The 283,439-nt window shown below is 39.6% G+C and overlaps 2 protein-coding genes across 5 annotated transcripts; both read left to right on the plus strand.

The window, feature by feature from the left end:
- The first annotated feature begins 47,136 nt into the window (after positions 1-47,136).
- Mpped2 (metallophosphoesterase domain containing 2) lies at positions 47,137-217,077 on the plus strand. Of its 4 annotated transcripts, none has more exons than XM_046467524.2 (7): positions 47,137-47,777; positions 53,291-53,539; positions 94,611-94,792; positions 133,346-133,571; positions 210,491-210,606; positions 212,960-213,073; positions 215,652-217,077. In XM_046467524.2, the coding sequence occupies exons 2-7, from the start codon at positions 53,412-53,414 to the stop codon at positions 215,768-215,770; spliced, it is 885 nt and encodes a 294-aa protein (XP_046323480.1). In that variant the 5' UTR covers positions 47,137-47,777; positions 53,291-53,411; the 3' UTR covers positions 215,771-217,077. The 4 variants fall into 4 exon arrangements, with proteins under 4 accessions (XP_046323480.1, XP_046323482.1, XP_046323481.1 ...); XM_046467526.2 differs by lacking the exon at positions 47,137-47,777 and adding an exon at positions 49,041-49,336; XM_046467525.2 differs by lacking the exon at positions 47,137-47,777 and adding an exon at positions 49,440-49,662.
- A 47,557-nt stretch (positions 217,078-264,634) lies between these two features.
- On the plus strand, positions 264,635-266,767 carry LOC124109074 (homeobox-containing protein 1-like). Its single transcript, XM_046467550.2, has 2 exons — positions 264,635-265,207; positions 266,764-266,767. Exons 1-2 carry the CDS (start codon positions 264,744-264,746, stop codon positions 266,765-266,767), a joined length of 468 nt encoding a protein of 155 aa, XP_046323506.2. The 5' UTR covers positions 264,635-264,743.
- Positions 266,768-283,439: the final 16,672 nt, after the last annotated feature.

A 283,439-nucleotide genomic window follows, 5' to 3' on the forward strand; every position in this document is an offset into this window, starting at 1 on the left:
AAATGTCCTTTTTGGTTTTCTATGTTTAGAATTTTCAAAACTGAATTGAAGAGAGCAAATATCTATATTGACTTTTTTTTTCCTAGAACTTGAAGTAATTTGATGCGAGTGGTCAGGTTATTATATGCCACTGTCTATGTCATCTCCTAAAGCAGAGATGGAAAGATATATTGAGATTCTCCCACATTAATCATGAAAGTTTTAATATTGCAAAGGTTGTTTGAGATAACCCAGTCTAGGGAAAAGGAATAGGTTTTCATCCCAGATGTCATTTGTAGTGTATTGATTGAGTTGCCTTCCTGGCTGGACTGAGAGACTCAGAAGCCATATGCACGCTGAACAGAGGTGTGGGCTGTAAAGGATTACCAGAATCTGGCCTGTCCATGGAAAGGGAAATTGGTGGTCAGCACATCAAGAATTTGCTGTCCCAACTTTAGTCCAACTCTGCTTTACAAGAAAGGAAAGCAAGACCCAGAAAGTTGAAATTGCTAACTCATGAGATTAATAAAGCTCACCACTTCCCATTCTTCTTTAGCATCTCCTTCCACTTTCGATGCCTGTTCATCATGTTAGCTAAGCTGATAAAAGATAGCTCCACTTTCCCATCCCCATCATATTGTTGGCTACTTTTTATAATTCCTTATCTCTCCCATGCAAACCCTTGGAAACCATTGGAATATATCTGTTGGTATTTCACCCACTCAAAGTGTCAATTACCCTACAAAAAGAATTAACTGTTCTCATACAATTCTTAGATTATATGAAACTCCAAATACCCCTAGTCTTCAATAGCAACCTGTTGAAACAAACCCTGATTACAATGGTCCAATTCTTTCTCTCAAGTATTCATTCAGAAAAAGATAGCTCATGTAGATTGGGGGAAGGTACATTTTTAGATGGAAAATTTGATTAAATAGTCTAGACATTATTATTTATTTTCCATTTGTCTGTCTTGAATCCAAAAGGGATTTCACCCCTTTACATCACAACCCTGAGACTTGGTCCCACTCTTCTTTATCTTTTTTCTGCCTCTTTTTCTACATCTTAACCATTAATATTAGTTGTCTGTTTTAGATGAAGATGAACTTCAAAGATGAAAAGACAAACCACCCAAGGAAAATATGCCTGTAAAATCTCTATATGGAAGCTGAAATTCTTAAGGATAATAATAGGATTCATATATATATATATCAGGCAGGTGCCAAATGTTCATCCAAATTTTGCTGCTTAATCAATTGCTCTGTAACTTACTGGCTGAAAAGTATAAATCTTTACTATTTAGCTCATGTTTCTGTGAGCTGCTGGGATAACTGGGACAACCCAGTTCTGGTCTAGATGGAATCAGGTGATTCCTGATTGGCAGTTGGCTAGTAGCTCCACTGGAGTTGAATAATCTAAAATGGCCCCACTCCTCTTGTGTTTGGATCTCAGCTGGTTTGCTTGTCTATGCTCCACATGATCTCTCTCTCCTACCTGCTATGCTCAGCCTGTTTACAAGGTGAAAGTGGTCCTGGATGCACACAACACCTACCCATAGAGACAGAGCAGAAACTGTAAGTTTTCAGATCCCGACTCAGAAGTAGCTCAATATACCTTTTGCCACATTTAATCAAACAAGCTAAGTCATGACATCATTCCAGACTTAAAGGGTGGGGGAATAGACGTCAATTATTGAAAGAGAAGACACAGAGACTTCATGAACATTTGTGATCTGCCACAACATGTAAGCAAGATGTCAACAGCCTGTGTGGATGTTAAAATTCTCATGAATAGCAATAGATGTTCCATGTGTATATGTGGACAGAGGTGAGATGGGTGACAAGGGCTTTAATGTGGAGAGTGAACAGATGAGAAGACACCAAGAAAGAGTAGAAAGAGGTTTGAATAGACAGATGGAACAGGCTTTCAAATAACAAAAACTACTGCATGAGATCAGCAAGTTAACAATAAAAATCTCACCCCTGCTTCCCTGCCCTGTACATAGTTCTTGGAATAGCTCACCAGAGAGTGGCTTCCAGTCAAGACAGTTACAAAAGAAAGAAATATCCTGAAGAAAAAAGTAATACTTCTGCTATGAAAAGAGGAGATTCAAACATTTAAACAAAGAGTATGTTATTAATAATGGACTAGAAACCCCTGGGAACACTGTTAAAGGAATTGGAATAAAGTGGGAAATGGAATGATTAATTAGGGAAGCAGCAAATGGACAGAGGTGTTGGGTATTAGAGTATGAAAGGACATATTTGCAGTATGTATTTGAAGATGACAGGGATAAAAGGCAAAAAAAAAAATAACCAACCTCAGAGTTCTTGGTAGAAATTTGATCAAGGGGCCGTTTTTGTACTGACATCACCCCCATGTTTGGAGAACTTCTGCATCTGCTGGCAGTAGGCTCCAGGTATCACTGCAGATGGTATGGGTAGAGTTGCTATATTTAGCAAAGAAGATACAGGATACCCAGTAAAATATGAATAGCACATAGGCATGGAATAATTTTTCAGCATATGTCCCATGCAATTGCTTAGGATATAATAAAAAAAACATTATTTGTCTGACATTCAGATTTAACTGAGGATCCTACATTTTATCTAAGAACTCTGGGGTAGAGAAAGGAAATGAAACAGATGAGCAGATGTTGAGCAGACGTATCACTACTGACACACCTCGAGGCTAATTAGGGCATAAGACCTAGAAACGAGTCCTCTGACTGCCAGTCCAGCATCTCTTCCATTTTCCAATTAGGTTTTCTTTTTCTCTCCAACTCTTTTAAAGGGTCTCCTCCTTCATTACTTCTCTCTCTTCTTCATTCCCATTATCTTCACCTTCACATCTCCTGGTGCTGGGCTCTGGCTCTCCTCTCTTCCCCACCATTCTCTGACTCATCTAATCATCTTCAAGTTCATCATGAAATTGGTGTTCTTATTCTATCAGCCATATTGTCAGATTTTTCTGTACTGAAGTGGTGTAGAATTGCCTTCTACTATGAAAGGGGAGAGGGGATCCTCCTTCAATCACATCTTCAAGACTGACTCCAATGCTGCTAGAATATGTCACTAATTCTACAAATCAGGAATGAAGGTGACACTCATTAAGAAATATCAAATAAAATATTTAAATGTCTTTAGATTTCATATCCTCAGGTTGATTACAGAAACCCTTGGGGTTTGTTGGAAAGGCTGCTTCTTTTTTGTGAGCAGTGAATAAATACCAAAATGAAGTACTTAAAATTGGTTTACAATACACCTCCGTGCAGAGCCGATAAATTAATAAAACCTGATAAGTTTTCAGATCCCTCGAGGGGTGAACATGCAGCTTGCAATGAAGCAAATTCACAGCAACGTGGCAGAACAGTAGAAGTTAATTTTTTCTTTCCCTATGTGGCAAAGCCCAGATAATTTTTCACTGCCAGCCCCCCTTTTAAAAAATATATATGGTTCTTAGCCCATACTGCTTAATAGTGATTTTCATGTCATTCATTCTCTCTCTCTCTCTCTTTCTCTCTCTCTCTCTCTCTTTCTCTCTCCCTCCCCCTCTCCCTCTCCCTCTCCCTCTCTCTCTCTTCAATTGCTTTTGAGGAATTCCAACTTACAAATAGGGACTGCAGATGGCTTTTATCTTATTTACTCAAGTATTTTCAGTGCACTCAGTAATCAGAGGGGTACACTTATCCTGGTGTTGGGCAGGAAATTGCATACCCAGCTCCTATTACTGTTCATAAATTATTGTTCCCATATGCACCATCCTGAAAATGTACCCCTATGGGCTTTGTTTGGTCTATGTATTCCTACGGTTGGTAATGCTAGGAATCTCACCAGCAAATCTGGAAAAAAAAACAATTAAAAGGCAAATTCTCTTCCCATTCCAATAATACTGACCAAAGCAACTGAACATAAGGAGATAAATGTGAATTATTTTCTATGTTTTGCATAAACATTGTAAATTTTAAAATGCATTTTAATATTGAATGTACAAAAAGGTCCCCTGGAGAGTTCTGTTTAAAGATGCATCATGCACACAGATCACCTTTATAGTTCTAATGACCTGAGATATTTTTCCTTAAAGCAGTCCTTAAAGCAGTTCTGAACAATCACAGAATTAAGTAATAGCATGAAGAAAGCTCCTCAATTTACAGCACAAATAAGACACTTTGACACAAGTAAGAGCAGTCAGTTCAAGGTCAGTCCCCTAAGAAGATATTTTAGTTAATTTAAATGTCTGATTAAATAATGTTGCTATGTAGTTACTGCTGTCTACCGGGTCACATTTTGGGATGGTCCCATCTCTCAGAGGCTTATATGGTACCCCCTAAGGGTATGTGGAATTGATGAAGTCATCTATTTATGGGTTTTCTGAGTATACCAGATAGAGCAGGATACCATCCATGTCCTCTGGTAGCTCCCAATCCAGCCAGACAGCTTGAGAGATGCATCTGGGCAAAGAAGATCATGTTGTCCAGAGTATAAAGAAGTCTTCAGTAAACCAGGCACAGGTAATCCAGTCTTTCTTCCTTCTTTTCTTCTTTCTAGAAGAACTGATCTTAATTCTTAGGGGAAAATATTTCAAATTTCCCTTTGTTTTATTTCCAAGAACTGTTTCTTTTCTTCCCAAATAAAGAATTCTTTCTGAAGAAGTGTTCAGTAAAACAGCTACCACTTCAATACAAAGAAAGCAAAACAAAATAACTGATCCATACAATAATATACAATGACTGCATAAATAAAAATAAACATTCTAGTTCAAAAATGAAACAGAGTTGTAACTCTGATGAAGGAAAAGAGAAATATTTCCATACTAATGGTGAACTTGAGTTCTAATGATCTAAATATGTCGCCACATTCGTGAGTAGTTTGCTTCTTTCTACGTATCTATTTTATCTTTATTAGAGAAGTTGATGAAGCCTTTGATGTTCCAAAGACGCAATATGGGATGAATTAAACATCGTTTTCACAGTCATGTGTGCAGATTTGAACTTGAGTTGTTTTTTTTTAATTCAGCCAACCAGTATCCAAAGCATTTTTCATTATTATTAATATCTTCTCACACCAATTTCTTTCCCAGCCTGATACCTCATTCTGATTAATGGACTAGTAGCAGGGACTACTTTTTTTTAAATGATGTTTTGCTTAGAGTGTCTGTTTATGTTTCAACAAAACAAATAAAGTCAGGCATATTAAGGAATATGGTGTTTCAGAAACAAAGAAAACAACCAAGATTAGAGGAAAGTTAACTGTTCCCTGGGGAGAAACCCTAGTGGTTAAACTGTTTCATCAGCAACAGTACAGAAATTGTTTTAATGGTGTTCTGAACATCTTATTCTTGCAAAAATAATACCCAAGCTCACAAAACACAAGGGTGGAAATCCAGGCTATCCATTTGGAAGGTTAGCATTTATGAAGTGCAGCATTTCACCAAATCGTTAAAGTGTAGCATAAGGATATAGAAACTGTGGCATACCTTCAGACTGGATCAAATATTTTTCATGCTAAACTGATTAGTACTATTGAAAATAATGAATATTATTCCAGAACTTGGGAGATGTTTAGTCCTGGGTTCTAGGTCAGAAATCGCCTCATAAAGCTTGTTTAATAGCAGCTGAAGAGAAATCACACAGGAAGCAAAACTGAAGTCTTCTGTTTATGTAAAAGCTGAATGCCTATGGAATTTCTCTTCACTTTCTCTGCCCCCACAAAAATGCAGCATTCTTTTATTCTCTATTTATTTCCTAGGCCTCAGATTAAAAATGTAACTCTCCTAAATATTTTGAGGAGGCATATTCCTTACATGCTAAAATATGCTCTGGAGCCTTTCCCTGTCTTAGGGGGGAAAAAACTGTAACTGTTAAATACATGCCCCCATCACTAGATTACCTTGGAGAAACTTCGAGATTGTCATAGCAGCGAACTCCATCATGCTTGCTCAAGTTAAGGCATAAACAGACAGGGCAAGGTCCTCCTCAGACGGCACATCCACCTTAGAGTCTTTAAATTTTCTTTCTCCCTTGAGAAAGCATGGTGTCCTTCCCTTAAATGCTTTGGTTTGCCTTGATAAAGGCTGTTTGTCACAGCCCGTGTTTGGGGGCAGAAGTTCTTTGGTAAAACTTGTCATTATTTATGTCCAAGAAAGGGAAACCTTGTCTATTAAATTAATTAGAATGTGGCCTGAAAAGGAATATTTTTGATCAGGGAAAACAGAAGTCTTCGGGAAAAGGAGGGGGAAAAAAAGGCAGAAAGGTTCAAAATACAGAGCTGCATTGTTTGCAGAAAGCCTGCTGCTTCTTTTATTCCTAACTGAACCATGCCAGGAGCCCTCTTGAATTTCTACAAGAATACAGTTTCAGATCATCTGCATTCAGGGCCAGAGTCATGGCCCTGGAACCGATAATTGCCTCTGACAGGATTTAATTACCTTCTCTAGGACCTTTTCTCTGTTTGATTGGAGACCACCCCCTGCCTCCGATCAAATCAGACAGTAATAACACGCTGAAGCGCAGCAGCCAATCACGAGTCAAGTCTGAACAGTGACCTTGCTGAGCCGAAGCTGATTGGTGGTGTCAGCCTTGTCAACGGTGTCAGTGAACCATCAGACAAGAAAGAGCGAGGGGGGAGCGGAGGAGAGCGAGGGGAGATAAGAGACCAGCATTAATGCTAATGGAGGCTGTCAGCATTCAAGGTTCCAGGGCGCCTTACAAGCGGCCTCGCATAGAAAAAAAAAAAACAAAAATATTAGAGAACTCATACAAGTCTAAAATATTCAAAAGGGGAACATTTTCGTTTTCCAGTTTGGGGAATCTATTCAAGGTATAATTCACATGCAATTCAGATGAAGTGACAGATACACGCACATGATGTGACAGAATAATTTTTATAGAAAGGAAAAGTCTCACAAAACAGCTAGATGAATTTGCGGGAGACGGTGGGAGAACGACATGACTTTTTAATTTTGAACTGTGGGACTGAAAACGTGGGTATTTAAGATACACCACAAAACTGTGCTTTTCATATTAACCTGACTTTGCAGTCACTATATCATTCATGATCATTTTAGTGAGGGAATATAAGTCTACCCATAATCTTAAAGAATAATACATTCATTAAGTAGCCAATCTTTATGTACATATAATTTTAAGAGATTTTTATAGTAATGCATAATTCTGGTGATTTGGGGGGGAAAAAGTTTAAGACATAAAATTTGGTTAACCTCTATTCCTTTTGAAAAGGTGATTTTCCCCAGAAAAACACCACCATAGAGTTCTAATATGCACAAAGTCTGTTACGAAACAGTAGTAAGCCAATAAGTGGAAAAGTAGGATGCATTATCAGGCCTGTGATAGTTTGGAGTTTGATTTATTCATTAATTTTGTCTGAAAATGATCTTTCCCTTAGCATTTATTCTGTTTCCAACTAACCTACCTCTTTACAAAGGAATATAAAAACATATTTACACAGGTACATTAGAATTATTCTTAATTAAGAAACTAACATTCAGTTTTATTTAGTAAAAATGAAAGGTTTACCAGTTGTGATGCACATATCTTCCACAAACCTTTTATGAAAACTGTAGTCTAATTTACCCTCTCTGGAAGGCAAGGGAAACTATTATGTACACTGGGACTTTGACCAAATAGAATGTTCCTTTTAAAAATCATGTCATATGATTTAGTTTAAGGCAAACTTCTGCCACATCTCTGCATTTATACGTTTCTTCAAGCAGTTTTCTGCTTCACCAAGGAATTTGACCTAAACAGTTGTTACAGAAGTTGATTCAACCTTTTTTATTTCCATTTTATTTTTTATACTCCCTCCACCAAGAAACACATGTTAAAATCCTTTCTTGTATATCTAGGATTCTTTTTCATTATGATTATAAAATTAAAAAGATAGATTTATTAACATATAAATAAATCATAATTTTTATACTGGATCAAAATGTATAATGGACTTGTTAAGATGGGAGAGCCATTTTGACTTTGAAGCAAACTATTTGAAACAACCTAGAGGGAGGCAGAGCTACTTTGAAAAGATTGCTTATTTACAGAGCCCCAAGATTAAACCAAGTTATATAAGAAGAAATATAACTTACAGAGAAAAATCTGACACTTTAGAGAGTTATTCTAGCCTAGTTATTGACAAACAGTCAATTTGGGGTCAGGTTACTTTGTCTTCATGGATATTGGTTTTCTCAGCTATAAAAGGCAATTAACATGAGGTTACCTAAAGAATTAAAAGTGTGTAGAATACAAGTATAATTAGTATGTGGTCATGGTAACAGAGTCATTTTACTTCTCAGGGACACTATGTGGGGTTGTGAGTTTTCTCTGCTTCTGTCCTTCCACTCCTATCATGTCACTTGCTCTCAAACCCACCCACCCCCACCTCACTCCTCTCTCTCTCTCTCTCTCTCTCTCACACACACACACACACACACACACACACTTATAACTATTTTGACCAGTATTGAGAGGAAGGTAACACTTGTCACCATCAGTTTCAGGACTAGAATCCAAATATGCTAAGTCTTATACCTAGGTTCATTCTGATTCCACTTTTTGCTATGTTGGAGTGAAGAAATTATACTTAAGTACATGCTGGTCTTTTACTGCAGTGCTTTAAGAATTTTTCATTTGTAGACTCTAGATCCATCATGCAATCTCACCTATGTAACCTGTGATAAAGACTTTTTAGAAATCATAAAAAAATAAACAAACCTAACCCATTTATGATAATCATCAATTTGAATTATGGGTCACTTTTGGTAACTAACCCCAAATCTGGAATATATGGAGCTCTGAAAATGAGAACAAACTTTATTTAGTTACTTTGAAAACATTATAGAAAGCAAAAGAGGTAAGTATGTGTATATTCCAAACACTGGGGTTTATGTCTCAAAGCAGGTAGCCAATAACATTTTTATTTCAATGGTGGATATTACACTTTCCAAAGACCATCTACCCCAAGTTGTGAAGGCAAATGCACATTTACATTCTCTCCTCCTGCAGTCACATCTTCAGCCAGCTCACCCCAGAGTAACCTCAACAGAGAGGGCAGGAAAGAAGCCAATATCATGCCTTCTTTCATTTCTTTAGCAACAACACCGTTCTCACCCTGAAAAGGTGAATAATTAATACCCATCTGACTCCACCTAATTAAGTCCACATTTGCTTGTTCTGTTCACTTGAACCTGCTTTCCTTTAGAGAAAATAACCTTTGCTTATCTTCGCAGTTTATATTTCTTAAATGAACACTTTTGGAATTAAAGAGATACTATCTTGGTTTTGAAAAGCTGTGTGTGTGTGTGTGTGTGTGTACACGAACCATTAGGAATCAGTAGCAAAGCCTTACTGTTTTTCTAAATGGGAGAGAATATCAAACAATTACTGGGTTGAGATTCTTATAAAACAATCAAGCCTCTGGTAATCTTCGATTATTCCCTACCCCTGCCTCCATTTTGGTTCTAGAAAGATGATAAAAAAAGGCTTTTTGGTCTTTTAAAAATTGAATACAGACACAAAAATGAGAAATTAGAGAAAAGCCATGAACCAAATGCTGGGTTATATCTTGGTTGCTGTTCAGAATGATCCTTGCATAATCTGAGTTACACAACAGAGTGACTCTAATTGCAAATTCAATCACTCCTTGACTGAGACTCAGAAATCAATTCCCAGTAAAATATGACACTCAGTCATTCAAAAACAATAGAATAGTCAATATTTCACCATAAACAGCCTAGTTAGGACCTATTTCAATACAATACAAATTCAGTTCTTTTACTGTGCCAAGCAAATCTTTTCTATTCTGAGTAACCCTGCCTCCCATTCCCAGTAATCAAAACCATGATGGAAAGTTAAATAAAATCATGAGGTTGCCAAGACTCACAGGGAGAATCTCACTGAAACACTTCTAATCTCTCCCTTAATTTGTATTGATTGTCAACTTCTCTAGTTTCCTTGTGGTTTTGTAATTTAAATTTAGACATATCTCATCCAAGTGAAAGGGAAAGAGTATAAATGTGGACTAGAGGAAGGGGAGTAAGAGAGCAAGGAAGATCCATTGTTCGATTAGACAATTTAGAGTATGATCTGCAATTGTAGAATCCTGAAGTTTACCGTACTCAGTATGGAAATTGCCAACGGTTTTCCAGTACAGCCTCCTTTGACATCATTTTCTCTAACTCTAAAAAGACTAAGAAAAACCAAAATTCAGATACGGCATTAGAACGCAAATCTAGATAGAAAACTGGTAATTGGTATAGTTTTGAATCAACAAATGTTTCTAAGATTAAAATCCCCAAATTTTGATTCCATGTACTGATTTTATTTCTCACTTACCACCTAATCAAATTATCTGACTGCCAAAAATCTCTGTTTTTCTTTCTGAGCCCAGGGCTCCAAGATACTAGGATGTGATTCGTACTTTGCAGGCTGAACTTTCACCATCCCTAAATAAAATACCCTAGAATTGTATTGTTTTGTCACATTATTATTGTTACTATTATAGCAATATTGGGGTTTGCCCATGTGTTTAGGAAGGGGTGTTTCTAAGAAGAATACATCTGATTAAGTGCACTGTTTATTTACTTTGGGATCCACATTTTAAAAGACTTGCACACAAAAGGCTTGGAAATGCTTCCAAAATGAGAAACTCCAGTCAAATGATTACTCAGCTGGCAAAATGGAAATTTCAAGTTGCATAGACAGCTAATTGTGGCCTGCCTCTGGAATGACAGGTCTATAATTTTTAGTTTTGTGTGCATTGAAAGCCAGTCACCTTGACACTCAGTGGTCCATTATCCACCGGCCACCAACCATATGATGATGTTCAAGGAGTGACAGGCACTTTCCATTATGGGTGATGAAACACACCAGGCTTTATTTGGATAAAGCTGTCCTAAGGGAAAAGAGAAAGCCAGGTGCCTGCTCCTCCCCACAAGCAACAATAACACTGGAACACCTTTAATTCCAGAGAAACAACTTCTTTGTTCTTGCATAATAACAACCATCAGTTTCTCTTGATATTTGTTGCCAACGTCCTTTAATGTGTCACGGTCGTAGCCTTTTAATATAAATTTTCCCTCTTAGTCTTACTAGCTCTCCCTATTAAATTTTATGTTAGAAAAACTTGAAACCTGGTTAAGCCTGTGTTTTAGGGAATGCATAACATGCTAGTTCTTTGCTTTTTTTTTTAACTCAAAACCATCTTTTTAAATGTCCCAGGTCTTCATGAAAAAGAGAAATGTTATTAAACCAAGGGCCAGGAAATGACATCGTACTTTCAGGTATGAATTCATTGACTGTGGACTTTGAAGGAGTACATCACCTTTCTGAGCCTTGCATCTTTAAAATAAAGAGGCTGAAGCAGACTTTTCATTCTCTTTTATCCCTGCTCATTTCTAAATATTAAAAACACAATCGTGAAATTTTCCTGACTGCCAATAGCACTGAACCTTATTTGTCAAGTGGAGCAGTGAAGATGTGTTCAGCCACAAGTTAACAATACCAAATAAATGGCATGAACAGATAAAACAGTTAATGATTGGGCCTAACAGGAAGTTCTGAGGCCTGTTCTCCAAGATTCTGTCTAGCAACTCAGCATCATTGCCAGGAACCTGGGCTCTTTCTCTTCTTAGTATGTAGGATTTTCATTCTTCAATATTATTTACTGGCTCTACAAATGACTTTAATGACTCCAGGCACCAAAGTCTCTCCAAAATAATTTCTAGAAGAAAAGAAAGGGGAAGACTGAAACAAGGATTCTGTAATGGTCAGAAAGTAAAAATTTACCCAGAAGTCTAATGTAGACTAAGTAATGGCCATCGAGTCCTTGTCATACTTCTCAGAACCTGTGAATGTTACCTTAGATGGCAAAAAGACTTTGCAGAAATGATTAAGAAGGATCTTGAGATAGGGAGATTATTCATGATTACCTCAAGAGCTGTAAATATGAGTACCCTGATAAGAGAAAGACAGTGGGAGATCAGAAGAGAAGTAGGAGAAATAATGCTCAAACCAGGAAGTTGGCATGACATGAGGAAGGAATCATGAAACAAGAATGCTGGTGGCCTGTAGGAAGTGGAAAGGACAAAGCACTTGATTCTCTATTAGTCTCCAGAAAGAACAGCAGTGCCTACATCTCCACTTTAACCCAATGAAACTGATTTCAGACTTCCCACTTCCAGAACCATGAGAGGGTAAGTTAGCATTTTAAGTCACAAAATGTTTGGTGACTTGTTACAGCAGCAGTACTAAGCTAATACAAACCCTAGCAAACTTCCTTTATATCTGATTCCCCAGATATGAGCTGTGTAGAGGCTATTCATAGATACAAGGGAGGCTGTGGTAACAAGTTGCTTGCAAACAGGAAGAAAAGAGTTATGATTGTGTTAGAATTATTTTAATTCATCCCCTGGGTCTGAGTATATTGCTGGCCTGAAATGAACTGGAGTTCTATAAGCATGTAAGAAAAGGAACATAAAAAATTAAAGGGGAGAAAGTGCTAGGGAGTGATATTGGCTAAATGATATTGTTATACTGTATGCATGTGTGAATATGTAACAATAAATCCCATCAATATGTACAACTGTAACACACCAATAAAAAATATGAAAAAAAAGAAATAAAACACAAAAAATACTAGAAAATTTTAAAAAGTTCGAAGAAACCTACATACTCTGACATAATTTCTATTCTGATATATTTCAAAAATTTATTTAGGTACAATATGTACTAAATGCCTAGTCACCCTGCTTAAAACTTCAGTCATTAAAAGTTCTCCATCATGTAAATTTGCTTGTCTTTTCAGGATATGTCTCATCACTCTAGGGATCCAGACTTACTTGAGTTTTTTTGGTTTTGTTACAAACCAGGCTTTCTTAGGATGAGTCTAAGAGTCTCATCCCTCTGTATACTTGCTTTGCTTTCCACGAAAATCTTCCCAACTCATCTCCACGCCCATACTTTTGGTTTAGCTGAATCCACCGACTTTTCACATTCAGCTTAAACATCAATTCTTCACCAGTGTCCCCTGGACTACTCCATTCTACATTGGAAACCTTCATTAGATGTTCATTTAGCATATTTTAGGTAACACTCAGAGATGGAGAACTACCTACCTGTTCCATGTTGTTTTCTCCACTAGGCTAGGTGCAGCCTGTTCTAACAACGGGAAAACATCCTCAGAGAAAGGCTAGGCCAGAAAATGAGGTCAGGCCTATTGGATATGGGGAGTGGGAGGTGGGGGAGGGAGCAGACAACACAACTCCTTCCTGCCTGTTTCACCACATGAGCACTGATGTTTCCATTGTGTATTGAATAGTCTAGCTCTTGGTTTCTTTGACATCATTTTATCCTGGTCCTCACCAGCATGTCAATGTATTATGTTAAAATAAATAGAAAGGAGCCATGTTGTGAGAATTTGCTGAGAGAGGTGAAAAATGAGACGTTGAAAATGACTTCTCGACCCAAATAGTCAAAACCCCATCTGCCTTAGTGACCATTCTTTACAACAGAGCTAGGCACAAAGTACTCTTTGGAGAAGAGTATGATAAATAATATATCTATTAAGCAAAGTTACCAAGCTCGACACTGGAGCTGTACAAGTCAACAAGACAGTGACCTTCTCCACAGGGTGGCCAAAAGCATCAAATTGCATTTTTACTGCTTCTTAAAATTGGGTCCACACTACTTGCATAGTAATCACTTGCAGTGTTTGTTGAAAAAGAATATTCATGGGTCCCACCCTTGACCAACTGAATAAGATTTTCTTGAGTAGCAATGTTTGGGTGACTTTATGCCAACTAAAGTTCAAGAACCACTATCAAAAATTGAAGACAAAAATGGCCCTATTTTTTTTCTATCCCTCCCTGATTTTTTTGCTTTCATTGGCTTGCTTCCAGTCATTTCAAAGACATCCACCCTTTCTTCTATGTATATTTAGTAGACTGTTATACACACACTTTATTCAATGGGATATTGCATCCACTGAGCAATTCCAAGATCTTCATCCACTCCTCCATGCAGCTATAAAACAAACACATCATTTGCGCCACAGGATAGCTCACATTCAGGCAATTGTGTTTCGTCTAATTTCTTACAATTAATGAACAAGTTCCCCTATCAGTTTTAATGGCGTTAGGTTCGCATTTTGGTGTAAATTATTCATCCTACTAATTTAGTGATGTCACTGAGGCAAGTTTAAGGCAATAATTTCACACATACGTTGGCCATAGGTTAATTATTTAGGATGTCACAGTGGGCTTTGCAATACTGAAATCTCCTGGATAGACCCCATAAAAATACATTCCTTACCTTTAACAAAAAGAGGTTTCATCTTTTGAAGTTTCTCATGTGATGGTTTATGCAACCTTCACAGTTCTGCCAAAATGTTAGGGAAGAGCAGAGAAATGCTTGTGCCAAACAAAAAGGGAGAGATGATTAAAAAAAAAAAAGCAGGTACACATGCAAAATCTTTACAGGAAAATTCCAAAAATGAGAGGTGACTTAAGACAAAGAACTTTGGGCTTTAAAATACTAAATAGCCAAAGTTTAGGCCCAGCTTATTTTGTGAAATACTCTTCAATTCCTCCATTTGTAATGCATAGATATATTTGAAGTTTATAATGCTTAGTTAAAGTCATTCATTCCCTTAATCCTAGTAGACAGTAGAAAAGAAAACCTGAGCATTTTGATACAGCAGTAGTCCTCAGACACTGTATGGTATGACTCTGTTGTACTATGTGCCTTCCATAGGCAGGTGCCAAAGTTTAGTCACTTTGAAAAGTTTACTTATCAATATAAATTAGAATAAATACTGTGATACCAAACAAGAAGCTGGGCAGCTCATGCACTGTGGTATATCGCAGGATAAGGACTCTATGGAGGGCTGGGGATGTGGCTCAAGCGGTAGCGCATTGGCCTGGCATGCGTGCGGCCCGGGTTCGACCCACAGCACCACATACAAAACGAAGATGTTGTGTCCGCCAAAAACTAAAAAATAAATATTAAAATTCTCTCTCTCTCTCTTAAAAAAAAAAAACTCTATGGAGCTAAAGATGGAATGTTAAGCCAGAGCTGGTTAGAAAGTGTGCATTTTCTGATAAGCTTGAAAAGTCTGTTTTCTGAGTGTGCAAATCAGGAGGTTAAATGTCCCTTTCAAATAGCAACAGGAAGCTGAATGACTTCCCAGTAAGCACAGTAGTATGGATGGGTATCACCAATCTCCTCAAAAAATCTTTTGTGAAAAATCCCATACTCAAAAATCAAAAGGTTGGGGACCCACTGTCATCCAGAGTGGCAGAGATCTGAAGAAGATATTGGGGTAGAAGAGGAGCCCTTGTTCTGTTTGGGTTTGTGAGCAGAGGGCTTCCCTTCTGGAGTTGCTACTTCCTGGAAGACTTAAAATCATGAAGGAAATAATATAACTCATGAAGGTGATTAATTTATTTTCTGAACTATCTTAAGAAAATAATGAACATAAAGCCAGGCAGTTACTCCGAGGAAAGAACTCAATGTGTTGGGGAGCTCCATCTCTGTTCTCTCCTGCATAATAATTAGGAGCACATTCCTTTGTTTTCTGAGGCTGTTTAGATGGGTGGACCAATATTTCACCTCTATATGTCTGGTTCCAAATAAACAATGTGTGAAATGCAAACTTTTCAACAGCTAATGCCAGTATGAATCCAAAAATTCCCACATATACTTCATTCTTTTGACCCATGATCTTTGAAACATCTCCAGTGAGATCATTATTTTCTTCCTTACCCCTTTGCTCCAGGGAACACTTTGAATGAATCCCAATCCTATGAATTTCTCTCCTTATAAAGCCCAATAGTCTTTGATGCTTTGGTCCCTTCTGCTCATACTCATGTAAGAAGGTGAGACAGGTATTTCATCCCAGCAATAGAGAGCTGACTAATACACATCTGAAATGCTCAATTAAAAGTTAGAAAAAAGTGTGGATGATAAAAAGGAGCAAATAACAAGAGCAACAAATATAAAACAATAATAAATACGTTAGAAATTTATCTGTGTCAATACTCATTTTAAAAGACAGTGACCTAAATAGACTAATAAAAAGAGATTGTAAGAGTGGATCAAAAAACAAGACCCAATTATATACTGTTTATAAGAAACCCACCACTTTAATAAAAGGTATAGTTTTAAAATAAATGGGTGGAGAAAGGTACATCACGCTAACACTAATCAAAAGAAAACTGGGGTATCTATAATAATTTCATACAGAGCAGACATCAGGGCAAAAAGAGAGGAACAAATAAGTTTAATACAGAAGATTTGGGGACATGAAACTAATCTTAATGATACTACAATGATGGGAAAATGTCATTCATTTATCAGAACCCAGAGAATGTGAAACATCAACAGTAAATTGTAATGGAAACTGTGGACTTTGGGTGATAATGATGTGTCAACATAGATTCATTGACTGTAGCAAATGTACCCCTGTGGTGTAGCACGTTTAGAGTGGGAGAAGGTGTATGTGGTGTGTGTGTGTGTGTGTGTGTGTGTGTGTTGGAGAGTGACTATAGGAACTCTCTGTGCTTTCCACTTAATTTGCTCAGAACTCAAACGGTTCCAAAAAATTAGTTGACTAATTTGAAGAAAAGTGACTTGTCTAAGATCACACAGCCAGGGTGAATGTTTGAAGAGAGATCTCCTGCTTCCCATTCAACATTTTCCCCATTGCATCATGTTCCCACTCCTCTGTCAGTTTTTATTTTTGTTTCTTACACTGAAAAATTAGTTAAAATATTTGTTGTGTGCATTTTTTTTGGGGGGGAGCTGAGTTATCCTTTCATAAGTGAACCATGATTTTCCAAATGTTACTCTCATTCCATCCTATTTAATGCTACATGCATTATTCATATAGAGAAAACAGGGATTAGACTTATTTGTATTTCAGGATCTTCCTAAGGCCTTGTTTTAGTATTTCAGGAGTGTACAGTTCAAGTACCTATTTTCTCATTTTGGAGCATCTGATATTTCATCTCAGGTGCCTGTGGTCTTCAGAAGCTTCAAGTAGATCATTTTCATGCCAAGAGTTGTTCAGTGCCATAAATTTTAATTTCTTGATTATCTGTTTAAGCATAATCTGTATTTCATTAGTATTACTTATTTCTCCCTAGAGAAAACTACAGACATCTTGCATCTGTTTCTCATAGTCTGATATAAATAATGAAGATAAACTGTACATTCGAAAAGACAGTACACACTTTCAAAATATTTTCCATTACAGTCTTGTCAATTCAAACTCTCTTTTTTTGAAATGAACATTCTCTCTTTTACAATGTCAGTGAGAGCAGGACTGGTGGGAAAAAAAAAAAAAAAAAAAAAAATATATATATATATATATATATATATATATATATATATATATATATATTGTGAATAAGCATTATTTCCTTCCTTCTGTATTCAGTATCTGCAAGCTGTCTATCCCTGCCTGGGAAGTTAGTCAGTGTGAATGTCTGGTGATTTGGATAAAGCTCTCCAGAATTCTTTCAGCTGAGGTTTGAAGAGTTAAACTAACTTCTACCTTAAGACAAAGACATCATTATGCTGAAACTGGAAAAAATAAGCTAAATAGATATCCTATCACATATGAAGTCAAATTAATAATTTTACTTTTAAAAAATGAAGTAAAACAATTTAATATAATTACCTTTGGGGACCATGATCTGTATAATTTAAATGTATGCTTTAAAATTATACTTTGACGGAATATGGAAAAAGGGAGAGGAAAATATAAAAGAAAAAGAAAGGAGGAATTGGGTTTTAGTTTTAGTCTCAAAACATCAGTTTGGTCATAAAGTACAGGCTTGTGGAACCATTTAAGGGACACTATTAGGGGGAAAAAATGAGCAGGGAAAGTGCTGATGACTGGTCATTGGTAGTTTCCTGTACCTCTCTTTTCTGGGACTAAGTCAGGAGAAAGATAGGTGGCCTTGGTAGAGAGAAAGATAAGAGTAGATGACAGGTTTTGTTTTGCTTGTTTCAACTTGACTTGGTTTGTTAATAGACTCGTTTTGTTGAATAAAATGTGTAATCTAAAGGTTGTAGCCAACCTAGAACTAAAATGGCTTCATTCATTCAACAAAATGCCTTTTTGAAGAAGTTGTGATCAAGCTGAGATCAACAGGATGAGAAAACAGATAAGGGGCATCAAGAGTGAAAACTTTCCAGGCAAAGGGGATACCATGTGCAAAGCTCTAAAAAGTTTTGAGGAAAAAGAAGATCAATGCAGCTGTAGTGCAAAGTCTGGGTAGAAAACTGGCATTAGATGTCACCATGAATCTAAGAAGAAACCATCTTAGATAAGGCGCTGAATGGCTTTATAAGGGTTTTGAATAATTTCCTCAGAACCATTAAAGACTTTCCAATAATGACAGTTTATAATCCGCATACACACATACACACACACACACACACACAATATGGAATACACGCACAATAGTATAGTACTTCAAAATATTTTCTACTATGGTTTTGTCAATTCAAATTTACTTTTGTTGAAATTGACTTTCTATCTTTTACAAGCTGAATTGGTCCAGGGGATTGATTAAGTTTAACTTTGTCTTTGTAATTGATGGATTAGAACAGCGATTCTCAATAGAGACTGATTTTGTCTTTCAGGGAACACCTGGCAATGTCTTCCCCAAGGACAGATTTTTGGTTGTCATAAGCAGGGAGGGAAGGGAAAGGGTGCTACTCTCATCTACTGGATAGAGGTGAGATATGGTGACATTCTGTAATGCACAGGACACATCCCTGCCCCCACTACAGAAAGGAATTATTCTACCCAAAATGTCTACAGTGCTGAGATTGAGAAGCCCTAGATTCAAGGAGGCAACGAAGAATACAGGGAAAATAATTAAGTGACTATTGCAGTCGTCTAGGTAAAAATTGATAGTGCTTAGGTTGTTGGTAGTGAAATAGAAGTGAATGAGGTCATCATATAGTTTAGAGAAAATATGCTGAAACTGGACTTCTACCTTTTGTAATGCCAGATCAGATCATTCAAATCACTGCTGTTGACTACTAATAAAGGTGAAGTAATTTTTAAAAATATCTTAAAGATAATTAAATAGCTAACAAATAAGTGAGATATAAATAAACTAAAATCTAAAACAGGAGGGAAGTTTAGAGACATAAGCCAAATATTTCAGGTTACTTTTATTTTGTATTTGCCCATTCAGGAGAAAAGCCCCAGAGATTGAGTTTTGCTTTAACATCCTCAAAATATTTAAGGAATAAAAGTCAGAGTCCAGAGGGAACTCTGCAGAGTTCTGCACTGAACTAAACTACATTCAGTAGTTTAACTCTGCACTAAACTCTACTACATTTCCACTTCGATCTCAAACCCAGAAGGGCTACATCATGAAAGATAGGTGAACTAGAAGCTAAGTAGATTTCCACAGAAGGCTCTAGCTTCCAGTCATCTGGGTGACCTAGAAAAAGTCCAGATGTGAAAATTACATTGTAGGGGCTGGGGATGTGGCTCAAGCGGTAGCGCGCTCGCCTGGCATGTGTGCAGCCCGGGTTCGATCCTCAGCACCACGTACAAACAAAGATGTTGTGTCCGCTGAAAACTAAAAAATAAATATATTAAAAAAAAGAAAATTACATTGTAATGATTTTTTTTAAATTGCTAATAGATGCCTCTCTGAAACATACCAAAAGACTCTCTAGAGAAAGATGATATTCCCTAAAAATTTTCTACAAATATTTGCCTAACATAGTATAAAACCAAATCTAATTATATACAGGAGAAGATAAGATAGATGTATGCAAAGCCAATAGATAAGGACCAACCAGCACTCCTTTAATCACGGACTATAAATCAATTATATTCAAGAAAATAAAAATCAGTCCTAATAATTCAAGCAGAGACTGAGAGACTATTAAGATGTGATGAATTAGCTGCAAGAAGAAACCAAATAAAAATTCAAATGGAAAAATGCCAAGACCACAATTAAGAAATAAGTGGATGGTTGACAGAGCTGAAGATATCATTAGTGAAACAGAAGAAAATATCTAGAATGAGGACCGAAATACAAAGGGATAGAAAAATGCAGAAGAAAGCATAAGTAGTCTAGAGTGGAGAGAAAGAGCTTTAGCAAACATTTGATTGCAGTCTCGGGAAATAAAAAGTGAGATAATAAGCAGAAGCACTATTTGAAGAGACAATGGCTACTTTTTTTTTTTTCAAATATGCTGAAAGGAATCAATTCACAGATTCAAAAACCTCAACTAACCTCAAGAGAATAAATGAAAATACTTCACATCTAAACACATCTCCAAAGGCCATATCACAATCTAAATTGGAAAAGATGTTGCCATTCACTGGAATAAGAAAAAGCAAAGAAGGATAAATGGGAAGTAAGAATCTAATCTTGCAAGCATTATGCAGATAGAATATGCTGAAATTCTTTAGTGAAATCAGCATCATGACCAAAAAGCACAACATTTCTTAAACTAAAAGAATGCCCCGAAGAGATTGAGTCCCCCTTCTAAATGCTCTCCTAACATTGAAAACACTCATCATCTATTTGTTATAGTCATCTATTTGCTTGCTATAGACTAAACACTTCAAAAACAAGAGTGATATCTTTTATCTGTTATCCATAAAACTATATCAACTTACAAGTTTCTATAAAAACATCTGCTTGATTATAACAGGGATTGTGCTGAATCTATAAATTACTTTAGGGAGAATTAGAATCTTAAAATACTATTTAATTCTGTGAATCCATAAACATGTTATATCTCTCCATTCATTTAGGGCTTCTTTAATTTCTTAGTTCATTGTAAAGATTTTAAAAATATTTTTGTTGAGTTGATTCTTAATTTATGCTTTATTTCACATTTTAAATTTTCCTTTTTAAAGATGGGGACATAGTTCAGTGGTAGAGCATTTACCTTGCACATAAAAAAAAATCCTTTTGTAATATTTGTTGTTTTGACACATTCATTTGAATTTTAAACAATATTAATTCATACTTGAGAACTTACCAAACATTATTACTTCTAGTAGCATTTGATTCATCCCATTTTACATAAATAATCATGTCATCAACTTATAGAAGTAGTTTTATTCTGCTTTTCTTTATTCCTATAACTTCCAGTAGTATGTTGAATAAAAGAGTGAAAGAAACTTTCTACTTTTCTCATTTTAGGAGAGAAAGCAAATATGGTTGTAGTTGTAACTTTTTTCATAGATGTCCTGTATGACATTGAGAATTCTCTTTCATTTCTCTATTTACTGAGAGTTCTTATGATGAATAAGTGAGAAATTTTGTCAAATATTTCTTCTGTATCTATTGAAATTATTATATACTTTCTATTTATCCAGTTATATGTTGCATTGTTTTTTATTAATTTTCAAATAGTAAACCAATCTTGCATTCTTGGGTTAATTTCCACTTGGATTTTATATATTTCTATATTTGATTACCTCATATTTTGTTGAGGTCTTCATGAAAGTATTAAGAAACAAATTTAAATGCAGAAGGACTGGTCACAAGAAGAAGAGAATATAAACACTAGATGTCAGTATTTGTTCCCCACCTCACAAAACAAATAAACAACAAAAAGAAAAAAAAAACTCTAGGTTTAAATGTTTCATTGAGTAATTTTAAGAAATGTTTAAAGAAGAAATAATGTCAATCTTACATAAACTCTTTGAGAGAACAAAGAAGAAACATTTCCCAATTCACTTATGGAGCAATCATTATCCTGATACCCAAATTTTAAAAAAAGAAAGAAAAGGAAGGGAAAGGAATGAATGAATGAATGAATTGTAGCCCAAAATGTCCCATGAAACAAATGGAACAACTGATATCCACATGGAAAGAAAGAAACCACAACCACTCTTCCATATGATACACAAAAATTAATTTGAGCTGGCTTATAGCTATAAATGTAAAACTATAAAGTTTTTATGAGAAAATGTAAGAGACTATTTTTGTAATTCAAAAACAGACAGAAATTTGTTAGACAGGATATATAAAACAATATTAAAGAAAATATGTTAGCATACTGTTGAGATTAAAACTGCTGCTGTTTAAAAGTCACTGTTTAATGTAAATAAGAAAGTCACAGACTTGATGACATTTATGAACTATATATTCTAATTATATACAAAAAATCCTATAGCCACTCAATAATAAGACAACCAAATTCAAAAGTTGGACAACAGATTTGAACAGACAATTCAAAATGTAAAGCACACACAAAAGGTGCTCAAGATCGTTAGTCTTCAGAGACTTCCAAATTAAAATCACAAGATGTCATTCCATATCCACTAGAACAGCAGAAATTAATAAACATGACAATACAAAATATTTTCAAAATCGTGATGCAAGTGGAAGTCTCATACATCAATGGGGACAATGTTAAAAGTGTCCATTCACTCTGAGAATTGCTTTGGTGGTTTATTATAAAGTTAAACATGTATCTATGTTTGACTCAGTAATTCCACTCACACTTGTTTATGCAAGAGAAATGAAAATTTATCATCACAAAAAGATATGCATAAGCAGATTTTTAAAAATGACTTTATTCACAATACATAAACATAAAAAACAACCCAAGTCTATAAACTGGAGAAATTTTTGTTTATTTTTACAATGCAATACAAAAAGAATGAATTGCTAATACATACCAGAACATGAATGAGTCTCACAGACATGCCAAACAGCCAGACATGAAAGCATACATACTTGCGATTCTACTTATATGTTCTTGATTTTTTTTCCATATGTTTTATGTAAAACTAATAACAGTTAAAAATGATCGGAAATGTGGTGGCTTAGGCAATAGGGTAGGCATTGACTGGAAAGGTACAGGAGGGAACTTTCTTGGGAGACTGAATTGTTTAACTAAGATACATTTTAATTATGGAATTTTATGACAAACACCTCTAAAAATTATATTTCAGTAAGGAAATCGGAATTGAAAGGAAATATAGATGACATAAGAATAGTAGAATATAAGAATGATATAAGTAGAATGATAATAGTAGAATAGAAGATGATATAAGAATTTAAAAAATATATTTAAAAATTTCCCCCCTTTTCTTTTCTCTTTTTTTCTTTTTTCATTGTTGTTGTTGTTGTTGGTAGTACTAGAGATGGAGCCCAAGGCATCATATATGTGTTATATCACTGAGGTGCATCTCATCCCTAAAATATAGATAAACATTAAAATTGGGTGATGGTAACATGCGGGTCAGTATACAATTCTACTTACTTTGCATATGTTTGAAGCTTTCCATAATAAAAATTTTATTCATATAATCTGGGATTACTCATATATCTCTGAATGCATAGTTTCTTATCTTAGACTCATACTAATTTCACATCTTTATAAGAGAAATGTTTGGGACTTACTTTAATATTTTAATATCTCACTCATAATAGTTGCCCTATTGCTAATATCTGCACAGGGAAAAATCATTCTTTCACAAAACCAAAGTGTATCATAAGCTGGATAATAATAAAGCAAATAAGCCAATTTAAAAAAAAAACTTCATGATGTAAAGGATATGGTGTTATAAGTATAAAAAAATTATATTAAAAAATCACAGATTATATTAATATAAATATCAGAGAATTAAGTACCTGTATAGTACATGAATAAAGCTAGACAAAAAATATGTCCCAACATTAGTCAATGTGTCAGAATCTAGAAGAAAAAAAAATAATTCACTCTTAATATTTAAAACAGGGGGATTTTAGTGCAGGGAATTGATTACACAGGTAACAGAGAAGCAAAAAAGTCAAAGGGGGAATTGTGAGGTGACCCAGAGATTGGCGACAAGCAGAAAATCTGCCACTCTGATGCTGGAGAGACAAATGGAAGGAGCCCCAAACAGAGCCAAAGGGCTCTCAAGTCTCCTATTGGAAGTTCTTTCCATCAAGGATTCCTTCAACTCTAGACACAAGAGCAGAGGCAGCTGCTTCTGGAGATGCTACCCAGACAGAGAGGTCTGGGTGTGAAATTCCATTGTTTCTTCCAATTCTCACCCTCCCTTCTCCAGCCAGTGCTCCCATTGACAAAAGCCAGCTGACATGGGAGCCTGGGAAAACCAGGCTGCAGGGGATTTAAGAATCTTTAGATGCAAGAAGAGGATGACTTCCAGAGCAAAGTAGATAATGAAGGAAAAGGAATGAAAGTAGGCTTTGGTACAAAGCCTATGCTTCAGCTTCTGTCAACATATTGAACTTCCTTGGTTCTATGGTTGCATGTTTGATGTCGTAGTAAGCACAGATGTTTAATGTCTGAGTGATTGCCTATAGATCTTCCCATTTCCAATCAGAGGTGGGTTTACATAGAGCTTAAACTTTACACTTTACCCTCCCTTGCTCAAGGCTCTTCTAAGACCCTGGGAAAGATCCCAGTAATTTTTTAAAATTTACAACATTATATTCTTTATATATATATATTAGTTGTCAATGGACCTTTAATTTATTTATTTATATGTGTTGCTGAGAACCGAACCCAGTGCCTCACACATGCTAGGCAACAACCCTAACCCCAACATTGTATTTTTTTTTAAATTAAGAATCCAAAATGATGTATTATCTTCCTGTTCCATAAAACCTAAATTTGCCTCTTTCCTAATTGCTCCCCTCTGTCTTGTAATTTCTAAGCATCCTTGCCCTCATTTCCTTGTTTAACTCCTAGTTCATCAAATGAAGCCAGGACCCTGGATCAGAAATTCTGGAGAATTCAAATTCCATCTAACAAGATGTAAAAATATTTATTCCTCTTCTGGAAACGTTCTTTACACCTAACTGCTTCCACTTCTGGGATCCAGGCAGAGGACAAATGAATGAGACAGGGTAGGGGTGCTGGCGGTGTGGCTCAGTGGTAGAGCGCTTGCCTTGCACCTGTGAGGCACTGGGTTCCATCCTCAGCACCACATATAAATAAATAAAATAGAGAAAGGGTAGGTGGTGGCCAGGCAGACCCAGGGACTCACCGCCAGGTGGACATAAGGAACCTACTAAGCTCCAGTGAACTGTGTTTCAAGCTGAGTTTGCTATATCAGACTTTCCTTTCTGTTTCTGGGTGTTTTTTTTAATATGATCATAGAGATATGATTTCTGGTTTTTTTAAGTCTAAGTAAAACTGTGAACTCTTTTGACTTTTTAAAATATTCTTTTAGTTGTAGATGGACACACAATATCTTTATTTATTTTTATGTGGTGCTGAGGATCAAACCCAGTGCCTCACACATGTGAGGCAAGCACTCTACCACTGAGCTACAGCCCCAGTCTGTTCTTTTGATTTTTAAATGTACCCTGAAACATTTTTATTTTAATGAATCATTGAACAAAATAAAATGACATTCAAGTGCAATTGGAAACCTCTGGACTCCAAGTATACAACATTTATTGGACAGGAAGAAATTTGTGACCCATCTTTCTAAGAAATCTGATTCTTTCTAGTCCCAACATCAAAATCGAGACAATGAAAAGGCTATAGCTTCTTTAGGAAGTCTCTCTCCAAGTTCTACAGAAGAAATTGGTTTTTATTTATCACAAAAGAAAATTAGATTCAACAAAATCAGTTAAGTGCTAAGCACTGTTCTGATGCTAAGATAACCAACGTGAGAGTAAAGCCAAAAGAGCAGGGGTAGCTAGCTGACATACAACTAATTAGAACACCATGATGACAAAACAGCGAAGCCATGGAGTGACTAGTGCTAGACACCGTACAGTCAGATGCTTTTGTCAATCAGACAGTCAGTCAAAAAAACATGTATTAATCCAGGCACTGTTCTTTGTGCTGAGATTAAACAAGGAACAAGACACAGAATCCTACTTTCTAGAGACCTAGAGTTCAGTGGAGATAGATAGAAAATAAAGAGTAAACAAACTCTTAAATCATATAAACAAAGAGATATATAAGACAATTTCAAGCATCCTTTCATGCAATAAAGAATATAGGGAGATGAGGTAGAGAGACATTAGACAAGGGAGATACGAATTTCTAGGACCATCAGGGATGGCCTCTCCAGGGAACCAACTTTGAATGAACTTGTGAGAAGGAGACAACCGTGACACAAAATATGAAGTGTGTTCCAAGTAGAGGGTTACATGTTTGGAATCATTGAGGGACAGCAATTAGGACAGTGTGACCAGAGTCAGAGAAGAAGAAGATGAACTCAAAAAATAGGCAAGGTCTCTACAGCAATGTAGATTGTGATTGGGAACTTGGATAGGTACTTACTGTATTCAAGGAGCCACAGCTTCCTTCAGTCACCTGGTGTGTTCTGAGTGAAGTGTTAAAATCAACCCGGCTGTCAATGGCCACAAAGGAGATACTAATGGAAGGTTGAGCCAGATTTGAGTATAGCAGTGCTGTTAGTGAGACACAGACAGATTTTGTATTCACTTATTTATTTTTGATGAACTGAATGTATAATTGGAAGTCAAGACCTAAAACAAGTATAGCTTTGTTTGGAGCTGACAAGAGCCACACAGGGCCACCAGCATGGGCAACCCCACCTCCACCCCCGTTACCTTCCTCTACAAAGCAACTGCCTGTGACCACCTGCCTTCATGCCAACACATTTCCCAAGCCCCAGCACTCTGCCACAGCAGCTGCGGGGCTAGCCCCTATGGGCATTGATGGAGTCAATAAGTAAAACATATCTACCAAGTGTTATAGGAGTGACTCAATATTATAACACCCGGTGCAGCCATGTCAGGTGAATGTTAGTCCTAGACTAAGATGCTTGAAATCTATCCTATTTGACACAGGAAAATGGATGAACATTTCTGGCCAGGGAAATGACAGAATCAAAGTCGGGTTTCTAGAAGGTTGGACGGGCAGCCATATGCAGAATGAGTTAAGAGAGCAGAGGAATGAAACTGGAGGCAAGGAGATCAATCAGCAGGCTCTTCCAGAGGAAGCACAAGATAAGGTGAGAAGAACACAGTCATTCCCCAGAGGGTTTGGTTGTGCAAGTTAGACCTTGCTTTGATAGGAGGGAGACAATGCCATCCCTTCCCCCTTCACATTGATTTGTTGGAGTGTTGTTTTCTTACTGAGGATACCAAGTGAATATATCACTGTCACCTACACGCCCTGTGGGTCAATGATAAAATAACCATGCTGCTTCCTCTTTCTTGAAGGAAGGAACTTTAGAACTCTGAGGAATGGAATAGGTCAGATTAGGAGAAAATTTCTGAAGAAACTGTTATTTTCCAATGACAGAATCTTCCTATGAATCTTTGCCACGTTGGTTCGTCTGGGGGACAGGGAGAGACTTACAGATGATATGAAGAGTATTCAAAAGTCCTTGAAATATCCTTAAACTATATCTTTGCTTATTCACCACTGTCAGAATAGATACAGCAACTGAGAGCGAGAAAGGGAGAAGACAAAATACTAACAAGGAAGCCATTGATGAGTGTAGGTCAGGCGTATGTGGGTGATCATATGCATTTCTTTTTTTTTTTTACAACTTTCTTATAATTTTGAAATACTTCATAATAAAAAATGGGAGAAGAAAATTTTCTAATTTGCTAATTGTTCTTTCTGGGAACTAAGTGACCTTTGGTATTTTTGTAATAATCATTTTAATGAGTTACTTTATTTTGACTCTTGGAAAGGTCTTTCCATAGGTTAAATGATAAAGTGAATTGCATATGTCTAAATCAAGGGACTAAGGTCTTAAGTATTTCCTTTTTCTTTGTTTTAATTTCCCTAACTATCATTATGTAGGCAACAGATGCTTTGTGTGGCTGTAGAGTTTCTAAGGAGAAAAAGTCACCTATGTTTCTCTTTAGCATTTAATTGTCATTCAGACAGACACAGAAAACACTCAATCACGAGATGTTTTTCATTAGCAATTTATGCTTTGTTTGTTTGGGTTTATGATAATTTTGAAAAGTGTCTACTGTGCTGAACAAACCTAATTTAATACTTAAGAATGTCAGAGGACACTTTACATTGCTATTTATTTTTCAGCTCATCTCTTCGAAATACCATCATGAAGTAAAAACATTCACATCATTATAGCTTCTGTAAACCTGAACAAAATCCAGTGCAATTCCAGTTGGAACATTTTCTGCTTTGTGGGTTTATTTGCATCTTAAAATATAAGATTTAACTATATAAAATTGACACTTGGGAGATCAAAAACAGTTGAATATTGACAGGTTCACGAAATCCACCCTATTAAAATCAACCCATTTCTTGTAATGTTGACATTAGATAAATATGATTCATGTTGTTTGTTGTATATTATTTCCTCCTAATGAAAGCTCATAGCTTACAGAAACAGAGAGACTTACAATTTACAGACTCAGAGCGTGCAGAGCAGGTCCCCACAGCAGTTGTAAGATAAATGTAAATTCCCATATAAATTTTAAAACGATATAGTTCAGCATGTAGCATCCAACTCATTATTCTTTTGTTACATCATTTCTAGGTTGGCAGTGTTGGAAGAATAGAAATTACTGTCTGGTGCTAGCTGGTGTGTGTGTGTGTGTGTGTGTGTGTCCACAGATTGTTTTCTTGTCTTATCTTGGTGACCTGTACAAATTCTGGAACAATTTGGATGCCTTTACCATGGATCCTCATGATTATCATCACCAAAATGTGTGACTTCTTTGCGTGACAAATGGAAGCCTCACTGAGGAGGTTGAAAGTTCCCTAAGTAGCCCTAATCTGTTGGGCACACTGTATCTTTTCCTTTCATTGTTTCCTGAATTACAGCTTCCGATAACCCCTGACAGGTGAAAAACCACCCATTGAATTTCTTACTCTCTCTTTTAACAAGCAGGTATTTTCAATTTAGCATGTATCATACTCAAATGCCAAATCCTGAATGTGCCACATGATGCAATAGAGCATATATTATCCTAACTGCTCTGGTAAGTGCTATATTAAAAAAAAAAAAGTCTGTGAATAATTCTCATAACTTGGCCCCTTTTCAACACTGGCATATCTTTTCCTTGACATAGAAAATGTATTTTCCCCTCAAATGATTAGTGCTTCCCTTGAATATTTCTCGTTAACATCCCTAAATATTGTAGCCCTGAGAACTGTAGTTTTTCTAAAAGCAGCAAGTTACATAGATTTTCCTTTGGAACCCAACTTTGTTAACAGAACACTGAGATATTAGACCTTGCCTACGATGTAGCTGCTCTTTGTTTTTCCACTTTACAACCAGTCAAACAAAATGAAGAAACAGCTGAGATTTAGGCATGTTTACTTACGGAATTCATGGAACACTGTTCTAGTCCAGGTACTTAAATGGTTTACTATTTTGTCCAAGAATTTTTTTTTTCTTTTCTTTCCTGGCAGAAAACCCACACACTAATGTTACCTACATATCCCAGTGACAAAAATAGCAGAGTAGGAAGGAGACTGGAGAAAAAAAATAACTAGAGAAGAAAAGACAGGGAGAAAAAGGAGTACTGTGAGGGAGGCAAGAAGACTCAGGTTATGGTAGAGGCTGCTAGAGGCAGCCCGATGCCCAGGGCACACACGTCAGCACTGCCCAGTGCCACCAGCAGGTACCCTGAGTGACAGCGAGAGCCTGGATGCTGGTGCCACACTGCCTGGATACAAATCCTGTTTGCAGCTGGGTGATCTTAGATAAGTTGCTTATTTCTCTGTTCAAGTTTACTTGTCAAGGAAATAAATGTAAAAATGGTTGTGTATGGGATTCGGATAAGAGGATCAAATGTGGTCTTCCAGGTAAAGCACTTAGAAGATGTTTTTGATCAGTTACCAACAAAAGTTGACTATAAAAGTGAAAGCTATATCTTGGTAACTTTCTTTCCTGGCCTTTACAGAAGGACTCACTAAAATAAGTAGGTATTGTTTCAAAATGCAAGCGAAAATCATATTCCTTGGTAACAGCTCTGGAAAAGAACTCCGAATTTAGATGAAACCAGACTAATGAGTTAATTGCATCATTTAATAACTGAGCAGTGATTATAGCTTCATTATAGCCACATGCAGAGGTGCAATGTCAAACTTTGGAGTCAGTAGGGCCAGATGATACTTCAGTAATTTGACCTTCAACTGCTCATTTGACCTTCCCCAGTCTGTTTCCTGACTTTTACAATAGGGATAACAACACCCACACACACACACACCTTGCGAGATTGTCTCAATAAGCAATGATAACCAGAAGGGTGCTAGGCATACCATCTGCACCCAATAAATGATAATTCCCCTTATTCTTAAGGGAGGAAGGCAGGCTATTTAATATAGTCAGACCAGAGTATATAAATTTTAACATAATAGAATTGATTCAATGAAGCCTTACTTGCATTTGTGTTGGTACCAGAATGATAAAGCTCTGGGTATAAAGTAATATTTTAAATTCAAAAGTTTATTTTAGTCACCCTACATTTTCTTTTATTTTCTTAGACATTTAAATCTTCACTTCAAGAAATTTGACATGGAGGTCAAATAAGATTTTTTAAAAATCCAGCCCTCAGCCTGGGAATGTGGCTCATTGGTAGAGTGCTTATCTAGCAGGCCCTGTGCTAAATCCCTAGCATTGTGTGGGGAAAGTGCACCTCCAACAAAAGCCATCCAATAGTTCTCCTTATTTTTCTTTTACTATGCACTCTGCACTTGAATGTCATGACATAAAGACCCAATCCAAGTACATTAGCATCAGAGGATCTTAGATACCATTAACTGAAAAAGCAAAAGCAACAACTCAGTTTCAGAAAGATGATGCAAGTTGCTTAGAAAGCTAAATATATTGCTGATATTTGTGTAAATTTTTTTGTGTCAAGTATGACGTCAAGTATTTTATATGCGATATCTCATTTAATTCTCAAACATTCCCCAGAGGCCAAAATTATTTTTATTTTACAGATGAGGAAACCCACTTTTAAAGCTGCACTGGCCAATGAGTAGCTACTAGCTATATGTGGCTCTTTCATTTTTAATTTAATGTAAGTATAATTTATAATTCATTTTCTCAGTTGCACAGACCAAACTTCAATAGCAGCTACAGTATTGATCTTCTCAAATTACAGAACTCAGAACATTATCACAGAAAATTCGGTTAGTGCTGCCTTAGAGTTTAAGTTATTCCTTATACTTACACAGCTAACACATGGTAAAACCAAGACTCAAATGTAGGAGTCCTTACCCCTAACTTGTCATGAACTAAGAACTAAGATGTCCCAGTATTCACATGAGTGTTCTTTCCATTACCTACTTTCCTTCTAAGAATATGATTACCTTGGTGAAAGACACACCTCATGATGATTGCTAGTCAGTTTTCCATTACTGTAATGAGATACTTGAGATAATTGACTTCCAAAGAGGAAACTTTCACTTTGGCTCAGTTTTGGAGGTTAGTCCATCACTTTGGGCCTGTGGTGAGGCAGTACATCATGGTGGGGAGTGGAGTGTGTGGTGGAGCAAGCTGCTTACCTCATGGTAGCTGGGAAGCCAAAGAAAGAAAAAAAGAGACTGGCATTCAACAATCCCCTATGACAGCACACCTCAATGACCTAAAATGTCCCATTAGACCTCACCTCCTAAAGGTTTCCACCATCTTCTTATAGCAACAAGCTGAGGACCAAGACTTTAACATGTGAACCTTTGGGATGCTCTTCAGATGCAAACTATAGCAGTGATATAATACATAATACTAACTTCACAAAAGGACAGTATTTCAAACTTCAGGCATTCATGTATCATTTCATAATTTTTGGCTCATCTACATACACATTTTACTAGTACCTGATTTTAAAGAAGTGTTCACTTTTATATTTTTCTATTTAAAAAATATATTGTTATAGTAAATAACATATTCCCATGTCTTGCCTTAAACTTAAATTTATAAAAATAAATACAATGAAAGAAAAATATTCTACAATATACAAAAGAACTTTCATTTCTATATAGAGATTTGTATCAGTATTAAACATAAACTAGTACAAAACAGATACATTTACTTGTCCTAATCTCAGTCATTTAAAAAAGAATTGAAAAGGGAATGCATTTCTCATGATGTGATTTGATGCCGATCATTGCTATGTCTACAGAACCACCTGAAACTCCTTTTGCCCACTAGAAGTTTGTGACACCCCCTCCAGGAACTCCACACCAAACAATTAGGGGAAACAAAGCAGCATATAAGAAAGTTTAAATACAACCTTGTGCAAAAAGTAAATCATACACAGAGCAGGTATAGAAAGGAAGTGAGTTTCAAGGGAAAATCTTCATGGAAGGATATAAAAATGGGCTTTAAAAGCAGAATAAAATGAAAAAGATTATTTTGGCCAAAGGACCAGCATGTACACTGAAGTGGAAAGACACAGGAGTTTTAGGGGCAATAATATCAGCATGCTGGGTGCAGTGATACATGCCTATAATCCCAGCCACTCAGGAAGCTGAGGCAAGAGGAGGCCAGCCTTGGCAATTTAGTGAGGCCATTTAATTTTTATCTCAACATTTAAAAATAAATAAATAAAAAGGGATGGGGATGTTGCTCAGTAACCCTGGGTTCAATCCCCAGTAACACAAAATAAAATAAAATGAAGAATACTAGCTTGCCTAATCCTACAGGAACACTTTAGAGAATCTTGGGAAATATAACTGAGTAGATTCAGCAGGCTCAATTTGAAAAGGTTTGACACTAGATTAATACAACCTGAGAAGTTAAGTCAGTCAAGAGAATGGCTTCAACTTTTATGCAAAGGGTCAGGATGGGAGCTGCTATTTTTATGTCATTATGGAAATGAAGGTCAAGGAGGAGTTGGAAAACATCATAGGACCACTAGAATATTCCAGACTTTATCAACCAGGAGTTGAAATTAGTATCACAATATCCCTCCACATCCAAATCTCTTTAACTAGGCCTAATATTAAGTCCAGTTTTTTTTGAAGACATTCCTTTCCCAAATATATTTCTAAATTTCCTAGGAGGTCTTATATGTCACCACCTGCTCCACTAGCCCCCATCCGGATGTTTAGTTCAGGACTGATTACAGAAGCACATGGCTGGTTACATAGAAATCCAGTATCAGAGCCTTTGAACAGTGTCCCATCTAGCGGAGAAGGGAACGTACCTGCTTGCTATAGCATGCTCAGACTGGGGCATGCTTTTTAGAACCAGGTTGGCTGAAAAGGCTCCAGAGCCATATTGCTTGGGTTTAAGTAGCAATCTAACTATCTAACCTCACTCCTTTCTTATTTAAAATGAATTAATAATGACGATCTCACAGGGTTGCTGTTGATATTAACTAAAATAAATCACAGAAATTACTCAAAAGAGCACCTGACTCAATTCATGCCATACATCACAATTATGAATCCAATTATGATAGCTCTTTTAAATCACTCACACACATATACACAAACACACACATTCCTCAGGAGGCTTACATCCCAGTGGGGTGACTTGTTTGGCATATTTCCCAGTATTAGCCATTTTATTACCAAAACATATCATCACCACCCTCTGATACTTGATATTTGTTGTTGACTGGAAGGCAGAAGATGTAGCATGCAGAGACACGAATGTGTTTGTAGTAAGATGGGAAGGAAACAGTGGACTAAAAGAGATAAAAGAGAAAAAAAATTGATGAGACAAGGTCAAGGTGGCCTAAGGGGTCACTAAATTTCTGAGAACTCTTTCTGGTCAGGGAAGAGGTAAGGTAAAAATGACATATCATCTCCATTCTAAGCCAAAAAATCCATGATTCAGCTCCATGGAAATTCTACTTTTCAAAGGAGCTTACTACTTTAGGCAACTAGTTCTTAATTGGGAACTATTTTGCCCCCAGGGGATATTTGGACATATTTGGACACAATTTTTATTATCAAGACAGGAGTTACATTCTTCAAAAGAAGAGACATGAAATCACCATATGATCTAACAATTGTACTTTTATGTATGAATCCCAAAGAATTGAATGCAGGACCTTGGATGGATATCTGTTTATCCATGTTCTTAGCCTTGTTATTACAATAGTCCCCAAGTGGAAACAACCTAAATGTCCATTGGCAGATGTATGGATAAACAAACTGTGATAAATACATACAACGCAATATTATTCAATCATAAAAAGGGAGGGAATTCTGACACATGCTACAACATAGGATGAACCTTGAAGATGTTTTGCTAAGTGAAATAAGCCAGACACAGAATAATCAATTTGCACGATTTCCATTTATATGAGTAACCTATAGTCATCAAAATTCATAGAGACCCAAAGTAGAGTGGTGTCTACCAGGGCTGAGGGTAGGAATGGAGAGTTATTGTTTGGGTTTGGACTTCCTATTGGGGAAGATGAAGCAGTTCTGGAGATGGATGGTGGGAATAACTACAATGTGGATGTACTTAATCCACTGGGCTGTGCATTTAAAAGCTATTAAAATGGGAGTTTTTATGTTTCTTATATATTTACTACAATTTAATAAAAAGACTGGATATGCTAGGAGCATCTAATGTGTAGGGGCCAGAGATGCTGCTAAATATCCTACAAGGCCTAACAAAATAATGCCCAAGCCAGTTCCTACAACAAAAATTTCCTGTTATGCTAAGTTTGAAAAATCTTGCTAAAAGACTGTGCAATGATATTGGTCTTTGTACTTTTACACTGCTTTTCCACTCTCAAGCCACTTTCTAGATTTTGCCAAGTTTCCCTAGCCAAATCAAGCTAAAAGAAGCAGACGGAGCAGAAAAAGAAAAAACAGGGAGGGGGGGGACAATTAATCTTAGAGCAGAATTTCAGAATGCTTGATTTCTGAAATAAAGCGTACGTGTGTGTGTGTGTGTGAGAGAGTGTATTTCTGTTTGTTTGTTTTTTTTTTAACCAACAAAGTCTGAAACAAAATAAGAATCCCGACTTTGGCATTAATTCTTCACATTTTATTGTATTCTCAAGTGTATCATACAGATGTCGAAGGAAATAACAATGAACTTTGTTAGTAAGGATGTATTGTTTTGGTATATATTGTGTCTAAATATATGAACACTGATTGCAACCTTTAGGAAAATTACCTGTCTTCTGCAGATGTCTTTCCTGCAGAAAAGAAGGCATCTTGGTTTTTAAAAAAGTCTTTATTTCTGCTGTGTAATATCACAGAGAAATCTCATTGATAAAGAATTATTTTTCTGTAGCCTGCACTATTATTAAGAAGGGAACAATGTCTCCTATTAAATGACTAAAGCAAATTAAAATTTGAATGAACACTGACAGTAAAGAAAAATTATCCTTACATTCACTGTCCATGGGGTCACAGTCCATGGCTGTTCAATTGAGTCAAATAAACTTCTGATCCAGTCCAACAACCAGGGAGTCTTGCTATTTTCAAACAATTGAGCAGCTTACTTGATTGAAAACGATTGAGGCAACTATATGTGTGTGTGTTGGGCCACAGTATTTGATACAGGTTAAATGCAAGTGAAAAAGGATTAGAATTTGAGAAATGATGTTTCTAAAAATTTTTGAGTACTTTCTTAATTTATTATTTATTTATTCCTCCATTTTGTTCCAACAGAGATTTAAGGCAGGTCTGAGTAATTTTATAATCCTCTGACTCTTATGTCTGTGAATAATACGTAGACTGGGTGCTAAATACTCAAATGTTGAAGATCATTTAAAGGACAAAAGGAAGGAAGGGAGGGGGGAGGAAGGAAGGAAGGAAGGAAGGAAGGAAGGAAGGAAGGAAGGAAGGAAAGGAGGGAGGGAGTAAGTCAGTCTATGTCTTCTAACACCCAATGAATTGTCTTATCTTGAAAACTATTTCAATAACTTACTAATGTCATAAGCAGACAAGGCATTTTACAAGCAATTCATTTGTATTCAAGGGTCCCAGGAGAGATCAAGACAGAAACTCCATCTTCTTTTATGTTTTAGCCTCTAGTATCATATAGTGTCAGATTTTCGCATGTGTGGGACTGGAGATTGAACCCAGGGATCTCTACCCCTGAGCTACATCCCTAGCCTTTTTTATTTTGATATAGTGTCTTGCTAGGTTGCTGATGCTGTCCTCAAACTTGCTCTCCTCCTGCCTTAGCCTCCTTTGTGGCTGGGATTAACCAGCCCTGCTTTCTTGATTGAAACACTGTAGAAGTCCACCTAGATCCAAAGAAAAATAAAATAGACCCACCTACTATCCAAATAGAACATCAATGTCACATTGTAAGAACAGGTGAGATAAATTATGTACAATCATTTGGGGAAAATTTAAACCACCACACCAAGCTTTCTTGATTGATGTAATCCTGTTACTTTTCAATAAACTCCCTATTGCTGACCTTAGCCAGGGTCAGATTCTATTATTTAAAAGTAAAGAATCTCAACCTAATAGGTAGAGACCTGTTTTATTAATCCCTTGGCAATCAAATGCCATTTTGATGCTGGATATTTAATTAATATCACCATCAAGAGGTTGGTACTTATTCATTAATTAATTACTAGGCACACCTGCATGACTCAGAAAAAGTTCTGCTTGGATGATGAACTATTTTATCAAGCTTCACTCCATTGCTACAAAATAGATATGATTATAAGAAAATAACTGAGGCAGAGAAAGGTTATTTGGTTTATCACAGATGGCAATGGGGAGTGCAATGCTTCCAGAAAAAAAAAAAAAAACCAGAAGTTTTCATTCCCTGGGCCAGGCTGAAACTATTAAATCACATAGAAATACCAGGAAAAGATAAGCTACATGAACCAGTGATTGCTAAACTAAACACTCTAGTGAGTTCAAAGAGCCCTTAGGGCCTGCTGTTTATTTGGAAAACCAGGAAAAAAAAAAGTAGCAAGAGAATGGCAGAATAGAAGTCTAGCTACATATTAGCTTATGATTTTATCTTAACCAGTCTTGTTTGAATAATTTACATATTAGTGGTGCTTGGGCTTAACTGTGTATATGTATGTGTCTTTATTCTTTTTTATAAAAGCTTCAGAGTGTGTGTGTGTGTGTATGTATTTAAAGTACATATTAAATAAAAATATGTTCTAATAAATATAAGAAGTCACCAAAACATCCCCCTAAAAAGAAAATAATTTTTACATAAAACACATGAATAGCAACAATACAGATTTGAAAAATAGCAAATGAGATAATATATGGAGTATAATAGTGCTTTACTACAGATGAAAATTAAATAAAGGAGTGAGAGAGTAAGTTTGTTGTTTCTAGGGATATTGCATTCTTACTTCTGGAACTTTAATAAGTTCCTGAAGAGGTTGTAAGGTTCAAGAAAAAAAAATTTAAATGTAATTGTATGATTTACCATCTACACTTCCAAACTCTTTTATGAATGAAGCTCTTGGAGAAGAAAATACATGCCAGTGATGCTAGCCACTGATAATTTTCAGGATTAATTTGTCACCTCTTGGTGTTCCGGTATTGTATTTCATCAACTTTTTATCTGACTCTTTCCCTTACTCCATTTTGACCTCTCTTTCTCCTTGGTTCTCTTCCGGAAGAGGCTACTCTCTTCAGTGACAGACATTCCATGAGCTGTTCTTTGTGACCACTGCCTGTGTTTTGAGAACTGTCGTGGTCTTGCTTTTCTTCATGCCTGTCAAAGGCCACAGAGTGTGGAAGGCTGAAAACACAGCCTGCCTCAGCATGTACCCGAGAGACTCTCAACAGCATCTCAATAAAACTTCCATTGATTTTTATACACAGTATTTCAGTTATGACTGATACACTTCATCTGAAAAAAAAGTTATACTAAATAGCACCTTAGAAAAAAAGATCCATCCAAACAGAAAAATGCTATAGAGAATCATACCTAACACCCTGCCTTTTATTATCCATTTGGAATAAAATCACTACTAAAACCGAAGGAAAAAAAAACATGCACGTTCTTTTAAGAATTACAAATGTCCTAAAACCTTTTATTTGAAAACCCCTTGTGGCCTAAGCATTTTAAGCAGAAATGCAGAAAATCCTATTTGTGTAAAAACACTTGTAGGGAGTATTTTTTCCCAGAGAAATTATTACTACAGGTCATGAGTGAAACAACTTCCTATTGACCCATTTGTGGAGTTATTCTTTTACTCTGTACTCTGCTTGCATTTGTCTTATTTGATTTGCAACTTGTTCCTGGATTCTGATATATTAATTCTTTGCTATGGCAGAGGCTTTTAATGTTACGTTACACCATAATAGTACCCTAAAATATGTTACATTTTTACCTCTGTGGAAGTACAGTGCTGAACTGAACAACATACATAACTTTCCATCTATCATCTGCATTCCCTCTGCATTAGGTGTAACACTGGCACAAAAATCAGAGCCCCGGCTCCAATTTTTCCAGCTGTCTCTGTTGCCCTGTGATCTTTTGGTACAAATTTTCTAGCCTGTTTGAAAAGGCAGCTTTAACCCCCCTTTGATTGTGTTTAGGCATTTTGCCAGCCTGAGACATGGATTAATATGAACAGAATCACAGACTTTTCTGAACATAAGTCATTTACGTGTGTTTAGTGGTATAGACTGTGCGAGGGAAAGGGCGGACTGCCTTGCCTTTGTGCAGAGTTCGGGCAGGTTTTGATTTCACTCAGAGAAAGAACAAAGCAACAAAGCAACCCCTGACTTTTCCTCAAACTCAGCCTGCATGACTTCATGAACTGCTGGCCTTCAGAGGACTGGAGCATTTTTTAAACTTCTTCAGTTTTCTCCTTCTATGACGTTTTATGATTATACCTTATGGTGCAGTTCTATTTTTGTTCCTCGTGTTTTTTTTCTGAGTGCTTAACGTCTAAAGGGAAAATTTTTTAATCATTTGGCCACCATCAAATGTGCTTTTCAGTTTGGGGATAATGTGGAGAGAAGCTTTAAGTAGTGTGCCAACCCCAAATATGGCATTCCCTATTGAATGAGCCAATTCCATCCCCTGAGTCTGAATAATTTAGAGGAGACGTGATGTCATTGTCTACTTAGAGATAAATGGAAAGGAGTCTGGGTGTAGAATTTTGGAGTGGTCTTTGTAATAATAGTAATTAAAAAGGGCATTACCTCATATATTTAAGCTTTCTGGGTATACCATGTGCTTTTCTCATTTTTACCCAATATTACTCATACAGGACTGGTATTTCTGTTTCATTATTTTTGAAGCACTGTTTGATGACACTGGTGTAACAGTTTATCACAGTTCACTGCTTCAGTTTTCATCAAATTATATTTCTAGTTACACTAGACACTTTCATCATCAATTTCCATATGCCTCAAAGACACACGAGGACCAGTTTGCCAACAGCAGATCAGATACCAGATAATAGATGAGGTAGAACCCATTTTTCTCCTAGTACAGCCTTTTGTGAAAATGAAAAGTTTAGAACTCACCAGGCCAACCCGTTGACACCTAAACACAACATATTCTTTTGTAATTAGATTAACCTGTGTCCATAATGAAAGTTAAAGATTACTACAGACTATTTAATTTTTATGATAAGATAAATACTGGCACTGGCTATATACTTCCACATACTTCATATCTCGGCTGGTAGAAAAGCAACAGCCATACAATTTGCCAAAGAACTGCCAACTTTTAAAGAATCCTAAAATCTCTCCTCCCTTAAATTCTATAACTTCCCCATGTTATACCCATCACACCTTGAACTTCCTCTTGTCACATAAATGTGGGAACTGAAGGCCCATTATGTGTTCTACACAACTATGATGTATGCACAAAAGTGTTATGTCAACAATGGGTGAGAATGTTTAAATATTAGTTAATCATGACTTTTCAGTGAATTTTCAAAGCTTACTTGTTTTGCTTATGTATTTAAACAGCATAAATAACTGATAACTTACTGTAGCAAGCAAAACATTAAACCCTTAATTTGCCTTTTAGAATATTGCTAATGCCACTAAAAGCAGGGGACTAATATAATCAGTGCTAAACTGACAAACTAAATGCAAATCTTTTGGTCTTCCAAACATAAATTTAGTCTGCTCCAAAAACATGAATATCAGAAGGGTTTTATTAATATGTTTTAGGACTTCTGGAGAGAGAGAGAGAGAGAGAGAGAGAGAGAGAGAGAGAGAGAGAGATTTTTAATGTTTTATTTTTTAGTTTTCGGCAGACACAACATCTTTCTTTGTATGTGGTGCTGAGGATTGAACCTGGGCTGCTTGCATGCCAGGCCAGCGCCTACTGCTTGAGCCACATCCCCAGCCCAACTACTGGATTCTTAAGGGAGAATCTCTTAAAGTATTATCTCTTTGATTATAATATGTGTGCAGCATCCTGAAATCGAATATGGACTTTTGGGTATTCTGAACTTATAACAAGCATGGCATTTCTTCTAATGAAAGTTATATTCCACAGACTCATAGAAAGATGCTTAATGACATAGAAAAATGTGTACAGTGTATTACTCAGTGAAAAGAACAGGTTATACAGGTGATGGACTATGACAGACAAAGAGGAAAATTTTGCTTCTTAATGTACTTCTGTATTTATTTACAATGATTGAGTATTAAATCTATTAATGACTGAGTATTAATATAAATCTGTACAACAATTGTTTGATATGTATGAAGCATTATTCTAAGCACTTTAAAAATATTAACTCATTCAACTCTCGAAACAACTCTATGAAGCAGGAGATTTTCGTTTTGTTTTGTTTTTTGCTTTTTTAAATATCTTCTTTTTACAAAAAAGAAAGCAAGGCACAAAAAGTTTAAGCAATGTATCCAAGTCACCCAGGTAGTAAGAGCAGAGATGAAATTCAGACCTTGCTCTGCCCTCTGTGTTCCCAATTTTTCCCCCACTTTTGTAAAATACATTTGATTGAATAACTATGCAACCAAACATTAACAGTGAATTTTCTGAGTGATGAAATTAATTTAATTTCAAATTTCTCCTTTTGCTTGTCTGTATTTCCCAATTATTCACACAATAATCAATAGAACATTTGAAAAGAAAAAATAAAAGTCTTTTTAAAATTCCTTCTTTACTAAGTGCAAAGTGGGAATTTTGATGTAGGACTGTGATTTTTATTTTATTTTATTTTTTAAAGAACTGCCTTCCAGTAAACCTTCCTGATTTTATGCATCCAGTAAAACCACATGCCCTAGATCTTGGCTATCCAACTGTTTGTTCTATTGGGTGCAGATTTTACTTGTTTACAGTTGGTCACTATGGAGAATCCTGAGAAAAGAAGAAACTGTTGGAAAATTTAAAATGTAGAGATGCTAAGAAAGAAATAAACTCAGAAAATATTGTTGTCATTACATTGGTCCTAAAATGTTCTTATTTATTCCTGCTCATCTTTTCTTAGTTCAAGTTGCTAAATAGGGCCATGATGACTTAGCTTGTACCAATATGGAATCCAGCCACTGGAATCTCATTCTTACAATGGATTTTCAAGACTGATGGGGTCCACATGGAATAATCCCAGTACTGAGAAAATAATATTTGTAGTCAGTGTCCATGTGTCCTCTTGAAAGCATAGCTGTTTCTTTGAAGATCTTAATAAATGAACAACCACCAGTTATGAATCCCTTAGAATACTGTGTTGGATATTAAATATAAGTGAACTAGTTCTGATGAAATCAGACATGGAATTGATGTAGCATATAAAAACTTTAAAAGAAAACAGAAATACATTGACTTCCTGCATTTTTATTTCATATGAAATAAGAACAAGTCCACATGTGGAACAAAAATGTTTTTCAGGACCTTTATTTTGAACAAAGTTAGTTAAATGAAATTTTATACTAGTGTTGCTCTTCATTTAGACATGGGATTCTAAAAAGTATGCATCAGATGGAATAAAGATGGCTTGGAGATGGAGCATAACTGCAGTGTGAAAGCACTGAGGTGAATGGAGTCACTTGGTAAGTGTGGCCCCAGCTTCCCAGGCTGGTTGGTACAGTGCCTTCAGTCAGTATTCTGAAATTTGGGTAATTTTTAATTACGTAAAATTAACTCACATCTCTTGAATCCATTCATGTCTCTTCATGTCTCATCTTCTCTAAAATGTCCTCAAGAATGCCTCCAACCCAGTGATTACACTAATTCCCAAATGGCCTTCTGGTGTTCACTCTAGCTTCCTAAAATCCATTCTCCACATGAGGGAAGAGTGACCTTTACAAAACACTAATGTAATCATGTTGCCCTTTCTACTTAAGATCTTTAAACAGCTTCCAGTTGCCCTCAGGATAAAGTCAAACATCTTGAACAGGGCCTTAACAATGACCTTCAAATGTCTTTAGCATGATCCTGCAGTTCTGGTCTTTACTTACAATTCCACATCAATTCCGGACACTCTTACACCATGTAAACCATCATTCTTGGTGCTTGGACACAGTGGCTTCTCTCTCTCTCTTTTCTGTAGTATCTTTATATTCCTTTCCCTCATCAGGGAAGACTTCATTGAACCTCAGAGGAGAAAAGTCCTCCTTATTTTATGTTTTCTTTGTACTAACTGCCTCTCCTTTTCACAACCATAATTTGCATTCATTCGCATAATGATTTCAGTCAGGATCTCCCTATACCCATGAGATTATATATAGTCATCTCTCAGTATCTCCAGCTTGTGCATCCACAGACTCAAACCAACCATAGATCAAAAATATTTTGTTTTAAAAAATTGCATCCATACTGAACATGTATACAATTTTTCTTGTCATTATTCCCTAAACAATACAGTATAACAACTATTTACATAGCATTTACATTGTACTGTGTATTCTATGAAACCTAGAGGTGATTTAAAGTACATGGGAGGATGTGCATAGGTTATATGCAAATATTACACCATTTATTATAAAGCTCTTGAGAATCTGCATGTTTTGGTATACAAGGGGGAGGTCCTGGAACCAATTTCTCATGGATACTGAGAAACCACTGTAATTTTATATAAGGCAGGGAAGAACTCTCTGCTTTTTTGTATCATTACGTCATCAGCATGGCTTAATATTGTGCCTGGAACTGAGTACAGCTTAAAAAATATTTCTTGAATAATTGAGCCATGACATTAATGAGATAGTGTGAAAAAGGTCTTAGATTCTTCTGGTTTCAAACTCAGTTTTGAAAAACTGTATACATTAATTTAATTATTGCTGAGGGAAAAATTACATTATATAGTCTCAAAATGTTGTTTCTTATGCACCTTGTCAAACTGAATTCTTAACCTTAAAATACCCACATACCTATTTTTTACCAGATTATTATGGATTTTTCCACATTGCCCATCTTACAAGAGATATTACTTTGGCTTTTACTTCAATGAGAATGCTCTCGTTCACCATGACAAGCCTATCCCAAGTATGACTAAATTCTACCACTTTTCCAAAATTGGAACCATGGCATAAGGAAAGATTAAGTAAGCATTAATTGTTAACAGATATCATGTAAGTCTGTTAGAATTAACATTAAAACTGAAAACACATTAACCATGTTCAGTATCTTGTTTAGACTTTAAAATGCATTATAATAGGGCTGGAAACACAGTCCAGTAGTAGAGTGCACATCTAGCACGTAGAAGGCCTTGGGTTTCATCCCCAGCACCACACACACACACACACACACACAAATTATTGCATAAATACTATTTTTTCCTGATTTACTGATACTTGCTAGACATTGGTCAGTAAATGTGGGAAGAATTAGTGTTTTGCAAAATTTTAAGGTTTTTTATTCCCTCCATGTTTAATATTTCAGCTGCCAGAAAAGCTGAATTTTGTTTAGCCTAAGACAATGACTAGAAAATTTTACTGTATGAAATAAAATAACTCCATTCAAGTATTTCCTGACTCTTTCATAGCCATATTTACCTAAAAGGAAGTTTAAAATGCAAATGACACCAACATTTTTTATATGTTTATTTTAAAGACTTCAAAAAATAAGACTATCTATCAAAAAATAAGAGATCTATCAAAAAATAAGATTAAACATCTTTCTTTTGAGAAATATATCTTGGTGAATTATCTCTGTAAATTTTAAGGCACAAATACAACTCCAGATTCTTTTTATTTTGGCATCTTACTGTATTTAAAGAAGTCTACCTTTAAACAGATGTGACACATAACAATTTTGGTTTCTTTCAGAGAAAATTAATTTCTGAAACGATCTTGTATATTATTTTGTGTTTCTAAGTATATCCATAAATCCTTTAAAATGTGCTATTTTAACTCTCGGGAAACTTCTTAGCTCTGATCCTACCACACTGGCCTCATGACATCACTTCCTTTATTGTAGATCTGGAGTGGATTTTCTTTCATTGTGTATTTGGCTCACTTACTGATGTGTTCTCTTCATCACTTTCTCATTTATTGACCCATGCAGCCATTTAATAAATATTTCCACATTTCCACGCTATGTATAGTACACAAGGTTGAAGGACAGGAAAGAAATAGAGGGCACAGTTTTTCCACTTGGGGGAGGGGTGACAATAAAATATTTGAAATAAATAAAAAAAATAACATAAGAACTGTGAGAATTCAGAATAAAGAAATTGTTGGCTGAAGCTTTTCTCTCCTTAATTAAATGCAAGTAGTAGTCCTATTAAGAGACTGTTATTTCTGATGGCATACATTTTAACCTTTGCTGGAAAGTGATAAAAATGCAGAAACTTAAAGGAAAAAAAAAGATGTTAGAGTAATTACATAATTTTAATAAAATTGTTCAACGAAATGCAGTAATTTCAAGGAATTTTATTTTATTTTTTCTGAAGAAGAATCACAGGATTGAAGCAAGTTTTAAGTTATACACATGTCCCTGATGTGTTGAAAAACCTGTTCTCAAAGGGAGGATGAAATAAAATACTGCAAACAAAGTACTGAACTTTCAAGGGATATATCATTCCCTTTCCAAGATTCCACCCAGAGTTCTCTCATGCTCTTCTCTCTCATTTCCTTCCCTAAATGCATTCTGACAAGGTATTTTAAAAGGTACTGCAGAGAACTATCAGGAAGCATATTTACCAGTTTCATTGATGAAATCACTGGAAAAAGGGCCCAGCTTTGTATTGTATTAAAGAAAAATATTTGTAATATCTACTTAAAGCCCATCAGGAACTTGACAGTTGATTTTTGTCCCTTTGTTTTTCATTGTAAAAAACAAAAATTGAATTTACAGGTTTGCTTTTCTAACAGTATAAAAACAAAAAACAAACTTTAGCCTATAATATTTAAAACTTGATATAATGAGGCAACATATCACAGTTTATATCAGGGGACGGATTTAGTTCACATTCAATCATTTTAAAACAAACTTTGAGTGTAGATAGCTATATTTGTGGAGAACATAATTTAACAAAATGAAGTAAGATCAAATCCACAAATGAGAATTATTTGAAAAGTGATTTCCTTTTGTTCTTGATTTATTGTTCAAATTCACTTATATTTCTCCAACTTCTTTATTTTAGTAGCCAAATGGAAATAAAAATTCATAACCAAATATAGTTTGGTCAATACCAGATAATTGATCTATTAGCAGGGACATACACAGCAAGGTTGACTTTTTCCTGAACTACAAATGACAATTGTAAGCCTTTTTTCCTACTCAGTAAAATGATATGTGAATTTCCCATCAACTTTTGTAAAATCACACACTTGATTTTTGTAGCATTAAATATCCTGTAATATGTGCCACTAAAATAGAATATATTATTATTTACAGTCTGTGTGCACATATTTAGATTCCAAATCATGTTTAAACTAGTTTGGTTGCTTTGATTGACTACCAGTTAGTCTGAAAAGAAGAAGAAAACCACAAAAGTTATTTGGCTGGTGACGATTTTTTTTTGACTGATCAAATCAGCCCAAATCAGTCTAAAAATTCAAACCATTTAGATTAAAGGAGTGTACTGTTAACTCAGAGAGTCAGGAAAACCAAGCATTTCTTCAAAAATATGATTCTAGTGAGTGTTTGCTGTTGGGCTGCAAAACAAATCATAAAAGTGCCCCTTCACCCCATCTTTGGCATCCTTTAACATCAATGTCACTTGCTGTGATTTCTGCTAGGCAAGGAAAGACAGTGTCCTTTCCATACCAGCACATTTGACAAGTACTGACACTCTGGGCATGCTGTACAATAAAATAAATACATTAGTAAGACCATTTCCCCCTTCATTTCAGCCCAGGCATAAGAGATGGGTTATTTAAAATTCAAGTGCCAGGAAAGCCCATTGTAAAAGGGAAATATTTTCAAGTGAATTCCGTTTGATCTTTTTTTTATAGGGGCTCCTTCCAGCCTCTCTCCCTTCCTCCCCAGGCCCTGGAAACCAATTAGTCTCAGCACAGAAGCCACAGACCAGGTTGAAATGGCTCCATTTTATTTTTAGGGGGTATAATTTCAGCCAGTGTCTAGTCAGTTGTCACATAGTATACTTGGCCCTCTTCTCTCTCACACACATACATTGGATTTATCTTTGGAGAATGCAGAGATCTCTGGGTCTGACTTCTGGAAGGGAATTACCTCTGGTTGCCATCCAAATCCTTTAGCTCTGACAATGGCATAACATCACAAGGCAACCACATCTTTCACAGACAACCCGGCCAACCAAGTTTTCTAAAAATCTTCTCTCCCTTGTTTTCTTTAGCATTGCAGCCGGTTTTCCTTCCCTTATGTCTTTACATAAAATTCTGAACATTTTCTCTTACATTTTCCAAAGTAGTAGAGAAAACTGGAGTAACTTCGGTCTGAAAATGCTTTTTAAGTGCTTACCTTTTGGGGAGGGGCAAAGTGCCCCAAAGACAAAAATGGGAACAATTGGTCTTTGACTCTCTTCACCTTACTATTCTGAACCTGCCTTAATTCATGGAAGTGAAAGGAGGAAAAAAAAAAAAAAAAAAAAAAAGATCTGTTGGGTTGGCGTTTTCTTTCTCAGGAACAACATGCAGAGAGAAAGGTGTGTGTGTGTGTGTGTGTGTGTGTGTGTGTGTGTTGATGATGATGATGATGATGAAAGGTTTAGGGAAAGGGAACACAGTATCTCCAGGAAAGCCTCAGCTTAGCAGATAGTAGGGAACCTCAGGTCGCCTTCCTTGGTCTGAGCAAAGTGCCCCAGCCACTCCCCTTGCCCCCGCAGGGAGTTCTGCATCTTGGAGCGGTGCCAGGACCTCTGACAGTGCCTGGCGGGTCGATGGGTGGGGGCCCCGGGTGTTCTCTTTGCAGAAGCCGCCCATCTGGGGGGATAACTCCCTATTTTCCCGGCGCTCTGTAGCCCGCCCCACCTTCCCGTCCCCTATCATTTTTTACGCTGATCACACTCATGATGATGAACTTGCAGCTCAGCTTCCTGCAGCCTGCTTGACCCGGGAGCACCAGCAGGCTGCCGGCCTCGCCCTCTGCTCCCTCCTCCCCCTCAAAACCCGGTGGCCTCGGGGCGCTGGTGGGGGTTCGAGTGGGCCGGGACTGCAGGAGGGGCGTGCAGGGGCGCGGGGTCCCGCCGGGGAGCGCGCACGGAGCTGCGCCTCGGCCGCCCTGCTTCCTGGAGCTGTGCTCCTTTGACCCCAGTGGCAGTCCCTGTCACTGCACCGCTCGCGCTCCCTCTGGCTCGCCGCGCCCTCGCTCCCTCTTCTCGCCCCCTCGTTCGCTCGCGCCCCAGATCGAGGCTGCTCGGGTCCTTTCTCCCACCCCCCGTCTCCCTCTAGCGCCGCGCCCCCTGGTCCCCCGCCCCAGCTCGCGGCGGGACCTTCGGGGTCGAAGGTTCTGGCCCGCCCGCGCCCCTCGCCGCCCCCAAGCGCCCCCAGCGCTCTTCTAGCAAGCTCGGGCCGCTCGGCGATGGATCGCCTGCACACCGGGCGCTGAAGGCATCCCCGGGACCCGGAGCGCAGCCCGGGAAAGGTAATCCGCCCCGGGAAGGGAGGCGGAGGGCGGGGGAGGGGGAGGAGGCGGCCGGGCGCCCGGTGCCGAGCGCGAGAGGAAGGGAAAAAAAATGCACACACAAAGCGGAGCCCGGGTGAGAGGTGCCTTGTCAGAGGCGTGTGCGGGGGGGATCGGAGGCTGCCGACCGCGGCTGCCCCCGTGCCCCTGACATTGGCCGAGCGGGCAATTCAGAACCTGGGAGGGCTTATTTTCAATCCCCAGGCGAAAGAGAATTCTTTTTTAGGAACTGTCTTCTCTCCTACTCCCCATCTTGCCCCTTTTCTCTTGTCCCCTCCCCCCAACCCTCGGCCCCCCGACCTCTTGGGGTCCCCACATCACTGCCCCCTCCTCCGCCCGTATTTCTTAGGAGTGGATGTCTGCGAAGGACAGGGGCGAAAGCCGGGCAGCGGGGATGGGGGTGGGGACGAGGGTTCGGCGAGCTGTTTACTAGAAAGTCCTGGGGTTGTGTGTTCGAGCCGCCCCGGCCTAGGCCCGGGTGCATTGTGTTGGCCCAAGCCCCAGGCGCCCGCGGCGTTCAGAGGCCAGGTGCAGTGGCTGGGAAGGCGCCGTGTAGCTTTGTGCTCGGGCTGCGCCCCGCGGCCACCCCCTGGGGCCGCCCGCGCGCGCTCTGCTCTCGCGCGGGGCTTTTTCTCACCCTGTCCCCGCGCCCCAACCTCACTCTCTGCCGCCGCCTCAGGTCTTCACGATCGTAGCCTGCGGAGCGACCCGGCGACCCGAGCTGGGGCTGGGGCTAGGCGGCGGGGGACGAGCAAGGAGAAAAAGTAACCGTTGCCGCCCGATTTCTTCTCTATCGAGGCTGGAGTTTCTTTGCTATTTACACGTAACAAGGTTATCTTTGTAAAGCCTTTGAATTGCAGGGTTTTGCGGCCTAGGAGGTGAAGGGGGCATTTTTTCTGAAGGTTCGGGAGGGGGTTGGAATCCATCAGCAAGAAAATAAATGATGCCTCAGTGGGGTTGATTTATAGCACGTTTACACCCTCCCCCCATACACACACACCCCAAATTAAGTGCGAATGCGGGTCATGAAAAATGTGTAATTGATTTGCGATGCTGCAAACAAATAAACACAAACAGGTCAGGGTGGAAAAAAACAAACAAAACTTTAACTGAAAAGAAAAGATTTCCAAAGAGGGGGGAAATCGGTGGCCTCCACATCCCCTTCCAATGCTCTCTGGCTCCCTCCTTTCTCGGTCGCTCGAGGAAGGAGCCTGGAAGCCCCTGGGCATAGAGCAGGGAGGCGGCGGCTACTTGGGGCTCGGGCTCCGCTCTGTGGGTTCGGGGATGCCAACGCGCCTGGGAGGCTGACGTCGGGGACGTGGAGCTGTGATGCCCCAACGAGGATGGCGCGGTGTCAGAACCATTGGCCACTGGTGGTCATCAATCAATCCGGGGCTGGGGAAGAGGGAGAGAAAAAAGACAGGCGCCCAGCGGACCCCGGGGCCGCGAGCGCTAGCGCCAATAGTGCCAGCAGCGGCGGCAACAGCGGAGACGACGCGGTGGCAACCGGGACTGAGCGAGTAAGGCGAGCTGGTGCTTCAGGAAGGAAGGGGGAGCTATGGCCCGGACCAGGCAGCCAGGAGCCGGGAGGGCAGGGCAAGTGTGTGTGTGTGTGTGTGAGTGTGCGCGAGTACATGTGTGTGTGTGCAGTAGCTGAAGCCCCTCTCCAACTGCCCACCCTCGATTTAAAACAAACAAACCAATCCAAAGTAGAGAATTCTGCGCCCACCCGCCCCACCATATATAGACTCCACGCGTTGTCAGAGGCGCGGGAGAAAAGTCTCTCCCTCCCTCTCCGCAAGAATGTGCCAGCCGGGTGTCCGCAGTGCTGGAGACAAGTTCAGGTGTAAGTGCAATGGGAGGGAGGGAGCTCTGTGGACAGAGGCACGTGGAACTCTATGTCAGCATCCCCTCCAGACTGGCGGAGGAGCCTTGGAGAAGGCATGTGTGCATCACTCCCGCAAGCAGGGATGAGTAACTGGAAGTGGGCATGAAAGAGTAGAGGCGTGAGTCAAGAAAGCAGTGGATCTGTCGATCTGTGAGGCAGAGGGAGGAGAGAGCAAAATTTGGCGGAGTTGGAACTGGCGAGTTCCAAAGTCCCTTCACGCTGTCGGGCGATGTTCTTGGGGCAAGTGATTAAAATGAGCATCCTTGTTTAAACAAGGAAACCGCGGGCTCCTTTCTCATAGGCTTTGCCAGGCTGTGCAGGGGTAGAGAGGTCAGGAATTGTTGCTTTGAAACTTTCTGTAAATTGGACTTCTGGTGTCTAGGAGGTGGAGACAGTTATTTAATTCTTCAGTTTTTAATCCCTGCACTGCCAGCAGACTTTAAGAGATTTTCCAAGTAGATTCCTGGAAAAGAACATTCCTTGTTGTATAGCGTCAGGGACAGAAGTGACTGCTGTCTAGGAAATGCAAAATGTGCTCACATGATTTTTTGAGAAAAGAAAATTAAACTAACAGCAGTGTGGATGTTTGGCAGTGTCAGTCCCTTTTAGGTTTTTCTTTAGGCGAATTGGCATTTTGTACTGGGTGCCTTTGTTTTGTGGAGCAAATGTGTTGAAATATAAAATGAAAATTAAGAAAATACTTTCTCTGAATATTGTGGTGGTGTAAGCCTGAAGAGGGTGAGATGCACCAAAATATGGTCATTTGAAAGGTTTTGCTACATACATATATGAAGCAAGGTGGTGCAGCCTCTTGATAATTTTAGGTAATATGTCTTCTTGCAAGCTTTCCCCCAATTTTCATATGAAGAGAGGTGATTTTGCTGATTGTCCCTTGTCTGAGAGAGTTCACAAAAACAATGTATAAAACAAAAAGCAAGCAAATAAATAGAAAACCCCAAATCCAATCTTTTCCTTGTGTTTGTGCTTAATATTCTTAAGATACGTTCATTTTGAGATATGGGTGGAGGTGAACATAGCATTTTAAAAAATAAGTCTTTTCTTGACTTGTCTGTAAAGGTGCTATGAAAGTTTTGAAGCTCTCTGCCTCAGTCTGACATTTTCTTCAAAGGACTCCAGATTAAAGAAGATAGACGCCGCAGGTGCACTGTTTCGATAAAGCATTTGAAAGGGAACATGGCAAAGATGAATTCAAATGAGGTGCCAACCACCCATTTAGCCCTTCAGAGTTCCAGGGGCCTGTGCTTGCTGATGAAAAGATGTTCTATTTGTCTTGCTGGGGCAAAGGTGCAAAGAGGCATAGATATTCACTGACAGAAAAGGCAATCTGTAGGTTGATGTTAGGATGGAGAAGACTGTTTAGGAATGTGGCTTGATCGCTTTCTAAGTTCGGTCTCTTCTAGGTTTCAAATAAGAGAACTTGGGAGGGTATCATGCTACCCACTTCAAGACATTGCATAGAAATTTAAATGTTAAGTTTGTATATTTTATTTGTAGGCCACATTCTGTTTAATGAGTTTACTCCAGAAACATTTAAACTTTTTCTGGCACTGAGTGTTACTCTGGGGTCACAGTGGTCTAGACATGAATTTGGTTTCTTTTGCCTCTGAATGTTCCGTATTTCACACAATAGACATTGATGGAAAGAACAGAAGAATTGCCAAGTAATTTTTATACCACTCTCTAATTTATGCAAACACTAAGTTCTCGTAGTCTGAAAATGTGTATTTTTTCCCCCTCTGTGCTTTGATGGCTAACATTCTTTTTAATAACAGTCATTTCTATAACAGGAAGATGTTTTCATTTGTATTTACTTTTCAGCGCCACGCAATTATGCAGCTCTGCGCTTCAGTGGTGTCTCAGTACTTTGTGTCTCAAAAGAGAATTACAGTACTTAGAACAGGACTGCAATTTGAAGCAGGTGTTGTGTTTTACTGTTATGCAAAATAACAGTAAAATATAATTGTGGGGAAAATTAAGGAAACAGCTGCAAACTTGGTATGAAAACTGCTACATTATGATTTGTAAGCAGTTCTTATAGATATCTTACATCAGAGGAGCAGGCAAAGATTTTAATTTAGTTAATCCCACTGGCCTGGGTGTCTATCAACTGGTGCTTAAAGGAGTCATACCTCTCATGAAGTCAGGAGGAAGAAAAAGAACCCAAAGTGACACTGTTTAAAATGCCAGAGCACCAGGGATTCATCTCTTGGCAGTGCAGTTGCACGTTAGGAGCACAGACAAGGTTTATTTAAATGGCTTTGCTAATATGAAGAAGGCAGTGATTTGAGTAGAACGTTGTGGAATTTCTTAGCCCAGCTAGCATATGGAGGACTGCACAAGCCCCGGGTTGTAAAATAATAAAATAAATGGCCTATGGCAGGCCATCTGCCTTTTGCTCGATATTTAAGGTGTTTCATGCCAAATTTAAATCTAATCTTATTATTCTAAATATTTTTATTCGAGATAACAGCTAAGATTTCTGGAGCTTAATGGTGCACATGGCAAATGTATTCTGATACAGAGCAGTTAAAGAAAGAGTGCTAGTTACCCACGGGTTACCAAAGGGAGTGTTTCCCACTTCTCTCCTGAACTCATCAGTTTCCATGCAAGAATTTGCTTTCCTCCGTCTTTGCACCCTGCCGTAAAAATAGACGTCTTCATTTCTCAATCCAATGTGGCAACTAATACATTGACATTTATGAAAAGAATGAGAACTAATGGGATTTTTAAAAAAGATGAAACCAACTAGTGAAAATTATGCAGCACCAAGATGCAGTCAGGACTAAGGTACCTCACTGGTCCATCAGGGCTGGGAGAGAGGAGGTAACGAATGGCATCCAAAGTGGTAGTTCAGTCCGGATGGATGCCTTTGCCCTTTTCCTGAGTGAATCAGAGTGTTTAAAGAAACCGTACTACATTTAGCAAGAAGGATTTACCTTACCATAAAGTTCTTGGCCAGAGAGAAATGCTTATGCATCCTAGGCATTATATATGTTGGGACTGCAAGTGAAAGAAAAGTCACGTGTTAACGTGTGAGTGTTAATATAAGTATTATAGTCATGCCCAGGTGTCTGTTAAAAGCACAGGATTTTTATTTACATTTGTCATTGTGGTATATAGATCTTTGAAGCATGGAGATTTCAAGTGATTATGTGACACCAACTTTGTAAAAACCAAACATTCCAATTAGTGGTGAAGGCTTGGAAGAGTCTTCACTTTGAGCACAAACCATTTATAGCTAGACACCATGGCAACTGCGGGTTTGCCCCTTCAGTAATTCACGTTAAGTGCCATAATTATAATTAAAGAGGAAATCTTAGGTTGAACTCCATTGAGATGATTTAGTAGCATCCAGCAATGTCAAATACAGTGTAATGTCCACTCTGAAGTACGAGCAGGGTAGAGAGTTGGGATCCATGGTACCCACAAGGCAACAACATTGATTCACATTTTTCCTGAACCAATTTTGTGTCTAGATGTCAAATTTAATATCTCTGAGCATCTTATTTCTCTTTGTTTTTATTATATATACACACACATATATATATATATTTTTTTCTTCTAGAAACACACAGCGGTATTGATGAGTAAATCCTTGGATTCAGAAGTTGGCTGAAACGAACCATGCCTGCTTCCATCTTTTGCTCCAGAAAGTTGTGAATTGCTCATGCCTATAGGGAGGAAGGATGGCACATGGGATTCCTTCTCAAGGCAAAGTTACCATAACGGTGGATGAGTATAGCTCAAACCCCACCCAGGCATTCACACACTACAACATCAACCAGAGCAGATTCCAGCCGCCACATGTACATATGTAAGTATTGCTCATGAACTTAAAAAAAAATAGCAGTCAAGAGTGTAGAAATAAAATAAGAAAGAAAACCATTCTCTTATAGCATTCTGCTAGGGAGAATTAAAAAGTAAATGATTTACAGAACAGATGGGTATCTGTGGTTCCAAATTCAGCCCAGGAGAAATCCCTTACATCTGCGTAACAGTTCAAATTTTAGAGCACTTGCAAGCATAGTTTGACATTGGATATTCAAAGCCTTTGAAGGGTTAAGGTAGGTTGTCTGCATTTTGTAGATAAGAACAGAGAGGTTAAGGTATTTTCTTAATGTTGCACAGGGAATTTTGGCAGCATCTCCTGACCCCTATTTCAGTTTGTTTTGCCCTGTATTACTTGCTTCCATAATGAAATATTTCTTTAAAATTTGTGTAGTTTTTTTCCCACACCTCACCCCACTACCCCTTTACATTCAGCTGGGAAATAGGCCTAATTGGAACTAATTGTCCAGCTACTGCTAAATCCATTGTCTTGCCTGTTGCTAGTGAAACGTGTGCTGCATGCTGCAGGCCTCAAACAATACCGGGTAACAAAGGATTAAGGGACAGTGGAACAGTTGGTTCCAGGAATTGTACTTTTCTCCCACTCCCTAATACTGCTTAAGTCCTGTCTGAGGTTTAAACTGTTTAAGAAGTAAAGTGTGGGAGAAACCCAGAGGCAAGGATTTCGCAGCACCTGGTTGCACACCAACTCTTTTCTGGTCTTCTGCCACAGGATGTGCTGGGCTTTCAGCAGAAGGGGGCCAAAGGTCACCATCTCCCTTGTTTATTCAAGGCCTGGTGCTCATTCTCTATGAGACCCTTCCGATGTCTAACATGAGTCTTTCATAGTAGGACTAAACCTCTTTGAAAACTATTGTATAGTCAAGATAGAAGGGAGGTTAGGACTCTGTTGACTGTTTTTACCACTCCTGGCAGAATTGAACTCTGAGCATGTCCAAGTCACAACCTCCTTCTTTAGTAATTCTTTTATGTGGGCATTTACAAAGAGAGTAGAACTTCTACTGCCCCCACCCCACCACAAATCCTCTCAAATTCGGAAACACTAACCAAACATAAAGGCATTTCCCTTGACTACCTTGATATTAGTATAAATACTAGGATTTTGCTTTGTGAGGATATCCTAAAGAGCCACTCAGTAGCCTATGATAAAATTTATGCAAAGTTGGAAAACTAAAACACCATGCCTGAATAATAAAGAAAAAAGAAAAGAAAAATAAGAAAAATCATTGCAAATGATTAGAGCTAAACCATTTAAAAGAATTTTATACTTTAAATTAGAATTGGTTCACGATTATGAAGGATTACTAATGTGATTTTAAGGATGAGTTTTTAAGGTGAATAAGATTTGTCTTTGTTAAGATGGCTTTTCTGAATAATAAATATGTGGTCATTTCAGATACTCTTTTTATTCTGTTTCTGTGCATTTTTCTTTCTTGTTTTTGTTCTATGCATGTGTTTTAAAATTTGTACAGCCCATATTTTTGGATACTTTTAATTTGGTTTTGCTGGTGTGACATTGTGTATGAAGGAATCACAAAGAACTTGGTGAATCCTGTTTCCCATCTGGCAGGAGAAGCTATGATTTACCCAGATTCCTGGGAAATGACTTGACGGGGAGGCTCAGCTTGGTCTTCAGGTCTGCAGACATCTGCTCACTTATTCTTGGTCGTAGATTCCACTGATGACCGATGAATGCACAGGGCTATTTTAAAATCACGTAACCTTAGAAATGATCTGCTTAGATCTAGCCATGAAAAATTGGAAGGATCAAATTATACTCCTTTTTGTTGGAAAAAATAAAAGGCCTGAGAAATGAGATTTGCGGTGGCAACTTAGATAGCTGTGTAACCCTTTTATCATACTTCCAACCTAGGAACAGAGGCGTTTTCCAGAGGCTGGTTGCCACATGCCTTTTTTTCTCTTTTATTTCCAGTGGGTTTGCCTTCTTACACTCTGCTACAGCCACTCAAGTTGTCACACTGACACCTGAGCACACCTGGGGCTCTCTACCTCTTCTCATAGGTACAGTGTGTTTATCTGATTATCATATGCCTCAAAGCCAGTGTAGACTCCTGCTCTTATATGAAGCCTCTTCTCCCTCTTTCTTCCTAATCCAAAATGACTGTGCCTACCCAACAGGACACCCCATTACTTGGCATTTATTTCATATGACTTGCATTATTTTTCTTCAGATCTCTTTCTCTCTCTAGTTGTCTCATCTACATGATTTAATCCTTAAAGTGGGAATTGTACTTCTGAGCAGGTGACAGATGTTCAGATACGCTGATAGATCAATTGATTGGATTATGTATTGAGGTGAGAAATTGTGATTGATGCTTGGAGATTTTCATTGGAATTTTTCTGTCTTGACCTTTTGACTTTGTATGTGTGTTTTGTCAGGAAGTTGACTCACCTTTTCATTGCCTTTCCTTTTCCTTGCAAGAGCCTGCTTGATCTTGTTTTGCAGGCCTGAGGACCTAGCACTGTGACCGGCCCATAGTAGATGTTCAGTTATCTTCATTGAATAGAATCATGTTATATTTCTGCACATGCTATATTAAAGAGCATTGCTCTTAATCTAAGTAGAACTAAAGTGGCTTGAAAATATATATGAAATATCTAATCTAAAAACTTCTTCATTTTTTTTTTAAAATTTCAACATGTTTTGGCAGAAATTTGCTCCTTTCCCGCAATGTATTTTGTCTTGTGCATTTGAGTGATTGCTCATTTATTTTGCTCAGGATTCTTGAAACATTTGCTTTTCTTTTTCACTTAACACCTGAGGTCTACGAAGATCTGTGACAGATGACCTAGAGTAGAGTTAAAATCTTGGCTTCTTTAATGGCCCCTTGTTTTCTTTTATACAAGTTCCTGGTGGTAGGTAGGGTTGTCTCATCTTAATTAAAGAATATCTCATTTCCCAATTAATTCAATTAGTCCTAACTCAGCTTTGTGACTGACCCTGGGCAATTCATTTACTTTCCTTCTCCAGGCCTCAGTTTACTCCCATGTAAACATGTGCACCAAATAACAGTTAAGGAACTTTTTTAGCTCTGACTTACTAAGATTGCAATTAAGACAGGGCTTATTTGCAAGTTGTTGCTGGGGTGAGGAAACAAAGCTAAAGAAGACCTGGTCCCCACGTTGCAGATCTCAGAGCTGCCATTTCATCTGGTTAGAAGAGGTTTTGGTTTAGTTTTTATGTAGTTTTTATTTCAGTTCTGACAAGATTGTTAGCAGGCTTTCTGAGAACCATGGCCTTGAATCTGCTTGTGACTTAGGGTAGGTTTCCCCACCCCCCTTAAGAAAGCAAGCCTATATGACTTTGGAAAAGAAAATCAAAGCACAGCTGGAGTTCACAGACCAAAATTTAGCCTAGAATGTGTCCCTTCTTACTCAGACTCTTGATCATACTAATAGATGTGATGATTGAAGCCTAACAATTAGCAGGGCTTCGTTTTTCCACAACCCCTTCATCTTTCAAGCAGAATGTTGAGAAAATTATTTTGTATTTTTAATGATGATGGGAGGAGATGCTGAAGGAGCCAATGGAAGTCTGGAAATGCCATGAGGATTTTTTCTGTATGCTTTTAATGACTTTAGGCCTAATAAAATAAAATCGCTCTCAGTTTTCCCATGAAAGTCCCATGTTATGAGAAACCCTTCAGTCTCCCACACACCATGGTGACTACTTACCCTATGAGTGAGGGTCATTGCTCTTTTTTTTTTTCTTTAAGGATTGGCCATGGGGAGGTTCAAAGTAAATTTTATTTTCAGTTTTAGCTTCTTTCCTTGTCTCTGTTTTTGATTGCTGACAGCCCTGGAAACTTAAATAGCACTTGCTTTTACCCTGGATTTGTGAAGGCAGTGTCACAGAGTGGTCACCTTAGTAGTGGAATCAGTTGGCCAGGTATGAAACCTGGTTACACCACCTACTGGCTCTATCATCTACCACAGAGAAAAGTCACTTCCCTGAGCTTTCTTGTTCCATCTGTTAAATGGGATTGATGAAAGTAATGCCTGTCTCCAAAGGTTGCCAGGGGGATAAAAGCGAAGGAGTGCCCAGTGGACTCAGATTTACCTGTTATCATTATTTTATTCAATTCTGAGCTTTTAATTCAAATTGTCTCCACCCATTTTGAAAATCAGTGATTGTTAATGAAAGAATAAATAAAAGTCACTGGTGAGTTTTGTCCTGTCTTTCTCAAGGAGCCATTATCAGAAGACACCATGGAGACTTTTCTAGGCGGGATTTTTGGGTGGTTGGGGTCTGCAGGTGTCCTGATGTACAGCTTAGGAGGATCTCACTTACTTCCAATTACTCCCTGAGAGTAGCAGTTCCAAGGGGGAAGGGATTCTGTCAGCCAAGTGCTCCCTTTTGCCTCAGTGGAATGAATGACAGTGGCCTTCCTCCTCCTGGGGTGGATCCTTGGAACCCTGTGCCCTAACTGGTCAGTATCTCAGGTTCCCCACTGATATCTGTGTTTCAAAAAGTTGATGGTCATGGTCAGGATTGAATGCTTAGGCTGAAGAAGGAAGACATGGTAGGGGAGAATGTGGCGTGAAGTCAAGACATTTGTATACAAGTGCTGATCATGCCGTTACTGGCTTGGTCAGGTGACGATGGAGAATCAGGATCTCAGTTTTTTTAAATGAGGTTTAAGACAGTTGTGAATATTAAATGAGATGACGCATACAACGTATAATTATGAAACACGGCACTTAATGAATTGATGTTGTGATAATATCCTAGGTTTTACTAGCTGGTGAACATGATATAAGTATTAATTTTTTCTTTCCAAAATGCTTGGCTGTGTAAACCTGACATGTCCAACATGTGTTCTTGTTGCACTGTGTAGCAGACATCAGTGTTTACTGAGCATTGTTGATCAAAAATGAACTTTCAGGGATGCTGAGTGATCATTCTATGCCAAATTCTTACAGGGTTTTGTTTGTTTGTCTGATCTGAGGTTTCATTCTTATCCAGTTCAAGAATGTGGTAGGAAGTCAGTGTTTGTTTCAGGTCTGTATTAGATATCCTTAGTTGAAAAACAAAGTTACAGGAAAGTATTATAGAAAAATGCCATTTGGTCAAAAAAATGCATGGTTATATATGTAAAAGTATGAAGAAGGATTAATATCAACATTATTGGTGAATATTTAGGGAATAAATTTGGGAATAAGTTTCAGGGAAGGAGTGTTGGGTAATGACCTTTCACTTTTTATTTTATATATTTTTGTATAATTTAAATTGTTTTTATAACAACAAAGTGATAATCTTAAAAAAACACCTTTTTAAAAAAAATAATGATAACAATTTAGCTAGTATCCAAATTCTGTTTTGTCAGCAAGGTTTGAATTAAGACTCTTCGGTTTTATGATACAATCAAAGAATAGGCCCATACGAGGTATGGTGGCACATTCCTATAATCCCAGCTACTCAGGAGACTGAGTAAGGAGGTGATTGAGCTCAAGAGTTTGAGATCAGCCTGGGCAACATAGAGTACAGCTCAAAACCCAAACAAGAAGAACAAAAAAAAACCCTCCAAACTAAACCAAACCAAATCAAAATGGAGAACAGCAATAACAAATAATACACAAAGCAAAAGCCAAGGAATAAATCCAGGCTATTTGTTGGTTCAATAGAATTCAACTTGCTCACTTCTTAGACTTATAACAAAAGAGAGGTTTTTAAAGAAGTATTTTTGAATCCAGTTTTGGAAGCCAGCAGAGGGTATGGTGTCAGGAAGCAGATAGCTAACTGCAGTGGACTCCCTGACAGTGTTGGAGAAACCCGGATTCTGGCCCTGTGGTGGTCACTGTTAATTAGCTCTGTAATCTGAGCAAGTTGGGCCTCTCTGAATTTTGGGTTCATTACCAATGACCTATAGCATGACCTATAGCATCATCCTCTTTCCTGTTTGTCTAGAATTTTTTCTATTTCTCTCCTTTTCTTCTCTCTACTCAAAAATAAGAACAACAACCCCACACCCTTAGTGAGATTCCATAGGGAAAGAATATGTTAGTGAGACATCATGGGGATGTGATGTCTGGGAGAAGAGAAATGATCTCTATCTCTCACACAGGAAAGAGTAATAGCAACGAATGAATGAAGGTCTGGGGCTCTATAAAATGACACTTCACTAACAAGGTAGAAATTTATCCTTTGCTACAGAGCTGGGCTGCATTAGCTGTTTGGAAAAAAAAAATTCTAAACACACATTTCTCTCTTGGTAAGCCACTTTCTCATTCTCATTACAAATTTATCACTGGCCTGCACATTAGCATGGCCATAATTTTTTTTAATGTTTTCAGTCTGAAATTTGTCTTGGAGATACTGAATGGCCCTTTTAGCTTGCACTCATATATAAACACAGGGTATTTTTCTTTTCCTCTCATTTCTTTTTGAAAATAAGTTCTTTTTCCCATACACTCCCTGAGGGTACCGTCTTGTGGTCCGTGACAGTTGGACTTGGTTTTAGAGCCGACTTTTTCTCCTATTTTTCTGTAGATTTCTTTGTTTGCATTCAAGCATTAAAAAGGCAATCTAAAATTAGATTTGTTTTTTGTATCCATATGGATTTATTCTTAGACTCCTAGCTGGATGGTGGATCAGTGGGTAGTGATTTGTTGTTTTGTTTATTAGCTACTCGACTTTCAGGGAGGTTAAAGAATTTTGACACATAAAATGGATCCTTTGTCTTCTAGGTTATATGTGGATTTCAAATTCTGAAATGGTTACCTACTTCCTAGTGATACAGAAAGATCATAGAGAGAGTGTGGCCACAGCAGTGGATGGTCAAGGTCTAACACTGGGGAACTATAAGATTGCTTCCCTTGGACTGAATCTTTTTCCTTCTTTACATAACCTTTTTGTTTTAAACTTCTTTTATGGAGATGTTTTGATAAAGTGGCAAGAAAACCTAAAAAGGAAGCAGTGCACTAGGTGCTGTGCATTTGAGACATATTCAATTTTAATTCTGAGATTTTAGAGCCTACCAAAAAGAGATTTTTAAGATGTCAAAACAAAGCTAATGACACTCAACCTATCCCATCTTGCACAACACACTCTAGGTAGTTCTGATCTGTTTCCAAAATGGGGGGGGGGGGGAAGCTCACTGCGTTTTGGATTGTTCAGTGTGTTTTTCTTTCTTTTCTCTATTTCCTTAGCTCTCTCCTCCTCGTGTATTTCTCCCCTTTAGACTCTCATAGTAGCTGTCCTGGCCTTGATGGGCTATTATTTCAATATCAGTCTGGGAAAAACTGCCACACTTGGGTAGACCACCATGGTAGTCTCTCCCTCTCTCTTTCCCTCTCTCTCTCTCTCTCTCTTTTTTTAATTCAACATGTAAACGTATTCTTGCAGGTTCTATGTGGAAATACTAATTCTGCATGGAGGAAACGGTTGGATTTGTTGGTTCTTGCATTGTTTGGATCTGCATATTGTTTATTTTGCATTAATTTTTTCTCTTTTTCTTCAAATTCGGTCCCTGTAAAAGGGTAAAATATTTTTGGCATATAATACAATGCAAGTTTTTCATTTTTTGTTCCTTACCATCCATCAAAAAATAAGCTTCTCTAGTTGGTTTAAATTGTTTGGTGCAGTTTTTATTTTGCATTAAAGCTGTCAAAACTGTTAAAAATGAAAAAGAAACTAATATCGCCATTCAATGGAGAAAACAGATACATTTTTAGGACTTGATAGTGTTGAGGTTTAAAATTCTGAGTGGGAATCAGACCATTGTTCCTTGGTCGGCAGTGGCTTCTTTAAAAGATTGCAGGACTCTGCTCAAACCCATTTATTTCTTGTACAGCCAGCCTCTGAAACCTTCCAGCTCAAAGATTTGATAATTCTTGGATTAGACAAATGTCTTTTTCCATCTTGCTGTGGGCTTTTTTGGCATTTATATTGATTGGCTAAAAAATTAGGCTTCCTTGTACTTGGTTTGAGATATTTGTGCCATAGACCGAGTTTCAAACCTCTTGCATGTTGTATACTTAGTTTAAAATGTGTTTTGAACAGACTTAAAGCGGAAATCAAGAAAAAAATTAAATCTTCCACCAGCTAAGCAGCCTCAGCATGCTTCCCTAATTTCCTGAAAGGTTTAGCCTTTCACGATGACATAGACATTTTACCAGCTCTATTTAAAGTCTTGAGTTGGGGATTTTTTTTTTCCTATTTTGATTCATTTTGCTTTGCTCTAAGACTTCTGAGATAACCATAGAAGCCTATCAAACTGTATGAGTTTTTTAATCACAAAATGTTTTTCTTTGTTTTTATGATTTTATATTTAATATATTTTACTTTAAAAAATTTTATGACTTTTGTGTCCTGGACCTGCTTGTTTAGTGTTATGGTCTAAATTTTTGTATTGCTTCAAAATTCATATGCTGAAACCCTAATCTGCAAGGCAATGGTATTAGGAGGTGATTAGTTTATGACAGTGGACCCCCCCCCCCCAAAATGGGATTAGCACCCTTAAAGAGAGGCCCAGGTGAGATCCCTTGACCTTACACCATATGAGGTTACAGTGAAAAGATGGCTATCAATGAACTAGGGAGATGGGACCTCACCAGAGATTGAATCAACCTTGATCTTGGACTTTCTAGTCTCCAGAATTATGGGAAATAAAAATTCCTATTGTTTATAAATTACAGTTTTTTAAAAAAAACAATATTTTCTTACAGCAGCATGAACATACTAGGGCAGGCAGGTAAGGATTATGATGAGGGAATTTTGTACGAAGAAAAATATTGGAGAAATAGGGGCGTTTGTGAAGGCGGGGGAGAGAGAAAGAGGAGAATATAGTGATAGAGTGGATATATTAGTGAAATCATAACTCTTTCTTGGCTATAGTGATGTTTCTGACCTTGGCTTTGGCACCAGAAGAGGGTCAGTTTCCATAAACTTTGCTTGACAGGGAGATGAGTTAAAATCCTACTTTGGCTAATCCTGGTAAGCACCCAGCTTAGCATGCCAAAGGATCTAGCAGTCCAAAGGGTTGGGATGGCAATTTTTGACGTGTTGGCCTGTTTTACTCTCTGAGGTGGAACATTTTTAAAGTTCTTTTTAGGTAATTCAAAACTTCAGGTTTGGATTTCAATATTAAAAAAAAAAATCCATTTGACAAACAGTGAACTATGAACCGGCTCTTGAGAGATGTAAGAACATTTGAAGTTGTGGTTTCCCAAGGTTCGCCATCTGTTTGTGTCTAGGAGACTTACCATATGTCCGCTCACATCCTGACTTTTACAGGTTAACTTGTTTTCTCTTTGTTCTTAACCCCCAGATTTTGGGCACAGCTGGTAGCACTGAAACCTATTTTGACTCAACAAACTTAAAGAAGAATGGGGAGGGGTGAAACTTTGGGTGTTAACTCTTAAAGGGTATTGGTCCCTAATTCTTAATTCTTCTATACTACAGTTCAAAGAAGAGTCTAATATTTTCCCCATGTGGAATATAAAGGTTTGGTCCAGTCTGTGGGCTTCGTTCTACACTAGCTCCCAGCCCATCCTGAGGATTGGGAAGAGAAAGAATAACCTTGTGGGAGGTGGTGCCTCTCTGTGGTGGAGGGCTCCTCTGGTTTGTGTCTTCCCATCTCGACCCCACCACGATGTTAATGGCAGTCGGCACGCTTCACTGTTTATCTTGGAATTTGATACCATCATCTTGGCAACCAAATGGGGACCCTTACTGCTCAGATTGTTTGTCATTTGTTGTTAATTATCTGTTACCATAAATTCTGTACTTTGAGGAAAAAGGGAATGTTTTGAAATATTTCTTTCAACATGTAAGTGGAGCTTCATTTTCTGTGGACAAAAACAGAGAGAGAGAAAAAAAAAGAAAAAAGAAAAAAGAAAAAGAAATGAACCCTTTTGGGAACTCAGAGCAATCAAATGCCCCCCGGGTTTTTCAGACAGGGTCCGTTAGATCCCACTCATTCAGCCAGGATTTGCACTGAAAGAACCTTTGCAAATTCAGCAGTGGTCTGCTGTGGTGAGAGGTACCCCTGTAGGGGGAGAAGAACAGCCTAACTATATTTAGGGGCTTTGCTTTTTAACGGGAGCTCTTTCTGCTGTCATGGTGGTTTGTGTGAGCTGGGGTCAGTTCCCTTCAGATGGCTGGCTCCTCCTTTGCGAAGGTTATTAAGGTAGAGCCCTCCAAAGTGAAAAGTGGCTTCTGCTTACCTGCCTTCATGAGGTGTTGATTTTGTCAAGTGTGGAATGAAAATGAGTTTTTTGGCCATTAGTGTATTTTTGTTGAGCTCTCAGACTCTGTAGGGAGGTCATGTGGCATGTGATAGCACCGTTTTGCAAGGTGCTGTACCCCAGGCTGCAGGAGCCCCTGCTGTACTCAGTATTTTAATAGAGAGAGAGAAAGACACGGAGAGGGAGAGAATATGAGCATTTGTGTTTTGGACTGGAGAGTTTGGGAGTGCAGTGATTGTTGCTAAGCAGAAATCTGGGCACAATTAAAAATACAAAAAAAAAAAAAAATGAAATCATTTAAGAAGTTATAAAAACAGTGTATCCAGAATTTACTTTGCCCCTTGCCCCCTGTCCTTCTTGCATATGTTCACTTATCTTCTCTGCGACTAATGACTAATCTTTATAGTGGGGATCTTGGTATGCTTTGAAAGATAGCGGTGTGGTTGTAAGTTAAGCACAGTGCAGGGTCTGTAAATCAGGGATGGCAGCTACTGTTATCAATAATATTGGTTGTCTTGATTGCTTCTGTAGCATTAACACTTGAGCTTCAGCACTTTCAGGGGTGGCATATGGTCCGTTATCACCAGAACTATTTTTTTTCATGCCATTAAGTTTGGTGCATCTGTTTTCTTCTTGTCAAGTAGTTTTTAGGGTTGTGCTGTCTCCCATGGGATTCTGTACTTGGAGGCGGATGGGAGTCCCTGTTAACCTACTGATAGCCAGGGGCACAGGCTTAGTCAACACTTACCTCAGCTTCCTGCAGGCTGCCTGGGACCATGTGACTCTCAGTGATCTGTCTTTTGCTGGACTTGTGGTGTTTGCCTCGGTGAAGATATTCTTCCCAGATTCATAAGCAATTAAGCTAATAGTGTTATCCCTGAAATAAAGCACTATTTCTAAACACTTTGATATTCTTTTTATTTCTTCTCTTTCACTGTTTTTCAAAAGTGCTAAGGTGGGTGCATGTGCCCTGTTTTAGACCACGGATGACAATCAAACTTTAAGAAGTGAGTATTGAATGTGTTAAGTTAGTGACTTAGTAAGTGGTGAGGATAGAGACGAGGGGAAGGATAGTGGGAATTGGGGGGAAAGGGATCTTCTGATTGCTCTGGGGGAGGTTGGGAAAGGGATTTAACACTTTGGATTTTTTAGAAGCCATTAAAAGTCTGATGGGATCAGGTTACTTGACTGCACATCTGAAACATGAAACTCCTGTCCTAAACCATGCAATTGAGTTAAGCTCAAAATTCAAGGCCTCCCTCTAAGACTGGCCTCTGGGTGAGCCTCATTGTTGATCACAGAATTATTTCCTCTGAGAAGAGCAAGACTACAGTGAGGTTTTTATGGCCAATTTAGCTGTTCATTGGTGCCAGCCAGACATTTGGCAACAGTTAGTGCCAGCTTTGGTGATCTGTCCACCGATTTTTCCCAAGGTCTTCAACACCGTCTGGATTCGGTGCTGACATTGAAGGAACGATGCATTGTAAATGCAGCTCTCCATGCACGCCTCCTGAATTTTTATTTTTATTAAGTGGAAAGGTACTGAGAGGTGCAGGGTAGCAGCATCCTGAGCCACTATCTTCAACTTGGAGGCTCTGAATGACCTTGGCAGTGGTCTTCTCTGAGTGCTATTTTCTTGTCCACCTTTGTTATTTTTTTAGGGCTGCCCCTGCCCCTCTCTCTGAATTAGTTGGTTTCTCACATGTACTCACCATTAAAAATAAAAAAATAAAAAAACAAAAAGAAGAAGTCATTTGAGAAGTTATAAAAACTATATATCCATGTGTTCAGGGTACCTACAAGTACTGCTTTACCTTGATTCTACTTGTTTTAAATATATCTTCAAATTGCTTGTGAAAGACCTACCATTCACTAGGCTGTAAGAGTTATGAAGACAGCAACTCCCTCTATTTTTATTCATTTATTTTGTTGTCTACATCCTCAGCGTGTGTCACAGTGCTAGGCGCTATTGTAGAAACTCCACAAATACCTGTTGAATGAATGACTGAAAGTTGAGTTTGCGAGGATTCAAAGGATTAACATGTTTCCTCAAAAAAAATGGTACTCCCTTGTTATAGTCATCCATTCATTTTGAGAACATGCATGTAGACTTGACAGTATTCTTGGCTTTAAAAAAAGGGTAACTTATATAAGTCTCCCGTGTCTTTTTCAGGATGGAGCTGGATGAAACTCAGAGTGAGTATTTCTGATACTCCTACACTAATGCTGTGATCTATTCTGCCTTCAGTTGACTCTTGATTTGATTGTAGTAAACTCATTCTAACATAGGAAAAATATCAAAGATTCACTTTTGACTTGACCCTTTGGGTTTCCTATATAGTTATATACCTTAAAAACTGGGGCATTAGAGAGTATATTGTTTTAACTCCTTATAAAGTGCTCTGTTATAGATCCTATTGGGAGTCAACAATTATTGGATAAAAGTATGAAACGGATGGAGATTTATTTCAGCCCACTTAGCAGGAGTCTGAGTGACAATTGCTCTGAGTTTACTTGAAATGAAAACAGGTCATCTGTCAGCACAGGAATCATGTATTTTGCATAAGGCAAACCAGTTTTATTCAGTACTCTTATGATTTACAAACTCTTAAAAGCTCTTTATATAAAACAACTGTTTTGACAGAAGTCTGTGATTTGGGTTAAATACAGATAAAATTATTGAAACAACAGTGGTGTTGTTGCAATTGAAACTCTTTAAAAATTGACTTAAAGGGAAAGCAAATTAAATTCCAAGGAAGTATGTGATGGCATTCTAATTATGGGTGACTAAACTACAAACTCCTTGAAAATCAAATGATCAGAAAAAGAAAAACAAAAAAACACCTGGTACAAAGTACCACACTTAAGGATGAATTTTACATGGAACAGAAATTCAAAGAGGTGAGATAATAAGAAAATGAAGTTTGCATTGCAATCCTTTCTGGGGCAGGAAGTTTTTAATTTAGGTGACTTCAGTCCCCCCCCCCCTCTTTTTCCCCCTGGCTGTACCTGCTGCTGTTGGTGTTTTGTAATTAGGCTTTCTGGAGATGCCCTTTGGCTGTAGACCTAATTGAGTCTCTGAACTTGAGTGCAGGGTTAGAGTTGGGGGAGCTTTGTGCCCTGCAGGTAGAAGCCCTTTGATGGACCTGCCTCTTTGATAAGTACCTGTAGTGACTGGTGGTGACATTGTTTAGGTAGAGTGTGGTGTAGTAATTGAGGAGTCAGTGCTCCATAGTATATGAAAATTTTTCTTTAAAATAGGGAAGACACCAAAATCCACATGCGCAATTTAAATGAGCCTGTATTCAGCATTATAAATATGCACCGGATGCCAAGTAGAAAACCGGAACACTCTCTCAGGATGCTGTTAGGGCCAAGCGGAATCTCATTAGGGACAGCTTCAAAGATCAGTTCCTCGTGTCCATAAAAACAAGTGTAAATTATCTGGTGCGCGCCTGCTGTTAGCAGTGCCGTGTTGCATTATGCATGATTCAAGATTGCACAGAGGAGACACAGGCTGCGCAGAGTTCCACAATATATGTGGGGATTTCGCCACCTTTTTTTTTTTTTTGGTGCTGAGTCCTACATTTTGGAAATTTATTGGTGTGTTTCAGTTAATGGAGGGTGCCATATATAACCTACTCCTACATTTTTGATGAATTGGAGTCAGTTCACAGAGGCATGATAAGGCCTGAATTGTTTATATAAATCGCCAAATCTACGTAGATTTATATATCTTGTTTGCTCACATATGGAGTCAGATTAGGGTGCTGCAGAGGTATTCGGGGCACACAGACTTGGGCATATTGGTTTCACTCATTTTCTCCTCTTTTTTGGTCTCTTGGTTAGATTTTTAAAATAAGTGTTCATATACGGTAAATTAAGAAAATCTAGTCAAGATTAACATATAGGACTTTTAACAATTGTGGAATAAATTTTAAGGGTCTAGAAATATAGTCCCAAACTCTCTTGCCCAAGGAAGCAGAGAAGTGAGAGTGTACTATATGAGAACATGGACTCTAGAATTATAGTCCCAAAGCGTGAGTCTTCGTCTGCCTTTTACTACCTGTGTGGCTTTGGGCAGTTTCTTCACCTCTCTGGGCTCTCATCTGTAAATGGGGGCAAAATGATGTTCCTCAAAGGGTTGTGGTAAAGATTAAATCACTTGATTTAAACTACAGCATTTCCAGGAATATAGTAAGTCTTATTTCATGTTTGTCCTTGCTAATGTCATCATTATTATTACTAGAAGGTAGAAATTCTTCCAGTACAGCTGGGATGTCTAGGTATGAACATCCAGAGCTCAAGTTTACAAGCTTACTTGGGCTTTAGTGGATGTTCAAACATGCAGGCTGAGGGCAGGCAAAATCAGAGAACAGTTACCTGGGGAGGAGAAGCCACTAAAAGTATAAAATACTTAAAGTATTTTATTCTTAAAGTGTCTCTTTCTGGCCTATGTGATCCAGAAACCAAGAAATGTAGGAAAATATAATATAAAGAAATGGCAAGAGAGAGGCTGCTTTTCTCTGGCCAGAGTGGAAGACGTTTGTCCATCTCCTTTTCCCAGTTGTCTTGTCCCCAAACAGAGCAGCACGCGGGAGAAAGATCAAAAGACCAGGGTCACCAGGCTTATGCATAAACACATTGGTAGCAATTACTGCTGTTTTGGAATTTACAGTTGCAAATAAAAGGGGATTAGCGACCGGTTTCAATATTTTGCTTTCTAGACTAGAAGCTCTGTAAGGGCAGGATTGATGCTGCTCATCTTCTTCAATCCTCCATGGTGTCCACGGGCTCAGTCATTAGATACATCTGCACCAACTCAATTAACAGCCTTCAGGGTCTGTGTATTTTCTCTGTTGTTTTGTCCTCCCAGTCAGTTTTCTCTAAACTCATAATCTCCACATCGTCTTCAGAGTCATCCCTTATTAATATGCTCACTCAGGCACTAGTTTATTGCCCACCTTGCTTAAGTTCAGAGCCCCTCCTTGTTGGGTGTCACTGAACATGTTATAGCCAGTGAATCCATCATACTTTTTGGAGGTAGTGTGGGGCGAGGGAGCATGGCTGTCTTGCTCATCCTTTTACCTCCAATGCATACCACAGTGCTAACACAGAAACTGTTACTGATGAGCAGATGGATGAAAGAATGTCTTCTTGGGTTTAGCAGTCAGAAAAACAGAACTGTCAACCCCCCCAGTCCCTGTCTGCTAGGGAAACAACCAAATGCATCAGTATTAAATATATTTGATAAAATAATCATGTATGTATTATTAATAATCAGATATCAAACCATTAAAAAATACGTGTGTACTGTCTAACTGTGAGGGAAAAAGAAGCAGAGATTTTTACATAGGGCCTATTGGCAGCCCAGAGGGGTTGAATGACCCACAGAATCACACAGGGTTGCTGATTTTCAGCACAGTGTGGCTCTTTACGACCTATAATGTGATGTAGGTACTTAAGGAACTTATACTTTGGGGTAGATAATAAATGCTAGCTAGGTAAGAGATGTGAGGAAGAAGTTCTGGAAGAACTCGTGTATAGTAGACCTTGTTGGGGACTTGGTTCTACCAAGTTGCTTTACAATATTTCATTGTTATTTCATAATTTTCCCCTCTGGACATGTACCAGAATAGTCAAAGGGGATTCAGGCCTGATTCTTCTCCTATGCCTGAAAGAAGGTAGGCTCCCCATAAGGGACAAGCTGCAAATGAAAACTTCAAAGTAGCAGAAGCAGCTATTTTACCATGTGCCCTGGAGGAACACACTGGGCATTCATTTCAGAATATTGCCTCCTGCTTCCACCACTCTTGTGTCCCTTGGTTCCTCTCAAGAGATCTGGCAGCATCTCTTGGCCCTATGGGTTCCAGAAACCACTGCCATTTCCTACTCAGAGACTGACTAAGTGTGCACACTTGGACAGCAATTGCATTTTTGCTGGGATGTGGGAGTTGAGAAGTGTGTGGCCTTATGCCGTGGGCTTGAATAATGGCTTACATTCCAAGCAAGTTAGATGTTTTCTGGCCCACTGCTTGCACAGCGTGGAAGTGAGCAAACCTGTATGTTTCTGAGTCTTTTCTGTTTGGAGACACAAAGAGGGAACATTGGATGCATCAACTCAGTACATTTTACAAAGTTCAATAGAAGTACAGTGTTGAGTCCTATCTGTGGTCGAATATTTAAGATCAAGGTTAGCTTCCTAGGCACCTTTACTTTTGAGATGTTCTCAGATGTTATTTTTTGGAAGTGCTATCTCTGACCAAAAAGAAGAGCCACAAATACCTAGAAAATTGCTTCTGTTGTCCGTGATCTGTGCTGGCATCGCTTGGGTAGACCACTCAAGTGTATCTCTCTCATTAAGATTGAGAAACCCTGTGGCCATAAGTCACTCCACAAGGAACATTTTCAGCCATGTGCAATTTCCCTCTTGAAAAATGCTCTGTGGCAGGTGGGAGGTAGCATATTAAGCCTTTCATGTTAAAACTGCAGCTGGGCCCAAGTTGGCTTTGGTGATGATCCTCTTTGCCTAGGGTGTCGCAGATCTGGCTGTCAGTAAGACTGTATACAGAGGCTTAGGATGTTGGTGCAATGGCTGGCAGCTGGCATTGGTGTGGTTGCTGGTTGTAATCCAGTAGTATCTGTTAGATCTTAAAACCTGAGCATCACAAGAAGTTGGAAAAATCTTTTGGCTTCGTAGTTTTTCCAGGAAGGTCAGAGATGGCATTTGATAGGAACTTTCGTATTTAGTTGGAACTGTTGAACTTCACATTCATTTCAAATGTTGAACTTTGGAATGGGAAAATTATCTAATAAAAACTCTAGTTTGGGGCAGTGATTAAAAATAGTAGCTCTGGAATGCTCAAAATCCAACTTACAAGATGGAGAAGTTCATAAAATATGCGTTGTGAGTAGTTCAGCTGGTGAATATCTTGGTTGTAGCAATAGATCTCACTAGGGAAATTATGTATCTGTATTGTCTATGTGCAAACTGTGTGTGCGGTGTGGGCATATATACATGCACCCACACCTACGGATAAATGATGGTTTCAGATAAACCTAGGTGAAAGTGCTCACTGAACCCTTACGTTAACTATCTAAAAAACAAATAAAACACCAGACATGGCTGCTTATGGGTTGAACACCTTAGCTCAGGATTACTCTCACAGTTGACCTTGTTTTCTATGGAGAAGCCACATTATTAAGCATATCGGGTCAACCCTGAGTTCACGTTAACATCATTTTTCTTTCTGCAGAGATGAAAAGGTCCTCAGCCAGATTGTTTTCTTTTTGTTCTACACGGGGCTGGGGGGGGGGGGGGGTGGCATGATTTTGCATGACTATGGGTCTGCTCTATAAATAAGCAGATTCAGTCCTTTGTTTTAAATGCAATCAGCAAGATTGCATTTGCATTGCTTGTAAGTGAATCACATAAGTGAAATTACATTGCCTGCATCTCATTTGGTATCATAAAATGTTATGGGATGCAGGCTGTTTTCCTCCAACTAAAGTGTCTTGAGTTAGTATTAGGGTGCTTGCTTTCATTTTCCTTTGTGACCAAATTTGTTGTATTCTACAGAGCAAGGGCTCATATTTTCACTTATGTTAGCTACTAGAGAAATCCTCATTCGAGTGCTCCAGAATGAGCTAAGATATTGGTTCGGTAGGGGGTAAATGGGAGTTTTAAGACTATCTCGTGTAGGGTTGCAAGTGATGGCTAATCACTTTCTGTCGTTGGTGACAACTTCTGCTTACTAAGAGTAAATGCCAGTCAGTGTTGGAAGTATAAAACAATCTGAAGGTTTTCAGTCAGTTGGCTACAGAAAATGGGTTGCATAATTAAAAAAATAAACTAAACTTAAATTAGTCACCCAATTTTTAATGACAAGTAGGAAATATACATCTTAATTGACTCTTTAAAAGGCATCCTTAAGGCAAATGACTCAAAAGTCTTTTTGAGATTCTTTGCTTATTTCCGTGAAAATAAATCATTTAACACAACAATAATAATCGCTGATTTTAAAAGTCAGTAATTTCAGTGACAAATGAGAATGTCCTATTTCATAAATCATTTGCCCGCCCCCCCATGGGCGTTGTCTTAATTCATGAATTTTTAAGATGGAAGTCAAAGGAAAGGTATGAATTCTTAGATGACCTGTAACAATGTGGTTGCCCACAAAACCTCTGTTTATTAACTACATTATTGATAAAACCCCACAAGGCAGCAGGCGGCTAGTGCACTGATTATACCCTTTGCTTAAAAGTGAAGACTGATTTTAAAAGAAAAGACAGGCCAGTTTCACTGTACCCCAGCAAAGTGTAGGTGCTTGATAGCAGTTGATGATCTTTGATTTTGGGAATGAAAAGTAGAGAGGAAGGAGAAGAATTAAATGTGATGAATGGAAAATTAAAACATGAGCATAATCCCCCCGCCCCTGTCAAAATAGACAACTAAGGATCTTAAACCCAAAAGAAAAATTAACTTTCTGAAATGGCTTACATTTTTTTTTTAGTAAGACTTCAAAAGATATTTGTAGTCTGCGTCTTTATATTATTTTTTAAAAATGTATTTGGAGAAAACATTTCATATGGAAGAAGATTGAGTTATGATTTTTTTTTATTTATAAACTTTTAATTGAAGCCTAACATACAGAGAAGTGTAGAAGCGTGTTCCACGCAGCAAATTTTTACAAAGCAAAATACTTGTGAGACAGTATTTGGTATAGTTTTGAAGATCATTTTGTTTGTTTTAGTTTGCAAAATAATATTTTAAAGTCATAAGAATTTAAATGTTAATTGCAATCTATAATTAATTTTATTAATACAAATGGTCGAGAGAGACCTTTGTTATTATTGCTGTGTGATTTACAAAGAAGACAATTGTACACATTGGGACCCCTGTGGCCTCCCATAGATTCCCCACCGATGGATGTTCCAGCATATAGACTTGCCTATACAACTACTGCGACTTTTATTTCAACTGGTCTCCAAGGCACACTTTTCATTTGTAAGTCACATAAGATTTCCTGAAAGCTCCTTTCAGTGATTTGAAAAATTCTCTGGATAATATTTCCAAATTGATGACTTTCTTGAGTTAAAACATCTTTTTTTTTAAGTTTAGCTTTAAAGATATCTTTATTTTCTATTCCATTCATCACCATTTTCTCATTGAAAAAATTAACCATGCTTATCCCACTTCAAATGAGCAGCTGCACTTTGAAACCAGATCCTTCTTTTGGCTGTAATTGTCCAAATGAGGAGGACCAGGTTCCCTAACTATTTGAAAAGAATTGGTTGTGACCATAAAGCATTTTATGTTTTCTCTTTTTTCTCTTCAAATTTTGGTATGTTCCCAAGCCAGGAAATAAGAAGAAAGGAGAGGAGGGAGGGGGAGGGAAGAAGAAAGGAAGGAATCAAAGAAAAGAGAAAGAAAAGTGGAAAAACTGCTGTTTTCAAAATACTTAGAAGGAAGGCAGCTCTTACCTGGCAGTACCTGAATTGCACCTTTGGAGGAAAGAGGATTTAGGATGACCTGATAAGACTGTTGGCTTGAAGTGTGACTCCAAACCACTGAGTCAGATTATTTTTACTCTTTTCAATAATTCACTGGTATAAGTAAAGTAATAATAAAATACATACACGCATATACGTGGGTGTGACTGAGTGTGTGGGGCTGCTCTTGGGCATTGTTATTACCTATTCTTAGGATACTTGCTGAGAAAATTTCCAAACCACCTTCTTTAAGAATTATCTTTGGAGCCAGTTCATGGGCACTAAGGAAGGAATTCTCCATGTTTACCAGCTGCTGAAACCATCTTCACTCATATGCACTTCTATCCTCCTGGCAAGGCCCTTACAATTCTAGTCCGATATGCCTAAGGAAATACAGTTCCTTAATGAATTCTCACGTATGACTCTCTCCCTCTGGCCACAAGGCTCTTTAGACTCACCAGACTAAAAGCCTTCCATGGGATCCCTCGTGGTCATTGCCATGAAGATTTCTCATAAGCACATTGTTCTAGCAGCTTCCCACTTGCCCACAAAAGTACTGGACTGAACACTGGAAAGCTAAGTCAACAGTTGGTCCGAGTGATTGTACATAAATGGGAAATATGATCTATCAGTTTGGAGGCTGAAATAACTGCACATTCTTTTGGTAAAGGCACCAAGATGGTTGATTAGAGATCTTTGCTGATAGGTTAAAAATTAACATGTAGCCATTCTTTAAAAAACAAAACAAAACAATAACAACAAACCCCAGAAACTAACAGTCGTAATAGATTATCTGGCTATGTATGTAAATTAAACCTCACAATAACTAGAGAAGGACATTTCCAAATAAAAGTGAATTATCACCATGCACGGTGGTGCACACCTGTAACCCCAGCACTCAGGAGGCTGAGGCAGGAGGATCTTGAGTTCAAAACCAGCCTCAACAAAGGCGAGGTGCTAAGTGACTCAGTGAGACCCTGTCTCTAAATAAAATACAAAATAAGGCTGGGATGTGTCTCAGTGGTCAAGTTCCCCTAAGTTCGATTCCCGGTACAGCCTCCCCTCAAGTGAATTATCATTCTATTTGTATTACTATTGTGGAAGCCAATAGTTTGTTTTTACCTAATTGTCACTTTTAGGCAACAGTAATTATAAATGAAGGAAAATATACATACATTTCCCAAAGTATATTTGAATCCATATGTTTTATATTTTACAAAATTGCACACAGTCTCCAACAAAAAGTGTGAATGGACCCCTTTAGTATAAAAATATTCAAAAACATACTTTAACCTTATAAATGGAATCGTGAGTGCAACTATTTCAGCTTTGATGTGCATTTGCTTAGTTGGCACGGTCATTCTTTTATTCATTTACTCATTCAAATATTTATTGAATTCCTGCTATGTGCCAGGCAAACAAATTGCAAGTCTGGAACTATTAAACAAGTTGAAATGATAAATTGCCTAAATTCATTATGGGGGAGAACAGTTCAATATAGTGCCCACTAATGATTTGTATCGGTCTTGATACAAAATTTGTCACAGCCTGGAGTATGGAACTAACCTGGGTTATTTGATTTTTCCATCCCAGTGGCTTGGCCCTCATCATACTGCCTTATTTTGGTTAAATACTGCTTTTGTGTAACCCCTTCTCTCCCTCCTTTAAGACATCTCAGATCTGGATTATAGAGCACACAGCCTAAGTGAGAATCATGAGACCAGTTAAAAAGAGGCAAGCCAGATAAGACAAGGCAAAATACACAGAAGGAATGATACAATACCACTAACAAAACAGCTACCATTTATTGAGTGCTTATTGTATACTTTGCCAAGTGCTAATTTCCTTATTAAGATAATTTATTATCTTACTGAATTCTCACCACATATCTGGATATTATTCCCATTTTTTCAGATGAGAAAGCCAAGGCTCAAAGGGCCTGCTGAGGGTAACCTGGATTTCATAGTAGTTTACTGAAACTCAAGTTTTCCCCAACCTATGTATCTTGCTACTCTGTCAAGGAGGCTGTGACAGACTCGTGGATTAAAGATTCAGATTTTGACTCTTTTATTTTCCAAAACAATGATCATGATAAAACCATGTGGAACTGAAGTCACGAAGAAGCATGAAGTAAATACAATCCAGACCCACAAACATATTTTTGGAATGGTTCCACTGATTGAGGCTCCATAAAGAATCGTGACCTAGAATGACTTCTTCACTCAGAAACACCAATGTGGAGGGACTCATTATGAGGCGTCTGAGGCACGGCCTGCAGAAATGCGGGGGATTTTGGGTTTAGCATCAAATGGTGTGGGCCTCAGTTCCTCCCATTTGTAAAAAGAGACTTGTGCTGGTTAGAGCAGATGGTCTTCCAAGGATCCTTGCATTTCAAGCATTCTAAGCTTTTAGACCAGAGGCATTTAGAATTCCTTCTACTAGTTGCTGAACTTCCCACTTAAAAGCTGCAGGGGTTGGTCACAAATGCGGAAAGGGGGACAAGTGGAAGCAGCGCATTCATAGATCATGGAATGACAGAGGGAACACTTGAGACTATTAACTTACTCAGCGAAACACTCAAAATGGAGTTTTAAAAAAATTTTTTTAAAGGAACAGATTTTTCTTTCTTTCTTTTTTTTTTTTTTTGTGTGTGTGTGTGCACTGGGAATTAAACCCAGGGCCTTGTGCATGTGAGGCAAGCACTCTACCAACTGAGCTATATCCCCAGCCCTAAGGGAACAGATTTTCTTAACCTGCAGATTACATACTGGGGGGCCTAGAAAAGGAGTTTTGCTGATACAGAATTATTAAATAAAGATGTAAAGACTGGCCCTTTACTAACTGGAAAGAAAAAAATTGAGATTGCAGGGGAGCCTGTCAAGTTTTCATTTCTTTCATTGTTTCATAGACACATTCTTCATAGAACCATGTGAACGGTGACTTGAGAGACTAGGTATGAGATCTTCTAATTTGAGCATGTCCACAGACTCTCACTTTGATATCAATGTCTCAATCTCATTTTCTTAACTCTTAAGATGTAAAGCCCCCCAAAACTGTTTTCTGATGCTGAAAATCTGCAAGTTGGTTTTACCTTTGCATACCACCACAGTAAGAGTGACAGCATTGTGATTGAGTCTCAAAGGGCATGAATCATGGCCATGCCTTTCAGAGAACTGGAAGTAGTTTCTTTGGGGAGAAAGAAGAGAAGTCCACCATCAGAAAGATAATCTGCAGTTGAGCAAGAAGAGGTGGTCTTGTGGGGTGAGTTGAGTAGATGATAATTCTGCTGTCATACAAAGGCATCTAGGAAACCATGGAGGAGGCAGGACAATACAGACCAGCCTTGCTGTGGAATCCCAGAGACCATCTATCCACATCTGGGATTGGAGATCACATAGTCCTATGGAGCTATGTGCTAAATGAACTGGGGTCAGGAAGGCTAGCACATGATGTCAGGTCCAAGTACAGGAAGTGCAGGGGATCTCCTAACCCAAGAAAATGTAGTAGCAGATAGCAGAGTTTGAACAGATAGATTCTGGAAACAGATTCTAGAGTTTCAGGATAGGCATTTAAAAATAGGAGCTTAGCCTTAAAGGAACCAGCCAAGGATAAGTCGACTGCAGTCCTTGGAATTGTGTTAGGACATCAAGGCAGCAAGAAGAAGGAGGCAGAAGTTCATTTTATAGACTGGAAGGGAGAGAATGACTTGTGCCTGAGTGACATGAGTGATTAAACTGACACTTACAGTTTAATCAATTTGGGAGCCTGGTCCTGGGATGGACTGAAGGATAGGCGAAAAGCAGGACTCTAGATAGGGTGTTGACATTAGGCAAAGACTGCGGCTTGCAGTTATTGGGATATTCACAAAGTTGCCTGAGGACCCTACTAAATTGGGCAGGCTGCCTCAAGATGAACCAAGAAGTCTAGGAAGGGGGGTGCTTTTTCTTCCTGGTTCTTAGTTTGTTTCATAAAGTGAACACAAAGAAGCAATAGTCCTAATTTCTTAATCTCTAGATCCTTGACCTTATTTTTATGATGATTTATACGCCTGAGTTGTCATTGCAGAAAGCCTGACTGCCTCCTTCTTCTTGCAGCATTGCCCATCCTATTGTCTTCAATTATCCTGAAATCCTTGCACGGCAGGCCACATTTGGCGTGTGCCTCATAGGGCACTTGGAGTTACAGCTGCCATACTTGACAAAGAACCCTTCTGATGGGTGCCTAGCTCTCTCCTTCACGAGGCTTGAATCAGAAGTCAGGTCTGGCTCTTCCTGAGACAGAGCCCATTCTTTTCCATTCGACCACCGTGACTTGAGACTTGAAGCACTCTGTGACTCATTCTTGTTTTAACACAAACAATGAAGCTTTTTCAAAATTTCAGCCAGTGTGCCTGAAAATCTGCAAATGCTGTCTTCTCTTTGCTCAACCTTTAGCTACTTAAAACAAAATCTACATTTGTTTTAACTGTGGGAAATGCAAATGGAACTCACAAGTTGTTTCTTGTGATCACAGCACAGTCCTCAGTAGAAAGGCTTGGCCTGGAGTTTGGGATCTTAAGATGGTCAGGCATGATCATGACACTGTTGAGCAAGCCTTGATAATGGTGTTTTCTGGCATCAGAGTTCCATTCTGTGACGATAAGCAAAGTCTGCTTTGTTTTTTCTACCTAACCCTTGTCCTTATGCTGTTTTTTCCCCCGTGAACAAAAATACAATGAACATGATACATTACTTAAGAAGTAGATCTTACGGTGCAGTTGGTGGCGACCAGTGTTGAGTGCTGATGGAATGGCGCTTTTGGAAATAAACTGAGTTGGGAAGAGGAGAAGAGAAGCCACTTACATCTGCGCTCCTGCAAAGGTGGGAGGTGTTTGTGCTTCTCCCTGTGCTCGCTGTGGGTGGCCAGGGCTGTCCAGAACATTCTTTTATTTATCTTAGAGGAGCTGTTATAATTGTTGACCAGAACTACTGGCATTTGGGGTTCACACATCACTGGATTCATGGTCTGTTGGCATTTGAAGAGTAGGACCCACGGTGTTTCTCACAGAGAGAAGTTACATAGTTGATGCTCAAAATGGCCCAGTTCAGGACCACAGGCAGCCCCCACTGTTAGGGCTGTGTGTCTAGAGATCTTGTCGGGCTTGACAGCTTAAAAGCCTTTTGGGGGAGTTCGGCAAAGGGAAATGGTTAAGAAGATTATGACAAAACTAATCCATTTAATATCCCATAGCCAGTGAAAATGTTTATAAAGAGCCTGCAGTAACAGTGAACTCACTGGTGTTAAAATGGTTTAAGTGAAGAAAAAAATGAAACCCAGAATATAACATTTTGAGTGTAAAATGATCCCAGTTATGTTTTTAAAAATTCATAGCAGAAAGAGGAAATGGAAAGGTACTAAGATGTTACCAGGAGCTATTTCTGGGGAGCAGAATTATGGGTTCATCTTTCTTTGCTTTTTATTTATACACATTCTTAATATACAAAAGTTAATTATCCCTAACTTTAGTAAGCATCTATTTTGTAATTAGGAAAAAAAAAAAGCTTTTTCACAGCAGAAATATAAATTCTCATATTTTTTGGGGAAACTCTTCTTTGAGGATTAGAAAACTGCACTGTGCCTCACTGTTCTGGTTTCTCAGGTGACTCTTCTTGGACTGAATTAACACATTCCATTGTGTAGAATAACACCTATTTGACACAGGCGCTGAGGTGATATAGAAGACTTGACAGTTTTAATGGTACCAGATGAATAATAACTTTAAGAGGTGGGATTGGCTTATGACTCACTAAATGGCATGTTCTTTTGCAGTCAGGGCATGGGGTGTTTTATTATCTGTTTATAAGAGATATGTATTTGGAACCTTTCATCAGGGAGAATATTCTAGTTTCATTCACCTGGTTAAATTAGAGCAATCCCGAGAAGTTTTGCAGACACAGAAACAACAACAAAACTGTAATAATTACTGGTCCTTTACTTTGTGCTCCGTGAATTCAATTACTTTCTCACAACATCTCACAAAATACATATTTTTACCCCTAATGTAAACGTGAGAAAACTGGAGGAGGAGTTTGAGCCACTTACTCATATTCTATAGGTTGTCAGTTTGTGTATTTGGGATTTAAATCCCTGTCATTTGTCTCCAGAACTTATTATGCTCATAAAGTTTTCTGGGGAGTCTAGTAAAATTCATGCAGGAATTTATATTAAACCATCTGTTTTTCTTTTAAATGAAATAAGAGCTGGGAGCCAATGATATTTGGACCCAGTAAAAACACCTGAAAAAGATAGCACTTTTTAGTGAGTGTTTTCTGTTTGACATTACCCAAGTTGTCAAAACTAGAATTTCAGAAGTTTATTAGGTATTTAAAAGTAATTTATTTGAAATTTGAAGAACATTTGTATTTTTTCAGCTTAGCACTGGATTTTCTTAGAAGAAAAGACTGGCCTGGGCGGCTGAATAAGCCAAGGAGGCAGACAGACTCCCTTTGTAATTGAGGCTTCGCCCTGTATGGAGTCTCTGACCTTGAAGAAATAATTTAACTTTATAGCCCAGTATTTCTCATCTGTAAAATGGGATTAATAGTACCTACCTTACAGAGTTCTTGCAAGAAATAAGTGATGTAACGTTCATAAAGCGTTTGGCACAGCGCCTGAGGCACGGTTATAGCATTCATTGATGGTAGCTATTATTTTATTACTGGGAGTTGAGAAGATCCAGTTCTGCCGCTAACATTGGCACTGAGCAAGTCGCTTAGCTCTTCTGGATCTGAGACTCCAGTGGGAATAACTACAGTTTCCTATAAGGTAAAGATGAAACAAAATTATGGATGAGGCAGTTTTTTTTTTTTCCCAGAAGCATGAGGGGCTCCACCAGTATACGTAGTAAAGATGGAAGGAAACAGCAGACAAGCCAGAGGGGCAGAGTAATTAAGTCTGCTTGAATTGAAGTCATAACTGAGGCTTTGCCACAGGAGTTCAGTTTGCATAGAACAAGTTGAGTGAGTTATACTTTATCCCCTGTGAGAAAAAGATTCCACCCAGAAACCTAGCCGTGCGGTTCACCAATCAGTCTGATTTGTGGCCTTTCATCAAGAAAGGGCGAGCTCTGACTGGACCTGGCAGGAGATCTTATTCTTTTCACAGGCTGTGCCTTCTGGTTAACAGGGCACTTCCTGACAGGCCTGGCTGAAGTTTCCTCTTGTACTCAGGAGTGGAGGAAAGAGCCTATTCCTTCAGCCTTGCAAGCTGTGGAAGCACCAAGGGCAGGTGTGTGTATCTGTACCCCTCAAGCCATGTGCTTATAAAAATCATCTGCATCTAAATTGCCATCAGGGCTCAGCAAAGTTTTGCCTCAGCCGACTCTGTAGGACCATATGGGAATACTTACTGGCCCGGGGTTCTAAAGCAAATAAAGAGTCAGGGCAAACAAAGTAAAATTACATTAGTCCTGCTGCACTCATTGAAATGGACTCAACATTCTCCAGGGGTTTCCTAGGATGGCACCATGCTACAGCGAGGGCAAGAAAGATGCCACCAGAGGCTGATTTGTACTTGGGGATTATGAATCTTTTCAAGGACTGTTTCTCAGGTCTAGTCACCCTAGATTCCTACAGGATCACATTGTCTCCAAACTATAGCATCAGCCCCACTGTCAACCAGATTTAATCTAACAGCTAGGACTGCTTTCCTACAGTGGGCATTTGGGAGTATTGCATATTAAAATGTTGAGTCTTTGACACTGTTTTGAAAATTAATCTGAAGGCTTGATGGGGACTTCCATGTTTTTATTATTACTTTTTAAAACAGCAGTTGATATAGGAGTGGGAAGGGGACAGATTTGAACTTAACATGCCCCCTTAGCTACCCTTCCCCAAAAGATGATTTAAAAACAGGCAGAGAGCCAGAGAGTTTTCAAGGCTAACTTTCTCACGTGGAAGAGAAAAATTATTGCAATGCCCTTTAGCTAAGTACACTCACTTCAGCTTTTATGGATGACGGCAGTCACATGCTCACCTCTTATGAGGAAGAGAGCTTGAAAGGATCACAAGGCAGAACCTCTGGATACTGGGGCTGGGATGATATCTGATACCAAGGCACAGGTAGTACCCAGTAAGGGTGTTTTTTTTTCTTTTTTTCCCCCGAGGTGTCTTTTGATGAAGTTATGTTCTTTCCACAACACTGAAGTAGACTAACCCCCTTTTCATCTTATCCATCATTGCTTGGGTAGGAGAGAGCTGTTTCTGAGTCTTAGAAGACTTGCAAGTCTCTATTATAATAAGCGTTTTTTGCAGGATGCACACTTGAAGATAGAGGCTCTTCTACTCTTTAGCATTTGCATGAGTGTATGAAGGACTGAAGAGAAGAATAGTGGGAATCATGCACAGAAGTAGATGAAGATTTCTAGTCAACTTTAGCATATGTTAACACAGAACCGAGAATTATCCAAAGCATTCAGAAAAATGACAGATTTGAAATAGAATAGGAGGGGTAATTTCAATGTGAACCTTTGTGGGATCAATAAAATGTAGAAATGACACACAACCAGGTACAGAAAGAAAGCAGATCTGTCCAGGATTAGAATGGGGTATAACTGGATTTTTGTATTATTTTTATATGTGTATGGGGGTGTATGTGTGTGTGCATGTAGGAGCACACACATGCATTTAAAGTAAGCTAACCATTAAAGTATGTTGTATAAAATTTTGTCTGTATAAAGTATGTTTCATACTTTGGACTCAGTCATTCTTGGTTAATACTTTTTTTTGTTGTTTATAAAGTTTGGGATAAAATAACTGCTCGTTACCGAACTAGGTGAGTAGTTATAACTGCAGTTATATGGATTTGGTGTCCAGATTCTGTGAAGATTTATATCTGGGTAATTCCTATTTGACTTTAGTAATCCTTATACAGCAGGGAAGTAGAGAGGTACAAGGTTTAACAAATTTAGGAAAATTCAGGTCACCTTACCAATGCAGTGCCCACTGGGAAATTGTCTTCTTTGTAAATTTGGCACTATGACTCACCTTCCCTGACCTTTTCATCTCTCTCTCACACTCTTGAAATTTAAGCACTGTTCCTTTTATGTGGAGTGACATTATTCTGACTCTCTGCTTGGAGAACTACTAAACTTTTAAGGCCCAGTTAAAATATATACTCTTTTCTTGAGGACTTCCCCAAATAGAACTAATTCCTTTCATCGATACTTCTCATAGAATAACCTCAATAATGATGGCTCAGACTTACAGAGCATTTGATGTGCGCTGGGCCCTTTACATGCCTATCTTAGATCAATTTGTTGTTTCTCTATCAGAATACCATAGACTGGGTTATTTATTTCTTACAGATATGGAGGCTAGGAAGTCCAATATCTAGGTGTCTGTACCTGGTGAGGGCCTTCTTGCTGTGTCATCGTGAAGCTGAAGACAAGCAGATGGGAAAGGGAGAAAATAAAAGAGGGCCAGACTTGTTTTTATGACATATCCTCTCTCAAGATAAGAAGCCCACCCCTGTGGTATCCACGTTTATCCCTTAATGAGGACCTCCTAACCACTGAGTTCCTTCTCATTCTCCCTCCCCTCACATGCACATACACATGTGTACTTTCTAGTCCTATCCATCACACTTTGGTGTGTATGCACTCCCAAATGAAAAGGTGAGATTCAAGTTGGTAAAGAAGACATCTTGGTATCTCTGTAAAATGATCATCTTTAAAAATCGACTCTCATACAGATGTAAAATGAGCACTTGTTCACAAGTTTACTGAACTTCTTGAGGAATGATAGAAGCAAGAAAGTTGTTAAAAGTTCCCAGGAGAACCATAAGTTTATGTGGAATACAATAATGTTGAAATGGATTTACAAATAGAGGCAGAGCAAGAGTGGAAGCCACTTGAGCCTCCACTGGACAAAATTTGTTTGCTCTATAGACAAGAATTTCCATTGCTTTCAGTTATCTTCAGGTTACAAGTTATCAAGTAGCCCTAAGAATAAGGCCCAGGATCAGACAATCCCTAGAGGTTCCAGCGCTGCATTAAAAGGAACCTACTCCAAAGTCAAATTTCCCCTCTATCCCCAAGAAATAGTATTGTATAGCAAAGAATATAGGCTCTTGGTTTAGGCAGGCAAGATCCACATCCAACTCTCAAGCTTATTGAGTGACCTTAAGTTTGGAGAATAATACAAAAAAGTCCACACATGTGTGTACATATCTCTCTCTCTCTCTCTCTCTCTCTCTCTCTCTCTCTCACACACACACACACACACACACACACACACACACACACTGACTCAATATCACACAGAGATTTTGAGAGAATTGAATGTAATGATATAGGAAAAGCCCACCCGGTAGGTACACACTGCTAAACATTAGGTATTATTATTGGCAAACAGAACAGTTATCAAGGTGTTTGACATAAGTTGTGGTTTAATACATGTACCTTGAGGAACTGAATCAGGAGCGAACAAACTTTTTCCCTTTGAAAGAGTCCTGGACGTACCAACTCCAAATATGCCACTTTGGTATATCGATTATTTTGAGCTAAGGCACTTAAAAAATGTCAGATGCAGGGAGAGGCTCTCTCTGAGCTCCCCTTATCTGGCTAAAGACAGATCCTGCAAAAGGCACTCAGTTGTCACCAGTTCCCTCCCCTGGAGTTTGAGTAACAGGGAAAATCAGCTCTTATCACAGGAGAGGAGACCGGAAGTTAACAACACCTGCAGACAAACTTGTCACAAGCTACTCTGCCTCCCATCTGTTTTCCCATGGACCCCTTCCTCTTTTCCTACAAATAATTCCCTCTCCCCTGGTTTCCTACATTCCCCTCCCCTTTCTCCTCTGAAGACCTTATGTAGACTCCCAGATCTCACTGACTCTTGGAGTGTTCAACATTTTTTTTTCCTGTGACCTATACTCTAAAGGTCCAGATAGTAAATATTTTTATGCTTTGCAGGCCATATGGTGTTTGTTGCAACTCTTAACTCTGCTCTAGTATCTTGAAAGCAGTCACAGACAATATTTAAACAAACTGTGTGGTTGTATTCCAGTGAAATGTTACCAAACAGGCATTGGGTGGGATTTTTCCTCTGGACTAAGGTTTGTGATGGGTTGACTCAGTGAATAGAATGGTTAATTCAAAAGCTTGGGGAGGAGGACTATTTACCAGTCACACCTGTCCGTAGACCTTGCCAATGTCACTCACCAGGAAAACTCTGGACAGAGTTTGGCCAGTGCTAACCAGAAGCTGTAACACAATGTGGTAGGTGTTATTTCCCTGTGCTATTGTTAGAAGTAAAGTGACTCCTGGAATTGCAGGCAGATCTATGCTTCATTCTCTTGTCAGCCACATACTAGTTAAGTGATCATGGGCAAGTCATCCATCATGTCTATAACTTGGATATGCCAGCCCTGTGATACTCACGGGGAAACATAAGCTATGAACTATTCTACCAAAGTAGTATTTATTTCCAGAGTGGGAAGAGAGTTTTCCATGGGTTCTTCAGTTGTGTGGGATCCGAGTAACTTTTATGGCTAGTTAGTGGATCAGCAAAGGGATAAAGATTCAGGATGAAATAGGATAATATAAAGTATATATATTTTTATCACCACAAAACAGTATCCAGAGACACAAATACTGTCTAAAGTTGATTGTTTTGGATTGATTTTTGAAAGGTCATCAAATGTTGCAACCATGTTAAGTGGTCTTATAAATATGCATTTGTCTTGAAACATGTTTAAATGACTTTTCATACTTGGATAAAATGGTCTTTTTTCTTTAATCATGACCAATTCTGTAAAAGTGAGTATATCAACTCAATCCAAAGCTGGGAGAAAATATTCAGACCATCAAGACCAACTGACATGACCACACACTTTAAAGAAGGTCCATTAACCATGCAAATATGTAGTTGCCTGCACTGGTGCTTACCTGCACTAGTGCTAAGCACAATTAACTAAACAATGAGGCCCCGTTAACGACTACTTTTGAGCCATTAAGCCTTGGAAAACTTGGCTTTGATGAGTTGGAAAGGTAGAGAAAGATGGAATTTAGTCCCATTTTTTGCAGACTTTGAGTACAAAAAAATCTTGTTTGCACAAGTTATTAGAGCTAACACTCTTTGTGAACTGTACCCTCTTCCTCCTGCAACATTAAAAAAAAAAGAATTATTTGTGTTTTTGATGTCCCTTGAGGTTCTTTCTACTGGATAGACCTAGGTGAGAACACACTTCAGGTGGGTCAGTGTCTGGAAACAATCTACCTTTTGTTCTTGAAGTTGATTTGAAACTGTGTACCCTGCTTTAGGAGTCTGCTCTTAGATGTGTGTGTTATATAAATGGAAGATAAAAGCCTATGCTGAGCCATCAGATGGGACAGAGCCATTTGCTAGCTCAGTGCCTTTGCCATATTGCTTAATCTGAGCCTCAGTGTTCTTGTGTATAAGATGGGGAAAAAGACAAGATCTACCCACAGCCTCATCATTATCATTTCTGTTGTTTTCTTTTAAACAAAACAAGAAAAAAACACCCCTCCACGTTAGTGTTCAGATTGGTGACAAAAGTGGGCATAATTTGGAGTTACAATAGACTTAATAGTGTCGGTGTTGTGGTTCATTTCTGACTGTTCCTTTAGTCCTCCTTTACAGTATACATCTGCACGATTATTATGATGTCTTTGGTTTTCCAGGGCCTTTCCTTTATGTTCTTTCATTTCTGTTTTCTCTGGGATTGGGCCTTGGCTTCATCATCGTATGCCTAGGGGTTTTGCAGTCAGTTCTGAGCCAGCCTTTCCTCCAGTGCTCTCTGCTGAACCCTCATCCTACATGGAGCCAAATCAGTTTTCTAAAAGTCAGCTATCATTGTGACCCTCCTCACCTCTTGTTGGGTAGGGGAGAAAGATGTTTCCTGTGGCCTCCAGATTCAGGCCCCACCGTCTGGCTCTCTCAGATTTAGCTTCCATTTGTACCAGCCTTTCAAGTCTTCTGCTCCTAGGGACTGTGCTCCAGCCACACCCAGCAAGTCTCCATACTGGCTAAATACTTCCACACCACTCTTGTCATGGCCTGGGCAGACCTTTTCTTTCTGATTCCTAAGGCCCGTGCTTGTTTCCTTTCCAAGTCCCAGATGCATGCCTTCTCTTGCCCTTTCTTTCTGAGACCCCAGGAGTGTTGATCCATTGTCCCACTCATTTGAAGTTGACCTGCTGCCCTGGGTTCTGTGCCCACTGTAATGTTCCCTGCCTTTCTTGGCCCACAGGCTATGCCAGGTATTTTCTCCTTTACCTCACAGCACCTCGAATATTATTGATTACAACACTTTGCACATTGTTTAATAAATCATCCATTATGTATCACATGGACCATCTCAGACTTGTCTATACCTCTTTCTCCAGCACCTAACATCATCTATGGCCCGTAGAAGGTGCTCCGTAAATGCTTGTAAATGACTGAATTGTTACCAGTTATGTTAATAAGCATGTTTTGCATACTCAATTAACAGACTTGAAGGAGTCATGCTTGTTGCTTCTTTGTCCTCCCAGAACCTACTATAGGTAGGTGCATAAGAAATGGTTGTTAACCAACTACCCGGTCCATTGGATGTGTGGAATAATGGGAACTCGGAAGAGAGTGTGTGCCTTCTTTTCTCAAATTCAGGGCCATTACCCAGAATTTTAAGCTGATTAACGTGGTTGTCATGACAGAAGAGAGAAACATTTAACCCTGGACGGTGTATCTCCAGTGGGTTATTTATAACCCAACAATATGGCAGCTGAGGGCTTTAGTGGCTGACACAGACCGCTACCCTGATGGCTATGGAAACACCTCAAATGGCACTGGGAGGATGGTGAATTCATATTGCATCAGTGCTCAAAGAATTAAATTGTTACCACTTAATATTCATTGAATGTCAGCACTGTACTTTTGTACTCGGAAAAAATAGAGGAGACACACACTTCGTGCAGTGGGCTTTGTTAGCTATAATTAGTTGGTGATAGAACAGTGTTGATACAGCAGTTCAGCAGTTAAAGGAAAGCAGTGCCCTTGGTACAAATGTGAGTATATTTGTACATCTGGTTCTGCTATGTTTACTATGTTTCAGCACCGGGAATGTTCTGGAGCATGACAGCTAAGCTAGGAGAATTTCATCAGCTTGGCATTTTAGGAAAATATGAACAGCCCCGTTTCTGATGTACCGTAGTTCAGTAACATATTCTTTCATTTTGGTTTTGTGTGGTATCTGGAATTCTGCATTTTTTGTTTCCTTTTGTACTAGTTATATCTGAAAATTCTGTGTACAGACCTAAATTGTAATTTTACTTCTCATCACAAAAAGAATGCTAATTCTGATTATATTTGGATGGATCTGAGTGCATTTACCTTTGCACTGTCTGGGAAAGCAGGAAATAAAATTGCAAAGCAAAAAGACATGTTTTAAGAAACTTCACAGACTACATTGTTTCTGAAGTCTTTCACCAGTGAATGGGCAGTGTATACGCCAGGTGGCTAACCATGGAACCTTGGGATCTTTGGTTTTGTCCCTCTTTCAGTATTTGAGGAACAAAGGCTAAAGTAAGGGAAGTTACTTGTCCAGGGGCATACTGCTGATTGCTAATAAATGTAAGAAGAGTGCAAAAGTCCCTGGACTCCACAACCAGATGAGAAAGCTTATCTGTTAGTAAAAGTTGTCCTCTTTAGAGACCTGTTAGGAAAAGAAGATTTGGACATAGTTGTTTTTCACTTCTGACTTGACACCTCTACAAATGACAAACACATACATCTTCACCAGTGTTCTAAAAATCAAACTTATATATTTTTCTCTCCCTCAACAAAGTATGCATTTCTTTTTGAGATTTTAGAGGACTCCATTTGACTGCATAACCAACATGGCAAATTAGTTCATGACAGGAAAAACTAAACCTTGGAAATTTTGTCAATGAACTGTAGTAACTTTGAGCAGTATCTGTAGTTATTAATGACCCCCCCCCCCAGCAGAGTTCAGGGGATCAATTTTGTGGCACTTTGTTATAACTAAACTCATTTTTATTCTCCAAGTGCAGAAACATTTTAGCTTTCAAAATTAAGTGGATGGAAAGAGAAGTACATTAGAAGTTAGGAAACCTGAGTTCTATTTCCAGCTCTGATTCCTTTTGTTAAAGTGAGTCTTTTTAAACCTGATCAGTTTTCCAAAGTGTGGAATATATATTATTGGTGTTAGGCAGGATGCTTTAGAGTAGACAGACCTTAAACAAAATTTTAATAGTTATGTGTTTATTTTGTCGTGTAGTTGAAAAATGAAACTGACATGTCCAAATTATAACTGCATAGATGATATTATTCAGGGCAAAAGTAAAAATGACTTGTGTAAAATTATAACACACTTAACCCAAATTAAGTCATATTACAAGTGAGTAAGACAAAGATCACAAAGATGATATTCAACAAAGTTAAGCACAGGATTAGATAAGGTCCCTTCTACTATAAAAATTCTGTGATTCTGTTAACTTAAGCCTGGTATTTATTTATTCATTGTTGTGCTTACAGGTTTTGCATTTGTCTTATCAGAGTATGTTTAGGTTTGATGGTTTAACATCACAAAAAAAAATTTAGCTTTTATGCTATCTAAATTTTGTGATAAGAATGAAAGCTCTCATGTTACACTGGAAGACTTTTATAGACAAAGTCAGTGGAACGCATAAGCACAACATTGGGGTTTTAAAGAGGACTACGAGATGCTAAACACACTGAAATCCTGTTAAATGTTCGGTGAGGATAATGCTTTATTTATCACATGGAAATACAGGTTAATTGCTTGCACAAAGGGTTTTACTAAACATATGGTCTCAAGAAGAACTCCATGACGCAGGAAACCACACGATAACAGTTTCTCTGAAAATCTATCAATGACACTGAATGAATGTGTTATTGGAAAAAATAACAGACATGGTCAGAAGAGAACTCAATAATGGAAGCAGTGATGTATCGTATATTTTTATGGGTAATGTGTCAAGACTGAATAAATGGGAGTGGTTTATTTGTTTGAATATGCAAGGAGATACATAACCATCTGATGACCAAGCATCAAGAACAAGATTCGAGGCTTGGCACAAAACTTGGAGAATTAATTAGAAAACAGTTTAAGATGGTCACTCAGGCCTCCCCTAGGAAAATTTGCCAGCAAATCCAGCACTGTCACCTCTCCATGGCCTGGTTTAGCATTTGTCTTTGATGAATGGGTCATTGGTCTACGAATTCACACAGGCCATGAATTCTGACACTGCAAATAGAAAGGTTATGCCTGGCGAGGTTATATCTAGGAGGAGATTGTCAGGTTGCTGAGGGCACCAGATACCACACCACACAAGGTAAAACAAACTGTGACTGCTTAAATGGAGTAGAGAAGATTTCAGGGGGTCATTAGAGGTGTTTTCAAATATTTGAAGAACTGTCACATGGAAAAGGGACTAGATTCTTTTAGTCTTATTATTTCAGAGTGCAGAAGTAGGAATAAGAAGTAGTTAGGGAGTGCTGGGGTTGTGGCTCAGCGGTAGAGCACTCGCCTAGCACATATGAGGCCCTGGGTTCAATTCTCAGCACCACATAAAAATAAATAAAATAAAGGGATAAAAAAAAAGAAGTAGTGAGGGGAAGAACATAATGAATTTAAAGGCTGGATTATGGGTCCAGTACTGTGCTGGGTATTGTGTATGTGATCTCCCATTAATTTTTTAAAAAATATTTTTAGTTGAAGATGGACACAATGCCTTTATTTTATTTATTTTTACGTGGTGCTGAAGATCAAACCCAGTGCCTTGCAGGTGAGGCAAGCCACTGAGCTATGATTCCAACCCTCTCATGAATTTTTGCAAAGTCCTTGAGAGTAGCTATATTATCTTTTATTGTAGAAAGACAGATCAGAGAAATTAAATTTTTCTATTTCTCTGATATATATATATATATATATAAACACACATACACACACACACACACACACATTTTTCTGTGCTGGGGATTTGAACCCAGGCCCTTGAGTAGGCTAGGCAAGCCTTCTACCACTGATCCCTACACCCAACCCTGATACTGGATCACTAATATGATTTGTTAATACGTGTGGAGTGGGATTCAGAGCCTCGCAGTCTGGCTCTAACAGTCGAACACATTTTGCCCTTGCTCTTCTGCATCTCTCTTTTTGGAACGTGCATTCTATGTCAGATCCTATATTTTGACAGTTAATATCCTCATAGTGGTGTAGCAAATTATTATTCCCATTTTACAGATGAGGAAAAAAACGAAGCTCAAAGGAATTAATAAATTTGCCCAAAGCAAATGACTCAGCCAAACTAGTTACCCAACAATTCAGGCTCTAGGCCAAGTCTTTGGGCCTTGCTCAGCTTTCCTAGAGTTGCAGAATCTAGAACAGCAACTTTCTAGCAAGTAGAACTAGCCGAACCTCAAACAGATCCTGCTGTGGATAGGGCGTGGGCTTGGGATCTCCCTTTTTCTGGAAACCTTGGAATGAAAATTTATATGCACTAGAGAAGGAAGGGGTAGAGGAAATTCAAGCATCATATAAAGTGTTGAACTGGATGCCCTGTGAGGTTTTTCTTCTGCTCTGGGATTTTATAATGCCGTGTTTTCGTCTCATCTTCCCATGTCATCTTGTTTTCCCCTGGGTGTCCTCAAACGGATGTGCAAATCTCACTCTGATATTTGAATCTGGCTCTGGGGGTTAGATTGTCTCGGTAAGATATTCACTTGCTAGGATGTTTGACATGATGCCTTGGGGGAAATGTTAGGTCATCTGCGAAGTCAGCAGCATAAACAGGAAGTGGTAAAGTTGTTAACTAAGGAGGAAAATGGAGTGTGAGGGTCTCCCCACAATGTGAAAAGGTGGATCTCCCTGCAGCGTCAGGGTCTCTCTTGGACATGCTCTTAGAGTGAAAATGTCTGGCTGTCTTGACTCGTCTTTTCAAGATGTTTATCAGATGCCCAATTTGGGAGTAGTTGTTTCCCTAGGGTTGTCTCAACTTTAATTACCTCCACTGCAACTTGCCCATTCCACCAGACGTCTTATTTTCAGCTCTGAGTGTCCGTGGGAAGAAATGCCTTTCTTCCTATGACCCCAGGTGATATTTGCCTTGTAGTCCTGCAATGAGGCTCTGGCATGCTGTCTGTCTTGCCTTCTGAAACTCTGTCTCTTGCTTTGTCCTTAGTCCTGTGAGGAACAAAGTACATCAGTGTTCCAGGTTCAGGGCTTCTGTCTATATTTGGGTTTGCATGTTTATGTTCCCCACTCCCCCCAGTTCCCTATCAATCCTCTGTACATTTTCCAGCATATAACTTTTCTTTGATGACATCATGTTGGTGGTGTGGATGGGGCAGCCAAAGCTTGCCCTGGACTCTTCATGTCATTCCAGCTCAAAGCTGAGAAGAATCACTTACTTCCTTTTACCTGCCCCCTACTTTTATGTTGTCTGGACTTTATTTAACTGTTAATTCAGCTGGATGTTTAAATGTTTCTCTGGAGGAGGTGGGAAGGTGGGGAAGGAGGTTGAAGTGATTAAATAACTGACTGGTGTTCCCCAGAGTCTCAGAAAGTTTACTGCTCAGTATGGAGCCAAGGTGGCAAATGAGTCCTATACCATGGAATGGCTGGCTGCTCTAATGTGGGTAGAGGCATAGAGTAAGGGCCTGTTCACATGAGGGGTTTCCGTATCTGCCACTTTGGGGGGTGGTTATCCTAATTAGTTTTACGTGACAGTAGAATGCACTTTGACACATTATCCATAAAAGGAGTATAATTTCTCATTCTTTGTAGAATCACATTGTTGGTATAGTCATATAAGTACATTAAAAAAAAAAAAAAACAAATAACCCAGTCAATAAATTGGCTAAGGAACTGAATGGACACTTCACAGAAGAAATACAATCAACAAATATATGAAAAAATGTTTAACATCTCTAGCAATTAGAGAAATGAAAATCAAAACTAAGATTTCATCTCTGCCACCTTTTATTTAATAAACTCAAAATGATGACAGTGTTGTCCCTATAAATTGGGATAGACTCACACGGACTTTGATGCAGTAGCTATGCCCGTAGTTCAGCCCAATTGCAGAAGGGGAGAATTGGGCATTGTGTCTATGGATTACCATTAGGAGGAAAACTGGAAAATAATGATACACATGTACGCACACATCATATTGAATGTATTTACATTTGGTGGTCTGGTGGTTGATTATTAAATGTCCTTTCAAATATTGTGGATTGACAATTCCATTCCAGTGAGCATCTTAACTTTTGGTACTGGGACATTACCTATTATTTTTTGAGGGTGACAGTCAGTTGTGGCAGCGAAAAGTCATTTATTCTCTGGAGAAAGTACTTTTACAAGTCAGGTGATGATTGTTGGTGAGACTGGAACCACTGAAATGGAGTGTAATCTAGTCTCCGTGACAGAGAAAGACACCAAACATTGCTGTGTATAAAAACAGCATCGAATGTAATTGGGAAGGCCTTTGGGTTACTAGCAAGGTCTCCGAGGGTTAGTGAACTTTCTCTGTGGTAACAACATATTAATTTATAGCCTTTACAGAAAAAAAGGATTAATTTTTTGTAGACGTTAAAATCCTGATTAGACCCACTCCAGTAACCCTTCACATTTTCTTCCTCCCTCCCTTCTTTTCCATGTCCTTTCCTTCTTCTTTAATTCCTTCTTCTCTTACAAAAATAAAACAAATTAAAAGATCAACTATTGGAAAAATTCGAGACTGCCTGGGCTTTGTACCAGTGTCTTTATTTATTCACTGAAAGTGCCATTCTTAAAACCGATTATTTCTTTAAAAAAAAAAAGAGGCCAGGTATGCTGGTGCATCTCGGTAATCCTCGCTATGAAGGAGGCTGAGGCAGGAGGATTACAAGTTCAAGGGCAGCTTGGGCACCTTAGCAAGACCCATCTCCAAATAAAATGAAAAGGGATGGGGTATGGCTCAGTAGCAGAGTGCTAGCCTAGCGTGTGTGAGGCCCTGGGTTTTATCCCTAGTACAGAACAACAACAACAAAAAAGCCTGTCAGGCAATATGTATTGGAATCTAGAGCTTTCAGTGTGTTTTGTGCTGCACGCTAACTATCTGGGGCGGGGCTGTGATATGAAATATTGTTCCTTACTTAACGTTTTACTCTCTAATCTACGCATTGCATATTTGCTTCTCTTGTGACCTTCTCTTTGCATTTATAACTGCTGCTTTTCGCCCATAATCCAAAAGTAAGCAGACATTCCTACAGAGAAATTAAAGGAAGCTGTCAGTGGAGAGTTAATATAGTGAAAACATCCTTAACTCCGCTACCAACCTCTTAAATAATTAAAACTGTATGCTCCAAGAGTCACATTTGCATTTCTTTACCAAGTTTATTTAGTACACTTTGTTACACTCAATTAAATGAGAATGTTCTGTTTCATTTTCTTGGCTTCGGGTTGATCACTTTGCCTTTTGATTCTTATGCCCTGGTGTAATTTCACAGTGCTTAGGTCTCTAAAACCATACATATATTAATGTATATGTAGACATATACATACCCATTAAAAGACGTACTTTGTAGGAAATAGAATCTTTCGCCCAAGGCGCCTGAGTATTCCTTGTAACCTGAGGTGTAACTGGGACAGCAGATAATTCATGGTATAAAGATGAGCTTGACAAAGTTCTTTTAACATCCAGTTTTTGGTTTTTTTTAAGCCTTGTTATTTGGCATCAGTTTCCCTCTCCACAATTTGCTTTGTGAATCTCTTAGCAAAAAACAGAAAGAATACAGGTGTTGAATGGTTGTGGAAAGGAAATTAAATGTAAGTGGTGTCTCTCCGCATCTCAGTTGGCAGAGCCTGTGCAGACGGCTCTCTGTAAATTAGTTCATTGCTTAAGTTATGCATGTTTAAGAAGGAATAAATTAGTTATCCATCTCCTAATGAGTAGTGGGATCAATTGAAGCATGATGAGAGAGAAATAGCATAATTTTGCTTCCTCAGTTGGGGGTTCAATATCCCCAAACTTCACTATTAATCACTCTATCAATTTCCTGGGTTATTTCTGATTCTCCGGGTAAGATATTCTTCCCTTTTAATTTTCCTACCAGGTAAGTAAGACTTTTTTGAATTTGTCCAGTGGGGTTGTGGATGAGGGATGCTGTATCTCCTTCATGCTCCCAAATGTCCCCTGTTACTGTGGGTCCTTTTGCCTCTGCACTGGTTGGTTTGGGTGTGTTCACGTAACAGTCGATATGTATGTGCGATGACAATTGCCAGGGTTCTAATATGTTTAACTGTTATGGGATCTGTTATGTCTACTTTAGGGTCGACCCCATCCCATATGACACTCCAAAACCAGCGGGCCACACGCGGTTTGTCTGCATCTCAGACACACACTCCAGAACAGATGGTATCCAGATGCCTTATGGGGACATCCTTCTCCACACAGGCGATTTCACCGAGCTGGGACTGCCCTCAGAGGTTAAGAAGTTTAATGACTGGTTAGGTAAGGAATGATTGCGTTCTGGCGGCCCCAATTAACCTTTCCCGTCCGAGTGTCACTCACTGCGTCCTAATTGAATTAGAGCACTTGGAAGCCAGCTCAGCCATTTCTCGTATGATATGCGGTGATGTCTAGCTTTAATCCAATTCTGTTAATTAAAGATGAATTTTTAGATATTTAATTTTACTGTGCATCCTTTCAGTGCCTGGCCTCGGCGGCTCTGGGGCAGAGGGATGGGAAGCTTTGAAACCGATCTCCTCTCACTCATTCTGCTTTAATGAGGGTATGCGTTGGCACACATGAGACCTAGAATCATATTTTTAATTCACTGGCTCTGCAATCTTTCCCAGATATTAGGATCAAAGATGTACAAATGACCTAGTAGCAAGAGAACATTTCTAAGAAATGGAAGAGGATGTAACAGTCCTTATATGAAGTGAAGTTGCTCTAGCACAGTGCTGTTTAGGAGCAGCTTTTCTAAGTGTTCTAGAAGGTGCCTATGATCCCTGAAAAAAATCACATCCTGCTGTAAAACTCACCAAATCTAAAATACGAAACTGCCCTGGAACTATGGAAAGGCACCCACGGGTTGTGGGTTCTGAAAAATTATTGGGTTCCAAGTCAGGTAGTTTGCAAGTAGTATTGCAAAGCAGTCTGGGGATTATTCATATCTTTATTAGAAGATGGATCTGGAGCTGGGGTGTTGCTCAGTGATAGAGCATGTGCTTAGCATGCATCAGAGCCTGGGTCCAATCCCTGATCCATTAAAAAGAGAAAAAAAAAAGGGGGGGGGGAATATTTATAAGAATTGTCTTAGGTGGGAGAAAGAAGGAAAGAAGTATAGCATTCTGAGAGCTTAGAAACTCTAAAGACACTAAGGAATTATAACATGAAGAGCAGAAATTGCTCTGGAAGATTAATGTCATAAATAATATGTTAGGCAAAAAAGTATTAAGGAGATTCAGGCAAAAATACTAAAATGTTTCCCATCAAACTAAAGTAAGGTTTGAGAAATTTTTAAATGATTGGTTAAATGATAAAATGTATGTGTTAAAGAGAAATAATATTCTTTAAACATGGTTAAAAATATTTAAAAAAATAAACAAGCCTAATTAATAACATAACGATTTTGGTTTTTCATGTGATATTACAGATCAATCCAACTTATAAGCAGTTGAGTCAGAATACATACACCTTACTTTTGGCTATTTTCATTTAATAGTGTTGGTAAGATTTTAAATGGTTTTATGTAATTTTCTTATTTATCCTTTTTAGTAGCAGTGTGACGTTCATCTTGTTTGCTGTTTCTTAACTTTGTATGACTTTTCTACAAAAATGAACATTTACTTTGATATCAGTGTTTTCCTCCGGTAACTGGCATTGAAGTGTGCATTTTCATGCGTATGTCTTTTTGCTTCCATTGACTTATTTCTTAGGATAAAACATTATGTCTGACTTAAATTTCTAGGTCAAAGAATGTGAAATTCCTGTGGTTCTTGCTGCTTATGGCATTTTGCTTTCCAACAGCACCGCGGCTGTTTTCCTGCAGTTAAACGAATGTAACGGTTTTACCAGGATCTTAGCAGTGCTGGATGTTGGGGGCTTTTATATTTTGTGCTCTTTTATGGTCAGTCTTATTTAAAACATTTTAAATACCATCTGGCATAATCACCTCCTTTTCTAGGTGGGGCAGAAATTTAGAGAAGTTAAGTGACTTTCTCAATACCATTATAGCAGGTTTGGGTCTCTAATTTCTATCTTTTCACTTTTTTTTTTTTGCCTCTGTTAAATTTGCTTTCAAGGACAATGACCTCATTGTTTTAGCCAACTTTGTGAACTCTTCATAGTTAAAATTATTTGGGGGGTGAATTTTGGGCATTTTAAGCTATTCTGTGACATCTGAATCTCAACACAGATACTAAGGAGCCTAGTGGACAGTTCTTTTTCTGGAGGAAGGGAGCTGCATTGTGGAGTGTTCACAGAAACAGGAGACAAGAGACAGTTCAGATCCTGGTTATAATCTTGTTTAGACACTGACCTTGGGCAACTGAATGCACCTCTTTTCCCCTTGGTTTCCCTCTGCAGAACTAAGGATTAATACTACCTGTCTTTCTGGATTGTTGTGCAGATTAATCAGTAAATGATTGCTGCTAGTGAGTTTTTGTGGGCCATTAATAACTGAATGGAGAATGCGGTGAGTGAACCATCAACAGATATTTAAAGGATAAAAACAAGAAGAGGTCAGAGGAATTATTTAGTAGATTAGAAGTAAACACTGGGAGATTTTATAAGGCAAAAGTACTCCATAAATGGAAATGTGCCGTAACTAAGGAAATAAAATGATAAGGAAATAAAATGCTAAAGGCCAGCTGCACAGTCAGTTCCTCCTTTTCTTACTTCTCCTCTGATCTTGTAAAGCAGGGAGAAGAGACTTCAGCATGGGGTGCAGAATGAGAAACCAAAGGGAGCCCATGGGATATGGGTAGAGAAGTTGGGATCCCATCGAGAAGGCTGAGAATAGCTCACTGTTACCAGGGCAACCTCATGGTGCTCAGAGGGTGAGAAATGGTGTGTGATTACACTCTGCCACTTGGCCCAATCAGGAACCTCTCCCTAGGAAGGGGTGCTGCCAACGAGAGCTGCCAGGTATCCTGGCAGAGCAGAGTCAGGTCAGATCATCCTAGGGCCTTACCACGGTGGTGCATTCAGCTCTCAGCAGCAGAGGTCTCACAGATCAGGCAGGCACTTACACTTCTGATTGATTTCCATCTTTCTATCATCTAGATGACTCTGATCATTGAAAACAACCTGGTCATAACCCAAGCTCCCCTACTTTCCCACTGGATAAATATGTTTCTATTACAGGCCAGGCACTCCTTCTTCACCTATAACATTCCTCTAAGTTGCTAATGTCAGTCCCATTTTATGGATGAGGAGCCCGAGTTCTGCAAGGTTAACTTACCCAAGGTCATTTAATAGATAAGAAGTGCAGAGAAGCTAAGGATTCTATCCAGGGTCACTCAGGCAGTAAACCCTGAGCTCTTAACTCTAAAATGTGAGTCCTCTTCTTTTATTATTCTGTGATATTCTGACTGAGTTTGAATTAAAAGAACTGATGTAGCTCCTGGAAGCTTCATGCAGAAGTTGCATAGCTATTTGGTAATGTGCTAATAGTGCATAGGTTTGAAAGATGTATTTAGGTCCTGCCCATCTTGATGCTTTCTTGACCTTCCAGCTGTAAGACCTGAGAATCCTGCCATGAGCTCCCTGTCATACCTGGCAGGTATAACATGTAAAATTATTAATGTAAGGTACTTTATGATATAAACTAGCACACACAGTTCAGGACCGTAAGAAGATAGAACTCAAGCCAGCTACAGACAAAGGACGGGAAAGTAGAATAGCGTGTTGGGGTTATGAGCAGTTGGGAAGGTCCAGCCTTGAATTTATTACCTTTGGTAAGTTGTTTGAACTCCTGAGCTTTGATGTTCTAATCTGTAAAATGGGCATTGTAAGTAATAATGTACCCCATGTTGTTGTGAGGATATACTCTGTGCTAAAGATTGCACCATTCTTAAAACAGTTCTTGATCTGTGACAACTTTCAACCAATAGTACAAATGGTAACAATAAAGCCAGCATCGTAGACCCTGATGGGCAGAAGCTAAAAGGGGCTGACCCTGGGGATTTCAAGAGGGACTTAGGGTTGTAAGAGGGAGCACCAAAATGTCTAAAATTAGAGGCTGGAAACACACTTCCCTCCTAGACAGTGACTCTAACTGGATGGAAGATTACAACTGGAAGAGGCCTTGGGGTCCTTGAATTCTGCTTCCTAGTTTAATAGCAGTGGAAACTGAGGCCAGAGGGATTGAATGAATTGCCCTGGGTCACTGTTGATGAATGATCAAGTTGAGACTGGAATTTGAATGGGGCAGGGAAGGGGAACACTAACACACATTGTCTGTGGGTGGTAGGGTCCCCTCCCCTGTCACATGCATCATTTCATGCAATCTTAATAACTTAGGAAGTTGCTATTATGGGATTCCTTTTTACTCACAAGGAAACAGCCCTGGTGAACTTAACTTTCTTAAGGTGATACCACAAGGAGGTGACCTCAGGGTCTGATTTTGGGTTCATCAGACAGACCTCAAACCCCAGTGTAGCTGATGAGGATGGATATCCCAATAGTTCATCCTCACAAACAATCTGCCTCTCTCTGCTGCTGTCTTTAAGGGAAACAGTTCAGGGTCAGAGAGAGAGGTAGGTGGCTTCTTATGGCCAGGGACTGCAGAAATGTGGAAAATAGACATCCACAAATGTTTTCCCAAAAATTCTTTTAAGAATGAGAGTTAAATGCTATATCCCATAGTCCCATTATAGTATTTTAGCTCAACTATGCTCTTTCTTTCTTTCTTTTTTTTTTTTTTTTTTAACCAGGGATTGAACCCAAGGGCCACATCTACCAGCACGTTTTACTTATTTTTTTTTTTTTTTGAATTTTGAGACAGGGTCTCACTAGGTTGCTTACGGCCACACTAAGTTGCTGAGTCTGGCTTTGAGCCTGCGATCCTCCTGCTTCAGCTTCCTGAGCCTCTGGGATTACAGGCATGCACTACTGTGCCTAACTAACACAGCTGGCTGTGGGTACGTCACAGATAGTCTTGGGTGAGCTGAATGAGGCCTGGCCACCCAACCATTATAGCAGTTTCTTTCTTTCTTTTTATTTTTTAATCTTGGCAAAAATTTCTCCTGATCATAGGCTTGACTTAAATGTACACTTGTTATCTGTAAAGTGCCTGCCTTTTAAAGTGTGATTATTTTTATTGCTTTTTTTTTTTTTTAAACTCTGAACATCAGTGGCTTCTCCTCTCACTTTGCCTAAAGGCGCATTTTGTAAGCATTTTACCGTGTTCACTTTGTGCCTCTTTGGTATTCTTTACTGTTCACTTGACTTCATCTCCACTGTCCTCTCATTTTCAGAATACCTTTGTCAGCCTTCTTCCTGATTATCCCACATAGGCTGTGGGATGTTGCACAAGGGGGCTTTAGGAGGTCTTATCCTCTGATTGCATATCCACTTCTTATTTCCAGCTTTCAATTACACCCACATCCCATTTCTTCCCATTCCCCAAATGCAGTGTGTCCTTTTCCACATCCTTGCCTTTGCAAATCCTGTTCCTGTTTCCTGGGGTGGCCTTCTCCTCCAGAACTCTCTCATCCTCTGTGACAGATTCTTTGTCATAGTCAGTCACTTCCTTGAACATGTTGGTTAGACATTGTCCCCCTTGTTATGTAATCACACTTGTCTTTCTCCCTCCCAGACAGCCCTGTGGACCTAATGGGTGCCCTTCATAACCCGGGTTCTAAGTATAGGACCTGGAACATAGTCGGTGTACACAAATATTTACTGAATCACTGAGTGAACCAATGAACATAAAGGTGCAAGACTCTTTTCCTGCTTGCAGTTTTGGCCTAAACTTTAAAATTACACAGTACTGTATATACAAGCCCTTCCCTTCCCATTCCTTTTATCCTCAAAGAATTTATAACATCTAGTTGGCTGTTGTTAATGATTCCTATATACTGTGCAGAAATACTTAAGAAGAGTTTGTTGTTGCTGCTGTTTGTTTTTTATATGATAATTAGAAAGACAGGGTTCTTGGGTGGTCTTCATTCAGTTGAAAGTTTATACATAACAGTCTACTCAGTCAGGAATCCCTTTTAACATAGCACCAGTGCCATGAACTTTTAATTATGGCTTTCTTTGGTCTGGATTGTCTTTTAAAAGCTCATATCTTCAGTTTCCCCAGGCCAAAAGAGGAGAATGGAAATGTTTCCAAGGAAAATCTCAAGAAGAAGGTTATATATATTTGTTAGGAGCATTGTATTAGGCATGGTTATAATAGAGTGTGACTGCAACCAGCATTTCAGATTTTAGATATACAAATCGATTTACCCCTTTCTGAAGACTGTGTTCCTTTCAGTGGTCCTGCTACTGGCCCAGAGTTTCAGAACTGGCCTTTAAGAAATAGCCTTCTCTGGCTGAGCTGTTTGTTTTATTCTTATAATATACCTGTATTTTATATGCTCATTCCTGGTAACTTAGAAAATAGCAGTAAGTGAAAAGAAGAAAACCAAATGATCCATGGACAGATATAATCACTCATTTTAGTATGAGTCCTTATTAAATGTTTTCTGTAGATGCATGCATGCCCCTATACACATGCTCACAAATATCTTTTACCAAAAATAGTAATACCATTTCATAGTCTGCTTTTCATCAAAACAATATATCACAAACAATTTTCCATTTTAATAAATATGGCTAAAATACTTTTCCCCCAAAGGATACTTTTATTATTTATAATTTATTTATTAATAATTGATAATTTATTAATACTTTTATTGCATATATTATAAAAATATAAATATATGAAATGTGCAAAGTAGAAAATACACATTCCTTTGTAATTCTGTTTCTAAAACAATTGCTATTTGGTGTACAATCTTTGAGAAACATTTTTACTTTTATTTCTATTTTGAATATACTCAGTAGCAGGAAATATTCAATTTTGGGGGGCTCTAGTTTAATGGCTATTTTTAAAAAAGAATGGATCAGTGCATATTATCTTGTAACTAACTTTAAAAAATTGGTCCATCATGCTTTGCGTTGGTGTAGGATTCTGTCGTATGGATGTACTCTAATTTATTTAGTTTCATCTCTATTACTGGACACCTGAGATGTCACCATCTTTTACTATGGTATGTACTGGTGTGATGAACACTCTTTCTCTCTCTTTGCAAACATCTTTAAATATATTTATAGGCTATCTTCCTAGAAATAAAATTTTGCTTCAAATGATATGTATTTTTTAAAAAGACATTTTTATTATATGTTATCAGGTTTCCCTCTGTAAAGATTGTAATTTCTCCTTAATGTTCTTGTAGTAGTTGAGGGTTTGTGTCACGTGTCTTTGAACATCTTTATTGTCAGCAAATCTTTAAAAGCTTTAAAAAAATGACCACAGACTTTTTTTTTTTTTTTTGCTGCTTGTGAAAACTCACATGATCATTGTAAAAAAAAAACAGTAAATAATAACACAGGCAAATAAATGAGATTTCCAATTCACATAATAACTACATTTAACAGCTGATGTGCATACTGTGGTGTGGTATATGTGCACATATATATTGATGTGTACAAGGGCCGTACAATATCAGGTTAAGAGTGTGAGTGCTGGATTTAGTCTGGCTGTGTTAAAATCCTGGTTTCAGCGTTGTTCATTCTCATCTTCAGCTTATGTAAAAAGAAGCATTAGTGCTTAGCTTGTCTGATTTTCAAGGACTGTTGAGAGGTTAAATAGGACAAAGGACACCTGATGCGTGCAGGTGGCAAATGGTCAGGAGTCGGAATCTGGCGTGATGTCAGAGCTGGCCTCACTCCTGCTTCCTGCTCTGTTGCTGGGTTTCTCTCACCTCAGGACAGAGAAGACCAAGGGACACAGGGAAGAAAGAACTTTGGGGAAGGTGCCTTTGTAGTTTCTTGTGCCACTGTGAATTTATAGAGCAAAGCATCAGCACTGTGGTCCTGCCTGACCACCAGAAATCTGACACTGTCCCCTTTCTAAGGACCTTGGAACAGACATATAAGCCCTTTCTCTTAGACTCTGATTAGCCTCTGAACCAGCCATGAGGGGGCTGAGTCTGTCCCTTCCCCATGCCTCTTCTCAGTCTTCTGTCATCTCCCCTTGTCTCCCCTCTACATTCTGTCCACTCCCTCTGCCCTCCAGGTCACCACTCCCCCTCCTGGGCCGTCCCTGCCCCCCAGCTTCTGTCTTCAGATGGGATATCAAAGACAGTTTTCAGTTCATGTTTAAGACTTTTTCACAATGTTTACCAGGCATGGTCTGCATGTTTAAGGCTTCTGGATTTTTTTTTTAATCAAAATTATTAGGAACTCAAGCTGGTGAACTGGGAAAGTTAGGATATGCCATTAAAACAACAACGACGATGATGATGTGATGCAGTGACAACAGCCACTAGTGGGGTGCCTAGCACGTTCCAAAGAGTAGTTTTAAAAATGATATGAGGGGCTGGGGATGTGGCTCAAGCGGTAGCGCGCTCGCCTGGCATGCGTGCGGCCCGGGTTCGATCCTCAGCACCACATACAAACAAAGATGTTGTGTCCGCCGAGAACTAAAAAATAAATATTAAAAATTCTCTCTCTCTCTCTCTCTCTCTCTCTCCCTCCCTCCCTCTTTAAAAAAAAAAAAAAAAAAAAAAAAAAAATGATATGAGCAGGGGCAGCATCACTGGAACTTTAGGATCGCTCAGTATCATGTCTAATAAAAAGGTAAAGGTAGGAGGCATTAAGAAGGGCAAATGAGATGAGTTTTCCCACAATTTATAGAAGAGACTATGCCAGAGAGTTCCCCAGAGCCCAGAATTCCCTGATTCCTGTTTTTGAATGTTTAATACCCAGAGAGTTTCTTCATCTTTAGTTTGCTCACAAAACAATACCTGATGTGCTGTACTTTTCCATTTTCATACTTTGATTTTCCCAAGTTCCATTCTAGGTTTAGAATTTAAGTTTTTTTTCTTTTCTGTTTCAAACAATTAATTTAGAGTTTTTCCTCTCCACTTCAACTCCTCCTGCTCTTCCCATTCCTCCTCCTTCTTAGTGTATAATTCTAGAATTTCAATAGGAACCTATATATTCTATCATGTGAATACCATGCACCCATTTACTTATCTGTAATTAGATAAGATTATTCATTTGCTCCAAATAATGGTTTATTCATCATTACCTGCTTGCCCTTCTTTTCATGACGAATCTTTTCTCCTGATGTAAATTCCTCCATATTCTAATTCATATATAAGTACATCTTGTCAATAAGGACAAAGCTAACTTTAAAGTAGAGTTCAATTTTGGCATGGAATTAAGTTAAAATACTTGGGGAAAAAATGAACCTAAATACAGAGTAGTTGAATATGCACAAATATGTAAGATTGGATTTTGTTCCATTAGAAGGAATTGTTGGTGACCTGAGAACATGATGACTAGGTCTTTTGTGATCCACGTGAACCTAATCTTTGGTTTGATGGGCAGCTATTTCCTCAAATTACATTAATTATGATGCCTCTAATTTATATGACATCTTTTTTCCAAAGGACTTAAAGTACCTTTGAGTATATGAGATCATTAATGCTTATAATGGTCCAGGGAAGTGGATATGGGCAGACAGTATTAGCCCTGTCTTACTGACGGATGGATGGAGATCTAGAAAGGTGGAACGTCAGCCTGGGGTCACATTGGGAACCAACACAGGAGATGAGAGGCATCTAAAGTCACTGGCTGTTGACTCCACTGCTCCAGCCTTCAATTCTAAAGCTGCCTCCTTTTTTTGAAATCTTCCCATATTGTAAAGAGAAACAGATGGGGGCAAGACACATATAATCATTACTTCAGCAGCTTAACAGAAAAGGTCAGGTAAACACTTTCTTTAAAAAAAAAAAAAAAGAGCACTTTTTCTTTCCTTTTTCCCCCATTTTACTATATTAAATTATGTCACTGTAACTTTTTTCAAACCCTTTAGTCCATGAGGGAAAGCTGAATGCCCCCAATGTGCCATCCTAAGCACTAGAGAAGGATCCTTATATCAAGAACATGAAGAGACATCATCTTCAAGTTATTTGCCTATATTCCACTTGTCCTCTAAGGCCAGGCCCTGCTATGGTAGGTGCTGAGAATGCAGAAGGGAACAAGATGTCATTGCATTTAGCGTCCAGATCTTCATCACTAGAATCATCTCCCCATCTTATAAATGAGGCAAGTGGATCTCAGAGGACTTAACCATCTCACTCAACTTTGCACTCATTTGTTAGTGGAGGGCCTTGGACCAGGGAGGGACTCTGTCTTCTGAGTGATGCCATTTCTCATCCTGAGCTAATTCTGCATATCAACACCTGCAAAATTATTCCCTCTGAGGTTTTGTATATGGTGGAGAATGCTAATTTTTATTTTAATCTCTCTCTCTCTTTTTCTCTGATACTTGCATTGAACTGGCGATTAGATACTTTGACATAGATGGCAAAGATGTATAGATACCTCAAACTGTGTTAGTATTACTTCCAGATACTACTCATCCTCCTAAATTCCCCTCTGATTTACATTATAACTGACCCAGAGACTGCATTCTCTATCTGAGGCTGTGTTTTGTTGGGTTTACCTCCTGAGGATCTTCTAGGCCTCTCTCCTGCCTTTGAAGAGGCTGGGTCCAACCTGCCACTCATCTTTCCTGGAATCCTCTAATAATAATAACTTAACACGAAGCAACCACAGTTGCCAGACCCATTCCATTCCTTAACTCATTTGATAGCTTGATGATGTTATCACTATTTTTACTGACTTGGAGGCAGGGGAACTTTTTCACATGGGACCTCCCGTCAGACTGATATTTTGTGGAATGCATTTTGGAAACTGCTAACCGACAGCGTCAAGGCGCTGTTGTGACACTCAGTGTTTTTCAAGAGTTGATCCAGCTGGTCCAGTTTGCCCGTCCAGCTTCACTTCCCACCAATCTCTCTGGCTTCTCCTTTGCTCTTTAGGCTTGTGTCTCACCATTTTCTCCCTTGCTGCCTCTCCTTGACTACAGAAACTTTCTGGTCCAAGTTTGTTCCCACTTTGAACCTTTGTACTTCACCATTTTCCTCAGTCTACTTAAACACCTCTTCCTTGGTGAGGTTTTATTTGCCTATTTCTGGGTATTCTTATTTACGGTCAGTCTTTCTCCACTAAGTGCCACTCTGTGATGGTCTGGATGTGTCTTGTCCATCACTGTGTCCTCCATAACTAAGAGCACCTGGGACATAGGAGCTGCTCACAAAATGTGTCTTGAGTGATTGGATGGATGAAAGCAAGCACATAAGCATAAGAAGTAAGAGAGATGGTGTCTCTCTAACTCCTTATTGTTACTGGGGTCGCAAGCACCATGCCTTATGCACACATAGTAAGCACTCGAAAATTTTGCAGAGTAATGGATATTTCATCATGTTGGTCTCGTTGCCTGCCTCAAATCTTGTTTCCTTTTTTTTTCCTGAGAACTCTTGTTCATTCTTTAAAACCCTGTTCAAAAGCCACCGCTGTTATGGAGCTGGCCCTGATCTTTCCTGTTGGTCCTTATCCCTTCTTTCCCTCCATCCTATGTCCAGACCACTGGCACACATTCCTCCTGGATCTCGCCTGAAATCATACTCTCAGCAGACGCTTTAGAATGCAATAACTCGCCAGTAAATGTTTGGTTTTCCTCGCTTCCTTGTGTGCTTCCCTGAGCAAAGTCTGTTGCTTCCAAGAGCTTCAGCCACTTCTGTAACAAGGGGAAGTTATCAGAATTGGGAGCATGAAGTTTAAGGAACATCCTTGGAAGATGTCAAACGCCATGTAAAATTTCACGGTTGTCAGCTTATTGTTAACATCCCTTCTCATCATTGCCCGCACTGGCGAAATCCAAGTGCATTTCCAGGCCCTGCTGTAGGTTTCTGGATGAGAACGGGCATCCTTACACCCTTTGACTTAGCTTTGAACTTGGCTAATACTGCATAGATCGCTTCCATTTTAATTCCCCACCTCCCCCAGCCTGCCTGCATGTTGTTTCCAGGAATCTTAATTCCAGCTGTCCCTTGGGTTTTTGAATGACATTTCCCTGGCCTTTCAAGCTGCATGAAGAGTCAGTCCTGCTTCCAGTCTATCACTCGACTCACTAATTCTTGATGTTTCCCCCCCTCCCCACCTTTGACTGATAAATTTTCATTATTGGTTTTGCGTGAACGTCTTCAGGGTTCCACTCTGCCTGACCCCTGTGGTCACTTAGTGATTACATGCGCCAGCTGAGGTAATTTATTCACTTTGTTTTGGTGTGAACATGTCCCATGGGGCTTGTAACTGCTATAATCACTTGACCCTAGTGACTGTTAAATGCTTTAAACACAGTTATTTTAAATTTATAATTGTTTTCATTAAAAATCCCTTATAGTAACTTAACTGACCTTGCTGTCAACATGGCATTATATGCAGGGGAAAGAAATGAAAATATTATGATGCAAATAATATAGTAGCCATCAGAGAGATGTGGCAAATCATTAGCTCACCCTGCACATTCTCACTTGGAGTCCGGCAAGAAAGATGAAAGGGAAGAGGACATAATTACAGCACTGTCTCTGAAATTCAATATGGCCATTTCTGCACACAGGCCAGGCCACCAGCCTGGGGAGTGAAAGTTGAGAGGAGTCCCAGGTGCTGGGGCAGAAGGGCCCCACATTAGGCCCATCATGAATGTGGAGACCGCCCTTCTCCCACCCTGGTGGATTCATGCGTTTTTAATTAGCATTTTTCTATTTCTTATTTTGAAATAATTTCAGGTTTCAGGAAAGTTGCAAGAATAATACATTGAACTTCTGTATGCCCTTGGCACAGGTTATTCTCCAGTTGTTAATGTTTTGTAACATTTTCTTTACCATTTTCTATTTTTTTCGGAAGCATTTGAGAGTAAGTTGCACACATTTACCCTAAATACTTCAATGTATCTTCCCTAAGAACACAGAGACTCGTTTATATTAACTCACCACAATTATCAAAACCAAGAACTATGAATCAATACAATTATATTTTCTACAGATCATCTTTAAATTTTGCCACTCATTTTGCTAATAATGCCATTAGCAAATTTGCTATCTACGAATTTTTTTTCTCTGTCCTATCCTAGAATCCAATCCAGCATCATACATTGCAATGAGTTTCAAAAATCCAAATCCAACTAAATCAAAATAGCTTCCCTTTCCTACCTTAAGGAGGGAGGGGTCATAATGAACTCTTGGTCCTAGGTAATTAGTATTTTTACTTATATTTCTAAAGATTTTTTAACCTTTATTTATTTATTTTTTATATGGTGCAGAGGAATGAACCCAGGGCCTCACATGTGCTCAACCGCTGAGCCACAACCCCAGCCCTAAATAATTTTTTATATGTATTGTTTTAGTTGTAGTTGGACACAATACCTTTATTTTGCTTTTATGTGGTGCTGAGGATCAAACCCAGTGTCACACACATGCCAGGCAAGCACTCTACCACTGAGCCCCAGCCCCAGCCCCTAAATAATTTTTTAACTTATATTTCTGAATAAATAGTTATAAGAATCACTATATATTAAATGCCAAGGTATTGTGCTAGGTGGGTGTTTTTTAAATGCACTTGTTATTTCATTTAGCCTCCTCCTCTTCCCAGCAAATATACAAGGAAGTAGATCTTGATCTGTAGCTCTGGATCCTGCAGTCCTTAGAGGGCTGACCACACCTGGGGCCACGTGGCTCTAAGTGCAGTATCTGTGCTCCCAGTCCAGAGCTCTTCCTTGGCAGATGGGAAGGGTGGCACACTAGGATCCCAGGAACTAGGGGCTGGTGGAGGGGACTGATGTTATGCATTTGTTTTGTTTCTAATTCTTATATTGTATTGTCAAAGATGAAGAATCCATTTACGCTAGAGAGTTACCTAATACATTTTTGGGGATCCCAAAGATATGGCCTGGTATCTTAATTCATTTTAAAACTTAGTGAAATTAGTAACACCATGTCAAATAAGTACAGTTTATTTGATGAAAGGTTTTTGGACTGCAGACCAGTGTGTGCTAAAGAACAAGATCCTAAATGCTGTGGTAACATGTCTGTGGTACTGGAAACTTGGATGCTCAGGTACTGTGTGTGTTTCTGGCCTGGCTGAGTGAGTCCCTGTGGAAATCTGAAGGTACCTTCCAAAGTTTGGAACCAAATAGTTTCTGCAAAGACGATTTATAGGCATTCATAGTTTAGCCAAAATAGAAAATTCAGTTCAGAACACATAATTACATTCCTCTGCTTTTGTTCATTCCTCTTTTTTTTCCCTTTCTTTTCTTTCTGTTTTATTACTTGGGGGAAGGGAGTGGGGATAATTTTGCATTTTCATTTTAAATACATTAGTATTTTCCCAGTACATTACTCCTGGTCAGGGCAGCTGCTTATCCATGAGATGCTTAGGTACAAAGTGTGACGAGGTATTCTCTGCCGGCGGAGGGTACATACTTGGTGAATGGCAGGCAGATTTACTCACCCCACTGGCTGCTCCTCTTGTATAGTCAACAACTTCACAACCATACACTACAGCCTTCAGTCTTTTTGGATGTGTCCCCAAATAAGCATTCTTTTTTTTTCACTTTTAATTACTTATCTTTGGTTAATGTTCTTATGCTAGTATTTGTTTCTGTCACCTTGTAACCTTTTGATATTGTATTATATGTCATTTTCACATGCAGTATTTGGAAACATGGGCCATTTAGGTCATTTGATTTTAGTATTTGTAACAACCTATAAAATATATAATTATAAAAGAAATTATTATGTTCCTTAATCAAAATGTCCCTTCTAATTTTGGAAATTAGAGGAGTTTTTTTTTTTTTTAATGTTCCAGAAAAGAAGTACGTCAGAGGAGGAAAAAAAAATGACTGTTAATTTTAGTTACATTGCCTGCATTTCCTAGTTTTTTTTTCCACATCTGGAATTTATTTTAAAATTGCATTTGGTACATCCAAAATGAATAATTAAGCAGCTAACTATCACATGCATTATTGATCTACTAGATTTAGATGTTGTTAAGTTTTGTGGACAATTTCATAAATTGAAGCAAACTCTTTATTTCCCACTATTTTAAAAACATTCTGCTCAATATTCACAAGTAGGAAGGGAACAGCACTTATTTTTTTTCCTCCTGATTTCTGGGTAAAGTTGTACAATTAAATTGTGCTGTCTCCCTTCTCGCTTGTCCTCTGCTTTATCCATTTCTCCTTTGTTTGGAAATAAGGTCAGTAGGTAAAATTTCTTTTTATTTTGAGCAGACTATACTTGGCTCTGAGGACAGCAAAATATACAGCCTCTGGTTTTTGATTCCTCTGTAAAATGTCAAGAACAACAGTGTCCTGATTCTTGACTTTCTTACTCTAAATAAATTATACTACTCAATTATTTAAGAATCAGAGCCCACCAAGCCCTGTGGAATTATTTCCTTTGGTTCCTTCAATTTGAAATCTATAACCAACCGAGATCATATAATAATTGTTTTAGTGGTGGCTAGGGTGGTGGTAGTTTTACCAATAATAAGAATAGTACCAATAGCAATGCTCGATTAGTTAGCTATAATTTATGAATCGTTGTGGACTTGGGAAACCAAGTTGCTATTTTAATATTTTCATGGTATAGTCTTCATGGGATAAATCCATAACTTGGAAAGTAACCCCGAAGCCTAAAAGTTTCTGATATATGATTTAAAAAGGTGAGGCCTTAAACTTGTTCATTTAGTACTGTGATTTCTGTGTAATCATTCCCCTATAGAAACAGGTAGAAAACGAAGCTACATGTATGACTTTTGTCCTGCATCTATAGCTTTAGCTCCTGGAGGAGGTTTTGTTCTTTGAAAAGTCAGAGGGTGGGTGTTGGTGTAAAGGCCTGACTTCTATATTCATGGGAGTGAATAAGCAGCACCTACTCGAGTTAAAGCCTACTTCCCCAAGGACCGAAAACTGCTTAATTAATCAAAAGTGTCAACAAAAGCAGTAAAGCATATAAATAGTAGCCACCTGGCTTAATGGTTTTACCTTGAAGCCTCCAGAGGTTTAGCTTTGGCCTGCCTTCCTGGGTAGCGCCCAGGCCTTTCGTTTGAGCATGGACACCCTGATTAGAGATCAGCACTGCCTTTCTGGTCTAAATCCCACATGGATTTTCTCACCTTTGTTTGAAAGTTATCCTATTTATCACGTTTCCATTTTGGCTTGCGTATTGGTGAGTAGGAATGTTTAAGATCCTTTTGGGACAATCTGAGTACAGAATCTTTCGAGGTTTTTAAGGACTACGTGATTGTATTAGACGTTCATGCTAAAAAGTACAGTGGCACGAACAGGTTAGGGATCATCACAGACGGCTCTGGGGCAACCTGCTAGGGACAGCCTCTGAGTTATTAGTCTGTACACTTCAGGCAGCAGAGTGTGTGTGCCTCAGAGAGACTGAACACTCAGTAAAGCAGTGTGGAGAATATCAGAAAGAACTTGAACAGAAACGTGTGTGGTTCTTGTACTGTTCTGTAACTCCTAATTGCGGTACTCTCTTTGAGAAATTCTCAGACAAGTTTTTACCCTTAATGTATGATCTATTTGCTTGCCTGGGAAATGGTTGGATTTTTTGTTTGTTTGTTTGTTTAAATCTAGATTCAGTTTTGTAATGATGAGCGTGGATTTGTTGTTCATGGTCAGTATACAGGGCCATGTGCCTCTTTTTTATTATAAAGAAGCCAAAATGCACCACAGGGTGAGATTCCACAGTGGAAGGCATCAGGGAGGAGCTTACATCTTGAGAAGCTGTGGTAGCTTTTAGTAATAGTTCATTCATGGTTTTACCAAGGCAGGTGTGGAAATTCCCCATCAGGTAACAAGAGGGGGAAGGATCAAGAAACTTGTCAAGGGTGGTTTTGCCATCCTTTCTGATTCCTTTTTATTGGGGCTGTTGAGGGGGAAAGGGGATTGAAGTCTGGGACTGTCCATGCTCACAGATCAAGGCCTTTCCCTTCTCATTAATATCCTGCTCCAGGGCCCAGGAATGAAGCACACAAAACAAGACAGCCGTACTCCTGCGGGGTTACTACTACTTCTAGACTTGGAAAATTTGGAATTTCTGGCATAGCTGCTTCATCAAATATACAGTGCACAGTGTTGTTTACATCCACCTTTAAAAGTGAACAAAGCTCCTTAGTACTGCCGGTTTTTAAAAATTCCTTCTACCATGTGTGTATGTTTGAATCTATCTTTTTAGGAAATTTGTGCTTGTGGTATTAGGAAAATAGGCCCAGTGTTCATAATACTGTTTTTGTATGCCCTGGTGTAAAATATAAGATACACACCAACTAACAATAGCCATAAAAATGAAATCTTGCATAGAGCGGTGCCCTGCCGTCCCAGTCAGCAGGAACAATGCTTTTGGGGTTGAAGACAAGCTTTCTCACTGGGGAGGTGCGTGTGTGGGGGTGAGGAGGGGTGGCAACAGCTCAAGAAGTGGGAGGGGAAAGCACAGCAAATTTTAGTATAATGCATAATGTTGAAAGAAATTTTATCCCATCATAAAGATTAGCAGGCTGTGTAATTCAATTTAAAATTGGTCGGTGTGTCCTGACTATTATAAAGCCTTTCTCTCTCTTTTTTTTTCTTTTTTATCATCATTCCATTATTTTATATCGTACACCAATATAGAATGGAGCACACAGCCAAACCATACAAAGTCTCTTCACATATTTCCACCCCTTGGAGAAATTGTTGGGAAATGTAAGAGATTATCTTAAAATGAGTTAAGAAAATGCTTGCTCAATTGAATGCCTCGTTGTTTTCTCCCCACCCACCCACCCCCCTTTTTTAAAACGTAAAATGAATTTCTTCTGAGCAAGCAGCCACTGAGAGTGAAATTCTTTTAAAAGCATTTGCTGGACACAGGGCTTGGTTCTCAAAATTCCAGCGTTAGCACTTATCTACAGTATCATGGGCATTACTGTGCCATTGAAAACCAAAACTCGGTAGCTTATGTTAATGCAAGACTGACAGACCCACATCTGATGGCAATTACCCATACTGGGGGGTTAATAAATGTTCTTAGAATTACTGTCTTTATTTTCTTTATTACAAGAAAAATGGGCAGCTTCCTAAGCCGTGCCTCCTGCTTCTTACTACCAGCCTTGGTGACTTGCTAATTAACTGTTTTGGTTCCAGTGCTTCTTGGGCTCTTCTCATTTAATATTCATATTAGGGAAATGCTAAACCCTTTGGCCAAACTAATAGGAAAAAAATTAAATGAAATTCAGCATTTATCCAAGTGCCCTTTTTAAACATTCAAGACTTGAAGAGCTCCTGAAATAATAATAATGAGCCTTGGATACACCAGAAGAGTGTTTGGAAAATGAACACACACTATTTTGTTTTTCTTATAGTAGGGAAATATCTTAATTTTTATTTGTGTTCTGAGAGGGTTTCAATGCACGTATGGTAGAGAGAGGTGGTCACATTTGCCAACTCTGATCAATTGAAAGTGGCTCTCTGATGCACTTTGTAAAGAAGAAACCTCATGCACATCCAGACTCGGTGGGAAACATGATTGATAAGCAACGTTGCCAGGCTGTGGAAGGGGGTGTGGTTATTCATATGCCCTGTGTTTACTATTCCTGGTTTGATGTCATTCATCTTTGGTCCTATTCATGCTCTCTGACTGTGGTGGACAGAAAATTGTCATAGTGAAATCGTATGCCTGTTTTAACTCTTTCGGGTCACATCCAGACTTTCCAGTTTCTTTATTAGAAGGTTCTTGAAATAACTGTGACCTTGGCTTGGTGGGATTTTTTTCAAGTTTTCTTCACCTTGTAGATTGTCCTGTGTCTGTTACAGGAGGTCTCCAAACGTCTGTGAAGCAAGTTGGGGCTTATGTATCAATAAAACTGTCAGGAAGACAAGAAAATATGTCTTTTCATATCCTTATAGGAGGAGGCAAATTGAACTTTGGTTTGTGATCCTAAATCCATAAAGATTTAAGGTCATATAGCCACTCAGATGGAAGTTAACTTTTGAAGCGTTTCGAATTCCTGTTTAGACAGGAATTAATAGATCAGAAGAAACTAGGCAATTCAGTTTATCCTATTATATTCCTCAAATCTTGGGTAGCTCAGTTTTCTCTAGCTCTCAGTTTCTATTTCCTGAACTTCATGCTTCTCTCAATCTTAGATTCCTGGAACCTAGTTCAGTTCTATTGAATTGGATTCTCTATTGATGAGTTGTTATTAACAATTGCAGCTTTGATGACCTGGGTACAGCCAGTTCACTGCCACCTTCTTGCTTTTCATCCTGTGGTCCTCTGAGTTTCGCAATACAATCTGCAAACTCTGATTATCCTCAGTCAGGCCACTCTCTTTTCATCCTGACCTCTTGGACTTCACTTACTTTGTCTGTAAAAGGGGATGATAATTTTTACCTTATAGGGTTGTAGACATTCAGTTAGTTAATATATACAGTTCTTTACTGTATACAGTGCCTGTCAGAAGGTGTCATACACGTTGGTTCCAAACCTCATAATCGCTATCCTCATTTTGTTCACAAGGACTCTGAGTATTCTTGGGGTGGGCAAAATCAACTCAGGATCTCTTATCACGATTTTATAATGAAGAATAGAAGATAGACAAAGAGATTGGGTTGTTTGAAACATGAATTGAGCTTGTGGCAGTGTAAATTAGTGCGTTGAATCAGTTAGGAGCCTTTTGGCTCCAACAAATGAAATGGCTCAAGCAACAAAGGATTTATTCTCATATATATATGAAGATGTAAATATATATATGTATGTGTATACATGTATATAAAAATCTGGTAGTAAAGCATTTTTCAGAATCAGGAATAATGTTAGGAACTGGGGTTCTTTCAGTATTCCTTCCTCCTATTTGTGTGTATTAATCTTGTCCCAAAGGTTGGAGAGTGTCTACCCCAAAGTTCCAGGTAGAGCGTGATGATATGACAATGTTTGGTGGAAAAAGAGGGCCCTTCCCTCCAGCACGTCTCTTTGTGTAGGTAATGACCGTTTCCTGGAAGACCTTTTGCTTGCCTCCTGGTCCAGTACTGGGTGACACACATTCCTTAAACCAACTGCTGGAAAGGAAGTTGACTAGGACGAATCGAGATCCACCAGCTTGGATTCAAGAACAACCCACCTTTCTTGAGCACCTGGCTTCCCTGGGGAAGATGACCTAAGAACAAAACCGAGGTTCTGCTGTGGAGGAGGGCTGGGGTAGGACTGGAGTAGCTCCTTACCAAGCGTCTGTCTGCTTTATGAATCCTGTAATAAAATGTCTTTGAAGGACACCTTGAGGACAGCAGCCTGCCCTCTTCCTAGAATGAAGCCCATTTTGTGTGCCTTTCTGTAATTCAGGGAGCAACCCTGTGGCATGGCTGGCCAGTGACTAGGACAGCCATGGACAACAGTTTAAAATATCATGCTTGTCACCTATTTTCGTCTTGGAAGTTTTTGCTCTTTTCCTTTTCCTTTTCTTTCTTTCTTTTTTTTCCCTCTTTTCTATTTTTTTTGTTTTGTTTTGTTTCAGCTCTTGCTCATGCCATAGCGCAGCCGCCAGACTTCTTCTTTTAGACAGGAGGAGAGGTTTTGAGCCCTTGTGTCTTTTCCAGGAGAAATGATGCCAAGGGGGAGATTAAAGATTCTGTTATGTGGTCAGATTCCAAAAGTCTGAGAGGCGGAGCCCATCGCTGTCCATTGTGTCTGATGGGTGTCCGTTGGGAGCAGCTTGGCCTTCTGCGCTTACCCATCTGCAGTTGGCACACTGAGATTCCTGAGGCTAACATCCAAATTAATTAGCTAGTTGTCACCATCAATTGGTCATCAGGAGATGTCAAGACACTTGGTGGAAAGCTGAACCCACCAAAACAGAGAAGCGAGAATCTCTTGCTGGATCAGTGACATGCACAGAGGTAAAGCCTTGGCCATCAATCAATCAATCAGTCAATCAGTCAATCAATCCATCCATCCATCCCCAAAGCAGCCCAGTTCCGTTATAGGTGGGTAGGTGGGTAGATTACCTCTACTTCCGGACTTGAATAAAAGTAGGGCAAGAGGCCTCCTTGTTAGGGTAATATTGGCCTCTGAGATCTTATTTAATTGTTAGAAGATGCAAAGAAAAGGTAGAATTGCAGAAAGAGAATTTTTTTTTTCCTTAAGATCATGGCTCATTCAGACCCAGAGAATCTGAATTCCCCAAATGGAGACTGGAATCTGATTAAAAACAAAACAACAACACAACCCAGAAAACTCCCTATATAATTTAGAAGACCAATAAGTTTGGGAGCAATTAGCCTAGAGTGACTGTCTCAGACCTTATAATAATTATAGAGTTTGTACAATTCAACTTCTAGGGCAGTGGTTTTTTTCACCTGTGTTCCAAGGGCCCCGAGGGGCTAGGAATCAGGTGATGCAGGGCAGAAATCTATACTTTTAAAATTTTTTTTCTCTTATTTGAACTTCTTTATGAACTTTTCTTTGAATGTGGTGTTCCCTGTAAACCGCCCTCCCCCTTTGCCCCACATAACTAACAAAATTGATCTGCCTCTGGGTCGAGACATGGGATCTTCCTGTATGTCATCACCCACGCCATCTTTAGCATGTTGGGAGAAGAATCCCATTAAGACCTGAATGTCTGAGCTTTTGTGAACAGAATATGGAAAGTCAGCTGTGGCTGAGTAGAATGACCATGTGTGTGTGTGGGGGGGCTTTGGAACCAAAGGGCAGAGCCCTAGTCATGAGGACATCCTCTCCCTTAGGGCACTTGGGGGCCAGATGCCAGTGGGCACAGTCCCCATGTGACATTCTGTTACTGCCTGTGTGATATTCCCTCAGTTAAACCAGCGTTCTGACAAACCTGAAGGAGAGAACCCCCCAAATTAGGGAAAACTTTGTTTATAGTTAGCTTTGTTGAACTGCTCCATGCCACCCCTAGGCAACAACAACAGTAACGACTCAGGGCATGCACATGGTCTGCCCCATCTTGTACAATTTACTTCCTCTTGGTTGCTTCCTTAATATGCTTTTCTTACTAGGGCAGAAAATTGAATAAACACATTTAGAAAGATTTTTGAACACAAGAATAGATTAAAATTTTTTTCAGCTAAAAAAAATAAAATTGACCATAGCAGATTGCTATAGATGATTTTTTTAAATGAAAAAAAAAATTGAGAGTTTTCAAAGAACCATATGCTTGACACCTGTTATGAATCTCTCCAGTGTGTGCATGGATATGCTTCTTGCCTCACTGTGTTATGTTACACATAATGAGGAAAGTCTATTTCTGACACATCTATTGATTATTGATAAAGGAGTGGGCAGGCAGAAAATGTTGACTGATATCCTTCAAAGACACCTCCTTGGTTGCCATATTTATCCTGTGTTACTGTCTTTCACAGAATCTGCTAATCCCCATTCTCCTTAGCACCTACCATAATCTGAGTTATGTTAATAGGTATTTACTTCTTTATTGGCTGTGGGTGCCAGCTCAGTATAAGCCCCATAAAGGTGGGTACTACTTGCCATTTTGTGCATCATTAGTCTCAGCCCCCACCAAACATTCTGCCTGTCAAAATGCTAGGAACCTAAGGAATTTATGAAAGGAAAGTGGTTTTTATTTTTATTTTTATTTTTTTTAGAAAGATCTTTTGTTGTAGAAAGACATGATCATTCCATGGGCATTCTAGAACCCTGTTTCATTATCAAATCTCATCCTGACTTTTGAGAGTGTCAGAGATCTAATGGGGTTTAATGGGATCTTGGAGGATTTCTGTTCCACAAACCTGCTGCATTAGAAAATTTAGGTTGAGACCTGACTTTGCAATATCCTTGAAATGATACAAATGGAAATCAAAGTCAGAGAAAAGAGAGTTAAATCACAAAGTGGGTGAATCTGAGAACCTGGAGTTGAAAGTGAAATGTCACATGACAGATTGAAAAAGTAGGGACAATTTAACCCAAAGAATTGAAATCTGGCCCGACCTTCCCAGTAAGGGATCAACTTTACAATCTTTGGATGGGTTTGAATAGAAGTGTTTGGAATTCTTATTTCTAGAGAATTATATTAAACTCTGCAATAATAACCTTCTCTTCTTACTAGTGTATCTAATCTACAGTTTCCGGAAAAAAAACACTCCAAAGGAATTCAATTTAAAAAAATAAATAAAAGTAGCCTTTTTACAAAGAAACTTGGCCTCCATTTCTAGCATTTAATAGTCAATGATCTTGGCTTTAGCTCATACTTTGAAGAGAATAATCCTAGTGAAAAATGAAAGCTGGTTATTTCAGAGACACATAGAAATGAAATACTGTGGTTCAGAAGAACTTACGTATTATGAGATATCACTCTGGAAAATCTTTTGCTCCAAACCTCGAGGAACTATCTAGGTATTTGAAATGAAGAAGGGATGCCATACTGTCTTAAGCAAATGCAGCCCCTTAGCTATGCATAGAAAAATAAGTAAGGGGCTGGGGATGTGGCTCAAGTGGTAGGGCGCTCACCTAGCATGCGTGAGGCACTGGGTTCGATTCTCAACACCACATAAAAATAAAATAAAGATATTGTGTCCATCTAGAACTAAAAAATAAATATTTTAAAAAAAGAAAAAAGAAAAATAAGTAAGTAAATTTAGGATATTGGCCTGATGGAAGATTTTTTTTCTATTAAAGAGTGCCTTAGTAATAGTATCAGAAACAGAAGAAATATTTGGAAGAACAGTGGCTGAATCCAGAGAGGACATTTCTCTCACCTTAACTTACTCTTTTATTTAAGCTCACAGTTAAGATAACTAGTAGATGCCTTCCACAAGTCAAATAAAAGAAAATCTCTTAAACCAGACGAGTAAAGGTTTAAAAAGAATAGAAGAGAGTTTCCCAAGAATGAAACCTCAGCAATCTTTAGTGTCTGTGAGATATAAAGAAATGAATGACTAAATGTCCTGGGTGTTACTGGAAGACTCTTTCAGGTAGTGGTAGAAGGGTTTTAGAAATCAGAGTTCATGGGTATGGGTTCAGAAGAGCCTCTCAGTTTCTCTGAACTAAAATGTTCTGATCTGTAAAGCAAAGCTCATAAATTATCTGACTCAGAACCTGACCATGTCATCCTGTGATATGGTGGAACAGAAAGGATTGGTTTGTGATCTCAGGCATTCTGTGTTGTACCCAAGCCCCTGGGTGACCTTAGAGGAGTTATGTGTCCTCGCTTGGTCTCAGCTTCCCATTCTATAGAAGGAATGACTGTGAAATCTGAGGACTCTGCTAGGTAGGAATTTCAGTAAGCCTGGAATTAGAGGATAAGAGATCAGGAGCACCCTACTGCCCCTCGGTTTTTCTGTTAGAAGCAAAAGGAAAGAGCTGGCCATGCACATAAATTAGCATGAATTCTTTGATCTGACCCAGTGACTTGGGGGCCTGAGAAGATGCACACACATGTCCTGTCTGGGTCTGGGCAGTAGGCTCAATTATGAAGAGGGGCCTCTACAAAGCCAGCTGTCAAAACAGCAATGATTTGCCCGAGAGGCCTAGGGATGAAAACTAACAGATGAAGGGATACAACCAGGAAGAAATACAAGCACCTTTTTTGCATAATGAATGACCATTCTATTAACTGCATCTATTGATTCCAAATCCTGGTAACAAAGACTGGAAAAAAATCTTTTAAGTGAGTAATGTTAAACATGCAGCAATAATTTCCTTCTCTTTTGAAATGGCGGTGCATTATTATTTGTGTGATAATGCATTCATTTATTTGTTCACTTATTCAACAACCTTGAATCCTTATTATGAGAAGGCTAATCTCTTTGGCCCCTGTGCCTTTCCCAGAAAAATAGTCCTCCCCATGACAGATTTTTAAAATCAGATTTAGTTTCTTAATAGCAAATGAATGGTATAATTCAGGATATATGTAACTGATGACATCTTGGAATTTGATCTATAACACTTTCAGGCCATGTTGAACCCAGAATTTGGGTACAAGTTACTCATATCCACATGATTCTCATCTGGGATAGAATTATTTCTTTATTCATTCATTTGCTAAATAATTATTGAAGCCTACTGGGACTACAAAAGTGAATGTAGTCTGAACCCTCCCAAGATCCATAGTTAAGTGGGAGAGAAAGAGCCATGTAGACAAATTCTCACTCTATGAACTGTAAGCACTTGGCGAAGCTCAGTGTTCAGGGTGTGGGTGAAGGAGCAACTGGCTGGGGCTGGGTCTCAAAGAATTCTGCACATCACACCAGCAAGGTTAGCCATTTTATGTATTTATTTATTTTTCCTGTAGGCAATGCTGGAGAACCTGGGAGGATTTTAAAGTTAAAGTGGGTGAGAATTTGAAGTGTGTGGAGAGAGTAAATATGATCAGATTTTTATTTTTTTAAAATATTTATTTTTTAGTTGTAATTGAACACAATATCCCTATTTTATTTGTTTATGTGGGGCTGAGAATCGAACCCAGGGCCTCTCACGTGCAAGGTGAGCGCTCTACCGCTGAGCCACAACCTCAGCCCCCAGATTTGTATTTTGATAGATGGTTTCAGTTTTAATGTAGGAAGCAGTAAGCAAAGACTGCCTTCTAGAAAGGTGGGTTAGCTCACCAGACTGTCATAACAAAATACCACACTGGGTGGCTTAAACAACAGACATTTCTTTTCTCAAGTTGTAGAGGATAGAAGTCCAAGATCGAGGCAGGTTGGTTTTTCCTGAGGCTTCTCGCCTGGGCTTTGCATATGGGCTGTCTTCTTGCTGTGTCCTCACGTGGCCTTTTCTCTGTGCATGTGATTCCCTGGTGTCTGTAGGTCCATATTTCTTCTTATAAGGCATTGGAATAGGGCCCACTCTCATGGCTTCATTTTAGCTTACTCACCTCTTTAAAGGTCCTATCTCTAACTTTAGGCACATTATGAAGTACTGAGGGCAGGCCTCTTAATAGGATTTTTTTTTTTTTTTGCAGAGGGACACAGTCATCACAGAAGTGGACAAAAAGATTGGGGGAAACCCATGCCTTGCCAGTGGGTATAGATATGTACAATGAGGGACAGAAGTTGACATGTTTTGTAATAAACAATTTAAGGCAAAGGTAGAATGCATACACCTGACCCAAATGCCCAGGAACAGGGAACTTACAGTACCATGGTACAGTACCATGGAAACCTCTGCTTTTTTTTTTTTTCCTTCATTTTACTGTTTACTGGGAACAGCAGAAGAACAGCAGAAACTGTTCTTCAGCTGTGTTCTGATTACCTGGATTCCTTAAAATATTTAATTGAATTATTTAAAGGAGAGCTTTAAAGAACACCATTTGCCTTATGCATCCTACTAAAAGAAAACATGAATTTAGGAAGACATAGTAGACATTCTTCTCCTGAGCTGTAGTAGCTTTAAGATGCTGGAGGCTAGGTGTCTAGAAACTGGAAAGCTGTAGGCAAGGAAGGGAAAATGTGGACAGTGACATAGATCTCCTGCTCCACTTCCTGGAACCTTGGGCCCCAAGGATTAAGATTTCCTTTCAAAAGTTCTTTCTGCCTAAAGAATTATATTATGTACTCTGTACTCTTCATCTCAGAAGGGAGGATGTGGCCTGAAGTCACAAGCTATGACCAAGGACAGTGTTGAAACTGGTATTTCGGTGGAACCAAATCTTAACTGAAGGAACTACACCATCTCATGCCTTCTAAGAAGTTTTCTTGTTGGCTTTGATTTAAGTGGAGTTCTTATTAATGGAAGTTGTTCCTAGTTCAGGGGTGAGGAAAACGCAAAAAATGAAAACAGAAATAAATGTGGTCTCCATTCTCCCTGTCTCATCATTGTCACTATTGATCAAAATAACCTTCCCTATAAGATTTCTTTATAAACTTCATCCTTGAAATGCTTCATTAAAATTTTGAGGTATAAAATAAGAAAAGTCAATTTCATTGGATCCTAAATTTTACTCTATACAGCTTCCTGTCCAGAGTGCAAATTATTAAAATTGACAGAGGACGTGTGTGCAAGGTAATATCTCCCTTCGTAGGCACTTTTCTAAATTTCAAGATAGTCTGTAAGAGTGGATTAGATTATACAGTGAGTGGGGACTCTGAAAAGAAAATAGAATTGTGTATTGATGCCTTCAGAAATATTATTTGATGGCAATAAAATATTCCCTGAAATTCCCTTCAGAGGGGAGAAAATGGAGTTTGTTTGCAGTAATTGCATTTTCTAGCATTTGCTCTCACACTTTCCAATATAAGCCAATTGGAACCTGTGATTTGGTTTTGCTTATTGGCAAAAGTACCATGTAAATTGATCTGTGATGCATTTAAAGAAGATGCTTTTGAAAGTTTGGAAATTGAGATGGCTTTTTCTTATTAGATTTCAAGAGTATTAGGGTTCATTTCTATATTTTAGTCTAATGTAATATTAGCCAAATATGTTCTTTTTCAATTTAGTTTTAATCAAGTTCTAGAAGACCATTTTCATCTGGCCCCAGTGGTGCTGTTAAGGCAGAGATTTTATTTCCACTGTCAACCCTGCAGTCTGCTTTCTGCAGCCCAGCCCCTCAGAATCACTGCATGCTGAAATCCTGCATTCATCTGCCCAAACGTTATTTCAGCACACAAAAATAATAGTAATTATTACAAAAAAAGATTTTTTTAAATTCCTATTTGCAAGGTTAAGGAGGGGGAAATCCAAAAAGCCTCTAAAATTGTTATTTCTTTTAAAAGATGTGGCCTTTATACCTTGTGTTATTTTTATTTAATTTGATCTTCACCATACTTAATGGTGCAAAATGCAAACCCATAGGATTTGCATTTGTTCCTCTAATTATTCAGTGGAATAATTGCCACTTATTTTATAATTATTGCTGGAAGGAACACCTCTCAAGTTGCTTTTTAAAGGCTTTGTGGGGGATTAACCCAATGCATTATTTTTTTCAGCTCACCATAGACTTTGTCAGTCAATACTTCTAATTTATTAAAGATATTTACTGAATACTTTCTTAAGGTGATAGGAAAAAAATAGGAGATGGTCCTTTTTATCCTGAATGAAGTTGCAATGAGAAACAAGAACAAAATAAAAATAATCATCATCGTCCTTTGTGTGTCAGATATTGTATTAGGTCCTTTCCTGTCTGACTTAATTTTCATATCTACTTTGTAAGGCAGATTGTCCAGTTAGTCTACATTTTTTTTTATTCCTGTTGGATAATATGAAGGTTAAATAGTATATTTTGAATTTGAGTCTCAGAGGAAATAAACAACAAGACTAGAAACTAGATCCTGACAAAAATCCTATGCCCTTCCCTTTATGTATTCAAACATTTCTGTGAGTTTGAGTGCTGTAAACATGTACCCAGATGATCAAGATGAGACCCGACAATGTCTTTACCAGTTTTTCTTGGGGCTGTCTGGTGAAACCCTCATTTGGATTCAGTTTTCTGAAGTTGGAGGAAGTAGATTGAATAGTCTTTAAGAGATAGCCTGTTCAGATCAAATTTGTTGTACCTGGTATAAGTCTTTTCACAACAAGCCAAAGTTGGGTAAAATAAACAGTGGAAGAGTCTACCTTATGATTCAGGTTGTGTAGACAGATGGCTGAGATGAGTCTAATTGAAGTTGACCTTCAGTGGACAGTTACCACCACAGCTGCCCATTTAGAACATGCCCTGTTTGTCTGGGTGGCAACAGAGACACTCTATTGGGAAACAAGGAGGATATTTTCATCCCCTTTTTACTAAGTTGTGGTTGCCTTTACATACATATAATGTGACTATGAATGAATGTGTGTGCATGCATGTAAGTCATAATAAGTTAGGTTGGAATAAGGTTACGGCCGAGACAGGAATGCATACAAACAAGGAGCTGCTAGGTGACGTTCAAATCTCTGAGCTGTTTTCATGGTCCCCTAACAATGGGGTTCCTACCAGCTGCTCCCTCATGGTTTGCACTTCTTAGCTGTGTTACCTGACATCAGTGCAGAATACTGGTGACCACTTAGGTCCAGAGGGAGTCTGCCCTCCTGGGGGGAAGAGGAGTGTGCTCTTATCTCCGTTGTGTAGATTAAGACTTATAACATTTCTGCTGTCTTGGGATTCTTTTTATGGAGGAGGCTGAAGAAGAGGAGGGAGCCTTTCAGCTGTGGTTTCTTACACTCAACCTAATTCCTCCAGTGGACCGTCAGGCTTCCGCTGAGCATTCCTTACATTCTCCTGGGTTTCTGGCTCAGCCTTGACATTATTGTAATATAGTTTTCTGTGTTTAATATTTCTTAGACTTGGTTTTCCATTGCAAGCATGGAAGAAACCCTAATGCATGAGTTTCAGAGGAGAAGGTAGCAGTCTGAACCTGCCGTGTGGCTCCATCAGCAAGTGTGAGTATTAACCTGAGAGCTGTCAGGACTTGTGAAAATTAATGGAGCCTGACGGGGGACAGACTGAGGTCAGAGACGGAGCTTACCCCAACTGAATGTTTCTGGTGGTTTTGCAGCTGAGGCAAGTGAGTGCAAATCTGGAGCCAGGAGGGATTCCTGGAGGTCTGTTCATTCATTTAACAAGTAGGCAGTGGGCACCAAGTGCCAAGCATTTTCCTAGGTGCTAGATGTACAGCAATGAAAAGTGGCATCTGCCTTCTCTTATCTGACAGAACCCCTCCCTTTTTCCAGGTGGGCTTGGCTCTGATATCAGTCCCCATTCATCACCAACCATGGAATTGAGATGAAACGTCTCCTTAGCCCGACCCTGAGCCTCCTAGTTCTTCTGTCTTCAGAGCCACTGGTGTTACTTTCCCCTTCCATCATCCTGCAGAATTTTCTGCTTGGCCAGTTCTCAGGCTCAGGTTATTCTTGCTCAGTCCTCAGTGGAATAGAGAGACTTTAGGAGTTTGAACATTTTTCCTGTTCCTGCTGGAGTCGTGATATTAAAAATATAATTATAATTTTAAACAGGAAAAATTTCCTCCTTCTATCTACCTTTGGGGTATCACAAGGTCCCTTTATACCACTGGTCTCAGAGACCAGTATTTTAAAACAGCCCCCTGGCACCACTGCCCCTCACAAGCTGCAGGTGGAGAAATCTGATCAAATTGTAATGTATCTCTTTTGTTTAGAAACAGTCCCATGATAGTAGAACTATATGTCTGTTTCATTCTTTGTTAGCTCAGAAAGTGAGATTATTCTCCAGCACATTGACAAGGGGAGGTCAGCCCGATGCTTGTATTTGCAGGTCTGATTTTCCCACACCTTTGAGCCATATCAAGTTCTTCTGTCCTGTCCTCTCTCTATTGTTTTTCTTCCTGCTACAGAGTGACTTTTATTTACTGTGAGTGCTGTGTTACAGATCGTTTTAATTTCCTCGTACATTTTCAAAATCCATAATTTAGGAGCATGGAAGGGGATGGGCATAGGGCTTGAGATCTTATAGAACTAGGTTTTCTTTTACTGAGGAAACCTGGAAGACCATGTTGGCTTTGGGATGCCTTCTTTCAGAATTATTGCTGAAGGTTGAGGTTTCTCTTGTTTTTAGCAGAAGTGAAGAGGAGATAGCAATTGATTAGCCTTGTTTACCAGTCCCTGATTTAAAAAAAAAAAAAAAATGAGGTGTGGGGAAGGTGATATTTGGCCTTAGCCACAACCTGATGAGCCACTGCTGTATTTCCTGTGCTTCCCATTCATGAGGTGGTGAAGAGCATGAAGCAAGAGCCATTTTCTAGCAGGTAGCAGGCAGATTCCTGGGAAAAGTGAAGATACTGAAATTGACCTTGGATGTGGTTTGACCTGTACTTGAATTTTCTAGGGAAATACATTCCATAATGATTTATAGCAGAAAAATAGGTTGCAGGTTTATGATACTTAATTTTGAGGGGCATTAATTTTTATTGGAGGAGAGGGGCAAGCTAGCAAGGGAATCTTGTTTGGCTAAAGCAGTGATTATATATGTTTATTTAAAATGATGCATGCCTTGCCCCAGGTATCACTGTTTTCTATTATCTTCCACCTAGTCCAATTCAATTTTTTTTTCTCTTATCTCCCTGGTCCCTATAGGTGTTTGTGTTTATTACCTTAAACTTCCATTCTTTATCCCAGTTTTGTCCTTGTTTTTATAATATAGCCAAGTGTTTAGAATTCTGGTACCTTACATAAAGTTGACTTTCCTGTCCTGGGGCAGGCACCCAATTTTTTCGTGACCCTCCTGTCCTTGGATGGGCTCCCAGAACCTCCTGGGAGGTGGTGGGTAAGAAATGACACCGATAGCTGCGGTAGCATTTGGGGAAAGCCTTAGTTGTGCCAGAATGTCGTCATAGCGTGAGTCTGACACCGCCCCTCATGTCCTGTGGAGAAGTCCATGACATAGCCAGAGAAACATCTAGAATGTGCAGCTCTGTTTCTTGGAACAAACGAAAAAGGCCATCACTGCCTAAAACTAGAGAAGAGGTCGCCAAAAATAAGGGAATAGCATAAAAAAGACTCATGTTAAAGGTAGGCTCTGAGCCAGACTTTATTGTGCTGTTACAGATTTGGGTTCAACTGAAATAATATTGGCCTGGGAGGCAAAAGAGTTAGATTTTTGTCGCATTTGTGCTACCAGCTCAGTGACTATATAGCAAGTAGCAGCACCTGTCTGGCACTCGGTTTCTTTACCAAGAAAACAGAGCTGGATGAATCAGTGGTTGGGTTTTTTTGTTTGTTTGTTTGTTTTGTTTTTATTTAATTTTTTGTCAAGCCAAGGAGTCTATCTTCAGGAAACCTGTCTGCACATTGTAAAATCAGGGAACATGGAGCGGCTCTGGTGAACATGGAGTCAACTCCCTCCCCTCAGCCCTCGGGGTTTTTCTCATTTTGCCTTGCTGCAGCCCTGGGGAAGCTTCATGGAGCGCAGCTTTCCAACCATCAGTAGTCTCGGAGGACCCGCCTGGTTCATCTGCTGTGATTCATGGGAGCCACTGGAATGACACATTCAGCGTCCAGAGTGTTATAAGGCAGGGAGGCTGACCTTGACACAAGTGCCTGTATGTTTGCTTTGAAGTTGTTCAAGATTTACGAGACATATGCAGAGCTGAAGATCTTAAACTTTTCTCGGTATTCTATTTCTTGTGACATGCTCTTAGAAAAGCACCCCTATCTGACTGCATGAGGAAATCAGAGACATTCCAGATGAGGAACAGCTCTTGAGAGAAAGGGCACCTGGAGGCCATCGATCTCGGATTATACTGTTCATTTGTGAATGAGAGGCCAGTCCTGGCATATCTTCCCTCTTTTGCAAATATTGAAAGAGATGGGTAGCCAGGCAGAGAAGAAGGAAAAAGGTGGCGTGTCTAGGGCACTCGCTCTGCCAGGTTAGGATATTCTCGACACTTGTACAGGCTAGAGGGCTCTCTGCCCACTCCTCTTTCCCACTAACCCCTGACGCCTTATTAGCCTTAATAATACTGTTATTGCTTGAAGGACACACTGGACCATGCCAGACTCTACCATTAGAAAATTCACTTTTATTTTCCATATTCAGATGCTTTACTTGGAGAAAAATGCCATTGTGCCTGGCACCCGGGAGTGATCCCATTTATGGATAAACTGACGATTTCTTGGGTAGCCATAGGGAGGGCTCATCGTCCCCATCATCAAAACAGTAACCACAGAGCTCCTGTCCACTGACTGAATGCAAAGTGTGGAAACCATGAGGTTCTTTATGTGGAGCATCTTGCTTAATCCTCACCAAACCTTAGAGGTAGCATTATTACTTTCTGTGTACATAATGGTGGGATTTGTTGCTCTGTATTCATACATGCACACAATTTAACAACATAATTTTGCCAGTAACATTCCCCCGTATTTTCCCTTTCCTCTACTGATCTCCCTTCAATCTTCATGAGACACGCCTCCCACGTTTCTTTTCCTTTTTCCTCTCCAGCTTCCGCATGTGAGAGAAGCATAGGACTCTTGTACCACGATGCTGTGATGACTTTAATTCTTCAGGATAAATACCAAGGAGTGGTATAGCTGGGTCAAGTGGTGGTTCCATGCCTAGTCTTTGGAGGAAACTCCATACTAATTTCCATGGTGGTTGTACTAATTCACAATCCCACCTGCAGTGTAAAAGTATTCCTCTTTCTCCACCCCAATCTGTAGTTTTAAAATAATTAATTGGAGGTTAGTTGACTAGACCATATGTTAGGGAACAGAATAGGACACATCACAAGGGCTTAAACTTGGAAGAAATCAGGACACTGGCTTTCACTCTGTCATAGTCCAAAATGACAAGCCCAATTTCTGGAATTCCTAGGAAACGCCTGGTGAATCTTGCAAAGGCTCATTCATTCCATCACTTATTCACAAAAAATGAACTGTGTGCCTGCCATTAGGGAGTGCTGAACTGGGTACTTTGGATCAAACAAGGAATCAGAAGCCATGATCCATGCCTTCAGATCTAGGGAGAGATGAGTCACACGTGAGAAGTAAAACTGAAAGATTAAATAATAAAAGTTAGCAAGCACTGGTTCTTGACTCTATCCCATGCCCATGCGTTGGACGTTTCATCTCATTTTATCCTTGCCACAACCCACCAGATAGGTGTTGTTATTCTCTCCATTTTTGCTAGTGGACTTTAGAAAGCACAGGAGTCTGTTTGAGGTCATTCAGCTAATACAAGGTGAGCCCTGCAGAGTCCCAGCTTAACTCTATGCTGCCCACATAGTTTAGGTTTAAAAATTGAGCCATGAAGAATAGGAATATGGGAATTATAGTCAGAGTGCCTTGAATAATCTCCATAGAAGGAGAGGAAGGAGGAGAGTCTCAGGGAGTAAGCTGCAAAGCAGCGGGGAGGATGGGAAGTGAGCTGAGGAGAAAGAGACCAGAAGGAAAATACCAGACAGAAGGGGAGGGAGGATTTAGAGAGTGCAGTCAGGAATCCAGGCGAGAGACTTTCAGAGACCTCATGTAATTGTGGTGTGAACAGAGGTGAGAAGAGAGAAAAAGCCTTGAGTTTGGCCATTAGGACATCATCAGTGACATTCCAGGGAGGCTTTTGGAAGAGAATAGAAAGAGAATCCAGGTTGCATTGGAAAAATCCAGAGTAACCATATCTCTGTAAATTGTTAGACCTGATAATACAGTGGCCCATCAGGCAAGAGAGATGCAGTGAGTGGCCAGGTAGGAGTGGAAACAGGAAGGCACAGGTCTTCAGAAAATGGAAGATGGAAGTCAGTGTTTCCTGATCTTTTGATTTTTTCCAAAGAGGCTGTGTGTGTATGTGTGTGTGTGTGTGTGTGTGTGTGTTTTATCTCCTGATAGGTCATTTTTTTTTAAAGTAAAGCTTCAGTTGGGGGCTCACTATAACACCTCTGTGGACTGAATTCAGCCTACCAGCTGTACACATCTGAGGTGCTCTTCCCAGACGTTAGAAGTGACTTGAGGAAGCATGTCAAACAACAAGGTCAAGGCCTGTTTAGAATTGTGTGTGTGGCACATGTGGCTGTGTGCAGGTCAAGGGATGGGTAAGTGTGAACGCATTGTAGAGGGAGATTCTACAGATAAAGAGAGAGGAGCAAAATGGCAAAATAAGGTGGTATCTGGAGAGGAAGGTGCCAGAGGGAGTTGGAGGAAGGAGAAGAAGAGCCAGATATTAGAAAGAAGACACCTATGGAAGGACCTGAATGTGAAGGGGAGGAGCCATGCCACCTGCCCTGCTCTTTATCCCTGTGCTTAGAGGGTATGTTGCCTATTGGTGAGGGGGCCAGAGAATGCCTGGGAGCTGGAAAGGAACCAGGCTGCTTTGGGGAATAGGTAGTGGCAAGAGTGTAGGGCAATTCAAACTATCAGGTCGCAGTGAGGATCCTGCTGCCTTTTGTTTCATGAGAATTTATTTATGGGACACTCTAAGCACGGAAGATACAGACTAGAATGAAACTCAGATGCAGCCTCCATGCACACACACCTCATCTGTAGTCTGTAGCTCTGCACTGGACTGATGGGCTAGTTGTCCACGTCATTCATTCACTGGCTGCCACCATCACCTGGCTGTGCCTGTGAATTACTTGTGCTCTTATTGGCTCAAAGTTTTCTTTAAGTCACCTCTTACTTGTTTTTATCTTTTAAAGTTTTCTGTTTTATTAGTTCTTTTCAGTTGTACATAATATTAGGGTTCATTTTGACATAATTTGTTTTATTCAGTCCCCAGTACCTCCTCTTCCCCTCCCCTCCTTCTTCCCCATCTCCATATCTCTACTGATCTTCATGCTATTTACTTATATTTTTCTTTTCATTTTTTAAATTAGTGCCTGTGGATATACATGTTGGTAACATTCACTGTGGTGTGTTCATATATGCACATAGGAAATTGAGGTCAAATTCATTCCACTGTTCTTCCCTTTTCCTGTCCCTCCTGCCTCTCCCTCAACCCCTTTCCTCTACTCCACTGATTTTTCTGTTTGATGACATCCCTCCCACTGCCACTTTTATTTTTTTCCTTATTTTGGACTAACTTTCTCATATCAGAGAAAACATTTGAATTTTGACTCTTTGGGTCTGGCTTATTTCCCTTAGCATGATGGTCTCCAGTTTTATCCATTTACCTGCAAATGCCATTTCATTCTTCTTTACAGCTAAGTTATATTCCATTGTGTGTGTATACGTGTGTGTGTGTGTATAACATTTTCTTTATCTATTCTTCTGTTGAAGGGCACTTAGGTTGGTTCTGTAGCCTGGCTGTTGTGAATTGTGCTGCTACAAACATTGATGTTGCTGTATTCCTATAGTATGCTGATTTTAGATATTTTAGATATATGCCAAGGAGTGGGATAGCTGGGTCCTAGGGTGGTTCTGTTCCAAGTTTTTAGAGGAATCTCCATACTGCTTTCCAGAGTGGTGGCAACAATATGCAGTCCCACCAGCAATGTATGAGTGTAATGTACCCTTTTCCCCACATCCTCACCAACATATATTGTTACTTGTATTCTTGATAATTGCCATTCTGACTAGAGTGAGTTAGTCACCTCTTATTTTACATGTAAAAATTATAAGAAATGAAGCTGTTTATTATTATTTAATGATGTTATATTGTGTTTTTTTTCCAAAATGTGCATTTTTAAAATGCACAGAACTATTTGACATTTTGTCAAGTGTTCATCTTCACTCCACCTAAAATAATTTTGGCTGTCATCAGTGGAATATACACCATGTCTTGGGAACGATGGAAGTGGTTACTTGGTAGAGTTCTTTACATCATTCAGAGCAAAGATTTTTTTTCTATGTTAGAATATCTATATGTAGACTTGTTTTTTTTAAAAAAATCTTTTTTCAAACAGGTTGGCTTAAATGGGCTAATATGAATAAAATGGATGAAGGCAGGCACCTCTTTGTCTGACAATTTGAAAGTGATGCCATTTGAATACCAAGAAGTTTGAAGCTTGACTGCAGAGGCTTCTAAATTAATCTAGTCTGGAAAAAAAATGAGAATGCCATCAAGTAACAGGAGATTTGTCAGCTGCCCTGCTTACACTTTTCATATAAAACATAAAGGTTGGCAGATTATAGATGAAAGGTCAGTTCAGCAAAAAAGAAAATATGTCAGACAATCTCATAACACAGGTAACAGAGGATGGAAGTTGGAAACTACTATTGGATTCCCAGAAAGAGATGAGTTTGTTGGTGATGTGTAAATATCATCACAGTTTCTGCGGGTGTTCATTTCGGTGGCTACTTCTTTATGCTGAGTCTCCAAAATTTGATTTAAAAGACACCAAGGATGCCTGTCGTCCGGAGGAAGATTTACTTTGCAGCAGCTTTTATTTTATTTTATTTTTTTAGAAACTGGTCTGAAAGGGAAAAATGGTACATCCTTCACCCTGTGTCCTGGTCTTACCTGTTCGGAACCAAAGCTCTAAAATGAGGACAAATGGAGAAGCCAAGTCCTCTTGCAAGAGCATTTGTGCATAATGAAAGGGTTTTCAGGGACTCCATCCTCATGAAAGATTATAAAGTGGAGCTGGACAGCCACAGTGCAATGTGTACAAGTAGAGCTGCTCAAAGATTCGCACAGGCAGGACCTATCTTGGGGTGCCTTACTGTCCAGGAAAACATTTTAGCCTGTTTTGGCTTTGGGAGCACAGGTGAAACTGGGGGTACAAAATCAAGCCATTTGATTCACAAAGCCATGATATTAGAGTAGAAGGGCCTATCAATTTCCAGCATGTGCCGTGCTGGGAATTTGTTGCCCTATTAATAATACTATCCTTCATCTGTGCTTCAAGTGCAGGGGTTTGCAAAGTGTCATCACCATTCTATCTAAGTAGCTTGCAACATGCATCACACTAATAATTGCCAAACTTGCATAAACATGAATTTGAGGGAGGCTTCTTATTTTGGATGTGCTCCTCAGCACAGCCTTGCAAATAACTGAGGCCAAAGGCATGGTTATGTGGGCTAGTTATCAAGGGTATGCATTGACTCTTGCCCTCAACATTTCTTGTTTCATCTCTCTGTGGCGTCATTTTCCGTCAGACTGCTTTCATCTCTCTCTTATCCTCCCCATTAATGCACCCCCTATATATGCAATTCTGTTACCATTAGAAACCGAAAATTAAAAGCCAAAGAAAAATAGTAACATTGCAAATCTCCATCTTTAAAACCACTGTACATTAGCATGTTTGCAGTGTGCGGCTGAGATTGCAAGGAAGGACTTCACAGTGTAACCTTTGTGGTTTTCGTTGCTGAAATCCAAGTGGACTGATGACAGAACTTGGTCCCCTCCCCAACCTCCGCCCCAAATTCTCTTTCCTACTAAGCTTTCTTAATTAGATCATTGACCCTGGCTTGCTGGTAAGGACCAATTCTTACAACAAGTGTATCCAATTTCCTGAGAGTAGTAACTTTAATTCTTCCTGGAATAGCAGGAAACATTAATTTTGCATTGGATCCAGGAGTCTCAGGAAGTTAGAATCATAGGCGCTGTTGTCCTTTTCTTCCTCCAAAATGAAATAAAATAAGCAGCAGCCCAACAGTGAGGCTTGAGAGATGGGTAGTGACAGAGTAGAGAAAAGGGCATTAATCTCAGAATGGGGACAGTTGCCCGGTACTCTGCCTTTGGATTTTGGTTCCTATAGCATCACGGTGAGTTATTAATATGTATGATCTGTACTTTATTCAAACATTATAAATCTATGCAGAAGTCTGGTGTTTGGGTTTTCCTTTATAGCTTTCATTCTTCTTCCCAGAATTATCTCATTTCGATCGGGAAACTTTTGCATAAAAAGCACACACCGAGAACTCACATTTCCATACCATAAATATTAAAAGGGGGTTAAGCGTTACAGTTTCTTCTCCCATCCCAACGGGGGGAAAGTTAGCCTTCCAATCAGGGGCCCCTTAATAATGTTCTATTTATTCACAAGCCAAAAGGTAAACTTGAAATTATACTTGCATTATGAAACTGTAAGATGTGGTTCCTTTCGTATATGTAAATTGCAGAATGCTTGGTTTTGCCATGTCTTTTCTGTGAAGGATATACTAAAAATCTAGCATTTATCTGAGTTGTTAAGAATAGTTGGTTGGCATATTTTTTGAGGACCAAACCAACCTCAGGCCTTCTCTTAGGTATCATGATTAAAAAGCTTTTGATGGGATAATTATGAAGTGTAGATTCATTACTGTGTAGATCCCATCACAGTGAATCTGTAGAATACAGAAGAGGGAAATGGAACTAGAAAGTTTAATGTTTTCTTAGTAGCTTTTTAGCTTCTTAGCAGCTTCCTATCTCCTGTTTATTTTTGTTAGCATCAAGGAATAATCATAAATTTTGGTTCACACGGAAATATAAAGGAATGTGTGAGCTATTTCATTTGGGTGAAGCGTCTGCTAATCACACAGTCTTGGCTGCTGTACTTTGTGATGGGAAGTGAACGTGCTAATTGGTGCTCTTTTTTTCTTATTTCAGGAAACCTGCCATATGAATATAAAATTGTGATTGCTGGGAATCATGAACTGACATTTGATAAGGAATTCATGGCAGACCTTGTTAAACAGGACTACTACCGTTTCCCCTCTGTGTCCAAATTGAAACCAGAGGACTTTGACAATGTTCAGTCCCTCCTGACAAACAGTATTTACTTGCAAGATTCAGAGGTAACAGTGAAAGGATTCAGGATATATGGTGCACCTTGGTAAGTGTTGATTCCAACAGTTTTCCCTCTGTTATTTAGCTGGGCACCAGGAAAGCATGATTTGAATTTAGATCTTTTAAATGAAAATGATCAGGATGGAAGGAAAGTTTATTCCTGTCTTTCCAACAAAACACATACTCTGGTACTGTGGCAAACACAGTATGTGTTATTTTCATTTTGAAAAAAAAATTCCTTTAGGTAAGATCAATGGGAGTAGGGCTTTGCTAGATATGTACATATGAATGGGATTGGGGGTGCACATGTGTCTGCATGACATGGGGGAACCTGGGGAAGGTTCCATGTTACCCTTCACACACGTTTGGCTCCTCTGAACATTCCAGCGATCTTTGGTAGCTCATTTCCCTCTCATTTTATACTGGAAGCAGTCATAAAATACCTGGCATAGATTAGGGTTTCTCAAAGCTCTCTACATGTCAGAATGACCAGCTCTGTTGAAACAGATTTTGAAACCCACAAATCAGACTATGATTCACCTTCCTTCGATGAAGCCCAGAAATCTGTATTTTTTAAAGTTCCCCAAGTGAGGCTGATGCACAGGCAGTTTGGAAGTTACTGGTTGAGAACTTGGTACCAGAATTCTCAAACTGTGCCCTAGAAAACTTGAAGCAGGTACATAGCCTATGGGCCAGACAGGAAGCACTGTGGATCTTGGCTCTATTGGTTGACAGTTGCCAGGTCTTAAAGTTACTTCATGGTGGCTGAACCTTAGTTTTTGATTCTTAAAGATCGCAAAAAATAATACCTACTTTAGAGGGTGATCACAAGGACTAAATAGTGGCATTTGCAGTGGACTTAGGAAAGTGACTGGTAATTTGCTTAGGATAATAGTTATTATTTTTCTGCCCTTAGCTCTTCCACTAAGTACATACGTGAACTTGGACAAGTCACTTGGCCATAGAGCCAGTGTTTCCATGTTTGAAATGGGAGTGTTGGATCAGCTGATCTTCAGTATCAGAGAATTCAAAATTCTAGCCCCGCCCCCATTTTTCCCCCTGAAGGTTCTGTGTATATATTGAGCAGAACTAAACTTTACATATCCCATCTGGAAAAGCACCCTAATCTCTCCTTAGCAGTGGATAGGGCTGGAAGAGGACAGGCAATGAATTAAGATTGCCTTTTTCACATAACAGTTTGGTTTGTCTTCTGTGAGATAAAAAGTTGAGATATTTTCTATAATTGTTTTCCTACCTTTACTGGTTGGTACCCAGAAGGACTGATAAATGGGTACAGGAAGTTCATTTCTCTTTAAAAACCAACCTGACAATGATTGTGAACCCTTAATTAAATACTATCTGCCAGGCACTATTAGCCCATTCTAACTGTTATCTCATTCCATCCTCACAATACCTTTAGAAGATAGACACTATTATGATCCTCATTTGGCAGATAAGAAAACTCAGGCAAAGAAAGGTTAAATAACTGCTCAGAAACACAACAGATAGTGAGTGGTAGCATCCTGATTTGAGCCCAGCTGGTCTGACTGCAGGGAATACAGAATGGCTGAGGGGTGGTAGTAGTGGGTGTGGTATGATGATTAGAGATTATAATTGGCAGATCCAGTTCATATCCTGTTTTATTAATGTCCATCAATTTTTTTATTATTATTGTGCATGAGAAGGTGGAAAAGGGCAAGAGAACAAACAACAGAAATTAGTCCTGTCAACCTGCAATCTAGAAACTGATCTCAGGGTGACACAGGATGTTGATATTAGCATTTCTGTATAGGGCAGGATGCATCCAGAGCATTTCTCCCTTCACAGTTCAGTTCTTAATAACAATGCACTAATTGACAAATGACTTGTGATTGTCAGAGAAGCTCACATATGAGTTAAAATTGTTTCTTCAATAACAAAAGATGATTTTTGAAAAATCTTCAAGAGGCGCAGAGCATTTTAGGCTATTCCCGAATAAACAGAACTTTCAGAGATTCCTGGATTGATAGTTGCTGAAATGATGACAGCAACTAATTTCCTCCATTATCTGAGCTGATGCAAATCTGTTTAGGATAGAGGTTAGCTAAACCAGATTACAGCGGTGATGGATGAGGCAATGATTTTTGGTCCTGGGCAAAGGACCTCCCAGCAGCATCTCAAAAGTACTTCAAATATGCGATGTGATGGGAATGAGCTGTCTTTGGTGATGATACAAACTGCAGACAATCCAGTTATCTCTAGACAAGATTGAACCATTTAAGATTTTTCAATTTTAATATTGAGGAGGGTGGTAAAGTTAAGAAGATAGGCAGCATTAATTAGTCTCCTGAGGTGTTATCCTGAAGTTGTTGTTACTGTAATGTTTATTGGGATTTTCATAGATTTGAATTATTTCCTGCTGAGCACTTCTTTACAATGAGGGAAGTCTCTAAATGGAATTTTCTCCACCCTAATTGTTGGTATTTTGTATTTTGGACAAGAATACAAAGGTTGATCAAATGGAAATTTCAGTTTCATCCTATCTTTGGAGACATGAGTTGTTTGCACTGTGAGGATATTTTGTTAAAATGAGTATTTCTATGATAATCTGAGCATTAATCCCAGGAATGTCCACATTAGCATTTCTGTACAGGGAGGACAGTGTGTTCCATTTCTACTTCTTATTCAACTGTGGGACCCTGGATGAGTTTCTTAACATCTCTCTGCCTCTGTTTTTTTCATCTTTAAAATGGGAAAAGACATTATTTCTCTTAAGTGGTTGATATGAAGACAGAGTTAATGTCTCTGCAGCAACTAGACTTCCAGGCATGGAGTAAGCATTTGATAAGTGTAGCTACTACAACCAGTAGGGCATTGATGTTTCCAATCTGCTTAATTCCTTTGTCAGCCTTCATAAGGACATTGATGTACTTGGAGTCAGATGGGTGAGTTCTAGCCCTGGGTCAGCCTCTGCTGATTGGGTGACACTAAGCAAACCACTTAAATTTATTTGGGTTATAAAACAGGGGAAATGAAGTCTACCTTAGTCTTTTTCATAGACGTCCCCCCCCATGGAATGTTTACCAAAGTTAGAATCTTTTAAAAAGAGAAAAAAGTACATATTTATGGGTATGTACACTTTTTAACATCTTTCACCATTAAAAATTTGACAAGAAGCAAAATTTGGGAGACTTATACTGTAGGTACTATTTTTCTACTTTCAAAAGTTTTGTGCCATCCCTGAGATTCTCTTGTAGATAAATGCCTGCTTAATAACCCAATAGATATTTCACCCCCTCCCATCATGTAAACTGATTAATATTGATATCCATGCATTGCCAATGAATGTTCTGAGGAAATAATAAGTTCTGAATTGCTAATATTGCTAGCAGTCTGAATTTAAAAGCAGAAACAAAATAAGAACCCTGACACGATTTCTATCCTTTCATAGGTTTCTCAAAAACAATTGCCATTAGACCAAGCAAATAACTATGACTCATGTTTGTTTGTTTGTTTGAAAATATGGGGTTAAAGTATATCTCAGTGGTAGAGTAACTGCTTAGCATGCACAAGACCCTGGATTTGACCGCCAGCATCAAAAAATGAACAATAAATAAATAAATAATATGGATTGAGATTTAGTTTAGCTTCAAGAAACATTAATCTGTATACATTGCATGTTTGTAACTTGTGTCTCAGCTAAAAGCTTCCTAAAGAATTCAGTTTCCTGATTTACAATTTGACAGACATGTAGAAAATAACTTAAAACACATCAGAGCCACTTCCAACCAGAATATTCTGTGGTACTTATTAGATCCCCAAGCAAGAGGATTCGAATGTGGTTTGGTGGGTCTGGGGAAGTTTAATGTTTTAACCTGATGAAGTTGTGAGTGATGTTACATGTCCAGGAAAGGAGACGGGCTCCCTTGGAGGGAGACCAAGTGTCTGTGAGTTTCTGGCACCCCTACCTCCGGAGGCCATAAGGCAGGTTCTGTGGCTTCTGTATGTATCCTCTTATCATTTCCTTCTTCCAGGAACCTTGAGGAATCTTCTTTGAAGAGTTTGGTCACAGATTCACTTAACTTCCTGTTGTTGTTTTCTTCTCTCTCTTTTGGGGAGAAGAGGAGAAGAGGGTCTTGTGTTGCCGTGCAGTTAGGTCAGCCTTGAACTTTGAAAGCTCAGGGATTTCTCATGCCTCTACTGTTGATTCTCTGCCTCCAAGGTGGCTCACGATTTCCTCTTTCAGATTCTCTCTCAGCTCTGGAATGTCTTTTCCAAAGGCTTAGTATGGTTAGAAAGAGACAAAACATCTCACCTGTTAGATATTAGCCACTGTGGTAATGAATTGCTTGTCTGGCTGTAGGGGGAGGTAGAATTTTAAAATTGTTTTTTGAAATTTTTGGTTACTGTCAGTTGAGTTTAGCATAAGCAGATTTCAGTCAAATTACTTGTGGGACTTGGGAGTTAAAAATCAACTGCCCCCAGAGCTGGGGCTGTGGCTCAGTGGTAGAGCAATTGCCTAGCATGTGCGAAGCACTGGGTTCTTTGCCCAGCACCTCATATAAATAAGTTAAATAAAGGTCCATTTACAACTAAAAAAATATATTTTAAAAAATCAACTGGCCTCTGCTTTTTCTGATTTCATTTGTTCTTTTGACACTATGATGCTACGTAGAAAAAAAAAATCCACATACGAATTGATCAGTAATAGAGCTGCAAAAAGTGAAAAGTCCTTATTGCACTGACTGGAGCCGAGTAGCTGTACTGTTCAGCAATAGCCTGCACCTTGTTCTCTGGAACAGAAATACAGAGGTGGTCTCCTGTGGTGTTTAATGAATATGAGTGGGGCTTTCCGATGTCCAGGAATTTGATCTCTAGGCTGACCAAAGGGTCAGGAACAAAGAGCACATTTTTTTTCACGTTAGAGTGGACCCAGGTGTAATTTGTCAGATTTAGTAACTGTGGAGGAAGTGCTTTAACTTCTACAGCAGGAAAATTAGATCAGGCCTAGGCAGCGTAATTCTGAAATGGCTGAAAGAGGAAGAGAAAGCCCATTGAGTTGCAGTTTCAAAGGAGGCTGGAGCAGGATTCCCCACCCCCCTTTCTTCCCCTCATTTCATATCACCAACACGTTGAGTTCGTTCATTCATTTAGATGTAATTTCTCAGCATTTTTCAAAGTGGGAGTTAAGTGTTGATTCCACTCTCTGCAGCATTTCTAATTGTGTTTGCACACAAACAGCTACAAGGTTGCTCACGTTTCCTTGTTCTGATCAGTGCGGTAGTACTTTATGTTTACCCTGTCAGAAAAGCCTCAGATGTTTTTATTTCCAATTATAAGTTTTGTAATGCATCATGTATTTTGCTGACAGTCTTTAAGTTCTTGAAATAGCGAACAAATTAACAGCAGATATTGAGTGAGAGGATTAGAAAACCAATTGGCAACTCATGTGATAGAATTCTGATATGGGGATGGGTGGAATGGGCTCATTTATTTTATTTTCACAGTCCTACTTTGTAATTAACTTGGGCAAAAAAAAAAAAGGAGAAGAAGAAGAAAGAAAAGAAAGAAACATACTCAGCAGAAAAGTATTTGGGAACTAAAGAATAAAACTATGCAAGCAGTATTTGTTCTGTACCACATTTGCAGGGATCCCCGGCTTTTATTCAGGAAGGTTCCGAAAGGTATTGGCACAGAAAGAGGTCTTGTGTGTATGTGTTAAACAAATATGCACTCTGCTTTTACATGATTCTGTTTAAAGGCCTGGGCTAACGTTTCATTTTTCTTGGCACGGGGCCCATAGACTCTCCCATTATGAAACCTATGGCTGCTCTGCCCTGGTCTAGAGTTACAGGGCTCTGTTTACATTTTTGCCTGTTTCAGAATGCAGCTGACTGCTCTTAAAGCCGCACGGGATCAGATTCACTTCTGGTTTAACAACTGCCCTGTTTATTTGAAAAAGGAGAAAGCAAAACCGATCAGTTGGCTTCCTACCTCCCATTGATATCCAAGAGGGTACAGTAAATACCACGTCCACGGCCAAAGCAGTTTTATGCAGAGCCTGTTGTGTTGGATCCCACTCAGACCTTCATGCCTGCAGCTCAACCTTTGCAGCCTGTCTGGTTACCTTTTTCTGACTTTATCTGATGCATGGAGGCGTTTGCATGGAGAAATGTGGAGGGGGTTAAAGAAAGGTTCGTGGGCATTCAGTTGAGCTTCCTGTCAGCAGCTGGCATCGTGTAAATTTTTGCCTGCACATGATGAGAGAGCAACTCAGCAAACAAGGATAAATTTACCATTGGATGGTGCTTTTCACTCAGAGAACTCTGATATGTGTTATCTCACTCGGGCCTCACAACAATTCTTTAAAATAAGGACACTTAGTAGTAATAATAATCAACAATAACCAGCATTTACAAGTGCTTGTGCGTCAGGAGTTGCTCAGTATTGCTTCCTTTGGACAGAGAGACCAAGTTAGGGAGTTTTTGACAGAGAATGTCACTTGCCCAAAGTCACAGAGCTGGTTGGGGAGAAATAGGACCAGAATCCAGAGTTTCTTTGCCAAGTTCTCTAGACTAAACTAGGATTTCCTAGTCTACTTCTTGACCTGAAGAAACTCAGGAAGGGGCCACTTTTCATCATAGAAGACTAGTCTGTTTCCACTTAAAGGCAAAAAGGATGCACAAAAATACAGGCCACTACTCATTGGGGACTCTCGGGATTACGTGGGGAGCTGTGCTTACAGGGAGAGAATGAGTATGGAGCAGAAGGGAATATTCCATCATCTTTTGCATGATGTACTCTAGAGAGTAGGGTTTCAAAACAGAAAACTCTACATCCTGGGGTGTTGTAAGACCTGGGTTAGCTCTTTATAGTCCTTCTGCATCACAAAGACAACTTTACACTCAGCACACATCAAGGGTCAAGTATCTGTTGTGTGTGGCTTTCCCTGCTGAAGCACCATGCAGCAGTTGAGAGAGGTAGCATCCCTGGGCATATGTACCAAGAGGGAAGTGTTGGCATGCTGGCAGTGTGCCACAGCTGAAGCCGGGCTGGCAGGGTCCTGTACACTGGGCTCCAGAGAAGACCTGGACCTTCTGAGGCATGGCTGGCAGGTTACTGGGTGTCATTTCATTTTCTCATGTTTCATTCACCATCTCCTTCTTTTAATCCAGAGTTGCAACTGGTGGATAAAAGGAGATTATAAAGTGGCTATAAGTTCCCTGAGGACAGGGGCCTGTTGATTTTCTTCTCCATGCCTTCTAGCCCAATGTCCAGCACATAGTCAACGTGCAGTCCTTATCTGATGAATGAATGAATGATGGTGGTGGTGATGGAGACATATCGATGGCTGATGGACTGAAAGTTTGTACAGATGAGAGAGTATTATAAAAGGAAAGACAGTATTTCCAATACAAGGTCAGGAAGCTATGAATCTACAGAATGGAGGACTAGAGATGGTAGAGGAAAATGGAATCAAACAATGCCCTGAACTATGTCCAAGGGTTTCAAGAACATGCCCACTTCCTTCCTGAACATTTAGAAGTATAGAGAGCATAGCTTCTCTCTAGGCGAGCATGTTTTCATAAAATGATGAAAGGAGTAGGACCAACCCGACTTGAAGACAGTGAGAGTTTTCAAAGACAGGTTCCACCAGTAATTTTAGGTTCTTTAAAAAAAAAAAAATCTTTGTTTTATTTATTTATTTATTATGTGGTTCTGAGGGTCGAACTCAGTGCCTCACACGTGAGAGGTGAGCACTCAACCACTGAGCTACAACCCCAGCCCTATTTTTAGGTTCTTTAGTGTATTTTTTCCTTGCCTCGGATACCTTATCCCCACTCTGTGAGCAGCTAGAGAAATGGCTGGTAGGTTTGGAGACTGTTTCTTTTCAGCTGCAGTCAAGCGGGCAGCACACAGGTTGAGGTGGGCTCTCAGAGCACCTTCTGGATTTTATAAACCAATTATCAATTATGTCATGTTCCTTTTTCTCAATGGTTGGCTGAATTCTTCAAGTCAGAGTCACGTAGATTCTGTCCCATTTATTTTTAAGCTGTTTGACAGACACACATTTTTTTATTTTGTATGCTGTAAGTGTAGGGTGAATTTTTCCAGATCTCACCAGACTGTAAGCCCACTGGGGTCTCAAGACAGTCTTAACCCATGTTTGTCTGGGTTTAGTCATGGCTGCTGTTCTGCCTTCCTATGCTGCACTTCTCCCCTGTAGCTTAAATGTGTTTGTCCAGGTAACTATACATGGTTTTTAAATCCTCCAGATGACCTTCCATGAGCTTTCGCACACAGATGAGAGGTTGCCCTTCTGCTTAGAGCTCCCCTTTGGCCAGCACCAATGCATCTGCAGGATGCAGGACATCCTTCCCACTCTTTCTGATGAGCCTGTGTGCTGCCGGGGCTCTTCCACAATAGGTCTCAATAATCAAAACCATGTTGTGCTCTGTGCTTGACAGGCGAGAAGCACTCACCCTCTGTGCAGCTCTGTGAGAGGGCTGTCAAGGCCTGATGTCACTCATCCCCTCCTGGATTCCTCTGTTAAGGCCATGGGAGGCTTGGTGGAGGACAGGCTGAACTACGGTGTGCTCAGAGATACCTCCTCTCATGATTAAGGATTTGTTGAAACTGGGCTAAACTCTTCTTGCTTATTCCCTCTGTCCTGAAATCATCAGTTTCTTAGGCTTAGGAACTTCCAATAGGATCTTCTCAGCAGGAAGGCCCACACTGAGAACTTTGCTTCCATGTTAGATACTCTTTCCACGTCCTGAGGCAGCATGGTGTAAAGTTCTGCGGGCTTTGGTCTTGGAGACAGAGTGTTCACAGCTAGCTTGAATCTCAGTTTTATCCTTGAGAACTTATTTATCTTGTTAAACCCTTAAATACGCTATTTAATGTCTCTGAACTACTGTTTCATCTGTCCAATGGGTATGCAAATAACAATTGCTACTCCGTCTTGAGGATCACCCCAATACAGTCACCATATGTAATGTTGTTTGTAAGGCTCACAAAAACCGTATAAAAGAAGTATTACTATCCCCATTTGAGAGATGAGAAAATTAAGGTAAGAGAAGATAATCAGTTCACCCCAGGACACTCACTTTGCAAACAACTAAAAAAATATTATATATATATATTTGGCTCCAAAGTCTTTATTTTTTTCACCACTCATGTTTTTCATAGGATGAAAATGAGATTATGTATGACAAGTTTCTGGGACTCAATCAATGTTACATAAAATATTTTCTTCCCTGAAAAGCAAAAATATTTGGTTTTCTGATGGCTGTGATGTTTTTGTTTTGTCTCTCTGGTGATATACCAGGGCAGAAGGGGCAGAAATAAAGTAATAGGCAAGAGCCTAGAAAAATGGCTGCCCCACGTGAGTGAGAGAGAGAGTTTTAAGAAGTGAGTATTTACAGTTTCTTTGCATGACAAGTTGCTTGTGATCTGGGTAAGTGGAAACCATTTAGGAAAGGCACCCTGTGTATTGGCTGCATTTGGTCCGAAGGCGTGGAAGAGTGAATAGATGTCTGTTAAATGAAGACATATGGGACATTTTTAAGGTCACTTACACGGAGTATCATATTCAATGTATGAGTAACGCTTGGCAGTGCGTTTTCACCCAGGAAAAATAAAGGTAATGTTGGATGGTGACTATAAATTGAATGTGAATGTTCCATGAGGGCTTTTCCAGCATGAAGTTGGTGGCAAATTTGAAAGCCTCTGGGTTAGCAGAATGTGAGTACATTCTACAAAGAGCAAAAAAGGTGAGCTGCCAATCTGTGTTCATTTAGGAGAAGATAGAAGAAGACTGTTTTGCTCAAATATTACAAGGGATCAACTGGGTTAAAGTGCAAATACACTTATTATGACTAATAATGTTCAAGTATGAAATTTGCAGCCACAAAAGGAAATAAAAAAGGAAATGAGAAGAGAAGCACCTGGTATATAAGGGCAAATGAGTGGAAGTGATTAAGCCCTAGCCTAAATAAGATTCTTCTCAGGATGAAATTTCCCAAAACAGTATTAGAAGGTGCTGGTGATGATAATATTTATTGGTTCATTTAGATAAATTTAGGCCCAGTGTCTTGGCCTGATGGGTATGGATAGATCACATAAATAAAAATTGGTGCTAGAATTTCATATGAATCCATGGTAAATCAACATCTAAGATAAAGTAAAACCAGTGCTATGTTTGCAAAGGAAAAGAAAGGTCAGAATCGACACACTGATTTTCCATTCTTTTCTAAAATTGGTTATGCATTTATTTCATACATTATGTGCAAGATTGCACATAAACCTAAGTGCTTCTGATGGCTGCCTGGCTTAATAAATGGAGGCTACTGTTTTTCTCACTGCATTTCAAGCTACTGTATGTATTGAAATTCTGGGATATATCCATCTTGAAGCTGAATGTGATATGGTATTCAGACTTTCCATGTCACGCAAGGCTTCACGAGTCATGAGAAGTAGCTTGGGTCACCATGGTTCTAGAAAGATTGTTGAAGACAGAAACTAGGGGAAATTTTTTTTTTCAATTGCCTTAATCATTTACAATACCAACCTCTAAATCACTCTCATTATTGGGGCCTCTATTTTTTATTTTGAATCCAAAATCAATAAGAAAACTCTCTGGCTTTAGTCTGGTTGCTAGACTAAATCCATATCTGAAATTGTTGATGGCAAAAGTAGTCAGAATGTGCTGTTGGGTTTTGTAAGCCACCTCTCTACTTGTCTCCGTTTCCTTTGGTGTTAATATTTAAGGGAAAACAAGTTCGTTTTAAAAATTTGCAGGGTTAAGTCAGCATCAGTGATTTAGGGAGGCCCTAAGCAACTTAGCAAGACCCCAGTCTCAAAAAATTGAAAATAAATAAATAAATAAATAAATAAATAAAGGGCTGGGGATGTAGCTCAGTAGCTAAGCGCCCCTGTGATCAATCCCCAGTAACAAAAAACAAAACAAAACCCTCATAGGGCTTATTTGTGGATTTTACCGTTTTATGTTATTTTGAGAAGTAACACATAGGCAGCTTTTGGCAATGAGGATTTTGGGCTGTGCCCACGCTGCCTGTGTTACTGAACATTTATTCCTTAATGTGGGTTCTTTGAGATGAAGCAGCAGCCTCATTCCCTTTCTTATCCAAATTCAGCCTCTCTCTTAAAAAGAGATAATTATGAGAGAAGAGGTACTTACCTATCGGGGCAGCAGAATGAGTAGGAAACGTGGGAAACCCAAGCGTGTGTGTTTAATGTTGAATCTGACCTTTGCGCTTTTTAAATAGCTCTTACCGGAGGCGAATTCTGTGTGGTTGCCGGCTGGCAGAGCAGCATCAGAGGAGGCCCATGAAAGGCCAGGGAATTTTCAGAGCACTGAGTGTCTGCCTGCATTCACGCTGTATGCGTTGCTCCGTATTACTACTAAAGGGAAAATCTGCTACCAAGGAGGGTAGTGGTTTTTAAGGTTATTTGCTGTAGGAATTACCTTTTACGGAGTTTGAACTCTTGTTCCAAAAAGCCTGGGAGAAAACAGGATCACTTCTTAGGAAATTCTGAAGTTTGGTTCCCCTGTGAACCACAGGCCCACCAGTGCTCTGAAGTCAATCTCAGGCTCTGTAACTCACGAATATGCATTATGAATGGGTTTGGGCTTTGATGTTAGGGTAAACAGAATAATGGAGTTATTGATAAAGAAGACCAGAGATAGGGCAAAAGAATATCTGTTCTGTTTGGTTCACGCTGAAATAGTGAATCACATCTTTTTCTCAATGAGACCAAACAAAGCTTTTGTCTACACATGAGAAAAAAAAAAGATGAAGGAAAAAATAGTTAAATTAGAAAATCATCCAGGATAGAAATCATGCAATAAAACCAAACAAACCAATAAAAAACATCCCAATAATTAAGGATTTGGTTTCCCAATCTGTGTAAACTCTTACCAGGTAGCCAGATACTCACAAGTATGAAGATTTTACAATTCAAGCAATACCATTCACAGGGACCTTGAAGGGTTTTAGCCAATGAAGAATTAGCATCATTTATCAGGAAGCAGTGACAGGTTTTCTTCTTTTAATTAGCAGTAAGCATTTAAAAAGCCATATTCCTCACCAAAAATATACAGATGAATCCTAACCTTATAATAATTATATAAATATATAGAAAGAACAAAAGCCAAGACCACAAAGACAGCAGAGATTTTTTTCTTGTGTTTTTTCTTTCTCTCATTCTGCTTTTCCTGGGATTTTGAATATTCTTATAGGACATAGTTTTATATTTATAGTCAGGAAAAAAAAAGCCACATTCTGTAGTTGTAAAATGAGTGTCTGTCTGTGGGTAATTTGGAAATGAACTCTTTTTTTCCAGCTTTATGTTCTCGTCATGTATATAGTCAATGTTTATTTGTGGATCTGCACACATACATACACTTCACCAGTCACTTGTGTGACAGGCTGTTGCAAAAGATAGGGAGTTAGTTGGAAGTACTTGTCCTCATTCACAAGTGCTGTGGTTTGCTGGGTTAAAAGGAAAGATTCCCTTGAAACACCTCGCATCATGCATCATTTTGCTGAAAAACTGTGTTTCCTCTTCCAAATCAGAATTTTCAAGGAAGGTACAACCTAGATAGCTCACCTGCTGTTGAGTCCACTAATAAACCCCAGACCTCTCTGGTACTGCAGTTCAATTCATACCTGTATGCAGTGCCCTGGGACCATGTCTCTGGGTCTGGCTTCACAGGATGTGACTTCAGCCAAGGAAAGCCTGATGCCTACCTTTGCTTATTTGTATTCCAGTGATGTAACCTCTCCTCCTCTCGTGTGTCTTTGTTCTATTAATCTGCAAAACAGGGCTCGACTTGTGATTAGTCCTTGGAGCTTGTTTCTATTAATCAGTCTGCAAAACAGGTCGACTTGGATGCTTTTGTTCAAGAGCTTAATGCGTTCTCCTTGTCAGGCTGTGGTTCAGGCTGCTTGGTTTGCCTTAAACAGTACCAGGCGGTGAAATTTGCTTTTTATATGCCAATTGCATTGTCAAGAAAGAAAATACTGTTTGAAAAGACAACAGGAAAATGCTAATGTAGAATTGTAGAGCTGTTTTAAGGGGAGGAAAAGTTTATAGAAAATACACCTTCTGTAACCTGGTTGTGATGTATAATAAACTACACAGTGCAGTTGACTGGGACAGAAAATAAGGCATTAATCATATGGTCTAGAAGTATGGTGTCAAGCAAAGGTTGCCTATTTTAATACTTTTATGTGTATCTGAAATGTAATTCTCTTTTGATACTTAAAGTGAGAATATCATCCCAATTTAGCTATGTATGCAGTAATTATAAGAAGACTCAATACAATTCTGTGAATTTCCTTACTTTTTTTTTTCTTTCCACCGTCCCTTGTGCCAAACGACCTTGCCACAGATTAAAATTATTTTACCTGTTACACAGGAAAAACGCTCTATATCAATTTTCTTATCTTCATTATCAAGGGACAAGAACTGACCTACCTTTAGAGATGGTGTAGGTTAACTGAGTGATGAGTATAAATTGCTTCGTAAAATGCTCAATATCACCATTTTAAAAATTCTCCCAACTCCAGTATGCAAAGGGTAGCATGACTGGAAAAGGCTTTTAATGCATGGCTTTTCCCACTGACAGTGTGACTCTAGGAAAAAATGCACTTTTCTAGTGGAAGTTGTCTTTTACATCTCTAAAAATCTTGAGCATTTAACATCCGTTACTTATTTCATAACTGTTCGCACCCCACCTCCAGATCTGCTGAAGTATATGCAGGGAGCAAATTCTCAGAGTCTCAAATTAAATTTGTCATCAGTGATAAATTTAGTCCTGGAAGACACTTTAATAAGTATTTCAGTGTGATTTATTGGTTTTGTTAGTTAACACGAGTGTATTATGTCTTGTACAGAACTTAGGAGCAATTTCTGACTAGATCTTCCCTGATTAAAATTAAAAAAAAAAATGAAAGTCTCATTTTCATCACGGTGGTAATTATTTTAGGACTAAATTGGAAGGTAAGCACACTGCAGTCCTGTCACGAATTTAAAAATAAAGACAGAAAAGAAAAAGAAATGTCAAAATGTGACAGGAAGCACATTTAAATGATTCCATTTCTTCATGTCTGTACATTATTTCCTTTGTGTGTATGCCAAGCGTCTAGGCTGTTTTACTGGCCGGGGCTTAAGATGCAGCCCCTGCATATATAATCACTAATGAGTGTCAGGATTCAGCTGCTAATTTGAAAGGCTTTGTGGCTCTTTCACCCCAGACACTAGCAGCTTCATTAGAGGCTCCTTTGCCCAGTCTGACCTTTGCTTGCCCAGGGATCACAACTAAATACCAACATTACACCAGCACCTCCCACTTGAAACAGTCCAGACACAATTCCTCTGGCGCATATCTTATCAGAATCTGCTACTGACATAAACTTGGATGTCCCTGTGGCTTGCCACATAATTAGGATTACCTTCCCCCCAAAGAGGCCCTATTTACTTACACCTGTGGGGGTGTTCGGTTGATTGGAGATTTGAATTTTCAAGCAATTAGCAAATTTCTTGATCCTCTTTTAAAAAAAAATTTTTTTTTTGGAAGGCATAGCTTTTAAAATGTGTTTTTATGGCTATCTCAGTGAAAGGAACAGTCACCAACTAACCCCTCTAGAAACATACATAGGATTTATTCTTAATGACATTAAATAAGAAAACAGAAACTAAAATTCGATGTTTTTTTTTCTTTAGAGAATTATGCTCCAGAGTACATTCTTAAAATCAAACCATGTAGCAAGCAGGTGGAAGGGAGCTTTCTGTTTGCTGTGGTCTTTTATTTATTCCTGAGAAATGTAAGGTTGGGCCTGATTTGTCAAGCTTTTGGTTGCTGGAAAGGAAAGCTTTTCTTTTACATTTATATCGTCAGTGTATTCTCCCCCTGTTGTTCCCAATTTTCAGAAACACTATCCTGCTTTCATTCAGAATCTACCTGCTATTTGCTATGAAACAGTAAGTGTAGGCAGAGGAGATATCTTTTGGCATTGTATGTAATTATCCATTAGAGAATAAATTTTGTTTGGCATTGTATGTAATTATCAATTAGAGAATTGAAATTTTGATCAAGTTTTTTTCTACTCAGATCCCATCTTCTAAATCAGGTCTGGAGTGATCTTATTTTGAAGGGGTTTGAATTCTCCTTCCTTTTTTGAAAGAGTCATAAAATTAGAGATGGGAAAGAACTCTATGATTACATCATTTTTTCCACCCCCTTGGCCAGTGAGATCTTCCTCCCTCTTGGCATATTCCCTGGTGTTCCATTCAGCCTAGTTTAAGATAATAAGACCAAGGAGGCTTCTTGTCCAGTCTCCTCTGGGAAAATGTCCCACGGTTCTTGACATGTGGATATGCTTTTAGGCATGCAAGCTGAAGTCTTCTCCTGCTTTGAGAATGCTTCAGCATTCTTACATTCAGTCTCTTTGTTTGTTATCCATTGCTTCTAAACCTTCAGGAACATTTTCCCCCTCTCAAACAGCCTGTGTTGTGAACAAAGAAACACACACAACATGTATGGTTTTCTTTTCATATTCTTCCCATTCAAAACGACAACATTACTTAGGGCATTTCCTCACTATTAACCATGTATCAAAGACATGCCTAAATTGGAATGGCCCATAAATTTTATTTATAAATGAATCTCATAAATCCTTAGCCATTTCTTAGAGCCTGTGACTACAACTTCTCAGAACTTTATTGGTTTTGAGACTTCTCAGGAGTCCAGGAACCAGAGGAGGATTCCTTAAATATTTGTTTTTAGAGGGACAGAATTAAACTAATCAAAGTCCTTGGTTGATGACACATTGTCATCGTTGGTCCATATCTAACCCTTATTAATATCATGTTATTTATCCATTTATCCATTACCCCTTACACAGCCAGAGAACTGGAACACTGACTTGTACTTACCAGTGTACATTCTCCTCCCTTCTCCCCTACCTTCCTTCTCCAGATGCACATTAATCTGAATTTTGTCTTTATTGTTCTTTTGCTTATTTAGATGCTCCATGTAACACACTGTGTACACATACATACGCACCCACACCTAAATAACATATAGTTACTGGTTTTGAATTTTATAAAAAATGATGCTGTGGGGTTCTCTGTTATGAAGGAGTAAACTCTTAACAGATTAAACCTTTCACAAATAACTATAACTTCAGGAAAAAATAAATAAATACATAAATACATAAAGAACTATTGGGAGCTTTGGAGAAAGCACAGAAGTGGACAGATTTTTGGAGAGAAGCTGAACCTTAGAGGAAGCAGCTGCCATAGAATTTTGCATTTCTGTGGTTTTGCCCTCAGGACTATCATAGCTGAGTAGAGTTGTGGCATGAGGTAACTAAAATTCTGGCAGAAAGACTCTTCTTTTTGGCAGAGGAACCATTTGAAGAAGCTCAGTGACCAGAGTCACAAGAGAGTAAAGGAGAAGAGAAAGAATGCCAAAAAGAGGAACACCAGACCTATAAACTCAGTGAAGTCTCCAGACCCTGATCCATGATGTAAGGGCAGACTGAGAGCAATCTGAACTGAAATATGAGCTACGGGGTACCGCAGATAAGACTGAGTTTAGAATTTGATTCTAACTGAGTTAATTTTGTGCTAAAACAAATTATCAGCACTCTTCCAAGAAATATAACAGAGTCCTGAGTTACCACAGCATAACATTCAAAATATCTAGTATCATTTGACATGGAAGACCCAGGATAAAGTGACTGATTGCCAAGGGAAGAAACAATCGACAGAAGCCACCCTTGAAATGAATCATACCTTACCATTATCATACAATAATTTGTATGCAGTTATTATAATTACACAGAGGATAAAGAAGATACATTTGTAGTGAATAAAAACTTAGGCAATGTCAGAAGTGAAATAAAAAATAACCAACTGAAAAATTTTCAACTGAAAGGATGTAATATTTGAATATCAGAAATACTGAGTGAACCTAAAGGTAATTAATAGAAATCTTGCAATCTGAAGGAGAGAAAGAAAACTTATTTTACAAATGAAGAGTCTCAGGAGATGATATCCAAAGGCTTAGTATACAGGTGACTTGAGACCCAGAGTAAAGGAAAGAATTTGAAGAAGTAATACCCTGTTAGTCCTCCAATTTGATGAAAGACACAAATTTACAGATTAAGAAACATAGTTAATGCCAAACAGGAAAAAAAATATATAGAAAACTGTTCTTAGGCATACCATAGTCAAGCTTCTGATGATCAGAGAAAATAGTTGAAATAGCTAGCTTAAAACAATCACATATAAGGGGATAATGATTAAAATGGTTTAGATGTCTCATCAGAAACCACAGCGGTCAGAAAATAGTGAAATAACTTCAGAGAGCTGAAAAGGCAGTGGGGGGTGGAATCCTGGAATTCTACATCTAATGAAAACATACTTGAATAATAAAATCAAAATAACATCACTTTCAGACAAGTACAATTTTAAGAACTGTATTGCTACCAGACTTACACCACAAGAAATGCTAAAGGAAATTGTTCATGTTAAGGCAAAATGATATTAGAGGGGAACTGGATTTTCAGGACTGAATGAAGAACATTAGAAATAGTATCTGAATGAATATAAAAACCCATTTCCCACTCAATAAGTAATTATATGACTGTTTAAGGCAAACATTATATGGGTTGTATATCCTTGAATCCCAAAATCTGAATTTGAAATTCTCCAAAATCTGAAACTTCTTGAGTGCTGACATTTTGTGCAAAAAGTTTCAGATTTGGGGCATATGGGATTTTGTAGTTTCATGTAAGCAGTACTCACTCATCAACTGGTAAACTCTATTCAGATATCCAAACATTTGAAAGATTCTGAAATCTGACACATTTTTTATCTCAAGCATTTCAGAAGGAGAGCCTCATAGTATCTTGTGGTTGTCACACATATGGATATAATATATGTGACAACTGCATCATAAAGTATGGTACGGAGACTGACATGAATGCAAGAGTTTTATATTTTATGTGAAATGGTATAATATCAACTCTAGACTCTAAAATGTTAAGGATGTATAATGGAATCCTTAGAACAGTTGTTCTAAGGAAATACAATACAAAGAGGTATAGTCAAAAAATCAGTTAATAAAATGTAGTTCTTTTTTTAATGTTTATTTTTAGTTGTAGTTGGACACAATATCTTTATTTATTATTTTAACGATTTTTAAATAATAATTAAAGAATTCAGGGGAGAATAGAGAAAGGAAAAAACAAAACAAAGGTGTACATCTACTCACATTAATAATCACATTACATGGACTTAAAAAGGCAGAGATTATTCAACTTATCAGAGATATCCAACAACTCAATATTACCTAAAAAGGACATCTTTTAAAACATAAAGACACACTTTAAATATAATACATAAATAGGTTGATGTAAATGGATGGAATTACATAACTTGCTGTATGTTTTAGCTTTTCTCGCTGCTGTGACCAAAAGGCCTGATAAGAACAATTTCAGGAGGAAAAGTTTATTTGGAGGCTCAAAGTTTCAGAGGTCTTGGTTTATAGACAGCTAACTCCTTTCCTTGGGGCTTAAGGTGAGGCAGAAAGATATAGTGGAAAGGTGGGGCAGAGAAGAGTGGCTCTGTACATCACACCAGGAAGGAGAGAGAGAGAGAGAGAGAGAGAGAGAGAGAGAGAGAGTGCTTCCTTCACCACTGACAAAATATATACCCCAGAGGCAAGTCCTCAAGGGCCCATCTCCTCTAGCCACAACCTACCTGCCTACAGTTACAACCAGTTAATCCCTATCAGTGGGATTAATGTACTGATTAGGTTAAGGCTCTCATAAACCTCTAAACCCTTTTGCATTGTCTCACACATTTGCTTTTGGGGAACACCTAAACCATAAGGGTGTAAATGCAAGCGGTTAGCGTAAGAAGACTGGGATGGCTATGTTGATGTCAGGTAAAATAAACTTTCCAGAAGAAGAGTATCACTAAATATAATAAAAAGAGACAGTTCTAAAGAAAGACACAACCATCATAAATGTGTACATGTTTAGCATTTGTTGTGATTTGAATATGAGGTGTCCCCCAAAGCTCCTGTGTTACTGCAGGAATGTTCAAAGCTGAGATGATTAGATTATGATAGCTCTAACTTAATTGATGGTTTCATCCATTTGATGGATTAATAGCAGGCTTTTTAAAAAAAAATTTGCAACAAACAAGTTGTTACTCATGTTTATTTGAAAATTAAAATGGTATATGATCACCAAAAGCATTTTTTGGGGGGCGGGTACTGAGAATTTAACCCACAGTGCTTAACCACTGAGGTACATTCCCAGGCCATTTATCTATCATCTATTTGTTTGTTTGTTTATTTATTTATTTATTTACAAGCAGGGTCTTGCTAAGTTGCTGAAACTGGCTTTGAACTTGCAATTCTCCTGCCTCAGCCTCCCAACCCACTGGGATTACAGGTGTGTGCCACCATGCCCAGCACCAAAAGCCACTTTAGAATAAAAGTTGAAGGACTTATCCTACCTGATGTATAGATTTATTATAAAGCTTTTAGAAATTAAACAGCACTCTTAGTAAAAAGTAGACCTGGGTTAATGGAAAAAGAAAGTCCACAAACACATCATCAAATGAATTTAGCACTATGTCAGGACAATTAAGGGGGGGAAACAGTAGTCTTTAATAAATGATATTTTGGCAGATAAATATAGCCACATAAAACTTTAACCATTACCTCTCACCATATTCAGAAATTAAGTATACATGATAACTACCAAAAAACAAAAAAAAAAAACCTACATCTATAAAACTCTAGAAATGAGCTTAAGATAATTATTTTATTTTTTTATTTAACATTTTTAAAATAATAATGAAAGAATTCAGGGGAGAACAGAGAAAGGAAAAAACAAAACAAAAATGTACATCTACTCACATTTACTTATATACAGTGCTGATGGGATAGGCAAAGATTTCTTAGATAGGAAACAGAAAAAGAATGAGCCATAAAATTAAACTGTGACAACAGGACTCTGCCAAAATTGAAACCTTTTTTCTCTCTGAAAGATACCATTTCAAAATTAGAGAGACAGCCCTCAGGCTGGGAACATATTCAAAATATATAAATCTGGAAATTATATAACTATCTGAACTATGCACTCAGGAATGTTACAGCTCAATAAAGAAGACCAGCATCCCAATTTAAAAAAAAAAATGGGCAAAGTTTGAATTGACTCCTCATAAGGGATATATACAGATGGGCCAGAAGCATATGAAAAGACATTACCTGGTTACTTGAGAGGCAAGGCAGGAGAAATAAGAGTTCCAGGCCAGCCTGAGCAACAGAATGGGACCCCATCTCTAAAAAAGAAATAGGAAAGATATTAAACATTGTTGGTCATGGCTTCAGTGCAAGTGAAGCCCAAGAGGAGACAGTGCTACACAACCATTAGATGACTAAAGCTTAAAGTCTGGCAAGTGTGACAAATGTATGCAGTAATAGTTCTCCCACACTGTGTGTGCGGATATAAAATGCTAAATCCACATCTACCACACAACGTAGCCATCCTGTATCTCTATACCTAGCCCCGAGATATCCACCCAAGACAACTGAAAATATATGTCCACATAAAGACATGCACATGAATGTTCGTGGCAGCAAAAATCAGGGAACAGCCCACTTGTCCATCAACATATGAATGGATAAACAATTACAAAATAGCCATACATTGGAGTACTACTCAGCAATGAAACAGAAGAACTGCTGATAGACGCAACAAATTAATTAGTCTTGAAATTATTAAACCAAATGAAAGAAGTCAGATGCAAAAGAGTACATAAAGCAGGAGTTTATTTGTATGAAATTTTGAATTAAAGTCATAAAAAGATCAGTGGTTGCTTGGACTAGGGGCATAGGAAACAATAGACTACAGATGATTTCAGGCATATTTTGAGGGTGATGGAAATATTTGGTACCTTGATTATAGCAATGTTTCATCATTGTAGATATGTGTACATGTGCAAAATTCCATAAAATTGTACATTTTGGAAACAGCTTATTGCATATAAATTTTATCACAATAAAATTAATTTTTAAAAGGACATTTAACTGAATGTCATCTCCTGGGATTTGCTTTCTTCATTCAACATTTATCACTGTGATTTATCAGGGCAGAGTCGGGAAGAAGAAGGGAGGGAGTGAGGAAGCCAGGAAAGAAGGAAATTTATGTCAGTTATTTCATAGGCTGGGAAAAAGAGTGGAAAGGTATCCAAGTCATCTTTAGCAAAACAACCCAAATTCTATGTTCCATGTCTGTCTCTCTTCAGCTATCAGAGAATGACCTTTTTAGAGCCAGGCTCACTGTGACTTTTAGTCAAGACTATTACTGCTTTTAATAATCAAGAAAAATTTCGGTTTGTATTTAGCAACATTCTGTAATCTATCAAGTTTTGCAGCTTGTTTGTTTTAGATCTTGGAACAGCATAACAGAGTGAGCATATTAATGAAAAGTCTTTTGGGGGCTGGAGTTGTGACTCAGCGGTAGCAGACTTGCCTGGCGTGTGTGAGGCGCTGGGTTCGATTCTCAGCACTGTATATAAGTAAATAAAATAAAGGTCTATCAACAACTTTAAAAAAATCTTTTGATTGCAACTAACAGAAATCTAACTCAAAATGACTCAAGCAAGCATGGGAAGTTACTGTCTCACATAACTTAGAAGTCCATGGGAATGACTGACATCAGACATGGCTTGATCCAGATAACCATGTGTTATTATCAGAATCTACCTCTATTTTTTGGCAGAGTCTTTAGGTATCGGCTTTGTCTGTAAACTCCCTTATGATAGCTGCTGGCAGTTTAAAATACCCAGTTTTTGTGTCCAATCAGGAGACTCTATTTGTCTCAGCTTGATTTACATGCCCTTTCTAGAACCAATCAATGTGAAGAAGCTTGGAATGCTCTGGTTGGCTAGGCCCAGCCATGTAGTCTTTCCTGAACCAGACAGGACATCAGGTGGCCCCCACCTGTATACCTGTGTCATATGAAATAACAGTAGGATAAGAGCAAGTTTTCAAAAAGAAAATTCATGTGCTGTGCACTTCTTGATGGAATATCCTATTTATACCTTAAAAGGGAAGTTAAATAATAAAATTAGATAAAATAAACACACTAAAATAAAAGTGGATAAAATGATGACAGTGGAGAGCTAGAAGATTTCAGACACCAAGCATAAGTATGGTCACTCACAAGCAAGCTAGGCTGTTTGATTTGAGGTGGCTGCATGTCATAAATTTGATGCTGCCATTGAAAGACCTGGTTCTAGCTGGGCTGAAGGCACTCCCCATGGAGTTGTCTACATACTTTTCCAGACACAGTGAAATTCTAGAGATTAGGTCATGGTGCTTTCACAGAAATTTACTTGTTTTTATATGTGCATGTTCATGGATACAGAGAGAGAAATGAAATTTGCCTCCTAATCAATGGAGGACATGGATGTAGGATCAGTCATGATCATGATAATGATTGATAATGATAGTGATAGTAGTGATAAGTATAATGCATGTGTTTGAGGACTTACACTATGGTAGGCACTCTCTGAAGGACTTCATAGATCCTCTCATTTAGTCCTCTTAGCAACCTGCTGCTTAGTTACCCCTTATATGCAGGAAGAGGCCAGGTTCAAGAGGAATGAAGTAAGTTCCTTGCTAATATACATATTTGGAGAAGCAGAACTAGACATGGATCTCTCTACCATGCTACTGCTACACCTCTGTTTCTGAGTTTCTTCATATATTAAAAAGGAATGAGAGTCTTCACGCATTCTTATTAGGTTGATTATTCTGGGTACTGGATGAGTTAATGTGTATGAATTTTCTAGAACCAAACCTGTCATCTAGTAAGTGTTCAATGAATGTTAGACATCATTTTATATTATCATCAGATTCCATATTACTTAAAAAATTGTTGTAGAAATACAGAATACCTTTGTTTTGTTTTTATTTATTTTATGTTTGCTGAGGATCAAACCCAGTGCCTTATATGTGCCAGGCAAGCGCTCTACCACTGAGCTACAACTTCAGCCCTCTATATTACTTTTAATATTTAAAAGAAGAGGGGCCATATTTTAAGGGAAAAGTACACAGTAATGAAACAAATGCACACATAGAGTCAGTGAAAACTGTGACTTCTTTTCTGCTTCCATCAAAAGCTATTAAAATGTAGGGCCTGCTATTGTATATTTATTCAGACATCAATCTTAATCAGCTCCTTTGCTACTTTGGCGGTAAGGGCATTGTAATTCTATTTTTATCGGTTCCTTCCTGTGCACCAGACATTCAAAATAGCATGAGTAAGGATCAAAAATATCTTAATGGATTTGGTTCCCAGAGATATCAGTGACCAGAGGAAGAGTTTTGCAGAAAATTCTTACTGAGCTGATAAGGAAGGTAAGTGGGGAAGGTGAGGGAGGGCTGGTTGTGCTGCTTGCTGTACATCTGCATAGAGCAAAAGGCACAGATCAAGCAGCAGGGTGACACAGAGCCCTGGAACAATCTGGAGGAGCAGATCATAAATGCTTCCTATTCTCAGGTTTATGCTCAGGGTCAGTGCAGTGTCATTGTCAAGGATAATACCACCCTCCACAAGGAAATCATATTTTTGATGAACAAACTTCCTGGTGCAGTTGTGGTTTTTGTACACACATACAAAATATAGAGATTTCTGTGCCGTTAATGTTTTTGCATGGATATCTTGTGTAGGCATCTTTTCTCCTTTCTGTTTTTCTCATTATATCACCTCTTTATCCTTCTACCCTCCTTTCTTCCCTCTACCTGTCTTTGACTCTCTCTTAGTACTACTTTATGCTCAAACTAATCATTGTTAGAAAGTTATTAAAGTTTAGAATCTGAGATGGAAGGAAAAAGAAAGTGAGATCAGAATAACCAGAGCCTTGTCTTGCTACAGAGGTGTGTGTTATGTAGGGCTCCCAAACTGTGGTAAGTCATGCCACATTAGTGAAGCGTGACATCATCTCAGGCAGTGCACAGATGCACGTTTGTTCTCTAGTAATTTTGTATTTATTGCATGCATATTGAAAAGTGTATGTGTATGTGTAGCACACCACCCCTGTGATTTCGTGGATATTGTTGTTTAGGCTAGGGATAAATTTATTCAAGTAATAAAAGTGAGTCCATATGTAGAGAAATATTTAGTAAATATTAGTACAGGTGGTACCCAGATGTGGCAAATGAATCATGACTCTTGCACATCAGGACTGAAACTTGGGCACACTGTTATAATACATGGCATTTTTTACTTGAATTGGTCACCCCTGGGGAGCTCTATAGAAGGTAGGCATTGGTCCACTCCAAGTGATCTCGAAAGAGTACCCATGCCATCATGCCTGGGTTCAGTTGTAGCATTGGTGAGTCTCTCTCAGAGGTAAGGGTTCTGAATCCAACCAACCCCCTCCCATCCGCCAAAATTCCACAGCTGCATTGCTTGACGAAAGCCCAAGGCGTGAGCAATAACTCTGCACCAGCAACTTGAGTTTTTAAACATTTAAACATGTGTAGCAGGTGTGAGTATTATTCCACTATGATATGCAGATGCAAGTAATTTCACATCCGTCTGTTTGTTTGTTGTTAGAGTTGAAGCAAATCTAAATTTGAGCCCTTGCTTCTTTGTGTGAAAAGGAATAGATACCGCTTGAGATGGAGGTTCCTTGTACCCTGGTTCCCAGTCCAGAGCCTTGAGGATATCCAGGCCATGTGGTAGGGACCATACGTGGACTTTGCTCCATACCATCCACTGCCAATGGTCCCCTTGTTGGCATTTCATGAACTTTCGAGAGCAAGAGATGGCTGTGTTTTCCCTGACTTGGGTTTGGGGATTTCTGCTCAAGCTGGGAGTGAGGACATGATTTAGCTTCCCAGGGTAGAGCACATGACTGTTCTACTGAGGGCTCCCAACCCACCCTGCCCCTTTGCTGGGAACCCCATCTGGGTCCTCACCCTTCCACACAGTCCTTGCTTATTCTCTTCGGCGGAGGTGGGGGTGGAGGGTGTGGGGGGATCTCCCTTCTGCTTTCCTGCCTGCTCTCTGTAAGTCCTTTACTTTCACAAGTCCCTAGAGGCACTCTTCATATCCCCTCACCCCCACACCCCAGCCCCCCTCTTGACCTAACTTCATGCTCTCAGTGAAAACAAAAACTAGGAAGGGTGTGAGGGTGGTGATTCTGACAACCTCTGTTTACACCATCGTACATAAACACCCCTGAGGCAAAGGAACACAAAGACTTTCTTGGAATAAGGAAGTGAAAACAAGAAAACCAAATACAAGTTAATATTTTCATAACTTTTCTGTCACATGTGAAATAAAAATTTGAAATGCATGTATATACATAAAATAATATGTTATAATGTTACACATACACACTCAACTCCCTAGATTCAGAAATGTGTTCACATAGGTATAGTACATATAGGTATAAACATAGTTTCCCTATCTTACTAAATAGAGTCTGTGCATAATTAGAGAATCTGAATGCTATGTTTCTTAGGCCTTAATGATTATCTCTGTCAAATGCATTTTATCCAAAAACTCATAAGGTATTTGAGGCTGAAAAGCACTTTTATTGTTGAATTTGCTGAAGCATTTAAAGAAAGAGAAGATAATACAGAGTTCAGTGGCCTGACCTTAGATCCACTTGCCTTAATGTCCCATTAGTACCAATATTTTAAAACTCCAAGACAATGCTGATTGTTATGGTTTGCATCTGAGGTGTCCCCCAAATGCTCATGTGTGAAACAATGAAAGGCTTAGAGGTGAAATGATTGGGTTATGAGAGTCAACCCCATTAGTGAATTAATCCCCTGATGGGATTGACTGAGTGGTAACTGGAGGCAGGTAGGGTGTGGCTGGAAGAGGAGGTGGGTCATTAAGGGCATGCCTTTGGGTATCTGGCCAGTGGAGTCTCTCTCTGCTGCCTGATCATCATGTAAGCCGCTTCCCTCTGCCACTCTTCCGCCATGATGTTCTGCATCATCTTGAGCCCTAAGGAATGACGCTGGCTGTCTATGGATTAAGACTTTGAAACCATGAGCCCCCAAATAAACCCCTCCTCCTCTAAAATTGTTCTGTCAGTCTTTTAGCCACAGCTTCAAAAAAGCTGACTAAAACACTGATCCGTTGTACTTTGCATTCAGACCCGTGGCCCGCCCTGCTCCCTCTGCATCTTAGGGCAGACTGAGCTCCACCAGCTAAGATTCCCAGGCTCCTTTGCCAACTGGCCACCAGCACCGGCTCCGGAGCCTGCCTTCCCTGGAGAGCCCTTTCTCCAGTGGACCCAGCTTCTGCCGGGCAGGCCATTAGTGTCAGATGTTAGGGTGATCCTGGCCTCCAGCAGTAGCACCTCCTCCCTCTGTCACTCCAGCCCTATTGCTAGGAGTGACATCTTTCAGTTAATAAATCCAAATTCCTTTTCTAACACCTTTGAAATTAATAGTCCGTATTTATTCCTTGATTGAACAACCTGACTGTCGTGCTCCGCTGCCCTAGCTGGGTCTCAATTCAAAAGGGAAGATGAATGAAGAGGCTAAAATTCCTAATTTGAAAGTAGTGGTTCTGTATAGAAAACACAGGAACAAATAATAAGGGTCACTGCCTTTCATGGTTATCACCTTTTGCCAGGTTCAGAGAAAAGCCATTGCTCTCATGGAGCTTACCTTCTAGCCAGGAACAGATACACCAACAAAAAGGATAATGTAAAAGAATTTTAGACACTGACAAGGACTGGCCATGGGAATAAAATAGGATGATGTTTTAGGAAGTGGTTACTTTAGTGAAAGGCTTATAATCACTCCAGCCTGGGTCTAGCTTACAAAGACACCCCATTCACGGAAATCCTCCGTTCCACATGCCACAGATTCCTTCAAGGCCACAAATTAGGGTTACCTTGTCCTCCCAAGTGCATTGTTTTTCATGTACTGTATTTTGCTGATGGAAATAAAAATAAATTTAAAGGTCTTGATGTGAGACAGGAACTCCCTAATGTCCTGTAGTCTCCATCATTATTTCCAGTTGTTTTAATATCACCACTTCACCTATCTACATGAACTTTAAGTGCAATTCCTGCTTGAACTGTTCAAGATCATTTTAATTTGTGGAGTGTCACTTTCCCTGTTGGAGAAGTTGCCAGGTGTTAGACACCAAGCCAAACATTTCATCTTTACAACCTTGGAAGAAAGGTGTACTAATTCTCATTTTACAAACCATATACCTAAGAGGTTACTTGCCTAAAGTCATGTAGCTAATGATTAGTAGAAATGGGACTCAAACTCAGTTTGTGCAATCCCACCACTGACTTCTTAACAGAGTAGAATTGGACTATAACCGGTGATTGCTGTCCGTGGGTGTCAATATTATCTATTCAACCTAATAAATTTGTAGTTACCCATCCAATTCCTTGCACCCTCAAAATAGAAACTAAACATAAAATAAATATAAATATAAAACTATCATTTTATAAGATTCTAAATTGTACATGTAAATTGACAAAAGATGAACAATGAGCCTTAGCTTTATTTCCAGATTTTTCTCTGAATTTGATCAGAGCCTCTTCTGATAAGCAAAGTAGCTTAGTCAGGTTTCTGCCCATTGGCACAAAGCAGACACGTGAAATGCCAACTGTTAATCCAGATGATTGGTTAAGAGCCAGTATGAATTAGTGAAGACCTAAGTTTCAAAATGTTTATTAAAATCAAGTCAGTAAGAAACTAAAGGGGAATTTTTGGCAAAGTGAGGAAAAAAGGAGAATATGCCCGTATGGATTGTGTTTTCATTATAGTGTTATTGACTTCTTTTTCCTTGGAAGGACTATCCCTGTTTCTGAAATTATGTCTATCCTGTATTTCAGGTTTGAACATTTTTTTCAATGAAATATAGTAGATGATAGTCAAGCGTGGTGTATGTTTGTGAGTGTAGGTATGTGTGCATGTTTGTGCTTTAGTGTCCTTTCATGCCAGATTAGTTATTAAGGCTTATTAGTACATAAAGCATTTCTTAAAATGTTATTAGTTCTTGAGATCTGAAAAGCCAGTAACCTCTGGCCCTGATAAAAGATCAACTCTGTGGGCATGGTGGCCCACTCTGCTAATCCCAGCAATTTGGGAGGCTGAGGCAGGAGGATCACAAGTTCAAAGCCAGCCTCAGCAATTTAACAAGGAAAAAATACAAAAAAGGGAGTGGGGGGTTGAGAATGTGGCTCAGTGGTTAAGCTCCCCTGGGTTCAATCCCTGATATGAAAATTAAAAAAAAAAAAAAAGATCAACATGTTGAGGCTGTTATGTGTTAATCACATGAATCATTTGTAATGAGCATTTATATAGTTTATAAAGATACCTTGGACATATTAATATAAATAATCAGTTTTTACTGAATGCTTACTTTATACCAACTCATAGTCTACATACAGATTGGCTCCTTCTTAGGCATACTGTCTCCTCAGGCTTCTACAGTGGCTGCCAGTGGCTCTGAGGGAGGAGAGACTCAGCAAAATCCTGAGACTGATCCTGTAGCCAACTTGGGTCCTGTGCCCAATCCTGCAATCATCTCCAGGGTGGAAGGGATAGAGTGCACTCGTGACCTTAGCCTAGGACATGAGTTCTGCCTTACTGGACCTGACGTGCAGCCAGCTTACCCTAAGTCCCTGTGGAAGTCACTACTGTTGGCAAGACGAAATGGAAGAACACGGAAAAGCAACCAGTAGATGCCCACTAGGAGCTGTGTACTGGAGACAGGACGTGGACAGCTCCTCTTTGCAACTTGTTTCCTTTAAACAGTTGACATTATTTGTTGGATGGCAGAAAAATCTCTCTTTAGAGACATAAATCTGTACAAAGAAGGGTACCAGTGACTTCTAACTTCTTTTCCTCTTGTTATAAGTTTACTATTTGAATAATAAAAAAAGGACAGATCTGATCCTACATTATTCAGCTGTTGCTGAATGCTCTATTTTCTTAAAACCATGTTCTTTAGAAAAGTCGATCTTTCCTCCCCCTAACAGTTAATACTCTTTCTCCACAGCCAGCCCCTTTCAGTAGACACTTTCCTTTCCAGATTTAAAATCTCTTCATATGAGGCTTTTTAGACTTCTCATTAAACTTTTCATCCATCATATGAATGCCGGATGATAGAAACTGCACCCTTTTCCGCACTTTTGCCATGTGGGTAATAAATACATCTATTTACTTCAGTTTCCATCAATTAAAAAATACTACAGTGGCTTTTTATTTCATCAGTTACATGGAAGTTTGAGGGGATGGGAATGAGGCTCCCTGTTTGCAAGTACTTGGACGTTAGTAAACTTTTCTTAGAGATCCAGTCCAGGAAAATAGATTGCTGGCCCAAAATAGAAGCAGGATTCTTTTTTTTTTCCCCTAAATGAAGGAAGTCATTGTTTAAAGTAATACTTAAAAGTCTTAAAAGAGCCTAATTGTTCCCTTCCTTTTTAAAAGTATTTCTGAACGTATTGTTAAAAGACTCTCAATATCTTCCTATTATTTTAAAATGGTATAGTCGTTTTTATGCAGTCTTGTTATTAATACTGAAATCTCATGCCCAAGTGGACCTCACAGTTTGGAGTCTACAGTTTTGCCTGTTCTAGATGTGTTGTATTATGATGTGAATGAGTCCATTGGTGCTTGCAGTTTTCATGTTATTTGCTTTTTACAGTTTTCAGTTTAAGTTAAATGAATGCTTATATCTTTGATTCCTCTTTGGTAATGGGGGCCTTTTTACCTTGGAAAGCAGGAGAAGTTGTCTTTTCTCAAAATGTACCAGAGCCCAGGGAAAGCTTCCCAGGTTCTTTCGTGCAGATCACTGTGTTTGAGATCTGTAATGTTTCCCCTGGTCTCCCTCCAGGCCCCACATGCCAGACCCCTGAGCCTAACAGCACTTGAAGGGGGTGTAACAACTTGCTGTCATACGATTGATGAATTGATCAAATGAATTTATGCAAGATAGCGAGTGCCCAGCACCTCTGCCTGAATGTTTACACAGGATAATCTCTTGGAACATAGCTAAGTTTCCATTTGTGATAGGAAATATATGCTGCTTATCTTCAGAATCTGAAACAAAGGTTAGGGAAAAAACTCTAGAGATTAAATTGTCAGGATGCTTTTTTCTTAAATACATGAGAGCCCAAAGAACATTGAGTCTTCATAAAGAAGATTTAGTTACTGTAGTCAACATCTATTTGCATGCACCATCTCTACTTTTTAAGGTGCTTTCATCATAGGCCAGCTTCAAGGTGCTGGACGTTGGACTGCAGGTCAGCCAGGTTTCCATATTTTTGTCATCTAACAGCCCCAGTAGTTCCAGAGGCTTCTTCTCCTGGTATTAAAGTTGTGGCGGGAGTTGCAGAAGCCAGAGCGTCCTTTCCACTCCAGCAGGAACAACTTCACTGTGGCGCAGTGAAATGCTCGCTGAGCTCCATTCAGTAGCAGAGGTTACTAGTGAAAGTAAGAGTTAGAGGTAGAAGAAGGTGGGTGGTAGTATTCTTGGGGTGTAGTTGGAGGGTGGCTCCTAATAATTGGAGAACATCTCTGCCTAGGAGAGGAGCCAGATAGGATGGAATGACCAGAAAAGAGTGTGTGAAAGGGTGTCCCTCCAGGGCATAGGCTAGCTTAGCAGTTGGGTTTGGGAAGGAGGGTTGGTAGTCAATCCCCATAACTGAGACCTGGGAAGGAAACAGAAGCCCAGAGTGGGCAGGCAAGACAGAATAGGTAGCCCCCGTGTCCATAAGGAAGGTTATGGACTTACCTGCTACATGGAGCATTACCCTGGGCTCAGCGAGGGTGGTGGGCATCCCCAAGTCTGGGCTTCTTCAGTCTTTTGCGAATTCCAGTAGTGCAAGAGAAGTGACCACCTGGCTGGTCATACCCCCATGTGCTGAGGAAGGGCCAGCCATGGGGCAGTCACTCTTCCAATGTACTGTCTGTTTACAGGTGGGCACAGCCCAGAGCGGGGTGCTGGGGTTTGGGCATTGGTGAGCCCTGTGACCTTCACATCCACAGTTGAAGCAAGTCCCTGGCAGAGAGGAATTCTGGTTCCCGTGTGAAGCTCTCTCTTGAGTCATAGGCCTCAGGGTTGCTGCCAAGGCCTGGGTTTGGAGTGTTACCTTTTTCTGCAATGAGCCTGCCTGGCTAGTTCAGCTGATTCCTCCCAGGCATTATAGATACTTCACAGGCCATTTTCACCAGATCTTAGATAAGGGGTCTGAGGGCCCTCCTTAGCTAGTTTGAGCTTTTTTCTAATATCATGGGTCCATTGAGTAATGAAATGGATTGCTATCACTGTAGCCCCAGAGGAAGACTCAGGATCCAGCTTAGTATATTTGTTGAGGGCCTGTGTAAGGCGGTTGAGAAATAAGGCTGGATTCTCATCTGGATCCTGGGTGATTTCTCTCAGCTTATCAAAATTAACCACCTTATTGGAAACCACCTGCATGTCCACTAAAAGGTATTGGACCATGCAAGTGACGGTGACCTTGTTGGCCATCTTGGTAGTCCCTGTTGGGTTTGGTTAAGGGAACGGCTGCTTCACCTGTGGGGAAAGTTATATCTGTTAGACGAATTTGATCAGCATGATCTCGTGCAGGCTGCTGGATGCAGGTTTGCTCATCCAGGGTAAAGGTGGAGGAGAGAATGACACAAACATCATGCCAGGTAAGATCGTAAGTCTGAGAGAGGTATCGGAATTCCTTAATATAAGTAGAAGAGTCAGCAGAGAAGGACCCAAGGTGCTTTTCAGTCTGGGAAAGATCTTGAGTTGAGAATGGAATGGTGTACTCAGACAATCCCTTCAGCACCAGCCACTTCCCTGAGGGGACAAAGAAGCTTTGGGTTAGCTGGTAAGAGGGCCTGGTGGGACTGGGTGTGGGCACTGACAGGAGAAGAGAGGAGTGAGTGGGTGGAGGGATCCATTGAGGGTGGAGGGGGAAGGGTTGTATCAGGAGAAGAGGTGGGCCTAGGAATCATGACTGCAGGAGAGGAGGAGGGGGAGGAGGGGAAGAGGGATGGAGGGGGAGGGTCCTGGAGCAGGGGAGGAAGAGCTGTGGTAGCAGGAGGAGGGGGAGGGAAGGGTGCAGGTGTGGGAGGGGAGGAGGGGGAGGATTGGCCTGGGTAAGGAGGGGGAAGACAGGAAGGTGGGGCTGAGAGCAGATTGGGTGGATCTGAGAATGAAAAGAAGAACAATGGGAAAGGGGTTTGGGATTTTCCCTAGCAAGGAAGACTTGAGCAGTAGAACTGGTGGAGCAGAGGGTAGGATGGGAGCGAACCTCAAAAAGCCTGAATGTAAGGGATTTCTGCTCACTTCCCTATCCAGTGACAGAAATTGTCCAAATTAGGATTTAAAAGTCAAAAGCTCCTTCTGGGGGCCATTTTGACCCACTGTCTAGGTCATACTGGGATCAGGCCACAGTGGGGTAAAAGACCAGGCGCTTACAGCATAGGTCTTGAGTGAATCCTAATTTGGCAAAATTGGAATATAGACAACCCAAAGGAGTTTGGGGGTCTAAGGAGGACTCAGTGTTTCCCATGACCTTCTGGCACCCTCGGGGGTGGGGTGGGAGCAGAAAAAGGTGTCCCAGATACTGATCACACTCATCTGAGGGATGGACAGATAAGGGCCAGGCTGGGGTTGAGGCATCCTTGCAATCCACCGAGGCCTAAATGGATCAGAATGACTCACATGAGGGCTGGGGATGTCTCCACAGTTCCCAGGGCCTTGAACAGACCCAGCAGGGGCCTATGGATAGACCCCCCCCCCCCCCAGGTGGAGAGGGGCTGGAAGGTCAGGGGAAACAGGGGAACTTACCCCACTCCTGTCGACCTGGATGAAGGGAGAGGGAAAGAAGGAGCAGCTTAGGAATTTCCTGGTTCCTTTGAAGGAGAAGGTGGACCTCAATCCCTATGGGAGAGGCCCAAAAAGCTCCCCTGGGTTTCGGCACCAGATGTAAGGTCAGGCTCTGGTGATCAAAAGGAAGCAGATTAGAAGCTGCTGAACAAGGCTTTATTGAGATTCGCTCCCAGGCCAGACCCTCCAGTCCAGCAGAGAGGGTCTGGGGGAATCGCACCCAGGCTCAGCCAGATTAGAATTTTATTGGGCTTAGGGCAGGAGGGGAGGGCTTGGGACAGGAAAGGGAGATTTTTAGAGTCCCTTGTCTTCCTGGGGTTGGTCGGGGGATCTTGCTGAGATCCATGTCCTTCCAGCATGGGTCAGGAGACCCCACTGATTGACAGGTGGCTCACTGCTGGTCTGTGGGAGCCTGATTGGTTGCCTGGTGCTTTGTTCCCTTAGCCACCTCAAACTGACCTAACAGATATTTTAGCCATTTTTAAGCAGTTAGTTCAGTGGCATTAACTGCATTCCCATCACTGGGCATCAGTCAACATTTATCTCCAGAACTCATCTCAAACTGACATTGTGTACCTATTAGATAATAGCTCTTATTTCCCCTCCCCCACCAGCCTCTGGCAACCACCATCTTACTCACTGTCTATATGACAACTCCGTTTATACGAGTACCTCCTATAAGTGGAATTATACTGTTAAAAGAAAGTCTAAGGCCATTGAAATTTTTAAAATTTTACTCCAGCAAGAAAAAGTTTCTAGAACCTGGCAACCTTCTAGATGGAAGATAATTCAGAATGCTACCTTCTTACAATTTGGTGAGATATTTTTACGGCTAGAAAAGCAGGAAGTGGCATACAGAGATCACCTGGTTAGTGCAGTTTGCCATTGTCTACTTGGCCATAATTTGGCAGGGATTGTCTCAGGGGTCATCTGCTGTGATTGGATGAGGTTTAGCTACAAACTGGTTAGATTACAAATTGCTTGCCCATCAAATAAGGTTGTAGTTCATTATCTATGTCAGCCACTTTGGATCAGACTTTATCTTTCAAGTATGGAGGCCAAATTTAGTCAACAATGCAATTTTTGTCCTTTTGTATTTGGTGTATTTCACTTAGCCAAGTGTCTTCAAGGTTTATGCAGTAGCATGTGTCAGAATTCTCTTCCTTTTTAAGACTGAATAAGTCCCTTGTATGTGCACACACATTTTGTTCATCCACTCATCTATCATGGACACTTGGGTTGCTTCTACCTATTAACCATGTGTGAATAATGCTGCTATGAACATGGGTATCGGTTCTTGTCCAAGTCCCTGCTTTTAGTTATTTTGGGGATTTACTCAGAAGTGCTTGATTACATGATAATTCCATATTTAACTTTTTGAGGACCTGCCATGTCATTTTCTACAGTGGCTGCCCCACTTTATATTCCTTCCAGCAATCTGTCAGGTTGTTTTCAAGGAACTGTAATTCCCACCTCACCCTACTTCCACAACACTGGGCAAATCCTGATTCTTATTGGAAAAAAGATTGTGAAATGTGAAGGTACTGACTTGGGGCCAAGGGAAGCAGAAATGTACTAAAAGAGGATATGAAAAACAAAAAGCAAAAATTAAGACATAACAGAGTAGGAAAGACAGTGTTCACAAAGTATATAGCATTAAACAGAAAATGCTGTAAGCAGGGTGTAATGCTCCCATCTGTCTGTCACTGCCTCATTTAGGGCACCTGGTCCTGTTGTGTCAAGTACAAAATGCCTTGTGTGCCTTTGTAAGAGCCCAGCTCCCAGTGTCCTCTCTTCCCTACACCAGTGTCCATGTGGTCTACAAAGTAGAACAAATGCCGAGCAAACTCTCAGATACAGCCTCCTTTCTGCTATTCACCTCCAGATAGTTCAATCCATGTCCTTTTATTTCTGGAAAAAAAAAAAAAAAGTGTCAGTTTGGAATTCGGAAAACACTTGCCACCTTTGGGCAAAACTAATTATCACAATACACATGTTCTGTTCAGAATTTCCAAAGAGAAAGAAATGTTTGATTCTTGTACATGTTACCTATGTCTGGTTTGGGGAGAAGAGGAAGGAAGGGGCAGGAGGACATTATTTCTGATTTTAGGTAACTTTGTTAACTTGTGTTACTTCACTTCTTGAAATTATATGACACCAGAGAGAGCGCTTCTGTGTTCAACTTTGTGGATTTGAAAACTGCTACGCTGAATATTTTATGATCTTCTTGTCAAGGCCTCTCCTTATAACGTGACCTAGAGGCACTGCCGTGACTTCTTTTTTATGAAGACTTGAATATTTACAGTTGTAGAAAAACCTCAAGAGACTCAGCATTTCAAAAGCCATACTTTAGGTTTTATTTTCTATGCTGGATATTGTTTGTGGGCTTTCTTATTATAAAATTAAAGTTGTCATAGTGACATCTCTTTCAAACCAGATATTCTGTGGTCCCAGAAAAGTCTCATATTAGGAAATCAGGTCTATTTCTGAATGTATTAGTACTGTGCACAGAAAGCAGCTCAACATGAGTGAGTAGGCATCTCTGGTAGATGGAGTGTTTGGGTCAGTTTAAATGTCTGAGGATTAAACTGAAAACTTCTTTATCCTGATAACTGTTCAAAAATCATCTTAAGACCTTTAAGTCAGCGTCTTCTAGTGTCTCCAGGTGACCATAGTTGGGATAATTGTACTGGTCTAGCTCATCCATATTTAGAATATGTGGTAACTGCCTGCAGGTCTCAGTTCTGACCTGAGTATTTGTTAAGCCAGTGCCTGGACCTTTCCTAGACATGAGTCAGAACACTTTGTGGTGGGGCAGGAAATCTGCACGTTAGCACCCAGGGTGATTTTTATGCCCACTAATGTGTGAGAATTTTACTTGAGCAAGGTGTTTGGGTTGGCTGTGAACTTATTTTTAGAATTGCTTCTTATAAATTCACTCCTGATGGAGGACATCTTCCTGCCTCTTTGCTATAAAAGCGGATGTCAAACTAACTTCACATTCACTTAACTCAGGAGTTAGATTGGTTGGAATATGAATAATTGTGATTTTTTTTACTGAATTCTAAAAATAGTTTTCCATATTTGTTTCATTTCAAACTCACTGTTCTGTGTTGTGGAAGGAGGGTTGGCATAAAATTCAGAAGACACCGATTATATATATGGTTTACTTCCTAGTGGTGTAATTTTGGATATCATCTTGTCTCTGGTCTTTACTTTCTTCACATATGTAATAGGAGTGTTGTACTAATAGATCTCTGAGTTTCTTTCCATCCCTAACATTTTTTGTATCTCTACTTTATTCTCTTAACTTTTTCTCTTCTACCCTCAAAAACATTTTCTCATGCACAGAACTGGAAAATACCTTTGAGATTATTTATTCTTAATCTCTCATGTAGCACAAGAGAAAATAGTCTGAAGAGCAGGCAGGAGGTGCTGCTTTGGAGGAACCTAAAAGAGACCCCAGGGCTTGAGCTCTCAAATCGGGGCCCCTCCCACTGTGGCATTAATTGCATGTCACACAAGGGGCTCCATTTCATTTATTCTGGGAGTACCCCATAATCGTTAGATTCTGTAGCAACAGATGTTGCTCTGGACGTTTGATAATTAGGAATTGAATGCCTAGTGGTGTATTTGTGTCATCAAACTATATCTTTACTCTGGGGTCAGAGATTCTAGGGACATCAGAATATGACTATGGCAGTCCACAAGTAAATCCCTGATGACTCTTGCTACTATTTTAAGAATACCAAGACAACATAAATTATAAACTCCATTGTGATACTCTGGTGTCTTGGAAAGAATGTGGCCTTTGGACTTACACCTGTATTCACAACGTGGGGCGACTGTTAACTGGTACCCTGTGCAGGTTATTTTACCTCTCTGAGCCTAATTGACATAAAGGTTGCAACCAGATAGTTTGCTGATTAAATGAGATCATAACAAAGATTCCTAGAATTTACTGGGCACTGAGTAAATACTATTTTTCTTTCATGGTCCTTTATTTTTGGGGATTGTTAAGGTTGAAATTTTATAATCTTAAAGCACTTATCAACAATTTGCAAATAAATGTTAAGGGGTCATTTTAAGCTTCTTGGGAAGATCAGCTTTCAGGAATTTTTTTGAAAAAGATCTAGGACTCTGTCATATCTGTTTTCGTTGCTGTCACTGAACATTTGGGAAGTTCAGGTGCGGGGCACCCGCATTTGGTGAACGCCTTCTTGCTGTGGGTGACGTGGTGGAGGGTGTCTCATGGTGAGCCACAGCAAAAATGCCAGTTCAGATCTCTCTTCCTCTCCTTGTAAAGCCACTAATACCATCATGGAGGCCTCACCCTTCACAGCTTCATCTAAGGACTTCCCTAAAGCTCCACCTCTAAATGCCTGTAGCATATGAATTTGGGGATTGAATTTCCAACCTATGCACTTTTTGAAGCATACAAATCTTAGCAGACCGTTTTGAAAAATTAGGGCTAAAATGCCAGACTCCTGTATGAACATGGAACTCTTCTGGAGTGTTTTCAGTGTTACAGACTGAGGAACAAAACCTCTTCTTCATATTGTCCCCACTTTTTCTTGCTCTCAGCAGTCCTTCAACAAGTCTGGGAGCAGTATTAGAAGCACAGTCCCAAAGCCTGGTGGCTTACTCCGTAAATGCTGGCGAGTGTTTTCACAGACCAAAGAAGTCCTGTGAGCGAATATCCTTCCACTAAAGGACAGCGAATAAAATTTGTGACACAAGGAGTAAGAAGATTGATCCTTTCCAGAAAATGAATTTTCTTTCAACAACTTGTTCCTTTTGATGAAGTATTCATTTTTTAAACAGAAATATAGATCACTTTTTTATAGGTGTCAATTAGTTTTCCTATTGCTAAGTATTTGTCAGTCCAAACCTTTTTATTTCATTTTTTTGAGATGGGGTCTTGCCATATTGCCCAGGTTGGCCTTGAACTCCTGGGCTCAAGCAATCCTCCTGCCTCAATACAATACAATCTACAATACCAAGGCCTCCCAACAAGCGGGGACTATAGGCTTGTGCCTGTGTATCCAGCTCTGTCCTATGATTGTGTTCATATTGATAGCTGAATATATTGGTGCTCACCAAGTGTTGACAAGCCTTATCTTCCTGGAAAGACTGCTTTTCTTATATGAAACTATTCTGGTGCTGTTTAAGAAATTGAAAGGCCCAGATTAGATATTCTGAGATGATAAAAGAAAAAATAGTCTAAAAAGGTAGGAGGGGGGACTTAGGCCACTTATTTTCATTTTTATTTTCTATTTGATTTTTGGCACTACAGAATCTCAGGATTATAACATTCCTTAAAGTTGATCTAGACAGCCAGTAAACATACTCCTCCTCCTACACACACACACACACACACACACACACACACACCCACACACACCAAGACAAAGAGACAATGAGAATGAGAATGAATGAATTCATCCACTGTTTGCTGTACTGTGCCTGTGGTGTATGGAATGTGGCCAGAACACCTGTTATCCTCTCTCTGTTCCGACTGATTTTGCTGGTGGGGTACCAGCCTACTCCCTTCCTCTTGCACTATCCTGTGTTTGTTTCTCAAATGAGAATCATTTATCAGGCAAGGTTGTATATTTCTGCTCAAATATCCTTCAACTGAAGCCATATCATCCGAGCCCTTGTCCACATGGCAGCTCCTTGAATAGTCAAAAGGAACTTGGCAATGTCCTTAGTCCTCTCTTCTCCAGGTACTTGTCCCTGGGCTTTTCTTTTACTGGAGCACAACTAAATGAATTGCTGTACGTTTCCTCCATGCCCACTAGGGCAAGTCTACCATAGATAAACAATATTGACAAAGGACTACTAAAGTTATGCCTGGAGAGAGTTTTAAGTTCTTAGAAATGACACTGTACTTTAAATGCAAGACCTCAAGGCTTTTCTGTTTGAGATGTGGTGCTACAATGCCCAGGCCAGTGCCCTATCTGTGTCAGAATGGGGAAGCTGAGACACTGAGCCTCTTGGTCAAAGCATCAGTATGTCAGTCTCACAGAGCAGAATGGCTGGCACATAAGCAGTGCTAGGTGTGCCCAAAAGCGGATCTGGGCTTGGCAGGACTGTCAGGTGAGGAATCTTTGAGAGTGGGGAGCTCCCATATCTCATCGTGTTCAGCCAGGCTGATCTGCAAAGGGATGGCTTTCTGGGGGGAATAGCAGTGCTTAATTGATTTACACTGTTGACGAAGGAAACAGACGCATCTTCTAATTACCTACCATCCCATATGGGGAGAAAGGCGTAGGTTGTAGAAGCTGCCTCTTGACATTAAAAAAAAAAAAAAAGACAAGATGCTAAAGTAACTTAAGGACATGTACACATGTATGTAGCTTTTTTTAACACTATGAATGAAAAACGAGTTTTAAGTTTTAAATGTACATTTTAATAATAAAAAATAGAGCTATTGTCAAAACTCCAAAAGGAAGCCTTTTATTCTTTAAGCACACAGAGAGAGAGAGGGCAAGAGAGAGATCAAGTGTCTTTTCTTTTCAGCAGTCCTTCCTAATTGCCTTTTGAGAGGCTCTCTGCAGAGTTCTGGGGCCCCCTTTGGCAGTGCTACTTGGTGGGATGGAGCAGGGGCCAGCATCCCCGAGGGGGATGGGGCGGGGACACTGGGCTGGCTCCCAGGCCTATTTGCTCTGAGCACCAGCCAAGTCAGGTTTGGCTTTTGCTCACCTGTCATTGCAGCAATATGTAGTGACATTTCAAACAGCTAGCATGGAAACAAGGTAAAAACTGCTTGGGACAACTGGGAAATTTCATTTAGACAAAATGTCAGACCTTAGTCTCCAGTGTAAATACTAGAGGCTTTGCTCTGTCCGGTTATGCAATAGCATTTGGTGTGAAATTAAATCAGAGGCTAGTGAAAATCCAGATAGGATTTAAATGTGTTGAGTACATTTCATTTTCTCCCCTAATTTAGGAAACCTTATGCTTCTTCACTCGTCAGCACTCACAAGTACCTGGAAGAGGGTCCAGTAGTCTTAAATAGAAATATGATAGTTAAAAGAGTCTCTATCACATAGAGAAATTCAGGGTTTATGGACACCCTGACTTAAGTGTTTTGGTCTTCAGGATCTAGCTAAGCACTGATTGTTTTGATTTGCCCAGCAACCTAACCCAAATTCTTGAATAAGCAATAAAAGGTCTTCAGCCTTTAGGAAGATGAGATGGATATATTCACAAAACACTCAGGTCCTTTTTTCAGATATGGGATTTTTTAATAAAGGAAAGAGAACAGGATCATTTTCATCCTATTGCCAACTCTTTTTGTCTTTCAGAGATCAAATTATCCAATTTTAGGAATTCATTAAAAAAAAAAACTTGGTCGTGAGTTTCAAAGGCCACCTTTATTGTCCTCAGCAGAAACATTAAACTTGTAAAGATTTTTAAAATTTTTCCTTGCAGCAACCCCCTCCACTCCATACAAAACTGCTCAGGGAAAATGCTTGCCCTCACTTCCTGCTATTCAGCCCTGTGCATTGTTAAACTGATGCAGTGTTTATACACATGGTGGTTATGGCTGTAGCCCGGCTATTGTTGAAGGATGTTAGACAGCCATTTATCACAGTACGCCAGTAAACCCATTGTAAAAATGTCCTACTAGTTAAATGAGGCTTAGATTTAATGAGGCTGTAAGAATGGAGCAGGTTTTTGTCATACTGTAAATAAGGTTCCTATAGCAATGTCATCGGGATTAAGGTGCAGATTTCTTTTGTTTTTGAGCAACAGACATCTCCTGCCAAGGTAAAAGAAGCCCCCTCTGTTTTAAAGGAACCTTTTGAAGAAGCTGTTGCTTCCTCAAAAAAAAAAAAAAAAGGTTGAAACAAAGGTGTGTGGCACAGAGATGACAAGATCAGGGATGACCTCTTGGGAAAGAAATGACATTTTCCAGAACTCCTTTGTGTTCCCCAGCAGCACAGAGAGCCTCACAAGTCCTCTTGTTGACTTTGGCTGCATGCAAATGCCATTCAAATATGATCCCCTGGGAGGGGGTAGGTGGGGTGGGGTGGGGGAGCCAGCCCCAGAGAGACCAAATCTGCCATTCCCCGGCCAGCCTCTGTAGGGAGTAATCAAATTAGACATAGCAGGAGGGTATTTGCCCTTCCCAGCCAAATGGGGAAGGTAGGATAGAAGAAGCCATCTTCTCTTCTTGGCCTTATCAGTATCCATTGAAATCTGCCATTTCAAAATCACAGAGGAAACTGTAGGAGATGATCAGAAATTTTTGGTGCACTCAATTTTCCCCATGGGAAGGAAAGATCAGTTATTTTCCTAATGTGTAAGAAATCGAATTCAGTGAGTGTGTCACCATATGCAGCCAGAAGTAGGTAAGTGGGGTTCAGTTGCTACCATTGGGGTTGCAGTACACCATTTACAAAAATAGCCAGTCCTGAAATTGCCCTATTGGAGAGAAATTTGATTGTTCCAGAAATAAAATAAAACGGCCTCCATCTTTATTTTGCTAGGGCCCCTGCAAAGCCTCAATTCAAAGAGAATGGTTTTGAAAAGTACTAAATTAAAGGATGCCTTGAGTCAGTTGATGACAGAGACAGCTAGCTGGAACACCTCTGCAGTTTCCCCAGTTGTCTTTCTGGACCTTAAAACTTTAGAGGCTTCTTAGACTGAGCTTGCAGCTTGATGTAATAGCATATGCCCTTCTGCTCCGGCCCTAACTTCCCTTCCCAATGAAGAAGTCTGAGGGAATCCACTGCTTCTATTTTGGTGGTCTCCAGAGGCCTGACTTAAGCTGTTGATAGTTTAACCTTTTATATTTATTTAATGTTCTGCGTAGGAAAAAAACTTCAGAGATCTGAATTTTTGGCCCATAGCACACACAACCCCATTGCCCATCCTTGCTGGGGATGTCTGCTTGACTCTACCAGGAGGTCATATTTGGACAAGGTGCAGGTGCACCAAGCATCTCAGCCAGGAGGGTTTCCTCTGCGATGTCTCCGTCTTCCATAGCCCTTTCTTGGGTTTGAGTTTTCAACCTCCTTTTCTTGGAGTCTCATGGAATGATGTTGACATAAAAACTTGATGATGGTTCTTAGCTTATTAATCCCTACAGTGGTTTGGATAGCCCCACACTCCTGGACATGTGTGTTTCTAGAGACTTTCTAAGGCAGTTCACCTACAAGCAAAGAATCTGGATCTGGAGACACAACAGTAAATAAGGATCCCTGCCACTGTAGATACAATGATTCTCAAACTTTAGTGTGCACAAGACGTGCCCCACCTCTGGGGGTTGTGATTTACTCAGTTTGAGTAGGACTCACCTATCTTCATTTCTGACAAGCACTGCAGGTGATTCTTATGCAAGGACCATAAGAGAAATACTGATATAGAGGAGGAAGGGGACCCAGAAGCATCATGAATTATAATTTGCAAGAACTACCTAAATGAAGGTCACAGAGTGCTGCTATAGAAACAGAGAAGGCATTTGTGCGAGAGGATGGACAAGAGCAGGGCCCAAAGACAGGTAGTGTTTAAGCCAGATTTTCATTTAACTGCTTGGCACTGCTAGAAGGAAGACTTTCTGAAGAGAAATCAGACCCTGGGGATGGAGGGTAAAGGCATACAGGAATGGGCGCAGCCAGGATGCTGGATGCATCCTCCCTCACTCTGAGCTCAAGAATTTGGAGTTCATTGATAGGCTTGTAGAGAAATATAATCATCAGATTTCTATTTTCTTTCCATAGTGACCAGAAGTAAAGTTGAGGTAGTTTTAGGCAGCATTAAATGACCATAAAGGAATGAGATGAGGCAGGAAATTGAACTATGACTCCTTTCTCTCCTCACGTTTCTTTGAGGCAGATTTAATTGGTGTGGTTCCATTCCCAACTTAAGAAATCAAGGTTAAAGACTTATCTACGGGGCTGGGGATGTGGCTCAAGTGGTAGCACGCTTGCCTGGCGTGCGTGCGGCCCGGGTTCGATCCTCAGCACCACATACAAACAAAGATGTTGTGTCCGCCAAAAACTAAAAAATAAATATTAAAAAAATACTCTCTCTCTCTCTCTCTCTCTCTCTCATTCTCTCTCTCTGTCTCTCTCTCTCTTTAAAAAAAAAAAAAAGAAAAAAAGACTTATCTACAATTGCATTGCAGCGTGTGAAGAGCCAGAACTAGGACACAGGTCTGCTGCCTCCAAATCTCCTACTGGATTTTCCACTGCAGGCTATCTGCAAACATTAGGCACTTGAAAAATGTTCCTGCCCCATCCCTTTAAGTTGCGTGATAAGGAGTCCTATAGCATGAAGCAACTGTATTCTCTTTAGAGTTGAAAGGATATTTATTTCATGAATAGACATGAAATAGAGAAAGCTACATGGACATTTGTAGTACCAGCTTCTTTAAATATTCAAATAGCATCTCCCATGGAGTGGTGGTAGGAGTGGTGGTAATGGTGGAGTTACTCAGTAAGATTTTAAATATAAACTATATTTTGGGCCATGAGTAACAAAATCCCTCAACCAGCTAGGTTTTCATGATAAATAAGAGGATATTGGGCATTTGGACTCTGTTATCCATCATAATAAAAGACCACCTCCCTCATTCTGAGCGCCTGCTTCAAACTCTATGTGGGTCAGGTTAGCAGTGAGCATTGTGTTCCTGAGGCCTGACAGCTAAGGTCCTTAGTCACGAGGGGCCTGAGCTTTGTCACCGCAATCCTCGAATATCATAAAAGCAGCTAAAAACGTGAATCAGTTCCCAAAAGTTTCTCCTTTCTAGAAAAGCAGGGTGAAATGTAGCTCCATAATGAGTTTCAGAGCTGGAAAAGGACTCATAGATCATGTAGTCAAAGTTGCCATCACCTTGTTTATAGAGGAAGAAGCTTAGGTCCAGAGAGGGAACGTGATTTGCTCAGACCCCCACCTTCAGTTAGTGGTGATGGTGGCATGAAAACCTACATGAATGACTCTTGCTGTCACACCAAGTTGCTGCTCTCAAGTCCCATTGTTTTGTGCTGCCCACAGATTATTTTCCAAGGATCCTCTGGGATAGTTTGTGAATCTTTTAAATACAAAAATTAAAATGATGCTGGGAAGCTGGACAGCCTAGCCTAGGCTCAGGTCTCAGCTCAACTGCTTAGGCCCTGAGCCAGACCTCCTCTGAGCCTGTTACTTCTTCTCGAAAAAGGGGCTAATACTCTACCTCTTCCCTCTTATAGAGTTTCTTGTAGGCCAAAAGTGCATTGTTTTATGTGACAATGCATTGCAAATTGGAAAACTATGAAACTCTTGACTACAAAAACCTGGGTGCAGAACAGGAATTTCATTTATGTAGTTATTATTTTTCTATTTATTGGGCGCTGCAAAAGCCCTTGGGAGTGACCTTATGGCTTATTCTATGAATTTAGGTTTTGGAACCAAGCTATTCTCAAATCCCAGCTCCTCTTTCACTCAGTTTTGACCACTAGCAGGTTCATTTATTTCCCCAGAGTTCATGTCTTCATCTATAAAGTGGCGCCAGTAATCACAACTAATTTACAAGACAGTTGTGAGAATCAGTGAGATAATAAGGGCAAAAAAACTACCTTGTACTGTGCTTGAAATAAAAGAGCAACTTATAAATAATACCTTTTATTACTAATGTTACTTCAGGCATTATAGTTATTTATTGTGGTCTAAATTAGAAGTGAAACTGTAGAGTTAATAAGGATAGAGCCAAAGGCTCTTTTGTTAACCTCTGTATCTTTAAGTCTGGCACAACCTGGCAGAATTAAATGAAATAGATGCTCATTTCTTATTTTGGAATGAGGTGATGAATTCATACCTTAGAAGAATTTTTTTAAAAAAACTTTCTCTACATGGTATGTTTGGTAACTGATTAACAGGAGAAAAAGCAGACAAGTTTTATTAGTATTTTTAATTTTACACACAAGGACTTCAGAAAAGAAGTGAAAACCCCAAGAAATGGTTAGACCAAGTGGATTATATCCCATTTTAACAAAGAACAATAAATTGTGGCGGAGAGATTAGACAAATGCAGGGAGGTTTGGGCCTTTAGGACTGACAAATTGTAGGAACATGACTAGGAAACACACAGGGGAGCTAAGAGAAGAGAAGGGTTATTTTAGTAAGGCCTGTAATGTAGACTCCTCTCAGTGCCAAGTCTCCGTATCTGGTGATAATAGTTTCTCTCCTCATCTTAGCACCTCCTCGGCAAAGGGAAATGCCTGCCCTGCTTTTAGGCAGAAAAGGAAAGAGCAGAGAATTTTTTTGGCATCTATTGATTCCCAGTTGCCTTCAGCTCCAAATTATCCTTATACCAAAGTGGCATATTCTGGACTGACATGTTCTGGACTCCTTCAGTATATAAACACATCACGACTGTAAGATTCATGACATTCTGGTTAATTTAATTTTCACTTGTACTTAGGGGTACTCACTCATTCATTTCTCCCACTAATGGTTAAGGAATACCTACCATGTGCCACATGTCCAGCAGTGGATGTATATTAAAGAATAAAATTGACACTGTCCCTATTGGGGACAATAAGAACCTTAAAACCTAGTTGGGGAGACTGAAAAACAAGCAAATAAACAGATGCAGATGACTAGAACAAAACAATCCAAAGTTATGAATTATATTCTGAAGGACTCAGAAAGCAGGGGTTAAAAATAATGGAGTGTGTAAGTATTACTAAGGGATGGCTTCTAAAAAGTAAAAAAAAAAACTTTGCATTTTATCCTTGTTGAATAAAAGTGCCTAAAAATTTCATTTCCTTGTAGGTCAAATTGAACTCATAGCAGTTACCTTGTGTCATAAGAATAACGGCTGTTGTAAGAATAAATGTGAACGAGCACTATAACTTTAGTGCCACCATGATGTTCTGTGGAACCCATGCAGTGGTCAGAAGCCTGGGTCCCAACCCAAGCTTGGAGAATGAGGCTGCCAAGTGGTGGCCTGGCATCTGTGTTCATTGGACTCCTCGGGTTCTCCTGTGGTGCCTCAAGGGGCTCAAGTCTGAAAGCCTAGCTCATTCTGGGAGCTAAAATTCCCTTGCTGGATGACTTCTGAACATCATAGCTCCTTCCCCCACCAGGGGGACCTTGCTGCAGAAGGCATGAGATGGGTAGGATTCTGTATGAATGACATCAAGATATGCTTTAGAGTTCTGATGGGAACTCCTATCCCTCTTATAAAAATAAAGCCTTTTTTGATTTGACCCTTCTATTACCACAAATGATGCTCATTGACCTCTGAGAAAACATGCCCTGAATAGTGGGTGCTGGCAAGAGACAAGGAATTCCCTCATGGCGAACCAGAGATTCCCCCTGAAAACATTCCTGATGGGGGGATTCAGTTCTGTAACACTCCTGAAATTGTATGTAAACGCTGTGCCTTTGGTGTACACATGTATTTTCTTTCGTTTGAGATCTGTAAGTTTCTTCACCTTTTCCAAGGGATCCTACTCCCTAAAGCCATAAGCACAGTGCTGGATGGTAGCGGTGGCATCGTGTGCTTCTCTCTATCCCACACTTAGGGTAGGGACCAGTGAAGAACAGCAGCCCCTCAGGAAACACGGAATGAATGAAAGATGCATTCATACACCGGATGAAGCTGACTCCGTCAGCTGTCAGCAAAGGACAAAACCCAAGCTCTGCCTTTGCCTCCTCACCCCTGCCTAACTGCACAAACCCTTTTTGACTGTGCCACCCTCTTTTATATGCCTCTTTGTGCCGAGCTTCCTATTTATCAGCTATCAGTATCCAGCGAGTGCTGGCTCTTGTCAGTCTAATTTCTGGTTGCTGCTGCTTCTTGACACTCCGCACTTTATCAACCACACACTGCTTGGCTCCTATTACCACTGATCTCAGCATTGCTAATAAACAGCAACACCAAGGCCATATTTTCCGGTCCCTGTCAGGCTGCTGCTTTCCTGGGTGAAATAAAAGTCCTATTAACATGCTCCTCCTCATTGCCTCTGACAGATTGATTAATTAGGCCTCCTCTTTAGATGACCTCCGCACTGACACGACAAGGAGGTGAATATAAAATGAATAGTTTGCCCACATAATGGGCTACTGTGGGTTTGGGATTTTTATCAAATCGGACTGTCAGAAGTTACGAAGTTGTATGAAATGCATTGCGCGCAGCAGCAGCAGCAGCAGCCGCCACCGCCCAGGAGGACAGCTTCTGGTCCAGTGGACTCTGTCACATCTAGATAGGACTTGCATGCAAGGCATGCGGGGCAGGGAGATCCCACCTGCCAAACAGCAGCCTGTCTGCCTCAAGTGACCCTTAGTTTATGCAGCCCAGTTTATACAGCACAGATCTAGTCTTCTTTAAACATTATCAAATAAGGTGACCTTTTGTTTTCCACAGCTTTTCTTTCCCTCCATCCCTCCCTCCTTAACTCGAAAACACATGTTAACTTTGTGGTTGCTTTGCCTCTCCAAACGCTAATGCAAAACCATTGCAAAAGAGCACTTGAGTTAAATGTCCACATTTTCATTAAAAGTCACTGTTTTCAGGGAAGTCAGTAACTGGGACATAAAAAGTCATTTTAGACTCGAACTCGGCATCGGAGGGGTGGGAGTGGGGGGGGGGGGGACGCTGACAGTCTTGGCAGACAAATCGAGCGGCTTGTTTTCCATTACGGGAGTGTGGGATCGGAGGGGTGCTCGTTGGCTGCCTTTGCTGTTATGCTCTGCTTTAGCGAGGGAATGGCTTGGGAAGCCATTAGCCAGATTGAAATATACAAGGGCCTCTCTAATTGCTTTGCCGAGCAGGCTCTGTAGATATTTAAAATCCTGCCTGCAAGGAAGAATGAAACAGCCTGGCAGAGCATCGAAACTGCAGCAGGGAAACAAACATGGACAAAGGTGCCAAGAGATGGAGGGTTGTTTGTTTCTTCTGCTTACTTCTATTGGTTTTTATTTATTTATTTTTTTCTCTCCCATCAAGTTAATGTATTCTTTTTAAATCACACCTCCTAACAACTAACACCTTTTAAAACATGTCATCCCATCATAGTGTCTTCCAAAGAAAAGTAGTTTGAGTGAGGCTGAGATCAAGCCTGGGAACTCCTGGCACAGAGCTTAGTGCTCACTAGGTGCTCAATAAATGGTTATCAGGCTGCACTGAATTAAGTCTTTGCACAGGATGAAATGCTAAGAGGAGAGACTTGCCAGTCTCCTCGAACATATCCTATTTGCTGTACGCAGTTGTAATTCCCAGGAAAGAATGGGACTCACAACCTTTGACCTTGACTGCAAAGCTCTTCAATTTGTAGTAGTCTAACTGGGGGGCTAGTTTTGCAGCTTTCTGCAACCCATCTAAGTGAAATACGAGGTAGTCCGTAGAGAAATGATGGTGTTGTTAGAAAACACGGACCTCAAGAAGGGCACACCCCCATTGCCATCACTTCAAACATGATATTAGTGATGCTAGGGAAGGAAGCAATTGATTGATTAAAAGTTGCATGAACTTGAACAGGTGTTTGTATACCCGTTTTCACAGCAGCATTATTCAGTTATTCATAATAGCCAAAAGGTAGAGACTACCCAAGTATCCACTGACATATGAATGAATAAACAAAGCATATATACCTACAATGGGATATTATTCTGCCTTTAAAAGGTAGGAGATTGTAACACATGCTGCAACTTGAAAACGTATGTGCACTGAAATAAAAACATACCAGGCACAAGAGGACAAATTCTGGTATGTTTCTGCTCATAGGAAGTACTTAGTAGTCAAATTCGTAGAGATGGAAAGTAGAATGGTGGTCGCCAGGGGCTGAGTGATGAGAGTAATTATGGGAAGGGTATAGAGTTTCACTCTGGGAAGATGAAAAAAAATTTGTGACATGGGTGGTGGCAATTGGTTTTTCAGTAATGTGTATGTACTTAATGCCACTGAATCCTGTACTTAAAAGTGATTAAATGGTAAATTGTTTGTTATGTATATTTTACCACAATTGAAAAAGAAGTTACACTGACCAGTGATAGATAGGATTACAACTTAGTTTCCTTGCATCCTAGTCCAATAGCAGGACAGAAAGATCTTCCGTATGGTCAAGTGTGGAATCTAGTTCCCTTCACTAGTGGAAGATCTTTGACAAATCTTTCAGCCCCTTGAATCTGTGGTGAGAGGGTTGAATCGTATTCCAACTATGCCAATCTTCCCCCCACCCCAGTGCCCTTTCTCTGCCAGTGAGTTCTCTATTCCACATCTTAATGAGGTCAGCCTGGGTTTTGCTCTCTTTATTTTTTCCTTGTCACAGGTCATTCAGACAAAGACTAAATACCTAGACGAGGCATTGTCAAGAGGAAAGAGGGGAAGAGAAGATAGAAACTGTAAAGGGACTACTCATCTCCCCCAAACTTAATTTCACAATTCCCAAAGAGGAAAAGAAATTAATGTAGTTGCTGTTAAGAAATTGCCCTGTGTCCTGCTCTTTCATCCCAGTGTGGCTGATCACGGACTCCCAGAAATCCCTGACAATTTTGTCAGAGGACGTTCTGAAATCTGTTTAGTCAAGGTAGTGCTGGGGCTGCTTCTGTGTCATACACAGTTATGAGGATTTAAGAAAAGAATACTACCATGAGTGCATTTGAAAATTTTTAATATGTCGTTGCATTTTTAACTAGAATAAATTAAACAAGTGGAAAATATCATCCCCCTCTGAACAGCACAACCCAAAAAGTACAGAGAAAAAGCCAAAAGAAAACATAGATTGGGGGATGTGGCTCAAGCGGTAGCGCGCTCGCCTGGCATGTGTGTGGCTCGGGTTCGATCCTCAGCACCACATACAAACAAAGATGTTGTGTCCGCCGGAAAACTAAAAAATAAATATTAAAAAAAAATTCTCTCTCTCTCTTAAAAAAAAAAAGAAAACATAGATTGAAGCAAGATTACAACAAATGTCTTTTTTAATTGAGCAAAATGAATGTATTCCTTTTACGTCTTAACCTGTAATATTATTTAGGTCTGCACTAAATGTACCTTTTCTTTTCTTGCCTCAGCACTGAAGTGTGTTCATTTGGAATGTTCATTTTAAATGGGTTATAGCCATCATGGAATGAGACCGTCTTGGAAAAATGTGTCCATTCTTAAAAAAAAGAGAATAATGTTTTCTGTGGTTGAGAGTAGTTCAGAAACCACTGCTAACTTACAGTCCTCTTATGGACTCCTTCAGAAAGGCAAGTGCATCTGATATGTTTGAAGCACTTTGTGAGACAAGCAAAGCAATCTGGAGCATTGAAATGACAACTCTGCCTTTACTTTATAATGCAGGTGGAATGTAGATCATGCCAGGCCAATTCTCTCTCTCTCTCTCTCTCTCTCTCTCTCTTTCTCTCTCTCTCTCCCTCCCCCCGCTCTCTCTCCATTTCACTCATTCTTTCTGCATGTTAAGAGCAGACTTTTCACTTACCATGACAGTTCAGTCCTGCTTGATTGCTTTTCATCTTTTCCAGGGAATAGTCGTGTTTTTTAACTCATTGCAATAAGTTTTGGTTAATTTTCTTCCAAAATAAATTTTTGTCTTTTTTTTTTTTTTTTGCTTTAACTCTCACAAGATGTCAATAGCAGACGGAAACAAGAAATTCACTCTGCTTTGAAACCAGTGCTTTTTCCAAAAGATCTCGTATCCCTCAGCAAACTGTATTCATCCATTTATCAAATGTGGATTGAGGACAACACGCTGTTCTGAGCATCTGGGTGCTAGGGAGAAACATAAGGTGGGCCCATCCCTGCCTAAGATGGGTTTACTGTTCAGTTATGCAGTCATCCTTGTGGTAAGAAATGTCAGTGACTCATGCTGTCTTCAAGTAGGCAGAGAAATCCATCACACTAGGGACAGGTCATTCTCTTGAGAAAGATCATGGAGGAGGAGACTCCTGCTTATTACCCCCAACTGGGTACAAAGCATCACTTCTTCCCTAACTTCATTCTGTAGAGTCAATATCTGAACCCAGATCTGTCTGCCTGCAAAGTCTGGATGCTTTCCAGACTTTTCCAGACTTACCTGCTATTTAGCCTGTCTTTTCTGTCTGCCTTCACCTTGTCCATTCTTGCCTTCTCTCTGTCCATCTTCCTGTCCCACAGTGGAGAAGTGATATTTAAGAAGCACAGTGAGACAGAACCACAGTCAGACAGACCAGAGCTTGACTCCCTCCTGTGCTAGGTGGCCTTGGATAAGTTATCCATCTTCCCAGAGCCTTGAACGCCTCCGCCGAGAATAGAGCAGCTACTAATGCCTCGTAGTGATGATGCACCCAGCACCAAACGCACTGTCTGGGGCTTGATAACTCCTTCAGAAGGGCAAGTGCATCTGATATGTTTGAAGCTGCCCCTTTGGTGCTGACTGCTCTTAGTTCACATCTTGTCATCATAAATGCTTTTTTTATTCTATGACTTTTGTAAGGCATCACTTCCCACTAGATCCCCAGCAGAGAAGATGGGGAAACAGGAGTGGAGGAGGATTGGTTTCAGGGGTCTGTGCCTATAAGTAGAGAAGAGATATATTAATATTGCATCTGAAGAAATTCTCTTGTGATTGATGTGTTGCATATCAGGATCAAAACTAGTGTTGGTAATGTTTTAAAAATAAAAATAAAAAGAGCTCCAGTGGAGAGTCAGCTGAAATGTCACCTTGCATGTGACATTTTCTGGGACTCTCCATTTTAGCCTCTGTGTGGTAAACATTGTAATGTCTGTCGTGTGGCTAAAGGAAGGGAGTGGTGAATGAATGACACGTACATCTTGTTCTCTTACCGGGCCATGAGATGGGTGGGATCTGGAGAGGTTTTTAGTCTCTCCCTGTTTTCCCTGCTGCCTGATTGTGCTGCTTCACACATAGTAGGTGTTTGGCACAGGTTTATTGTTTTTGTCCTGTTTCCCTATCAGAAGCAATTCTGCAGATACGGTTTCATTTGACTAAGTACTCAACTTTGTGGATCTGCATGAGTTGGATTCTATTTCTATTTGCTCTAAAACACCCTATTTCACCCTATTTCAGTCTGGAGACAATTCTTCCGTGTTTTTCTCCTTCCAAAGAAGTCTCAGAATTTCAGCTGCCATCCTTGGAAGGGTCTTCTCTATTCTTCCGAAGAGTCTTTTCACTTCTTTTCACGAGTTTCCAGCAAGCCCTCCACTTCTACTTAAACCATGTGTCTGGAAAATATATGAAACGCACTGTCTTGCCAGTTCAAAGCCAATTGCCCAATGAGCTAGAGATCGACAAACACAACTATTTAGTTCACATCTAGGTGCCAAACACTAAATTAGGCAGTCAGGATACTGCACGAAACAAGGCAGGGCTGGGGCTCATGGAACTCACTCCAGCAGGGAAGCCATTTCAAGGTTAGTGTTTCAGAGCAGTAAAGAGGGAACAGGAAAACAGCCTAAGGTGGCCCAGGGCCGGGACTCTGAGGACGGCTGGGGCCTCAGCACTTGTTCTTGTTGGGTCTCAGGAATGGGGAAACCTAAGTGAAAAAGAAATAAAGCAAGAGGATGAAGACCATGGTACTGGAAAACCATTTGGGGACCAAAGCTTTAGAAATGTTTCCCACTTTTATAATTGGGATTGAATTAAAGGACACAGTGGGAGAGAAATAGGAGCCTGGACCACAGAATCACAGATCTGTTGCCAGGCTCCTGGAATAGGAGGGCATCTTTTGGAGGCATGATTAAGCTGTGACCGCAAGATGGTAGTCAATTGTAAGTTTTTTTTATACATTACAGATGTTTTTAAGAGCGATTGGTTTCATGGAAGGAGATTGTGGCAAAAGTTGTATAAAAATATGATCTCTCACTTGTTCCATTTCTGATTTTCCACATGGAACAGATGATCTTAATTGTCTCATGGTGAGCCCAGAATTATGAAAGTCTGGGAAGATTAGAAGGAGAATAAACTGCTACTTAAATCTTTTCTCTGCAGCATTGGAAAGCATGTGTTGCTGGTAATAACTCCTGGGAACTATTTGGTCAGTAAATGCTTCAGCTGAAATTAAAAGGGCATTTCCTTGGTTTTAATTTCTTTTAATTAATTGAAAAATACGTCATCTGGGTATGGGAAGGTATAGTCCCTTCCTAGAAATGAGAAAATTCTATTCTTGAGGCCAGAAAATAGTGTTTTCCAAGGAGTGTTCGGAAGACCACCAGTCCTGCTGGATAACTTGTAGAGAGATTGGTTTAGGAAGTGCTGCTTGTTCTGTCCTCTTGGAGATTCACAAACATGGTAATGAGATTCACAAACATGGTAATGCACTAAAGGCTCTGAGAAGTCCTACAGTCAAGAAACCTCTTTGACTCAGCTATTCACAAATATGTTTGACTACGGCACCCTGTTCTTTACCCAAGATATATTACCATTCTGCAGAATGCACTTTGGGAAACATGGTAGTGGTGGGATTTCTGCGCCTCTACATGCATCATTGTGGTGATAGGAATTACAAGCAGAGCTACCTCATATAGAAGTCAGAAATGAGGCCTCAGCTGCTGATTTGCTGGTGGTGCCAACTCAGCCCTGCTTACAGAATGAAGTGATATGTCAGTGGACTATAATGGAAATAATGGTGGACCTGAAATCAGACGGTTAGGACTTATCCCTGGCCCAGCACAACCAGCTTTGCTCCCTTGTGTAAGGAGTTAACCCCCCTGAGCTTGTCTTCTCTCATTTGTAAAATGGCTAATGCTAAGTGGTACTTGTCTGTGACTGCCCTGATAACTATCAGTGCTTAGAGTCTAGAACAGGAGTCAGCAAAGTTTTTCTGTGAAGGACCAAATAGTACATAGCTTAGGCTTTGCAGACCATAGGATCTCTGCTAGGGATGATCCCTTCTGTTGTTACAATGTGGAAGCAGCAGCCATAGACAGTACATACACATATAGGCATAGCTGTGTCCTAATAAAACTTTATTTACAAAATCAGGACTCCAGATTTGACCATGGGCTATAGTTTGCCAATTTCTGATCTAAGGTATGTCAAAGGCTTTATACATATGTGACATCTAACCCTGTAAGAGTAATACAGTTAGTGTTTTGATTTTTACCTGAGAAAATCAAGGGCACAGAGATGTTGAGCAACTTGCTTAAGGCAATATAATTAATAAGTAAAACCAAAAACTATGCTCTTACCATGCTAAACTACGGTCTCTTATGATATCACAAAAACAGATTATAGGACTGGGGCTGTATCTCAGCGACAGAGTGCTTGCCTAGCATGTGTGAGGCACTGGGTTCAATCCTCAGCACCACATAAAAATAAACAAGTAAAATAAAAAAGCTTTCTGTCCGTCTACAACTACAAAAAAAATTAAAAAAACAGATTATAAATTACAGCAGTATACTCAACTAGGATATAGGGTCATCTAAGGACTTTCCCTTTTACTTGGGTTATTGGACGCAATCCATAAGGAAAAGTGTGTAATATATAAACGCACACCTCCCTTTTAGCCAGCTCTGCCGTACTTCTGTACCATAGCAATGGTTGGGATTTTTAATGCATCATAATCCAAAGAAATCACTTTTATTCTGAAAATTACCCCAATCTATCTGCAGTCTATTGAACATAGTAGTGACACTGCAAATGTGCCTGAAACTTCAAACATTCAAGTGCCAGGATGCTGTAGGCTTGAGTTTAATAGAAAACGCCTCAGCCGAGTTCCAGCAAACGCAGACGATTTCTTAATAAAAAATAACCCCGTGTACATTTACTTATGTTTTTCTTCCTAAGTGGAGTAATACTAGCCCTAGAGTCAAGTTTGAAATTATTTTCATAATTTTGGGTAATTAAAACACTTCCCAGATCTCATTAGCAAAAGCCCAAAATAGAATAATTGCCATATAATTAGTGATTGGCAAATCTTCAGAGGCTTGGAGGTTTTGTTCTCCTCTAAATCTGGAAGTACAAGGGCCTAACCTGAGTTTAACTGAACGCAGGACACTTTAGATCTAGACACTCTTCCTTTCCCTGTTCATTGGTTTTAGTTCTTCTGTCTTGCTTCACCGAATTCCAGATCCTTCAATGAGTACCTTAGGCATATTTTATCTTTTTATACGTCTGTACTTCCCCCTGGCCAGACTCTTGTTCTTTAACAACATTTAGCATTGTTCCTTCTCTGCATCTAACATCAGGCAAAATGCTACAGGGATATGGAGGAGGAGATGGTATCTGTCCTCTGGTACATACAGCCCAGTTAAGGAGATAGGATGGCGGGATACAGCTCAGGAAGGGATAGGAGGCAGGTCACTCACTCAGGGATGTTGCACTCAGAGGCTGACAATTGGAGCATCCTGTTTTCTCCAGTACTTTAAATCCTTTTCAGTGCAGTCCTGGTTATCTTGGTTAATCTCAAAATAATTCTGGGAGTCATTGCAGGTGGGACACCAATTAGTACCATCTTTCATCTAAATAAACTGAGGCACAGGGGAATTGGTAATTTCTCTAAGGCCATGCAATTATCTCTGGGTTTGACAGAAAAACAACAAAACAGGTCTCCTGCCCTCTGGCCTCACCTGTGTGTACTGGAATGTGCAGGCACATGGCCTGTGGTTTCCCTAAGCATCTCACTCCTATGCCATGTCAAGGGAAAGAGTTTGAACTTTGAAGTCAGACAACTCTTCAGTCAAATTCCAGCTCAGCCACTTGGCTTTGACCCTTAAGTCAGTGACTTTCACTTTCTTAGCCATATTTTTCATGGGTAACTTGGGACTATACTTATCTGTCTTTTAGGATGCTTAAAAGGAATTAAAATAGAGGACAAATGTGAAAACATATAATATGATACACTTGTCCTATTACTTCTCAAGTCTGTCCCCTTTAACTGGACCATGAACTTCTTGAAAATCGAGCCATTTCTTGATCATCTCCAACACATAGTAGGACTCACTACAGTTTATCCATGTAACAAACACCTAGCACCTACTATGTGTCAGACATGTGTTCTAAATGTTTTGAATATTTGAACTTAACTTCAGGAGAATCCACTGAAGTAGAAGAACTCTATTACCCCCTCCATACAGATTAGGAGACAGAGGCACAAGGAGGTCTGCCACAGTTCATGCAGCTAGTGGAAGGCAGAATAAAGACCCAACTGTCTGGTTCCAGAGTCTATGCCCTTACCCATCCAGTGCTGCCATCAATTGGACTGGATTAGACTGACCAGGCCCCATCAACTTCATTTCCCCCAAGAGTCCTACTTCTTAGCCCTGGAGGGTCATTGTGTTAACAAGTCAGGGATTCTCCAGTAAGGTCAGATTCCTTCTGGCTGCCTCGCTTGGACTACTCTTGAGCTTCCTGAGTTAGCAAGATGACAGCTGAATCCCTGGCCTAAATTTCAAAGCAGAGTTGACAGGTGTTTAAAAAGAAGAGGGGAGGCAGCAGGCAAGTCAACTGGGTGGAAGAAATCTAGAAACTGGACTCAGGCTAGTATGCAAATAAGGGTTGACCCAGCAGAGCCCCGTTTACACTGCCATGCCTGTGCGGTTCTTCAAGGAAAGGGCTTGCTTAGAAACAGAGAGTAGCTCTTCCAAGCCTTCTTGCCATCCTAGGATTGGAATTTGATGGGGAAAAGAGAACCTTTTAAGTCTCAAGCGTCTGAATCCTTCTCCCAGTCTCTATTTGAGATTCTCAAGTAAGGTAGGTTTATATATTTGCAAAATTGTGTAATCAGTTTAAACAAATCATAGGAAAGCCTGAATGAACAGGGGAAGGGACATATTAAAGCAAACATAAGGTAGTAAAAGGAAAATCCATTCTGAGTTGTGGGTGGGTAACTTAGTGTTTAGGCCCTAGTTTTTTTTATTGCATTCCCAACACTGTGAGCCCAGCAACTCTGGGGTAGGCCTGGTGATGACAATATCCATTAAAGTTAATTTCCTGGTAGAAGCCACTTAAATCTGATTGTTGTTTTAATTTGTTTCACTGCTAATTTCCTTCAGCTTAAATAAAGGAAGCTCTCTGCACCTCCCATGGCCAGCCCAGGCAATTTCAGAGAGGTGACATCCATCAGGGCCTTGACCAACCAGAGAATGACCATCTCAGCTATGCTCTGTAGGCAGGAGGTGATGCCTTTATTTATCGCTGGAACCTAGATGTTGCCTGATTTGGAAAATATAGGAGCTCACCTTAAAAGACTAAAGGTACATCAACTTATTAAATGAGAGGTCTCCTTCTGTCACTCAGCTAAGTCCCAAATCCAAATAGGCCTTAATGGGAAAAAATGTGAGCCCCTTCAGTGTCCCAGTAACTATTAGGACGAGGTCCAGGATTTTTTAATTATACATACTTGTTTTGTTGTGTGAAGAACTAACATAAATAAGAGCTGAAAAAACAAAGCAGAAGAGAAAAATCCCACAATAATAATACCAGCAAGTCCAGTGATGTATCTGGCTGTTCAAAGTGTCTTATATCACGAAATTTGTAAAGTAGATGTTGTTGTTATCTCTCTCTCTCTCTCTCTCTCTCTCTCTCTCTCTCTCTCTCTCTCTCTCTCTTTATACAAATGAGGAAGCTGATACTCAGAGATAAAGTATGCTAACAGTCAGGATTTGAATTAGGGAAGTCTGCCTCAGATGCCAGCTCATAACTGAAACAACAATGCTCCTCAAAACCCACAGCATCAGAATCATCTTGGACTGGCTTAGAAATGCAAATTCTCAGGCCCCCAACCTCTACCTGTGAGCCTTGGAGTGGGCCTTGTAGGTGATTCTGATGAGTCTAAAGTTTGAAAACCACCATACCATGTGATGCTACTTCTCCAGAATTTGTTCTTAATGTTCTATAAATATTTATCAAATACCTAATACATGGCAGGCACTGTTGTAGATACAGCAAAGACAAAAATGCCTCCCCTCCTGGATCTTACGGGTTAGAAAGTGAGATTAAACAGTTTGTATACTGAACTCTGTTAACTCAGGTTGGCAGAGTATGTTATTGTTAATTAAAAAAATATATATGATAAACCTCTGTGTTCTCCACTCTGATAGGCAGATGAAGGGACAGTTGCACAAAGGAGTTTAGTTAACTTACCTCCTAGATAGGACTGAAGGTTAAACCCAGTTCTCTTGGTTCCTGAGCATGCTTTCCTGTCCTCCTATACCCCTACCCCTTGTTAAGGATAAAAATACATGAGGTTCATGGACAGGCTGACTTGAGACCAGATCCTAGTTCTGTCACTTACTAGTTCATCCCACACATATTAACATGGCTGGGGGTTGGTAGAAGCAGACCTAGAAAATCCAATCCCGGGGTGGGGTGGTAACTCAGTGGTAGAGCGCTTGCCTAGCATGTGTGAGGCCCTGGTTTCAATCCTCAGCACCATATATAGATAAATAAATTAAATAAAGGTATTATATCCATCTACAACTACAAAAAAACATTCAAAAAAAAGAAAGAAAGAAAATCTAATCCCCAGATAGTGCCAGCTCACAAACCCCAAAGGGACTGCAGGCTAGGGAAGAGATGTGATTGATGGGTGATCAGATTTTGTTGGCCAAGTGTCTGTCACTGTATGTAAACTACACAGCTTCCTATTTTTTTTAACCTTTGTGAGGGTTTTCTCTTTCTCAATGTGATGTGGTTAACCAAAATCCTCAGAATCAGCCTAGATTTGAGGAAGAACACATTAGATAGTCTTCCAAATATATAGCCGCTGTGATAAAGTGTCACTGCCACTGGTTCAGAGTTTTCAGTTTCAGGGAGAGTCAGCAAAAATCTGACTTGGAGAAATTTCTGTGTGTTGAAAAAGTCAGACAATACTAGTTTTTGAATACTGTTCATTAAAAGGGCTTCAAGAAGAAAGTATTTGACTACATAGAGGCTGTGGCCATTTCACACAAAAGAGATGATGAGCCACCCTAGAGTAAAGGTGACAAGGAAGAGCAGAAGACACCAGGTAGTAATAACCCATTTTCCATAGAACCAAAATTTCATCCCCTTGTTCCACACACCAGCACCAACAAGGAAGTAAGCAGGACTTTGTTCTCTGCAGAATTAATAACTCCAAAAGCCTACGAATGAGAGCCCCTAAGGAGCTCACTCAGAAACTATGCTCACTCTGATTTAACTCAAGATTCTGACATGCTCTGCTAGCCCCAGAGGAACCTGGGTAGCAAATTTGAAGGAGAAATAGAAACACTGAAACCAGAGGCTCTGGAGACAAACAGATCTGAGCTTGGAAACTAACTTTGACTGTCATATGCTTGACCCAACCATGTGATTTAAACACGGTAGACCTTGTCTCATCCTATTGTCTGTAAAACTGAGAAAATAGCAGTTCCTATCCCCTAGAGTTGTTGTGATGCTTTTTAGCAGATGATTGTATAATCATGATGTATAACAGGAAAATAAAGCTCATTGAGAACCTCCTGTGTGATGGGTACTTTTTAATAGGTTTTTTTTTTTTTAATATCTGTTACTATTGGAAGTGATTGTGTTATCTCCATACACTCTGGCAACCAGGAAGATTTTTTTTAATATTGTTTTAAAACAGAATCAGAAATAAATGAGCTTATATTCATACAAAAATAGTGATTTAAAATTTAAAACTTTTCACTATCTTTAAGAAAAGTTTTCTTCAGGATGATGAACCAGGATGATGTACAGATTCGGGCATTCCCTTGAAGGATAAGCACACCATGGTTTGAAGAGTACAGTCTAGTCCTCCGATTTTGTCTGACTCTGCAGTTCAGGGCAGTGTTAGCTGAGATGGTGATTACAAAGGTGCTGTTAAGAAAGAGAGAATTCCTGTGACTAATTTTGGACCTGAGACTTTCAAGAACTGTAGGATACTAAATTTGTGTGAAGTCACTAGCTTGTGGAAATGTGTTAAAGCAGCAATAGAAAACTAATACAACAACATCCAGGAAACCTGGATTTCTTCTGAAAACAGTGTGGATGAATCTTTCTTCTGTGAAAAAGGACCCATCCTTAGACTTTGTCATTTTTCATTGCAAAACATAAACACTTTTGTCCCTCTGAAAAATATCTAAATTCAGTCTCAAAAGACTCATGGGCTGGGGACATGAGAGTGAGGCCAACGTAGAAGAAGGAATGGTGACAGGGGCCATCTGGAGAAGGCCCGGATCTGCCCATTGGACAATGTTTCCTAAAGTGGTGTTCAAGGAGGTTGGTTTTCCAGGGTTTATTTTGGTATTGGGAATAAGCAGGGACCTCTCTATGACCTTGAAAAATCTTTAACCTCTCATTGCCCTAGTTTTCTCATCTATAAACTAAGATTAGTCATAGCATCTACCTGGGAGAGACGCCATGCATATTAAATGAGTTCATGTGCAGAAAGTGCTTACAACAGTACCTGCCACCTCCCAAGCTGTATATAAAGGTTCGCTATTATTCATAGATGTTGTTTTAAAAGGTGGGACAAGGTTTATAGTGGCCTAATATGTTTGAAACATGTTCAGTTACATCAAGTTAAACAGGTTTCTTTCCCACAGGGCTTCTCCCAGACCTTACTATGGTAAAGTTCACTTAATACCTCCAAGCTGGGGGAGAAATGCACTTATTCAACTATAGACTTATTTAACCGCAGAACCTGATTTTATCCAGAACAATCCTAGCAGATCAGATCTATCAGGCATAATGTGGAAAACACTACCCTAGAAAGTCACACCAGGAAGCCTCTCTTCAGCTGTCTCTAAGTCATTGTCTGTGCCCAGCCCCTAGGGCTACCACAAAATTGGAGGTTGGGGAACCTCATCCTACCAAGGCAAGGAGACATATGTCCCTGGTAACTAGAGCTGAAAATCAGAGGCGTCTTATCCATGTTCACACTGTTCCAACATGTTCCTTGTCATTGTATATTAGTTGTCGTATGAATTACCCACTCCTGGGAGCTAGAATGGGAACCTGGCATTATTTCTATAGACAATACTTAAGTTCCAACCAGGCAATCTAGATATAGTTCAGTGTATAGTTCACAAATTGTGGACCAGTGGGTTCATCTTCAATTTCTGAGCAAATAGCCAAGAACTTATGCATCTGATGATTATTATACTCCTGAGAGTAAATAGTTTCCAAGAAGGAATTGTTTGAATATTTTATAGGGTAAAAGTATAAAAATATTTTATATGGCAAAATACTACATCACCGAGTAGTATTCATTCTGGAGCACATTTTTTGAAAAAGATAAAAAGAAGAAAAAACAACACTGTGATATCATTACTTCTGTAAACATAGAAAACTAATTTCTGGGGAGTTTCATTTCAAGAAATCAGAACTGACTCACATAAGGATATCTTTAAAAAAATATAAGATAGCTCATTTAGTTAAACTCTGCTGTTTTTGTTTTGAAAGCTATAAAGAAGTAAACTATAGCCCTCTTTGTTTTTATCAGACACCTCTAGAAAACATTAAACAATGTTCTATTTATAAAACAAAGAGTTTGTTTTCATGCAAACTTACCTAGAGAGAAAGAGCAGAACTGAGTGTCAGAAAAATGAAATGTTCCTAATTTCGATTTTTCTTAAATTCATCAGCATCTTTTGAAGAAACAACAAAGCAATTGACTTGGTCCTGTTTTTGCCATGATGAGAGGTTACCCAGATAATGATAAATCATGGTTAATATTCTGAGTAGATTGGAACCAAATGATTACCACCAAAAAAAAAAAAAGTCAAGTTTGAAATGAGGGTGCAGTTTGACTTTATAAAGTTACACTGCTAATTGAAAAACAGCAAATAATTGTTAAGTTATTCCAATATCACATTATATAGAACATTTATAATTTCATCATCTCTCAAAGTATTAAAAAATGGAAAGGAAACCTTGGTGGAGTAAATTCAATGGTTATAAAAGATTCTAGAAACTGAAATTAAGTAGCCCAGTGCAACTAGGCAGGGGTGTAGGGAGCATGTGGGTCTGGCCTTCTGCTTGGTCATTGTGATCAAGAATGTGTCATGCTATTTCCTAAACTATGCATTAATAATAACAATAATAATGCCACTATTTGGAGTGCTTATTATACACTCTGCCAGGAGCTTTTGGTGGGTTATTTTATTTAATTTTCTCAACAAGGTATTAATGAAGTGGATATTATATTTTTTTTCCCGTAGAGATGGGGAAACTGAGAATCGGGAAGCGCAGGAACTTGCCAAAAGTTCACACTTGTAGAAGTGCAGTAGCCCTCTCAGACCTAGGCTGGACTCCAGCACCTGCCTTCAGGGGCTCCCTGGCTCATGGAGGGGACATGAGCCAACCACAAACACCTGCTTGGTGCCAGAGGCTTAATGTGAAGTCACATGTTTATGTCTAGTCGGCCCTTTTATGGTAAAAATCCAAGAAAGCTGGGGATCCAAGGAAAAACTGATATCACCGCCACCCCCCACCACCACCACCACACTGCAACCAAAAGAATAGCTTTTATTTCTCTTCACTTTCCCCAGGCACTTCTTAGCCTGGGACAGCTGAGTATGACCTCCTTCTGGTGGCCATCTCACCTTGTATACATTTCCATTTTACTCACTCTTGTCCCTTTACTGGGCTGTGCCTCTATCCTCTTTCGCCTCATGTTCTAATCTTCCCTTAGGACAGAGCCTGGTGTGTAGGAATGATTCAGTAAGCATGACGGATGGAGGAACATTCCTACATGCAAATGCATGTAGACTCACACACCTTGTGCAGTGTATGTTGTGGGTGGATTTTTTTTCAAGCCCTATTTTGTCTTAAGAATTTTCTGCACTGGGTGAGTGGGAGGAGGGGAGATTCACTGGATTGGACAGGACAGAGTAGGGGGAAAGGAGGGATGGGAATGGGAAAGACCTTAAAATGAATTGGACATAGCTTTCCTGTGTTCATATATGAATACATGACCAGTGTAACGTCACATCATGTACAACCAAAAGAATGGGAAGTTATACTCCATGTATATATGATATGTCAAAAATATATGCTGTCCTTTATAACTGCAAAGAACAAATTTAAAAAAAAAATTTGTGGAGGTTACCAGGGATTGAACTCAGGGGCACTCATCCCCTGAGCCACATCCCCAGCCCTACTTTGTATTTTATTTAGATACAAGTCTCTCTAAGTTGCTTAGTGCCTCGCTAAGTTCCTGAGGCTGGCTTTAAACTCAGGATCCTCCTCCTCAGCCTCCCAAGAAGCTGGGATTATGGGCATGCGTCACCGTGCCCGGTTTTAAATATTTTTTTAAAGAATTTTCTGTGTTGCTACCTAGTCTTCACAAGTGATATTTGCATAGTATACATTTTATCGGTATTCTATTTTTTTTCCCCACTGTGCTGGGGTGAGAACCCAGAGTGTTTTTTCCACCTCCAAACTACCTACCCAGCCCTTTTTATTTTATTTATTATTTTGAGACAGGATCTCAAATTTGCCATCCTCCTGCTTCAGCCTTCCAAGCAGCTGAGATTACAGGAGTATACCACCACACCCAACTGATTTTCTTAACCATTCCTTTTTAATGCAGAACGCAGGATGCAATTGTTTCCATTGTTTTGCTCTTATAAATAGCACTTGCAGTAGACAAATCTGCATAGAATTTCTGTTTGCTTTTGGATTATTTTGTTAGTATATAATGTGTAAGCAGGGATTACTAAATCATAGTATTATAAGCATTTATATGGTCTGTGACAGCATTGTCCAATACAAACATAACATGAACCACATATGTAATTTAAATTTTTTTGTCAGCTGTATTAAAAAGTAAAATTAAAAGAGTCAAATTCATTTTAATAATATAGTTCATTTGACCCAGTTATCTAAAATATTATCATTTGAACATTTATCCATGTATTCAATATAAAATTATTAGGGCATTTTCACATTTTTTTTTTGTATAAAGTGGTGTGTCTTTCACACTTAATAGTACATATGTGTCAAAACTAGCCCCATCTCTGGTGCTCAGTCATCACAGAGTGGCTATCATATTGGACAGGACTGTCCTGTGATATTTATATACATATATAATGTATATATATATATAAAGCCTGGTATTTATAAACAGCTTTTGTTTTTTAAAAGACCAACATTAACCTATCTTGCCCTAAACTAATCTCTAGTCACATATATTATCTGGATCACTTCCTTGCACACTTATTCTAAACTGACCTAGTTTTTCATTATTGGGAATATTTTCTTTTTTTATTAGTTCTAATCAGTTATGCATGACAGCAGAAAGCTCTTCAGTTCATTGCACACAAATGGAGCAGAATAGTAGAGTCACACCATTCATGCAATCGTACATGTGCCTAAGGTAGGAATATTTTCTTAACATCAGATCTCGGGCCATTGGGGAAGATAGACATAACCATAGTAAGACTCTGACTCAAATGCTTGTTAGAATAAAGGAGAAAATTCTCTCTCTCTCTCTCTCTCTCTCTCTCTCTCTCTCTCTCTCTCTCGCTTTCACACACACACACACACACACGCATACATATACCAGTGATAATGCAAAATATGATAAACTCCACAAATGAGGATTAAACAAAAGGCTGAGGGGGCTGGGGGAAGCTTCTAGGGGAAACTATAATTACAAGTTAGGCCTTGAGGGCACAGTAAAATTTTAATGGGCAGAGATAGGGGAGAACAGTTTTGCTTGTGACTATCTTGTTATCCCAACCAGATGGCAGGTTGGTGAAGGGTGGGCCATTGCCTCGCATCGTATTTAGATCTCCCCAGAGCGCCTTGCCAGAGTTTTGCAGTAGAAGGTGCTCATAATGTTTGCTGAGCCCAATTAATAATATATGGCTGGCTGGCACTCCGTGAGGGAGACATTGGGCCTGTGTGCTTGCCTTAACCTCTGAATTGAAGGGGCAGCTTAGGCTGTTCACTCGTTCCTCTGATTGGGTGTGCTGCCAGTGTGCAGTCACAGTTTTCTCAATTTACTAAATCAGTCTGGACTGAAACTAGTCGTTTAGAGCCAAAATGGTACATAAATGGGGGCCAACACTTTAACTTACATCTGACCCACTTGTCACTTACTCCAATTCCTCTGAGCTTTCAAATAGCACAAACAGGCCAGGCAGACACACAGCGACCTGGGAATTAGAATACGCTTCATCAGAAGGTGCTTTCCTTTCCCTTGGAACTGGCTTTATACAGGCATTTGTTTGACAGACTTGCAGGTTTCATAGGAATCATTAACCCCGTTTCACAACTCCTGACACGGAAATTCACCCTTGCTCAAGGTTACATAGCAGGTGAGTAGGGATAGCCATCAGTGGAACCCCTGTCTTCTAATTCCCAAGTCACTTGTCATTACCCAAAGCTGGTCCACCAATGTCTAAGGCCATCATCCATTGCTTTGTGTTGTATATCCTCAATCTTGAGAAGTAGAGAGAAGGCAAACTTTGGGGTTATATGAAGAAGATAAATTACGAATCAAAAACTAAGGGGTTGGTGGCGTTAATCCTTAAAATGATGTTAGCATTCATCAAGATAATATCAAGAGCTACCATTTGATTCCTGATGTAGGCCAGACTGTCTGCTAAATGCATTGCATATATTATCACAGTTAGTGCTCATGACAAACCTGTATGGTCACTGTTATTATTATCTCCATTTTATAGATTTGAAAACTGAGATCATGTGGATGAACTTGCCCAATGCCATAGTTCTGAGTAGAAAGCACAAATTTGAACCCATATCTAACTCTGAACACTGCTATGAGGTTAACCATACTTTGTGCTACAAAGTTCTGCTCATGCTACATTAGAATAGGTGATCTTAGACAAGTCACTATAATTTCTATACTTATTTTCTAGAAAATAACTAATATCTTGTCCAAGTAAGCTCTCAGATGAGCAAGGTATTAATTAATACCCTCCCAGAGTTATTGTGAACTAATAAATTTGAGAACAATTTGTAGTATGTGCATAGATATTTACACTGAAATTTCTCAGTCGGATGTAAGATGTACACCCAACAAAGTGGTTCCTGTCGCCAAATAGGTGCTCAGTAAATATGTATTGAAGTACTTGAACAAATAAATGACTTCTGCTGTCAAAAATGCCTTTCTGATTCCACCAATGAAAATAGTGAGTAGAGAAAAAGAAGGCAGACCTATGTTGGTGTTCTGAGCAAAAGTCTCCCAAATCCATCAATTTTTCCAACCCCTGGAGTAACTGCCAATAGTAGAGTCTATGTAGATATTCAGTTCTCCAAATTCTTCCATCCACACTCCACATACATTTAACAATATGATGATTTTTACACTGCTTTTTTTTTCCTCTAAATGATATATGGTCATTACTTTAGAAGGTAAGAATAATAGAAAGGGGGAGGGAAAAAAATCCATAACTCTTCTCCCCAAGATAACAATTTAGCATATTTTTTGTTTCTTTTTATTTTCTAAACATCTTTTTACATACTTGAATTGACACTGAAGATAATACTAGGGAAGAAAATACTTGGCTTTTCTACTGACTGTCAAGGTGTATACATTTTCCTATGCAGTTTGTAGGTCTTCATGAACACTTGTTCTTAACTCTGTTCAATTGATAAATACTTATGCATCTGTTCATGCTGGGGGCTGGGAACATAGTGATGAACCAGACTGAGGTCACTGAACTTCCACTCTACCTTTTTATATTTTATGATTTTATTGTCTACTTATCAGTTATTCTCTTTGGGTCTACTTGTTGGGTGGCATTATTTCTTACCAGCAAAATCTTCTCCAGCCATGTCCCTGTGGTGCCCCCAAATATTCCATAGTATGCAGAAGAAACCAGCATTAGTGGCATTAATATATTATGCACACACAAACACATTCTAAACTTCACCAAACATAGTAAAATGCACTACCCTCTATGTGGAGGGATAGTTTGTTTCTATCCCTTAAAATCAGATCTTGAGATTTTTCCATGTAACAAGACAAAATTCAGCTAATCCTGAAAACCCACCTTTCCTGTTTTTCTTACTCTTTTGGGAAATCCACGTTAGACAAGCATTCTCTATCTGCTTGGTTCCAGAGACATGTCTCCAGGTCAGAAAGGCGGAAGGGGAGGCCCATCTTCTCTGCCCAGTTCCCAAGTACTTGGCTATCTTCCTGCCGCCTCTCTTGTCCTGTTGGTCCTGTGCTTTACAGCCCAGCCAGCCGGGCATGTGACACGTGCTGCCCTCACAGCCTCCTTCTTTAGCAGGGTGTGGTTCTTGTGCATTGTGGCCCTGATTTTGATTGCAGAACCTTATTAGGGAGCACCCAGGAGGAAAGGAATGGAGACCTCCCCACCACAGTCCTGCTCCAACTCACCTCTTGGCTAGGGGCCAGTTGACTTGGAACTGCTAGATTATTTTTCAGATCATTCTGATGTCCGTCTGAAATTAGGGTTACTTAGAAATGAAGGCCAGAGTTTAAAGACTTCTGACCAGGGCAGCATTACCTACGAAACAGCGAGCTGTAGGTTGGTTGTAAAAACTGAATTGAAATTGGTATTTCTAGTGCCTGTCTTTCCAGAACCTGGCTCTGAACAGGGATCCAACTGAAGTCTGTTGAATAAGTAGATGCCCCGGAAGTTCTTCACTGAACCTATTCTCACTGGGCTTTCAACCCAGCAAGTGTGGCACTTGACAGAGAAAGGGACTGGAGCTTATTACCGTGGGTCCCCCTGTGGCCAAGTTTAGCACCTGACACTACTGAGCATTCAAAACCTTAGATGAAAAAAAATGAATGCTGCACACCAAACAACAGAATATTATTCAGCCACCAAAAGGAGTGAATTGCTGATACATGATAAAGTGTGGCCTTGAAAATATGCTAAGTAAAGTAAACTGGACACAAAAAGACAATTATCTGACCCCACTTATGTGAGGTACCAAGAATAGTCAAAGTCATAGAGACAGAGAGTAACATAATGGTTACCAGGGCCTGGGGAAATCTAAATGGGGCGTTGTGGTTTAATGGGTGCTGAATTTCTATTTGGGGTGCTGAAGTAACTTGGAGATGGATAGTGGTGATGGTTGCACACCATGGTGAATGTACTTAATGCAACTGAATTATACACTTAAAGTGGTTAAAATGATAATTTTTATATTATGTGTATTTCACCACAATGACTGTTGCTTTTCTTTACTTCTCTTCATCTAGTCACCCTCCCCTTCTCTTTCAAATCTGGAGGATGGATGTTGTCAGGTCCCTGTTTGAAGAATCTTCCCTATCTGGGGTCAGATCTCAACACAAGTCCCATTGGGGCTGCTCAGTCCAGGGCCTTCTTCCCACTTCCTTGTCAGAGTCCCAGGTCTGAGCAGGGCCCACCCTTGTTCTAACTGAGGTTGTCTAGACTTTAGTACAAGTCCTGCCATGATCCTTCCTTGGCCCTGTTAGGCTCTCAGAGTGATGGATGGGCACAGTCTTTCTCTCAGTCATAGGGAAGGAAATAGATTGAAAAGATTCCTCTTTCTACTATGAATTTGTTTACAAGATCAAAAGCTGGTATGCCTGAGAGGGCTGGGCAGATACTATGACATTTTTTTCTAACAATTCAGAGCAACACCATGTTTGAAAACAGGTCATGATGCCCTTTGTTCTTTCTTGGTTCCTAAAGCAAGCTCTGCTCATACCACCTCCTTTGCAGCAGAGAAAGGAAAATGGGCAACAGAGACTTAATTCTCACACTTATTCCTTATTAGTTACAAGAGGGGGGACAAAGTTGGCCTGTTTGTAAACACTGCAGTGTGTGTTCCCTTGGTTTGAGAAACCCTGTGTGTAGCTCATGCGGCTCATGGGATTGTCCTCAGGTACCATCTTTTCCTTTCCTGTCCACAGCACACAGACCACATTAGCCACCCAGGCCTGCCCTTTATCAAAACCGCATCTCATTGCATCCCAAGGACCTCATAGCAGAAGACCAGGCTCCCAAGTCCTAGTGGTGAGATGGGACAAGACAGCTGGTGAGAGGGAGGCAGCACTGCCTTTGGGGGCAGCTGAGTGCTGCTGTGGTGAGACAGGCTTCCCAGGCAGCTGGGTGGGGTGGAAATCCTGCCCTGGAGTTACATTTTCCCTCCCTCTCCTGGTGATGTCAATTGGTGCCTGTGTCTCCTTGATGCACGAGGTGTGAAGTTGCTCTGTGGGCTAATGCAAGACATCCTTTTAATTGCATGGAGGAGTAACTTGCAGGCTGCCAAGTGGAGAGACTTGAGTACAGGTGGAGGGAGAAGGCGGGCATCTTCAAATCCAGAGCTAAGAAGGGAAAACAAGGGAGGGAGGGAGGGAGGGAAGGAAGGAGGGAGGGGCAGGCGTCTGCCTTTCATCTGGATATTCAGGATGACACATCTGGTGCCAAGGAAACTGCTGTTTCTAACTGACGGGGAAGCTTTGCAGTCAAGGGAGGGCTGAGCTGTCAGGTGAGCTAGAGATCAAGAATTATCATGACAGCTTCATGGCATGTGAAAGGCTCTGTGAAGTACGGCACGATTTTAACCAGCGGTGGTTAAATTAGTTCTCCTGGACCCGGTGTGATGTGCAGTCGGAGAGGGGCCGGTGGTGGCTGGGAGTGCCAGGCGTGAAGAAGGTTGCCATTCTGAAGGGCCAGGATGTAGGAGAGAAAGTGTATGTGAAAATTGGCTCCCGGTTTCTGAGTTTTGCTTAATGGAGGTGCCAGGCAGCGGTGAGAGCATTAATTAGTAGCTTGTCAGTTTCGCCAGCGAACCTCTCTGAGCCCCCTATTATGAATATTCCGGGGACCCAAAATAACCTCTTCTTGAACTTTCCCAATTTAAGATCTTGTCAGAATCTAACCACCTGTACCAACCGGCTAAGCAGCCTTGACTAACCGCTTTGCCCTGTGCTCTCGTGTTCCGAGGGATTGTCTATGCGCCACTGAGCGGACGAGAGGCTGAATGAGCCAGTGCCTCTCTGGAAAACTTCCACTCAAAAGTGAACTGAGGAAGTGCCTTTTGATAAGTCATCAGCCAGAAGAAATCAGGCTCTGTCCAGCCATCCAGTAATACCTGCCTGTTCATTGGCAAATTTTTAAAAAAATCCTGCAGCTGGGGGGTCTATAGTTTGATGAGTCCCTGCATGGAAAATTCAAGAAATAAAAACATGAACAACTGTGTGTGCGCGCACGTGTGTGTGTGTATGTGTGTGTATGCACATGTACCTTGCTAACTATATCATATACAAATTTAAAAGTTGTACATTAACACTCCTAGGCAGTACTCTGCCAAAAGTTCTGTATAAGTTAACTCCTTTAAACATAGGAAAAATTCTGATCATTAGTGGTTTCTTTTTATTTCTTTTTTTTTTTTCTGTCCTTATCCTTTTTGCTTTTTTAAAGACAAGGAAACTGAAGTTCAGAGAAATCCGTAATCAGCAGGTCTGGAACTTGAACATGGGTCTGTTTGGCTCCATAATCCATGCTCTTAACCTTGGTCTCTAAAGTAAGAATGGCTAACTTTTATAGAGCCTCCAGATTCTCATTGCTCTAAGTGGCACAGCTAGCCTGTTAGGTCCTAAGTCCGGATGTTATGGGAGCCCTTGACTTGACCCTTCATAGCTACTGTGCAGAACCCCAGTGGAGCTGCCCCAGGGCTTCCAAGCCTTAATCCCTGCAAGAGGCACCCAGGAGACTATATTACAGAGAAGTCAAATCTTTGTGGTACAGACAGCCCAGGACCTGTCTCACCATCAAAAATCTGTGCACACTGACCAGCACCACGCTTGGGAACCTGAGTAGCACACCTGAGCACAGCAAGCACCAGTGCCTTACTTCCTAATCTGCTTTCCCAGGCCATGGCCAGTCCCCTCTGAAGTTTGTGGAGGAGTAAACAGCCGTTCGCCTGTCCAAGCCTCCCTGGATTTATGGCCTGACGGCTCTCCTCTGCCTGCACTACATACTGTGTACTGCAAACACAGATGACCTTTGCAGAGATTTCATTTCAACTTGCTTCCATATAGAAAACCTGTTTTGTATTGGCATTATTTAGAACAAGTTCTGCCTGTGTTAACTCCCTTAGCCCCAGCCCTTGGAATTCCAGAGGCCAAGTGCCTGTGATTTCAAGAGCAAGGGGGCCGGTACCTTGAAAGCATCCCCAGCTTGCATCTCTCTGAGTCGCTGAGTCCAGTGACTTCGGGCAGATGGAGCTGCTCCCCTTCTTTCTAGGGTTTTTTAATCCCTCCTCCGTAGGAGGGGCTGGGCTGCAGGCTCAGATTGGCCCACTGGCAATAAGGTGCTTTTGTGGGACATTTTCTTACAAGTTGGTTCCCATGTGGTGTTTGTTAGTCACAGCTAATTATTAAGTCCTTGGCCCAGGCAATAGACATTGTTCCCTTGGATTCCTCTCCCCTCCTTTTCCCCCTCACCCCCCATTGCTACAGAACAAAACCCATTGTGGGGCTCTGGAGGTTGGCTGTGCACATATTTTCCAGTGAACCCCTGATGGGCTCTCTGCTGGGGTTTCATGTTTCAGGTTGAAACTGAACTGGATAAAGCATTATTCATTGACGCCGACACATTCAGTCTCTGCTCTGTTCAGATATTTCTCCCTCACTGGACTCGGTCCCTCTCAGGCAATTTGGGTAATTCACTGAGAGCAATCCACAGTACTTGCTCACAACCCCGATCATCTGCACAGAAGGATAAAATGTTAGAATTTTGAGATCTTAGAAAGATCATCAAGTTCCAGGTTTGGCCAGCTTCTCTGGTCAAGAGGCATATGTTGGGCCCGGGAGGGGGAGGGTGCGAGGGCGGGGTTGAATGAGCAGGCTCTGAGTTCCTTCCTCCCATTCCCTGGTACCAGGGCCTCTCCTTTTCCCTGATTTGCATATTGGGCTTCTCATAAGATTTGCGCAACCTAAAGGCAATCTTGAAATCCCACAATTGAGGCCACCGATTTGTTCATTTCTCAGATGAGGAAACTAGCCCAAAGAAAGTCTTTCTCTCATCTAAGGTGCAAGTGGGTTCATGAAATGAGGCCAGAGTGAGAATAAAGGTCTTTCCACTTCTGTGTGCCCCATTTATTAAATCAACGTGGGATAATTCTGGAACCCATCACTGGGCTGCTTTTCCTAGTGCAATGTGGAATTGCCACTCTCTATGAAAAGCCTTACCTCTATAGAGAAATATCAAGCCCCCCGCACCTCAGACAGGCCATGGCAAACTGTTTTTATTTAAGGCTACTTTGATTGCATAATCCCATGGCATCTTGTACAGTGCTCAGCCTAGGAGACTGTATGGAACAGCCATGTTTTTACTTTATATATTAAGAGCCAAACTGACATTGGGTTTTGTTGGCTTTGTGCAAGACAAGAATAGGCTTTGTAAACAGCAGGTCTGGGTTCAGATCTTACTCACTGGACAAGTTACTTGGTATCACTGATTTTAGGTTTTTATCTAAACATAGAGTGATAAAACATGGCTTAAGGATTGTGATGAGGAACTGAAATTCAATAGTCTATGTAAAATCTCTGTGTAGAGCATATCAGGGACTTGATACATGTTCCTTTTCCTATAACTTAACTACTCTCACTCTCACACATATACAAGTTTGAGTTGAAATAAAAACCAGACATTTTAAAATGTGATCCTGAACTTAGAAACGTCTGGATTTTGCCACAAGGGTTAACATTAACAAAGTGAAATTTGGGTTATCTATAAAACACAAGTTTGTCTTAATCTTTTACTGAGAACTACTGAGAATCTTCTGGGGGAATATGACTATGGACTTCTGAGAGAAAATCCTACAAGGGAAAACTGGGGGAAAAAAAGTTGTATTTTGCTATGACTCTGGAAGGACCTCCTGTCCTGGGACCCCAGAGCTGCCTGTCTTCGGCAAAATCAAAGCCCTACATTGGGCACAGTGGTGCGCTCCTAAAATCCCAGCAACTTAGGAGGCTGAGGCGGGAGGATCACAAGTTTGGGGCCAGCCTGAACAACTCAGCGAGGCCCTCAGCAACTTAGCAAGACCCTGTCTGAAAATAAAAAATAAAAAGGGCTAGGGATGTGGCTCTGTGGTATAGCACACCTGGGTTCAACCCCCACTCTAATAAAATAACATCAGAGCCCTCTTGGCAGTGACAACTTGGGTGTGCTTTCAAACACGTCTTTATTTGCTATCCAAATAAGAACCCTAGTCCCAGAAGCTTGTTTTTCAAAGTTTAGAAAAGCAGATGTTTTTGCTTATTTTTCTCTCTGTCTTTCCCCTGCCAAAATGCTTACTGGATTTCCATTAGGTTCTGAAGTTGTTATTCTGTTTTGTTTTGCTTTTACTTTTAAGACAAATCTTGGAAGGGAGTCACTGTAAATTGGAGGATGGGCATCCAAACTGAGAAAGCTGTATTTTAGACTCTAATGAAAATGTTTGAGAAGCTGAAGGCAGGAAGCGCTAGAAGACTGGAGAGAGCAAGATGATGAATGCAGTTCTGAAAGGGTCTCCTGGCATTCTCCCCAGGCCTGTGAGGCTGGGGCTGCCCCAGCAGGCGGGGATTCCAAAAGGAGCATTGCTTTCTAAGGATTCCAGAAGCAGTGCAGGTAGTGGAACACGGCAGGCGGCTGTGGATGGACTGGGTGGATTGAGCATGTGCCAAGGGGGGCCCAGTGCCACTCACAGCCCCTGTACAGTATAGCCTCAGAAACGTGGTAGGCACTGACTGTATTCATTTCTGTTTCCGCTGTAACAAATCAACTCAAATGCAGTAGCTTCACAGAAAACATATTTACCTTAGAAAAAGTGACGGTCAGCAATTTGATGCTGTTCTGACTGGACAAAAATCCAGGCGTTGACAGGGTCGTGTTCCTTTATGGAGGTCTCTGTGAGAATTCCTTTTTTATCCTTAGCTTTTTCAGCAGCTAGAGGCCCCCCACTTTCCGTGGCTACTGGTCGTCTCCCACCATCCTCACCAGTAGTGAAAGTGGGTTGAATCTTGTCATGTTGCTTCACTCTGATCTCTTCTGCCCTCCCTGTTCCACTATTAGGCACCTTTGTGGGTTTCACCTGGCCCAACTGAATACTCCAAGGTAATCTGTCTATTTTAAGGTCAGCTGAATTCCCCTTTGCCATGTATGGTAATATATTCACAGGTTCCAGGGGTCACAAGTGGACCTCTTTGTTAGGGTAAGAGATACTATTGCCTACCACAAGCACCTAGGCCACTTTTATACCACATACAATAAGTATATGTAGTAAGACTCTTTCATTTGCAGGAAAGACCTAACACAAGCTAATAAAAAGGAAAGGATTTTATTGCCTCGGGTACTTGGGAAAGTTCCACAGGCATCATCCGACATAGCTAGATCCATATATCCAGCCAGGTCATCAGAGCCCTCTCTTTCTTGGGTTTGATTCTCAAGCAAAGGCTAAGACAGCTCCCAGGCAGTTCCAGGGTTACACAGTTCTTGAGACTGCAGATGCCAGAGAAGAAACCAGGATCTTTTTTTTTTTTTCTTAGCCAGCACCAATAAAATGCTGAGGATGACTCTCATTGACCCAGCTTAGGTCACATGTACATCCCTAAACAAATTATGTTTAGAGAGATACAATACTTGCTTCATTTCCAAGGGCAGGAATGGAGTCAGCCTTGCCAGAAACTCATGTACTGAGTTAGGGAGGAGGTGGCCCCCAAAGGAAATTCAGATGTTGTCACCAAAAGAAGGAGAAAAGATTTCAGTCTATAGAAACAACAGATGTCTACTCCACCATGTTATTGCTGGACTTCAGAACCATAAAGTTGGCATATTATTTGGCTCCAAGCCACAAGACTTTCGAACTTGAAAGAGATAGAAGAGGCTCACCCAGGACAAGTAGTAAGTTAATTCAGGTAATATCTAAGAAGAGGAGTTGTGTAATGGGTAAGAGTGTGGGATTCGGAACCAAGTTATTGGTTATATTTACTTGACCTCTCTGTGCATCCGTTTTCTCATCTATAATATAGGTATGATAAGGGTACCTACCTCTGGAGTTTGTTGCAAGGTTTAAATGTGTTAATACAAATGAAATACTTAGAATAGTGCCTTGACACAATAAAGGACAGCTGTCACCATCATGATTAGCATTTGTTATTGTAAGTAAACTCCCTGAGCATGGCACGGGGGTTTGGAAAGTAGTTAGGAAATAAATCAGATACTTTCTTGATTTCTCTCTCTACCTGGGGCCACACAGTCTCCTCTTTCTGGAACTTTCTCCACCATCTCTGCAGGAATGGAGGTTCTCACCTGTAAATAGATTTTGACATAACTTTCTATAGTTGTCCTTCTTTCTCTGGCCTCAACTACATTTGTCCATCACCAAATGAATTCTCGGCCACTGTTTCTGAATCCAGATTCTTGAGAGAATTCCATTAATCTGGCCAATGATTGTCTTTACATGAAGGATACCACCTGTTTAATTAGCTGAGAAGAGCAAGGTTGGGGTTGTGTAACACTAAAGCGTTAGATATGTGTGTAGCTGCTGAATTTGGCAAGTCAGATCTGATAGACAATAGCACTCTCTTTATACAAGCTGGCATTTATTTGAGTGATAATATGGAAGCAAGAACAAAAGCAAAAGTGATAGGTAAGAGAGAAAGAAAAGAAAACACATCACCAGATCAGGGAAACACCAATACCTGAAGTCATGTAGCTGGGGATTCCCAAGGCAGCTTTACAGGGTCCCCACTGGGGAGTCCCAGGAAGAGTGTCCTCTCCTTGGTGTGACTCCAAAGTCTTATTCCCGATGGGGCTCCTTAAATAAAGTGAGAACAAAGAAAGTTCCCTTCTAACAACCTGCATGACCTGTGGTCCCCTCAAGGACACTTCATCCCCTAGGACAGACCAGATCCCCTGGGGAGGTACTGATGGCCTTGAGATAAGCCTGAAAGTCTGAGTTCTCCTGAGTGAGCCAAACCCAGCATGAAGTCAGCATTCTTCAGATGTCCCATCAAGGACACACGAAGGTCACACCAAGCACATGGACAGGGAAGATCTGTAATATTTCCCTTAGCCCTTTAGGTCACCTCTTTCAGTAGGCATGGAAGGGCAGGTTAAGCCAAAAGAGGAAGTTTGGCTTAGCCAGAAAATTGTCTTTTAAATGCATGCCCTAGCAAATGGGAATTCCCCTACAAAACAAGAAATTTGTGTCAAGAAAAATACTGGTTATATGTAGACATTTGGGAATAGGACAGTACTAGGAACTGCATTATACTAATGTTATAGTCTTCATAGAGAAGAAAAAAAATGATCATTCTCCCATAATTATAAATGGCACATTTATAAATGAGACATTCTTGGCCCTAATTAGAACATTCATCAGATGGACAGAGACTCTCATCCTATTCCCTGTTGAAAAACTCATTCCTGGAGCAGAAGTTCTAGTATAGTGCTCACAATCACTGTCAGGGGAGTGGATTCCAGAGTGACCAGTGATATCCCCAAATCTTCCTTTTGGTGGCAGGAAGAAAATTCCTCATTCGCTTTTTTCTTATGCCTTAGAATTATACATAATGGTGGAATTTGTTGTGACATATTTGTACGTGCACACAGTATAACAGTGTAATTTGGTCAGGTTTGTTCCCCAGTTCCTTATTTGTCTTTTGTTCACTGTGACCCTTTTGTTACTTTGGAATGTCCCCATATTTTTTCAATAGTTTCAGTCCTGAGTATTCATGACATCTCAGTGGACACAGAATTTGCCTCAAATCCCCTGTCCTTTTTCTCGGAAGACTTTAGTAAGAATCTTTCTGGTGAAGTACTTCTATAGTGATGGGGAGGGTCAAGGAGTACTGACGGAATTTCTTAGCTCTGAGGCACTACAGGAAGGCTGGAAATGCTTTGGATCAGGGCGGGGTATCTTAGGAAGCACTGAGATTTGGGGGAAGACAAAGCATTGTCAAGATTTTGATAGAGGCCTGCTGGGAAAGTCTCCACTGTAAAGGCTCCTGTGCCCCTTTCTAGTGGAACAATTCGTAGGCTCCACGCTTGCTTTCAAATGGATTGGTTTTGAAGCAGTCAACAAAAAAGCATCCTGCTGCCAGGGCCAACCATCAAAAAGAGAAAAGAGAGCAATGCAAACCGTGGGGGAATGTGCGAAAGAGAAATATTGTAGAATGGAGATGTGTCTGTGCTGGCCTGATACCATGTGCATTATCTCCCCCAAAGGACCCCATGGTTTAATGGATGGGGCTTTAACCTACCCAGAGGTCAGTCTCTACTGGACAAGTGGAACCTCATCCCTGAGGGCATCGACATCCTCATGACACATGGACCTCCTCTAGGTGAGTAAAGTAAAGGTTATCCTTTTGTCATAGGAGATGACTTTTTTCCCAAGCATAATGAATAATGCTTTAGGGACATAATCATTTTCCTCCAAAAAAAAAAAAATAGTGAATACAAAAAGAAAAAGTCAATGTCTTTAAAGAAACCCAGTATGATAATTAAACTCAGCAGTTCTGCAAGGCTTACAGGTGTTCGTGAAATTAAATTTTTTTATTTAGTCGAGTCAGGGAAAAATCAAATGAGTATGGAGCCCCACAGTCTTTTGAGCTTGATAATTTATTTTAAGAACTGTATTCACTTTGGAGTAAGGGGGAGTGGGGGATGGAAAGAAGACATGGACCTACCAATCACAGGGCTTTTGAATGGCAATGAAATGATGGAAACTTTTGTTCAAAGGAGCTCATTTTACTTTTCCACATAATGCTGGAACCTGGGGGATCTTTAAAGTTTAACATTTGAGCTGATTATATGAGAAAAGACTTTTTTTTTCTAAGTTAAAGTGTTCAGTAAGGACTTATGTTGAAAGTTACTTAAGGATACTCATTCTATAGGCACCTTGGGGCTGCAGCCAGGTTTATATTGTCTGTGTGCTTCAAAGCCATCCCCTAGGGACCCAGATTATGGGCCAGAAGATGATTATTGATTTATATAATTATCCTTAACTATTCATGAGCTTGTTATGGTTTGACTTAGCCATAGAATATTTTTCAACCAGGACCTACCATCTGGTCCCCCATCTACTCAGTACCCCTTGTGCAAGGACCCTGCTGTCTAAGGTACACTCAGAAAACTCAGATGTTTCACTTTAAATGGGGAGTGTCTTTATTATTATTATTATTATTGTGGTAAAAGAAACATGACAGGAAATCTACTCTTGTTATCTATTGTTGACTGTACAGTACTAAAAGAGTTTTCTTGATAATCTTGTTTTGAGATGGGGAGTCATGCAAATATAAATGATCCTCACGATATTTCTTGGTGTGGGATGGTTATCCATGTTGTTAATTTGCTAGCTAAATACTCTTATCAGTGTTTGTTGCCTAGTGAAGGTACCTGAGTAGCCAACCCTACAGAGCTGCTATACCATCCAACTTTATCCATTTGCCTGAGCAGCCTAATCTAATTGGATGTGGTCATGATGTTCCTTTGGCTATTTATTGTAAGGGCTTTGGGCATCTTCAGTACAGAAACATTTACTGGACTATAAGTATTACTTAGAATGTGACTTTGAATTGAAAAGTTAATTCACAAATTTTAATCAAACCATTCAAGAAAAACACATCCATGAGATAATATGCCAGTCACTGTGGATTTAGGATTTTCCCCTCTTGTTAAAAAGTTTTGAACATCCTGGTTTGATTTTTATCAGGAGCCTCCACTTTCATCTGATGTTCTCCCCAGATTCTCTGGTCACTTCCCACACCCAGCTAACCCGTCTTTACAGAGACACTAAATATTCATGTCTACAGTTTGACCAAAGAAAGCAGAAAGCTGCCTTTTTCTGCCCAGTCCATTCTAAACAGTAGAAATAACCTAATGGAACCATGAAATGGATTCCCACAGATTATGATTTAGCCTTTCATCCCACCTGCCTTCCTCATGCTCCATCCTGCTGGGGTGTATAGATTTCATTTCAGACCATAATCATCCAGATAGCTGACTTTTGCTATAATTAATGTCCGTTTTTATAGATTTCCTGCATTAAGCGTAGTACTAAGTGGCTTTTACTTTAAAAGTAGTCAATTAGCCCCAACTTGCTGGATGCCACCATGAGGTCATATTGTTGCCTGTTGCCATAGAGTGGAGAAGCAATGGGCATTCCAAAGCACTGGTCACGGGAACCACCAAGGGTTAAGAGCTGATATCTTCAAAGAGAGCAAGGGATCTTGTGTCCAGTTCACAGATAGTCCCTTCCTGTTCTGTCTTTGAACCATTTTGTAAGTAAACTGCTCTCAGAAAGTATAAGAAAGATAAAATTTAAAAAAAGAAAGTAACTGAATAGAGGGAGAAAGAGATATTATGGGGCTGCCGGGAATAAATGAATAAATGTCATTTGAGCCCCATGAAGAAGATTTGAAACCCATGGCTGAATAAATCAAATTCCTTACAGGAAAAAAAATGTTAATTAACCGGGGGGGGGGTGGGGGGGGTGGGATGGAAAAAAAATCAAGAACCTAAAGAAGACAAAGCGACGAGTGAAAAGTTTCTTAAAAGCCATTGTGAGCTTTAATGGAGAGGCTGGGATTACAGATAATGTAATAATCCTTCTGTGAGTTATGGCTTCCTGAAAGTCTAAATGAAACCTTACCTGAAGAGAGAAAATTAAGAGTATTGATTGCATTTCACCCTTAGGTTTTCGAGACTGGGTTCCAAAGGAGCTTCAAAGGGTGGGCTGCGTAGAGCTGTTAAACACAGTCCAGAGGCGAGTCCGACCCAAGCTCCATGTGTTTGGTGGAATTCATGAAGGTAAGCAAAAAGGGATTCATGACTCACTCCAAAGGAAGACCTTAGCTAGACTGGGAATAACTAGAGCAGTGGTTTTTAAACATTTTGACAGTGGAATCCTTTAATAAGATGAAATCTTATGAGAAAAATCTGCACATAAAGCTGATAAATATTTCACATGGAACTGCTTGCTCTCTTTTACAGAGAGTAGAGCATAGGAACCCTGTCTGACCCACCTTACCACAAACCCAGCATTCCCCCAGGCAGCTTAGAATCTCAGGGCTGTAATGAGGAATATTTGATAATCACTGCGGCAATGCAAGCCTGAGGTATGTAAAGACAAATTTTCTCTTTAAGAGAGTTAGAAGAAATGCCCTGGATATTAGAAGCTATTTAAAGCTTGTATAGTTCATGCCTACCTATAAATATTATGTTTCATATGAAATGCATAAAAAGACCCAGGAAGACAAGGCATTCTCTGAAAAATAACTGTGGCCCTGCAGTGAAGGATATACAACAGAAGCAGAAGGAACCAGCACATTTGAAGGCTCAGATTAAACATAGTAATTAAATCTCCCCTAAGTATTAGGGAACTGGTCCGTTGCCATTTTCTGCCTTTCAAGGTAAACTGAGTCAGGATCACAGAGCTGAAGCCTCACAGGAGGTTTCACGGCTGGCTCTGGGTTTTGTTTGCTTCTCTTTCCTTTTTCAAACCAGAGGTAACTGGACTTTTGTGCAGACACAAAGCCCTCCTTCAGCGGGCCTTAGGTTTTCTGAGCTCACAGGCTCTGCCAGGGACACATATTTGTGTGCAAAGGGTACGTTTATGTGGGCAGCCGCCATATTCTCCCCGGATCCTGCTTGCAGCCGCTCCCTGCAATAATTTATCAAGCTGCAGTCAAGTTGAGGTGTATAAGGCTATGTGCCTGACGAAGCAAAAAACAAAGTTTGCTTTTCAGAGTCCACAAATCCAGTGGCTTCCTGGTTATGCAGGTAATAAAGAGGATATTGAAAATCATCCTACTGAGGCCAGAGAAAATTCAGCTTGCTCCAAGTGCAGGCACCAGCTGAGTGACTGGAAGGAGGGATACCAGCTCCCCCAAAGCAGGCAGCAGCAGACATCAACTCCTCTGACTCCACAAAGGAGGGTACTTCTCTATGATATGATGCAGGGAGGGGAGACCAGAGATGGGACCTCATATCTCAATTGCATTTCAGGGGGACCATTATCTTGAAAACTGGTTTGAATTCCTGCAGCATTCCTTTGGGTTTGCATTTCACCGCCCCCCCCTTACTTTTTAAAATTTAAATCATTAATTAGCTTTAAACTATCCAGACAATTGGGGAATTCCACTAAAGTCCCAAAATAATAAACTAGTTTAAAAGGGAGGAGATCATATTCAAATAAACTTGTCTCGCCTTTATTCACTTAAGACAGCTGAAGAGGGCAGAGAGAGGGCAAATACCAACCTCTTGATGGAGAGAGATAACAAGACTTTATGACCCCAGAACTAAACAGTGCACATTTTAAATGCCTCTTTTCTTTTCTTAAGAGATTTTTCCATTGACCCTCATTAAGCTCTCCACAGGCTTACTTGCAGAAATTTTAGCAAATGGAAAAAAAGAACCTTATCAGTGATTTCTCTAAATCCTGGTAATTTTATTTCTTCATGGCTATATTTTTACATGCCTTAAGAGCTTGATATCGATATAGAATTGCAAACTTAGTTGCAGAAGCTGGAGAGCAAATAGATGGTATCCAGGGAAATATGCAAACTTCCAAACGTCCTAAAATTAAGCGTATAAAATTATAAAAGAAGCATACATGCCAGAGTTCCAGGGAAGTTTTCTTAGCTTTGTTCCAATAGGTCACTTCCAAGAGGTTTCTACTGCAGGCAGGGATTGATTTTGCTTGATCTAGTGCTCAGGTAAGCTCAGGAAACAGTGGCCTATGGTGATGATTCTGTACATCACTTGGACAGTTGATTAGTAGATGCTTTTGAATGAAACTTTGAAATGCAACTCCGCATCAAAGCCACAGAACTCAAGGTAAAATTACCTATGGTTAACTCTCACAGAGACAGTTTATTTCACAGAAATGGAAGCCCAGTATCCACATCTCCCAACTCCCAGAGTTCTTTCCCTTCACCTGCCCTGAAGCCCACTTGGAATTTGGTCTGTTTGTCCCTGAGGAGTTACTCCTACATTACTCACTTCCTTCCCTAGAACTCAATAGTTCATACCAGGGCTTTGAAGTGAAAATGCTATTTTAAAAAGGGGGGGGGGTCAATATTTTTCTTTATTCTCCCTACTAAAGAAATCACAGTCATTCCCTGACAAGTCTAGTGTTTAAATAAGAAAAAGAAAAAAAGAATCACTCTTTGTTGAAGTGGAGAATTCCCCCCCACCCTTTAAAGAAAATAGGATAAAATCAGACAGCAGCTCCTGAAAGTCGTTGGATCTGGGCAGGCAGGCTCAACTGAATTTCAACTCGCTGCCCCACTGACAAAGGCTTTCTTGTTTTCCTTGCCTGACGGCCCTACGTTCAACCACCATCATTTGTATACATTACAGTAACTGTGACACCATCTCCCCACAGGTTACGGCATCATGACCGATGGCTATACAACGTACATCAATGCCTCAACATGTACAGTCAGCTTTCAACCGACCAACCCTCCGATTATATTTGACCTTCCGAACCCACAAGGTTCCTGAAGCTCTAACTATCTTATTGGAAAATGAGGGAAGGTCTACAAACTGCCATTTTTCTAATTATAAACTTACATTCTCTTACTTGTTTATTTCCAAATGCTGTGAGTTCTTTTTGTAAATTGTCGAAACAAACAACAACAAAAAAATGATGCTAGAGGTTGTGCTTCTTCTTCTTCTTTATTATTATTATTATTATTATATTATTATTATTATTATTTCTAAATGGGGCACCCATTGGAAATCAAAGGAGCATTGTGAATTTGTAATATGACTTCTGATTTTTCAAAGGCCACGCCATTGTAAATTGTTAGTGTTCGCCAAAGGACAGCCAAGCTTTCTTTTAAAAAGTGAAAGAAGTCTTATTTTAATATGCTTTAAGCTGGAAGAAAAAGAAAAAAAAAATGGAAACAGGTAGACAGTGTTTTAAAAACCACCCAGATTTGCACAACTGTTTTAAAGAGTATTGTTTTAAGTATTTTATTTTTTAATGTTTTGTTGTTGTCGTATTCTTGGTAATGCTTCATTTTTGCAGATGTGGCCCTGATTTAAAACAATCTTCTCAACTGAAGTAGGTATGGAAAAAGCCTTCTCGTCACATTCTTGCTGGAAAGAAGACGTGTGTCAAGGGAAGACAACAGCCCTCATTTAAAGGATGGCTTAGCTAGTGAGATCCATATGCGGTTTTACAAGGTCTCATTGTTTGTTTGTTTCTTTTAAATTATTTTAGCTTTAAAAATAGGGAAATGGAACCTGTAAAGAGCAGGTATTTCATGCAGTAAAAAAAAAATGAGTGTGCAGACTCCTTTTCAGTATGGGTTTATATATATAAGTATTTTTTTGTGTGTACTCTAAGTTAGGAGTTTAACATTGCCAAGGACAGTACAACTGCGGTGGGATGCTGTGTGGCTGCACCTCAGAAGTCCGAAGGAACTGACACATTTTCTCAGAACTCAAGGTCTTAAAGAGCTTGAGTTAAATCTAGGTACAGTTACAAGCGTGTATAGAATTAAATGGATGCAATGGAAGCTAACTAAAATAAGGCTTAGTTGTCCTTTCTATTTAAATGCCCTGAACTGTCTTCTTACTTCCTCTCCCCCCTCTCCCATTTTGCACTGTGTGTCGATGCAATCTTCGCTAGCACAAAATATTGTCGCTAATAGTCATTTCTGTTTTCCCATTGTAAATGCTGTTGAGCTTTATTCTATTTTATGTTACCTTGAAATTTAGGAAAGCTGTTGTTTCTTTAAATTTATTGTGATATTCTATATCTAGCGGCCTTTATATGCAAATAAAATTGCAAGATTTTTAAATCTGTGCTGTTTGGAGAGTTGGCTGGTGGAAGGGTGGTAGTTTTTTATTGTGGAGGGGGGGGATTCTTCATATGCTACATCATAATCCCTTTTAGAATAATTAAAATACATGATTTTTTTCCCTAATTTTCAATAAACTTTTATTACCCACCATGCACAAGCTGGCAAGTAGGTCAATAAGACCATGGGTGTAGTCTTTCCTTCCATTGTGCTGTCATCTATCTTGCTGTAGATTTCAGAGGGTGCAGATTTCATCTTTGGCCGTTGCAAGGTTTGAGGGAATAGGGTGACTGTGTATGGGAATGCCATTTCAGGTGTATTGTATGCGGAAGCCGTTAATGATAGAGTAATCATTGCACATTCTCATTTGTCCCCATTAGCAGACCCCATCTCCCCATCACTGTTGTTTTCTTGAAATGATATCCACCAACAAAATGCTTTGGCATCCAGGAAGGGGCAGGCAGTGGGGTAGGATAATGCCTGTCTTTTTTTATTTTTTCTGGAAGGACCATTGAAGAAAGGCAGTATATCTGCAGTGTATCTCCAAAGTCTACTTCTCAGTCAATGCCTCTTGGATTGCATTTGGATACATCTTCCTACGCGTGGATCCTTTGGTGCAATTCCTAAAAGGAATTCTCCATGTCACTCCCAGCAAAGAGAAAGTACTAGGCCTGAATTTCAGCTCAGATTCACATTTAATCATCATGGTCCATTGTAGTTGTTAACATTTATTAAGCTTCTTGGATGCCACTAAGAGCTTATGGTGGACATTAGTCTAAGTTTGCAGAGAAGATGTTCAAGCTTACCAAGGAGAAGAGGTCCATGATCGTGTGGTAGCTACGATGGGCCAATGTAGGTTCTGAAAGAAATTTACATCCTTCCTTTGACCTGCTACCTCAGTAAAAGAGAGTATTGACTTCAAGCCCCTTTCTGCAAGGCTGGAAGAACTAGACTGCTGGATGGAAATTTCACCTGGCTCTTGTACCAGGAGGTAGGCTCAGATGTCTCAAAAAGCAAGCTCTCTAGAAATAGGTGGATGATCACCATGACAAGTGTGCAAACCAGTCTGGACACAAACTAATTAAGCTGAGCACTTTCTAAAATTGCTTTCCATTGTGTGGGAACAGGAGGCAATACAGTCTACTAAATCCAGAGGGTAGCCTAGCTCATGGACAGAGATTCCTTTGGCCAGGCCACAATTCCATGTTCGTGAACTGCCTCCAGGAAATCCATAGAAGACTGTTCAAAAACCTAAAGTTCTCTCCATTGGGCCTGCTAACAAGAAAACATTCAAAATAGCTCTTATAAATCAGGCCCTTTCTATCCTTCTATCACCAGGCACTCTGCTGAGCAGGTTTCAGATTTTATTTCTAATCTTCACAAAATCCTGGGGGAAGTCACATAAGCCCCACTTTATAGATAGGAAAGTATCCCTCCCCCAACCAAATAATTTCCCTTAGGAAAATGTAAGGTTCAAAATCCGGTCTGTCTGACTCCATAGCACATACCCTTTCCATCACCCCTGCTTCCATGGGTTAAGTGAATGCCTTTGAGGACTGATATAAACTGGTGGGGCTCGGGGCATTTCCTGTCCCTCACATAGGAACCCACTGGAGTACCTTGCAAGCAGCTTTCCAACTATATCAAGCTGGATCACTTCCTCTCTGCTTGAGATCCGGCACGGTGCCTTGGATAAGAGCAGAGACCCTAGGGTCAGTGGGCCAGCCCACATGCCACCTCCACCATGGATTAGTATGGCTTCCTGCACCTGGGTGCTCGCTTTCTCCATAAATAGGGCGGTGATAATGAGGAGGAAGTTGTGTCATATGAGTTCATACATGGAGATCACTGCCTGGCATATAGTCAGCAGTTACCCCTGCTGTGTCTTGAGATTCTCCAGGCAAGATTCTGTCTGTTGACTTCTCACCCTGGAGAGCACCAGGTGGCACTGTGTCGGAGACAGCATGCTTGTGTGCATTCTTAGGATCTGTAACACACTTCCCACCCTAGAAATATGAAGAATCCCAAGGGCATTTCTAAGAGGCAGATAAGGAAAACTGACTTCCGAGTTTGGGCATTATATTTTGCAAAATCCCTTTTAATCTCCAAATAGGAAGGGGTCCCTACTCTTTCAAGTTGCTTAAAGTGGCACCCACAGATCTTTCCTGAAGCATCTTTCTCCCCTTGGAATTTTCCCTCTCCATCCCACCACATCCTTCTACTTCAATTAGTGAAGTTTTTTTCCTGTATATTTTCTTGTAATCTCCTTTTGTTTTATAAAGATATTAGGGGGATCCTGAAATCCCTTTAAGAGACAAATTGCTGTTATTCTGACAGGTGGTCAATGTTAAGCCTGTCTTGTCTCCATCGTTGAAGGAAATAAATACTGTGACTCCTTAAGTAGGAAGAATCGGAAGCTGGGAGGATTTAGGATTTGTTGATTGCAGATGAAACACTTGCTGTGCCCCAGAATCATGCCCTCATCCCCCATTCTCACCCTGCAAGGATGTGCAGCTTTAGTGGAGGCTTTTAACATCCTTATATTGTTTTGATTGTCCAGTATCACTTAATGTTCTATTCCCATTTTCCTAAAAGTTTTTAGGAACTTTTTGTTTAAAACAAAAGTGAACTGAGCTCTACTTTAAGAATTTGACCATAAGCGGAAGCATATGGAAACACTATTGGATATGGGTAGGAAGCAGCTGGATGTTGTTATGGTTTGTATGTGTGAGAGGTGTCCCCCAAAAAGCTCACGTGTGAGACAATGCAAGAAGATTCAGAGGAGAAATGATTGGGTTGTGAGAGTCTTAACCCACTCAGTGATTTAATCCCCTGATAAAGATTGAGTGGTAACAGAAGTGGTAGGGTGTGGCTGGAGAAGGTGGGAATTGGGGCGTGGCTTTAGGTATATATTTGTATCTGTAAAGTGGAGTCTCTCTCTCTCTCTCTCTGCTTCTGGACCATTATGATATGAGCTGCTTCCCTCTACCACTTTATCCTGCCATGCTGTTCATCCTCACCTTGAGCTCTGAGGAATGGAGTTATCCTTCTGTGGACTAAGACCTCTGAAACCACGAGCCCTCAAATAAACTCTAACCTCCTCTACGGTTTGGCTGGTCAGATCCTTTAGTCACAGCAGCGAAAATGCTGGTTAAAACAGATGTAGGGGGGCTGGGGTGGTGGCTCAGCAGTAGAATGCTTGCCTCGCATGTGTTAGGCACTGGGTTCGATCCTCAGCACCACATAAAAATAAATAAACAAAATAAAGGTATTTAAAAAAAAAAACAGATGTAGGAAGGGTTTTAGGATTGGAGAGTCTTAACCATGGGTTTCATGGAAAGCTTCAGGAAACCTCCTTGAAAACTTCTAGAAACCTCCTCTTAATACAAAAATGTGTCTCCCTCTTCCTGTAGTGAAGTAGCAGGGCTGCTGAGTGTCTGTCATCTCCCTAGCATGGCTCTTCCAGAATGTTCAAGCTGCTGCTTTCTTTCCTTTTCTAAACACCCACTTCCTCTAAACTGGCCTATCCTGCTTTTCCAGGAAGAGAAAAACAGATTCCAAAGCTTCCTGGAGAAGCCCCACTCTTCCCTGGTACCCACACAAGGATCAGTTTCTGCCGATCATGAGAGGTTGGGAGAGGGTCGGTGGCACCACCACAGTCACATAGCAAATCAAAGACAGAATCCCACATTGTCATTTGGATTCTCAATTCGGAGCATGAATATTTTTCAGCTTGACCTTCAGGAAGAATCGAGATGGAAAGATCAGTCTGGGCCGGATATAATATGATTTTGTAGTAGAGAACAAGCCACCAATCTGTGAAGGAAACCTCAGAATCTTCTGCCAAGTTTGCTCTCTCTCCCTTTAAACGAGTCTGCCTGCAACAACTCTGATGGGCCCCTCATTTGTTCTCCTGCAAGGGAGATGGGCACAGTTTCTGCCTTTTCTACCTCAGAACGTCGATAGCTCTTCGTCATGGGGTTTTGACATGCATACATGTGTCATGTCTGGAAGGCACTAGGAGTTGGTAAGCTTCCCCACCCATGGAAAAAGACATGTTGAGTGACCTCAGATGTGCTATTTTATATCTGTTAGCCTCCGATTCCACCCTGTATAATGGGGATAACTACTGCCTCACAATGAATTTGTCAGACTTGACACAGTAATATCCACAGAGCCCTGGGAAGAAGATTGCATTGTTCTGTCAATCATAATTTCTTAAAGCGTTTTTTTTTTTTTTTAAAGACCAAAAAAAAAATTTACCTTAGTTTTGGTGAGTCACCACCCTTTGGAAGAAAAAGTGAATTGCTTGAGCTGGGCTGAGTCAGAGGAATGATGCTGCCAACCCCAGTTGTACAGAAATTGAGCTCTTTAAATTCTTGTCTCTCTGTCTGAACTACCTGACAAAACATTTGTGGTGGGTTCTCCCTGACTCCTCCTCATTTCCTTCCTGAATTAGGGATGCCTTACAAGACAAAAATCCAAGGGTAAAAAGCTTCTTTTACATCTGAGAGCATCTATATCTAGGTAATGGTGAGAGAGTGGGATGCATTTCCATTAGGAAGCCCAGCCACCACAGTACTAAAAGCACAAGCAGACTAAACACACGAGGGCAGAGAGCCTCCTCCCATCAATCAGCTTTGATTTTTATGAAGCCACCGTTACAATGAGGTGCATCTGAACACTCAGAGCTTGCTTACCAAGGCAAAGGGCCTGTGATTTCATGGCTCATTTCTGCCCTGACCTTAGTGGATGACCTTGGGATTAGGTTGAGCTTCTAAGCAAAAGCTCCTGAAGTAGCAAATGACTTGGAACCCAAGTGCTCCTTCCATGCTTGGGTTCACCAACACGCCTTTGCACAAGTCAGCTATGATGCTTAGGTGACAACCACTTAATTCTTACAGGAATTCATATTTTGTAGAAGCCTTCCTGGATCCCCTATCCCCACTCAGAACACTCACCTGCGGTGCTGCTATAGCTGCCCACACATTCTCCTCTCTGTGTCACATAATTGTTGCTGGTCTACCTGTGAGCTCCCTGAGGCCAGTGACCATGGCTTCTAAGCAACTTAAGTCCAAACAAATGCTTTCCTTAACTAGTGAAAATAAGAAGGATAGATAGGCAAAATTAATCACAGGTAGAATCAGCAAATATTTACTAGACCCCATAATCCTCATGCTGTGCTAGTAAGTTTCATTTGTAAGAAAAGGTCTTTCGTTTGCCATGAAAGGGCCTTTGAACTAGATGGAGAAAACAAGATATTGATGCATCAAGGTAAATGGCAAGAAGAGATATAAATTACAGTTCAAGACATCAATGAAAAAACATTGGGGTGTGAGAAACAAGAGCTATTTCCTGTTATGTGAGTGACCATAGTTTTGGGGAAGTGCAAAGAGAAGGTATGAGTCCCAGACAAGCGCAGGCAGCTAATCTAGGAAAGGGAGTCTGTGTGAAAATGATAATGTCAATCCATATATAGTGTCATTCCAGGAGGAGAAAAACCTGTATGGCCAGTGGCAATTCCAAGTGTGTCATGTAGCTGGTTTGTTTTCTTAATTTACTCTATGAAATGGTTTTCTCTAATGGCAAGCCATTGACGAAATGCACTGTAATGTCGCCATCCATCACCTCCAAATGCTTTTGCATGCATCAGTTGTTGACTTGTTTTCTCCCATTCGGCACATAAATGAGAGGAATGATTTATCCAAGGCCACCAGTTACTCTTATGTGGAATCTGAAATAGCTCTCTGGAGAAATACTGCCCTGAGCACTTACGTCTTTATGCTGCTCTGAACTTGCACTGAAGGGCAACTTTGGCTTGGGCTGTGCTGCGATGACCCTTGCGTTTCCTGGAGAGCTGGTCCAGGCATCCACTGTGGTCTGGAACTTCCGAGTTGTGAGAGCCAGTTTTCCTGTGGGTGTGAAAGAGCATTAGGGTAGCATGGAATTATAGGGTATAGAAATCAGGGCCTTGGCCTTTGTTGCTGTGAGTGTACATTGGAACAAGCAATGAGATTCCCTCTGTGAACTTTCTTAAGCTCATTTCCTTGAACTTCATCTCTCCATGCCTGGGACATCTAACTCCTTGTCCTTCAGAGATCAATAGATCAGAAATGGAAGCTAAAAAATAGGAACATCGAGGCAATTCTCACTTGCCAAAGGTGCTTTGAGTGAAGTCAGAGTATGGCATTTCTAAGTAGAACCTGGTGTTGAATCAAATACCAGAAGGGACCACTCCACAAGAGTTTTTCTCATTAGATGATGGGGATGATGCGGACAAAAGGTTTGATGCATCAAATGCTACAGAAACCCTGGGACAATAAACACAGTACTCCCATGTGTGGCATTAATAGATTATGTAAAGATTTGAAATATCCTTCCTCTTAGTTCTTGTCTCAGAAAACTGAAAAATATATCTTGGAAGGTTTCACCTGAGAAAATTTGTGGAAATTAGCAAGGAGAAAAATAACAATACTCATCAGAGATTATTTCTGCATTAAATATTTTTTGTTGAGTGTGTTTACATTTTTACTTCAAGAATACTATGTCTGGGCTGGGGATGTGGCTCAAGTGGTAACACGCTCGCCTGGCATGCACAGGGTGCTGGGTTCCAGCACCACATAAAATAAAATGTTGCGTCTGCCGAAAACTGAAAAATAAATATTAAAAAAATTCTCTCTCTCTCTCTGTCTCTCTCTCTCCTCTCTCTCTCTCTCTCTTAAAAAAAAGAATACTATGTCTAATATGTGACAAATGAACCCTTTTCTTTGGCTGTATTTCTGAGTACTAATGAAACTGAAATAAGGTACACAGAGGATAAGAACTTTCTTACTTTGTTTTCTAAAGAGTTGAATAACCAAAATTAAAAATCCAAAGCTAATCATGAGGCCACTAGTTGCAGTGAGAAAATTATGTGGTTTCATATTTTGTTTTGGAGAAAATTCAGAAACTACAGTAGATTGGTATTGCATTTCTCTCTTGCATTTTTGTCTACTTGATAATCCTTATTTAAAAAGGGGAGGGGGTAGTGTTAATAGGCACAACATTCAGGAATAACAATAAAATGTATTTGAGTTCAAAGATCATGCAAAGCAATTTTCTCAATAAAAAGATGAGATAGAGGTTAGAGAATGAGAATAGGAAGGAGTGGATGTGAGGAATCCAGGTTCCAAAACAGAATGAACCTTTTCATTCCTCAGGCTAAGAAGTATGACTTGTGCATGTCTTTTGATCATTTTCTTTCTCTAAACTCTAAATTGATAAGTTAATCTTCTCTGATGTCAGGACACCCCTGAACAAAAGGAACAGGTGAGTAGCCTGGGTGTTTCATTAATATGAGTTCCACTGGCTTTACAGGGGACCAGGAGAATTAGACCTCTCATCACAATCAACCTGTGATGGACTTTTCCAACACAATGGTGCCCTAGAGACTGGTTTATGAAAATGTTCTTCTGAAACACTTTTCCCAAGAAATAAATGATATGTCTCCAGTGAAGTGACAGTATGCAGGCTATTCCAGAAATACTTGTGGATTCAGCAGTATACCATTTATTGATATGAATATTTATATCCATGACATAGTGCTGTGCTTGTTGGTGGTATTTGCAATGAAAAACTTGGCTGGGATGGTGAGGACATCGCCTACTGTTTTTAAGGCTCAGCATTCCCAAAACTATTTGAAGAACCCCCTCATCACCACTACTTTGGATCCATGTTAAAAACAATTCAACAGAGACATTCTCCTTTCATAACCCCGTAAATAAATATTTATTTTGCTGACCTAGAGGCAATTCTCGAGTAAGTTCCATCTTAATTTTATATGGTTCTGTTTCAACTGAAAACTTTGTAAAAGTATGATTGCCTTTATTCAGCTAAATTTGTATACAGTTCTTTTAGTTTCTTAGAAAATGATTTTGTAGCTGGGTGTGGTAGTGTACACCTATAATCCCAGTGACTTGGGAGGCTGAGGCAGGAAGATTACAAGTTCGAGGCCAGTCTTGCAACTTAGCAAGGCCCTATGCAACTAAGTGAGTCCTCGTCTAAAAACTAAAAAAGGTCTAGGGATGTTGCTCAATGGTTAAGTGCCCCTGAATTCAATCCCTGGTACCAAAAAGAAGAAAAAAAAAGGAAAGAAGGAAAGAAAATGCTTCTACAAACATAAAATTAAAAAGATTCTGTCTTAGTAATCATTCTAGGGTTGAAGTTTGGAAGTGGGGGTGGCACATACATCTTTCCAGGTGTTAATGGTCAGTGATGTGCACCTAGAGGAGAAGTTGAGGTTGGCAATGCAAATCTGTGTTTCTACAGCCCTGCAACAGAACAGGTAAGTAAGACCTCTTGTGTGTCCATCCTGAGCCAGCACTCTTCTTAACATAAGATCCAGCCCAGAGTTAGGCCAAAGAAGGATCCAACTAAAGCCTTAACCTCTACCCTGAATCACAGAGGTATGACCTGCACTGGAGCAAATGGGCCTCTTTCCCTCCAAGTAACCAGTATGAAACTCAATAGTGCACCTCTATTTTCCATTTTTCTCCCTGCTATCTTGTAATACACATTCCCAGTCTTCTCTACTGATTTTTTTTCAGGCCATGGATTCTATTTTCATAACTCTTTTGTTGTTGTTTTTGTTGTTTTCCACATTTTTTATTGGTACATTATAGTTGTACATAATGATGAGATTTGTTGTTACATATTTGTACATGCACACATTGTAACAATATTATTTGGCCAATGACGCTTCCCAACACATCCCCCTCATAACTGTTTTCTTGCTTTGTCCATGATGTGGCTATAAACAGAAAAGAAATATCAGTATATTCCTCTAAGAATGTTTGATGGTAAATATGCTTTATTGAAGAGAAATAAACATGAGGTACTTGACCTTGGGAATCATGTAGCTTGGAGTGAATATCTACAATCCAGGAGGTCTGGCTAATGCTAACCCTCAGAAATTAAAATTTTAGCCTTTTTAAAATTTCATCGTTTGGATGATGTGTATAAACACAGGTTAAGGAGTGCACTGTCTCTTCTTTGAACATTTGGAACCTCTCTGGCTAACATTAACATTGACATCAGCAAAGTGATGTTGAAATAGACGCCAAATAATGAAGAATGGAATGTATTTTCTGTAGGTCAGGGCCTTTACCACCTTAAAGTTTTGGAAAGATGTGGCCCTTTTTTTTGCCCTGGTAAGGTAGTCAAAAAACTCTTCACAGACCTATCTCTGTAATTAGAGTGAAAGACATAACTGTAAATTCAAGACTTTAAATATTTCTGCAGTACAATACAGAATTTCAGGTAAGTCTTTGTTCTCAGATTGGTATAAATGGGGTGTGTTTGTGTGTGTGTGTGTGTGTGTGCACGCACGCATGTGTGCCTTTTTAATTATACACAACTTTTTAATATATCTATAAACACTCACTTTTTTCATAAATTTTTTTCTCCTGTTTAAAAGCAGTATCTTAAAGGTTAGCAATTATGTTTATGGTTGGTACCCACAATTCATGCTCTTTAGCTGGTGGTCCAGTCTATTTATTTAGACTCTACATAGAGTCTTCACTGCAAATGAGACCTCCTGAATCCTCATTTATTATCCACTTAACATGAGTAAATATGTTAAACTGTTCATAAAATGATAAAATATTTCTGAAGATAAATGTAAATTACTTTCACAAAGACACAAAAGAGTACATTACATTCTTCTCTGAGTAATGCCTGCCAACATTCCAGAGACCAGAGATTTGATAAAATACCAATTTAAAGGATGGGAAGAAATGATTCCTTGATAAGAAATTCCAGTTCCTCACGATGAGAGTCTAATTCTGGAGGAAAGGCGAAACATAATTTTCTTCTTTCCTTTGCAATTCCGCAACTCTTAGGCTAATAAATTAGAGAAAGTGGTTTATCTGAGACATGAAGAAAATTGGATACCACATGAGAAATTAACAATAGTGTTAATGAGAAACTGGTCATCTTCTATGTACTGGACTTGGATTTAATATGCAGGGTGACTAGGTCTTCATAACATTGTTTATTTTTTTAAGAAATATTTTGATTTTTCAAATGTTCCTATATTCTGCCAAGGTCAAAGAAAACAATCTCTGCTTTGTCATATTATGTTTTGATATAAGGGTTGGTGGTTTAATGAAATCATGATAGAAGATTTGGCCACCGGAGTATATCAGCCATGTGTGTTACTGATGGAGTATCTTTCACAATTAGCTCTCTTTTTTTCCTTTTTTTCTTTTTTTGGTACCCAGATTGAACTGAGGGGCACTTGACCACTGAGCCACATCCCCAGCCCTATTTTGTATTTTATTTGGAGACAGAGTCTCATTGAGTTGCTTAGCACCTCACAGTTGCTGAGGCTAGCTTTGAACTCACCATCCTCCAGCCTCAGCCTCCCAAGCTATTGGGATTACAGGTGTTGCTCCATTGCACCCAGCAACAACTAGCTCTTCATAAAATATGATAACCTTCACATTGATCACATGTGCCCCATCCTCTAGAATGAAAACATTATTTAGGACCAATCAAAATTAATCTGGGCCCTGCTGAAGAGAAGTCAACTCCTTATTAGTTCTTTTTCTGGCAAGCTAACTCTCTATTCTGATATATATCTTTATTTATGCTCTATAGAGAATGTGCCTTTGCACATCTGTTCTTCCAAAGAGTTCTTCCTGATATTAGAGAAAGCTTAAAACATCTCTCTTGGTTGGATGATGTTTGACTACAAGCAACCAATGCTCTTAATTCAACCAAGAATGAATTTTTTTATAGGATACAAATATAATAAATAGCAGAAAATGAACCAGATTAGGAAGGGAAAGAGCCAAGATTCTCCAGGCAATGGAAGAACGCGGTGAAAGGAAATGTCTTGGGTGTGAACTTCACAACTATTATTCATTATTCTTGTCCACACCCCAATTTCAGCTCTGCTATCTAATAACTGTCATCAGCATGACTATGGTGATTAGTTAAGAGAATATGAGTAAATTGAGGCAGAGCTATTTCTGCTACAATTAAAAACAGCTGCAATTAATTCATATTCATTGAGGCACTGACAGGAATTAGAGCCATGTTTATCTGCAAGGATAATGACTTAATAATATCCCAGCCTGGTTTCCTATACAGTTGAGAAATGAATTAGTCAAACTCAAGAAATAAATTGGTCAAACTAAGCTATAAAGCAGCCCTTACAAGATGTTTGGCCCTGCCCACATTAAAGACTCATAATAGCCTGATTTTTAATTTCATGGTTAACCCAGGTCACAGGGGATATGATTGACAAGGTGAACCTGAGATAATGATAAGGGTGGTGAATAGCTCACATTTTTAAATTCGTGTTTGAAATAGGTTTTGGTGTCACAGGCAGGCTTGGTTCAGGACAGGACTCCACCACTCACTCGCTGTGAGGTTTTTAAATCAAATTTCTTAATCTCTCCAAGCCTTGGTTCCTTCATCCTTGAAACAGCAGTGAATAGTACTGATCTCACAGGACTGTTGAAAGAAGTCAGTAAGAAAATGGATGCAGAGCGTAGTGTGGTACCTGGCACATGTGAGCTACCATGAAGTCATTTATAAACACCTTCCATGAATGTCAGTGGTTCTTTTATAAAGACTTATCTCCCTGAATCTCACAACAATCTGATGAACAGACTGCAATGATGTAACAGTTAAGACAATATTGTCTACATCCAGTATAAGGCAAGTGAGACCTAATATCACAAATTCAACACCTGGAAATCAATAAAATGTAAGAGCAAAATAAATAGGTCTTTGTGTCAGAGCTACTGAAGGCTTACTATTTTGGGAAATGTTCTAGAGCAGATGCTCCAGAAAACCAGTAACAGAATCCAAAGTAAAAAAGAGATTAGCCTGTAAGAAATAGAGCTTAATGAATTAACTATTTTAATTTAAATTTTAAAAACAGAAAAGAGCATCCAATCAATGGTTGAAATGGGGATAATTCTATTCTGAGCACTCAAATCAAAATGTTAGGACAAAAAAAATGTAAGCTCATCAGATGTAAAAAGGTATGATTCTGAGCTTATAAGTAAACCTGGACTTTCCTTCCATACATTTGGTTTCCTCCTCTGTCTCCTGGGTCATTGAGCTGAAATTCAGAATTAGAGGGCAAATATTCCAGACCATCCCTGTGAAGCAAACCACCAGCCATTTGTAAGGCTTAAATTTATAGTAATCATAAAATGTGTAGCTATGTCTGAGCATAAGGAATAAGCAGTCCAGAGGATAGGAAATTTAAGAAAAAAATCACAGATACATATGGCCAGCTGCTAAAGGCTGGAATGGGAATATTCTCAGCAGTGGATATTTGCTGCCATTGAATGTTTAAATCAGTGCAGGTGGGGCATTCAAAAGCCTTCCGAGGGGGTCAAGTTGCTCCAGATATTTTGCAAGGTTATATTGTCCATGAATGAATGATTTTGCTTTATGTCCCTGCATGGGGGAGTCGAGGACAGAGTTACTCACTTAGTTCCCCAAGGATTCTCATCTGTTGTGAATAGCAAAAGCCCAAGGTAGGAGGATGGGCCAGAGATCTGAAATCCAGAGCCTTGCTGGAATGCATGGATCTTTAAGAAGTAAGCGTCTCAGCATGATAAATACGAACTCCTCAAGCACGTTAAGGAATGGAAATTTAAGAACCAGTTAGGTCAAAGATCAGAAAATTTATGACGATTATCTGCGGTTACAGTGTAGAGTGTTTGAGGATGGTTTAAGCTAAAGAGTCCAGTGCCTGTAAATCTTGAGAGAGATATTAATACCTCTGTGAGCATGTGTGTACAACGTTTCTGAAAAGATTGATTACAAAGGCCAGTTCCCAGGAAAGACAAGCAGGTAATTGGCATTTAATTAATGAGAATAAGTTCTATTAAATTAAAGACTTATAATCCTTGATTATTTATCTTCTTGTAGCCAATGTGACAATCTACTCTTAGATTATTAACTCAAGACTGCTTTTTTTAGAAAGCCAAACTAAATCGACCTTTCAGACCTTACAAGTATACATCTCGACCATGGGAACAAAATATCCTTTGGGAAACCACAAGATATTTTTTAAAAAATAGAAGTGATATTTAAAAATTAAATCCAACAGAGCATCCAAGGTGTTCTCCAGCCTTCTTCATGCATCCAGAACCCAGAAGACTTGATTTGAGCCATTGTGTAGCAGGAATGAGCTTGAGGGTCAGCCTGACCTGAACCTACAGTGAGTTCTAGCTCTGGCTTATTTTACCCATTTTAGTCTTGGGCATATTATTAAAATGACCTGAAGTTCGGATCTCTTATCTTCAGAAACAAGAAAACAATACCCACCTAGAATGCTTTATTTTACAAATTAAATAATATTGTAAATTCCCATGGTCTGTTGCTTACCACATAGTGCTCAATAAAATTTCTTTTCTCTTAACTTTCTTCTGCTTGTGTAGCACAGGATTATAATGATTAGAATATTATCATAAAACAAAGTTAAAAGATTCACCCTACCTGTTTTTAGTAGTTACTGTAAAGATGCATTAATCAAGTTATGGTGGAATTGGTGGATAGACACATACTAAAATGGAATAGAACAGAAAGCCCCGAAATAGAGCCACACAAGCATGACTTTGGTCTTTGGAAAAAAAAAAAAAACAATTCACTGAAGAGAGGCTAGTATTTTCAGAAAATTGTATTAGAATGATTGCACTTCACATACAGAAAAAATAAATTTAGAACTAAACCACTACTTCATACAAAATTTAACTTGAAAGGGATCATCAAATTAAATGTCAAAAAAATGTAGAAAGCATTCAGAAGAAAATGTAGGAGAAAATATTCATATCCTGGAATGAGGGAAAGAGTTACTATATATGACACCAAAACACAATTCATAAAAGAAAAAAAAAATGGTAAATTGGACTTTATTGAAATTAAAAACTTGCTGTACCGAAGATACTATCTAAGAAATGAAAAGACAAGCTATGAACTTGGAGAAAAGATTAGCAAATCAAATATCAAACAAAGATATTGTAGTTAGAATATATAAATAAGTGTTAAATTCAATAAAATAAAAATGGGTCAAAAACATAAAAACTTTACCAAAGAGCATAGATAGATAAAAAATGAAAACACAACTTTTAACACCATTAGCTATTAGGGAAATGCAAAGTAAAACCACACTGAGAATCTACCACATGGCTGTTTGAATAGCTAAAACAAACAAACAAGATACAAATTATGGAACTCTGACAACACCAAGTAAGGGTGAGCATGCAGAGAAACTAGAATTCTATGCTTTACTGATGAGATTGAAAAAATGTTGCAGCCACTTGGAAAACAGTTTGCTGTTTCTTAACAGTTTAAACATAATTACCATATGGCTTAACAATCTCACTCCTCAGACTACTCTAGAGAAAAGATAACTTTTGTTCAAATAAAAAACCTATATACACAAACACTTAGAGAAAATTTATTCATAACCATGGAAATCCATAAATAACTCAAATATCCTTCAGCAGGTGAATGAATAAACAGTGGTATATCCATATAATAGAATACTACTTGGCAATCAAAAGGAAAAGCACACAAATAACATGAATGAACACCAAAGGCATTATTCTGAGTGAAAGAAGAATATAACCTTTTGTTTACATATTGTTTGATTCCACTTCTACAATATTCTCAGAAGAACGAAACTATTGTGATCAATGGTTGCCAGGGATTGGGATGGGAGAAAATGTGACTACAAAGGGGCAGCCCAGGGGCAGGAGAGTTTTGGGGGGTTGATAGGACTGGTTTTTTGCTCTGATTACTCAAGTGGTTATACAAATCCATGCATGTGTTACAATTCATGAGTATAGAAGGGAGACCAGTAGAGTAGAAGAAAGGGACCAGGGGGAAGGAGAAAGCAAGGGAAAGGGGAGGTATGAGGGAGTGAAACTGACCAAATTATATTGTTCTATTGTGTGTGTGCATGAATACGTGACAATGAGTCCCAGGATTATAATATAATCCCACTATTATAATGCATCAACAAAAGTTCTTTAAACTCAGAACCACCTGCCAAAAATGTTAAGTTGGCTGTATGTTGTTTCAAATATAGGATAAAATTAAAAAGAAATGGGGTTAAAAATGATTCCACCAAGAAGCTATTAGAACTGTGATCAGCTATAAAGATAGAACACCATAGAATTCCAGGACTCTTTAAGTAGAATTCACTCATTTATTATCTATCGGACAATATTTATTGAGTACTTCCTATGCGCCCACATTGTTTTAGGTGTGGGGATTAAGTCTTAAAACATAATAAAAACTCATGGGAGTTGCATTATTATAAATGAGAATTATATAGTATGTCAGATGCTCTAAGTACTGTGATAAACAGGATAGGAAATTGAGGGAGGCTATATTATATAGGGTGCTTATGGAGAACAGTTGAACCATAGACACAAAGGAAGAGAGGCAAGCTATGCAGGTGGACATTGCAGACCAGGGGGACCCCAGTACAGGTAGAACCCCAGTAAAGCACATAAAGTCTTGTGACTGATTAAAGTGGAACCACTCTCACCAAAGCCTAATATTAGATCCCAGAGAACCCTCTCAGACCCCCAGGATTTTGTTAGGAAGGCAATATGAAAACCACTGTGTTAGAGTACTCCAGAGAAACCAAACCAATAGAATATAAGTAATTATAAGAAGGTATCATACAATAAGAGACTGCAGAGTCCCACAATAGCTGTCTGCAAGCCGGAGAACCAGTGAAGCCTGTAGTGGCTCAGTCCAAGTCAGAAGCCTCAGAACAAGAGAAGGTCCATGAGGCAAACCCCCCTGTAGAGTGACTGACCAAGTCCTCATTCCAAGGCTGAAGAACCTGGAGTCTGCTATCCACAGGTGACAGCAGAGAGGACACACCCACTCAAGAGACCTCCAGAGTGAGTGAGGATGAGCTTCCTCCTCCTCCTAATGTTCTTGGTTCCATTGGGTCCACAGCCTAGTGGATGGTGCCACCCACATTCAAGGTCGGTCTTCCCCACTCAGTTCATCATCTTTTCTGGAAACATCCTCAATGACACATCCAGCAGTTTATCTTACCAATATTCTAGACATTCCCCAATCCAGTTAACTGACAACCAAAATTAACCATCACGACCACTAAGCCAAACACAGTCACTGGGTTTTCTATGAAAAGTCTCTTGCCCAAGGCCAGGATGAAACTGTTCTAAAAATCCCATGAGTTGGAGGCCTAGATGATAAAGCCAATAGTTTATTTGAGCGGGGGTGGGGGGATGGAGGAGGTGGTGGGGGGAAGGTCTATAGAAGAGGAGTGATTCCCAGATTGGCTGAAGATGGAAAGTTCCCAAACTGAAGGAGCAGGAGCGGATACGGAGAGAAACTGGGAAGAACTGTGGGGCTGACAGAGGGCAGCTGGAGGAGCCAAGGGCAGACAAGGCCTTGAGCAATAAGATGCTAGACCCCACGTGTAGATGGCAGGAGACTGGACAGTGCGACTGAAAAGAAGCTAGTGGACACATTGCATTCTGTTTGACTTCAGCCCTGAGCGGACTGATAATGCACTCTTCTCCCCACACACTGTTCTCTCCTCCGCCTCCATGGCTGCTCCTGGAATTGTCTTGAAGGTGGGCAGATCTTAAGTGCATGAAAACTTTCCCTCATCTGCCTGTCCATTCTGATCCCAAGCTCTTTCTTGGGTTTCCGCTCAGAAAATCCAAAGGAATGTTTCCCCTTTAAGAACCCATGGCTTGCAGGGACTGGCTTCCTGCCAGTGTAGAAAAGTAGAGCAGGAGACATTTAAAGCCCTGTTTGAAAACTGTCATTTTTCCAACGACCTCAGATGGGGTGATTAATCAAGAGGCAATTCCACAGAGAAGCCATCTTCTTTACCTACTTAAATCTCCCAGGTTAAGTTGTATTTTAAGCCCTGGCTTATTTTTAGACAAGTTTGTTGCTGTTGCCTAACCCTATGTTAAAGCAATTATTGTCTGCAAGGGTCACACAGAGTTCAGTAGAACTGAAAAACTCACAGCCTTTAGTATTAATGGGGTGAGCAGCCTGTTCAGGGTCTTTTCCTTAAAGGGACAGGCGAGATGAGAACACTCAAGAAGGACAAAAACACATTTGACATTTCAAGACCGAGGAGGCCTCTTCTTTCTGTGGCTTCTGGCAAAGGATCAAACAACAAACAAACAAACTTAGATGGAAATCAATTATTGTTTTCTACATGCCAGCACTCAAAAAAAAAATGTTGAATTTGTTTTTTGAACTCCAGTGGGAAATTAGAAATTCCAAAAGTGGAGGGAAGTGAACCAGTAAGTGTACTTTGAACACCTGCTAGACATCAAGAGTTTCACAAAAGTTACCTGAATTCTTTTACACTTATGCCTTTGAAGTTGCTATAGGTACTAAGATTGGATGTCCTTTGCAGATTTAGAAACTGAAATTAAGGAGGTAAATGATTTGCTCAGATTGTACACGTAACTGGAAAGCCATGATTACAACCCAAGTCAGCCTGACTACAAGATCAGACACTTTTCACGTAGTCCCTGGACCACACACACTTAAAACAAAACCATAGGACTTTAAAAGTCAGGACAACCAAGGGAGTTGAATTTTTCAGTTTGTCTCTATATGCCTGTATGAAAGTCTATAAATACTTCTAAATACAGATTATGAAATTTATTTCAGACATCTCTTTCTGGTTTGGCTCTGTGTTGATTAAAGAATAATGAGAAATTAATTTTAAGACTTAAGAAAGGCCAGACATTGGAGCAAAATGACATAATGTTGTTGAATCTACACTAAACACGCAGGCACATATGATTAAAAGTTTTCACAGACACAATAATCATCCCGTCATAAAGAGAAGGATGCCAAGGCTTAGCGAGCTCTCACTCATTTATCATAGACAGTATGTAGTAGAGCCAGGATTCATACCCAGACGTTTTGATTGGGAGCCCACAATCCCGCCCACCATTTCATTCAGGGCTCAGGGCACCACACTGCTGACTGACAAAGTTAGGCATCTGTCCCAGATTTTCTTCGTGTAGAACCTAATTACTGATCTACAGTCACTTCCAAAATGCACTGAGCATGCACAGGGCAAGATGAAGGGTGAGATCACCACACCAGGTCCAGTTCCCTTCTTGCCTTTGTCTCCAAGGCCACTCAGCCAAAAGGCTGTTAAGATACCCTCTGTGAACTGAGCTGTGGTTCAAGCTCAGTCCTCTAGCTTCTTTCAAGCCTGTAGTCATTCCCTTCTCCCCTTGCTTCTGGGTCCTGCAATCCATCTGTGGCTTGGTTGTGGTATGCAGTTAAATGGCTGCAAATTCCTTCCATTTCAATGTTCAGGCCCTTTGCAGTGGAAGGAGCAGGGTTTACAGTCCAGGGCTAGAGTCTATTTCGTTACCCACCGAATCTGGGCTGGTGGTGTGACTTGCTTTAACCAATCAAATTCTATGCAGTGCATGCTGCTCTGAGACCACCATACAAGGGAACCAATCTCTTCTAGAAGATGAGAGCCCACATGGAAGAGACCTCAGGGACCCCAGCCAGCAGCCAGCCTCACTGCCAAACATGTGAGCAGGCGGCCATCTCTACCTGTGAGTCCCACTAACCTTCCAGCTAAAGGCAGCTGCTCAGATGAACGCAGGCAAAACTAGCAGAGCAAACGCAGAGGCAAAACACAGAATAGTATATTGTTGTTTTAAGCCACTATTTTTTTTGGGGGGTGGGGGGTGGGGGGAGGATTGTTACATAGTAGAAGCTAACTAAAACACTATTCCTTTGAAGTTCAGAGCAGTGTAATGGTGAACCCTTAAGGCTCGACACACTTCAGAGGCCGCCATAGTGCAATCATCGACAATATTGTCCTCCAGAATCCTGCCTCTGTTACCATAAACTCCTCCAGAGGCCAAAGGATGGTTTTGGGCTCTCTTCTGATTAACATAGATAGGCAGGCATTCAGAAGATTAGGTCAACGGTATTTGGCACCTGGGAAAACTATTGACCAGGTGTTTTAAGAAAAATTTTAAAGAGGGCTAAAAGTTGAAATTAATAAACATTTAGTTGATCATCTATGAAATGTAATAAACATGCTAACTAGTTGCCTGTATTTCAGCATTTGTATACAAAATATACTTCATGTGAACCATATAGTTGAATCAATGATACAGAAGATTTTTCTCAAAAAGGAAGGTGATCTGGACCCCATGGAGATATTGAATACCTCTGGGCCTTCTGGGTGCTGATGGACTTGGGAACTCTGTATCTGGCCATTAAGTTATACTCTAATGTCTCAAATTCTTACTGTTCTATTATCCTATCTTTGGGAAGAAGATTGTGAGTTCCTAAAGTTAAAAGTGCCTTCCCTACCTAAGTCAGTGTCTAAATAGATAAACATTTGCCTCAACTTTTCAGAGGCTCCATGAGCCATCGTCCAAGACACTAAATTCAGCAAAGAAGCCATAGAAAAGCAGTGTTATATGTTCTACATAAGCAGTGCATGATGGGATATGTAAATGAGGACATTAAAGATTTACTGAAGTCTTCACTGACTAATTGAGAATTATTTTAAACTTAAATCCCACCTGAGGAAATAAAACAGGCAGTTCCTGCATTTCTGCCCATTAGAATTGCAAGCATAGCCAAATGTTTGATAAAAACGTAAAAGTCAAACTGGCATGTTAACTTAGCAGAGGACCACAAATAATCTTATTCAACATTAGCCCTCAGAGAACAGGCAATTCCCAGGGCACCATTTTCAAATATGAGGATTGCTCACTTCTGCCTGAGTGGAGCTCTCCGTGTGGCTCTGTGCATGCCCACAGAGTACGTTTGTTCTCAGAGTCTATCTTTTGTATCTGGGAATATACCCAACCTTAATTAAGTTTCCCCAAATTCCACCTAAGTAGCCTCAAGGCTATCTTGGAGAAACGGTCCACTTTCCTTATTAGAGGCCACTAGGATCATCAACTAAACTCATGAATCATTTCTGCAAGGCTACTGCTTGGTGGAAGGGCCCTGTTAAGAGCCAAGATTGCTCTTAATTTAATCTAGTGCAGTCAGTCCTCCAGAGAGGTGCCGAGGGGTTGTTTATGGGAATGGGGAAGTAATCAATACACTATCAGTGAGGGAACCAAATAATTTAAGTCACGTTCATCTGAAGGAGGGCAGATCTTCTAGAAAGGGCACTAAGTACAGAGAGAAGGAGGGAGGAGAGAAAGAAAGACAAGAAGACTATTGAATAAGTTATACTCCATGTATGCATAATATGTCAAAATACATTCTACTATCATGTATATCTAAAAAGAGCAAATAAAAAAATTCAAAAAATAAAGAATATTGGAAGTGGAATTTGAACATTTTTGTCCCACACATACCAATAAGGAAAAGATCACTGATCATTTTCTAAAAAGCTGTTTCCTTCCAGATTTACCATTCCTTAAAACAGAGGGTCCTCAGATGCCATTTACGTTTCTTGCCATTCACAGCCATTCATAGGCATTGCCCCTTCAAGTTTCTCAGTTCAACCACAGCAACTAACAAATTCCTATTCCAGCCTAAAATGCTCATGCTATACATTTGCTTTATCTATGATAAATGCCTTTGAGCAGACACATCTCAATATTCTAGGTCATGTTTGAGCAATAAATGAGAGGAGTAAGATTGAATTCAGCATGAACAGTTTATTTACTTGTGTTTCAGCAAATATGTATGTATGCAAGTGTGATTGTTTCTACCTTTTATAAAGGTAATATTGGCACGGCTAAAAATTTTAGTTTTGCAAAATAAGTCTCCCTTCCACCCAGGGTAACCCTTTTCCAAGCGTCCTTCCCAAAGGCGATTATTTATTTCCAGCATTATTGTTTAACACAAGGTTCTTGGCATTATTGGATGCCTTGCATTATTTTCACATAATAATGTGTTTTGGAACTCATTCCCTGTGAGTATGTGTAGGTCTGCCTTATTGTTTTCAGTGCTACATAGGATTGTATTTAGTACGGGATTTCTTTCTTTTTTCTTTCTTTCTCTCTCTCTCTCTCTCTCTCTCTCTCTCTCTCTCTCTCTCTCTCTCTCTCTCTCTTCCTTTCTTTTTTAGTTTTGGTAAATCTCTTTGAGTATCTCCAAAGTATTAAACAAACAAACAAACAAAAAAGATGAATCAGGTTTGGTCCCTTGAAGACCTCCTATTCTAATGGAGAAGACCGGCATAGAAGCCATCAACTGATGATTTGATCAATTAGCATCTCGTGAACTACAATCCTGATGTGAATCAAGAACCAGAGAGGCACCCAGGAGGGGAGGAGGATACCTCTCCTTGGTGGAGACAGAGAAGGCATCAAGAGGAGAGGACGTGGAAGCTCCCCAGGTAGACAGGCAGGTAAGCAAGCAAAGAAGGACTCTGCTTAAAGAAGACACCGCCTGTGCCCATCAGCCAGAGAGTGAGTAAGGGTGACCCCATAACACCCAAGTGTTAAGGAATCTCTGTCTGAGGCAAAATATGCAGACAGAGCCAGTCCCCTTTCTAAACCTCAGCATCCCCTACTGACTTCTCTCCTGCTCCTTCTGTTCACACACAAACCGCAGAGAACGGGTTGAGGCCTAAGCTGGACCTTCTCAGCCTTGTGTTGGGAACTTTCCGTGGGAGAGCGGCTGGCCCCTTTGGCTGTCCCTCTTCCCTCTGGGAGCTGAGCCGGGCGCTGTACACCTGCCCCTGAATTGTATGCTGCAGTTGACGGCCCAGAGCTGAGTGACACAGCAGGTGCTTCCAGCCTGCAGACAATTCCATATTTCAATGGAGCGTCGCCACCAAAGCTTATTATCTAGGGCAATAAAGTTTGGGATTAGGGGGATTCAGGATGATTGTGTGATTCTCCACAAAGCTTATCTTCTAATAGACCAGCTGCTTTATTAGGCCGCCCCCGCCCGCACCAGGCCCTTCCCAAAGCATCCCAAGTCCCAGGCAGTGGAAGGGGGGCCTCGAAGGCGGTAGTGGTAGACAGCTGGGGGTATCACATCACCCTCAGTCTCCATCTGCGAGTGTTAAATTACGGGCGGCTTCCAGCTGGGCACACCCCAGCTCCCACCTTCCTCCCACAAAGCCAGGCGGCATCATTGTCAGGCATCTGCCAAGGACACGATGTGGCTGCCCCTCCCCTGCTGGTCCCCACCTCTGAACTTTAGGGCCAGGTCTGAGTATTTATTTACTTGCTCTTAAGTTTGTCACTGTCACTGTGCGGAATGCAGTGGGCTGTGGGGGCACTGTGGAAATTTCTGTGGGACTTTGGTAAAGCTGTTCATTATAAACAAGAAAGGGGGGGAAATTGTGGACTGCAGAACCCCAAAGAAGCTGGCATGTTTAGCAAGCTCCTGCGTATTTTTCCCCAGACAGGGAGTTCCTTAACACTTGGGTGTTATGGGGTCACTCTTACTCACTCCTTAGCCCAGTTCCTTTTCTGAGCAGTGAGTGTTTCCCCAGCCACATGTGGTCAGCAGCACAGAGGCCACTCTCATCTCCTATCCTTCCCTGAGAGCCTGTTTTATCCCCAGTCCCTGGAAGATGATCTTTTTTGAAGGAGGAAGTTTATTAATAAGCATTGAAAAGCCGGCTGAGAGGAATCTGGGAATTTGTGAATATGTTTGAGACACAATGAATGTTTCCAATGAAATGCTCTGAACATTGAACTTTGGTGGACTCTAACAAGCATCTGATTATGGATTTTAGGAAAATTTCATCATAGACTTGCTCCAGAGTTCCCATTTCAACCACTGTCCTGGTGTCTCTGAGACCTGTTGGGAGTGGTGATCCCTATCCAAGTTGGTCTCTGCGTCTGTATCTGTGCCATTCAGTAGACAGTGTGGCTTCAGTGTTCTGAGTAATTAATCATAGAACAGCTTAAGCTTCCCTAGTATAAAAACATGGAATCTGAAATGCTCTAAAATCCAAAAGTTTTTGAGCATCAACATATGCCACAAGTGGAAAATTCCACACCTGACTTCAAGTGAGTGTTGGCTATAAAAATGCACAAAATTATTAAAAATATTGTACAAAATTACCCTTCAGTCTATGTGTATAAGTTGTATATGAAACAAATGAATTTCATGTTTAGACTTGAGTCCCTTTCCCCAAGATAATATTGTGATGTAGATGCAGATATTCATGTTTATGCAAATATTACCAAATCTAAAATCTGAAAAACTTCTGGCTCCAAGCATTTTGGATAAGGGGATACTCAACCTGTATAGAGAGGAAGGTGACTTTGAAATCTAGCTGTGCTTATATATGTGCAAGCAGGGGAGTTAGACATACTGGAGTTCCAGTTTTCTTCCTTCACTACAAGCTGTGTGGGCTTGTTTCCCGAATCCAAAATAATATGTACATTTGATCACTTTGCAGGACTGTGGTGAAGGGTAGAAATAAACATGAGACAAGTGAATGCATATTTGGTATGTGCTCAACGAGTGTTGGTTTTTATTATCACCATTACTATTATTGCTTTTGCTATTGTTAGCATATGTGACCTGTACACACATTTATTAGTACTGCCTATATAATGACCCTGCTGTTGTGAGGCAGGGCAAGAATTATGGACCATAAATCTAGCATTTTTGATCAGAAGAGCTTGACAATTGTAAATGAACTTGAGGGTGGGGCTAAGTGCTTTAGCAGTGAAGAAGATCAGAAGTTCATTTGATTTCAGCACCATCTAGTCTTTTATTCAACAAACCAACTCTTACCTCAACTATGTGCTAAGCACATAGGGGCTACCAAAACAACAGCATATGAGAAATTAAAAGTCATGGTTTCTCTGGAACTCATATTCTGTTGGAGAAGAGAAAAAAATTAAATGAAAACCAGTAAATAAAAGAGCATGATTTCCAAACAAGAAATCTATGAAAAAATATTCAACATCTCTAGTAATTAGAGAAATGCAAATCAAAACTACTCTAAGATTTCATCTCACTCCAGTCAGAATGGCAGCTATCAAGAATACAAGTAACAATAAGTGATGGTAACGATGTGGGGAAAAGGCACACTCACACAGTGCTGGTGGGACTGCAAGTTGGTGCAGCCAATATGGAAAGCAGCATGGAGAATCCTTGGAAAACTTGGAATGGAACCATCATTTGACTCAGCTATCACACTCCTTGGTCTATACCCTAAAGACTTAAAAATAACATACTACAGGGGGACTGGGGTTGTGGCTCAGGGGTAGAGCACTCACCTAACACGTGTGAGGTGCTGGGTTTAATCCTCAGCACCACATAAAAATAAATAAATAAAATGAAGGTATTGTGAAAAAAAATAGCATACTACAGTGACTCAGCCACTTCAATGTTTATAGCAGCACAATTCACAATTGCTAAACTGTGGAAGCAACCAAGATGCCCTTCAACAGATGAATGAATAAGAAATTGTGGTGCATATACACAATGGAATATTACTCAACATTAAGAGAATAAAATTATGGCATTTACAAGTAAAAGGATGGAGTTGGACAATATCATGCTAAGCGAAATAAACCAATCTCTAAAACCAGGGGCCGAATGTTTTCTCTGATAAGTGGATGCTAATCCATATTGGGGAGGGGGGGTAAGATGAGTGGAGGACATTTGGATGGAGTAAAGGGGAAGGAGGGGAGGGAGTAAGGGACAAAAGGGTAGGAAAGACTATGGAATGAGACGGACATCATTACCCTAGGTACATGTATGATTGCATGAACGGTGTGACTCTATCTCATGGACAACCAGAGCAGTGAAAAATTTTGTTCCATTTGTGTACACTGAATTGAAGAGCTTTCTACTGTCATGTATAGCTGATTAGAACTAATAAATAAATAAAATTTTAAAAAGCATGATTTCAGACTGGGAGATAGTTCAGTGATGAAGCGTCTACCCCACATTTGAAAAGCCCTGGGTTCAACTCCCAGTTCAAAAAAAAAAAAAAAAAGACCAAAGAAAGGCACAATTTCAACTTTGACAATCTCTAAGAAAACAATTCCAGTAATGGGATTAGAAGTTGACTGGAAGGGTGGAGTGTCGGTGGGGTGACAGTAAGGAGCATGGCTAAAGAAAGAGGCTTACCTTACGTGGTAAGGATGAGGTGTCCACAGGAAGATCTTGGAGAAAAGTGTTCAGGTGAAGGAAACAGCTAGTGCAGAGCTTCCAGTAAAGGATACACAGCAAACAGGACAGTGTGGACAGAGTATGGCCGCTGAGGGGAGAGGTGGGCAAAGTCCTTGCAGGCCCTGGTAAGACTTAGGATTTCATTACCATTGCACTAGGGAGACAGCAGGTTTTGAGCAGTTGAAAGACAGAATTGGACTTCTATGTTGGGAGGTTCCACCAGTGCTGTGTTCAGCAATGGTGCACTTGTATGAAGAGTCATCAGTGTATGAAGTGAAGAGTCATCACTTGTATGAAGATTTAGAATGAACGTTTAGAAAGCCAGGAAAATAGAGACCTGAGCCACAGAAGACCAGGATCGAGAAACCCCTGTAATATGAGCAAGAAGCCCAAGAAAATCCTGAATTTACAGAAAGAAGCTATTTTAATATTGCATTCTCTGCCAGGTTGGGGCTTTTGTTTCATCTACGCTAATACCTAGGATAGCTATAAAAGCTTAGGATTTGAGAATAGCAAGAGATTGCACCTGATTATCCTTGGAATTGGTCACCATGTCAGTTGCTGTTTTTTTCTCTGTCTCTCACACAAATTACAAAATTTTGCTTTAGTTCTTTATGTTCTAGGATTTTATTTTAACACATTCCCATGGGGCTTCTGCTTAACAGGAAAAAGGTAAGTGACTTGCATCCCTACTTTCACAAGAAATGTGAAGTTTCACAGATGTGAAAAATTGTGCACTATTTGTGTGATATGAATTGAATTGCGAAAAATTCTGCTGTCATATATAACTAATAAGAATAAATAAAATTAAAAAAAAATAAAAAAGAAATGTGAAGTTTGATTGTGGCTCCATTTCCAACTAGAAATACAAACTTGACAAGATATATACTCTTTCAGGACTAAATTCCATTTTGTCATATTAACATAGAGTAATAACTCCTCTAAAAAGAATGTAGACTTCCGAAGTGTGCTTGAGAATCAAGTATAATTTAAAAAATATTCTCCATATACAAGTTGGATATTGTTCAGTCCACATAAAAAAAAACCTCCTAACAGTACAAATAGGAAAAGCTTTCTTTCTCATACTTCACACACAAACTTTATTGTTGATTCATAAACTCCTCCATAATATTATAGAAGAAGATTCAGAGTGAAAAAAATTCCTGTGTACCAATATCATGGAAATAAGTTTTCATGGTCCCTGTAAACTGGGACTATCCTTAATGTTTGTATCATTATGACATCTAGCATATAATAAACACTCCGTAGAGATGTTTGCTGAAATTTAAGTTGTTGTTCTCAATTGTCACTACTTTTTCTTTTTTTAAAAAAATTTGTTCTTTTTAGTTATACATTTTTACATATTTATACAAACATGGCTATATCTTATTCTAATTAGGATCCCAGTCTTATGGATGTACATGATGTTGAGAGTCAATGTGGTATATTCATATATGTACATAGGAAAGTTATGTCAGATTTATTCTACTGCCTTTCCACTAATTTTCCTTAAAGGCAAAAGATTCAAAGAGAATTAAATGGATGTCTAGAACGGTTAGGTTTGGACCAAAGAACCTGATTTGTCTTGATTCCCAAAATTATGGTTGCAAAATGCACAACAAATTAATAGACAATGACACACTGATGATTTTATAGCTCAAGAAAGAGCTGGACCACGGACAATATGCTCTATTTAAGAAACAAGAAAGCCTTATAGATAGCTCAGCAATAAATTAGTTCAGATTTTTAAAAAATCTAAGTTGTGGTAAACCATCAATTTTCCAGAAAATAAAGCAGTTAGAATACATTATTTATTACTAATTTGTATATAAGTATCTACTGATCACATACTATTATCTAGGTGGACAGGCATGATACGGAGTCTCCTTGCCTCATAAAGTCTGCATTTATTTGGGATAGGCTGAAATATGCAAGCAAAAGAAACATATGAATATACCTCTGGGCTCTTAGTAACTGAGAGTCTCCTTTAATACAACCTCATAAGTCCATATGAGAAACAATTAAGAAATTAAACACAACAGTGCTTTTAAGATTAAATGCACCCTAAAACTGGAAGGGTTTTATTAAGTAGTAAGAGACATAAAGAAAACTTAGTTATTAATGTCAATCTTACTACTATGTAAACAGATTTAGAAAAAAAGTCAGTGAAAAAAATCAAATTATAGCAGTAGATAGATACTGTGTGTGTGTGTGTGTCTGTGCATGTGTGTTGCATATATGTGATTCCACTCTTGAATGGTGTATTGAAAATCTATTCAAAGACTTTGTTTTATGAAAACACTTAGAAAATGTTTGATTTTATTTTGCAAGAGGCTTGCATCGCTGTTGTGATTTGTATTTTTAGTGCAAAAATAGTCATCGGGATGTTATGGGACTCTATAAATAGGCACGTGTGCATTCAAAAGAATCAGAATGTGTGTAAGATGGTTGCCATTAAACACGACAAATCTCTGCTGCATCCAGCTTGGGTAATGAGGTAGAGAGAAAAATTCATCAAGATGAACTTGGAGATAATTCCTTTAGCACAGAAGGCAAAAGCATTAATTGATGGATATGATGCCCACGCAGGACAACACATTTAGCTCCTGAACATGACAGTTTCAGGCAGCCAATGTAAAAACAAAATGAAATAAAATAAAATGAAACAAAAGCCTCCTGAATTGAGGTGTTTGAGGAGAAGAGGAAGGATGACTTCACTGGGCACCATGTATCTATTTTTTGTTGACACCAGGACCTTGGTCCAATTAGGAGATCTCACAGTCATAATACACTGGGCAAAATTCAGGGTAGGATCTCCTGGTTTTTCTTCATTCCTTTTCCCTTCTTTCTTTGTATATTTAAAAAAATTATCCTCGTGCCAGGCATGGTGGCTCACACCTGTAATCCCAGCTACTTGGGAGGCTAAGGCCAAAGGATCCCAAGTTTGAGGCCAGCCTGAACAACTTAGTGAGAGGCCCTGTCTCAATCAATCAATCAATCAATCAATCAAGCTGAAGATGGAGCTCAGTAGAGCGCCCCTGGGTTCAATCCCCAGTACAACAACAACAACAACAAAATTATCATCATTGTAAAATAACTTCATGGTGAAGTGTAGAAAGGAGGAAAAGATTCTCCTTTTAGAGAAAACAATTCCATTGGATGGCACTTCACAGATCCATGTCTGTAGTTTCTTAGGTGGTGGCTTGATGATATATGGTCAGATTTTAAGATCATGAAAAGGTGAACAAACCATACACTGAACTCACCCCAAGCCTCACATTACTACAGAAGAAAATAAACCTTCCTGATCATGACAAATCCAAATTGAAGACTGTCTGCCTAGACAAATCCCAGCTTATCACTCAGGCAGCTGGAAGCAAACCAATCCTAGTACCAGACCCCTGCACCCCCAGCCTGCCCCGTTCACTCTTTCGCTCTATATTTCTCTTCTCTGAACATCTAAGTCATTCAAATCGTTTGGCTATTTTAGACCAACAGCCAACCCGAACAACCAGAAAGAAAACAGGCAAAGTGAGAAAAGGATGCCTACAGTGTCTCCGAGCAAAATTCAAGATCCTCTAGTAGGATCTTGCATTTACCTAGAGCATAAAAGTGGCCCTAATGGTGGTGGGGGGTGGGGTGCGGAAGGAAGGCAGAGGCTTAGTGCTCAGCAGAGCTGGGTTTAATTTCTGACCTGGCCATGTGCTATCTGCCCATGGACCATCCATGCACACTAACCTTGGGCACATTACTTCCTCTCCTGACACCTCAGTTTTTGCTTATGGATACTGGAGATTGTAATACCTATCTGGCGATTATGTGGAGATTAAGTGAGAAATTGCAAGTCAAGTGTTTGGCTTATTATTTCGAGAGAAAAGTGGGTTGAATTTAGATTCTGAGGGAAATTGGTGAAGTTGACCAAGGAAAATCCTGGAACACAGGACTGTTCCAGAATGACATGGGAATAGAAAAATGGGTAGTTTCCTCCCTGATGCCAAATCACAGTTCCACAAATGGGCTGAAAGCTTTGGGTAATCGACGTAATTGCTCCGAGTCCCAATATTCTTGTCTTTAAATGGATAATATTTCTACTCTAATCCTAATGAACTCAGAGATCACGTAGCTCCATCTTAGAATAATGTCACATATAATAAGCACGGATTCCAACAGCCCAAAAGTAGCTGAAATGACATCCCAGTTTTTGCTGGCATTCCTCAAATGACATTATAGAGGATTTAAATACTTGGTTCACAGCAATATTTAATTAATCTTTGCCCTTTCCCCACCCACTTCATTTACTCCCCACACAACTTCAAAGCTTCTCTCCTCAAATGCTCCTGGAAACCTCAACTGATTCCACTCCACTATCCCTATGGTGTTCTTCTTCTATTCTTCTCCCCTTTCTCCTCTCTATTTAATAGTTTATTAATTACATCAGTGTTTGGCCCCTTCTACCAGCAAGAAGAGTCCTTCCTCTCGCCAACTGAATTGGCTATTTACAGGTGTGTCTCTGTTGGACTAGAAATCTGTGAACATTAAAAATATTTATTCTCTTACATATGCCTCATGAGGTGATTGTGAAAATTAAATGAGACAGCATCATATAAAATTTAAGCAGAGCACCTGAACATATTAAGTGCTCAATAAATTGTGTTATTATTCTTACTATTACCTTTGGGCTGAAGATGATGGACCATGTTCAGCCAAGTAAATAAATTAGTTGAAGAAGTAATCAGCAAACTTAGAATGCAGAGACCAGAGTCCAACCTTGCTTATCAATATCAATCTTACAAACCTTTATAGTTGACATCCTTCCTGTCTGCCTGGACATAGTCTACCTACTTGCCCCTTCTCTCTCAGCTTACCTTGGAAATGACCCCTTATTTCCCTAGAGAATCTAGGCCTGTAACTGCCCTGGTACTTCCTGCTAATGCCTCCTACTTATGATTCTCATTGTGGAACTTTTCAATGTTTGTATTATATCACCACATGCTAGTGAAGAACTCTAGCCATGAAAGTGTTCTCATTGCCTGGCAGTCATTGGGTTATCCTGTTATGGGAATAAGGAACATTTCCTACTAAATCTTTTGGCTACATTTCTGTCAAACTAGACTTCTAGTTTCCACTCCCAGCTAAGGAAGTAATGCAGAAAATTCCAAGATATTGCAATCTATTTTTGGGGGGGATGGGGTCGGGTACCAGGGATTGAACTATTTAAGAGCACTCGACCACTGAGCCACATTTCCAGCCCTATTTTGCATTTTTCTTTAGAGAGTCTAAAGAAATACAGGATCTCACGCAGTTGTTTAGCCCTTACTTTTGCTGAGGCTGGCTTTGAACTTGCAATCCTCCTGTCTCAGCCTCCCATGTCGCTGGGATTACAGGCATGCACCACTGCGCCCAGCAGGATATTGCAATCTTAAGTGGCATCCCCAAACAGGGAGGTTTTGATTCATGTCTGCATGCACACAAACCTCAGAATAAACCACTAGAATGATTGTTTATCCACCATTTTTCCTTTGAGCATTTTCTGATAGTATTCTTGGGAACTGGACACACAAGAACAGATACAGTTAATTAGAGAGGTTCCCTCCTCCTGTCTACACACATATATTTAAGACTCCAGCTTTAATTTTTGCAGAGGTTTATTGATATTGTCCAGTGCTGACAACCCCAGTTCTACTATAAGACATGTTAGGAGGTGAAGTGGACTTAGTAATGCCTTCAAATTTCATTACTCAGCCAGATTGTAGAGTCTATCAATTATCCCAGCATTGACAGTCAGGTGAATTAATTGGTGTATTTGACAAGGACAGCTATTACCCTATGTTGTTCTGACAGCTCGTTTTGATACCAGGGAATTTGTCAACCTCCCTTGGATGGGAGCAGTGGGAGGAATGGTTGAATGAATCAGGTGAGGACATTGCAAATTTTCTCCCCACTCTCAGCAGCTACAGATAGTCCTCCTCCAAAATGGAATTGCTGACATTCTTAACCTGAGCATTCCAACCCATGTCAGGCTTTCACAGTACAATCTACACTGAATGGGGCTGACACAGTAAGCAAAGTTGATGAAGCTATTAATACTGGACTGGACACCTTTTGTAATGATATAAATGCCTCTCAGAGACCAGTTACGCTCCCTTTGCTCCACTGTCCTGAGTTTGTTCGTCTAACATACATGGATGCTTTATGCCAATCAGTAGAGAAGGTAACTTTAGTCAGAGGTCATGCACGTGACTGGTTGTGGCCAACTTCATTTGAGAAAAATACTCAAAGCATAGAAATGCAAATAGTAAAAGACTTTTAAAGTCCTTACAACTTCAAGATTCTTATAATTCTCAAGTTTTCTATACTTTCTACAATAAATTTATTTTTTTTTAGTTCTTATTACCAAGTGACTTGAGTTAGTGTGGGGGAGGGGAAACATGTTAACGTATTGACTTTCAGTGTGAACTTGAAGGAAGTCAGTCTTTCTGTGTTTCTATAACCCATCTGTAAGATGGAGAAAGAAGCCATCCTACAGCTCTCAAACACAATTTTCCAAGATAAGAGAGATAGTAAGATTGGGATAGAAATTTGAACTCTTTGGAAGACAAGCACAGTTAACCCAAGTCATTACTTGTACATTCCTCCTGGGGTTTTGTTGGGTGAAAAACAAGAACCAAAGTGCTGATTTCATTGGGATGCTATAAGGCCAGGTGTTAATCGCACTGTGCTACAGTCATTTGGTATAACTAGTCTCAGACATTAATGCTGACCATGTGAGTTAACAACTCAGTAGGTCTGAGATTGTCCGGGGTTGAGCAAGAAGTGCTGAGCAGTAAATGTAATCCACAATCCATAAAATTAAGCCTGGTGGAGAAATGCAGTTCAAGGACATTTAAAACAGTTAAGCAAGAGGAAAAGCAAAACTGATGTTCAGTTACATTTTCTGGGTGGCATGTTGGGCTCATGGTGTGGAAGTGACCCCTTGAAAAGGTTAATGTCAAAGCCACTGCCTCTGCTGTTAGCGGAAGCTAAGCCTTTCCCTCAGGACGTGATTAGGTCTTTGGGAAGCATGTAGAGGTGTTTCTAGACACTGTCTGCTGTAGATTCCTTCGCAAGTACAGGGCATGCCATGCTATTAATCTCACTTCTGAGCCCTTGGTGTCTCCTCATAAAAGAATGGTTGTTTCTTGTTTTCTGCCTTCATTATTCCCACCCCTTTCAACCCCCTCCCAGAGATTTAAACTGCAAGAGCCAAGTTGGAGGCAAAAGCAGGGGTGTGAGAGCATAATAGGTAGAAGCAGAGACTCTGCAACATGATATATTTGAAAGCTCATTACACTCAATCAGCCTCCAAGCATGGGCCCACATGACTATGGTGGTGCCGATGATTGTGCAGGTTCTGCTTAAATAGCTCCAGTGGCAGGCTCTCATGCTCCTCCCAACTTCCCTCTTCTACTTTGAATGGCTTTGGATATTAAAATAGTATTCTTGAACAGACCAAAATTTTGTCCTCCTGTAATTCCTACCCACTATTATAGATGTAGCCCTCTGATACAATATGAAACCAAAGGAGCCAAAACAGTGCCCTGAACATCGCTAACCCAGGCCTCCTGAGCTGAGCTGAGACCAAGTTTTGTTAGAGATGAAGTCTATAATTTGAGAAGCTCTGTATAAGAAAAATGACATGTAATGACTAATACAAAGTTAAATTCAAAAATAAACTATTTCAAAATAAATCATAATAAACATTTTTAAAAGATAATAATCCAAACCACAAAACTTAGAAAACCTAGAAAAAAAAAAAAAAATATATATATATATATATATATATATATTTTTTTTTTTTAAATTAACAGCCCAGCAGACCTGTTTATTACTTTTTCATTTTTTGGACCAACTCTTTTATTTGACAATAACTTTGTAGTATTATTTTCTAAAGAAACAATAGAAAGGTGATGATCTTTGCCTTTTACTTGTAATAATTTAGAAAAAATATTTTGTAGCTACACCAGCTTTGATAGGTAATATCAATACTTTTTTTTTTTTAGGATTGTTGTTAAATTTAGGAAAGTTAAGTATTTTTAAATATAAATGAGTTCTAAGATTCAGAAGAATTTTCCATAGGCCAACTTCTGGTTCTAAACCTTTTGTACCTTGCTTCTCTCTACTATCCCTGAACATCTGATGCCAGGTGCTACCTGACACTTAGTGTGCACAGCTCTTGGTCTTGTAGCTTCTGGACATAATCTGTGAGTGGTCGGCCAGGAAAGTCAGTGAAGAAAATGTTCCTGGAAGCCGTGTTGACCCCAGGACAGCTTGACATACTTGACTGTGAGTGCAAGCCACAAAAAATATATCCCCACTACACTCAGACTCCTTTAGCAGGAGTTGAAATACATGTGGCCTCTTTATTGCCCCCCTGACACAGAAGAATGTGTGAGAGGGGAGAAGCTGGAGAGCAGAGGGCAAAGAGACACTTTCCCCTTAACCAATTGTAGTTGCAAGTCTTATTAAACTGATGACCAGATGCTCATATCGTCAGCCTTGTGCCAGGTCTCAGAAGGGTTCTGTGAAAATGAGACACCCAGCGTTTTTAGCTTGTTCATTAGTCTCACAGAAATCTGCCTTGGCACATGAATTCTCAAAGAAAACAACTTGCCTGGGACACAGAGTCTCTGGTTCCTCTTAAGATCTGACCTAGAGTCCAGTGAGGAGTGGGAAAAACCAGTGGTATCAGATAGAATCAGGAAGAGAGCCACTCTTCTTCCCTGAATTGGCTGTGGCTTTGGAACATAGCCCAAAACATGATGTGCATTTACCAGCAAACCAACTGATTCTTACTGTGGGGTCTATAGTATTTTCTTTCAGTAAAAGTCCATTTATCCCCAAGGTATTACCTGTGAAAAGTGGAAGCTAGCGTTGTATCTTATAAAGCCAGAATTAACTCTGGTTTCAAGAGCTAGCTTTGCTTAGGAAGGAAAATGTTGTCTTCCAGTCAGGAAAAGTTTTCATTGAGCCTACAACATTAGTTCCTTGTTCTTTGACTATGGAATGAGAAAGGAAGGGCCATCTAGAAGCTAGGCTTTGCATTTAGATGAATAAATGATGCTGCCTCTCCTTTTACACCTATTGTATCCTGAAGAATACTGTTTATTTATTTTTAAAAAGTAAATGTATTCTATCTTTCATCTAGACTTCAAGTTTCTCAGGATAGGATTGTGTCATATCTTTAAAATTATTTTTGTATCTTTAGCATTTTAGTATACCCTGGAACATGCATCAAACAACATTATTCTTGAGATCCTTTTACATATATAGTATTTAGATTATTCAACTGCTTAAAAATTGAAAAAAAATTTTTTGATTTACATTTTTTCTTTCTCTCACACTTTTCTTCTCTCTTCCATTTCTCTTTTGTGCTTTCTCTATCCTTCTTCCTTTATCCACTATTCTGTCTTTTATCCTCTTTTTTTCCCCACGAAGTTTAGGGCTTCAGAAACAGGAACAGTTTGAAGCCTGACTTTCTTACTTACTGACTATATGATTTTGAGCAAGAGGTGAGCTACAGTTCCTGCATTCATAAGATGGGACTAATAAGAGATCCCTTCAAAACTGTTTTGAGAAGCTGATGAAATAATACAGTGAGTCTCAACCCTTTGGAGACAAATGCTTCAATTTTATTGCAAATACCTCCTTTACTATCCTGAAGTAAAATTCATAAATAACATAACCTGTAAGCACATCTAATAAAAAAATCAATATAATGCCTATGTGTGATTTAAAGAAGATATAAAAGGAAAGCAATTTACAATAAAATAATTTATAAATACTCAGGCATAAGTACACTCAATGCTATAATGAAGGGTCTGATGTGTGCACCTACATTTTTCACCATATATGTGACAGGTACAAATGTAGGCCAACACTGTTGTATTGCATTGTCAATTCAAGTACCACAGAGCATGAAATAAAACACAATCTTCCCTAGGTTTACAAAATAGTTGCAATCCTGTAAAGTTACATATCTATAAGAACTATGCAAAACATAATTCATAAATAAAATTAAGTTAGGTTCTAGGCTTAGGTAACTATAAGCAACTTTTTACTTCCTTGATTGTCCCAACGGGCCCTTTGAAAAGTCAAGTAGGACATAGGACAATACTTTCTTAGGTAGAACTTTTCCAAGCGTTGAAAGATGTCTAGTACCATGCATCCTTGAGTCCCACCACTTATATGATTTTAACAACATTAGCTGATTGTACAACAATCCATTCAATTCTGACAGTAACTCCAAAGTTAATGCAGATCCCATACATTCAGGAATTAGCTCCACAAGATTGCCCCTACTTTACATGCCATGGCAAATGGGTTTCCATGCTACCCACACTATTGTCCAACCAAATACAAATTTAAGGTTGCCATCCCCACACGTAAGATTTGATAACTGACTAAAACAACTCACAGAGGTCAAGAAAGTGCAATTATTACAAATTTACCATAAAAGATACAATTCAGAAACAGCTCCATGGAAGAAAGAGGTAGGTCATGCAGAACTTCCATTCCCTCTCTGGCTAGGCCATGCTTCCCTCCCAGGGCACTGATGTGTTCACCCACCAGGAAGCTCTCCAAACCCCATAGCATAGGGATTTTGGTGGAGGTTTCATTCAGGGGTGAGGCAGGCCTGGAGTAGTGGTAGGAATGGGCTGAAAGTTCCATCTCTTTAAGCACGGCTTGTTCTTTCATGCGATCAGCTCAGCTCCTAAACTCTCTAGTGCCCACTCCCTTGAGTCATCTCATTAGCTCACAGAAGTTACTTATCATTCATGAGATTCTGGGAGTTTTAGATGCTCTGTGCCAGGAATTTGGGACAAAGACTAAATTTTTTATTATAATATATATATTTGGTACTAGGAATTGAACCCAGGGGCACTTAACCACTGAACCACATCCCCAGCCTTTATATATATATACAAATTATCAAGAGACAGGGTCTCTCTTAGTTGCTTAGGGCCTTAAGTTGCTGAGGCTGGCTTTGAACTCGCCATCCTCCTGCCTCAGGCTTCTGAGCTGCTGGGGTTACAGGTATGTGCCACTGCATCCAGCTTATTTTTAGTATATAATACCACTTCATAAATGTCAATTATGTTCAATTTTTTTCAAATGTTTTCAGTTGTAGATGAACACAATACCATTGTTTCACTTATTTTTATGTAGTGCTGAGGATTGAATCCAGCGCCCCACACATGCTAGGCAAGCACTCTACCACTGAGCTACAGCCCCAGCCCATGTTCATTTTTTTTTTTTTTGACAATCAAAATGTAGCTCCTCAAATTTTTAAAGACCATTTGGAGGTGCTATTTGCTTACCTAAGAGCCACTGAAATACTAAATCTAAAAGGACAGAGGTACAATCAAGGTAGATTCCTTTTTTTCCTTCCCATCTTTGTTCCCTTCATCAGCTGCATGTGACCTGAAGCTCTGAGGAATTTCAAAAGGGAGAAGAGGACAACTGTTAGGTCACCTGTCCCCAACTTAAAATGGTTCAACCTATAATTTAAAAAAAAAAAATTCTGATGGTTTGAAAGTCATGCGTATTAAGGAGAAACAGTACTTGGAATTTTGAAATTTGGTCTTTTCCTGGGCTAGCAATATGCAGTGATACACTCTCCTGATGCTGGGCAGTGTCAGCAAGTCCTGGCTCCCAGTCAGCGATGCAATCACAAGAGTAAACAACTGATACCCCATAATATTCTGTGTCGCTAAGCTGGAAGTTCAGTGGTTTAAGTGTATTAAATGCAGTTTCAACTTATAACACTTTCAACTTGCAATGGTTTCATGGGAACATAACTCCCTTGTGAGGCAAAGAGCACCTGTATTTCCATTTGCCTGTCTTGGGGAGAAGGCAATGAGAAAAACAAACACCAGTTAACTCGAAAAAGAAAATCTATTCACAACCATGGGAGTTTTTTTAATGGTGTGCAGACATCTGTACTCTATGAGGACACACACTCAATTAACTTAGTGGTAGATGGGAACTTCATCATGTTCAAATAATTTAGAAGCAGCTGCCAAAGGACTAAAGGAATAGTCTTGGTTGTATTTGCTTTGAAGGATTTTGAAAACAAAGGTGACATCAGACTTGCTGTGGGCATCTGTTTTCTTTCATAGGGAAATCTGTGGAGGGAAGAATTCATTTGGCAACAGAAACTCTGAAGAGCACCTTTGTGGTAGTGACAAGAACCAGTGTCAACTGCAGAGTTCTGGTTCTAAGGAAGTATGTCCTTTGGAAATGACCCCAAAACTTTGAACTTGGGGCTGAGGGCAGAAAGGGGCCTAGGAAAGGTAGAGTGATAATAAATTTGGTCCACTCAAATTCTTTCTGCTATTGGTGCTCTCACCAGCCAGTACTTTGTACACTATGGATGGTAGCACCTTTATTCTCATAACTTTTCTTGAATTCACTATAGCACAGGGACATGATAGTATTTCAAAAGGTAAAGTATTTCGGAGGGTAAAGAGAACAATTTTGATAAACAAACAGGTGAATGGGTTAAATCTCTCAGATTTTTTTTTCTTTTAAAAGTGGTAGTGTCATAGGGCTAAGGGTATAACTCAGTTGGTCAAGTGCTTGCCTCGAATATATAAGGCCCTGGGTTCAATCCCCAGCACCAAAAAAAAAAAAAAAAAATAGTAGTCTTGAGGAAACAATGTTCAGAAAAAAAGACCAGGTACATCTCATGGCTCAAGTACATCCATCAAATTATCACTTAGCCGAAGTAAGCCAATCCCCCCAAACCAAAGGCCAAATGTTCTTTCTGATAAGTGGATGCTGATCTGTAATGTGGGGAGAGGGCATGGAAAGAATGAAAGAATTTTGGATTGGGCAAAGAGGAGGCAAGAGAGGAGGGGGCATTGGGGTAGGTAAGATGGTGGAATGAGACAGACATCATTACCCTGGGTACATGTATGATTGCATAAATGGTGCGACTCTGTATTGTGTACAACCAGAGAAATGAAAAGTGGCTCCATTTGTGTACAAAGAAACAAAATTCATTCTGCTGTCATGTATAACTAATTAGAAAAAAAAATTTAAATCCATGCTATGAAAAAGAAATAATCACTTAGCAGTTGATGCATTATGAAGATGATGATGATGATAATGATAATAATAATAATAATAATAATAATAATAATACCTCCTTAATGCCAAGCATTGAAACAACCATTTCAGATCCTTGGAATAGCACACTGTAGGTTTTATCATTCCATTTTATAGGTGAGAAAAACTAGGTTCCAGAAGGTTAAAAGCCTTGCCAAAGTTCTCACAGATAAAAGGAAGAAACTGAAATTGGTGAGAGTAGAATCCAACTGACTTCAAAATCCTCGAGAAGCCATTTCTCTACTTCTTCTGGTTTAAGTATCCTAAAAGCAAATTCTTTACTCCTTTTTTTCCAAAGCAGTGTCTAAATCTTTTAGGAAAGGGTCAAGCACATTTTCAAAAACATAAATAAAACTTAGAAGGAATTTTTAAAAATTATTCTGACTACACAAAATCAAATAAAAATTTTGCAGGATAAGAAACACCATTTAAAAAAATGTCAAGAGGTAATCAGAATTGAGGGGTAAATATTTGCAATATAAGCCACACATAAAGAATTAATCAAAAACATGATATAAAAATAAAAAATTCATGAATGGCACACAAAAAAGATTTAATGTTCAAACCCACAAATCATTATTAAAAAATGCAAATTAAACCAACACTTAAGTTACATACCTCATCCGGAAACACCCTTAAAGACATATTCCAAATATTGTTTAGCCAAATATCTGGGCACCCTGTGGCACAGGCAAGTGGAAACACAAAATTGACCATTTTTGTGTAACAGATATCCATCACTCCATCATCCCCCCATCTAGTTACCTGTCCACCCACCCCTTCCATCCATTCATCTCATAACCATGACTTCATACTAATCCATCTGATTCTAGTGAAGATTCTACAGTGTTAATCCCAGCCTTCCTCGTTTTGTACTTTTAACACCTTTCTTTGACAATGAGAGACCTGGATTTCCATTATCCACAATATAATATATTTACTTATCACTTCAATCCTAGAACACATGTAAAGAGTTTCATATTTGCTAGGTCATACCCCTGTAAAAAAGAATCTCATCTGCCAACATGAGTAAAATATTCGTGTAGTCTTATTTTGTCTTTAGCTTAATAACATACAGTCAAAATATTTTCTTCCCAAGTTATTTGGGCTTTTCCTCTCCTTTTGGTGTATTTATATTATTGATTTGTCACGTAGTTAGTTTCATTTTTATTGTTTGTATTCCATTAAGGATCTCCTCACATCCTTGTCAGTATTAACTCTTAAAATTTATTTTGGGGATATGATAATATTTGCCAGAGCTATACATTAAAAAGTTATACTCAGAGTATCACTCTTCCTTAATCCTTCTATCCCGTTTCCATTCCCCATTCTTTATATTCTGTTCCCACCCACCACCTTTCAGTAACTATTCCCTTTAGCTTCTAGTTTATACTCACCATTTACCTTTTGTGCAAATGAACATATATCACTGTTTCCTTTGATCTCCTTTTCTTACATGAAAGTTAGCATATGATGAATATACTTTGCATTGTTTTTTTGTATCTAACAGAATATACTAGACATCCAGGCCAGCTTTTTTCTTTATACTTGCTTAGTATTGCATTGAGTGAATGTGCCATAGTCTATTCAACTACTCCCCTATGTGCAAGCCTTTAAGTTTTTTCTGATATTTTGCAATTACAACTGATGGTGCAATAACCTTTTGTATATATATTTGCATATTGTTGGACATAAGTCTTCAGGGTAGATTTCTAAAAGTGAAATTCCTGGGTTGAAAAGTAAGTGTGTATATATAGTTTTGTTAAGCACGTCCAAATTGTCCTACAAATGGTGTAGCAGTTTACATTCTTACCTGCAGTGCAGGATAATGCTTGTTTTTCTACACTCTTGCCAAAAAATATGTTGTCCACTGATTAATCTTCACCAATATCTAGGCACTAGGTGTGCTCTTTGCTATTAGCGTGTTATCATTCTAGGCCTTTAGTGTGCAAAATTAGGTAATATACAAAGTTCTCACCTACTCATATAAAAATATCTTTATTTCTATGTCTACTATATATCTATCATTCTATCATTTATGTATCTGTGTTCTCCAAAAGAATATGTATCTTATTATTTCATGTATATGTATATTCTATTGTTTTATATATGTATGTATATGTTGTTTTATCTTTATTTGTATTTATAAAGAGGTTTGTCATGGGGAATTTGCTCATGCTACTCTGGAGGCTAAGAACATCCATGATATACCATCTTTAAGCTGAAGACTCAGGAGAGTCAATGGTGATATCATTCCAGTGTGAGTCCCAAGCCCTGAGAACCAATGATGTAAGTCCAAGTGCCAAAGACTGATGGCACAGTCAGCATACTTCCTTATGCTGTCTTATGCTAGTCAGACCTTCAAGGGATTGCATAAGGTGCACCATATTGGGTAGACTTTACTACAGTCTACCAATACAAATTAACAATTCCTGATAGGATACACAGGGAAGGGAACAAAATGTTAAAAACTGCATTAATTTAAGTTGAGAACACTGCAGACAAACTGAAGTGGAGGGACACCCTAAAAATAACTATAACTCTTTAACAGGGTCAAGGTCATTGAAGATAACACTGAGAAACTGGCATAGATTGCAAGAACTACGCAGACATGACTACTAACAACAGTGTGGGATTTTGAACCAGAAAGAAGACATTAGTGGGAAAATGGTGAAATTCAAATGAATATTCTATCAATGTTCATTTCTAGGTTTCAATACTTGTACAGTTTTTGCAAGAAGCATGTGGGTAAATGGTGTGTGAAAATTTTACTACATTTTGCAACTTTTCTACAACTTCAAACATAGTTCAAAACAAAAAGTTAAAAACATAGTGTTGGGCCGGGGTTGTGGCTCAGGGGTAGAACGTTTGCCTAGCATGGGTAAGGCACTGGGTTCATACCATAAAAATAAACAAATGAAATAAAGGTATTGTGTTCATCTACAACAACAAAAAAATATTTAAAAAAACAACATAATGTTTTCCTCATAAAATCAATGACTGGCTAATATCAATAATTGGTAAAGTTCAGAACAGCACAAAGAAAAAATAATCAAGTAATTCCATAACCAAGAGATCAAACCTGTTTTCATTTTGGTATAATTGCAGACACATTTATTCTGTTTCCAACATTAGGCTAATAAAATATTCATTGTTATATAACCTGCTTTTTTTCTCACTTAACATTATATTCCTCAGCACTTATCCCGGGGAATCAATATTCTTTAAAATTGTTTTAAATAGCAGCAAAGTATTCCAGGATACAGACATATAAGTTTATTTAACCCAGTATTTTCTGAAGTATATTTTACAGAGCACTTATTCTGGAGTATATTAGGAAGGATTTCATAATGAAGGGTTTCTGTGGCCAAATAAATTTGAGAAACATTGAGTTAAGCATGGCTAAATCATTTCTTTATTGCAGGATTTTTTTTCTGACAGGATTCTTGTTAATAAGCTTTATGATTCTGAAAAAGAAGGATACAGTATGTGGGTCCCAAACTTATTTGATGACACAATGACCCAATTCTGTCATTAAAATAGTGTATTATATTTTTCCTGATATTTTTAAAATACTTGATTCCATTGGATCAAGAAATCCCCACACTTAGTAGGAATCCAAACTTCTGTCCATTCAGTTGTTGTTTGGGATTCCAAATGCCAGAACCATTAGGTACAGGTGAAGATCCAGAAATTATAGTAGTCTCCTGAACCTTGATGCTTGGCTCAGAGGAGATAGTGTTTTGTTTCCTCCAGGGGTGAGAGATTTTTAGCTCACCCATGGTTACATCCATCTTGGAAGAAGTCAGCAGCCCTGAGCTGAAGTTTCAATAAAAGTTCATAAAAGTTGAAAACCATGTAATGATGGTGTTATGATCTGGATCTTTAATGTCCCCTGAACAGCTCATGTGTTAATTTGGTAATGTTCAGAAATGAAATTATTAGATTATGAGAGCTGTGACATCATTGGTGGATTAATCCATTTGATAGGTTAATACATTGAAAGGACTCTTTTACTGTAGGCAGGTAGGGCACAGCTGGAAGGATTAGGTCATTGGGTGCATGGCCTGGATTATATCTCGTCTCTCTTCTCTCTTTCTCAACTTCCTGACTGTCATGAGCTGAGCCACCTTCCTCTGCCATGCCCTTCCACCATGATGTTCTGTCCAGAGCAATGGAGTTAGCAGACTATGGACTGAGACCTCTAAAATCATGAGCTCAAAATAAACTTTACCCCCTCAGGTATTTTGGTCACAGTGGTGAAAAGCTGACTGACACAGATGGTGAGGCTCTAGACCATAATTCCATATGAAACCAGACACTAATTTTCAAGGCAACTTGACCTTTCCTAATGACATAAAGAGTATAGGCAGGCAGAGAAGTGCAAGAATATTACCCTGCAAAGGCAGAAGCCAGGGCTTTTCTTTGATCTCTCCACTAAGTTAACTTATTAACAAGCTATGGGACCTTGGGTAATTTACTTAACCTCTCTGGACTACCATTTCAAATTAGGTCTTAAATTACCTTGATTCACATGCCCAGATTTTGATGAAAAGTCAAAATCATTGCAGCACTTAAATAAAGCACTTGATTTGTTATCTCCACCGCTGCATATCAATAAGTGGGGCAGCAGAATGGATAATTTAAGTTTCTCTCTGAGAGGAGATATCATGTGCCACAGAGCTAACATTCCAAATTTCTAACCAATCCATTAAATTCTTTCCAACCTCAGGGCATTTGCGCTTGTTGCTGCATTTGCCTGAAAATGTTTCCTTTGACCTGCAGCTATTTATTTTCTTTTTAAGTTAATTATTATTTTAATTGTACATATTTGTGGGTCACACTGTCATAATTCTATACACATATAAAGTGTAATGATTAAATCAGAGTAGTTAGTACTTCTATTTTCATGTGTGTGTATGTATTTTGTGTGTGTATGTATACTTTGTGTGTGTGTGTATTTTGTGTGTGTGTCTGTGTGTGTAGTACTGTGATGGAACCTAGGGGTGCTCTATTACTGAGATACATCTCCAATCATTTAAAAAATTTTTAGACAGGGTCTCCCTAAGTTGTCTAGGGGATCCTCCCTCCAACTTGTGGATCCTTCTGCCTCAGTTTCCTAAATAGCTGGGATTACAGGCTTGTGCCACTGTGTTTTGCAGCATTTTTAAAAATAATTTTTTGATCAGCATGTAATAATTGTATATACTTATGAAGTACAGTCTGACATTTAAATGCAGCAAAGGGACACCTTTTTTTCCATCTTAGCTGAAATCTTTGTTAAAATTTCCCCAGAGAGGCCTTACCTGGCCACACATCTCCTAGCCCATCATCCCATCATCACTCTTCATAGAATTTGATATCAAACTTATGAATTTGTTTATGTCCCTATTGCTTGTTTCTCTTCATTGAATATAATATGATCCACAAAAAAAATAAAATAAAAAATAGATCTTGTGGTCTTGCTCAATCTGTGCCTGTAACATCACCCAGTGAGGCAAATAGCCCAAGGCAGGAAATAACTCACTAGGCTGGAGATCAGAATGAAGGCTGTGTGGCTGGTGCCTTTAGGGTGAGGAGAAAATCAGTAAGAGCCATGTCAGGGAGGTAGTCAGGGGCCAGACCACATAAGATCTTATCAGCTGGCGATTAAATGGAAGTGATGCCATAAAAGAACGTGAATCTTCTCACCTGTGCATATTTATAAAGAATAAATTATTTGTAGACCTCTATACTTTACCTATCACTAGAAACTATTTACTTGATCTATATGCTTCAAAGTTGATACCACATTCCAGTGAGTCACAACTAGATAGCTTTATAGGAGACTCTTAAAAACAGGGGATCTTAACCTGGGCTTCAAGGAAGGGCTTCAGAAAACTTGTGAGTCCTTGAAGCGAAATGAAAATTTTTGCTTGTAAGTGCAAGCATGCATGCATGTTCTTAAGGAGGGGTTCACTTCAGTACCTTCTCCATGGGGCCCTATGACCTCCCAAATTTAAGAATTGTTGATCAGCTTTCTCTGAGCAATTACAGCATCTTGTTCGGGCTGGTGAATATGCATGCCATCCATTTAAATCACAACTTAATTTTGTGAATGGTACTTTCTTTGATAAGCAGGCAAAGAAACAAACACGGAGAAACACGGACATTTAAAAAAGATCAATTAGCAGATGCCAACCCGTGATAAATCCATGTGTTAAGTAACCTGAGTGCAGGTGGCAAGAGCTGATGTTCCTCCCAATGACAGTGGCTGAAATATCCATATAAGATGATCTTTAAATATTTGACTGTTGCCTTAAAATAGCTACCCTGATTTTTTTAAAAAAGAACATAATTTAAAAACCCTTAGCTTATTTTTAATTTAGTCCTTGGAAAAAAAAAATAAGTGGCTGGCCCAATCATTTATATGCCTGGGCAAAAGCAATACATCTATATAAAAGTACAGTGATATATTTCTGTTGCTACTTTAATGTGCTGCTCCTCGCCCTGTATGTTCTGATTCATTGGAGAGTAGCAATCATGTCGACAGGCGCTGTTCTTCAGTTCCCATCAGCGACAACTAAAGGCCAATTCAAGGTTGTGGTGGGGTCATGAATCTAACACAGTCACTGATAGAACAATTTCCCTTCCACACAGCATTGTCAGTCGGACACACTGGGAATAGACGGGGAGGCTGGCTGTGTGTATCTCTATCTTCTTGCCTTTCCTTTTGTTTCTGAGCCAGTGTCTGCAGTGTGTACCAATCTAGCGCCATTAGGGAATAAAGGGCCAGTCCTTGGAAAATTGATAAGGGAGAAAATTTCTAACACCTCAAGAATTGGGAGGGGGGGTGCTTGTCCCTCTGTGCAAACAAGTCATGTAATAATGTATTACAGGGGGGTCAAGAGCAGAGAAACAGAAGGAGAGGCAGAAATAAAAGCCTGTGGGTTGGACACAAGAGAGGTCTCAGAGCTTTACAAAGAAAACGTTTACATTCCAGAGACTCTGAGGGTTAATTAAATAACCAAGTTCTCTTGTTCTTTCATTTCCCCAGTAGTGGCTGAGTGAGTGAGGAGGCTCTCTCTCTTGGCTGCTTTGTGTGCTCCTCATTTTAGGCTGCAGCCCAAGGTTGACCAGAAAGCCAACGCTCAGGTTTAGTTGAAAACCAAGTTGGAAGATAGGGGGCCTCACATGAAGCTCTTGTGGATGGCATTGTCACTTCCATGGCTAGGCCTCAAGTTGTGTTGAGATAAAGAGCTCTCAAAGTGGTGTGAAGGATGAATATTGGGGAATTGTGGGCAGGTTACCTCAAATGGACAGTCCTAAGTCATGGAGACCAACACATATAGCATCTGATGGCATTAACAGCATTCCACAGTGGTTTTAAACTTAGGCTTGGGATTCAGAGAGGGCACAAAGAGCCTAAGGACTCACTCAAGGGCACAATGGTGGGTGGGAGCAGTGACGTGAACCAGGGCCTGTTCAATTCCAGAGCCCATGGTCCTAGGTGTTAGATTTATGGCTCCCCCCAACTAAGCAACTGAGCAGACAGCAGGGCTTATTCCAAGTACAAGCATGTTTTTCTCTTATGGACTCAAATGTTTCTAAAACATTAGAAAAAAGGTAGAAGATGAGTGAGGAAAATATTTTCTGTCAAAGACGGAGCTAGTTCCAGCAACTACTAACTACGCTTTCTTTGCTTCCTATAACAAAGATAGTTGATTGAAAATAATAATAATAATTTCTAATTAAATTAGCTAATAAAGGTAAATAAGAGTCAAATCTACTCCCACAGATCTGAAATTCACTTTAGAGACAGTCAGTTGCTATTTTTTTTTAAGTTTTTTCCTTCTTTTTATAAGAAAAAACAAACCCCTGATTTCCTAAATGATATTTTTCCCATTGGAAAATGAATACAATTATTACAGAACATTTCAGAAGTACTGGAATATAAAAGAAAGAAATTAACCAGCCATAGTTCTACCACATTATCAGTATTTCGTGTTATTTCTGCTTGACCTCTTTAGTGTGTGTAATTTCTGTCAGTTAATAGTCACACTGCTTACGTAAGCCTGAAACCTAATTTTTAAAATTTAACATTTCTATGTAAGCACTTTCCCATGTTGTTAGAAACTCTCAATAAATAACATCTTAATGGCTGTTTAATGTTCCAACAAGTGGGTATTCCAGAGTTTACTTAATGATTCTTTTATTATCAGACATTAGGTAGTTTTCAGTTTTTTTTATTATTACAAATAATGTTCTGAGAAATATTGGGGGACATTTTCCACATTTTAGGTTATTTCTTTAAGCCAGATTTACAGAAGTAGGATTGGAAGGTCAAAAAGGTATGAAAACATGCAACACTCTCAAGAAATACTGCCATGTTCCTTTATAGAAGGGTGGAGGCAGTTTGCACCGCCACTAGCGACTAATCGAGCAAAACTGCAAAGCAACTCAAAACATTTATGGTGTTAGACCAGGGTTTCTCAACCCCAGCACAATTGACCTTCTGGGCTGGGTGATTCTTTGTTATGAGAGCTGTCCTGTGCACCGTTGGACGTTTAGCAGCATCAATATCTACTCACAGTCCAACAGCAAACCTCAGTGTGACAAGGGAATTGTTTTCAGACATTGCCAAGTGTTCCTTGGAGGGCAAAATTGCCCCTCATTGAGACCCACTGTGTGAGACAAACTTCAACTTGTATTTCAACTCTGCCACATACTAGTAAGGCAACATGGACAGATTACTTGACTGTTCCTGGCTTATCATCAATCTATTCATCGTAAGCTTAAATAGGATAGTGCACATATGGTGTTCCATTCAATACTTAGCACATGGTGAGAGCTCATGGTCATTTGTAATGAAGACCATGGTGGTAATGCTTCTAGTGACCATATAAAGACTGTTTTTTTGTGAATGAAGGGATGGGTTTGGTAAATCGTTGACATTCATTCATTCATTCATTCAACTAGTATTTATTAAGTCATTACTATTCATCAGGCATTGTTCTAGAAATGCACTGGGGATACAGCAAACACTGTCTTCATGGAGCTTACATCTGAGTGGGGAGTATAAATCATAAATATGATTGAAAACATGAACCATATGATTTGTTAGCAAAGAAGGTGTTTGGGAGGTAGGGGAAGTTAGAACTTTAGGTAGGCTGCTAGCTCATCAATCTCTATTGAGAAAGTGATATTCAAGACCCAGTTTTTCCTCCCTACCCCAGCCCTTCGCACCGGGACTTTGGGGAGGGGGCTGTGCCGGGCGAGAGAACTCGGCGAGGATTTGGAGAATGGTAAAGAACACTGATCATCTCTGGAAAACTTATTGATCCACCTCATGTAAAGTATGCTCAGTTCCTTTCCAGTGGTGTAATTTGCTGGAAACCATGTCTCACTATACAGATGAACCCAGATTCACCATAGAACAGATAGATCTGCTTCAGCGCCTTCGGCGTACTGGAATGACTAAACATGCAATTCTCCATGCCTTGGAGACTTTGGACCGTCTTGATCAAGAGCATAGTGACAAGTTTGGAAGAAGGTCCAGTTATGGAGGAAGTTCATATGGGAACAGTACCAACAATGTTCCAGCATCTTCCTCTACAGCTACAGCCTCTACACAGACCCAGCATTCGGGAATGTCCCCATCACCTAGCAACAGTTATGATACCTCCCCACAGCCTTGCACTACCAATCAAAATGGGAGGGAGAATAATGAGCGATTGTCTACATCCAATGGGAAGATGTCACCAACTCGCTATCATGCAAACAGCATGGGTCAGAGGTCATATAGTTTTGAAGCCTCAGAAGAGGACCTAGATGTAGATGATAAAGTGGAAGAATTAATGAGGTTAGTTACTTTGCTTATTAAGACTCTCCAAGAATGTCTGTGTTCTTAGATTTTTTTTTTTTAAGTAATAACTGTATTTCGGTTACTTAACTATAAGAACTGATATTTTTCATTCCTTTCTTTGGAAATGAAAGAAACTATATTCAAATATTATGATTTTTCACTTCTCTACTTTAGTAGCACCCCTCCTTTTTTTTTTTTTTGCTAGTTGATGAACCTTTTTCATTCTTTCTGTTTATCAAAGGTTAGTTTTCTCTTTGTGGCTCTAACAGCTAATTTCTGTCTAACAAAAGTTAGTTTAATCCTTTACTGTAAAGTAAAGTACTTTTGTAAGTACTTTTTCTGAGGAATAAGATAATTTTATTTGATCCTGAATATGTACACTCTTCATTTTTTCCTCTAACATTCCAAGCCACAAAATAATTTAAGCAACTGTTTGACAAGAAGTAATTTTTAGTGAAACTACCATGCACTCATAAAAAGATACAAAAAACACATAATTTTTAGGAAGATTGACACTATTTTTGCCTGAAAGAACCTTAAGTTCTAATTTTAGCAACAGATGCATGCACACACAAACACACACACACACACAATTACAAGTTAAGTATGAACACTGAGAATTTAAACTTCAAGAAGAGATGCCCACCTTGAACAGAGGTAATAAAGAAAGGTGTCACACGAGACACTGGGTCATTTTGAGGATGGCTTTGTGTATTTTCCATTGCTATCTGTGTCCTTAGTCTAGAATTTTCCTTAGCACATGTTAAGTGCCTTATATGTTAAGTGATTGAATGAATTTGGCCTCAACCTTAAAGGATAGTCACTGTTTTAAAAGATGAAAACTTTATTTAAAAAATAAATAAAACCATATTTAATGTTAAGGGATTAATATGATACCAGAAAAGATAAGATATATCTTTAGTCTGATAATAATTATAGATGCAGAAGCTTATTTCTTGCTTTAATCATTATGTCAAAATGAATCCTACTGTTACATGTAACTAAAAAGAACCAATAAAAAGAAAAAAAATTCTAGATGCAGTCTACCACTAAGCTACATCCCCAACCCTAGCTGCTGCTTTCGAATGTAATAAATGTATTGTTAAGATTAAAAAGGAGAATTGTTTGGGCATATATAGTAAGATGAACTTTTGAAATATAATAAGATGAACTTTTAATTTTCCTGAGTAGATAAGATGTCAACAATAAAATTAATTTTTTAGGTTTAAAAAAAAAAAAAAAAAGACCCAGTTTTTCCATGTGGCAATGGTGGAAGGAATAATCCAGACAGAGGGAAGAGCAAGTTCAAGGACCTTAAAAGAAGAATGTGTCTACAATACTTAAGGACTAATAAGTAGGTTCGTGGGCCTGGAAGAGACTGGAGAAGGAATTGGGGAGTGAGTGAGTGGTTGGCTGGTGGCCTGATGATGAAGGCCTGGTAAAGACTTTGTTTTTACTCTGTGTGAGGTGGGCAGGCTATCCAAGAGTTTATATTTTATATTTATATTTATATTTTCACTCTCTAAACCTGCTTTTACTTGTCTTGCTCTTAGGTAGGCAGAATTAATATTATCAAAATGACCATACTACCAAAAACACTATATAGATTTAATGCAATTTTGATCAAAATCCCAATGGCATTCCTCATAGAAATAGAAAAAGCAATCATGAAATTCATCTGGAAAAATAAGAGACCCAGAGTAGCTAAAGCAATTCTTCGTGGGCAGAGTGAAGCAGGTGGCATCTATAACAGACCTTAAACTATACTACAGAACAATAGTAACAAAAACAGCATGGTATTGGCACCAAAACAGACTGGTAGACCAATGGTACAGAATAGAGGACACAGAGACTAACCCACAAAATTACGATTATCTTATATTAAACAAAGGTGCCAAAAACATTCACTGGAGAAAAGATAGCTTCGTCAACAAATGGTGCTGGGAAAACTGGAAATCCATATGCAACAAAATGAAATTAAACCCCTATCCCTCACCATGCACAAAACTCAACTGAAAGTAGATCAAGGACCTAGGAATTAAACCTGAGATTCTGCGTCTAATAGAAGAAAAAGTAGGCCCTAATCTTCATCATGTGAGATTAGGCCCCAACTTTCTTAATAAGACTCCTATAGCACAAGAATTAAAAGCAAGAATCAATAAATGGGATGTCTTCAAACCAAAAAGTTTCTTCTCAGCAAAAGAAACAATCAGTGAGGTGAATAGAAAGCCTACATCTTGAGAACAAATTTTCATCCCTCCCACATCAGATAGAGAGCATTAATCTCTAGGGTATATAAACCTGCCTCTACTTGTGATAGATAGAGCTTACCAGCCTTGTTCCAAATCTTGCTAATTTGGGAATTCCATTCTACCTCCACTGAACAATCTGACTTAGCTGGAGGCAAAGGTTCAGGTTCAGTGAGGAGAGCTGACTTCAGGGATGTGCCTAATTGTCATCTGAGTGGGTGGGCTTGCTGTGTTCTCTTATTTGATTGTGTGACAGCCATCATGATGGATGCAATGTTCTCCTGAGAACAAGGAACTTAACCCTCTCTTCTTCCTCTGTACCAGCAATGAGGCTTTTGAAGCACCCATGAATGGTGTGCCCATTTCTCTTTCTACTTAAAATTATTGAAGAATGAAGCATTAGAGGGAGAAACTTAGACAATAAACTAAAATGAATGAAAGTGGTGTAAACAGACTTGAGGGCTTTCAGCCATAGGTTGCTCTGATGGCTAGAGAGTGATTGGACAACACCTTGAAACAAATGTCTCCTGCCCTTGGGGAATGTGGAATGACGACTTTCTTGGTGAGACCCGATCAGGGGTATGCATTTCTCAGTAGTCTTTTATTCCAGTTTTATGACTCAGATTTAAGGTGTATCCTATAAGCATGTCAACAAGTATAAACTCATGCTTGAAATGTTTTTCTCCTTTAGTCCAACTTGATATTAATCAGAATTAATTTCAGATAAAAATCTCAATATACACTTGAACTTGAAGGAGAGAGCGCATTCCATCAGTTCTCGTCGCATAGAGCAACTCTTCTACCAGCTCAGGTTTGGCAACCTGACTCTCCTCTAAAGGTCAGTTCTCAAGAGCTCTTACAGGGTAGGGAAAATCTCTTCCTGAACTTGAAGGCAAGAGGAATCGGTTGTCTGGTGTTTCATAAGGTTTACAGCATTTGAGGTGATTTTGTGAATTGTACGGTTTTAAAACAGATCTATATGTTTTGTGAAAATGTTTAATCTGAGTCTGCCTCCTGCTATTCATTTCAGAGTTTTCAGGGCTGGATTTACTAAAGGATCAAAGACAATTTCCAACCTCCTCAAAGACAGTTTTTCTGTGTAAAAGACACCTGGGCAGATTGCTCGAGGCTGCACTCATTTATTCCCCAATATTTTTTCCCCCGATTTCATCTTGGATTCATTTCTTGGCTCTGCCAGCTCATTGCTTTGTGAGCTCCATTTCCGAATGGAAATTCAGTCACTGCCTTGGCCCAGTGGAAAGTTTCATTGACTTAGGATAACAATGATCTGGGATCCCTTCATTCACCACGAGTTCTCCAGTTAGTTTCTCTTTGGCAGAGTCATCCAAGCTATTCGAGTACCCTTGGCCAACCTGTCTGCTGACTTTTAAGACTCTTCTTGTCACTTAATAAACCTACCTTTTCAAAATTTATAAGCTGGAAAGCGGAAAAACTGGTCATTTTTGAGGACATGAATGTCTCCTCACAACCCGTCACTTCCCACTCTCAGTTAGGACAGCATTCATTTTTATTATCTGTCTTTGTTACTGTGACCCTGCTACTGCATTGTGAAGGTGCAGGAAATTCCCTTCCCTAGTTCTCTGACCAGCAGATGATTTAAATGGCTTTAGGAATAGTCACAAAACTATGGGGGGTGTGTGGGGGGGAGGGTGGTCCCTGGTTGGTTTCACAGTGTAGGTCTTGGTTTTGATCATCTCTAATGGCAGACCAGGTTTTGGGACCAGGGATGGGGTCATGGAAAGCGGCATAAAAAATGTAGCTGTGGCTTTAGCAACTCCTGTTTCATTTGACATGTCCACCTGCTTGAGAGGAGAAATGTTAGGCTTGAACCAACTGAAAAACCCAGCACACTATACCAATTTGCTAAATCCTGAAAGGAATGAATTTCAAATACTTCCTCCCACTGAAAGGGTGACCCAGACCAATATCACTACTAAACCCTCCCAATCCACAAAACACTCACTTTAGAAAGGAAGGAGGTCCAGAAGGAGAACCAACAGGTAAAAAGAAGGACCAAGGATCAAAAAGAATGTCAAATAATACTGTACAGTAAACTTAACCTGAAGCAAGATTATATTGATTCTCTTTTAGTCAAAGACTGATTGAGCATGGTGGTAAATGAAAATGTAAATAAAAATGAAATGATTTAAGATAAGTAATTCACTTAAGTGGAAATACACTTTTCCAATTTCAGAGTAACTTACACGTCCTTAAAAGGCAGAGGGGTTTAAAGTATTCTTTCATCAACCAAGCCTTATAATGAAGGTCATGTCTAAGCAGCTTTCCCCATTGAAGAAAGAAGAGCCCCGCTTGGCTACAAAGAGGGAGACTCCAAAGTAAGGAGATGAATGTGTTCTTCTGCACATGGTGCTGAGGATTGGAAGGACTTATATACATTACAGGACAGGTGTATTTTTTTTTTTTTTTTTTGCTTTACACAATTGAGAATCTGGAACATTCCAGCTGCCTCCAAAATTGGCAGCAAGTAGGCTAGCCAGCTGTAAAAGTGCAGAGAGTATATCTGGAGGGGAAAACTCTTTCAGGCCCTGGGGAATCTTTGGTCTCTTGTAAGTGATTGTGTCTACCTCACACTGTCCTGGCTTTGAGGGTGGGGTGGTGTGCGGCAAATGCTGGGATTCAGAAGTATGGACAGAGCGGCTTTGAAGCTTGTTTTCTGAACAAGTCCAAATTAGAGGGGGATCAAGATTAAGCTCAAATAGAAGATTTTTAGGCATAGGGCAAAACTCAACTTTCTTGATTAGAGAAATGAGAGCGAAGGCGAGAGAGTGCTAATGAAAGATTCCAGGCAAAGAAGTCAGGGCCAGCTGCCAGCTCACAGACGGAGCTTGGCAGACAGACAGTGCAGCTCTGACAGGGAGTTTCTCTGTGCATTTTAGAAGGCCGAATAGATCTAAATGCAGCCAACCTATTGATTTATTCTCTTTGTACTGGACATGGCTTTTTATTAAAGAAAGCAGATATTCAATAGTGTTAACTAGTAATGGGAATTGACTTTTCACTAATTACACAGACCTTGGCATTAATGCACTTTAATGGAACCTGGGCTCTATGTCCCTCAGATCAATCCTGAAGTTTTTCTCTAACTCTTTCTGGTCAAAGGACATGAACAGCATTATAACCGGGGAGACCTTTTTTTTTTTTTTCTTAAATCTCTCTCTCTCTTTTTTAATTCATGGGATGAATAGGCTGAGGAATTTCCTTTCATTCCAGAAGACCAGAGGAAGGAATAGTTTTGTGATCTGTAAAATACATAGAAACGGTGGTCTGACTGACTTTGGAGTTTGGTGCTTGCTGTTTAGAATTCGGTTATGAATGCTGAAAAAGAGTTCAGTTTCCCATGCACCTGGCTGGGTCCTGCCCTTGCTGGATCCTCTGAGGCAGAAGACTCATCACTTATTTATTGTTCATTTGTTAGATTTATTAAAAGTAAATAGGATCCCTGACAGCTGTTGGACTCACACGCAGTCAGGGAATGGGAGATGTGAGAATATACGTTGCTTGGCAAACCTCTACAGCAGAATCCGACCTCACCCAAAGGCGAAACAGCATGAAATACCAGATCTTGCCATGAGGGAGCACATTCTTGAAGTTCCCAGGATGGCAAATGGTGCATCTCCAGTTCTCTGAGATTCATTGCCAAAATCTTTTTCTGGCCACAGAAGACAAAGGAGAACTTCACAGACAATGCTGCTTCAAAGCCAAACCATGGGGCCTTGAGGTTCTCAGGGATGCTGTGTGTATCTTATTCATCTTTGAACATGACAATGCCTGGAGTCAGAGTCAGACAAATCCCATTTCATTCACGGCTTTATTTCTTTCCAGCTTTGTGGCATCAAGTCAGTCTCTCTGAGTCTCTACACCCTCATTTTGAAAAAAAAAAAAAAGGAAATAAAAATACATGTTTCACAGGGTTGCTGAGAACTCTAAATAAAGTACTATATGCAAAACTTTTAGATCAATGTGTTCCCCCTCTAGGTGACTGGTAGTTATGATTGGCATTACAATTGAATTCTTTGCATTTACATATGAGATATTTGGTACATGAAAGGTCTTCGAAGGGGGTCTTTCTTTGATTTGACTAATTTGTGACTATTATACTCCAGGAACTGGTTTGCAGTAGACAGAACAGACACATACCTAACTTCATGGAGTTTATAAGAGACACAGGTAACAAACAAGTAAAAAAGAGTAAACTATCTGAAATGTAATTTGGATAGCAATGAGTGCTATGAAAGAAATTAGGCAAGAAAGGAAGATAAAAAAATAACCGAGTGTGTGTGTATGTGTGTTTGTGTGTGTGTGTGCATGTGTGGGCTCGTGGGTGGAGGGAATGGGGGAGGGGGGAGAGAGAGAGAGAGAAGCTAGAAAGCAAAGATTTGTGAAAGAGATAAATAAATAAATACATGAATGGAGATTTCTTCCAGTACCTATAACACCCCTTCCCTGCTTGTTTTAATTCCTCTGATCACGTGTTCACTCAATGCCTTCTTCTCTCTCGAATTGAGGAACTCTTGTGCTGTGGAGTTTCTCATTACATGATGAGGTGAGATAGTTTCCATCAGGTGAGTCTCTTTAGTCTCCTCCATGCTTGATTTTGTGCCCTTTTTCCTAAAGTATTTCCCACCCCAAACCAAGGACTTCACTTCAAAAACACCTCCCTCTTTGTATCTCACTTCTGTGCCTCTGGGTTTGCTTTCCAGAAGTGGATGGCCATGGATTCAAGATGTGTCAGACTTGGAAGGAGTCTTTGCTTTCTATTTGGCCCCTCGAAGTGTTCTACAACTGGACTGCCATATTGTATTATTTTCAGCAGTAGAAATTCTTTGATGCCCCATCTCAGACCAGCCTCTAATTTGAAAGTAATAACATTTGGGCAAAGCTCAGATGCACTAAGTTGCTGCCGAGGGCTTGGTAGGTTTGGAGGTAATTGGTTTTACTCAGTTGCTGATGCTTCACTTGGACAAATGAGAAATCAAACTACAGCTCAGTTTTCAGAAAAGCCCGTGTCAGCAGTTTAGTCTGACTACTATTTCAGAGCTTGTTATGTTATTGGCCATAAAATGCAACTAATATCCTGTTAATTAATATTGTATCCTACAGCTAATTTATCACATTATTAATCAGAGTCATAAAGGCAAGGAAAATACAGCTCACCTTTAGTATCTTTTCATCTCTTTTAAACACTTGTATTTATACACAAATACGTGTTTTGGTCAACACTGCCAAGTGTTTGGTTGTTCCCGGATGAGTGTATTCTATTTTCAAACAGTAACTTGCCCCTCAGGAATATTTTATTTAGCAAGACAGGACTTAAAGTGAAAGGGTAACCATTTCTGATCGTAACCTTGGCTTTGTGCTTCTAGTAATTATCCTTTAATTGCATTACCCTATTTGAAATAGAGTTGTAATTGGAAAAAAACAATTTGACATTCCCTGATGCTTACTCTGACATGCACTATTTGCTTTTTATTCAAATGTAAATTTTCTCCGTAATACTATCAAAGAAAGAAAAAAATTAAGCAAAATTGAAATGTCAGTAGCAATTTCTGACATGGAGGCAGTGTCATTCACTGGTGCTGTCGGGAAGGCAAGACTCTCAGTTCAGACAGAAAAAAAAAATCAAACTATGAAATTAGCATGCTCTGAGGAAGGGAGAGATGGATGGCAGAATCACAGATCTATCCCTTTGGGATACGTGTCCACTTTGCACAATGGCTTCAAAATATCCAAGAGGCTGCCAGCTGTAATTTTTGGATGAATAATCCTTTTTTGCTTACAATAAAAAAAAAATGTTTTCCCTTAAAAAACGGAAGGATCATAAACTTAACTCTCTTTCACCTTAGTCATCTTGAAGGTGTGATTTTAATTTGGAGCATGTGTTAGGCAGCCTTGGGAATGGCTCAAATGATTTCTGCCTTCTGATACTCACACCCTTTTGTAATCCCTTCCCTTTGATTGTGGACTGGACCTTTTGACTTGCTTCTAATGAATAGAACATGGCAAAAGTAATGGTGTGTCACTTCCAAGATTAGGTTACACAAAGTCCTGTGGCTTCTGCCATGGGCTTCCCTGCCGGGCTCCCTCACAGGCTCACTCTGAGGGGAGCCAGCTGCCATGTTGTAAGCCGGCGGGTGGAGAGGCCACGTGGTAACAGGGAGCTCTCTGACCAACAACTAGCAAAGAACTAAGGCTCCTGGCCCAATATCCCATGAGGAACCAAAGCCTGCCAACAGTGTGGAATTGAATCATTCCTCAGCTAAGTCATCAGATGAGCCCGCAACCCCAGCTGACACTCAGAGTGACTGTAAGCCAGGGACACCCAGTTAAACGCACCTGGATTTCTGACCCTCAGAAACTACGAGGTTATCATCTTTTGTTTAAAACTACTAAGTTTGGGGGGTAATCTGTTATATAGCAATAGATAATGAATACAGGACAAGAGAGAGTGGATTTTAAACAAAGAGTTCTAGGTATGTCTGACCTGTCATGTAGATTGGCAGGAAAAACAGAAACAATGGAGGAAGTGGTGGAGGAAAACAGCAGCTATGCTGTCACCTCTCTGCTTCCTCAGGTATGACACAGGATCTTTCTGTGCCTCAATTTTCTTATCTGAATCATAGGTACAATTAAAAACAAAATAGTAGATGCAAAAATACCCCGAAACATTCACATATATAAAATGATTAGTTTTGAAATTTTTTCATAGTTTGGACAAAAACTCTCTTAGTCCAATATGGAGTGTAGTAATTTTGCAGCATGGTAGAATGAGCACTATCTATAAGTAAAGCCTGGGTTCTAATCCAGACTTCCTTACTAAAGAGCTATATGACCTTGAAAAACACTTATGTTCTATCAGCTTTCATTTTCTGATCTGATGAACCTTTAGACACTGAAAGGAAGGGAAACAGGACTGGTCGGTTCTGATGGATGAGAGCAGCCTAGGAGTAAGGGTATAGTAATTGGGACTCTTTGGTCAAAACTGACAGAAATTCAACATAAAATAGATTATCTCTAGGATCTCCTTTAGGTTTCAAAATGCTGATTTTCCCCCCTTTATCTTTTTTCTTCTTGTATTTGTTTAGCTTTTACTAGGTTTTCCAAAAGAATGATTGTAATTTTCTTTCACCCAAGAGTCTACTTTTAAGGGCATTTTATTGTCAGAGTGAGTGCTAAAATATGTTTCTTAAGAGCATGGTTAGTCAGGTGAATCCATTTTACATGAAGGCACTGAAGCAAAGATTTGAGAACAATGACATCCAGGTTCCAGGCACAACTGAGTTGACCAACAGGGCCTATTTCTGGTCATCGGATTCTTCTACCTGACATACCTCCCATTGAGCCTAGAAGAGGTGTCTTCATTCAGGAAGTATCTCACAAACCCCTGGAGTCCAAATGTTGCAGCTATCACCTTAATCCTATTACAGGGCCCAGGCAAGCCCCTGCACAGCCCAGATTCCCAAAGAGCAATCTCTGATTCTTTCACCCTTAGAATCTCCCTTGTTAGCCAGGCTTTATGTTATTTCCATTGGTCTCATCATGCATAAGCAACAGGACTGTGCCTTTCTCACTGGCAGAGTGGACAGCTGCTTAACCAAGGAGTTCCATGAAGGCCCCTTGACCACACTGCCTTAGCCCTTACCATCCTTCATCAATATCCCAAAGCCTCAACACTGGGTCTCTTCCCAGAGCAAGAAAGAAGACATTGGAAAAAATCACACAGGATTTTGGAAGATCTGGGTTAAAATTCAAGCTCTGGCAGAAAATAACTGAGGAAATGCGCGCAAGTCAATTAATTTATCTAGACCTAACTTTCCTATTTTGTCAAATGAGGGAGATTATATGTGTCTTCCTTTTTCCATGTTTTATGTGGGTCAGGTGGACTATCAATTGAAAAACTATTTTGAATTTGAAGAGGAGTACATAGGTATTTACTGTGATTATTGATTATTTAGAGTGATTATAGCAGAGATGAGTTTTCTGTCCAACACTAGGGCCCTGAAGAGAGGGAAAACAGATTGAGGAAGTTTTGATCGATGGGCACAGGTGAGAGCATCATGTATGAATCAGGCCCCTTCCATTAAAGGGAACAAAATCCAATTTGAATGTTTAGGAGAAAGAAGGACTAGAATAAGGGCCGGGTGGCTCTTCAGGGAAAATTAGAGAAGGGATTCCAATTCAAACGGAACTTCCTTTTCTTTTCTCATAGGAGAGCATCCTTCTCTGCTTTGCAGACCATCTTCTTCCATGCTCTGGGACCTGGCTGCTGTGGGAACCCAATGTGCAAATTCTGTTGCTCCTACCTCTCAGGGGATCTTGATCTCTTTAGTTTCAATTTTGAGTGTTCCAGGGAAGGATGCCGATGGCCGTGACTGAGGTCAGAGGCCCATTTCTGGACCAACTGAGACCAGAAAGGCAAAACTCTCAGGGGGACACAGCAACTTCCTTTCCAGAGAAGTGGGGACTCAGCAGAGAGCTTTCACATGAGGGATGTGCTTTACACAGTGGGCTCCCCTGGCCAGAGAGAAGATTGACGTGCCAGGCAGGGACATGGAAGCACTTCAGTCCTCCTGGGGAAGGCACCCCAAAAGGGCGGAGAAAGAAGTTTCGCAAAATGTCAGTCTTTGCGAGAGCAGATGGGGAGAAGTTCCCACTAGAAGAAAAACATTATGGAGAAGCCCTACTCAGCCTGTGGTGCAGAGCCTATGAGTGCAAGAAAGGGTCCTGCTGGGACCTGAAAAAAACATCATTCTAAGCTGGGCACAGTGGTGCACACCTGTAATCCTAGCGGCTCAGCTCAGGAGGCTGAGGCAGGAGGATCATAAAAGCCAGCCTCAGCCAAAAGCAAGGTACTAAGCAACTCAGTGAGACCCTGTCTCTAAATAAAATACAAAATAGGGCTGGGGATGTGGCTCAGTGGTTGAGTGCCCCTGAGTTCAATCCCTGGTACCAAAAAAAAAAAAAAAACAAAAAAAAAACCCCAAACCAAAACAACAACCACAACAAAACCCATTCTAGGAGTAGGTTCCTGGGCATAGATTCCTCTGCCATTGGTACTGATAGGTTGGATCGGCAAATTCAACTCAGCTACTGACAGAAACAAAAGAAAGGTGCACTATGAACTGACAGTTCCTTCTCCAGTATTCAAAAGACCTATTGCCCTTCTCAATATTGTTGGCAGCATATTCCAAATTGTTTGTGTTGCCTATGTGGAGGAAGTTCTGTCACCTTTGTCACCTGCTGCCTGGAGGACCAGGCAGCCCTGAACCCACCCGTCCCTCCTGGTCACTGCCTGTGGTTCTCTCTCCTCCAACCCCAGCTGGCATCCCGACCCTGCCCACTGCTTGCCAGTTCCTCAGCTGTGCACTCCAAAGCGTGCATACCATGGCCCCAGTCTGCCTTTCTGGGTTCATCTCTCACTTCCCCCTTGAGTCTATATAGACTTCTGTTGCTTGCAAATTTGCCAAACCAAGTTCCATCTCCAAGCCTAAGCCTGGGCTATTTTTTTTCCTTCCTGGAATGTGCTGCCTTTTAAAAGCTACTCCATCCATCCTTTATGAAGCTTTTCCTGATTTCCCCAAGTAGATACCACTTCTTCTTCCTTCCATCCCCACCTAGCTATACTTCCCTACAACGCTTACCACGTTCTGTGTTGATCATGGTTTGTACTTGTTTTATTCCACTGTTTCAAGTGAAATGATTCTTAAGAGGATATTTTTTTTAAGTGATGGTAAAAACATATTTCTTGCTCTGTGCTGGCACTGCTCCATATTTCAAGTTATTTAATCTTCTTAGCAATGCTTTTTACAGATGAACATTGAAACAGGTTCAGTAACTTGCCCAAGGTCACACAGCTAAGCCAGGCTTTGGACCACATGATCTACCTCCCCAAATCCATGCTCCTCATCACTAATACACTACTTTCCATGGAGGTAGAGAAGCATATACTTCGAGGCCAGCAAAGCCCTTTTCAGGGCAGTAATTTATAATTTTGTATACTTTTTTCTTCAAGAGGACTTAACAATTGTATTAACTTCAGGTCCTATAAAATTGTTCTGGAAGTTTCTGTTCACTTTTGAAGCCTCTTAAATCATATTTAGTAATGATGATCACTATGATGGTGCTGCTGATCCTCATAACTCTTGTCCAGAACATCAGCAAGGCACACTCAGCTGGCTCAGCTATCTTCCTTGATCTTTATAATAGCATGAATGTTTTGCATGGCCCTTGCCACTTTTAAAGTTGATGGGCTGCTTGAAATAGACTGAATGATTTTGCCTGAGGCCACCTAGCACCTGGTTATAAGTGACAGGGCCAGAGCTGGAACTCGGGGCCTCTGGTCCCAGATGCTGTGCAGCCTCCACACCAGACTTGCTACCTGAGGATTCTGTGAGCCTCTCCAGGCTCATAGATGGCGCTCCTCCCTGCCTCTGCCTCACGCTGGGCATCTGCGTAGCACTCCATCACTCCCAACAATTACCTGAATTGAAGTTGTCCATCCTGCCTTTTAAGTTCTTCTCAAGCTAATGAACCTTTTCAGCAAACACAGGACGCTTGATGTTAATCACACAGAGAAATGCATGCTCAATTTGTTCACCTTTGAAAACACAGAGCCCGAAAGGGACAGAAATTGCATTTAACTTCTGAAGCCCTCATCTTGATAATTTCTTAGGGCAAACTTCTTCACCTGCCTGTCTTCAAGAGTCTTTCAAAACCCTCCAGCAATTGCTAAAGTGATACTAGAAATACATTTGCCTGTATCTAGAGATTTTTGGTAATAGCCTATAATTTATCACTCGGTATAACAGAAAGCCTGGAGAATTATATTACAAAGAAATATTCAGCTTTCATAGTTGATATGCAACCACGGTGCTAACCAGTAATGCCTCGGACTGTGAGTGACATCTAAATACTGACTCTGAGGGAAAAAGTCACTCCACATCCCATTCATTTTTAAGGATATGCCACCGCTAGGTTTCATGCAGGAAAGTGCCTCTGCCAACAGACCTGGTATTCTCTCTCAGAATTATGCAGTTGGTGTAAAGAGGTAAGTGGGGGCAGAGGTTAAGAATTCAGACTGTGGAATGAGAGGGGCCTGTGTATGACCTATATATTCCCCTCTGGATCTGGGTGTATATATATATATATGCCTACACTTGGGGTGGTCGATGCACATCACTTAACTTCATTCGGTGACTCAAAATATTTCCTGAGCACCTACTAAGTGCTGGCTGGTGTTGTAAATACTCAAGACAAAGCAGTGAACAGAACAAAACTGCTTCAAGGAGCTTCTGTCTGTTTGAAAAATGAGAACAATTGTAGTACCTAGCTTATGGACTATATAAGGATTATCGTAATTGATAAAAATACCTCAATTCTAGATTTTAAGAAAACTCAAGGTTGTTCCTTTGTTTATAGTTTCAGCCTCTTCAAAACTGTTTTCAGAAAAATGTTAAGGGGTTTCCTTTGATGGGGTCTAGAAAAACTGCTAATGTCTGGTTTTTAGGTCATGCGGGCAGGAATATGTTAGGAGGTAGTGCAGCAGGAGGTCTACATACATTTGGTAAACTGAGTCATGGTCCGGATCGGCTCCAGCATAGATAGTTGTATAGATAGTCACAGGAACTCTTCATTTTCAGCATTACTCTGCCTGTACTACTTTCCCTCTGGAGTTTCTGTCTGTCAAGAACACTATTAAAGAGTGTCAAATGAAGCATTTAACCTAAATCTCTGATGTTGTGGCTCAAACTCATTTCCTTTCATCTTGCCCTCCAGGTCTCAGTGGTGGGGGGTTGAGTTGGACGAACTAAATAAGAGAAGCCCACTTCTCCCAGGTCTGGTACCTGGGCCGCTCCTCTGGCCTCTGTAATGCTTTGGAGTCCCGGATGGTGTGCGGGCCCTCCTTCCTGGAACACAGCAGGATGTGATGGGCAGACAGCAGGCTATCCTCTTCTTCTACTTCTAGGGTATAATGTGTGCCATCTTTATCTCTTCCTTTTCCTTTTTATTCTTGAGAGACCATTTCCCAATAGGGTCTGGTATTGATTTCTTTGTCCCCAATGTTTGAAATGGACGTAAAATTAGAAGCAAAGTTAAACCTTATGGAATCGCTCATATTAACTATCTCTGACTGAAAGAAAGGCAAGCAGTAAGGAAGGAAGGAAGCAAAAATAAATAAATAAATACGGAAAAAGGAAGAACTGGCCATGGTGGTGCACACCTGTAACCGCAACTACTCAAAAGCACGAGGCAGGAGGATTTCAAGGCCGGCCTCAGCAACTTAGTGAGATCCTGTCTCAAACTAAGAGCTGGGGATGTAAACCAGTGGTAGAGCACCCCTGGGTTCAGTCCTCAATATTATCCACACACATATGGTATATGTGTATACACCAAAAAAAAAAAAAAATGAAGAAATGGAGGGAGGGAGGGAGAAAAGGTTCTTGAGAAAGCTAGAGTTAGATAATTATGGATACATTCTGCTTCTTAACAATTATTGTAATTTACTGGAATCTGTCCTTGCTTCCTCTGTACAAAGCACTGGACTTCGCAAAGTTTACACACATCATCTCATTTAACCATCACAATTGCATGAAATTCTCCTTCCCCCTTAAATTATTCCCATCTTATGGATGCAAAACTGAGGGTAAGAGTTACGAGAACAGCCGAAGGTTGTTTAACACTTAACCACAAAATCCGTGCCCCATCTGCTATGTGAGAAGAAAGAAATACAAATAATTAGCACTGACAATGTTACCACTTTTTTTGCAACACTATAAAAACATATATGATGCAAGAAATTTTTTAAAAAATCACAAGTCAAAGATGAATTCTATTAACATTTTAGCTGTTCTCACTGTTTTTCTGTTTTATTTTCCTTTTTAACAAATTTGAAATTATTCCCTTTATCTTGTCTTATACTCTAAAAAGATAATTAATATAATGTCATGAATCTTGCTCCACATCACTAAAAATTCTCCAAACATTCTTTGGATAAATTATATTAATACATACATATTATATACCATTACTTATTCAACCATTTTTTCTCTTGATGAACACTCAAGCAGTTTTCAAGTTTTGCTCTTATAAATATGATGAACATCATCGTATAAATCTCCACTTTTGTGCCAGTGGCCTCCATGTTGTCATGTAGGAGTGATTTGTCGGGGCCAGGGTTGTGGCTCAGTGGTAGAGCACTTACCTCACATGTGTGAAGCATTGGGTTCGATTCTCTGCACTGTATAGAAATAAATGAATAAAAATAAAGGTCCATCGACAACTAAAAACATTAAAAAAAAAAAAGTGATTTGTCTCTCACAGGATGTGCCACCATCTACATTTCCTGGTCATCTGCTCACAGTGACCTCCATGGCATGGTGGGTGGGGGAGCTGATACTTCATACTTATTGGGAGGTTCCAGAGCTGGGCCTGGGTGTCAGCATCCAGACCAAAGGCCAAACCAGCAAAGTGAGAGCGCTGGCAGTCATTCCCCCCACCACCCACCTGGTGCAGGGTTAGGATTCCTCAGATTTCCTAGGTGGAGGAAATCTCCCCCACCCATCATACCATGGAGGTCACTGTGAGCAGACAACCAGGAAATGTAGATGATGGCACGTCCTATGAGAGACAAATCACTTTTTTTTTTTTAGTTGTTGATGGACCTTTGTTTTTATTCATTTATTTATATATGGTGCTGGGTGGTAATTTTTCAGAGGATACAGAGGTGACCTAGCAGTGAGAGGCACTGAGGTGCTACCCTGCACCTCTGGCCTGAGCACTCTCTACTGGCTGCACAGGGCAAGCCACCTTAGTGCCTACCTGAGCACCCTTGGCTGTCACCTGGTGGGACCTGAGTGGGGACACAGACTGTTTGGCTTCTTTCTGTGATAGATTTCCTACCCACTGAAGAGAAAACAAAGGACAGCAAGAAAAGCACTTCCTTTTATCTCTTTTTGCCTTTATTAAGGTTTGGATGTGAGGTGTCCCCAAAAGCACATGTGTGAGACAATGCAAGGTCTAGAGGAGAAATGATTGGGTTATGAAGCCTTGACCCAATCATTGAATCAATCCCCTGACGGGATTAACTGAATGGAAATTGAAGGCAGATAGGGCATGGCTGGAGGAGGTGGGTCCCTGGGGGCGTGTTTTGGGGGTATGTATTATGTATCTGGCCAGTGGGGCCTCCCTCTGCTGTCTCATCATCATGTGAGCCACTTCCCTCCGCCACTCTCTTCCACCACGACATTTAGACTCATCTCCAGCCATGAGGAGTGGGGCCAGCTATCTGTGGACTGGGACCTCTGAAACTTTTCTTCCCCTGAAGTTGTTCTTGTCAGGTCTTTTAGTCACAGCAGTGAAAAAGCTGACCCAAATGCTCTTCTTTGGTTCCCGAAACCTTATTTATACTTGGTCAAACTCACTTTCCCTATTCAAGGGAGAGGATTGCTTTCTTTGGGGGGGGGGGGGCACAGGGAGTCGAAAGAAAAAGGGAAAATGTAGAGATACAGTGATTAGACTGTACCTCTGAGTTTGATCTCTGGTTTCATGCCCCCCCCTTTTTTTTCCACAATTTTAAATATTTTGCTCAACAAAATATATTAGATATGTACTATGAAGCAAACATTATATTTAGTGCAATAGGTAATGCAAATGACCTAAGCTTAATTTAAAGGAAAATTTCATCCAACTTTGCTTAGGTTGGTTGCTCAGTCAAAACTTTAGAATATTGCTGATATTAATTTTCCTAGATACTAGAAACATTAAGGCCTACACTAATAGCATTCTAAACATCCCAGGCAAAAGTCTCTAGCCATTTTTATTTTATTTTCTGTTGAAGATTTCAAACTTAACCCAAAACACAGGACATTCTGTTAAATTTGAATTTCAGATAAACAAATACCTTTTATCATATTCCATGTAATAGTTTTATGTGTGTCCCAAATATTTTATGAGACATGCCAAAAATTTATTTATTGTTTATTGAAAATTCAAATTTCAGAATCCTGTGTTTTACCTGGTAACACTATTTCTATTGAACAAGAGAAATTGCCATTTATTGAGCATCTCTATTAGCCTAACACACTGAATCCTAATAATATCTCTACAGGCTAGGTGTAAGGAATTTGAAGCCTTTCTAAAACAAAAACTTGTCTAAAGTCACAAAATCAATATTCTGATATCCAGGCCCATGTTTTTTCCTCTGGATCATAAATACTTGTAATTGCACTATGGACTGGTTCTGGAATATTCCACTTCTACTCTACTTCAGTAGCATATTTGATTTTCCAGTTGAAAGAATAACTTATATAAAAGAGAGGGGATGAGAAATAGGAGATTTTTCTTTTCTCCACATGTTTAGAAGAAACGTCTTTCCCCCAAAAGCACTTATGCAAATGATACTCTGCTAACCTTAAGAGACCTTATTTTCTCTGTCAATGCTTCTCCAAAGCAGGGCAGCCATTGCACTAGGAGTTTGTAGTGAAACATCGCCCTCTTCTGGAAAGATGAGAATCATACACCAGAGATGGATACAAAGGATTTTTACAAGTAAGAACAAAAGTACAATTCAATTATGTGTCCATTCACAGGATGAACAGCGGCAGTAATCACTTTGTCTTCCGAGTGAGTTCTCAGAATGGAAGCAGAAACACATTTAGAATGGAGCAAGCAATAACTTCTCATCCATTTTTGTGGAGGTGGCTGAGTGGAGGGGATGGAAGTCTTTAGCTGCAGGACATAACCCTGAGTGATCACACTGTGATAATACCTAAGTCATCAGAATCAAATAGCTCCAATGAACCCCGAATAGGAAGAGCTCCACACAGATGAGATGAATGGAGAAAAAAGAACATCTTGAACATAGGTCACATCGGCACTCTGGAGTCAAATAGATGGAATTGGAGTTATCTACATTCCTTAAGCGTTAGTTTTCTTATCTGTAA

This window comes from Marmota monax, unplaced genomic scaffold (genome assembly GCF_021218885.2).
Source record: "Marmota monax isolate L192 unplaced genomic scaffold, Marmota_monax_Labrador192_F-V1.1 WCK01_AAM20220418_F8-fsc00135, whole genome shotgun sequence".
Lineage (NCBI taxonomy): Eukaryota > Metazoa > Chordata > Mammalia > Rodentia > Sciuridae > Marmota > Marmota monax.

Excerpts from the sequence above, each read along its gene's own strand:
- LOC124109074 (XM_046467550.2), top strand. The coding sequence starts at position 264,744 with ATGTCTCACTATACAGATGAACCCAGATTCACCATAGAACAGATAGAT.
- Mpped2 (XM_046467524.2), top strand. The coding sequence starts at position 53,412 with ATGGCACATGGGATTCCTTCTCAAGGCAAAGTTACCATAACGGTGGAT. Across the intron at positions 53,540-94,610 it reads CAGCCGCCACATGTACATAT|GGTCGACCCCATCCCATATG; the intron begins GTAAGTATTGCT and ends TGTCTACTTTAG. Across the intron at positions 133,572-210,490 it reads AGGATATATGGTGCACCTTG|GACCCCATGGTTTAATGGAT; the intron begins GTAAGTGTTGAT and ends TCTCCCCCAAAG.